Source organism: Aythya ferina (assembly GCF_964211825.1).
Source record: "Aythya ferina genome assembly, chromosome: 14".
In the NCBI taxonomy this organism is placed as follows: domain Eukaryota; kingdom Metazoa; phylum Chordata; class Aves; order Anseriformes; family Anatidae; genus Aythya; species Aythya ferina.
The window spans coordinates 3,571,098-3,827,019 of record NC_140312.1 but is presented as its reverse complement, the minus strand read 5'-3'; the positions used below and the strand labels follow the sequence as shown (position 1 = coordinate 3,827,019).

Below are 255,922 nucleotides of genomic sequence, written 5' to 3'. Positions count from 1 at the left end.
TTGAATAGCTAACAAGCTTGTTAATTTTTAGCTAATATTTACGATAATGCAGACTAATATGCAATTCCCATACTAATGATTAATTATACTGCTGCAAGGATTTAATTAAAGCTTACACAGCAGGAGAGACTGGGGGCCTGGTGCTGAGCTGAATTTCCCTGCTGCAGCCACTGGTTCTGAGAGTGGGCAATTAGTCCCCACGTACTGAGGAGGCAGGAGACTGATGGTCAAGATCTTCCAGAGGATGAAGGTCATTCAAAGAGGTGGCACATGGACTTCATAGCAAATTGCATCTGAAAACAAATGAACCGATCCCCAAAAGAAACCCAGACCTGTAGCCCTGTGTCTAAGAGCATTCTGTTCTCTCACAGACTCACAGAATGGGCAGGGTTGGAAGGGACCCCAGGAGATCATCCAGTCCAACCCCTCATATTGCTATGTCACCCTCCCAGTTAAAAAGAGCCTCCTCATATTGAGCCTGAACCTCCTGTGCTTCAGTTTGTGCCCATTGCCTCTCATCCTGTCACTGCCCTCCTCCGAACTCACTCCAGTACCTCCATGTCCCTCTGGTACTGGGGAGCCCAGGATTTTCTGATTGTTTTTTTTTTTTTTATTAACACATAAGAAAAGACTTGTGGGGTTCGTGTTCTGCAGCTCTTCCTAAGGGGAAAATGAGGAGGAGGGAAAAGTACAACCTGAGGTATGAGAGGAAATGAGAGGAAGGAATGTTACAGTGGGTGTCAGGAGGTGCCAGTTAAAATAACAGCCACAACCTGCAATAACCCCACAATCCCTTATACCCCCGGGTAGCCTGGTGGTCTGAGAGGAGAGGAACCATTTACCATAATTTCAGGAGCTTTTTTCTGCCTTTAATGTGAAAAGACTCACAGTGGCGCAGCTGATGCACGATTCGTGCCCTGGCTGCTGCTTGCACTTGGGGCCAGCAGGCTGCGCTCACGAACAAGCAATCTGCAGCTCTGCCTCTGAGGCTCCAACGTAAAGCCAGATCGACAGAAGCAGAAAAATCCTCTTTCTGTACGTTGTTTTTTTTTTTTTCAACTCGTTATAGCAACCTGCCTACATGCTTTAACAACACACAAAGCCACATGAATGTAGCTCTTATTAAACTGTGTCATTAAATGAAGGAAATGTGGAAACGCCGCTTTCTTGTTAGATAACATTTCTTCATCTGATTTCAGTACGCGCTCAGAGAGTTTTTTTTTCTTTGTACAGTCTTAATTTTTCTGGTAAATATCTAACCTGCTCCCAGGAGACTACATCTTTCAGTGTCTCACACTTATTCACACCTGCCCAAAGATAAAAAATCTCTGTAAGCAAAATTCACCCTTTGGCTGGATTTTGTGTTACAAACCTACTGTGTCCAAATCACCACCTGCTGCTTCCCCAAAGTGGAGATTCAGCTACTTACACTTATTTTAAAACAGTATGATTAGATTCTTCTCCAACCCATACCTACACAAGTCAAAATTAAATTGTCTGGAACTTGAAAACAAAGTCATGTTTCTGCTATCATCTCATATAATAAGTAGGGTTTTCTTGATCCATCCTTCAAATTTTAATGGTATTAACAAAATGGGGAACATATGTACATCTAAGGTACATAATAAAGACATATTAGACAAGTAGATTTAAATTAAACATTAGGAAGAAATTATTTATTTTAAGGGTGGTGAGGCCCAGAGGAGCTGTGGGCACCCCATCCCTGGCAGTGCCCAAGGGCTTTGGGATGGGGCTTTGAGCATCTTGGGCTGGTGGAAGGGATCCCTGACCAGGGATTGGAATTAGATGACCCTCAAGGTCCTTTGCAACTCAAACTATGCTATGATAATATGATTCTAAGTACAAAAATACTTGTGAGCAACACAAGTGACAGCAGTGGGCCAGCCCCTGATCCCCTATAATAGTCTTCCTTGGATGCTTTCCAAATTCTAATAGGAAATCCCTCCAGCACGTATCCTTCCTGGGGCTAGAATTTAGCCTTTAGCCACTACTCTTTCTAGGCACTTAGTCTGTACTTGGTTAGATACACTACTTTGGCAACAAACTAAACTTCCAGAAATACAGAAGTTTATTTCTTGCTTTTCTTCTTGCAATGATGAGTCAGAAATCTTTGCATTGTGACAGCTTAAACCAGTGAACTTTATGCTCCCAGATGCAATTAAAAGTCAGACAAAAGCTCAGGGGTGAAGTGTACCCCTCCTGCACCAAAAACAGTTTAACCTTGTTCATGACATTTAGGTCTCCAAGACGCACTGTCATTAAAAATGGACTCCTCTGAGATCTGGATGAAAGGCAGGAGTGACACAAAATTATTGGGATGACATCCACCAAACTTTCTTTGACTTGAATAAGAATTTTACTGCAGAAAATTTGAGTTGTGTTAGGTAAGGAATTAAAATAAATAAATAAATAAATAATAGTTAAAAATAAATAAATTTAAAATCCCACCATAACTGTACCAGTGAATATCAAAGAAACCAAAACAAGCCTATCAGCAGCTCTGAGTGTCCATCCCACTACTTCACATGCTCCCGCAGCCTTGCTGTTCTCCAGCAGCAGTAGTGCAGGGACCTGGAGCCACCCTGGCACCACAGGTGCACCCGTGTATTGGGCACATACACAGGATAAACCACAGCTTTCATCTTCTTTGGGCAGAGGACTGTGGTTCAGAAATATATTGTTATCATCTAAGTCAGCCCTTGAAGTCAACCTGTTCCAGCAACTCGCTTTGAAAATACCACCCACGTTCTATAAAAAATCAGATTTGAGATGCAGCCCACAGAGATTAATGAGGGTTTGAATTTATTCCTCAAGAGCTTCTGATAGTTTTATTTCTCTGCTGTGCCACTATAATCTTCCTATACATGAAAGTTGCTCGCATTCTTCCAGTTAGGGAAAGGGCTTGATTAAACAGCAAATAAAAATTGCATTCGGGAAAGCAAAATAAAACAAAATAAAATAAAATTATAAAGCGATTACTCAGCCTGTATTTCAGCACAAAGTTTGCTATGAAAATTGGTGTGTAGTGGACAAACAGAGTTCCAGGTGATATTTTTCCCAGCTGGAGCTTTGGAGGTTTGCAGTCGGGCCCTGTGCAGGGCACACATCACTCACGGCAGTCCCAGTAACACCCAGCACTGTGGGGGGTGCCTGCAGAAAGCTTTTGACTTGAGGTTTGAGGAGTGAAGTCGGGAAACATAAAGCACTGGAGGGAGCCAGCAAGACCCTTCCAGTAATCCTCAGCTGCACAGACCTTGTGACAATTCCTTGCCATTCAGGCAGTAAATGCTGTTGAAAGCCATCCTACTGAGTGTGCCATGAAAAGCAATCAAGCACACCTTTCTGCACTCACCAGCCCCTTCGCTGTGAGCGCTCACCAGGCTTGTTCGTTAGGGAGGAGTGGGCTGGAAAACATCTCTGTGAATTTATATTTTATTCTATTACTTTACTCACATATGCAGCCCTAGCAGAACACCTGTCTTTTGCCTTCCTCTGTTAGTGTCTCTTTTCAACTTTTTTTTTTTCCAAGTTTGCATTGGAAATCCTGGGGCAAGTGGGGGGAGGAAACCCAGTATTGCCTAAGCTGACTGAAAAAAAAAAAAAAAAAGGCTGTCCTCTCCACCTCCTCTCAAAAAGAAAGGAGAGAACATTTATTTTCACTAAGCACTATATATTTACTGCTATTTATTGTGATTCCAGTGCTTATTCTGCTGTAAGAGACTAATCACATTCTTCCTCTCTTACATGTTGCATGTTAGACACCCTGAAATAGCTCTCAGGACTGTCCCATGAGCCAGGACCAGAACGACAGCATGAATCACCACTGTCTGATACTTGTGATATTCCTGCCTCTGAGTGTGTATCTGTTTGAGTGGCATTATGCATAATTCAGCACAATTCTACAAGTTCCTTTGTTAACACGCTCAAAATACACATTACTCAGCTTGACGACGAGGTTTTCGCTTACAGCCATCTGGTTGTTTTATTTTAGAAAGAGATTTGGAAGAACAGTGCTTTATTCATAGTTTGCATGAGCAAACACGAGGGCTGCAGGGACGGAGCTCCTCACTGTGACTTGCCTTAACCTCCAGCCTCAGCTTTACCTTAGTACTTCCCACATTTTTTGAAGAAAAAAGATAAAACTTACCATTAACTTTGACACGTTCTTATCATCAGACTTTGAAAGGAAACACCATAAAAGTCACCACAAACCCACCCATGACAATTGACTTCTGCACACCACTAGCACAGGTCAACCTGCACCAGGCTGCAGCTGGATAGCACAATTACACTTAATGCAATTAATGTTCAGATGAGACTTGCCTGTCAGTAGCGGGAGGAGAAAGGGAATGGTGCTCAGTAACACCTAGGGGCAGCCTCTGAGACCTTGTACCCGCTGCTCAGTGTGCAAGGTGGCTGGAAAGCATCATTTGATTTCGAGAATGCTGCCACTGATGGGTGCACCTCTGATACATCAGTGAAAGCTGGCCCTGATTCAGCAGAGCTCAGAGAGCTGAGAAGGGCCATGCTGGTCTTGTGCAGCTGCCTTGCTGTGGTCAGGAAAGGTGCACAGACAAGGAACAAGCTCAGGAAACCACCAACGTAAGCCTGTGAGGCTGCAGACCTCCCTCAATGTATGAAGTGTGAGGCACTGTCAATTTAAGTGGGGCTCTTCTACACCTCAGATAGACCCCACAGTGCCTAAATGATAGCCTGGAGCATTCTCAGCCCAGTAAATCACACATAGAAGGAACATGAGCAGGTGGCTCTGTCACAGATTTGATACCTCATCCTATGGTTTCTTTCCTCCAAAGGAAAGATCACCATATTATCTGCAAGGTAAACATGTTTTTCTTTGGTGAAGAGGTCCCCATCAGCCTTTGGAAAGGCAGGAATATGCCCAGCAGCCATGGCTGAATGAGTTGAAATCATCACAAAAGGGCACTGAAAGAGTTTTATCATAAATGTGCTCCTAGTCATTGTAAATATGTGGCCAACTTAGCACCTACAAGGTGTTTCCTGGCCCATAAGGTACTGCAGGACTATTTGCAGTGGCCTTTACCCAGAAGAGGCTGTCGTGACTGGGGGGTGTTTCCCATCCCTTAACCACTGAAGGCTTTGGGGACTGGCTTTGCTTTCCTGTGAGAATCGGAGCCAATGTTACTGATTTAGAAATGTTTCCATCTGTAATTACTACACAATTGGATGAAGCAAGGGTGCTTTGATCACACGTTCATTATATCTCCCCTGCTTTGAGGATAACTTTGCAGAGTGACAGCATCTGTTTTAATCCCCAGGTGGTGCCAATAAATACAAGAACTGGTAGTTTAATACAAAGCTATCTGTGGTCTCATATTCCTTTCATAGCTAATTATAGAACAAATCTACAAAATATAGCAATGATCCTACAGCTGCAAACTACCCATTAAAGCAACACAAGATGTGTAAAAGATGCTTGTTAGCACCCTCCAAGCCAGTGAATCATCTAATGCCCTCCCATCTGCACAGAGGATTGCAGATTTCATTTATTTCTCCAGTACCTGTCAGAGCAGAAATAGAAGTTAGTTTTAATGGGGTATCAAAAATCTTTGCTGCCAGGACCAGGATGAAGCCTCCTAAATTGTCGGATTTCACAGCAGAAGCTGCATGACACTTCTGCAGGTCTTTCATAATCCTGCCATGTCAGAAAGTTATAGGGCTGCTTGCAGTTTGATCTGTAAAGCAATTGCTAGTTGGAAAAAATAAGCAAGGCCGTCACCCATTATTTTTCACAAAGAACATTACTGGAAAAAAATAACAAGATAGGGAATAGATTTGTATTGCTGAAACATGGATATTCCCTCAACATAAATTGCAAGTGTCAGCTAGACACACCAGTTTCTTTCCCGCTGTGGGTTTTTAATAAAAGAAACAAGCAAATAAGTAGGGTTGATACCATGAGTCTGCAAAGGCGTCTGTAATCTCAAGCGAGGCAATTTTACCTACAGTGCTCGCTGTGTGGTCCCCAGGGATGTGTTCTTAGCTGGCATTAATTGGCATGGAAAAATCAATGCAGCCATGTGTATAAGCTGCGGTTGCTGCCTAGGTCTTTCTTTTCCATTCCCTTCACTTCCTCAGAGGTGTTGTATGTGGACAAATTGCTTCCTGGGATGATATGTGCTAACTCCACAGTCCCTCCAGTAAACTCATTTTTCTTTAATCCCCTCTGGTGCGGAGGCTCATGAAGGCAGTTGTGATTCCTGGATCTCTGCCCTTGGCAAACCTGTGATTAATACCATTCCTTGGTCTTAAAGACTTGGGATTTTAAGAATGTGGTGGGCGAAAACTTGAATTTGCCAGGCCACAGGAGTCTGAAGTATTTTCAGTGCCACATGTTTCCCCTGTGGCATCAGATTATCCTCATTCCTACATTATTTTATCCAGATTTAGCATTTCAAAAAGGAGTGCTTTAGGGGTCCCTTGTAACTTCTTTTTGCAGTACACAGAGAAACACACTCATGATTTTCGCTGCTCTTTCCCTTGATGCTCCATCCCTTTTTGGCTGAGCGATCCTGCTGATACTTCTCTTATGTAAACCTGCAGAGTTTACTTTTCTTTTTTTATTTCTACTCGCTTCTTCTTGTTTCTTGTTGGCATTTGCTTTTCTCTGGTGGTGGAGTGAACATCCCAGAGTGGGCAGGCTGGAAGTCTTGCAGTCTCAGCTGCAGGGTAAAGAGGCAGAAAGACAATCCCCAGGGACAAATGGACATGCCACAGCAGACAAAAAATAAGTCTTCTAGGAGGCACTTTACATTGATCCCAGCAAACCTGCAGCATAAACCAGAATTGTGACCAACCTGCACGTGGTTAAGAAGGAGCTAATCTCCCCCTGTATTACCTCTCAGGGGCTTCTTCTCCAGACCAGTGTCTGAGGGATTTGCTGGACAGTGACCACAGTGCAATAAGCAATCTGAATAGGGCAGCAATAAAATCATCACACAGATTACAGCTATGGGAAGGTGAGCAGTAACGGTGGTGTAGCCAGGCTGATGCAACACAAGCAAGAGTTTCTGAGCATTTGGAGAAAGGACTTCCAACTCAAAACCTCATGTTTTCCCAGCTTTATCATATGGGCTTCTGAAAACCACCGCCTTTCCCCACAGATCTGTGGCCAGTTGTGGAAAACCTTGTGAGCAGCTTGCCTAAGAAAGCTGCTCCTGACTTTCTTACTGCAAGGTCTCCCTGCAAGCCAAGGACCATGCCGCAGATGGCCCAGGCTCTGTGCTCCCTGAGAGCAGGAGGACAGGCTCAAGGAACGAAGCATTTATGAGTTATCAGCAGGCTCGTTTGGAAACAAACCCTCATCCGCCTCTGGAACAGCACCCAGCTGTGGGAAGTGGAGCTGAACGGCTGCCCTGATCCTGCCCGGGGAGGATTTTGCCTCCACGGGAGATTTATTGCTGTCCCCATGCAGACACGAGGCAGGTGACAGCACTGCTCAGGCACTTCCCACTCTGCCCTCCAGACCCATGGAGCCGGGAGTAACACATCCAGCCTCGTCCCTCTGACACCGCCAAGGGAAGGACAAAGTGAATCTGACTTAATGGCACTTCCCCAAAAGAAAGTGCTCGTATCATTGAGGATTTAAATTATTCTGTCATATATTGCTTCTGGCATGAACTGTTGGCATGGAGACTGATGCAAAATGTAGTACAACATAAATAAAATATTAATGGCACAGGAGAAACTGGAAGTGATTTAAAGAGATACTGAGCTGCCAACTGAGCTACGGTTTGGAGTTTGTCATACGAACAACAGGGAAAATTATGATTAGAGCTATAAAGGGCAACAGGGAACACTCTAACTCTGCCAAAGCCTCCTGGCCTTCAGAAAGACTCAGAAAAGTCTGGCCTGGCACAGCAATGAAGTGAGGAACTTCCTAAAACTGCTTTTCCTTTTTTTTTTTTTTTTTTTTTCATGCAGAAATGAAAGGAGGGGTCCAGCAGGGACAGGCTGTGGGATATTGCTGAGAAGAGCACAGGCAACTTCACAGCACACATCGAGATGAGCAAAATGCTGTCACTCCTCCTGCCTCATGGTCTTGAGATACCTTGGCAGGAAAATCAATACCCAGAGAGGAGAGAAAGCAGCACGGACTTGGGCGAGGGTGCCAAGAGCTGGCAGCTGAGAAGCAGGGCCAGTTTTTATTAGCACAGACGTAAGCCTAGAGGTTCAGCATCAGTTCTTGTATGTTGAAACATGAACTTTTCATGGGCTCAGGTGATTGCAAAGCTGCTAACAAGGCATAATAACAGTAGGGTAGTTGACAGAGAGGCAAAAGTTACCAGAAAATTTCCTAAGCCAGCACAAGCAATGCATGTCTCACAGCCAGACCAGCCCCACTGCAATAGCAGGCCTCAGTGGGACTGCATCGTTGGATGGGGAGGCAAAATTTCATCTGAAAGCAGCATATTTTTTAATTTAGTAATGCCTAAAAGAATGGGACTTGAGTCCTCACTACTTACACCCCTTTTCTCTTTGTGAGTCTTTGTGATCCACACCCCTTGCTCCAGAAACTTTCTGGCTCCTTGATGTGTGTAAACAACATTAAAAATAAATACATTTTCTGAAGCTTGATAATTTTCCATTTACATAAATTATGAGAATTATTCCCAAGGAGTGTGAATTGGAAGAGAAATACTGAGTGGTTAGGGAATAACAGAAGTCTATCTGTTCTAAATATCCATGAGATAGCCGGAGATGAAAGATTCCCAAATACAGTGCAAAATATTAGTCACAATTTAAAAGCTTTATCTCCAAGCAAAAAATTTGTCCCAAATAAGAATTTTAAATGCAGAATTTCTTATAGAGAGCTTATAGCATTTCCTACTGAATGCTCTGAGCATCGCAGAGCAACACCATAAAGTGCTGCTGGGTGAAGATATTAACATGGGGGACAATGGAAACTGCAGCATAATCGCTGGTGATTTGCATACGTTCATTAACTTGCTATTCAAAATGAACCAGACACAACTGAGAGATCCACATTCTCCGGAGCCACAGGGCTCTGTTTGCAGATGCAAATAAATCAAGTCTGTGTTTGTGCACAGAGATGTTTACTTGTGCAAAAACTTGTCATAGTGCCCTTTGCACAAATTTGTATGACTGCATTTAAAATATGTTAAGCATAACCTCAAAAAGGGATTATGAAAACTTCTTATACAGGCAAATAAATTGCTGGGAATAATATATCAAGATAATATACAAGGAACAAAATAAGTTCACAAATTTTATTTTTTTTTATTCAGTGAATGAGGGTGAATGTTTGGACTAGTCCACAGCTGTATTAGTTTATTGCGCAGTATCTAGAAAGTTGCATGAGGTGCTTATTGACTCATGGGATGTGGGGAAACACGGGAGAATGGTGTGGAAGTGCTCATTAAAGTGTTTAGCACATGCACCCATTGTGCTTGTTTTCCTTCTATTGTCTCTCAGGCAAGCCAGGAGGCTGGGCTGTTCTCAGGGAGAGGATGTCCGAAGTCAACATCAAAACCATTTTCCTGGGAAGTGGATGCTGAGTTTATAAACAGAAGTGCTCTCAGCCAGGGCCAAGCATCCCCTTTGCCTGGTTAACGTCACCTCCTGCCGTACCTGCTGGAGCTGGGCTTCTGTAAAGAGCTTTTTTCTGCACTAGTGATGCTGAACACCCATTACTCTGTACCTTCTCCATATAACTCCTCTCTGAGGATGATGTATTCTGGACGGATACAGTCTTTATGCAGAAAAGACTACTCTGCAATTATCGCTTCACCACAGAAGAAAATAGACAAAGACAACCAAGATGTTTTATTCAGAGCATCCATCACTGCAACAGCAATCAAAAAATCATAAAAAAAAAAAAAACTGGCCAGTGAAAACAAATACCCGCTTGTATTTTTTTTTTCTAATGGTGCCATGGCCCCTAACCTGACTGTGCTTCTAAAAAAATGTCCTTGTTGCACAAGTGCCCAGCCTTTTTCCCCTTTTCTATCATGCCCCCATAGTCTGCCTTCTCCCTGTGCCCCTTCCCTGTTCACACCCTATAGAGCAGTTCCATGCATGGTAAGCTCCTAACCACCCACCTACGGTTGGGATCTCGAGACACTCAGATCACTCTTGTTGGTGTTATTATCATGCTATCATGTTGCATTATATTTCCATTACTATAGCTTCAGATGTTCCTTTATCTCCATTAAGTGCTAGCAAAATCATTTGTGAAGGCATTTGCAATTAGTCAAGTAATTATAAACACATTTATAGTAATTCATCAGCATTAGGTGGCTCAGGAAAAGCAAATTTCCAGGCAGGTGGGTCTCGACAGCTCTAGCATTTTCTCACTGCATAAGGTGAAGGTGATTAGAGATGGATACGGTGGCAGTGGGAGAAATGATCCCAGCTGTATTCCCAGCCTGGTCCCTTTTCCTCCAACCTCACTGGAAACTGAGGAGAGCCAACACAGAGGGCAGCCCCTGCAGTGCTGTCCTTGGGAGCTCGTAAAGCCCTGCGATGTATTTTCCTAGCCCAGCAGCTTTTTCTCATTTTATCAACTGTTTAGTAACATCAAGCGAAAGGAAGGCCTTTCACTAACCTTATCAGAAACTGTTCCCTAATCCGTCTGCTGAGCAAACCTGAGACTCACCAGCACCAGAAAACCCTCAGGAGTCAGTGGCTGTCTCCTTCCCAAACCACGTCGAGTGCTGCTCACTGCAGAACTGCAGCTGTAAACCAATTTTAAATGATGGCTAAGTCACCTTAAAAGCACCCGCATGCTTCATCAGGCTTTTCCACAGGAGAATTGCTTGGGGGAATTCAAGAAGTTATTTGCATCCCTTCCTGCCACCCCAGCTGCTGCTGTCACCTCTGCCAGCAGAGGTTGTCCCCACCACCAGCCTGGAGACGTAGACACCACCTGCACGTCCCAGCTGCCTCCAGGCCAGCCTAGCCCATGGGCTACCTGCCACTAATTGTACCAGCGAAGGCTGTTAAAACAAGCCCTCTGATTTTGTGCAGGAATGGTAGCTCTTATGTAGTTTTTGATGCTGTTGGCTATGACAGCGGCTGCCATCAGCCAAAAAGCTGTAACGAGCATCAAGTGGAGACAGCTTCTGCACCGCTTCAGCACGATCGCAGGAGAGCTCCTGGCTAGACCCTTGAGATGTTTCTCACTGAGCAGCCAAAAGCAGAAGGGCTCAGATGCATTCCTTGCCTCTCATTTGGTTTTGGCTGACCCAATAACACACAAAGGGAACTGATTTGTCTCTTGAATGCCAGATTTTGCAATGATGGCAATACGCAAATGTGTTTCATTGCTCTCCCACTCAGGAAAACAAAATAAAATACAAAAACACAAGAACAAAAGAAAATTATGTGTGCTTGCTGAATCTGGTAGCGAGCAAGCAATATCAGCTGTGAAGTGTCCAAGAGTGCCCAGTACAAATTCTCTGAGAGGGATCAACAGCTTCAGAGGTTCATAAATGTTAATCTGCTTAGCTGAGCTGCTACAAGCTTGGCTCGGCTTTTAAGACTTGTTTTAAGCTACCAAACAACCATACCTGGTGAGCTGTAGTCATCCCAGCACACCTTTTTGAGTCAGAAGAATTTAGTTTTTCTATTGCAGAAGATGATAGTTCTGCTTTGTAGGTGTAATGTTTGTATGCAAGGAGAAGTCAGAGCCTCAGATGAACCTCAATTTCATTTCACTTCCTGCACCATCTGAGCTACATGGGCTTGTTTTCTTTAATGAGAGCACACTGGCACTTTGTAGATACAACTTTTTTTTTTTTTTTTTTTTTTTTTTTTACAGCAGAACGAATTGTTCACACCTTTAATTAAACACGCTGGTATAGTCTGTGGCTCACTTCAGATGTTCGTCTTGCTGGTGATTGCTACCCTAGTCTTTTCACACACCATTTCCCTGGGTGATTGCAGCCTATTTTCCAAAGAAAATTTAAACGTCTCCTTGACACATGCAACAAAATTCCTTTAGGCAAATAGAAAAAAAAACTTCCAACACCGCTTTGTTACTACTCGCAGTTGAAAGCCAAGCTTTTTGTCCTTGCTGGTCTGCGTGTATTGTGGGCGAAAGCTCTGAACTTCTCAGCACTGCAGGTGCACTCCCCATGTCCAGTCTCCCTTCACAGGGTCAGTGTTTCCCTGCTAAAAGTGCAGGGCAGCAGCCCTGCGGTGCCCCCCAGGACCAGAGAGCATCCCCAGGGGAGAAGGGCAGCGTCCTGCCTTCCCCAGGCACGGGTCAGTCCCACCTGAGCTCCCTCAGTCCCTGAGTGCAACATTTTTGGCAGCGGAGGCGCAGACGACGGCTCCTCACGCACTGCTTTAGTCATCAAGCAGGGATTGTTTCCGTCTCCGTGTACCCACCAGGAATAGCTACAGGAACATGCTGGCAGCATCCTGTTGTTCCTGAGTGAGAACGGCCCCACAGGAGCTTTCCCGTGTTACCTCACACCTTTTTTATCCGGAGCATCTGTCTGTCCTTGCTGGCCTGGACAGACAGCCCTGGTTACGTCGGGCTGGCAGCAGGCACAGAGCTCAGCCACATGGCAATTTTGGCTCCCCACAGACAGCTCTGTGTTTTGGGGCACCCTGTTCTCCAGGTGCATGTGGGTGCAGAGGGTGCCCGCTCCCAGACATGCAAAAGCCCACAGACAAATGCAATTCAATGATGAGGAGCGTAAATGCACCACCACACATGCAGGAGCTGCTGTTGCTAATAGAAACATGCTCCATGTCTACAGAGGCAGTCTCCTCGGTAACTGATGCCACCACACGGCCTCATCCTGTGCAGTGCTGGCTGCTTAATGGGAGCAGAGAACCACATAGTGCTGGGCATCTTACCCTACACGGCCCCATTAAAAACAGGCAGTGTTCAGAGTTGTTTCAAAAGTGGATTTTGATTTCCCTGTGGTGCTAAACAGCTACAGGAGGGAGGAAAATATTCCCCCCATGAACATGACATTCAGTCAAATGCTCTAATATAAGAATAGTCAGTAGTCTGCAGCACTCAAGCAATGTCACATGTTTAATCTGGTGTTTGAATATACCATGGTCACTCTTTGCTACTCTTGGTCTTTAGCTTCCACATCAGAGAGAAGAAACTCCCAAGAAATTAAATAATATTAAGGGATTTACCTAAGCATTTATCAAACAGTACATGGGCCTCACAGCTTGGGCTCTCCCTGTGTCCATACTCACCTGGGACTCCTATGGGATCCTCGAGGGCTTTTCTACAGCAGTGGAAAATTATGGGAATGCATCATGCTCGACGTGGATGCATTCACAACACGGGGTTCCCAGGGGGTTCAGGAACCAAAATGAGAAAGAAAATGCAAGTGTACAACAAAGTTCATGTCATATTGGGTTTGAGAATAACAACAAAGGAAAAACTAAGTGATGTCCAGGGGTAAAGCCTGGTAAAGGGAGTGGAAACGAACTGGGACCCTGTAACAATTCTTTATGATACTCTTGGCAGCTGAGTTCAGTGCAGAGAAACACGTTCACCTTCAGACCTGCCATACAGGAGCAGAAGTTCATCTCTGGCTGCCCGCAAGTACAATACCTGCTATTTGTCCACCCATAATGGCCTGAGGGACACACATCTAATCGAGCTCTTACCAACTTTCAACTCTTATTTCACGTTGAAGCCCGTGAAATATTCACATGCACTGGGATATTGAAAAGCTCTCCTAGTTTTCCACTCACATCTGATCATCTGAAAAAAAAGATTTTATCTCTGCCTACAGACCCTGTGCTGCCTGAACATGGTCTAGTCTTGATAACGCTTGGAAGGGAATTGGACATTATCACACCCAAACTGATGATATCAGCACTTTAACTGGTCTGAGGGGAAGATTTCCCTCTGATTTCTATAGGTGGAGCATTAAGCACTAAGAAAATCTGTGATTTTACTGAGTTGCTTTCTTTTTCTCTCTAAAGAGAAGGTGTGACAAGCTGGTACATTTTCCTCCCTCCACCCTCAAATCTGCCTGACACCTCCTAGAAAAGAGCAGCCAATCTTTATTCTGCTGGGAACTAAACTGAGAGAAAAAACTTTGCATAAATGGGGGCTTGCACCTCCTAAGGTGATGGGAGAAGGCAAAAGGTCCCCATAGGAAAAACAGCCATCACAAAACTCCTCTGTTCTGCAGAGAAAGCTCCCGATGGGTGCAGGTCTGAGGTTCAGTACCCTGCCCTGATGTTCCCCAATGTTTTATGGACAGCTATTTTACCGTGGAAGAACTGGGGAGTTCCTCCCAGTTTCTGGAGGACAGATGTCAGCCAATATCTGCTGAAATCCTGATATCTGCTGCTGAACAAACACAGCAGGACAAGAGCAGCACACGTTGCCCTGGGCCCTGCGTGTGGTCACTACGTGCATGATGTTGGCCAGTTTGCTGGCCAGGCAGAAGTCTCCAAGCCTGGCCCTCAGCTGGCCACCTCCTGCATTGACTGGCAAGGCAGCAAGAAGGACATCTTACCATGGGGTCCCTTCTCATGGTCCCTTGGGGCTGAATGCTGCTGTGGGACATAGGCCAACAGTGGGGGGTCATGGGATGCTCCAGGGGTCATCTCCCCGTCTTGCCCCAAAAAGCAACAGCCCCACTAATGCCACTATCACCAGGTGCTTCTGCAGCCTGTCCTAAGAAATCCCTGTGTCTCCAGGTTCCTGAGAAACCCCCAAGTCTCCAGGTTCGTATCTCCGTAGGTAGCCCTAGCAGTCACTCAGCTGTCTTTTGCCACCCTCCCTCCCAATCAGTCATGCTTTGTCTGTCTTTGGTTTTGTTCTGCTCCTCTTTCTGTTCTCTCCCCACTGTCTGTTCTCTCTCTAATTCCTGACATTGATTTGTTTCTCTTCCAGCATTGAGACTAATCTGAGCTTTTCAACACTTTCTGTTCCTCCTCAGCCTTTATACTGCTCTCTCCCCCTCCCCGTTCCTTCTCATGTCAGCCTCAAGCACAGACCAGGCCATGGAAGGCAATCTGCTCAGAAATCCGTTCCAAATGGTGTTTTCCTTCTTGGAAAGAATCCTCCCCTCAAAATGATGAAAGTTTCTTTTAATTAGAAAGGCCACTGGCCCATCATTAAAATTACCTTCTGCTGACAGGATGCACTTGGCCGACTGCTGATTTGCTCAGTCAACAAGGCTGCTGGATTCGTTCATTAATTCCAGCAGAGAAAAAGAAAAAAAAAGAAAAAAAGGAAAAGAAAAAAAAAGGCACAACAGAATTGGTTCTGCACTTAAACAGCACCTGTAATTACAGCAGCACATCTGTAGGTAAGGCTAAGGCAGTGTGCTTCTGCAACCTGTGATTTTTCAGCTTCTAACCTGGCTTTTCAGGACCAGCTGAACCAAAACTTCTGCTCTTTGCTCCTCAGCAGGTCTCTCTCATCTGCAGCAGCACTCCAGAGAGGCAGGAATGCATGTCTAAGCCCCAAAGACTTTGCAGGACAATCAACTTGTTTCATTTTTGCATCTTCTCTTAATGCCAGTAATTCCTTGGTTTCCTTATGATGGTTTTCAGACTGTCCGGGAGGGAGGTTTTTTGGCTAAATTTGGGTGTCAGCTCTTACACTGATAACCCAGCTAACTCCCATAAATATCAACACACTGCATTTTCTCCTTGGCAGGACAAATACACTGATATAGTAATCCAACAGCTGGGGGGTACCTGGAGTGTCTCACCTCTGGCTCCTTCTGGCAGTGACTGGGCTTCCTGGAGAGGCACGGAGGAATGGTTAATGCAGGTTCCTGATGATCCTCAGGAAATATCCATCAATGCCTCTATCTCTGAGGGGATGGAAGGAAACAATATTCATTGATCCTGTCTGATTCAAGAGGAGATATTGCCAAAACCCCATGGGTTTTCGAGCTGGGCACAGCCCTGACCTTGGAGGTGCTGGGGCGAGCTCTGGTAGCGGGGCCAACCTGCCCCAGGCACTGGGTCCTGTCTTGCTTCGGGATGCACCCAGCCAATGAACCAGGCTGCTTTGGGATCCATCACTAAGGCTCTGTTGCATCACCCCAAGCAGCCATCCCGGCCAAAACACCCCCAAGCAACCCCCCTGGGAGCAGCTCTCCCAGACATTTGCAGCACACCAGCACGTCAAGCAGGAGACACCTCCTTCCTTAGGGCTGCGGCAAGCTCACAGCATGCCGCAGCAGACCTGCTCAAAAGAGGTTTACTAACCAGTCTAATGAATTGGTGAAGGCAGACTTAAACAGATACCTCTTTTTTTTTTTTTTCCTCCTTAAGTTTCTTTTAAATGACAAATGCACTATCTCCTGAATTAATATTTCTCCTTGTTTAAGAGATGAAGGCTGGATCTGAGACATCAGCCAGCCAGCCTTTTGTTGGCTGGGATCCCCAGGGGCTGAGACAGGCTCATTTCTAAATTCCCACTGCCACGCAATAGCAGGTATTATTTTGCTGGTTGTTCATTAAGTTACATCTGAGTAGCGTGGCTACGGAAGGAGAACACGGGCCTGTCGTGCAATAAGTATTGTAAAACCTACGCAGATTTGTCACTGCAGGCTTTTCTCACAATCAATACGATGGCACCAAGTGCCAATTATCTGTTACTAATTAATCCTTTAAAAGTAAATGCTGTGATGGCATGTTGATGTGAATGCAACAAGCTGTCCCACGGGGATGGCGCCACGTGTCACCTTGCAGGGGTACGGCTGTGATGGGTGTCCTTGGCTGTGGCAGGCCTGTGAGAGACCTGTCACAGCTGGAGCAGGCACCACACAATGAATTATCTTTCTTCTGGTAAACACACGGGCACACACACACAAAAAAACAGAAACACAGATATATTATATAAAATAAATGACAGCATTGGACCTGAGGATATGTTGCTGACTCCTTGGTATAATGAAAGCAGAAAGCAATTTATTTATTCCTGCAGGAGAAGGGTATTTAACAAAATTACAATTTAAACATTATTTATAGGGTAACCTTGTCTCCAAAACCTTTTACAGTGGAAATAAATTAGGGATCATCCATCATGAGCCAAAGCTGCCATTCCAGTCTCCTCCAGCGTGGTTTCATAGCAGGCTACGCAGTTCCCCAGGAGCCAAGCACCTGGAGCTGATCCGATGTCCGCTGCCCGCAGCCGTGCTGGGTTAATGCACCAGCCCAAGTCAGCACCTTGGTAGGAAACCTGGAGATGCCTGCTTCAGGTAATCAAAGTCCAATCCCCAGGGTTCATCTCCACCAAGGAGTCAGAGCACACTGCCAGGATGTGAATTCTCAGCGCCACAAGCATTGGCATTAAAGTCCTATGGTCCCCAGTAAGATTAATTTCTTCCAGTTCAGCCCAACCCAGCTGGCCTGAGCTCAGCGACACCCAGGCGGTTTCGGAGAGGAACAAAGGTGCTGCTGTGGCAATGAACACACAAAGCAGCAACTCAGCAGTGTCGGCTCTGCCTGCTCCTTCAGACATGCCAGATTGGTCTTTGGACATATTTCCATTTAAAGGCGGGCGAGTCATCCTCCCTCACTTCCTACCCACTATCTTATTTTAAGTAATGAATCACATGTTTTACTTTTTCTTCTTTTTCCTTTGTGAAGCTGAAAACACAGATCCAGCTTTTCTAGTCCTTTGACATTCCAGACTTCTGCAACGCCAGCAGCAAATAACCTCTGCCACTACTAAACATTATTCTACCATTGCTAAGTGTCATTTGTCATAGAGAACATCACTCTTCTGATTTCTTAAAATATTCCCCATGGTGATAGACTTTTGTTTTTCCCCAGTTAGCAAACTCATTTCCGATGTTCAGAAATAAGGGGAATGCTCCACTCTGAAATTTCAGGATGAACTCAACGTCACAGCCATGATTTCCCAAGCAATGGCTGAAGTAAGAAGACCACGTACTATATTGGGGTGTTTTGTCTCACAGAAAGATTATTTTATATACTGAATAGAATGTGAGACTTTGGACACTTTTTGTGTAAAAAATGTCAGGAAAAAGCAAAGTAGTAAGCAAACCCACCCCAGAGACAATTGATTGCATGTCACCAGTGCCTTACACGTGATGTCCTTCAGCTGACAACTGTGTCATTAACAGCTGGGCATGCTACATCTGCTCCAAGGTGCCCACACATGCCAGACTGACAGCTCGTCGGTTGTGTTCTTTATTGCTGTTGGGCCTGTGAGAGATAATAACAGGGAATCAATTAGCAGACAGATCATTTAAATCATATGCAGCTGCTGTGGACAAACACCCCCAAGTGTTTCTCAGCCTGTGGCACCAGCGTTTTGTCACCCCAAGGCAGGCAGCAGGTGTTTTAAGAGGAGTCAGAGGCAATGAAAAACAAGGACAATTTGGGCAAGAGTTTGCTCTATCACACAGAGCCATTGCATTTGGCCCATCCCGCAGAAAAGGGATTTGTTGAACCTGCAACCAGCTTCCAGGAGACATGTCAACCCCAAATGTGATGTTTTTAAAGCTTCCCTGTAGTTAAAAACCCTTCTGGTTTGGGGGGAAGAGGAGTTTCTGGCTCAACACTGTCAATCAAGTGCCTTTTACAGGCAGTGAATAATTTCCAACATAAAAATAACAAAAATAACAAACACACACACAAAAAAAAAGACTCATGAAGAAAAAACAGAAGGCAGGAAACCTAGCAAAATAATTACCTACTGAGCCAGCCTGGAAGCTGCAGATTGCTTCACAAGCTTGCTCAGACTTCATGCAAGTACCCAAGACTTTTATCTTGCAACAGGTAAAATAATCAATGCCTACCCACTTTTAAAATTTAGTGACAATAATGAATTGGTGAATATTTATAGGAAAAGCCATGGCACATTAGGTATTCCAAAGGACTCAGGTAAGTGCCACATTCTTTAATACAGTTTTAGGGGAAAGGCTTTAAGAAACTTTATCAGCATAAAACATATTTTGAAATTCATGGAAATTAATAATTGGCAGAGAAAAGTCAAATCCATCTAAGTGGAATGACTTAACCCTGCTGGACAGTATTTTTTACTAACTATAATGGTTTATCTGTAAGTTGAGAAAGGAAAATTCTCTTCTGTTGTTGAATGTAATGGAACAAAGCAGGAACCCTCTCCAGCTGGCGGGGACTTTATGGAAATAAAATAAGGAGGAAAGTTCTATAAAATAAGGCCCATTCTCCAAAATAAAACCAATTAACCCAGAGTAAATTGAGGAAACTGAGTCAGAGAGATTTCCTTATGACTGAGCTAGGCACTGGGTTTCGGTCTGGCCTGAGCCTCCAGCTCCTGAGTGAGTATTTTCTTTGGCCCCAGGCCCTATGGATTTGACAAGAATTTCCCCTCTGAATCCTTTTCTCTGAGCTATTTGTGCCATTCTCACACCCGTTTGGTGTTTGACTCCAACCTATAGCTCTGTATACTGATGGCAGAGCCCAGGGTTTGGATTCTCCTCCTGGAGGCTCTGGGTGGCCGCAGGGACGGGGCGCAGGGTAGCACAGCCCTGTGCTGCTATATGTTGTTGAATTTGTTCAATTAAATGTATGAATTAAACACTGGGAGAAGCGTGGCAAGGCTCTGTGTAGTTTAATTTATACCCTGACATTTGTTGAGCTTAAACCTGCCATTCTTGCAAAGAGTGGTCAGACCCCTTGTACAGCAACAGATGGATTTAGCAGAAACTTCCTCACACTCGGGTCTCGGGAGAATTTTGTGCTTTACAGAATTGCTTGGGATGCATCTTTCTGCAGCTACAAGCCAGCTTCTGGTAGCAATCATTCCTTCACAGAGAATTCACTTTCTTGTTATCAACTGCATCCCTGTTAGCAAATAGAAATGAGGCTCCCTGCCAGTCAAACCAAACAATTTCTGCTTAAGCCAGGTACATGTCTTCAAGCTGTCTCCTACCAAGGACTGCAAACAAATCTCTCTTATTTATTCTAAATTCAGTTTATCCTCTCTGTGGCTAATTTCTTGCCCATTTGCTGTTCTTTGCTGAAATACGAGATCAGGGGCATTGGCCGCTTACCCTGTTACAATAAATGAGTCCCTCCTGCTTCCCCACTAAGAGGAATCCATCTTTGCAGAGTCTTTCCCTTCTCTGGGGCTTATCACATGCTGAATTTTTGGGTTCTACACTGGAAGAAGACACTGCATCAAAATAAAAATGATCACCAAGACTTGTAGGGTTTCAAGTGAAAGCCATGTAGACCACATAACTATGTAGGGCTTGGTTCTTTTGGGTTAGAATGGGTGAAGATTTGTTGCTCACTAAAATCTAAGATCAAACGTAAACTCCTCCAGCCTGTCTTTACCACTAAAATGAATGTTTCCCCCTTGACAAACTGAAACCACTATATCCATCTCCCAAGGTTTTCTCTGTGATCTACTCAGCCTATGGTCATTTCTACTTTATATGTATAATTTGCCTGGTTACAGAACTGCCCTCAGAGACGCACTGTCCACCTGTCATTATCTTCCACAGGCTCCAACACTGAACCGACAATGCAATTTTTCATAGAAATACTCCTTCCTTCCCATCCTGAACTGCTTGGGGCAAAGAGCGGTGTGTTTTTTTCCTGTGCTGTGCCTGACACAGCAGGGGCCAGATTTGCAGTTAAGAAGCATATAATAGGATCTCCAGCATAATGTGGCATAATGAGTGATAACAAGCAGAGAGGTAAATGATGTCATTTGGTGCACGCTGTCCCTGTGGTTCCCTATTGTAAGCTCTTTATTGAACAGTCTTGTCCTCACGATTTCTTACAGATCTAAATGATTGTCTCTATCATTACACCTGTCTTGGTGCCTATTTAACACTTTTTCACAGCTCCTCTTTCTTCTCCCTTGTTCTCAGCCTGCTCCTGTTGGAGCATGCTTGGGTCCTATGCTCCTGTTTATCCCTTTTTATCATAATTTCCCTTGCTGCTTCACTGCCTGGCTTTGTAAGTTATGTGGTCAATCCATGCCTCTAAATGCCAACATGTGGTGTGGAAATGCAGAGGCAGACAGGCCCCCAGACCAGAAGTGACCCTTACAACATCCCTTCTTACTTCCTCCACTGCTAAATAAATTTTTTATATATTTTTTTTTCATATCACACCACTGCCAGCTCTTCCTTGGCTCTCATTAGCAGCTACTCAGGCTCCATTTGAAATACTCTTTCCAGCCCAAAATATGAAAAGAGAAGGCAGCTTTGATCTGCCCTGCACCTCACAACTGATGCCTCTGCCCCCAGACCCACCAGAGAAAGGGCTGAGGACCTTCACATCCCTTTTGCTTATCCCTTGTCTCGGGTTTTAGCTAGCATAGTTCTCAGCCCTCTTCTCATCTGTGCCACCTCCCTCTACTTCCGTCTTCAGTCCTCATCTTTCAAAACAAGCAGCAGAAGCTAATACAAAGCTGCTTGCTTATATTCCTATTAATCATCTTCCCCTCATCCCATCTGCCACCTCTCTCTTTCAGCCTGGCCCACCCAGTTCCCAAATTTACAGCATTCACAGCATAAGAGTTAATCAAATCCAATCTCTCAGCAAAATCTGTAGCATCTGCTGCTCTGTATTTGGTTTCCAGCAAGGGCTGCTCAGTCCCAGCCAGATCTCCGTTGTTTGTACCATGGTTCCCATTAGATAAAATAAAGAATGTAATTAATTAATTGGTACTCAATCTTGAGAGTTCCACATGGATCACTAGAAATAATCAAAATAGCTCTGCTCTAAGTGAAAATATCTTTTGACTGTTTTTTCCCATTCAATTTATTATTTGCATGGTAGCAGTAGGCAGAAGCCCCAGCTAACCCCAGGACCTCATCACTGCAGGCTTGATCTGAAGCAGATGAGAGCTGCAGTCCACACCAGACAAATAAATCGAGGCAAAGGAGCAGGAAAAGGTTCGCCATAGCTTATTCCACATGTGCACTTGGATAACGCTTGCATGAGTGTGGTTTTCTAACAGAAAAAAAAAGAAAAAGAAAAAAGAAAAAAAGGTCAGAATCAGTACTTTCACCTCTACCAGGCCTACCTATTTTAAAACAAAATTTCCCAACAGTTATTTGATGTCAAAGAAGAGATTTTTAACTTCATAACCACAATGTGTGATTCACCCCAGATACTGAGGGCAGGATGCTGCAGGCACAATAACAACCAGTGCTGGAAGCCAGAGCAGGGCTGGAGGGCAAAGTCCCAAGAGCCAGAGAGTTGCCTCCTATACAAAATCTCCCTGTGCTTCCTGTGTTTCTCCGCAACTTTTCCCCTTAGGGAACACCTTCTCCTGTATGGAATATGTTTGTAGGTTCCCCTCCTGGATTTCAGAGGAGACGTGTGAGCCCTTCTTGCACTAACATCATTGCTTTACTGACATCAACCCAGTAAAACAGTGGGCCTAGGGACACCAATGGTAAACCTGTTATCCACCAGCCCAGTACTGCTTCTACCTTCTTTTGGAGTGTGCTACCTCAGGCATTCACTTATTTGACATTCATTATTTTATTCTGGAGTCCAGCTGCTTTAGATATACCCCTCATTTCTTTTCTTTGCAGTGCAGATCATTTAGATGCATGCCTAGCTCTGAAACAAAGTGCCCATTTCTTCCTGCACAGATAAGCCTGGTGAGCTCTGCTGATGGTAATTCATGAGCCTACAATTCTCAGCAGCGGGGACATAAAGGGAGAGGGTTGGGGTATGTTTAATAAAAATACATCTTATAATGTTTACTGACCAAAGTGGCATTCGACAGATGCTCCATCTTCAGCTATGTTTAAATTATTCCCTAAGCAAACAATACAAACTGCACACTTTGTCTTACCCAATGCAAAGATAAACAGAACATGCAAAATATATGGTCCTGGTATAGGATCCCACACAACGATCACTGATTTCTCCTGTGCTTAAATATTTTCTGCACAATGTTTGCTCAGTAATTTATTTCTCCATTGGCCACTACAAATTAAATGTCAAAAACTGTTTATCTTACGAATTTTCAAGACTAATAGTGAGTCTCCCATTTCAGCTTAAATAATATTGCCGGTGAGATACATCTTGATGGATTGCCTAAATAAAGTCAGCTACGGAGATAAAGAAAAACCACGAGCTGCTTTTTTTCCCTCTTTTTGTTAGTTTACTAGAGAGAAATTGCAATAATGTGATAAGCACTATTCTCCTTAAAACTTCTGAGGTGGCTCGGTGCTCTACATAGGAATTAAAAGTCTACACCTGCAATGGATTAAACCAGAGCAGCTTTCCTGCTTTCAGGTCCCTGTGATGAGAAGCCCTCCACATCAGCCCAAGAGCCTGGAATAAGATTGCAGCTAACAGTCTGTGCATGCACTTAGTGGCAATGCTTCCCAGTAATTAAATTATTTGCTCACTAGTTGTAAATGGGCTGAGACTGACAAAGACCTTTCATACACATGTAACCACCATATGTTAATTTGCAAACAAGTTATACCAATTTATTTCTCATGAAGCTTAAAAGGCAATTTAGAAACATCCTGGCACCGCTGCCAAGAGCTTCCTATCATATTTCCTGCAAAAGTACAAGTTGGGCTGTTCTCTTCCTTTCTTGAATCTCAAACACAAAGCATTTAAAGTAGCTCTCCAAAGCCCAAGAGCTGTCACCTACCTGCTGCCAGCTGGTCCTGCTGATTGCCCTGGGCTTGCATCCCACCGCCTGGATGAAAACATGAAGTTAGTCAGGGAAGCTTTGATACTTAACTTTTGTGTCTCTCTAACAATGTCCCTTCTCACTAAAAAATATTTAAAGAAAAGCAGGACAAAAGAATAAAACATCAGGGAGCTAATGTGTCTGATTCATGGTTATGTTTCTCCAGATTCAGGTAATTCCTCTCAAAACTCTGCTTTAGAAATGCAGAAAAACTGAATACAGAAACCAGCAGTACCTCCAGGGAAATGGACTGAGGAACTGAGTTCTCAAGGACAGTGAAAAAAAAAATGCCAGCAGATGCATAACCCTTCTTAGGTCCTGCACTATGTTTAGTGCATCCTAAGCACTAGAGATGCTTGGGGAAGCAAGGAGGTGAGGCTGCCATGGTGACCTATGTGGCACAGAGATTGAGGGGATATTCTGGACTCACCTTCCAGGGGGTGGAGGGAAGGGCAGGCAGCATGCACCAAGGCTCATTCCTTGTTTGCAGGTCACCAGTGCCCAGAGATAAATAAATAATGCTTTGGTTGCTGCTTAGCTCTGCCTTTCCTGCTGGAGAAGTCAAAGTGCACTGCAGGTCCTGCAGGGCTTTCAGTGAGGGGCAAGGCAGTACACAGGAGGAGGTGAATGAGTGCGAGATGAGATGCCCTCAGGGGCAGGAGGGACCAAAACCGGAGCTAGTCGGATAACTGGGATGCTTCCCTGGCTCTTCATGTGTACAAACCCTTGTGGTGAGGGTGGACCCATGGCAGAGACTGCAACAGATGCACATTTATGATTAATGAGCTTTCTATCTGAGGACTTAAAAAAAATCTTTGAACAGCAAAAGGGGCAGGAAGGACGGCAGAGACACCTTCCTGAGAAAGAACAGTACAGTACAAAGCAACTTTGTTTTCAAGTCAAAAGAGACAGAGAATTATCCAGCTCGAGGGTCCCACTGTACCTGTGGGTATTTCCAAAGGAGCTGAAGAAATATGGCCTAATTTCTTTCTACAGCCAGGGGATTACTTGTTCTGACTTTGCAGCAGGGATGAAACAGCTGTGTACAGAAGTATTTTCTCTACATTTCCAAATGTTCTTGCTAACTCTCCGCTGCCATTCGAGGGCTGCATACTGAACCTTTCAGGTACATTGCTGCCCAACTGTCCACACTCTAAATGACCCATAGGTCAGAATGGTGTTACAGAGGGTAGTAAAGCTGGCAGAATCCAGTCTAGCATCTCATGAGCCTTATGATAAATGCTTTTAATAAGGGTTAGAGAGAGGCTCTGTACAACACTTCACATAGCTTACCTGAAGCAGGAGCTGGGAGGGGACAGGAGATGGGACATCCTGGAGGGTCTGTGTTTGAGGCAGCTCTGGGACAGTTCACATGGGCTCTTGCATCAGTAGAAATGCGGGGAAAAGAATTTGGTTATAAAAGCACCAAACCAAAGCAAGAAATCCACCATATGTTACCTGAGCTGACTCCTGTCTCTTATTTTAGCCTTTTAGTAAAAAAAAAAAAACAACACCTTAATTTCTAAAAAAGAAACGGAAGATGAGGAATTCAGCGATAATAAATGATAAATAGAAAACAAGTAACCTGCTTGGAGTTAAGTACAGTAACTACAATCCAAATAACTGCACTAAAAGGGAGGTAAGAAAAACATAGTAGATCCCACATGTTCTCCAGGAGCTACATGCATAAAATTGTTCCTTTGTTTACATAAACAGTTTTGCCAAAATTTTTGGCATTTTTCAAATACAAACTGTGGTCACCCAACACAGTTTCTTATTCCTGTGACTTGGTCATAACAAGAGGAACAGCTCTGACTCTGCCTTCTATTGATCCACAGCAGCTATGCGATTCCAGCTGCCAAACATTGCTTGGGAGTTAGAAGATTTTATTGTTGAGGAAACACAAACATATACATGTCTGGTTCATTAGGACTCACAAGCTGGAAAATGCTTTCAAAATGCCCTGAATAGAAATATAGATTAGGAGAAGAAATGTCATAAAATGCCTCTTTGAACAATGCTGTCAATGAACCCAGTAGAACAAATACTTCTATGATATGTTTGTTTGCAAAAGAGACTGTGAAAGTCATTATTCTGCAAAATTCTTCTGCAAGAAGGTATTACAAAGAGGTATGAACACAGGCCCCAGAATAGGAGCAACCCAGATTATCTGGAATATCAAAATGTGCAATTGTGCAGTGCCTGCAAAGGAAGTAAGGATAACTTGTTATTGCATAACTATAGCCTCATTATCATCATGACTCATTTATTATTTTTACAGCATAGCTTCTTCTAGTGTCAGACCCACAGTTATCTCCAAATAAGAGGCTTATATTCAAGTTCTTGTAAATCAAACTTGGAACAAAGAAAATTTTGCAAAATACATTTTGTTGACCTTTTGCTGGTGCCTCTGTGTAGTCTGTCCTAGCCAAATCCCTACGTGCCTTCTTGGACAAACAACCAAGCTCCTTCCCCCAAAATTACACACTCGTTTTGCAGATTCTTTGTTTTTAGTTATTCCATTAGAAAGCAGAAACAACAATGTAAGACTTAGCTGAACAGTGACCCCCAAAACATGAGAAACTTGCAACCTCTTCTCATATAGTCTATGAACTGAAAAAGGGTTCAGTTACTTGGCTAACAGAAATATTTACCCAGCTCTAGGGAGAACACTCAGCTGAGGACCCACTGATTGTTATCTAGTAAATCCTCTGGTGATAGCTTAATATGGAATTTGGACGCAAAAGCATAGCTGAATTTCAACAAAAACAAAACAGAACAGAAAAAAACATTGAAAACCACTTCTTTGTGGCCTAGAGATATTTTCCTTGTTTATGGTATAATATTCTCTCAGTGTATACAAGATTACTCATATTTTATGTGTTTGTAGACATAGGTCCCAACACATACACAGGTATTGTGTGCACTGCAGAGATGCAGAAGAAAAATCTCTGAGATTTTGGCATCCTGGGAGAAGTTTTACCCAGCTCCCAAATGTCACATGGCAGTTAAAATGGAACTATACTCATGTTTTTATTCAAATAACTACTCTAAAATTACAAAAGATAACTACTACCTTTCAGCATGAATAAACTTGAATACATACTAAAAATAATCTTGCATTAACTCCTGAAGTGACTGCCTTCTGGAAGGTGTAAATGGGTAGAGTTTGCTATTACATGCTTTACATAACCATATGTCAAAAAAATCAATAGAATGAAAATTGCATATCCAAAAAGGGGATAAGTGGATGTGCAGCATTTTGAGAGGCATTTAAACACACATACACACACACAATCTAACTCTCAAATCTTCCAGCTAAGCCCAAGCTTTATGACACAATTTTTATTTTTTATTTTTTTTCTCTGATCAGATGGCATCATAATTTTAGGGAAAGACAAAGAGGTCTTTTAGGGGTTAGGATATGTTCCTCTCCCCCTTAATTACAACAGTTTGCACCCAGGAGAGCAAGTAACCTTGGTGAAATCAGTGCATTTATTTGTGGAGTAAGGCAAGCAGGATCTGACCACTAGTGACAAATGAACTCCAGTGGCAGATTGTGGTTTGAACTATAACCCAGTTCCAAGATCCTTTTAAAATCTTTTGGACTTTTTTTTTTTTTTCTTCATATCACACCTGCTTTTTTTTTTTTTCCCAATCAACTGTATGATAAAGGAACTGAAGCTCCTGCAAGTTCAGAGAGTATTTATTTATTACACGACACTTATTTCTTTTATATTAAGTTCTCTCAACGCAAATTGTGGCAACAGGAAGAAGTTCAGAGCATTGAAGGAGAGATGTACTCCATACCTGATGCTTTGGTAGTTTCCTGGGTGTTCCCCGAGGAAGAGGAGAGCTGGCTTGCTTTTCTTTGTCAGAACTCAGAAGCAAACTTTCATTGTTGAATCACACATTATTTTCAAAAAGTACAGCTGCTGAGATTCAACAGGAGAATATTTGAAACTGTGAATAATAAAATATTTATTGAAAACAGTGCAGCAGAGTAGAGCCTTTTATTCCTGGAAGATACCGTGCAGACAGCTTCTTCCTACATGCAAGGATTAGTTCTGTAGATCCAAGTAAAGCAGTATTGCAAAAAGGCAAAGTGTAATACAAAATGAAATCATAAGTACTAAGAGTCTGAGAATTGTTGCAAAGGGTGACTTCAGATCATTTAAAACATAGAAGCCTACACCTTACTGTAACAGAATACTTAAGGATTTGGACGGAAGGAGGGGTATATAGTTTTAAAAATGCTCTAAAAATAACTTGACCTTAACCATGCCATTTCTGTACACCTCTTTAATTCCAAAGGCACATGTTATTTATTTATTTATTTATTTATTTATTTTTAATAATGGTATATATCATTACACAATATTTCTACTCCCCAGAGATATAGGCAGTGGTATCCAAACTTTCAAGGGCTTTCCCTGACAGAGGGAAACGGCTGTGATCCAACCTCCTGAGTGTCACAGGTGATGACATCCAGCCTTCTGTACGAGATAAGATGGATGTCAAGTTTGGTGCAAAATCACACCCTGAAAGGCACCCAGTTGTATCTAAACATAAACAAGACCTAAGGACCATTTTCTTAGTAGTTTGTTCCAGTTGCTAATTCCCCAGCTTTTAAGGATTTGCAATTTGGACAAGGCCATTAGCTCTTGCAGGTACTTCTTCTGGCAGGTGGAGAAGCCCTTCAGTATGCAGCACATCTCCCATGAAGGTGTACCTAGAATCATCTCCCAAGCTTCTTTTTGCTAACGAACCAGATCAAGCTCTGAAACATTTTTCTAGCTGACAAAACATTTATTTAGCTTCTGACTGTAATGATTCTTTGTGGCATTAAAACCTAATCATCTGCACCAAATAATAAGCCCGAACATTGTCTCAGCAGGTGATAATGGTATGTCTATGTGCTATGATCAGTACCTTTGGTTACGAGTCACAAACACAAAACCTGATGGACAAACTCAGTTTTTACATGTGGGAGCTGCAACGCTTAATAAGTACTATAATATCTCCAGTACAAAAATCCAAGGGATGCTGCCTTTGCAGTTTAACAAACTTGAATTTAACAAGCTGTTAAATTGTTAAACAATGTAAAGGGTTGTGCAGCATTGGAATAGGCTGCCCAGGGCAGTGGTTGAGTCACCATCATGGGAAGTCTTCAAGAAACATGTAGATGCAGAACGTAGTACCATGATTTAGTGGTGGATTTTAGTACTAGGTTAAATGCTGGACTAGATGATCTTAGAGATCTTTTCCAACCTGAATGATTCTATGATAAGTAGATTGTATGCATTAGTTGAAGAGCCAAAAAAACATGATCGTACAGTTAAGGACCTTTATCACTGGGAGCAGTCACTTGCCATTACTATCCAATTCTCTCTACTCGCATGTTTTAACAAAGCAGTATGAGTTTATCTCTTACAAAATATAGACTGGATAATTATCATATGTTCCATATGTTGTAGGTCATTCCCACAGCTGCTGATGCTTAATCTGTTGTCTCCTGTTTCTCCATGAAGAGGCATCCTACCAAGTTTTGATGCACATCATATGTTGTATAGAGGAAAAGGATTCCTTTACTATAGTAAAAATTACAAACATAAATAAATAAATAAAAATAAAAGAGAGAGAGAGAGAGGGGGAATTTTTTTTTTTTTGAAAAGCACAGCAAAACATTTTAATTGAGCTAATCCAAAAATAAGCACAGTCAAAAAAAAGTACCAAATTCTCTCCTGAGATGGCAAAATTCATCCAGCTCTGAATTCGTGGGGTGTATGTTGGAGCAGAGATAAGAAATGATACAAACAGAAACAGTATGAGAAGGGAGGGCATTTACTGGAGAAGTGATAAGCAGCACAGTGCCTGCCAGACTGCTTCGTGAGGAAACCATTGCAGGATCCTTCGGCACTGACTGTGACTTCACAATTTCAAACCCGAGGTGACGAATTCCTGGGGCTTCGACAGCCTCATGTTTGGGGGAAGGTAACGAGAGCATTTTGTCAGCAAAGTAGGTCACGGCTCAGTGGGAGAGGCACGTTGTCACATTCAATTGTGAAGATTCATAGTTTCCAAGAGGGTTTCTTTTTTTTTTTCTTTCCCTGACGTTATTTCATTTAGCAAAGTAGAATCCATATTTTAAGCAAAACAAGATGGTTGCAATTTATGGGTCAGCCCATTGTTCTTGCAATGGCTTTGTGAAAGAAGAAAGATTGCACTGTCTTGCTACAAAAGACGGTGATTTTGGTAAGTAAGCTCAATTGTCTGAACAATATTCTGCAAATGAGTGTAAAAAATTATATCAGAGAATAAAGTGTGAGTCATGCAGAATTACTCAATAAGAAGCAGTAAGTCAACTTTCATAGGATTTGGGTAATGTGGATATCTCTTGAAATTACGCCTAACTACAGCAACAGTCATGATGGAAACAAGACCCAGAAAGTGATAAAAATATCCAGTAGTTTCAAGAGTAATAAGTGGAAAACTTCAGGTGACAAAACAAAACAAAACTTGGCCAGTTCATATTTCAGACAGCTTGCATGATCTCAGCAAAGTGAGCACAGAAATTACCCAAAGAGGACTGAAGAACTGTGGAGCTTTGCCCCTATCCCATCGGGAACAAGAGACTAATGACAGGAGTGATTGAGGCTGGATTTTGACACTTGAAAGTACATAGAGTAGGTGTAGAAAAGATTTCAGTTATGCACACAGATGGAAGAAGTAGATCACTGGAGAACTGAAGTGTGACAGTATTACGACAGATAAAGTAATTTATTTTATAGAAAAATGATTATACAGTTGAGAGTCTTTTTTTTTTCTTTCCCAGCAGAGGGAAAAGGAGAGCATATCTGCTTTTCTTTCACATGATCCACAAGATGTGTCATGTGCTTCTGATGGTGTCAGAGAGAAAGAAAATGGTTTAGTGAGTGGGCGCACATTTGGATTTCTACCTGATTGACAACGTGCAAGTCAGGGAATTGGCCCAGCATCAATGAGTGTCTAATTAATTTTGGCAGTAAATGCCACCAACACTGATGGAAAATGGTCATGGAGCAGTTTCAGAATCGATACATGATCTTATATTTAAAGAGCCACCATTGAAATTAATAATAAATTTACTAATTTCCTGTCCCAGGCTTCCTCTTGTAGCATCTGGAGCTTCTTCTAGGCTTAGGAGTGATTTTTTTCCAGTGTTTCTCAAGGGTCCATTCGATTTAGTGATGAAAATATAAAACAAAATGCTGGGGGTTGCCCTCTGGGAGTTACCCAGATCTCAGTGTGAACGTCCTCCCAGATCTGGGAAAATATGCTGTTTGGCTCTGAATTTCACAATTTTGTATCACTTTCCAGCAGTCACACTATGCATAGATCAGAAAATATTCCACATTAGAGTACTAATGCTTCTCTCTTTTGCACCAAATGAAAGCACAAATAAAGCAGGATGGATTTCAGTTTTCTAAATCAGAATGATTTGTAACCTGGCACACCAAGGGCAAATACTCTCTTGTAGCCAATCCAGGAGTTTCACATAAATAAAACATCTGATCTGAAATTTTACTAGAAAAAGATGGAAGAAAAATCTTTATAGATAAGAATTACCTTGAGGTGGCTCAAAATTATTTCAGGAATTAATTGCCTTTGAATTGGCAATGATATTTAGCCACCAGGTAAGCAATTCCTTCTTTTATAAAGTAAGAGCTCAAAGGTATTTGTATTTTTAAAATGGAGGGGAGAATACTTGTTCAAAAAAATTTTTTTCCTGCTAATCTTCCATAATGTTATCTGTAAAACACATGCAGACAGCACAAAGCTATCAGAGCCCTTCACATTCTTTTGTATATTCTTCCTCCGCACACCTCTGTGAGATAGAGAAATTAGGAGCAGAACAAATCATCAAAAGAAATGTATGTGCCTAAATTCCCTTCATTTCAGTAGTCTACGTATTCGCGGAGGATCTAAGTCCAGAGACAGCAGATGGTCGTTTTTCTCAGATATTTAGGCACCTACACATGCAAATAGGTGCCCAGGGGTATTTTCAAGCAAGTCCAAACACTTCGCTCTCTAAATAACCATTAAGAATATCGGTGCAACATTTTCATCCTACAAGATTTTTCTTAAATATCAAAGGGAAAAAAGCCTCTGTGGAAATTTGTCAGAAATTGAAAGGATGTGTGCCTCCGGGCTAGAAATAGGGCGCCAGATAGATTTGTGATGTTGTAGCCAGATGGCAATATGAGACAGGGCAAAGCAATGGCAGTGGCTCTAGGAATAACCTGGCACTGAAAGAATTAAAAATCTAGGTAAAACTGCTTTTAAGACATTCTGGAAGTTCAGCTGAAATCTCCCCTATAAATGTTAAGCCATGAGTCCTGAACTACAAACAGAAAAGACCAAGGCAGCTCAGAGGGGAGAAGAGCAGACAAAATAACTTCTAAAGAAAAATATCAATGTTTACCTCCCCTCCCACGAGCTTGGAGTGTGTATACTCTTAACTCTGGCTGTGCTGGGTTGTACTAAGCTGCATTTGCTTTTTGTGAGCCTTCCTTTCACAAACTCAAGTTGCCACAGGGTGCTGCACAAAGGGACCATCTGCACCTTATGGCCACTACAAAGAGTTTGGTGTCACCCGCCTTGGCACGTAGTGAGCGTCCCAGCCTAGGGAGGAGGCCAGAGGTACAGCATCAAGGAGCTTCCCAACCGGTCACAGTATATATTAAAATAAATATGTCTCTTTCACTTGTGAACAACATGCTTAACATTCCTGCACTCTCACATAAGTACTGGAAAACAAGACCAAAGGCAACCCTCAGCTTCAGAGGTGTTTGCTGGGGACAAGGAGGAGTAGGGCATTACTTTCATTCTTCAGAAGGATGTGTGCTTTTAAAGCTGCTTCTGCAAGAGACAGTTTTAAACAGAGATTTTTTTTTAGCCTCCTGATAGTTCAGCAAATTAGTTTACAGCAGAATACAAAGGGAGATTAGCTTGGGGAACAATTGGAGGTTTAAAATGAAACAAAAAAGTTACAGAGAAAAGTCTCTTAACTATAATTCATATTTCTGTCTCAAAGGGAATTAACAGAATTTTATGACTTTGATCTTCTGAAAAATGGGTTTCCTAACTATATTAGTCATTTTTCTCAATTTTAGATATGGATTCGATGAGAGATAAAACCTCAGCAATTTAAAAGGGACAGTTCCGCCTATATATGTCACAATTTCCCTACTAAAAAACTCAAAAGTTCAGTTGAAGAGATTTTATGGCAGACAATCTGTTATAATTAATGAGTATTCATAATTAATGGCTAGCCTGATGTAGCCTTTGAGAATGATCACAACCTTTCTCTCTCCTTAAAAATTTAGCAATGGGTTAAATGATAGCAAGAGTTGGATAATTCCACCATTAATCAAAGTTAATAGCTTGCAGTTCGCACAGACTGCACTAACTGTACTAATTATTATAAAGCATGAATTTTAATAACAGTACTGTGCTGTATTTCTCACAAGCATAGGTTCAAAACTAATTAAATACAACTGGAATGTATTTGCCTCCATATAGGCAAGGCACATGACTGAGGAACATCATCTTACTGCCTCATCTCCAAAAGGAATAACTTGATAACACCACCTTCCTCTGCAAAGTTAAATGTCAGGTGAAGTTTTATTTTACCAACTGTGGTATAAAAGATGCAAATATTTCAAGGGTCTAAGATTTAAGGTATTTATGTTGGCTTTATATTTCACGCACTTTTCCTTTTATGACCGCTGTTATCAATGTGAAAAAGATAATATTGTTATCCTAAATAATTTTGGTTACTGAGCTTGTCAAATGCATTTCCGTGAAGTTATAGCAATGGAATAAAAACCAATTTGTTTGCTCCATGAAAGAGCAGATATTCCAGGAGCAACAAGATTTTAGATGATTAAAGTAATCTCTGTTACAGGCTGATGGATTTTCTTTTTAGTGTATTCTGTAAGCATATTTGTCCAGCCGTCTTTGCTGCATTTTGCATTTTACGTCTTTGGGGCATTTTCCAGCTCCCCTGGGTGCTGGTCAGTGGACACCAGGCTGCCCTGTGCTTGAGTGCTGCACAGAGGAGCCACTGCCCTACAACGAAGCACCTCTCCCTGCTGCTCTTTGAAAGCTGATCAGCACTGCCTCATGGAAAACAGCATTTAAAGCACCCCTGCCACTGTATTAGAAACTTGATGGCCAGGGCAACCTGGGCTCTGGACGCGGGTGAGGACATGCAGGTTTTGTTACCAGCACAGCCTGTATAGTGCCACTGGGGGTGGCTGACCAGTTCTGCTGCTTCTCTTCCTCGTTTTGAGCTACAGCCTCCCAAAGCAAGGGCTGTGCCCAGCTCGGTGCAGCCCTGTCCTGTTAGTTTCACAGCTGGGGACAGCTAGCTTTCCTTGACTAATAATAATTATAGTTTTAGGCAATGATTGCTGAGAGCCAACAACACCCACCCAGGGAGCCACCAGAGTAAAGGAAGAGGGTGAGGAGCCAGGCCCGACGTGGCTAAGCCCTGCGGACAGGAAAACAGAGACGAATTTGAGTGCTTTCTTTCCCCTCCAGCAGATCTTGCTCGCTGGGCTCTGCTCTTACAGACCTCCATTTCCACCTCTGCCTAGCAGCCGGGCTGTCCTCTTTCTCCTGGGTTATAAAAACCCATTAATAACCTAAACCAAACCTCACTTCCCGTAAAGGCCTGACCAGGAACCACCCACAGAAACAAGGAGATGTTTGTCCTAGATTTAACTCATATATCTGGAACATGAGGAAAGGGCCCGATTTCATCTGATTCAAAGCTGGGCCTGCTGCAGGCCAGGACATTTCGTAGCCACTTATAAAATTAACCTAAATATGGAACTCTGGTAATGTACATCCAGTCCTTCTCCAGGATTCACAAAAGGTGGCACAAACAGACATAGAAACCTGACCTACGGGGCTATGAGACTTTCTCCTGCTTTTTGGGCAAATACGTCCAGTGAACAACACAAACATTTCAGCTCTGCTGTAAGAATTGAAACTACAACTTCACCCTCAAATCCTCCATCAGTCCTTCTCTTGTACATGTGTAGGTCTTTTGGGGAAGGGAAGAAGGAAAGGGGTTGTTTTTCTTACTGATTTCATCAAAAAGAAAATAAAAAATGAAATAAATCCTTTTGTTCTGCCACCGTCCAGGTGACTTCAGTGAGGGAGACAAGAGTTCAGCTGACAGAAAACATGGGTATGGAGTGGACGAGGCAGCCCTGTCCCTGCCGCTGCCAGAGATGCTCTCAGTGTGCTGCAGAAGGCTTCTTCTTAACTCTGAGAAGATCTCAGAGCTACAAAGAACCAGCAATGTGATCTGTTGAGTCAGACCGTTATGAATGATAAATTAGAAATTATAAAACTGTTCTTCTTTATCAAGCAGCACACAAACAATTAAACATCAGCGCTCTTCCCTGGCCTGCTGAGGAACACTGTGTTCAGTTTTCTTTTCATTTTTCACAGTCAGGGATTGAAATGTGCCTTAAAGCAGTAGCCACACAGAGTTTGGTACTTGCCAAACTAAAGTTAATCTAAACCTCTGAGGTTTATGCCTGCTCTGAGAAGGCTGATGTGCTGCTTTTACATTCGATTTCATTCCTGCCTCCAAAGGGCACCCAAGAACCCATGAGTGAGCACCATTTGTGTGAACAATATTTCTCAGAGCTGACACTGTAAGCAGGCTTAGCTCACACCACAACCAACAATAAAGAGTCGACCTTGAGCAATCCATTTGCTTTACTACCTTACACAAGCAGAGAAGCACGCACACCACAAGCCCTAACGGTGCTCAGAGGGAGGATTTCCTACGTGGGGCAGGGGAGCTGTGCTAGCTGGTTTGTTACTCCCTTTTTCCTGCATCAGAGCACCTTGCCACCTTCCATGATCAGTGCTCAGGACCTCTGCAGGGTGAGGAAGTATTATCAAGCCCATTTTTCAACCTGGGATGTGGGCTGCAAAATAGACCACTTGTACAGAACCTGATCAGAGCTATAAGAGGCTTGGCAGTGTGTGAGCAGGGAGTCTAGGCCGCCCTTTGGCTGTAAAGGAAACTTTCATATTTCTCTCTGGGGATGACCCAGCTTTCATAGCTCACCCTCACTACTTGGGGTTGGCTCCTCTCAAAATTTAGTCATCGAGGACCTTAGAAAAACAAACCATAAATCAATAACTCAAGAAGAAAGAGAAACCCCATCTACCCAACCTGTCATTTACTGCCTGACAGAAACTGCCACAGCTTCCCATCACTGACAGATCATGCCCAGATGTCTGCAAAAAAGGAGGAACCGTTTCTGACACCAGACAAGCAAGAAGCAACGAATAAAAACAAGCTCCAATAATAAAACACCCTGTGATGATCTGTGAAGCTTCCCTAGCAATCCGTGTCTCATTCCAAAAACCTAATGCTCGCAAGAGTAAGGTAGGGAAAAATAGGGTGATGCCAGAGAAAGGGGGTTTCTAGCTGGGAGTTCAACACTTTCACAAAAGCTGGTGGGCACACGCAGTCCTGCCTGATCACAATTCCCTACATGAAGCCAATAATATGGTTAAATGCGAAGTTTTACAGCACACCAGTGGGACACGGAGGAGGAGGGCTACATGCAGGTGGGATGTGCTTTCTGCAGCAGCCTGGAGAGAGGCTTGTTCTATTCCATTTGAGAAGAGATATGTATAGGAAAGAGGTGGAAAGTGCTGTTCACCACAGCCTCCCCAAATACAGTGCTGATCCCTAAAGGATGTACTCAGGATGGGATGGGTGTTGCCTTTTACTCATCTCGCAGGTTGGTAAGGGATCTTTGGCACTGAAAGATGAATTCAGAACTAAAACCAATGAGAAGTAACGCGTTGTCCCTTCTTTTCTCAACTGCCTTTTGCACCCAGCTCAGCTCACAAAATGGTGTCTCATGACTAGTGATCAGTCCTATGAGGTAAAGGAGGTACAAAAGAACCTTTTTTTGGTTTTACTTCCAAAACACCCATGTGCTGCATGCACAAACTCTGATACTACATTTCCTGGAACATCACTGGACAGCCATCCACATACTCCTGGCTGCACCAAACAGCAGCAGTTGTGCTTCTGTATGCAGCCAGCTGGCTATTGCAGGGACAAAACCACTTCTTTTCAGGACAGAAAGAACCCTCATTGCTACCACACAAGGCCACAAACCCTTGGGATGGGATGGCAGGGAGGGTTCACCCAACAGCCTGAGTTATTTCTCCGTACCTGCTAGAGCAGTGGCAAAACTCACCTGGCTGGCAGGAGGTGCAGGGTGCTTATCCCCATCCTCTGATGGAGCGTGGCTTGCTCTATCACATGGCTCCTCACAACCCAGGGATGAATGAAGGATTTGGGCTGAGCCATGATAAGATGCACACAAGCTCCCATCTTCTCTGGACCCACAGACTTCTTTGGACACCTTCTAAATGTTTCTGTTCCAGCTGGTGAAATGGTGAAAACACATCACAAGAAACATAATATTAGAGCTCAATTTTAAATATGAGACACAAGTTCCTAAAACAAAAAAACAAACAAAAAAAAATATCCAGGCTTCTCAGCACTTGGACTAATTTCTTCAGGCATCCAGATCTGTATTTAAGCACTGAAAGCAACATCCCCTCATTAAGTGTCTGGTGATTAGCTTTAAGACCCTGCCTTTGAACATATAGTCCTCAGTATTTGATTCTCAGGCACTTGGAAATAAGTGTTTTACTTCAGAGGGATTAAAAAAGGAAACAACCTCTGTATATTATTTTTATTTCCTCTCCTCTTTAAGTTTTTAAGGCTGCTTCTAAGTGACACTGGAAAATTACAGCCCATGATTTGTGATTTCTGGTCTGCTAACAGAAACAATCCCCCCGACTGCCGCTTACTCCTCAGAGCAGAAGAATCGTAACGCAGATTGTAAATGGTTGCATTACCGAGAAAGATAATGCCTCTTTCCACTCTCATTTCCCTCGGTTGATATTTATCATGGTAGGGGTTGCGTAAGCATGGAGGAGACAGATCATGCATTATTTACCACTTTGGAAACGGGGAAAGGCTCCAGCCTTCCACCGCACAACCAAACCCCAAGCACCGGTCACCCTCTAAGATTTGCATCCTGTTTGTTTGCAGCTTGGCTGAGTGTTTGTTAAAGCAAACACGATGGCCCAGGCCACCCAGAGAGCTCCAGCAAACGGTGCTGAGGTTCACAGACGCTGGTTTCCCTTCTTTCAGCCCTAGGGATTTTATGCCAGGATTTGTATCAGGCTATGGCAAGACTGGGCCAAGCTTAGGCCGCAGCTGCCACCGCATCACCATGACCGTAAATAAATGGCCTGGGCTCGGCCAGAGGGACAACATCCAGGTGGGACACCCCAGGCTGAGCACCCAGAATGGGTGAGCAGCCCCTCAAGGGGCTGAGCAAGGGGCCGAGGGGCTGAGCAACCCCTCAAGGTTCCCCCCTTTACTTGGGCAGAACTGACTGCACCAGAAGGAGCTGCTGGGCATGGGCACCCAAATGAAGAATTCGGGTCTCTCATAACACACCAATGGTGCTCAGCCCTGTCTGCATGACAGCAACGGCCTCCTGGGCCCCAGAATTCATCCCAGTGATACCATCAGGGATGAGGACACTGGCCCAGCTTCCAAGCATGCCAGGAAGCCGCAGCACTCAGGGGTTTATTGCTGCTAAACTCCAGGCACCACCAGAGCCTCGATGTGTGTCCTTGCAGCATCACTTCCAGCGCACATTAAAACCTTACCAAAACAAGTCATTATCTGCTGGAAACCTTAAACAAAGAGAAATAGAAAACAAGCAGCAACAACAACAAAGGTACTAAGTAAGAAGTAAGATAATGAGGAAAAATTACAAGGAACTGAGGACTTTAAATGAGCTTCTGAATTAAGGAAAACAGAGGGAAAGGATCAACTCTTATTTTTTGCAATTAAAGTATTATTTATGGCAATTTAGTTTTTTTGAGATTAAGCCCGGATATGGTGCTGTTGAAAACACATTTGATTTACTCCCAGGGCTTCTCATCTGTTTCTCTATCAGCCTCAGACAGACAGCCAAAACACAGGAGGAGTTTTACACACTCCAGAACCTGCACGCACACAGAGCGCTTGTAAAACACGCAGAGGATTTATTCCAGCACCGGCTGCCAGGTGCTTGGACCGTGACCATTAGCAACAGTCCTCAGCCCAAAGCGATGGCACTGGTGCTGCACGATTGCATCCTCAGGGCACAAAACAAATCTTTCAAGAGCACGAGATAACGTTTTGTTGGAGCAGAAGGGAAAATATTTGGGCTCTGTGTTGTGTGTGCAACCTGCACGCAAACAGGAGGGAAAGGGGAGGTTCAGAGCCCTCCTGGCAGTGCCACCTGCCCCTGGGGACACCTCTGGTGGCTCCCAGGAGTGTCCCCTGATGTGCCACTTATGTGCATCCATTGCAGCATTTTCCCCCATTATTGCAGAATTGGTACCATTTGCAAACAAGCCTTTTTAATAAACTTTGTGCTAAAGTAGAACACGTAGACTCTCCTTGCTATTTATAGCGCGCAGCCCCCAGATGCCTTTCTGCTTTTCCTACGGACTAACAAACTCAACAAAATAAATAAGCAAAGAAAGGACGCAAAGTTTGGTTAAACTGGACAGAAGTTCAGGGAGGAAGAGGGGAGGGTGCTGGGAAGACATCCAGACCTCCAGCCATCCACGTCCCGCTGCTGCTCCAAACCTCCCTGACTGCAAGGAGACATGATAGGTAAAACAGTTGCAAACTACATTAGCTTTTTTATGACTCTGTTGACTTTTCCAGCCCCTGTGCTGGCTGCCTGCCTCTCTGTCCTGTTCTTTGAACCCATGCAGAGTAAATATGTGTAACCACGGTTGCTCTGCAGGCAGGAGAAATGTCCCCAGGAGGAGCCATGCCTCCTGCTCTGGTGTTAAACAGACAGGGAAAAGAGCCCGGGCTCTTTGGAGAGCAGCATATGGGAATCAACTCACTTCAGCTGAAAAGGGGAAAAAATAAAATAAAATAAAATAAAATAAAATAAAATAAAATAAAATAAAATAAAATAAAATAAAATAAAATAAAATAAAATAAAATAAAATAAAATAAAATAAAGCAGAAACTGTAGAGGAACATCTCCATTTGAATTCAATTCTTGACCCAAGGCTTGGAGGCAAACACATGGGTAGTGGCAGGTCCAGGAGCAGAAGGACGTGTGCGTGAGGCCCCAGGGACACGGGAGCCACCCCCTGCCTCAGAGACAGGCTGGAAGTCCACAGGGCTCCCCCAGGCACTCACAGCTTGTCAGAAAGTTAGGAAGATGCTGCACAAGGCCTTGAGGAGCTCTGCCTTCGAGCAGAGACTTTGTTTTCTTTGATTTAAGTCTGCTTGACCTGGGGATTTCTCCTCTTTTCATTCCCTCTCTCGTGGCGGAAACATTTATTATGCTAATTGAAATGTTTAACCTCCCTGGACCGTCAGCTGCAATGGCTCATCATAAGCAGCGTTAATGTTTGCTGGGACCGGTACCCTGGGGATGGAGAGCGTGTTTGACACTTTCTTCTGTCAAGTTCCCAAGCACTCCTCTCTTCCCTGCTCCTCGCCACCCCCCCTTTGCCCCCTTCCCAAGTGGCACTGAGCTAACCCAAAGTATTAACTGGGCTTATCTGATGCACGGGAGTGAGAGTGCGAGAGGGAGCTGGCGAGCAGCCAGCAGCTAATAGCAGCATAAAAGCAATTTGATGAAAAAAAAAAAAAAAAATTAACATGCTAATTGTCAGGCTGGAGAGCGTGCTGGGGCCCAAGTGGAGAAAAAAAAAAAAAAAAAAAAAAAAAAAAAGGAAGAAAAAAGGCATTTTCTTTCTATGCCAGAGAGAGCAATTTTAACAATAGAGGTCTGAAGAAGAAAGAGATTTTGAAGCAATTTTCTTTCTGTCCCATCCTCTGTTACCCTCCCCCAGCTCAGAACCTCTCAGCAGAGCCCCCGGGCTCTCACAAGGCTTTATCAGCGGATCTCTTCCCTTAGCATCATGTCAGTGCCAGACACGGCGGACTTCAGAGCCCGCCGGCACCCCCGTGCAATTCCTCCCTTCCCCCGGTAGCAAGTGACGCCGCAGCGGAGCCTCTGTCGGGAGGAAAAGTCCCGTTTGACACAATTCTGCACAGTCCCACTTCGCAGCGCTGTGAGGCAAGGGCAGAGAAGAGGTTTCCAAACTGCTCCCCCTCCAATTTCTGGGGAGGCTTTTTGCTCTTTCTTTTTTAAACAAAGGGACCTTGGTCTTGGATTTTTTTTTTAATTTATTTTTATTTTTTGTCTCACAAAGCAGCCAAAAGGAATGCCTGGAAGGCTAAAGCAGCAAGCCCAGCTTCTGAACGTTGGCTACCCGGTGTGCCGCTAACTGGGATTAAGGAAGTCCACCAATGCTTCCCAGCACCGGGATTTCAGCAGCGAGGAGGATCCCGGGGCAGAAATCGGCGACTGTGAACCTAGCGGGATGCCAAAGCGGCAGCTGCCTCTCTCTGCAGATCCCGTTTAACCCCGGATTTGCGTGCATCCCACTTCAGAAAAGCACCTGGAAGCCCGCCGTGCCTGCCCCTTGACCGAGAGCGAGCGGCGCCCACCGAAGCCCCGCTGCCCCCCGAGCGCTCCCATGCACACCCCACGGTCCCGGAGCCCCCACGCTGCAGGACTGAGGTACCCGCACCGGTTTTCCTTCCTAGCCGGGGATGAATGCTGTAACTAGGAGCCACGGAGATTTAAAAGAAACTCCCTAAGCCGTGCGAGTGAATTAATTTGCTTTTGCTCCTAGACAAAATGCGGCTCGCTCCCAGCCTTTTACAAGCAGCAGTGTTATTCCCTTCCTATGCCAAAGAGTGACCGTGTGTGCTCTCCTTCTTTACTTCTGCCGTGGAGGAAATTTAAGCAAGAACATGTATAGTGAATTGCTAAATTCAACCAGTGCCACCGAAGCTCACCTCATCATTCAGACCAACACGCCCTACCTAAGCAGCACCCAGAGACCCGTGAGCTCCTCGGCGCTGTACATGTCAACAGCCAGGGTGTTAAAAGAAGGGGAAATAAATAAGCCCGACCTGGTGACTTACATCATTCTGTTTTTCTTTCTGCTCTTGACTGTGACGCTCATTGTGCTCTTCATAAACTGCCAGCTGAAAAATTCTTTTTTTGCTACTCTTCCTTACGACAGATCCCTCCGAGAAGCAAGGAGCCCGTGGAGGACACAAGCTGTCTGACACGAGAGAGAAACAATGTCTTACCACAGTAGCAGGAACCAGAAACCCTGTGCAATAAGACTTTTTTTTTTTTTTTTTTTTTCCATATGTCAGTGAGTGGATTCAACCCTCTTTAAAATAATAGGCTTCATCGCAGGGAAAGATTGCTGAAAAAAATGCCGTATGCAAATCAGAATAGCTGTAAATAAAAAGCTCTACTATGAACTAAAGAGATGATGCTTTAGCAAATTTATATGGTTTCATGATAAAAAAAAAAAATATATATAAAAAAAAAATGCCCCTTGATTCCAGTTTAAGCTCTATATGTATGCAAATGTCATCATCACCCCATTCAGTGCCCATACAAGGATATTTGCATTAACAACAATCCCTGATTTGTGCATCTGGTGGAGCTTGTTACCCACGTTTATGAAGCCATAGCATTGAATGTAAAACACGGTGTATTTACCTAACGGCTCCACACCGAGCATGAGAGTTTACTTTCCAGACCTGTTTCTCTCAACTGCTTCTGAAAATGTTTGGTAATGTAACGGGAGTCATGCCTGGCAGCGGGAGAAAACTAAAAAGGTTTATTTAGGTTTTTGAGCATGATTCTGCTGAGGGTGTTTTTTTGATGTTTTACTGCATCTTCAAGGAGGTTTTAAGTTACTACCAGTTATGTGAACCACTAAATAAATATCTAGGTAACTTGTTTTCAACTTTCTTAAGCTACAAAGGAAATTATTCACCATGGCACGAAACCAGAAAAAAATCAGGATGGAGAGAAGGAAGGAGAGAAAATAAACATCATTAATCGTATGTAAACTAATGAAAGGAGAGAACAGAGTGCTCTGAGTTCAGTACAAAAAGCAGATAACTTCTGAAACCACAAAGCAGTTTTATAGGAGCAGTTGCTTTCGTGCATGGTATCTCCACTCCTTGCTCTGTCTAAAAGTCTACAACAATTAAAATCATGCTTTATCAGTAGGGCAACAGCATGATTGATTCAACATTCGTTACTGGTAACACACTGTTTTAGATTAATTAGCAATCTGGTTTTCTACTAAAAGCTCTACTTCTGCTTCACCCTGTTAGCAGATGTGATATTTTATAGATGACATTTTTTAATAAACTTGCACTTACAGTGCCATGCAGCACGAATCCCAGAACAGTATTCATGTTTCCCACAGTGGGCAAAGGGCTTTTCAAAAAATAAAATAAAACAAAACCGCAGTGTCTCAACATACGGCTGAATTGCAGATAGCCAGAAACTCTCTTAAAACAATTTTTTACTCCATTTTTTTCTAGTGAATCACCTATCAAAAGAAAGGAGTTCAGGCGGTGTTAGAAGCTGTGCCCCTCAATGCATTGTTAACATGCAGAATACAGCAGAAGTGCTGTGTGTACATATGTACATAATGTATGTAATCCAAACGAGATTGTACAGTGCAATTATACATACAGACAGGCTTCACTCACATACAAAATGCGGATACCTGGGAGTCTGTTTGTAAACTCTTTTACACAGAAAGAAATTGCACAGTTGGTATACTTCCATGTCATTGTCTTGGTTACCATGTTTTATGATGCTCAAAAAAGTTAGTCTACTCTACAGCAGGCTTAAATATTTTATTCCTTGACAGGTGGCTGATTTTAATCTCATCTGAACCAAACTTAACTGGTGTAATTCCAAATAATTACTCTAATGTTGAAAGACAGAATAAATTTGAGTGTGTTTATCTCAGCCCATTTTGAATAAATTGAGTTTTTATCAAATCAGGCATTTTCTTATTTATTTTTAAGTAATGACAGCTTGTTTTCAGCCACCAGCCATAATGAGCTTGGTCTAAGAATTTCTGCTGGCATAAGCCTCAGAACCTGATGAAGCACATGTTGCATTGCACCATAGAGTACTTTTCCTTTTACTAAAATGTTCTAGAATAATACCAGAATAATCCCATCCCCACCCACCTCCCAGCCTGATAGTTGGAGTAGCACCCCCAGAAGAAGCTGCTGTGCTCAGGGGGTTGATGTCCTGGGCAAGCTTTTAGGCGCACAGCCTGCGGTGCTTTCCTCAATACCCAGAGCCACTGCAGAAGAAAGCTCTGCTGATGCTATTTTAACCTATGCATGAAATACACGGTAAGAAAACATTAGATATTTTCTCTTTTACCAGGTCCCAAATTCAAGCTGACCATAAAATCCACTTCCCAACCACTGGCATGCCAGGAGAGGCACCAAGTGTTTGTTCACTTATTGTAACCAGTTTATAGAGTGCACGCTACCCGCAGGGTCCCTAAGGTACCCTTCAACCCGTCCCCTCGCCTTCTGCCTGTCCCATGCTTGCCCTGACCCAAACACAGCATTCACTGGGGCTTTACAGAGAGCCCCTCTTCCCCACGTGCCTTTCAAAGAAGCCTCTCCATGTCCCCGTGCTCAGCTCCTCTGCGAGGCAGACTGGAAGATGATGAGCTCCCACGGGAAGGACAAGTGACATGCCACAAGTTCAGGGCACACTGCTCTGGGAAGCAATGTGGGCCCAGGCCAAAGAGGCTCTTCCTTCTGTGTTTTGCTTCTGAGGGATCAGTGGCTCCCATAAGGCTTGGAGAGCATCCGTACCCTTCAATACCCAGCCGCACTCTCTGCTGCACCAGGACCTGTGCTGACGGAGGTTGTGCCGCTTCTTCCTCTGACCAGGGAACTATTTCCACCCAGCAGAAGTGACACCTTTTGCATCTGAAGCTGCACTGCCTATAGATTATTTTTCTTATTAGTTTTCAGTCTCCTGGTTTTAAGCCTTTAGCCCACGGATGGCTTTGAACCTGGTTGTCTGAGCTGGTGGCAGACACTCCCTGAGATGCGCTTCCCACCAGGCTGAGCAGACACCACCAGCACGGTACTCCCCTGCCTGAGCAACTGCTGCTGTGCCTTAAAATGCCAGCTGGGGCAAGCCAGCAGGATCCATCCTTCCTGCTTTTCCTAGGTGCAAAGGGGTTGGGGTGGGCATTCACCTCCTGCTCTTCCCTTCCCCCCAAGCACTAACAAGAGGTTGAGCATTTTCTACACCGTGCCCGATGGCCATCGGGGCTAACACCTGGAAAGGACTCATCAGCAGGACACACAAAGCTGTCATAAAAGCAAGGGCAACAGGCAAAGAATAAAATCTGTAAGCTAAACATTTAGTTTCTATTCAGGACACCTCAGGTTGGTGCTGAAGCAGCGCTGTCTGCATGGCCACGCCATCCACATGGTGTCAAACCACAGAGCCCCAGCAATTTGTAACAGCACTTGCTCTAACGAGCCTGCTTCTGGTAACATCTTAAGAAGAGCCCTTATCCCTGGACACCACTTGAGAACAGGAATCACCACAACAAGGGCTGCTCCACAGCTCAGCTCTCAGTAAGAGGAGGAAGGAGGGAGCCTGGCACCGGCACGAAGCCATCAGCAAACACCGAGAGCAGCGAGTAGTCAGTCACTTTGGAGTTACACCCTGCAGAGGGGTTTTCTGGCCTTCTGAGCTCACAAAGAGGAGTGTCAATGAATAACTGGGTAGGGCACAATCCCAACTGCCTGGGGACAAGTGGTCCCGCTGGCTCAGCCGTGTACATGGCAGCACAAGGCTTGACCCAATGCCATCAGATGGGTGCAGGAGAGTTTGTTTCCGCTCTGCTCTGACCACAGCCTGTGTTCTCCTAACCCTTCTGAAAAGCAGGAGCTTTTTCCACCTGGTATTTGTTCATTTAAAACTTCAGATAAGAAATCAGATGGAGAAGAGGAAAGGAAGGCCCATGGGGCTGTGCTCGCCATGCAGCAGTTTGCTCTCTTCCTAGCCTGAGCTCTCCAGGCCCCGAGCAAATACACAAACTATAAACTGAAGCAGAAAAGTTCTGTTTAAATCCATTAATCCATATAGAAAGTCTCCTGGGCAGCAAGTTACACTGCCGTGTTTTTGCAAGTTCTTTTGCTCCCCTTTCTCATTTTCACCCTCCTGGCAACATCGTATGCCCCCTGTGTGGCCGAGCCTTTGCCCAGGGAGCGAGCATGGTACCCCACCGAATAACCTCTGTGGACACAACCTGTTCACTCCTAATTTCCAGGACTGAGACACTAATCTATTACAGAAAACTAAAGATTTTTTTATCCAGACTTCTTTCAGAGCAAGACTGTTCAGAGACCTGGAATCTCTCCGGTCTCAGGACACAGGGCCCTGTTTGGCTCTCAGAGAAGTTTCTGTGCTGTCTTGCATTGTCCCTAAAATTTCTCCGCTCCAGCCAAAGTCTAACTCACCCACACTGCTCCGAGCTTTCTCGAGAGGCTGATGGGTTTGCTGAGAGTCAGCTCGAGATTGAGACTTCAGAAAATGCGATTTTACAGGAATTTCACTGGATTACACAGCACTTTTGCATTTAGTCCTGGAAATAACAGTGCTCTTTACAATAGCAGATGTATGACTTCAAAAAAAGGAGGAGAAAAGCTTGTTTGTACAGAAGAAAACACACCTGTCCTTAGAACAAAAGAGCTGTCAATTTTAAAAGTTTTTCTTTCTTAATGTTTTATGGAAAAAAGGAGGAGACAGCAGTTACCTGCTTTTTTTTTTTTTTTTTTTTTTTTTTTTTTTACACAGAACTGATCAAGCAGAGATCAGCTACTCTGCACCTACAGCTGCTCTGCCTTATCAGCTTATCAGCAGTTTCCCCATCACTTACATTGAAGGGAAACACTGGGGCTAGCAAACCAAATATGTTGGATATAGGAGAACTGAACATTGCACTTCTCATACGATTTTTTTTTTTTTAATAGATTTGTCTTCACTTCTTGTGATACAACGAATACTTCTAGTGTCCTAGAGCAGATGTTGGTGCAGAACTGCCTGCTGTAGAACTGCCCAGCCACCAGCTCTAGACCTGGTGTAACCATCTCACCCAGAAAACAGGACGCAGGACAGCTGTGATGCTGCTTTCTTGCCTTTAGAAGAGCAGCTGATTATCAACACAGCACAAATGTAAGGTACCAGGGAAAAAAAAGAAAAGTTTGGTGCCTGGCACACTCTGCTAGGCTCTGGATTTCCTGCCTCCAGTTTTTTTAAATGAACTTTTAGATTTTATTTATTTATTTGGTCATTTCAGTTTCAACGTTATGCTCTGGCTAGAGCTGCAATATTTTCCTTTTAAGCGGACCCCGGATACCCCACAGCAGCATTTACCAGCCAGCACCACCACAGCCTCAGACACACCTTGGGAAGCGGAGAACTTGAAGACTTAGAGGACTGCAAGCCAGACCTGCCCTCGTGCTCGCACCCAACTAGAGCCTAAAAAATGTTGTTTACAGAAGTATTCGTACAGCACACTTGACCAGGTGGCCCTATAAGGCAGTTAACAAGAACAATATATTCAAAAAGAATTTGACGCAAACTGCCTGGAAATTGTAAAATGCTGCAGCACCCATCACATGGGCATTTTATGCATTTGCACTTGGGCCAAGTTTTCTTTCATTAAGGCTTGCTCCCTATTTTTAAATGCAAAAGCACCACAAGAAGGCAATCAGCTGAGGCTTCTTTCTTACCAGTGATCTTCAGGTCTAGTCCTTAGACTGTGCTGGACTCCAGAGGTCTCTGAATGGTTTTAGAGGAAAATATTGATAAATACAAGAATATAGGACTGAGGAAAAACCAGCCTGTTTCAGCCTACCTGCAAAAAAACAGCTAGCACATCCTCAAGGCACGATGGGCTGTTTTCCCCAGCACATCAGAAAACCTGGGCAAGCAGTAAGGCTCCAAAAAAAAATCCTTCAGAGAATTAAGGTTTCCTAGGTAAGGTAAGTGACCATGGCTCCAATCCCCTTCATTCAGGTAGGGGAAAACACACATAAAAGAAGGAAGATGGCATTTTTATTTATGGCTAAAGGACGCTTGTTCTTTTTTATGACTTTCCAATTCCTTCAAGTCACACCTGATCTGAACAGCTGGGAGCAGCACTGAGACATTAGTGCTCGGAGTGTATTTTGGTGGATTTAGTGATGGCTTCACACTGTGAGGATTAATAATTTCCCAAATTTTAGTTTCCATTTTGAAATCTGGTGTTCCGGCAGGTGATCAGTTCTGGAGACAGATACAAGTCCGATGACATGAGTCTCTTACCTCCAACTCCATAACATGTGCGTGTAGGCTGCATTTTTCAGCCCAGGTTAAGCTGTGTGCCAGCACGCAGCTTCCTTCTGCATTGCTGTTACACTTGCCAGTGGCTGGACTGCAAGCACAAAGCTAGAGCCAACCATCTTCACTACACCTGTATAAAAATGCACAGGATGACATTTCTTTACTTTGAAGTTTCTACACAGATACCCAAAACTTAAGGGGAATGATTACTTCTGTTGAATGTCATTAACCCAAACTGCTAATGCTGGCTGTCTACCAAACACAAGTCAGCACAAACTAACTCTCTTGCCAATACTCATCAAGCAGTAAGATGATGCAGTATCTAAAAACGTGTATTTAACCAAGGGGCTGATAATTTACAGGTACTTTGGGATTGCTACAAATGCCTTAGTGCACACAGAAGATAGCTGGCTCTGCATCCCAAGTCACAAGATTAGCTGTTTAAGAATTTAGGATTGGAGCCAGTGCTATCAGTGAGCATGGTCCAATGATTTTTTTTATTATTATTTTTTAATGCTGGCAGTATTCAGAAAGCACACCAGGTATACACAGTGGAGCTTTCTAGTAATAGCAGGTGGAACAGATTCTGCTCCGACTCGTCTCACCCCTTGTCACATCATCAACTGTCACAGCACACAACCAAACACCTCCTTCCCCCTCCAGCCCTCAGCTCACTAGTGTTCAGTGCAAAATTCAGTGACCCAGGCATGGAATCAAAGAGGTGAGCTCCCTAGGCAAAATTCATTGATTTCCTGTTATTTAGCTTCGGTGTAAAACTTTCTGAATGCTGATCAAGCAGGAGGAAAGTAAATATTCTGTAAATATGTGTCAATTGAGCTCAAAATTGCATAGGGCAATCCTGAATTTGGAAGTCATCGGAATCAGCATTTCCACAATGCCAAGTGCTCACTTCAGGAAAGCCGCCTGGAACATCCCCCCCGTTCTGTGCACTGACTCCAGACCATCACCAGCATCCTGCTGGGTGGATCCCTGCACAGACAGGACCAATCCTAGAATATCTCATTTCCCAATTTTTCCTAAATTCCTTGGAACAGCTTTTCTGTGTAAGTAGAATTTCTTGGGAGGGAGTCAGGGAAGGCAGAGAGCACTGCACTAGACAAGGCAGGCAGATCTCTCCTGGCACAACACATAGGCCACCCGACATCTCAGTACTGTAAACGCCAGTTGCATGTTTGCTTTGCTCTGCACACAGTGAACAGAAGCGGCCTCTGACTCACTTAACACACACCGCAGGTTGGGGTGGGGTGGGTGAGGTGGCGTTTGCCCAAAGCTTTTTCTTTTCTAAAAAATAATTTAAAAAACACCCAAAGAAAACAATAATCGGTTTCTGAGATTACTTTGGCTAGCTCCTCACAAGGATGTAACCATCAACTGTTAAAATACTTCTAAATTTCCCAGAGTAATAGGATTAACTTAACCTCTTAAATTCTATTAAATAATGTTTTAAATCTATTAATAGCCTTTTTTTTTTTTCTTCTTCTTACTTTATAGAAAGCTATTAATACAGATCAACGTCAAATTTCTGGAAAACCAACAAGCCACTGCAATGTGTAATTCAAGAAGTTACTAACCTGCAAAAAAGCCTCTATCATCTGGGCAGTACTATCACCATAAATCTTTTGTCAACTTTTCATGGCCATTATTCTCTTGGAAGAACATCAAAGCAGTATGAGGAGGGAAAAAAAAAAATTCCCCTTTCTCCCTTGCATCTCCCAATCTCAGTGCGAGTCTTTTCTACCTGATTGGGTGCTTCTTAGTACGCTGCAATTGCACATTCACAGGAGAACCAAACCAAAATAAACCAAACTTTTATTGAGAATACTGAGGACTTTGTGTAGTGTATCTGGAAGGTGGTGGTCTGCTAGCAAAAAGAATCAGTACTGGTTTTGAGTATCCTTTCTGTAGATCTTACATGGAGTGGCCGATTCCTGTGGAATTGGGGTTCAGTATTTTTGCACTCTTTCTACTAAAAAGGGGACTTCTTTTGATTCACACACGCCCTCAATTACTATTTCATACTCTGTTTCTGTAGTATCTTGATAAACAAGAGAAATGTTTTCGTCTCGTCAGTCTTCAGAAGTTAGTCTAATACACAGTAACATGAAGTTTGATAAAATGCTCCTAAATTTTTGTTTTATTGGAACAGGACTTGAACTTCAGGAGATATTCAAACAGCTTTCTTTTCAATTACCATTGGTCATCAGTCTAAAGCAACTCAGACATGATGAGTGGCTGTTTAAAAAGGTTATGGCCAGCCACAGTGGTAGAAAAAAAGAAATTATCCACCCCCAAAACACGCTAATCAGAATGTTACTTACAGATACACATCATTGTACTACTGATGCAACTATTTTTTTATAAGTATCAGCAAGTGAATATAATTCCTGCAATCAGAATTTTTGGCTGGCTGATGTTTCTGAGAGAACTGCAGCAAAAAGCTATAGAAAAACATTTTTATAATTACAACATCACATTTGTATGAGGAGGAACACGTACATGGTAAGGCATCAGCAGTGAGTTACAAGAACTCAATATAAGGCAACCGTTGTAAATAAGTATTTCAACCCATACTGAGATACAGATAAAGGAAATCAGAAAAATCCGCAGATTTTTTTCGTTTGTTTATTGAAATATGAGCAGCAGTATGCAAAAAAATATCTTTAAAACATAACATAGCAAAAACTAGTAATTTTAAAATTAACAAAATAAAAAGATGTTTAGAGTTAAATGAAAAACTCATTGCTAGAACTGTGTTTCCTACAATGTAAACAAAAGCATAAAGGTTATGCTTGCAACAAACACAGAAGCAGGTTTATGGAGCAGCACAATAAAGCAAATTTATGTTGTAATCTGATGGTTTGGTCTATTGATTTCAATTCAGAATGGGTTTCCTTCCTAAACAGAAACTTCACAACTACAAGAAGTTAGTCACATTTTTGTCTTTTGAAGCAAAACATTTAGCAAATGTTTTGTTGGCTTCTCTAAAGACCATCACTAGCAACACTTTGGGCAACTCAAACAATACACTGGAAAAAAAAATATTTTAAACTAAGGAAAAAGCTTGACACATTTCAGTGTTTGTCTAGACTTCCACTACGAGAGTAGCCGTCCAAGAACTGACAACTTTCACACTGTAATACTGTGGGGAAAAAAAAAAAGTCATAGCTTCAGGCAAAAACCAGAAGAATTCCAATATTTTAAACAGTTCCACACTGCATCGTGATATGTAGGCTGTTTCATCACTGTTTTGACTAACGGGCTGTTTTGTTAGGCTTGTCTCTCATTGGTCAGCCATACTCGAAGTTTTATTTTGGTTTCCTTTGGTCCTATAGATTTTATAACCCAATGTCAACTTTTCGTGTATAACTACGTCATGCCTAACGCAATTAAACGAACGTAATACTTACACAAAGTGCTGGATTGACTGCCAGCAAGACTGATGTTCTTAGAGAAGGAATATCCAAGCTACTATCTTATCTTAGTGACTATAAAAGCAAACCTGGAAGATCTCAGCATATGCCTGGTTCAGGCTCTTTACTGGTATTGCCAAAGCTGTTAATTAATGCTGTGGTTGGTTGTAAAGTAGAAACATGCCCCAAAAGGAGAAAATACTTACACTTACAAAAGCCAAAACAGTTTTCACTGAAGAGTAACGTTCAGTCTAAGCTGGGCTATACTGGAAAGGCTCCATCTTCCACTACCACACTACTGGCTGATTCGATTTCTCCATCCCTCCATCTAGGATAAGTGACTTATACACAAGCACGCTGCAACAGAAGCAGCAACTCTGCTACCACGACACTTGAAACATTATTAGTGTCACACAGTTCTCATCCAACCCATCCATGCACTGACACCTGAATTTTGTATCAGCAGCACAGATAAACTAAGCAGGATTAGGACCACCATGAACCAGTAGTGCACATGATTTGCTAAGAAGCTGTCAAAAAAGTCCTACTTAAAAGGAACAGAGAAGCAGAATATAGGCAAATCTTACTTGGTCTGCTCTTGCAAGCCTGCCCCAGCAAAATCAGCAGCCACAAGGATATCCCCAGCACTGCATATATTACAGATCAAGAATATGTACACAAGCACAGAAATGCCAGAGTACTTTAGCACTTAATGACAGCATTAGAAGTGGGTTAACTAGAGAGTATTGCAGAAATTATGGTTTACTGCATGGGTAGCCAATCTAACCACAACACTAGCACTAAGCAGCAGCTCTGACTCACCAACTCCCACTTCAGCACCCATTCTTGAGTCATTTAGTTGGCCACATCCAAACAAGTGAACAGAGATGAAGCCAGGTGAAAAACATTATGGATAAAGCAAGATCTTGTACCTACAACTGAGATCTTTCCTTAATCCAACGTGCCATGACATTTATTATAAAAGCTAATCCAGAAAAAAAAATAAATCTGTAGTGTCAAATATACATATTCAGCAACTTGACAAAAGCCGGGTCTGGGGAGTGGAAAATGCAAGTATGATCCTGTGGCCAACTGACTTTGCATCTTATTCAATCAGCAGAACCATCTGTGGGTTGCAATCCCAAAGAATGAAAGAGAAGGCCCCAAAGATGAGTGGCAAACATTGATTTTTTTTTCCCCTTCTCCTGAAGATGCACTTGTTTGTTTTTAAACACACTGGAGAAACTGGTTTAAAAAAAAAAAAAAAAAAAAAAAAAAAAAAAAAAAAAAGCAAAACACCAAGTAATATAGAAATTCCTGTACAAGAGAACATTAGGGTTCTGCAGAAGTGTTACAGTTTATCTTTATTCCTTTAAGGCATTTCATAAGAAACATTTTAATGACACGTAAACAACTTTATTCCTTTAAGATGATCTGTTACTTAGGTACCATATGATGCATGATTTCCACATTTGAGCAGAAACTGTCATTCAACAGAAGACAAAAGAACTTGTGTAAGCAATTGATGTCTCAGGATTGCAGTAGTTAACTGCAATGCACCTTTTAGTGAGTATTTGCATTTTTGAAGTTTTTAGTCTCTCCCCCAAATACTGAACTCTCTCCTGAAGTGGAGTTAGGGAAAGAGTAAAAAAGAAAATGAGTTCTGCATGCAAAGGCACTTTGTACATAATTAACTTCTAATTCTCAGAATGTTTCTTTCAACCTCATTTTTTTTTTTTTAATTATTTAAAAGGGGAAAACTATGCATGTGTTACTTAACTGATTTCTTTTAGTGTTTAGTACAGTGTTTAAATTGAGTAATACAACAGTACAGGCAACAGGATTCCTTACATGACAGAGAAATTTCATCATCGTATTAATGCAGTCCTTGAATTCCATAAAGCTGCCAATTACAGTTTTGAGTCTTCTGACTGAACACCTGCCTTTAAGGTCAGGCTCAAGACCACTTTTCATGTAGGCTACAAAGAAGTGATTACTTTTGGTCATTACCAACAGGTCTGTATTAAATTACATGATCTGGAAGTAAAAGCTTCTGCATTCAGTTACTAATTTGCTAAGCCACTCACAGTCTTCAAAGAGACTCAAACTCATACTGAAAGTGAATTAAATAGTGTAATCACTAATACTGCATAATGTCTACCGAGAGATTAAAAAGCTTAACACAGATCAATTCCAGACAGGTAAAATAAACAGCTAGAACACCGAAAAGAAAACAAAAAACTTATTCCTTCGAAAAAGTAGTAAGCATTTACAAATTGTAGTGTTTATGTTAAAATAGAGAAAGGTACCTAAAAAGAAATAGGCCTTGGCAACCACATCCAAACGGCATGAGTGTAAATCAAAGCAAAACAAGAATTACTACTCCAGAAACGTGCAAGATGTTTATCTTGTATCAATTACTATTTAAAATGGTGGTTAAAAGCAATATTACAAAACTGAAGTGGGAAAAGGCTAAGAACTGCTACTCTGCATTAATATACAGTGTGTTTACGACAGCATTTTCCAATAGACAAGTGTTTTTACACCACTCCAATATTTGTAAAAAGTATATTTCATGTGTACACTTAAAAAAAATCATTGTTCAATCTGAGGCAAATTAGCCATAATAGTCTAATTTTGCTTATGACAGATGTCAACCTTAATTTGTTAAGCAACTAAACTAAAAATACAGCTTGCAAGCTGGAGCTGCACATGTTCAAACAGTTTTATAAACGTTTAAAAAAAATCCCAAACTATGATATGTATTTATTTTTCTGAAGTCAGTCTTCATAATTCTTGTCCCTACAGGACAAAAAGAAAAAAAATTTCCAGTTAAGACATATGCCTGTTTAAGTTCTACTCCAAGTAGGGGAAAAGTGTTCTGAATTTTTCAATAGACTTTTTTCCCTTAGGGCTCAACTGTCACTTAAGCATCACAAGAACAAATTGAAATGTAAAACTGATCAGCTATACACAATGGAATTGGTCACAACGGGATTTAAAAAAAAAAAAAAGTTAAACCATAAGATCCATTCTCCATACAGCTCACAGTATCCATACTGGAAGTTTCTCTAGAGTTGGAGCAAGTTCACTAAAAATAATGCTGAAGATAGAATTTCAGCACTATGAAACAGATGAGATGGGATTAAGAGGAGAACCCATTTGTGTAAGTACTTTATCCAGCCACTGGAGGGGCCCATGAAGATGAATTTCTATCCAGCATGGGGTGCTCGTGACATCTTGTCGATGATATTCAGCTCCCCAGCCCTATAAAAATGAACAAAATATTATAAATCAAGTTGAGAATATACTCACATTCTGAAATAACTGTACTAACAAGCACTAGAAAGTAATATATGATATATATCTGAAGGTAACTCACAATCTAGCAACAAATCTTATCATCTATAGATAAGAAAAAAAACTCAGGTTTGGAAGGAGTGGTAGGGAGGCTGTGCTCAGAAGCCATAATCAAGTCTCCTCTGCTAGATCTAGAGTCATTACGTGAGCTCCAGAGGGACTCCTAGCTATAACTGCATCTCTTTTCTGTTTCTCCCTCCTGCTCCCTGTCCTCCACACTCTCAAACTGAACACTGTTCATCACCACTGGCAAAACAAACAATTGTAAGATTTTGAGAAACGTGTCTCATCTTGTGCTTATGCAGTATTTAACTACCTGGAGTTCATTTGGGTTTGTAGGCAGCACTATGACATGTATCTAAAGAGCAGGACAAGGTATAACGTATATAATGGTATATCTGGTTAACCTGAATGAACCAGGAGCCCTACCATATTTACTAACTCAGGCCAAATAGCAAGTGCAATGGGTACAAAAAGATCCTTGAGGCAAGATCCACAGAATTCCATTGGTTTTAACATGTCAATTTATAAATGGAACAAAGATTTCCTGCTTCATTTCATTTTAACCTTGAATACTTCATATCAAGCTTTCTTTTTGGACACAATGTGACAAAAACTGGAGGGACAATCAATTTTGAGGAAACACTACTGTGAGAATAACAGGACAGTTTGATTTCTTGGATTTAAATTATTTAATTTCCATATTAAATACAGTTATATAATTGTTTGTTAAATTTTTAAACTATTTGAAGGAGTTGCACAATTTTATTCAATCATTTACGCTCCTCTCTACTCACATTCTTGTAATGCTCTTGTAGTTTATTTTGCTCAGATTCAGAGCACTAGCTCAAATCTCCTTTAGTAACTTTAGAGTAACTACAATGATTAAAACCTTGTCCAGAATATTTAGAGTAACTGAATACATAGCCAATGTTCAACAGGCAAACTGTGCTTTTCTTTTCAGGCACCAATACCCTAATTTCCTTCATTTCTCCCTCCTAAGTCAGCATTTTCAACGTATTTTAAAATTGAAAATAAGCAAATCAGGTTCAGAACTGCTTTGCTACATCGCTATGGTGCTATTGTAAATTACTGCTGAGTACCCAAATCCACAATAAGTTTAAATGCCCCCAAAATAATTTCTTTACCTTCACAAAACTCATTCGAATGGTGCACATTTTGGTGAGTTCATATACTGCTTCAAATCCGTGGTTGACAGACTGAGCTAAAAGCTGAGCAAATTCCTGATTGTTAAAAATTTTCAGACTGCATCCACTAGGAATCTTGCACACAGTTGTTGGATGAAAGCCGTGGTGGTAGTTGCAGTTCCTGCTCTGTACAAATATGCTGCTATCGCTTAAACACTCAGCATAGACTTCCCCACCAACATAGTAGAGATGAACACCTTGAAAAAAAGAGAAAAACGTTTCAATTTTTTTAAAAATAAAAAAATAGCGTACTTAACCCCCTTGACATCAGAGACAACTACGTAAGTTTTCTGTTTAACAAGCTTTTTGAAAAAGCTGTTTTGTCCCACCCGTCTTATGCCCACAGCGTAACACATTTCCATTTCAAAATACAACAGGCTTCATTATGCATCAACCACTAGATGTCCTTCTCTCGTCAACTACAGAACAGAACGAAAAAACTACCACCCATGTCAACAGCTATTACAAGCTAGTTTCCTAGAGAACTTATGCAGATTCTAAAACTGCAGTGTTAAAAAACTGTTGGCTTCCACCCATGAGAATTCCAAAGAAAATAAAAGAGTCTTCGGTGCAGGGGTAGTGATAGACATGAATGAGAAAGTACATCCCTAGTCTGCTCGGATTTTCAGCCTATTTTTTCAAGCAAAGGCAGATGTGAGTCCTATTATCTGTACAAATTAAATAACATCAGGTTTTACAGACTTTAAAAATCAAGGTAGACCCTAGACTTATTATAACTGCCTGGTTTCAGCGATGCACATAAATAATTCCCTCTCTTTATATTCTGAAGCTCCTACTACATACAACATCTGACTCAAAATTTAAATATAAAAGCCACTAATCCTTTCAGTGCCTGACCACGGATGCTCACTGCCACTTTTCCACCACATCTTCACCCTTTCCCCCACCCGCCACTGCCATACAGTTGTGTTTTAGTTCAGTTTGGTTAAGTCTTTCTTGAAAGGCTCTGAGAATCAACTGCTGACTATGCCATCGTTTACCAGGTGAGGCTGTAGCAAGCCAACAAATGCAAGCTGATCTTTCAGGCAGCAACAACTGTTGTGAACATTGCTAGATCCATTTAGGACTACGGCTGAATGAAGTTTACACAGAGGAACCCTTGGCTTGATCAACTATAAACAGCTGGCAGAAAATCTGGGTGAGCAAGAATACATCTTCACTACACAACCCTATTTATGGCACAGAGACCACCACCACTTGCTAGCAAAATTATTTTTGGTAAAGGCCTACTGAGAGATATAAAAAGAAGGGAGCTGTATAATATAACAGTCTCAGAAGAACACTGATATGTCAAAACAAAAATGCACAATTAGAAATCATTTGTGCTTGCAATACAGTATGTCTACACAAGAAGTTCAGCAGATAGAATTGGGTAGTTTTTGTGAGGCAAAAAACTCCAAGACCTTCCAAACAAAAGCCACACATTATCTTTTATCCCAAACCAATCTGAATTTTTCTCAGGAATGCTACTATAAAGCAGTTTTAGCTTAGTAACTAGTACTAGACACACAGCATTTTAAAGCTCCAGATTTACTTGTAGTTTCTACTACTCTATGTGATCTTGGATCCATTTTAAATATAACATTTCTCTGCCAGTACCATCAAAAGTGGTCAAAGCAAAAAAATCTGACAGTAATTTTCCCCTACTCCCATCTACCTCAGAAAAAATGAGTTGTCTTTCATTTATATTAATCCTTCTTAGACAACAGAATTGCAGAGATAAATTTCTAAAAAGTATTAATATACGTCTGGCAGTTTCCAAAACAACTGAAAAGTGTTGCCATGTTTATAGTAGTTTCTAATTAAAAGCCTCATAAGGGACAGGACAGGCCTTGAAGATGCACTATCAGCAACAGTGACTTGCATCTGGAAAGCTGAAGCCTGACCATATCAAACAATTTTAGGTGCTAAAAAGGCCTCTGGATCGGTGCAATAGAAATCAGGTTCTCTTCTCAGGACTTCACCAGTTAATTACAAAAAAGGGCATGCTCAGAAAGGGAGCACTACATTTTAAGATAATCCAAGCACATTCCATCAAGGATGAACACTGCGCATCTATACATGCTATCAGCCAAACATTACGGGAAAACTAGAAGATCTTGCAAAACCTGCTGTCTCCAGGAATCCCTCCCACACACATACACACCCATGGATTCACTCAGACAAATGAGCCCTTGCAGTTTTACATTAGCACTTCAAAGTCCTGCTGCCAACTTATGCAAGATATTTGAACATACTGTAGACAGTAGTGTAATACCCTGCATGAACAACAAAAATAAAAAGCGTATCTTTGATATACTGTAAAGTGGTATGAAGAATTCGATTTACGAAGCAGATATAAAACTTCAGAAGTCCTGCAGTGTGTTTCTTGGTGCTGAAATAAAAATTTCTACATACAGAATATCATTAACCATAACGAAAAACCCCTATGACACTATAGATTGGTAAGAATGAGTTAAATTTTTAAATTAGTAATAAAGAAAAATGTATGCCATTTCTAAACCAATTAGAAACAAACCATGCCTAAGTAACTTGTCTTCAGATACTGGAGAAGTAGATAATAAACCACAGAATATTTCAGCTTCTCTGTGCTGCAACAATGACTACTCACAAACAAGAACAGAAGAAGTAAAAAACAGGACTTTAGCTTCCTAATCATGCATAATATGACAAAGCTTTACCTTTCCCAATATGTCGTCTAGTGTTCTCAATTGTTGAGTTGCGATTAACATTCGAGAGCAAACCTAAGCAGAACCTGTTTTTATTATTGGAGGGATCTGTAAACCCATCTACTAAGACACTTGTAGAAGATGCATGAAAAGCCTCTCCAACACGATTATTTAATTCGTAATACACGATCGAACACCAATGTTTGGGTTCTTCATAGGCAACAGGCTGAACATCTGAAAATAAGCAAAATGGAAATAACAGTTTACATAACTGTCAAAATATCAAAACTAAAACTGCAAAGCAAGTCTTCCAGGATATCAATAATCAACAGCTTAGCCAACTTTTATGATGAGCAAGAACAGTCCTGATTAGTCTTAATTATTTTCACGCATTTCAGCTGTCTGTTGATTTTAATCACTTTCCTATTTTAAGTCTGATATCAAGAAGAAAAACACACAAAAAACACAAATGACTGATACCCGGTGAAACCTTCCACTTTTTTTTTTTTTTTTTTTTTAATTATTGCTATTTTGGCAATTTTCAGAGCCTTTGTGAATATAGAATTCTGACAGCAAGCAAAAGTAGCAGGAAAAACCCTAATTCTGAGAACGAAAAAGTTCAATTCATCGTAAACCATACTACTTATCTGAGGCATTAAAAGCAAGAGAGGCAAATGAGCAAGGCAAGTTTTGCTTCGTAGTTCTTACTGTTACAACTCCAGTTTTTCTTGGACTACTTCCACCTATGAACACAGATTTATTGCATCATTTGAAGCTATTCATTCAACTTGGTTGTGAGTACTAAGAAACCAAACAATGTTACTTTTACATACTATACAACTTACCTCTGGTAGATATATTTGGCATAATTTGAGGGATCATTGTATTGCTTGTGTCCATAGACTGCGAGTTATCCTGCCCCATCTGATCATCAGGGGGCATATATGCAGGAGGTGGAGTATCAGCTACAAACAAAAAAAAAAAAGACTGAATAAACCTCAACCATTTAAATTATTTATTTATTCACTTTACAGTTGTAAACACATTAAAATATTCTTTAATAGGAGATATTAAAACATTTGGACCAGTTTTCAAAGTAACATGAAGACAATACAGCCAGCTGTCTTTACAGCAAACTTCTTCAGCAGCTGCATTCTTAGTTTAGAAGAGACAAGGCTAGACATGAGAAAAACTAAGATATGCACCTTTTTCTTTGTTTTTTATAACTGCACTTCTGCAGCTGGACAAAACGACTACAGCTCCCACTTTTAGTACCACAAACACTAGCTTTTGTACCCACTGCTTCTCTCTGCTCAGAAAGAAACGAGGAAGAGGTAGAAATACTAATGTTATTTGCTATAGCCTGATGAAGGCCTACACCAGACAGTTATTTTTTCACTGCTTGTGTAGGCTGAGTTCATTGCACAAGCGTGCATTTCTGCATTGCTCCCTCCATTCAGCAGCAGTTAGTCTACTAACACAGTTACCCCTTATTTCAGAAATTCACTCTGGATATCATCCTTACTACTGATCTCGGTCACTCCCCACTCAAGAGGGATATCATGCTGACTGGACATTCTTTTTGCAGCAATGGGCAGTCAGAGAGAAACAAGATGAGGTCACTGAGCTCCTGGAAAGATGAATTCTGTAATTCTTTACCTCCGCAGCTTTCTAAATCACACCAATAATCAGACAGATTCAACATGGCTTCTTCCCTTTGCCCCTTTCAGTCAGGCTTTCCCCTCATTTTCACCCAAATCAGTTAAGCTTGTCCCATTGAGAATTTGTTCCATTTTTTTCCAGTTAAATACCACACTTAAGTGTTCTCATTCACAGAAAGACATTGAAAACACCTTTTTGATAAGCCTGTGGCATCAGCTTTCTTTTCAATGCTTGACATTCTTCTAAAGCGTGTCAGTTATTCTACATTGAAGCTGTGCAAAATAACTCACTACTACGGTATCTGTGACAAAGAGTATTTGTAAAGATAAAACAATTAATTCTAATCAGCAACGAATCCAAGATTAAAACTCCTTAACAAGCAAGCAACAAAGCAATTTATTGTAAGTACCACAAATGCCTGAGTTAAGTCACAACAGGTCTTAGCACTGCAATAAAACCTTTCCATTACTTTTATTAAGTTCACATTTATGCTTACGTGTACTTACCTGGTAGCTGAAACGGACTAGATGGTCCAGAGCTAGCTGGGGAGCTTGGGTAAGTGCTGCTGGCTGGAGAAGGTGGATAGGGACTGTTTGGCGAAATGGAAAATGGAGTGCTGTTGGGTTGCTGGAAAGAGTCTGGAAATGTCGCATTGTGTGGCATATGTGGTTCGTTGTGGCTTAGGTTCCTGAACTGAACTAGTAGGCTGTGCTGTGGATTGAATTCACTATGTCTAGGCACTAACACTGGAGGTAGAACTGAAAAAGCAAGCAAACAAAACACAGAGAAACTTCGATTAAAAACTGAATTAGAAGGAAAAGGACATAAACCATGTGCTCGCCATGAAAATTTCAATACCGGTACGTGTGGAGAGAAGAGGATTCATCTGTCATGACAACACCCCATCCTCTCTCCTTCATTTTTAAATTACACTTTATCACGGCCTAAAACTTTACCCTTGCAGAAGACAGAGCTGAAGTACACTTGTATTTCATGCAACAAGAAGCCATTTCTTTTATTATTATTAAAAAGAGTTCACATGCAGCGTGTAACGAAGTACTGATTTGGAAGTGCAAAACCCACTATATCTGTGCACAATCAAAGCAGTACAGACAGAAATCCAGACAACATTACTACAGTCGAACTATATAGCTACATTTAGACCTTTTCGCTGAAGACAATCTGTAATACAGTAGACAACTACTGCTAAATTGGAGTTTGAACTTTTAAATTCAAGAGTGCTGACTGAAGTCTGGAATTCAAGGGCTACAGTAGAGCCCTTGAGCACAACAATCAGTTGCAGCAGAGATGCAACCATTTCGTGGAACAACGGAAGGCATTTTCACCACACCTTCCAGAGCAACCTAATTCTTCTCTCCCACTCATAACCACAGTCCTCCCTCCTCACCTTCTCCCAAGGCAATGTGTCTTAACAGCAGACTTGCAACCTGCCACAAACGTGGTACCTACCTCGATCTAAGCGATCATTCCTAGTTCTGTTCAACTTTGCTGCTTACTGGTAGGAGTCAAGTGGGGAGCACCAAATCCCAGAATTTTTTTAATCCCCTCGGTTCATGTCACTCACTAATGAATAATAAAACCCTGAAAGAATGCTACCAATCTCCTTGCAAAGACTGAAGTTTGTAAACATATGTCTCAAAGAGAACAAGGTCTGTCAATTACTGCCTTCCTACTTGATGGTAAATAAGGACTTCACCACTAACATTTAAGGTAGCAGGCTGGGGGAAAAGCATGATTTGCCACCAAGAAAACCAGTACAGAATGGACAACACACCTCACCATAACCCTACAGGAAAATTATACTTTTGAACATTATTCTTCCAAACTCCCTCTTACACCAGATTTAATTCATTGTATAGTACTGAAGCGAAGAACAAGTGGCTCCTGGAGATTTTGTCCAGCTTTCAGATAGCCATGCTCAAACATACCTGGGCTCTCCACCCTCTTATAGTGGTATGGATTGATGCAGACTTCCTTCTGTTTAGATCCAAAAGGAAATTCACAAATATCCAATGGCTTCAGCTCATGATGGCTTTGGAGATCAGGCCAACGCCAAACACGACAGTAAATTACATGGGGAAGGCCTTTTCTGTGAGAAACTTGAAGTCGTCCATCTAAAGAACGGGGGATGGTAACACACTTGCTGGGCTGTCCTGGACTGCTCAAGGCTTTCTCCAGTTCTTCCATAGCACCCTTTTTCTTTTTCAGCTTTTTTACCAAGGCATCAACAGCTTTTTCTGCCCATTTTTCTTCTTCATCTCCTTGTTTCCAGCCCAACAGACGCTTTACAGCTGGGCTAGTAAAGGAGAACAAACTGGCCATTGACGTCATTTGACACAAGTCTTCAAAAGGTTTGTTGGGTTTTGTCTGTTGTTTTTTTTTGTTGTTGTTGTTGGGCTTTTTTTGGTTGTTTTTCCTCTTGTTTTCAAACAAATGTCAGTGTAACTGAAAGCAGTTACTGCCACTGATGAACTGTGCTCTTTCTTGGACGCTGACAAACGAACATAGATGCCAGTGATGAAGTCTTCACATCAGAAATAACGATCAATTCTTCCAATTTAGCACTATTAAGAAGATGAGTAAACAGGCAATTAGTAAAGAATAAGGCAAAACAAAAAAGCAGATATTAAAATAATTCCTATTTCAACCCCAGCCATTGCATCTGATTTTATTTCAGAACAAAACCCGAAAACTATCAGAATCTCTGCCTACAGCTGAATAAAGTAAAACGTGATCAAATCCCCAGCTGCTGCATTTCTGATTAGTGGGAAAAAGGACAGTTAGAGGACCAAAGAGGCAGCACGGTTTCTGTCAGCAATATTGTCCAACCATTCCTTAAATCCATGAGCTTCTTCCCAAAAACAAATTTGGGAAACATGCTTTAAAACTTGTGTTACATCCCTGTCACGGTGCTTCACAAGAAGACAAACTCGCTACCAAGAAACAAGGAAGAGGCACGGTGGAAGCAGCAGCTCCACACCCATTACTCCAGAGAAATAATCAGCTTCTCAAACGGATCTTCTTTTATCAAAAGGAGAAAATACTAAAGCATCTACTAGTTCTTGAGCTCTGATTAGGTGCTCCATGTTTTTTAAAGAGTATTAAGACATCCCCAAACCCATCCCTCATGAGCCATTCAGAAAGGTGGGCAATCTTTGCAGCTATGGCTATTTTTATGTTGCACTTCCTTCTATCTTCTAAGAAGAATATTTGAAGCACTGGATATTTTTAGCTGTTGGCAAGAAATAAAGAAATCTTTTCCGTTCCCCAGAAAAGAGGAGGGGGGAAGGCATGGCAGTAAGTCCTAGAAACGTGACCTTTACTACCAAGTGCCCCAGAAAGGGGAGAAGGAGCAGAACAATGCTGTGCAACTCACGCGGTGCTCATGAATGGCGGGGTTTTCTACCACTCACCAGCTCTCATGCAAATCCTTAAAACACCGCCTCCCCTCCCAAATTAAGGAGTAAGGATGACAAGAGGAAATGATGTGCCGTGGCAAAGAACTGATAAGAACTTGTAAAATCTCTGGTGAATACTAAATAAGCAAGTATAGACAATGAGCAGCTGGCAAAAAGCAAGAGCAGAGCTAAGAGAAAGGATGTCAATAACAAAAGATGTTTCCTTTCTTGCTACAGAGACTGCCAAACAACATTGTCTCTCAACTTTTGATAAACCATGGTGAATTAAAACACCTAACATACCTCGGGACACCAAACCTGCACCTAAGAGAAAAAGGGGACAAGAAGAAGATTTAAGAACCTCTATGTTGGTTCTCTTAGAGTCCTACATTTAATCAAGTGGATCTTTTCTCCTCCCATCTTTGATTAATTAAACGTTATCTGATAAGGCTTTCCTACACGTTTAGACAAATTTAAAAACACGTTTAAAGACACAGATGGGTACTTTCTTTTAGCAGAATTAAGGACCAAAAAATGCCTTTCAATAACCTAACCCTAGCAACTTATTGCATTTTTGTATTGCAACCACAAGACAAGTGCTGAAGCAAGCAGTAAGCATCACCAGCCAAAGGTACAGCAAACACCCCCTGGCAACACATTTGTACTGCCCCACGTGTAATTGTTCTAGGTTTTCTACTGGGGAGGTCAAAAAGTGAGGAAAGCAGGGAACAGACCCAAGGACACTTGGCTATCATTAAAAGTTTAAAATCTTATAAATGATTTTTGCAGGAAAAATAATCCACTTATTTCAGCCAGTAGCTTAACTCCACTGGTGGTGCTTTGATTCTTCAGCTTTTCTTCAATACTACGAAAAAAAAGGGGAAAAAAATGAACAAAAACAAAATGAAATTTAAAAGACAGATGTCTCTCACTGTCTCAGCAGTCCTTAGGCGAAGGTACTGCAAAAAGGAAAGAAAAAAAGCAGTAAGATATCACCAACTTTCTGAAGCAACATAAGGATGTGGCAGCATCTTCAGTAGAAATTTCATTCCCTAGAACAATTACACACGAGAACCTCTGCACCCTTCAAAGTAACAGGAAATACATAAAGGAAGAAACTTGGCCAAGAACACAGACTGAATTTATTCTTTTACTGAGATTAGAAGTTTAGTGTTCTAAAAAGTAAAAGCTGTTTATGGTGACAATTAACTTACTTCCAAGCCCTGGGTACATTCAATAGTTGGAAGATTTCAACAGCTGCTCACACCCCTAAAAAAGGAAATGAACCCACCTACAATCTTAAGACCAGCGAGAAGACAATTAAAAACTTCTATTTCTGTTTCTCAGCTATGCTTTCAAAGAATCTTAAGCATCATCAAGGCAGAGCATACACTAAAAATTCCTACAGTTAAGCTCAAAATAGATTTCAAGAAATGCTCGTCTCCTGCTAGTGGTCTATTCCATGACAGCTGCCCCATCCACACTATGCAATCAGATTTACTGATGTGATTCTATTCTATGGTTGTGTTTCGTTTTTTTTTTTGTAGTATTTCAAACACAACAGTAACATGGAACAACAAGGAGCAAAATTTTACTGATTGTCTATCATTTCAACGTCATTTACCCACAACTATTCTCTTAGAATAAACAAGCAACTACAAGCAAAGAAAGCTGGAACAGTTCTACTAAAGCAATCCGTTACAATAACTGGTATTTGTAGGGCAAGTCAAGAGAATTTTGATAAGTGACTGTCTCATAAACAATGATTTCAGAAAAAGTCTTTTTGAAGTAATATAATTAGCTCTCAAAACTTTACGTAAGTCTGAATCCCTGTCAACAAAAGCAAAACCTAGTAAAACAAGTATCCCTGAAGCATCCTAACAATTTGATCTAATTTGTTTCATCTTCAGCAGAAAACTGTTTCCACATACAAGCTTGTACTATGAAAAATGAGGCTGCTGAAGTCGAAAACATTAATATCATTTACAGTAAATCCGTTCTGTCCACCCATGAGGCTTTCTAGACTCTTTTGCTCAAGTGTGTTTTTACCTGTTCAAGAGCGGTGGGGGTAAAAAAAGAAACCCTACAACAGACTCCTATACCAATAGGCTTTCAGAAGTGGAAGAGACACTGACTGAATCTTGTTGTAGGCCTTCTGGAAGTTCATTCTGGAACAAAAAATACTGAAGGTTTACAGCTTTTTATTATGAAAACAAACTAGCATTAAGAAGCTTCATAAATTATTTGTAGAGTAAAAGCATTTCCTTCTTTGAAGCCATTTAAGGTCACAAAGCAGTAGGGTCAGGAATTCATGTACAGAAACAGAACATTTTCATGTGGAAACTACAGCTCTTCTAGGATTTTAAAATTTCCGAATGAGTTGAGAATACCTTTAGAACATTTACTTGCATTTGATGTAATTCCAACACCTAATTATTGAAAGGCTTCTAACTAATAGTGGCATCTGCTAGGAACTGCTTCACCAGATCAACTATATTTAAAACCAATTTCTTCCAAGGGCTCACACATGCACGTAACAAGGCAAGACTTCAGTACACCAGTGCATCACCCTCAGAGAAAAACATCTATAGTCTTTATAGACTAAAAGCGATGCATTGCACGAGGTGAAATGAGGGGGCTTTCAATGGGTGAACACAGAAAGAAGTAATTGCTGCGCCAAAATTAGATTTTGGGGCAGACATCTGAACTTTTAGAGTTCTTACTGATGACTACAGAAATGGAAGGAAACTAGTCCTGTGAACAAGTCCATTGTTTGAACCCCTTCTTAATACCTCATCAAGCCAGCTAAATACAAATAAATTTGGGTAACAAACAGCACAATGCACAAATTACTTTTCATTTGTGAAGAGGGGAAAAATAGACTGTTGCTCACCTACCATCATAAACATGAAGCAGCAGAACTACGCTTTGCTTCCTCTGCTGAGATTTTCCTAGTCTACTGCTACTGATTCCAAACTACAAATTTTCCACCTGTAAAATGTGAACTTTAAGTCCCGTTCACCAAATAGCCCATCACCCTATAGGAATAAAAAGCATAAAATAAGTAACTACACGATCCTCATCCTTTCCTACTGTCAGCACTGACCTTGCATTCCAAGTGTACAAATGCTGTTCTTTGCTGCTTCATTTACTAGTTTGCAAATGAAGCCTCCTGCAGCACTCGATCCAATCAGAAGTGCTCCTGATTAGAAGCTGCTTTGAGACTCAGTTTCACAATATAAACAAACCACCCCTTATAACTAGCTACACAATTGGTAGGTCGTTAGAACTGCCTCAGACTTGCCAGTTAAAACTGTTTAGCAGTCAGCTCTGGTGCCTAACCTTACTGCCCCTTCAAACTTAGAAATGCTTCAGTACTTTGCCTCCACGGACACGTTAAAACAGTTTGTGTGTTTGTACAGAAAGCTCCCAAGCCCACTTACATTATAATAAGTTTATTGTGCTCAGCTATCAACAGATTTTTAAAACTATCTAAAACTACAACTTCTATTCACTTGGATTCACATCAATTTCACTTTGTTTTAGTAAGATCCTTTTCTCCTTATAAATGTCTTGAACAGGAATTGTGCTGGATTGTGCTTGGTTTTGCAAAGCCTACATTTTCCATGTAGGAAATTTTCCAAAGCCTACATCTTACACTGTGTCCCAGCATATGGTCCCATGCAATGGCATTCATTAGTCTTTTCTTGAGGACAAATGCAGAAGACACATTAGAGTTCCATATTTTTTCCATGCACATCAAAGTTAAAATGAATCCTAAAGTCACACTTGGGCAACAAACTTCAAGAGCCTATGCACTCCCTGCCATCGCCACAGCTTTGGAACAGAAAAGATTTTTCTTCAATTCTCTTGTGCAGAAAAGCTATCACAAAAAATGAAAACTATCACCTATAATTTGGTTAATTCTTCTCCCCCCCTCCCCTCAGGGGTAAGGAAAAGATGAAAGGAGATTTTAGGAAGGATACTAACACGGAACTTGTGGTATTTCCATCAGAACTGGGCTTGCATATCTAAAGAGACATGTAATTGAGTGAAACATAACTGCTTTTATACTTGCACTAGAGTTCTTTGCTTCAAACATGCCTTGTAAGGCAGTATTTTCTAATTAATAATACATGTAAACAAGAACAGAAAAGAATTGTCTGGTATCTTCAAAAATTTATTAACTGTGACTGCTCTCCCAACAAAAACTGTATTAACAGCTTCAGACATGGCTTTCTCACACAATACTACTTCTTTTCATTTCCACATCTGTACATCATCTAACACAGCTTTAAAAAAACCTGAAGCATATAACTCTGTCAGCTGAGAAGTATTTAACTAGCACTGGTAAAAGAAACAACAAAAACTGTGAGGCCAAGCACAAGATGCAAGTAATGAATGGGACGTGGGAGAACTGGTACCATGAAAGGCGTATGTATAGCTCAGACCACAAAGGTGATGCCTGTTGCCTGTTTTTATTTAGTTTTCTAAAAATTTGCTGCAAGAAAATAATACAAGTGATAATGATCTGTATCTCCAATGAGGTACGGCCAGAAGGAGTTCACTAGAACTCCACTGCATTTCAAAATGGCAACTGATGCCAAGAAAACCTCAGGAAGAAGTGTGACCTGAGAACAGAAAGTTTTGAATGTGCTTTGCATCACGGTACAACTCATATTTAGGTGTGATACTGTGGAAGAGAGACAGAGGGGGAAAAAAAGCAAAACCTTCCCAGGCCTGAAAAATATATCTATTTCTTAAGGCATCCACTTAAAACAGAAAAATCCTGTGCTCACATGGCCCTGGTTTCCACAACTGCTCTGATTACTCAGCTTTGTAGAAGTCCCAAAACTTGCAAATTCCACCTTAGAACCCAAATCTCTCTTTTAAGTATTTTACCAGAACCGTGCATTTTCTCACACTCCTATTTCACCTAACTGGCATTTTCCAACAGAAGCATTACACTAAGAAATGCCATCATCAACTGTAGTCAGCACTTCTGAAAGTCAGCCCTAAAACTGCCTCATATTTTTGAGGTTATTCAGGATCTACTCTAACCACAGCTGATACCTACAAGTTGGCTGCCATTTCTTGATTAAAATCATGTACAAGGACATCACTAAATTTCACTAAATGTGAAAGCAAAAAAGCAAAAGCTTATGCATTCACTGATAGGTTGGTGGACATGGCCAAGCAAAAGGGTATTTAAAATGGACTCAATACCACCTGAAGAAAAAAAAAAAAAAAAGGAAAAAAGACAACATGCTTATACTTTCCACAAGCCCTAAAATACATTAAGAAATTAAAAAGCTCGACAAAGCCTTCCAAAAATTTCGCTGCTCACACACAAAGCCTTCATTAAAGAATAACACCCAAAATACTGCCACTAAAAACGTGAATTGGCAACATAAAAAATGTAACTTGAAAGCAGGGACCTCAGACTTTCATAAAGCTTTAAAAGAGGGGAAGAAAAATAAAGATGTATATGTGTGTGTATTCGCTTCCACTCCAACTGAATTGCATTAAGACTGTGACAAGTTTACAAAGGCTACAGGATTTGGAGGGAACACTGACAATAGTAATTCAGCAAGCCTTTTTTCCCCCTTGCACAGAATGAATGAATGGCGAAGTATTCTAAATTTGTCAGTTTGTGACACGCACTGACCCAGAATTCAGAGACACTACCTCATAGTTGGTGGATCAGTAGCAGCGTCCTGACAAAGATCCTCTGTCAAGGATGACAGTCCTGGCGGGCGCAACCTTGGTGGTAGGTCAGGAGGGATACGGACTTGGCAGGCGGCGTCCTGCACCTTGCCAACCCACCCTGGTCAAGCGGGCTGAAGCGCCAGCCAAACTTTTCGACGTGGTCACAGGAGCACAGCTGAGAAGGCTTCCAGAGAACAGCGCAGGAACTTGCACCGAGACTAATGATAACTGCAAAAGTCTTGAATTACTGCTCAACTTGCTTTTAATGAGCTGTTTATCAATGTTAGCCATGAAACATCTGAAGTGCTCTCAGCTAACACAAGCACCTTTTAATTCTGAGCATGAACTGCTCTCCTTACTTGAACGGACTAAACCTGTTGCTATATAAAATGACCTAGGGATCTTTCAAGGCATATTAACACATTAAAAATAATTTTAACAAAGCTATCATAGACATTAGAAGAAACCTGCATTTTAAACGGCACGAAGCATTTAACTGGCAGCAAAGGAAGGACTACGGTCTTGCAAAGAATTGCCCCAGCAGTATGTCTGCAGGTACATAATTTAGCTAAGGGCAACAGAGGTGTTCTCAGAGCTTTCTTTAGAGAACTATAAAGAGAATATAATAGAACATCTTCCTGAAATTAAAAGCACCCTCTGGAAGATTAAAGATCACAACATAATTTGCAAAGGCCGTTTGACCAAATACCGAAATACAACATTTACCAGAGCATTCACATTCTACCTTGAGAGCTGGAATTTCTTCCAACTCAGATACCATTCTGTCATCCTGGAAACTGCAAAGGAGATCACCTGCTCAAGCTGTGACATGAAGAATCTGACTTCGTAACAAGAACCAAGTACAGGGTCCACAGCTACCATTCCTTCAGGTTCCACCCCAGGTTAAAACTCTAAACCTCAAAGGAAAACCACGCACTACAGCTGTACGCTGCACACCCTTTTGCTGTGATCTTCTGTCATCAAGACAGAGAAATGCAAGGAAAGCCTCTCATCCTCTTCTTTTAGTTCTCATCACTACCCCCAACTGCCCTTCTTCCTGGGCTTCCACTAGGAAAGTTTTCTTTAGGAAGAAAATTCCCCCCTCAAGTGTATTTTCTCTGTATTTGAAAAGAAAAGAGAAGTTTAACAATGGCAGGTACCCCAGCAAGCACAAGGTTTGTTGTAGCTTTGTTTTCCAAAATAAATGCCATTAAACACTTACTGTCAATTTCAAGGCCAAATGAACAAAATTTTATATCAGCTGTTAGACTAAACCACTATCAAGCAGCAGGGATTAAGACATTAAATTCAGCAACACCCTACGCAGACACAGCACTCAGAAGTTACAACATACTAATTATGAAACATCTTCAATTAAGTTATTTGCTTCTTCTATTAACTTCCACTACCACCAGCTGCCAATTTCGTAAAGCATTACAGCTTTTGAAGAGCACGGGCACGTGACTGAGAAATGTATGTACCATTTTTTTCCCCTTCTCTTCACTGGGATTCTCTCAGAATATCAGGAATCAGAATATCGGGCAGATAATCCGTGCAGAACTCCCATAATCGGGACGTGCACTGCACAACACCTGCTTCAGTCGTCAGGATTTTAAAGCCACACATGACAGATAAATTACCTGAAATTAACGAAGGAATGAAAACCAGCAAGAGATTTCATCTAAAGCCATCACACACTGACAATCTAATTTCCCATGACGAGACAAAACTCACAGGCTAATGCAAACTTTGACAGTTATTCCTCAGAGGCTGCGTTAAAGCAGGGAGCCCATGTCACTCACTGAATAAACCCTGTAAACCCATAGATTCCACCACAAGCTTCAAGGCCTGTTACTGAACCTTTGGGAAATCAGTTCTTCCTCATTTTCCTAAGAAACACCTTCGCTTAGTTTGCTTCAAGTCACATCAAAAACTACACTTCTGGAAGAGAACGCGGATCACTTGATCCCCAGTCTTGTGCTTTAACCGCAAGACCATATTTCCTCTATTAACCTTACAACCCACAGAAAACAAAAATTGCCCCTCGGAATCAATTCCGCGGCCCATCTGTTGTCAGGCAGCTGTCAGTGCCGGGGGAAGGCTGCCGAGGCCGAGGAGGGTGAGGGAGCCCGAGCCAGAAGGCGCCGCTTCACCAGCGCTGGGGACACGGGCAGTTATCCCTCTCCTCCTTCACTTGCTCAGGCCTTTGACAATGTAAGAGCAGAGTTGCTCAGCTTCAAAAAAGGGGGGGAAAAGCGATCCTTTTATTAGCACCGAGGCAGCTCCGTGCACAGCACGAAGCGTGGGTCGGGGGGTGAGCGGGGTTACTGGGGCTGCTCCTTCACCCCCCTACACCCCCCAGCGGCCCTGTGGGGAGGGTCCCGTCCTCAACCAACGGGGCACAAACTTTCCGAGAGGGGCAAAACCTCTCAGAGAAGCGCACAAACTTCCCAAAAGGGGACAAAAACTTCCCAAAAGGAGGGCACAAACTTCGGGCCCGCGGCTCTCACCCCCCCCCCCCCCCCCCAAGCCCTCCCTCCGCCGCCTCACACCCCCCCCCCTTAACCCCCCGATGGCGCCTCCCCCGGCCCCCGGGCCGCCCTCACCCACCCGGCACGGAGCTCGGGCGGCCTCCCGGCCGCGGCGGGCGTCCCCCTGAGGGCAGGCGGCGGCGGTGGCGGTGGCTGGGCCTGGGCCTTGGGCCGCCCGAGCTCCCACCACGACGCGAGGGGACGGCGGCGGCGGCGGGGCCGGCGGGGCCAGCGCCGGGACCCGGATGTGCGCGGAGGGGCGGGGGGAGCCCCGCGGGGAGGGGGAGAAGGGGGCGGGAGCGCGCGGGCTGGCGGTGGCCGCGCGTGCGCGCTGCCAGGAGGAAGCGGCGGGAAGGGGCAGGGGCGGGAGCGCTGAGGGGAGAGCGGCGGAAAGGGCGCTCGGAGGGTGGCGTGGCTCGGGGTAGTCGCTTTAAAAACAGAAATAAAAACGAAACGGAGCCCAAAAGTTTAAAAAAGAAGAAAAATAAGAAAAGAGATGGCTGTGTGTCTCGACTCAAACGTAGCCTGCCACAAGATGGAGGCATAAAAAGCTCTGCTCGAGCTCCATGTTGGCCCGCGCTACCTCACCGCGCTGGGACGTGCCCATGGCTTCCACCAGGCACAGCCATGTAGTGCCCAGCCTGCTCGGTCCCAGCTGTGGGACAGCCACCGGCCCTGCCTGCCTCCTGCTGCCAGCCCGCCATTTGGCGGACGTTTTCTGGCACTAGGTTTTATGCCCAGTGCTGAGGTCCTTCAGGCAGCTAGATCGCAGATCACCAAAAAAACGACTGAAGTTTCAGGAAGATGTTAACAATATTACAATCACAGAATCATTAAGGTTGTAAAAGACCTTGAAGACCTTCAAGATCATCCGGTCCAGCCTTCACCCTATTACCAATGTCACCAACCTTTCTTCAAACGCCCTCAGGGACAGCGATATTAGGAAAAATCTGCAAGGGCCCATATGCATGAGAATCTTCATGCTGGGTGTAACACCTGTGCAGGACAAACACCTACTTTTCACACAACCATCCTCACTGCGTGACATGGAAATAAATGGAAATGACCACCACTTCCTCACGGCCACTTGTTGGAAGGCAGAGAAGCTCATTTCAGAGAGGTGCTTGACCAATGCCACCTCCAAGAAGCCACAACAATGCCTGACCTTCATCAAGCACGCTACAGCCTAATTGTTCTTGTCATTATTAACTATGTAAATCAGTGAATACGAAGGTAAATTAATGAAGAATCGTGTTCAGCACCATGACTTGAAGTTACTACATTTCCATGTTTGAAATTCCCCTCAACTGGCAACGGACATCAGCAACTCTAAAAGCCAACATTTCAGCCATATCTGAAGAACTCGCATACTTCCATTAAATTCAACAACAAAAATTAGTTGTTAATGTCTCTCATCCTAAGGAAGGACTGGGAAAGTCTTGTTTCCCTTGTGAGAGATGAGATACTTGAGAGGCCTCCATGAAGGCCTAACCAAGCCTGGTGCTGCTGGCCCAGCTCCTGAGCGGGTGGCACTGCTCACCGCTAAGCAGTGGCGAGGCCCAAACTGATGGCACAGAGAAACTTAGCTTTATATTCTTAAAGAAAATATCCACAATGAGGGGAAAATATTTCACACTTAGTTCTCAAAATGATTTTAAGAGGAAACTTTTTCCTACAGGAAGACTACTTCATAACCCAAAGGTGCCTGAGGCCTACCTGAGGCCTCTTCAGACACGCTGCTGAACTTAGCTGAATGGTTGCCTGATCCACTACAGAAAGTTCTAGAGAAAAGTTACTTCCTCTGTCAAAAACAGCATATGGGAAGGATATACTTGGCAAAACCATTCTTTGCATACAAATCTATATTTCTGTTTCATGACGTGTAACTACACCAGTTTTGAGCCATTGATAACCTGGCGTAGCCACGGCTTCTATTATGCCTACTGAATCTTGCTATTAAAATTATTCAAAAAAAAAAAAAAATAGAAACAGGCAAATGTAAAAATTTATATATACATATATACTATATTTTATATAATTAAACCACCTTCTTATTTGTGTAAATTAACTCAAAAACAAACAAACAACAAAAAAAACTGAGGTAAAGTTTGTAGAAATGGAGAAAATACCCATGAGACAAACTGCCCTTGCCGTGTGAAATGGAAGTGGCTACCACCTCCTCACAGCCACTTGTTGGAAGGCAGAGAAGCTCATTTCAGAGAGGTGCTTGGCCAATGCCACCTCCAAGAAGCCACAACAATGCCTGACCTTCATCAAGCATGCTGCAACCTAATTGTTCATTTCTTGTCATTATTAACTATGTAAATCGGTGAAAACAAGGATAAATTAAAGAAGAAACAAGTTCAGCACCATGACTTGAAGTTACAACATTTCCGTATTTGAAATTCCCCTCAACAGGCAACAGACATCAGCAACTCTAAAAGCCATTTCAGCCATATCTGAAGAACTCGCATACTTCCATTAAATTCAACAACAAAAATTAGTTGTTAATGTCTCTCATCCTAAGGAAGGACTGGGAAAGTCTTGTTTCCCTTGTGAGAGATGAGATACTTGAGAGGCCTCCATGAAGGCCTAACCAAGCCTGGTGCTGCTGGCCCAGCTCCTGAGCGGGTGGCACTGCTTACCACTAAGCACTGGCGAGGCCCAAACTGATGGCACAGAGAAACTTAGCTTTATATTCTTAATGAAAATATCCACAATGAGGGGAAAATATTTCACACTTAGTCCTCAAAGTGATTTTAAGAGGAAACTTTTTCTACAGGAAGACACTTCATAACCCAAAGGTGCCTGAGGCCTACCTGAGGCCTCTTCAGACACACTGCTGAACTTAGCTGAATGGTTGCCTGATCCACTACAGAAAGTTCTAGAGAAAAGTTACTTCCTCTGTCAAAAACAGCATATGGGAAGGATATACTTGGCAAAACCATTCTTTGCATACAAATCTATATTTCTGTTTCATGACGTGTAACTACACCAGTTCTGAGCCATTGAAAACCTGGTGTAGCCATGGCTTCTATTATGCCTACTGAATCTTGCTATTAAAATTCTTCCTTCCGAAAAAAAAAAAAAAAAACTATAAACAAGCAAATGTAAAGGAATTTTATATACATATATGTATATACACATTATATTTTATATAATTAAGCCAGAAAGAAAGAACATGAAACCCCTTCTTTGTGTAAATTAACTGCACAGAAAAAAAAAAAAAAAAGTGAGGTAAAGTTTATAGAAGTAGGGCAAATATCCAGTGAGACGAACTGGATTCAATTTGAAATAAATTTGAACTTTGAAGATTTTTTTTTTTTTCTGGCTGAAAACCACATGACTTTTGATATAAACAGAAGTTTTTAGCACCAGTGTACTCTGATCAGATCTATACAGAGGTCAATTAATAGACCCACAGGAAGGATATCCCTACTAAAGTTCATGACAAACAGTGAAGGTGCATGGCTTTGGTATAATTCAGTCAAAAACAGAGCTAACCGCCCTAACTGCCTTTAGGGACTTCTGTGTATCTCTGCACCAGCAATTGTTCTACTTTGGCCAGGCAGTCCAAAATATGGGACCAAAAAAAAAAAAAAAAAAAGGCTGTTGGTCTTTTTCCAAATCTTTTGTGTAACTTAATTAATAAACCAAGTAACAAACAACAAATTGGCAGCAGCGTTTGAGGTGTTGTTCATGTGCCAGCCATCATGTCTCTACAAAACAAAATGTTCTCTTAATAAGAAGTTACAAAACAGTTGTATGTTGTCAAGTGAAGCTACGAGACAGCTCTGATGTGCTTCCTCCTGCAGAGGTTTTATAGTTTTATGAGGAGCTCTGCAAGTGTGCATGCAAGCTTATGGGAAAACTCCAAGTTTTCCAACAAGTTGTGCAAAGTTCCCAGTTTAAAAATAAAGGCAAGTTAGGCATGTCTGCTCACAACACACCACTCCTCAGAAAGCAGTGATTCTTAAGCACAATATACAGACTATTTTGGAGTAGAGTAATAATAATCTACCAGCTGAAAAATAGTTTTCTTCTGTTTTGTCACTTTGTCACAGACTAATTCTTTGTCTGATGTTAAATGGCCAATGACCAACTGCAAAAGACAAGTTACCTGCTTCTAGTCAATGGGACAGAGTAAAGGATAAAGTAAATTACATTTGCTATCTCATGATTCAAGTCTGTTTGTGCTTAAAGTCACAATAAAATTAGCACCACGTACACTTCTGTCGACTACATACAAAGTTGTATATAGTCAACAGAAGTTGGTGTACTCTAATAGCATACAAAGCTCAAAAATGGGTTGCAGCAAGTAGACTTGAGGCATCCTGCACATAGTTTCTGGAAATCATGTGACTACATGAATTTGGGAAATTCATTCATTTCATTACTTGTGAATCCATCCGTCCTCTTTTAGCATTGGCAAATGTACATTTTTCAAAATACAGACATGTAACTCTGATAATCTAAGGAAAAACAACTAGCTAACTTTCTACTTAAACATTTCAATTATAATAGTGTGCTCAGATTCTGCAGAGACAATTGCACGCATTCATACATTTGCTCTGGCCTTGTAAAGTCAAGTAAAGTACAACTACCTGTTTCACATTCCTTTGCACGCAGTCTAATACCAGCGAAGACAGAAGATTGTCTTCTCATAAAACCTGAGCTGCTGTGCATGTTTATGTTGGACTAGCTATAACCTTACAGTCTGATCAAAGTACAAAACGATCAACAGAAAAATTACCGCTTTGTATCAGGCCTTGCATGGTTGAGAAGCAACTATGAAGTTCAACAAGTATCTTAAATTACGTTATTTTGATTTTCTCGCTAGATTTTGAATATGATCTCTACATTTCTTACTGAGATTTCTTGTTTGGTTAGAAATGAATGGTGTGAAAATTAGATTTTTTGAATTATAAGGAAATAGTTTAAAAAAAAAAAAAAAAAAAAAAAAGCTGTATTATTAAACTTTGGCCTTCCTGTGACTTCTAAAATTACTACATTGTTCAACTTAATTCCCTATCAACTTTCTAAATTGCTGGGGGAGGTTTTTGTTAAAAAATAATAATAAAAAAGATAAAAAAGGCAAAATAATAGGATAAAAGGATATATATATGTATATATATATAGAGAGAGAGAGAGAGAGTTACCACGTCTCTACCCACATTAAGTATTTTCAAGGCCACTTTAAAATTATGTCAAAAAAAAAATCCTGTAGTGTGAAAGATGACTTGGATATTTAAACAAAATCCAGCTTCAAAACAGAATCAGGGAAAACAGATAGGATAGCTCCTGAAAGTTAGACTCTCACAGCTGTCAGCTGAGAAGAAATGGGGGAAGGGGGAAATACTGTGAAAGGAATTTTTTTTTTTTGGACAGGGGAACATGCCATCCCTATTCGAAAATTTTCTGGGTGGGAAAGGCTAAGGAGGGGCTAACATACTATACATACCTTTACGTATATTTTTGAGGCAGAAAAAGAGGGTTATGTCTGAGCAGAGTTCAGCCAGTGGAAAGGGAGGCCATTTGGTCCTCTTAAATAGCCCCGCAATTTACAGCACGCTGAGAACAGGCACAGTGGATGGTAAGCGGCTGCCTCACAACAAGAAAGCAACACAAATGTTGTGTACATGATATCACACGTGCAAGAAAGTTAAATCCAAATGAAAAAAATTGCTTAGTGTCTGGAGGAAATGTATTAGAAGTGTTTATCTGCAAGGCCTTTGGTGGTGTGGACTACTGTGAACTTACCCTCGCTGGCTCCCAGCCATTGAGTTCCCTGTTATTGTTACAGCCACACTTCTGGAAATCTTACATTGCCCAACTCACACAGAGAAGGGGAGAGAAGGATTATTCTTGTTTCCTGAAGATACAGATATAGGACCTCAAGATGAAGTTGTAGGTCAGGGGAGGGAAAGACAAGCTAAAGGTATACTTCCAAGAAAACTTAAAGCTGCTGTTTTTTTGTTTTTTTTTTTTTACTAGACTGAAAGAATAAATGAGATAAACAGCTGAGTGCTGCTACATCTACAAAGATGTTGGAACTAAAGATGTTGTGTAAAGGTTTTATTAGTTTAAATCACCATTGTCTTTTCACACTCCAGAGAAGAAAAATGTAAATATATTAGGGGTGGTATATCTCGTTTAACAGATTTGAGAGTCAACTAAAGGTGCAAAACCAAACACACAATCCAACCAGTAAATGTCAAAAGAACAGACAAAAAAGACAAAGTCCTAAGAAGGGTGAGAGGACAATGCAGGAAGAGTAAACGCATAAGTAATGAATAGGAGAAGAGAACTCTGGGGCCTATTGCAAAGTCCATATCAGAGTGTGAACCCTCGACCACTGAAACTTGTGCATAGCATCTGGTCAGGGCAAAGTACTGCTAAATTGGATCTGCTTCGCAGAACGGGAGGTGGAACCTTCCTGGAGGAATGGGAAAAAAAAAAAATCCCAGCTGATTAACGTGAAGTAATACACTGCTTCACGGAGGAAACAATAAATAAAAGAATTTTAAATGGCATAGCTCCTTTGAATATTCCTCCACTGGTGCTAATTTTCTAGACTACCTCCCGGCTTGCATTCGATATTGCTACAGCACTGTATGGCTGTACAGTATTCTCACTGGCATTCTTCTAAATCGGTGATTTTCAACCATTTCCAGAACATGACCTCCCATTACAAGAACACTTTCTGGAGTCTGTCACCCACTGCTAAACTCAGAGGGAAGGTAGCTCCCACCTCCTGAAAGCTGGCTGTAGCAACCACATCCAAAACCTGCAGGCAGCAGGAAGATACGTCACAGGTTACTATGAGCTTTTTTCTTTTGTATAAACTATGCTCAAAATTACTCACGAACAAAGTTGTGTTGTTTTCTTCTTAAAGATTTACTCACTTCCCCAGCACCTGTTTAACATCCTGCACCGGTAGCCACCCTTGGAGCCTTCTGTGCACGTTCTTCCCATTTATTGCCAGCATGGACGCAGTTTTTCCCAGGGCTTTTCACTCCCAAGGCCAAATCCTTGGAAACATTCTCCCTTTGAACGTGATTGGCATTTGGGTGGGCCGCATTCTCTGTTTGGGACAGCGAGATCTAACACACAACCTCACATTCAATACAACCAACCATCTGTTGACACAGTCGTGAGCTGGAATTCCATTTCTTGTAGCAATAGTTGGGACCAACATCCACAATAACTCTGCACTGAAAAGTTGTATTTGTGGCTCCATGGCCAAAACCACAGGGAAGCTATTTTTAACACAGCAGAGCTCTAAATAGTGGAAGCGCTGAAAATTTAGCTCGCATTATGGGCCAAATTCTTCTCCTGGTTACACCCACTCTATGGAGAAGCTTGGATACAATAAACAGAAACACTCTCAAAGAGAGATTTAAAAAAAAAAAAAAAGAGTAAAATCAGTATTTTCAACTTTAATTGAAGAAAGGTACACATCCCACATCATTCCCTCTTCATAAAAGAAAGGAAAGGAAAAAGGAACAATTTGAAATACAAGTGATCTGCTACAATAATTGTACCTCTTGTATTAAAGATAATGCTTCCCGCCGCATGTGCCTGAACCTACCTATAGCTAAAATCTCTCCAGTCATTATGCAGGCACTTTTGGCTCAGACCAGCGCAGAGGACATTGAGCTTTATCTGCATCTTGAGAGAAAACACCGCCGATGACTCTAGTGCATGAGTAACAAATCAGGTTATAATAGCTAGACCTAAGCTTAATTACTCATAAGACAACTTTCTAACAGCACGTTATCACCCGAGGATTTCACAACACAGACCAATTAGTGACGGCAATACAGACTACCAAAGCTTTCCCATGGCGGAGCTGACAGGACTTGACCTTCTCCTGGGTGCATTAGGTGTACTTCCACCGAAGTCCTCAAGTTACACCACACCGGGCCTTTACAACTCGTATTTAAATTTTGTGGCACACTTTGGGAAACAACTTTTTTTTTCAACCCTCATGACCAAATAGTTGGCTTTAATAATTTCCTCTGCAGTATCAAGATCTGCATATACAAGCATAATAATACCTATCGTAAAATAAAAGTGTTATGGGGCGTAGTATGGTGCAGTTTGGGACAGCGTGTTGCAAGTTATTTGCTTCTGTTCACAATGAAGCTATTCCCACAGAAGTCAAAAAAAAAAAAAAAAAAAAAAAAAAAAAAAAAAGAGGAAGGGGAACTGGATCATTTTCCGAAACAGAAATTAAAGCTTGTGGGAGAAGCCAATAAGATGAGGAAATCTCTAGTTTCTCATAGTAATAGTCAAGTGTTATTTTTCATTCAGGCTTTTATCACTGCTGGGTTTTCTTCCACTCTTTCAGCACTGCCCTTTGACATATGTTTGGAAAGGAAATACAAGGAGGAAAATCAAAAGGCAAAGGATTTATTTTCAATCTTGCTTACATTTTTTTTGCAAATCTGAAATGTTGGCATTACTGTTATTATCCAAACACCTTCACATGGTAAAGGAAAAATTAGAAGGTCATAAACCTTTTGCTCCAACTGCTGAGATAGGCCCCATGTGAGGCACTACCACTAAAATAGTTTTACAATTCACCACAGCTTGGGAACGACAGAAGCCCAGAATCATCTAGGTTGGAAGAGACCTCCAAGATCACCTAGTCCAACCTCAGGCCTAACACTAACAAGTCCTCCACTGAACCATATCACTAAGCTCTGCATCTAAACGTCTTTTAAAGACGTCCAGGGGTGGTGACTCCACCAGCTTTGTTGCCCTTCTCTGGACAAACTATAACTTCAACTATACTTTGACTCCAGGACACTGTTCTTTTTGAGTGAAATGCTTGAGTGAGATGTGAACTTGCAGAGCCTGAAGTTTATCACCCCACACCCGCCTTCCCTGTGAGTTCATTGAAACTCCAGCCAAAATTTAGAGAGCCTTCATACTCTAAACTGATCTTATGTACTCGTGACAACGTACAAAATAGTACAGAGAAAAAAACAAACAACAAACACTGAGCCAAGAAGCATCTCCTAGGGAGAATGTATTAACATTTAAGAAAGCTAACTGCTGCAATGTAACATCATGAAGAACCGTGTTCTTTAGCTTTTAGTGTCTCCTTGGCTCTCTGTCTGCTGGCTTCTTATTGTCTGTTCCCAACTCTTGGCCAGGTAACCACTTCAGAGGATTGCAGCGGTACATAGGCCATGATGGGAGCGTTAGCAGTCCTGACATTTAGGATTCTCGAGGCGCTTTGAGATCATTTTTAGACTGTGAATGTAACTCCAGCTGCTACTAAGTGGGTTTTATTTTGTACCAGATTTTAGCCTGTGGAATGTTATGTTTGGATTGAGCTGGAGAAATGGGAAAAAATACGATAGTTTGCTTAACTAACTGAAATCAAACTCCTAAAACAAAGCTAAACTGTTTTGTCCTTTAATGTTCATGTTCCAGTCTGTGCATTGGCACAGAGTCCCTGCTCGTAGATCTGGAAGTCCCCATTTAGATTTGGGAGGGGGGTAGGTGAAAAAACTCGCTGCCTGCTCTGACTCCATTAGTGTAGCTAGCGAGAATTCCCGATCTCCGTACGCATTAAATAAATATTTAACATTTCAGGATTTAATCGGAATCCTGAAAGTTAAACAATAGCCTCTGCTATCGGTGTCGCTATCTCAGGGGTTGTTTTCGCAGCCGTATATTTAGATCTTGGCCACATCGCACAGTTGCATTACAAATAGTACAACCCTCCCTTAAAGAAGAAAAAAAAAAAAAAAAAAGGAAAACAAACAAAAAAAAATCAGCAAAATCTGCAAACTTTTAAAAAGTGACGCCATCTCAGTGAGTCTCCTTCCCTCTGCTCGAAAAAAACAAGCGAGAGGCAGGCTCGGGGAGGAGAGGAAAAAAAAAAAAAAAAAAAAAAAACAAGAAAAAAAAAGACAACAACGACTGAGCATAGCTTTACCTTCAGGACATTACTGCCGCTCCATTTTCTGCCCCTTCCCTTTCGCTCCAGCTCCCTTGCAAGCGACGGCCAGCCCTCTGCCGTGCGCTCATCCTGGCAGCAGCGAGGAGAGGGGCGGCGCTGGGCAGGGGCTGAGCTGGGGCTGGTGCTGAGCTGGTGCTGAGCTGAGCTGGGGCGTGGAGCTGAGCGGCCGCAGGCTGCGTGCATGCAGGGCAGGGAATTCACATTCCCGCTTTAGAAACTTTCTGCGATAGCGGCGTGGCAAGGCTATTTTTGCTTCCTGCCTTCATCCTGGAGTAATGCTCCTCGGTCTGCTGCAATGCAGCCATCTTTTGTGCCGTGTCTCTCACGCGATCCGTATCAAAAGCGCTTTGCCGGTGTAAATCGTGCCCGTGGCGAGGCTGGCTGATGCTTTTTGGTGAATAATTTATCCAGCGCAGTCTTCTCTGTGTGCAACAGGGGAGCGATAGCCATCGCAGTGTGCTGACCCTTTGCGTTAGGTCGCTCTGCACAGAAAGTATGATATACACACAGTCTGGATGCAATAAATGTAGATATGTGTGTGTAATACATATGAATAGATCTGTGTGCATTTAATGCATTCGATTGTATGCGTATGCACATGTGAATACACCCGCCCCTCAAAATGGGCCAGCTTAATTAGGATAATGGCCCTTTCCATGTAAAAAATACCATTACACCAGGTATGAATGATCCTCATACCAGGCCTTCTAAATTTGCATTTTACCACTCAGCATGTATACATAAAGATGGCAAAAACAGAATGAGAAATATTTTAAAATATAAGTCTGTGAAAGATTGGTCGCTCCGTGAACTTACAGACACAACAGAAGTCGTGTTGACAGCAGAGCACTTAGAGGTTTCAAAGTCCAGTTAACAGGAACAGTCTGACAGCTGCACATCCGAGAAGAATCACTGAAAGCAGAAGATAAAATTCCTGTGATTAGGTGCTTGCAGACTCGAAGCATGTATTATTTATTTAATGAGATTATTATGATTATGCCTAATCATTAGCCATTTTGCCTAATTGTTAGCCATTGATCTTCATGAAATAACTGGGGTTGCGTCTAAATTATCAGCTCAGTCCTCTCAAACTGTTTCTTAAAAAACTTTGTGTTTCCCTCCCATGGGTTTTGTTCCCTTGCAGAGCTCCAGTTATCTGCCAATATTGGAGCCAGGAGCCCGTAATGCATTCACGGAGAAGGATGAGCACGGCAAAAGAAAGTTAGACCTTGCAGATCACTGCTGGAGTTCTTTGAAGGATTTAGCCAGCAGATATTTCCTTGCATTCTACTTGGATTTCTAAAAGACCCTTGACAGTGTCTCCCACCTTTCTCAGGGAAGAAAATATGTCAGGGGAAAGGAGGCAATAATCCCCCAAGAAGGTATAACTACTGAAAGAAAAAGAAGCTAATACCTGGTTACTGTTGACAGCAGAGGGAGGTGGAGTTTCACAGCCACAAGTGCACATACTGGTCCAGCTCAACCTATTCCTGAGTGAGCTTGGGAAGGGAGTAAGGCAATCTGTGGATAACAAAGTTGTTGGGAAAAAAAAAAAAAAAAATTAAAAAAAAAATAAAAATAAAAACAAGACACCAAGCTCTGGCTCTGTAAGTTCCTAGGTTGCTAAGTTCCTAGGTCCCTAAGTGCTAGGAGAGTATTCTGTGACATTCCTGCCTGCCCTGTCCTTACAGTCTTCCTCTGGGCATCCTCTGTGGCTTGAAGTGAGGGGCCCAAAACTGAACACAGTACTCGAGGTGCAGCCTCACCAGAGCCAAGTACAGGGGGATGATCACCTCCCTGCTCCTGCTACACTATTCCTGGTACAGGCCAGGATGCCATTGGCCTTCTTGGCCACCTGGGCACACTGCTGGCTCATGTTCAGCTGAGCATCAATCAACACACCCAGGTCCCTTTCCTCTTCACAGTCTTCCAGCCACTCTGCCCCAAGCCTATTCCATGGGGTTATTGTGGCCAAAGTGCAGGACCTGGCACTGGGCCTTGTTAAACCTCATCCAATTCACCTCAGCCCAGCAGTACAGCCTACATGTATAATGTTATGTACAAAAAGAGTATTATGTTTTTTAAAATCAGAGGACAAATGAGGAACGTTTAATGGAAAAGTCATATCCAAATATTTTGTTGTGACAGTGGAGAGATGGGATTGCAGCTGAACTTTTCCATTCGTCCATTCTTCTTCCCTAAACTTGCAGTAAAAAAAAAAATAAAAATAAATAAATAAATAAATAATCCAGTGTTGGATTTGCACCAACTGGTGTTTGGTACAGAGGTTGTTGGGTGTAAAAACACAGCAGCTGCAGTTACACTGAAGTTCCCCTGAACACTGACCTTCTGGAGTTCCATAGAACAAGTAGGTGTTATAATTCTCTGTTACTAAGGACATGTTTCTGAGAAAGCCACACAATTCAACATGAATTAAGCTCTTTCCTGCCTTTCTGATACATACATAATCACGCCCAGATTTTAATGTGTTCCTCTTGCAAATCCACTCTGCCAATTTATTGTATAAGCAACACCTTGATCTTCATTCTGTGATACAAATTTCCTAGAAAAGCTCTGAAATTAGTGCCAGTTTTTATTAATGGCATAGTTGGAACAGCAGAGAGAAAGCTACAAACCTCAATTTTAGCAAAATAGTTATTAGTGCTTACATTTAAGTGTGAGAATAATCTCTTTTTTATTCAGCAAAGTATTTATTTCTATGCTTTACTTTACTGCACACTTAAATTCAATTACCTTCATTTTAATCATGGGCTTAAGTGCTTTGCTCTCTCAAGATAATAAGACCATTGGCATTTCATTTAGCTCGCCGAGCTTGTTTTTAAGTAAATCTCGTACTCTCAAGCGCAAACTGACAAATATGCAAATAAGAGTTACCTTTTTTGCCTAAACACAGAAAATGATAAACCCAGTAGTTTTACAGTCCATGAGGGGAAACACCTAGGCATGGAATAGATTTTCATTTCCCTGATACTATCATATTAATTGTCTGCTAGCGAAATACTGCCTTGCAAGCTGAGGTTGTACCATCTTTGATCTGCTTCTGTACATTAGCAAGGGCAGACTTAACCATTATTTTCCATTAAAATGAAGAATGTTGTTTGCTTGTTTGCTAGACAAAAGCAAATGTCTTTGAGACATTGTGGGCCATAGCTTCACTTGATATAAATTGGCACGTCTCTTTCATTCCAGTGGAATTACACTAATTTTACACCTCAGAGTACATCCCGGAGACTTTCCACGTCATGTATAAACTTGAATAGAGAGATTCTGTATCATGAGGTGAGATCATAATATTCAAGTGTTTCACAGACTTAAAACCATGAGGTCTGGGAATGCTTGACTGTAGCTAGTAAATACAATATGGTCTGGTAATTAAGTGGGACTGATTATTTATAAGAAGAATAAGCCAGTTTGTAGGCAGAGCCAAAAGCAGTTTTCTTTGCCATGGTACTCTTAATTAGCACCTTTTCCCCACCGAAGCAGTAAAATGCAAAATTATGGTTTTATTAAGTCTTACGTTGCTCAAAAAAGACCTTTCAAACTTCATTAACATATGATCTGTTCACCAGCAAAGTGACCGTTTTAAAAAGAAGTGAAAGAATAATTGCAAAATTTGAACATAAACCAACTTACACCACTGGCTAGAATATTCCTGAAACAAATTGAGAACTGGCATCAAATAATGCCAATTTTCCACCATTCAATTTGAAAGGAAATAAATTATATTATGTTGTATCAGTTACTTCAATTAAGCTGAAATAAAAGATTTTCAGGTTTTGCTAACACTTCTAGTGTTTATGGAATCAGACCGAAAGCAAATCCAGCAGAATTGAATTGTCTGCTTTCCACACAGTCACGACTACAAAAAGCGATATTAAAGGAAGCTTGGTATAAAAAAATATGTTGAATTTATGTAGCATACTTACATTTTTATCTTTCAAGCACTACTGCAATTATTTTCGTATACAAGAAAAAAATATTCTTAGCAGAAGAACAACAATGCTGAAAGGCTACTTGGAGAACTTTAAGAAGGAGGCCTGATACCGCCAAAACCAAAAGTGTAGACAAACGCTTTAAGTCTTTCACGACCAATTTGGAGATCTGAGAAGCTGCCTCAGCTCATGTTTACAAGAGCTGAAGGTGGCCGTGGATATCAGCGGGTGCTGTGGGTGCCACACGCAGCCAGGAGCAGGCCCAGTAGGGCAGGCCGGGCCATGGGTGCCATCTTGTACCACAGGCGCCATCTTGTACCATAGGCACCATCTTGTACCACAGGCCCACAGGCCAGGTCAGCCGGGGGCAGTGGGGAACCCGACCTTCCTCTCCTGCAACCCTCACTGCTGCAGGAAGTATGGAGCAGTGGTCGTGAAAGGAGAATAGCCACAGCTTTCAACAAGCATTCAGGGTTTTCCCTCAAATTACCAAATGTCTGTGCTGTTCCTGGTTGCTCAGGACTTACAGACAGTACAAACGTTGAATGGAATGGCTTTTCCAGGCCCTGCCCTTCACCTGACTGGCAAACACCTTTTTTTAAGTTGAAGAAATACTGGTTTGGGTTGGTGGAGGCCTGGCTTCTGGCTGACAGGTTCCTCAGCCTGTCTTTTTTCCTTTCCCCTTCCTTTTGCGGGCTTCACACTGAGAAGAGCATAAGGCCATGCATAGGCCTGAAACGTATTATTTTAGTCCTTTCTTCGAAAAGGAAAAAAAAAAATGTCTGGGGGCAGAATGATTTCAGGATGTTCGAATTCCTGACGTGGAAAACCCTGTGGTTAGGCAAAGATAATCCTGTTATTTCCACCAGTTTTACAACACTGTAAGCATCGCTTCCCACCAGGTGGTTATGAAGCTACATCAGGGCTAGGGGAGAACAAAGTGAAACCATCCCAGCCTCTGAGTACAGAAGGGCTTTTGGACCTTCATAAAAGTTCACTTCCTCGTTGTAAGCAACAATAATTCAGGATAGTTCTTCCTTGGGTCTTCGCATTTAAACATCAAATAGGATGCACAGCCTCAGAGGTGTTTTCTATCTGCACTGCAAATCAGAGAAAAAGGCAGTAAAAGTTAATAGCTTCTTTGGAACAAATTGTCATTTACAGCCAGCTCAGCACTGATGTGAACCTGAACAATCACCTAAAGTTCATCAAGTTCAGTGGATTCAGTGTTATTTGACTAACATTCTTATATATTAAAGGCCAAGTATACATATATATATATATATATTTTTTTTTATTTTTATTTTTTTTTTGGCTGAAGTCTTGTCTTGTTCGTTCTTTCTGAACAGGGCCTGATTAATGACAGCAGAATCCAGCTTCACGTTAATGCACCATTCAGTGCCCCACTTTCACACACTGGAATGCTACATCTGTGCCTGTTTCACGTTCTCAGTTAAACTGGAAGCAAAAAGAACAGATTGAAATGGTGCATTCCAAGTATCTCTCTCATAGCTTTGCTTGCAAGCTGAATGGACCTTTTTGTAACCAAAAGGACCAGAAGCAGCTTCCTTTCCCAACTGGAGGCCTTTTTAAAATCCGGCTTTTACATTTCTTTCTGGCAGCAGAGAGAAAAAAGCACAGCCTATACTGATGCTGTGTCTGCAGGTTGTCTTTCATAGCAAGGGGCACAATGTGTTTCCCTGGCCGATGCATGGTTGTGCGAGAATCATACATTTTTATCACTTTCAGTTATTGTTTCCTTCCCTCACCACAAATATTTCCCACAGTGCCACTGTTTTCTATTGGCCTCCTTACTCAGCCAAGCTAATAGTTAGGGGCACACTGGGCATTTTGTTATGCCTTTTTTTATGTTCTGGTAGGCATGAAAACACTCAGTAGGGATTCCATTATGTTTTAGCACTTGTGTTGAAGGGTGAAATAACTTCACAGCCTGTCAGAGTAGTGATGCATCATGAATAGTTCCTTCTTTATTCTACATATTTTTATTTAAACATTCTTAGCCGTGTTTTGTAACAAGCTGCTTTCACTGTACTTGACTGTCTGGAGGAGGAGGATCTGTTTTAATTTTCGAATGACCATGAAAGATTGGAAAGAAGTAACAAACAAGAACATCTCTGTATTAAGTTATCAAACTCAGTCCATGGATCTGAGGCTGGAGAGACAAATCTCAGAAAAAAAAAAAAAAAAAAAGTTTTTACCTTCATTCAGTGGTTTGCTGCCCTTGTTCTCAAACTTTGACAATTTTGTCTCTTCCATGATTTATTTGAAGACTGAATCTGTCAGAATTTACATAGGCAGAGCAAAAGGAGAACCAGGGTCAAAGCCCACAGAGTTTGGGTTCATTTGCCTCTTTTCCCAGATAGTTGCCTTCAGAGCCTTGTCAACAGCAACTGCTTTTCCAACACCACGGAATGTCAGGTTTGCTTTTTTGTCGTGTTGCTAGAACTCAACTCATTCCCACATTCAGCTGAATAACCTCACCAAGCCCCTGGTTAAGCACATCTCTGATGAGTTCATTTTCATGAAACACCCAAAACATCTTTTCCAGTATCAAATGTGTGAAGGTCGTTTAGCCGCAGCGAGGAGTGCTGCTTGGAAGGGACTGTGACCGAGGTCAAGGATGTAGCATCAGCATGGGAGAAGAGGAAAGGGCATTTCCCTACTCACATTGCTCCTCACAGTGCAGTTCAAGCTAGAAGTCACTGAGTATTCCCAACTGTTCCTCAGCTTTTAAAAACAAGAACGTCAGTGATAGAAGGATTTTCTGTACTCACAAGGTGAACGCAAGGCACAAAAACTCTGCAGTATCTTCTCAGTACAGCAGCGACCTTCTGACTCACCACAGCTCTCCTTTGGGTTTACTTTTGGGATCTCTGTGGGGCTCGCCAAAGCCACCAAGCCAGATGGTACATCAAACTGGGATGATGTATCAACAGTAGCCTTTGTTGTGTTCCCCCATGTGCTGACCCATGCTCATCGGTAAAATTTTTTGAATCGGCCATGACAATATACGCTCCGTATAGGACTACCTTTAAAAACAGCTTACACACTATATTCTAGAACATTAAGTTGAAAACATAGAAGCAATTTCTTTGCAGTACTTCTAAGGGCCCAGTCAGGGGCATCTGCTGTAGCTTTGCCCTAAACCCCACTGATGGTGAGCAGGACACATGCCGCCGGAGGCAGGCTGAGAATCAGGTCGTGACTCAGAGTGTTGTTAATCTTCCTTCCTTAGGGTTTCCTTCCTCCCTGTCTCCAGGAAGCGGGTCCTACACCAGCTTTCTGCCTGGAACAAAGGGCGGCCCCACCGCAGCATCTTGGGCTCACCTCCTGCAAAGGAAAGGAGTTCACTGCGCACGCAGTCCCATCAGTTCCTGCTGACATCCAAGGAAAGGCCAGAGCTGCCCGGCTGCCACTACTCACTTTGATGCTACCCCTGGTGTGAACAGAACAGCACGTCCAGGGGCTGCTCAGCAAAGCCAGACCTGGTCAGGTTCAAGCACTCTGTGCCTGACCCTTCATTTCACTCAGCACCCACAGCAGCAGGATGCTGAGCAGAACATGGCTGTGTTGTAAAAGACGGGACATGAAGTACAGAGACTGGAGCAGTGTGCTGGCTTGTGCCTTGCCAGAAGTCCCAGGCTGTGCCCACCCCATGATGCTCCTCCCGGGATCGGCAGACTCGCGTCCCTGTGCTGAAACCAAAGCCCTGCTTCCCAGCCCACGCACCATGTCAGCTGCACTCTGGCTTGTACAACAGATACCAAGGGACTTATGTGCACGGCAAAGTCAAGCTTCAAATCCCATCCCCTGTTCCTAAACTAAAATGCAGAGAAAAAAAAAAAATACTTTAATCAGTCTATTGCACTTCAAAAAATATGGGAGTGAACGGGACTAAGACAGCCCACAGTAAAGGGAAAGATGAGAACCCTCTCTCTAAACCTCTGTAGCCCTCTGTTGATTTACAAGTCTTAGAGACAAAGTTCATTAACAGCATTTCCCTTATGACTTGACCTGGGTTGGAAATATTTTTTCACCATTAGCTAAGAATATATCCTAAGAATGGTAACACAATTTTTTCCTATTGACCCAGCAGAAAAAAAAAAAAAATGGGATCAGTTAAAATAGATGGCTGTATGGATTCAGCTGTGGAACGAGCTGCATACACTAAAGCAATTGCACCAAAATTATAGCAAGATATTTTAAATAAGCAGTAAAATATTTTGGCTCTGTCCTTATGTTCAATTTTCATTGATTTACTCTAATGGGATGCATTGAAAGGAACCTTCTGCTTAAATCCATAGTGAGCTATAACAAGGTTTCTATGACATGATAGCAAATTTGAAAAAAAAAAAAAATGGAAAGCTCTGCATCATGAATGTAGACTGGCCTTTTAAGGATACCATGTAGTGCTTGGGTTTTGCAGAAGTGATTCAGTAAATTTAGGAGCCCAAAGCCAACAGCTTCTTGTACTTTCAGCAGTTATGTGGTCTTGGGAAGAAAAAAAAAAAAAAAACACTTCCCTTTATCAATTTTCTCAGAATTTTGAGATTTTTTCCCCTATTTTTAAAATATAAATCAGCAACTCTTTTATGGACCCATTTATTGCAGGAATAACTGTAAACTGCAGGGTAAAACTGCTGGCTCAAAGAACTCAAAGGACACAAAGCAGACTTCGTGCTCCCTCCTGCCTCACAGACGTTTTATCAGCTGGAAGAAAATTAATAACATCCCAGAAGTGATTTGCATTCACAAGCTCAATAAAAGAGAGGCAGCACAGAAAAAGTAATCACACGGGAATGCAGAGAACATTAAAACCAGCAGGAGAAGGCAGCGTATAGTCAAAACACAGGTGCTTCATCGTCATATTTTCACTTGCGTGGCCGTATCCTCAAATAACCTGCAGTGAAATCCCTGGAAGAGGTGGTGGAGGGAGGATTGTAGGGGATGCAGGAAATGATCTGAGGAGGGCACGGAGCTGGCTCTGCAGGCACCAAAGGATCGGAGGCAGCAGGAGGGGCTGCGCTGAGCTTCTCAGTGACCCAAAGCTATGAGGGCACAGGCTGGGCTCTCTGATGGGTTACCTGCCATTTTCTCAGAAGAGCAGGTAGGCCCCATGAGCTACACACTTGACAATTATGGTGGTTTGTGAATACAGGAGGAACAAAATACACCCTTCGGGTCTGGTTGGCCCAGAATTTTGCAGGCAGTGGCTGGAAAGCGGGTTGAAACGTGGGCGCTTGCTGGAGAAGGGGAGAACAGAGGGCAGGGCTGCGTGCCACCATGCGCAGTGGTTGCAGCCACCACGAAGAGCGGTATTCCTAATGCCAAACATGTGCCTAATGCACTAAATCAGAACAAAATAGACTCCAGAAGTCTAAGACCATCCGCATGCACATTGCTCTAGTTACGTGCTGCCTCCATCAAGGTGCCTGGATAGCCAGGGCTGTAGAAGAGCAGATGTCGCGTTCACTATTTGACCATCCCTGATCAGAAGAAGGAAGGAGAGAAACCATGTATGCTTACAATTAGAAGCCGGGGGCCTGATCCAGAGTCTATTGAAGTCAACAGAAAGGTTTCCATTGACGTCAGCGAGCGCTGGGATGGGCCCCCAGAGCTTCGCTGCATGCTAACAACATCTTGCCTGTTGTCAGCTGGGGCTCCGCAGGGTGAATTTCAGGAGTGGTTCGGATGCTCCTGCTCCCTCGCCCTGTGTTATGGGTTCAAGGGCAGCCTGCAAGCAGGGGGCCACAGGTTTTAGGCTGGTTCCAAACACAGACCAAGCAGCAGCACACTGTGCAGCAGCCTTGGGCTGTGCTAAATTAATGCCATCTGCTACTGGCCTTCCTCCCCTCGCCTCCTCCCACCTCCTCCCTCAGGGGGCTCCTGACAGTGGAGAATAGCTGGAGTACAGTCACAAGCCTCACGCCTCTTCCTGTCCCTAACACACCCTTTACACCCTTTGTTTCTCTCTAAGTGTCATGGGTGGAGTAGGATCCCAGTACGCTGGCTCCAAACCAGCTGGCAGCATCTGGCCGGCCTCGGCCCCATTCCTCCCAGGCTTGGAGGACCTGGAGCAGGCACAGCCTCAGCTCTGCAGTCTCTGGGGGTTAATGTTTTTTTCTTTCTTTCTTTCTTTTTTATTTATTTATTTTTTTAATTTTCCCCACCAGGAGAGGGGTTATTTTCAGTGACATCATTGCCCCCCTGGCTGAAAGCTTATGAGCTTTCCAAACGCAGAGGAGAATTGCAAATGCTGTGTGAAATCTCCTCTCGCCCTAGCTTGGAGCCTTTGCCAACAGCCCTTGCAGGGGAAAGCTCCCACTGCTAGTCTGAGAGTTCAAAAGGTAGCAGCCATTTCTCACCATGAGTGTTTGGGAAATGCAATTGAAAGTAAAGATCCTAATTACATTTGGCATTTCTAATAGTCAGTCTCCCGCTAAACAAATGACATCATTTGTGGCATTGGCAGCAAAAAGAGCCCACTGTAAAGAGACTGTAAACAAGAGTCCATCCAGACTCATTCTGCTCTAACAAAAGGAAGGGGAAGAGGGGTGAGTCTTGCTCAATGACCACAACACTCACATTTTTCTCAAGTATTAAACATGTTCTGATACCTCTGCAAAACAGTTTGGAAATGGGGAAAAACACGCTCAGAAACGGGGACTTTTGGCAATCAAGGAAATTGCCACACTCAGCTGTGCAGCCGCTCAGGCTGGGGGCACAGTGGCTTTTCTGGATCAGAGCCTTGTCAACATCAAGGATCTGTGAGGCTGGGAAGAACCTCCGCTTGGTTATCAAAAGCTATATTTGACATGTTGATGGGATGTCTTTTCCAAAACAGGACACACAATTCACAATCCTCTTTAAAAAAAAAAAAAAAGTGCATCAGTTTTCTTCTTCGTACAACACTGCGTGCTCTTTGCCCTTCACCTGAGGGTGTCACAGCTCACATCTCCACTGAAGTTGCATTTAAACCTATAGAGAGCTCCCTCTAGAGAGGACCAAAGAGGCTTTTCCCCAGCACGGAGAAACTCCCCACAGTTTCTGTGTAACAATGCATCAGCACAGCCTTTGGGGGGAAATACCAGCGAGACGCAGGAGTTGTGCACCAAAACGTGGTTAAGGGAAAAGGCAAAAATTCCCCCTCTTATTAAGAATAAGAAAAAAATAAAAATCAGAGGGCTGTATTTCAGTTTCAGTTCGTGTATTTTCCAGAAATACCCACAGCCTGCGTCCTGTGGCTGTGCTGGGGTCAGCGCAAGGCAGGAGGATCCTTTGGCGCTCTCCTTCCCTCCCGGCAATCCTGCTTGGCCCCGCTTAGTTTGTCATAGTTGAGGGCATCCCAGCATGAAGCGGTGTGAACACAGCCCATTAATTGTAACAGGATGTGGTTAGAGGCTTTTTGATATCCGCATGCCCGTAACTGTAACCCGTATTCAGCTGTTTTCAACCCTCAATGCAAATAGAAGCAACATTTGCATCCAGATTGCCTTTAGTGCATAGATGTGCAGATGTGATAAGTTAAAACTACAGCATAAGGGGAATACCTATCTTTTCCATGTCAAGTTTATTGTTTTTTTCTTTCCTTTTTTTTTTTTTTTCTTCACCAGGTGCTGGAGATAAGCACCCTCTGTCAGATTTCTTTTCAGGCAGTTGCACTCACGCTGCAGAAAAATAACGTGAGTTGAACCGCAATCTTAATCCTTTCCCGCTGCTCGATTTTTTAAATTGCTGTGCTTCGACCAGCTTCCTTCCCCTAAGGAAAGATCTCAACCCGCTCTCTTTTTCCTTTGCACAAGTCTGACATACGCTTTTCGTCTAGGCCTGTGGAAATATCCCCGAGCCTGCAAAGTGAGATGGGTTCATAATGTTCCCTTTTCTTATTAGTTGAGTTGCATGACACTCTCTGAACCTCATGCGAGCCCTTTCACGGTAGTTAGGCCTCATTCATGGGAGCACTCGCCTTGCTGAGTGTGAAAGAGGCCATTTATGCCTAATAATGATAATAACCAGCAGTTGGAGGCTGGGAAAAGAAAGGAAAATAAAACGCCACAGAAGTTTACAGGAAAGGCCGCTCAGCGCTGCCAGGAGGGTGAGGAGGTCAGACATCTGGTGCTCGGTCCTGCTCTGGATCACAGGCAGGAATGCATGGCCGCGGCGGTGGGGCTGGGCCGCCTGCCCCGGCCAGGAAGCTGGTGGCCAGCAGGGCCTGGGGCGTGCTGCCCTGGGACCTCTTTCCTTTGGGGTCCTGCAGGCAGATCCTCCTGCCCAACCGGGCTCCCAGGAATGAGAAAACCTGGCACAGAGGAGGAAAAACGCACCCTGAAAAAATCACGCAGTAAGCTCAAGTGAGGACTACAAAGGAAGTGTTTGTGAAGTCCCTCAGAAATTATATTTACCCTCAATTAAGCATTAAAAAAAAAAAATACCCACACTAACAAACGGCAATCACAGAATTACAGTAACCTACGTGCCCTAACTCAGCGGTCCCAAGCTTTCTGGGCACAGGCTGCCAATGTTCATATAAAAAGTGTGCGTTTCTGGGAAGCCGACTGCAAACCACTTTGCCCCTTGTAGGTCCTGCTTTAAGGAGCCACAGACATTACTGCTTTATTCTGCTCCAGCAAAGCCCAAATTTGCAAATATGAGGAAACCGCGAGTATGGCTTGTTCTGGATACACAGAGCTCACCCAGATGTTGGTATCTGGACCTCTGCACATGTGGTGCACACAGATCGGGGTGAAGCTGCTTTCTGTTTCAAGGTAGAATTTGCAAATGCAAATCGCCAAGCAGTGTCCTAGCATCTTCCTGCTGTGAAAGCAATGGGACAGACATCTCATATAGGTGCAAGACACTGAAATATATAGAGTAGCAGTTTCCTAAAACCTAGAATAATGCTTGAGTTTAACCTTCAAGAGCTCAGCAATCCACAAGAGAAAGAGTATCTTATTACCAAACCCTGCAAGATCTTGGAATGTTTTTCCTTTGATGCTACAATTTCAACACCTCCAGCATTTATTGTCTCTCAGCTATTGTATCCAGCTATCTCAAGCCTTCACTGTGTTGTTCAGTTTATGTTCATCTCCATCTATTTTTAACAAAAAAATAAACTCAAAAGCACATTGGAGAAGTATGGTATTTCTCCTGAGTATCATAAGACTGCTTGATCACGTCTTTTCCTGGCACTTAGTTCATTGGTTTATGAATTATTTTGCTACACTGAGTGCATAGTTGATAGTTTAATGGTTGAAAGCGATTGTTCTTGAAATAAGGAGGAAGTTGTCATGGTAATACATTGCCACGAAGATTAAGGCATGCTTAAATTAAGGCTTGCATTGAATTCTCAGTCGTTTTAGCTACTCTTTCCTTGCCATGTTTGGAGAACATCATATCTAGTGAAATCCTCCAAGACATCTTATTGGATTACCCATCCAGCAGTGACTAACCAATGCCTTGAGTCACCAATTTGCCATCCTTGGAGTCAGGCCAGTCATGTGCAGCGTACGCCCCGGCCCTCTTGAGCAGGCAGGACAGCCATTGGGCTCCAGCACTGCCTGTTTTGCAATACCAGGAATTCTTTCCACCCCCTTTGAACTAAATCTCAAGCAGATGAATACTCCGCTGGAGCATTTGGCTCAAAGACCAAGGAAGATTTTCAAGGGTGGAGAAGAGTTCAGATAACAAGGAGAACTGGGGTTCAAGGGTTTGATTTTATATATTTTTAAGAGCTTTAAAAACATCACTAGCAGTAGATGTGGTTTAGAAGGCTTTCAGAAACACTTGTTGAAAGCATCACCCTCGGAGTTGCCTCCTACACACCTTATGCAGCAATTTGTTGAGGAAAAAGTCACCACAGTGGTGATTTCTATCAAAAACTCTGACAAAGAAGATATTAGTCAAGTGTAGAGTATATTTGATATCCCAATAGCATTTCTGACTTGAAAGAGATCAGCTGACACCAGTTAAATGTCTGGTCATGTGTGACCTGTTGCTGGGGACTTTTCGTGCAGCGCATCCTCCCACTGGCTCACTGATGGGCTGGGGGAAGGATGAAGCATCATTTCCCCAAACCCAGCTCCCTGTAACCAGCCCACTCCAGTGTTCGTGGTAGTTCACAAAGATTTAGTCTGTGCCTCCCCATCTACGCACAGTGGTGAAGAACGTATTGTAAAGCCTTATCTTTGACAAAATTTGTATGGGAAAGGAGCAGTATTGCCATTCCCATGCAGGGTCTCAAATTCGTGCTGGTATTTGAAACGCGAGTAAAGAGAAACTTCCAGACAAACTCAAAAAGAAAAAAAAAAAAAAAAAAAAAAAAAAAAGGAAAGAAAAGAAAAAAAAGGATAAAAAAGAGAAGAAAAGAACTAGCTATTAGTATGTGAAAATACAATTTTCAGAATTGCCTAAATAAGACAGAAGCCCTATATTTATTTCTAAAGTTCTTATCACTTTGGAGGAAGCAAATCCAATAAGCATTTGCAAAGAAAACTGTTGTAAACTCCACTAATGCACAGCAATAACACATTGCGACTGCAGTCAACACCTTTCTCATCAGTCCAGCAAATAAATATTCACTGCCCTGTACGTGATCTGCAGCTTGCAGCAAAGATGACCCCAAGCACATGGGAAAAGGATCAAAACAAAAATCACGTGATTATTCTGAACAGAAACTACATTATCCATGGAAGACACAAACACACATGGCCTTCAGATTCTCGTAAAACAATACCAGGGCTGCATTGGGACTAAAATTGGGAAAAGCAGATGCTGCCCAAAGAAGAATATGCTGGAGATGTTTAACATGCACAGCACATATCAGGAAATCATAGTGCTTTCATGTGAGCTAAGAAGAGCTCATTTCAAGCTCATTTCCAGATAGCATCGATGAACCTAATGAAGGAGAGACTCAAGAGGCAGAATTCGGGGCAGGGGCTGTAGGATCACTGGGGCTGGCTGAGTGAGCCCTTTCATTCACTTCTCCTGAAGACAGGAACAAACTACAGAAGTGATTCCGGCCTTAAGGTCAAGAGCTACTGAAAAATCACAGGAATGGTTCTCCAGCATTTCCTCTTAAGGGACCCTGTTATCCACAGCAAGGACTAGAAAACTTCAGATGGTGCTTGTTCATGGAATGAGAAAGAGTGCTGCAAGGCAGGAGGGTCCCTGAGACACAGGGGAGAGCACTCCCCTGCCCCCTAAACTGCAATTTTGAATCCTTCAGAAATGTATTGAGTTTAACCCTTGCATTTTTTTTCAGAACTAAGACACACTTTCTGGCTCAGGCATGAAGTGGCAGAGAAATCATATTAGATAAAATGGACAAATATTTGGGGTGTTCACATGGGGTATTCCTGGAGCAGGGTGCAGAGCTTCAGGTGTGTGTGCAGTTGGGCATTCACCATTTTCTGTGCGCACAGTCTACAAAAAATGGGAGAAAAAGAAACCTCCATGTTCAACCACAACTACCTCCATAAGGTCTGTTAGCCAGATTTCAACTCCTCCATTCTAAGAAGACTACAAAGGCCACCACATTTCCTCAACTGTCATCACCAAGCACGAGAAGGTGATGCTTGGAGTCCCAGCTCAATACATGCACATTGCACCCGTGGTCCTCCAGACACGTCCACCAGGCTCTTCCAGAGACACCGCAGTGCCATGTCAACATCAGGTGAACAATGGCAAAACTCAAGCCAAAAGTGACAACAGAAACAGCTGGGTCCTACGGAAGGGAGGTGACTGTGCCGATGATGTTGCTGTTGGCCACAGGCCCTGCTGCAGGGCAGCTGCAGTGCAAAGGCCGCAGCTGCCTCGCTTTTAGGATGCACACTGTGCCTGTCAAGGTGAAGGAAAAGCAGCTTGTGCCCTGTGTCTATTCTCACCCTTCCTTCCTCTTAAAGAAGGAAAAAAAAATAAAAAAATAGAAATCAACAACAAAAACAGCCCCCCCACATAAAACAGAAAAGCAGATGATTAAAATGTTGGGGCTGACACTTTGTCTAAAAGTTTTTTGGTTTTGAACCATCTGGTATTTTAAAGTAATATGTCAGGGGGAGTTAATTATCCTATAGGCATCAGATGAGGCCAAAACCCCAGTGTGAAAACACGCTGACAAGCACCGTTCACACAGTTAACAGCGCTGGCGTGACGTGTGAGCTGCCCGCCAGAGAAACACGTGAAGCAGCCACTTGAAAAACAAAATTCCCCACTTTCTTGTGCATGTGGAATGAGCATGATTTATCTGGGAAGGAATTTGCCCTCAGTGTTGATCTCCTTAAAAGAGACTGCAACTAAAATAGCTACAAGGCTGTTCAAAAATTAACCAGTTGTCGTGTGCAGGGACTTTCACGGATTTTCCCTGCATGCTGAGCCAGGCTCTTCCCGGCACTACTGTCAGTGCCTCAGGAGCCTTCATCCCACAGCAGATGGTGGCAGTCTGTCCGAGTGGGGTAAAGAAATCACCACTTTGGGGTGATTTCTAAGGCAGGAGGCCCCAAGGGAGGGCAGGATCCCAGCTGGGAGCAGGCCACAAGGGCCCGGGCCTTGGGCAAGGCCTGTGGTGGTTTGGAGGCCAGGCCAGGGCCAGCTGACACAAATCACTCCCCCAGCCAAACGGGGAGGATCGCAAAGCTCAGGAAGCGGGATTAGAATCACAATTTGTTGGCACGGACGGTGTTGGCTTCGTAGCATCTGCGAAACCTAAAGGGAATTGCTGGGGGGTGAGGGGAGGCACCCAACCAAAAGCCTCCCAAACAAAACAGCCTCTTTTGTAGCGTACAAACTCTCCCACACAGCCAGGCCCTGAGCTTTGGGCCAAGCTTGGCTTCCATTTCCAAAGCAAAGCAGCAGCAAGGCAGGGGTCAGGGCTGGGCTGCCCGGTGACCATGGGCAGGGACAGACAGACCACATCCCCCCTTCCCCCAGGGCCCACAGCATGGTGAGATGGATTTCACGTCCTTTTACTCACAAAAATCTTCATTTCAGTCTTTTACATAGAAAAAAAAAGTAAGAGTTCATTGAAGGGTTTTAATGAACCTTTAAAGACATCACTGCGAGGAGTGCTGAATTAACCTGCCAAAACAGCATTATTGAGCTCCTGGAAATTCACGACAAGGAAATGCATGTTTAATATACCTCATTTAAGCCATATTATTCAGGGGAATCAGCAGGTGTATTGCTCTGGAGCACACGAGATGCTAATGGAGACAGCGTGCAGTCATTCACCCTGTGCCTTTCTGGAACTGAAGAAAAACAACAAAAAATAAATACTTTCCTCTCTCCCAGAGGCAAAGGAGCTTTCAGTCTTTTCAGTCTTTTTTTTTTTTTTTTTTCCCTCCTCCACATACGGGACAGGTCTGTGTGTGAAGCAAGGAGTAGCAGACTTGGTCAAGTCTCCTGCTGTGCCAGAGACAGCCCAGAGCCCATCTGCTCCTGGCATTTCAGACCCAAACCACAACCCTGGAAGCCCCAACTTCCCTGTTCCCTCACCTAGGAAGCACTGGGATGCCATGGAGCCCTTAAAACTTCTGCATGTGCCCCAAATGACTGAAGATTCACTGACGCCCAGAGCCCGATGCTGCAGCACGCTGCCTGAGTGGAAGGGGAACAACTCTGGTCTTTACTTCCAAAACTGCTCCATCTGATGGCGATCTGATGTAAGACACAGCCAGAATTTTAGAAGCAAGAGCCCAGGAAGCTGGCCCTTTGCTACCAGCATCCACCTCAGGTCTCACAGCTCCTTTCGTACCATTACAGCTGGGAGCAAATGCTTGCACCCAACACGTCTGTCTTCTTCAACAACAGCAGTGATTCACCTAAATAAATCCCTCTATATCTAGTTCCTGAAATCTTTATGCCAACACTGCTTCTCTATAGCAAAACCTTTCTAACAGCGTGGACAGCACATTCTCTCTGAAGACATATCTTGCGCAGAAATAGCAAAGAAATTGCCCATCTCTCCGAGTGAGAAAGGAGTAGGAATAGCTACAAGTTGCCTGTCAATACATCTTCGCTGGGACACAGAAAATTGCTCCATTGTTTGGGAGGCTGTGGAAAACCTGCCAGGCTACAAAAATACTGAGATGCTCTTATCAGAGTGGTGTGAGTGCATAGAAGAGGAATTGCAAGAAATTGCCCAAATGGAACCAGATCTGGAAATGCCTTCAAATAACAGTGTAATCGTCAGACTTTGGAAGAGACGCATCTTCCACAGGAATGTTTCTGGGCACATGAGGGCCAGAGGGGTGACAGGGCAGTAAGAAGTAGATCTTGACCAGCTTCACGGCTATGGGAGCCAGCACTGGGGAGCTCTCACCAGCTGGCCTCTGTTCACTGTCCGGCTGGCAGCAAAGATTGGGATTTCAAACAGAGCCTCTCACGTGCATTGTAATGTAAGATGATGAGAAGTTGGAAGAGATAAGAAGGGGGTTATTCTGCTATTTCCCATAATGTGAACGAAGAGATGAGGCCACCTGTACAGCAGCTGGAAGCAATAACACCATGTCCCCCATTTCAGACTTTCTTATTCAATGCTGAAGAGGACAATCCTTCCTGATGCCCTGCGTCCACACTGCTCAGTATTCATGCCCCTTTTTCCCCCACTTCTCTTCATTTCCACAGAGGTGTTGGCAGAGCAGTGCCACCAGCAGGGAGGGGACAGCAGGAGCTGATGGGCACGAGCTCCCCAGCCCTCCATACTGCAGGTTTCTGGAAACAACGCCGGATTGCTCCCACTTACTAAAACAGTCGCAGTTTTTACAGCACCATTTAAACGACTTCCTCAGGAAATTTCACAGGCACACTGGCAGGCATTGATTTCAAGCAGAAAATAACCCAGCAGGAAACTCAAAGAGGAAAGATGTGCTGTAATTATATCTCTTCGGGGCTTGCAAGACAGAGGAAGACAAGACATAAACGAGCACATGCACCGAAGCTATAATGTGAAGCAATGCTGTAATTAATACAATCAAAGCTTTCAGAGTGCTTTTCTCATAATCAGAGTTTCGATGCCTAAGCACACAGTTATCCCTTTGCTTACACACGAGCTCAGCAGCGTCGTTGTTAATTGGCACGGACCGTCTCATCTCTCCGCAATCCGGTTAAACAGACACAAGCAATTAAATACCTGTGACGATTCCTGGCTCACAAAAAGGGCCTGGGATGCAGCTTAGGCTTTCATTCCATTTCTAGAAATAATCGCTTTAACAGAAGAAAACAGCACAATGAACGTAGGTAATGGCTCTGAGGTCTGAAACTGCTTCACACCGTCACAAGAACAGACATTCCTTTTATGCAGCTTCTCTCAAATCACCTTTTCTCAGTCAGTTGAGGATCTGCACACACACTCCCTCTCTTTAGCTAATTGAAAATTAACCTGTGGTGTCTTTTTGCTTCGAAGCACATAATTTACAAAGCATGGATGAGTTGTACGGTGATAATTACTTTCAGCTTATTGAAGTGAAACTCTCAATGGAGAAATAGAGGTTGGAGGAGGGACTGAATTCACAACTACTTTTTTTCATCCAGTTTCAATTAAATATATTTCAGGACACGTGCCAGAGACCCCAGATATCTTAGCATAGGTCCCACGGTGAGCCTGCAATGCAGCCCAGCTTTCCCATGGCCCAGGCAGCATCCTACCTGTTGGACTCCACTTTCTCTCTACAGCACTCCTGAGATGCTGATGTCCTCTGGCTGCAAAGGAGACAACAGCTTGCAAGTCTCCTGATATTAGCTTTCTCTCTGTCCCTCCATTGAAAGGAAAGCCTCACTACCACAAAGAGCCATCCCAGCCCTCCAGCACCCCAAAGCCACCCCAGAGCAGTGATGTGGACAGCCTGTCAGGAGTCGAACAGCACGGCTGCTTGTTTAGTGAGCTGCTAACCCTTGCAGCCAAGGTCAGGCACGATGAGGCTGCAACCACAGGCCATGTCAAATATGCTGCAAGCCGGCACCAGCAGTCGCTGAACAATAACTGTTTTCACTTTTAGCCACCCAGGCTGCCCTTCAACTTGCGCTACACAAGACAATAGCCTGACCCCGACTCAGCCAGGCCCTCCCTGAAGAATCAAAACTAATGCTTTCACCCAAAGGAAGACTACTTTTTTCCTCCCCCCTAGGAGGGGTTTTGAATATATTATTGAAAAATAAAAGAAAAAAAATCTCTACCTAGTTCTTGCATCCAAAAATTTGTCAGGCAAGCCTCAGATTTATTTTTCTAAACCTGATTTTGCAGGAGCATTATGTAAGCAGAAGTTTTCCATCTCCCACTACTATAATGTAATGCCTATTTTGACTTTGCCACATATACCCAGGTACAAATGCAACATTTGTTTAGGGAAGGGGAAAACACTTATTTTACGTTTCTCCTCTGAGCAGATTTACCCATTTTTATTTGCAAGAAAGGAAGAAAACACTTTGTTGGTGCAAACCCCAAGCCTGGGCACAGCTCTGCAGCCAGGTTCCTGTAAGCCCGGTGTGCGGGTGGGGTGGCTCCCGGAGAGCCTCCTTTCCCCCGGTGCCGCCCGGTGACTTCTTGCACTTTCCCCACCTCGGCGCGAAACGCGAAGCGAAGCTTTCATCGCACGGCTCGGGTTTGCGTTGTTACCAGCAGGGCTATTTATATTCCCTGGAACAATAGCTGACCTTGGCCCAGCTCGAGCCCTTGGATACCCCGGGCTCGCATTGTCCCGCGGCATTCCCACCCAGCCGCCCGCGGCCGCCTTCCCTCCCCAAAGCTGCCAAACCCTTGGGTGCAGGGTGGGGACGTGGCAGGCACCATAAACAAGGCGAGGGGAGGCTCCACGCTTCCACACTCAAGGCTCGAAGCCCAAAGGCAAGGAGAGAGGTGCTGCATTCCCCATCCTCCTGCAAGCGCGGAGAAAAGGTCACCACTTCCCCTGTGACCTCTGCCACGAAATAGTTTGCTTCGCTAGCAGCAATTACTTCTCGGAAACACAAAGCGAACCGCTCTCCCTAGCGGCTGGCTTCCTTTCCTTCTGGAAAGAAAGGAAGGGGCCCGGCGGAGCCCCCCGGTGTTGCACCCGGGTGTGCTGCGGGTCCGCCAGCCGGGTCCCCCCGCCTGCAGCCTGGCGGCGAGGGCGATGCTCGGGGCTGTGGCTGCGGAGGGGCCGCCAGAGGGACCTCGCGGCCAGGGCTGGGACGACCGAAACCAGCAACGCCCCAGCACCCCCGCGATGCCCCGGGACCCCCGGCACAAGGGGCAGGGCCGGGGGGGGGGGGGGCGAAGCGGGGTCCCCTCCGTCGCCAACCCAACGTGGAGGCGCAGCGGAGCGGATGCGCTCCTGCGCCTCCACCCCCGGGCATCGCGCTCCTCTTCTGCCCTCTGCACAGCACGCTTTGAATTCACAGCTTACAGCCAGGCAGGAGGCACCTCCCGTCCCCCACAGTAACATTTTGGAGTAGGAATAGTTCCTTCTGAATTTGAGGATCTCCCCCGAGAATGAAATCAAATCAATACACGCGTATAAAAGCGTTTGACAAAGTGGGGTCCCTGTCTCTGGGTTGAACCATTTTGTTCTGGAAACTCCCCAACACACACCTGGGAGGACAGGTAGGTACCTGCCCGTGCCATCAGCCCCTCTCTGGGCAGATCCGGGGCTGCACAGCCCAACTGGACTTTATCAGAGCAGCTATTTGAGGCTGAATAATTTCCTCCTCGCTCTTCTAACAGCATCTTCAGCTGGCATAGGGCCCGGGGGCAGGAGGAACCTGCCAAGGAAGTAGTTCTGAGTTGCAGCAGCTCTGCTGGGAGATTTTAATTTCTCTCTAGCATGACTCTGAGCATAAATAAGGTCCAACAACAATTAGATTAGAGGTTAGATTGCCTCCCAAAGCCCCAAGAGAGCAGCAAGAACAACAGGGAGAGGATACAGAGCTGCCTGGTAGGCAGCTCGTGCCAGCACACACCTGCAGCAGACCCCAGCCAACACCACAAACAAAACCCATCGGGTCACGTAACAGCAGGACACAGCCCAGCAGTGCCCAGAGCAGCCACTGCTTCTTTGGGTCCATGGAAAGGGCAGAGGCAGCTCTGTCCGTGCTGCATAACCATTTTTTTGCCTACCTCTGGGAAAGTCTCAGATTCATGCTGTTAGCCCAGGGCAGGAGCACTGGTCTCCAGCACGCCCTAAGGCACCTCAGCTGGAACCAACTGGTTAGCCAGCACTCAGGTCTTGTGCAGAGCATTAATTTAGAATTTAATAGCAAAAACGTGGGCATAAGGGTTTTATTATTACTTTTATTTTTTTGTTTGTTTGTTTTATGACTTTTTCAGATCAAAGATGCTAAAACCTTGGGAATGAAACCACCATGAGGAGCAAGAACTTTCCCTATGAGTATGCAATGGAAGCAGAGAGGCTCCATTCTTGGGGTGGTTTTGGTGTTGTTGTTTGAACCACAACACCATGGTGATAGCCGTGAGAAAACCTCCTACAGTTTGGACACAGATCCTACTGACTTCAGCAATTTCAAGGATACCTAGTGCATTTTTGAGGCTTGGAATGAGTGTGGCTGTGTTGAAAGTTTGTTCCTTTGTTGAAGCAGGTTCATCCCGTGTGCCCGCTGGACTGCAGCCACCCCCTGCTCCCACGGCCATGCCCCACGGCCTCTCCTGCTACGCCTCCTGAGAGGTGGGGTGGACGCTTTCTGTACATCACTCCCAATTTACCCCTGCATTTCCAGCCTCTTCTTTCCATTCACATTTTAACTTTTCATTTTTACCCCCTTCTGCTGAGTCTGAACTTTGTTTTCAGAGATGCCTCCCACCAGTCCTTTCCTCTGCCCCTGTGCTGCTGCAGACCAGTGCTGCTCCCGCCACCGAAGCCCTTCCCAAAAGTTGCATTTTCCTTTTTGTCCATGCACTGCATAAGCATGGACCATCTTGTTCTGAAAGATCAGATAGAAAATCCGACCCAATTCAGTTTTTAAGTCACATCTCCATATATTTTTATATAAATGGAGATATGACAATATATTATTGTGACATATATTTCTCTCCATTTATTTTCATTGGAAAGATGTTCCTGCAAGCAAAACACCAAACATCTAAGGCCACCACAAATACTTCATCCCAACATTATAATCCTGATAACACACTGAGCTACTCCATTTTTGCCTCACATACCATCTCATACATTTCTACACACATTATGATGCCTGTTGCTCTGGTAAGCCTTGGTTTAGGTAGTGTTCTTGTATGCCTGGGAAAACTATTCCCCCTTTTTTAAAATAGATTCCATCAGTTGCTTTTTTGAACACAGCTGATCACATCACACTTCAAACATGCTCTGAAAGCGCCATGAATCAGCTATTGATATTTATTTTTATATGAGCAATTTCATTGTGGAGTAGTTTTCAATCGTGCTGTGCTGCCTTCAGCTTGGTCTAACCCCCGGCTCCCACCAAGGAGGCAGCCATCCACGTGCACCTCTCCACCCGGTTATTATTAAACATTGTGCTGACAACTGAAATCTTTAGTAATTATATGATAAAATTCCAACCTCAAAATCCTCCTGCAGCTTCCACAAACATCTCCCACTTCTTTTCAAGAGGCAGCGAGGCCCAGAGCGAGCGGGGAAACAATGCCTGCGAGCTAAATCACCAGCGCTCTGAATTATGTGCAGATTAATTCTCGTATTGATGTTAAGGGGGTTTCCTTTCTTGATATGATCATTTCCTTTAACTGCTGAACTTGGAAGGGAGCCGTCCCCTTTGCCATTGTGCAGGGCTGAGCCACACTGGCCTCCCCAGCCGTGTGCCTTTGTGCATGCAGGGGCTGACAGTGCCCCCAGGGCCTCTCCTGCCCTCTGGGAACCCGCACGCCAATGCCACAGCCCCGTGCCAATTCCCTGCCCTTCTTCCATAGGACACTAAAGCCTTTTGCTGTTAGGTTTTTAGTTTTCCTTCTCTCAGGCAAAGGGCAGCTCCATGGCCTTGACTATGACCCCATCCTTTCCCGAGCTGCCCTTGTCACTTGTTCCAGACTCTTGCTCCTTCTCCTTGGTGTCATCCACAGGCTCTGGGTCCCTCTCCAACAGCAGAGCTTTTGCAGCAGCCTCCACAGAGCACCTCACCGACATCTGTTTTACCCCTGTTTTCTCAGGGCCTGAGATGAGGGCTCAGTACAGCATTTCATCATTAGCAGGAGCTACAATGCTCTAAAAATTACACAGCTGCCTCATCACACTGCTGCTGATTAATGCACCGCAGCCGTGGTGGAAATATTTTTTGTTTTAAAAAAAAAAAAAAAAAAAAAAAAGAGCTACAGAGGGAAAAATACTCCCTATGGCCAAGTTGAACTCTCACTGAAATTCCCGTAACTCTCTCCTCTGGCTCCAGGGGGAACTGGACCAGATGCTCTCCAGGAAACAACCTATGAATAGATGAGATTTCTGTACAAGCCATCTATATACACACAGTCAATTCTAGCTCCTTTCTCCTCTGAATCTTGTCTCATGAACAGCACTAATGTGAGGAACGCTGTCCTCCTGTTACCTCTGTCCTTTAATGCCATAAACCCAGATTCCTGCATGTGGTGGCAACCACAGACTGCCAAGTACAAAGCTTCACCTCCTGACTTTGTTGCAGCATGGATTTGCATTTTCCTCCGTGTTGGTGTTTGCTGACGAGCATCAGTTCTGCAGCACTCGGTGACAGCCTTTACCTGCCACCTGGGCGAGCAACAAGGAGAGCAGTGGCTACACCAGCACCTTTGCAGAGCCATGCATCAGGAAGCCATTAACCATCATTAGCCAGTACTTTCTGTAGCTGGAGATCTTCAGAGTGTTTGAAGAGAAGCAAGCAGCCTTATCGGCTAAAAGGGTTTAAGCAAATTAAGGCCAAAAGAGCTCTTCAAGAACAACCAGGAAAGCAAGCAGACATGGGAAGTCTTCCAGATCTACCCTCATCTGCCTGACCAAAATACCCCACAAGTCCATTTCAGGGAATTTAGGAGCATCCGATGTGTTTTAAGAGGAGATTGCTGAAGACACTGGCAGAGAGAAGAAATGCAGTAATGATAGAGAAGCTTTAAGAAGCAATGAAACCTCCCTCACACCACATGTCTGAGACAGAGGAACAAACAAAAGCTGTAATTACTAGAAGGAAACATTCCCAGAGCCAACAGTTATCTAATTAAAATAAAGACGGATATATACAGGATGGACCTGAGGACAAGCAGCCAAGTCCATGTCCCCAGACTGCCCCCCTATAAACAACACTTTTTGCCAGAAACCAGGCTTTCTGGTGTCTCGCAGCCAGAACCTAAACCACACCATACCAAGGCTTTTAGCAGCCACGTCCCTCCCCTCCCCAGGGCCTTGGTAGGGCCAATGACCCCAAAGACTCACAGATCCTATGCAAGACAGGATACTACCATGATGGTGACCAGTGACACCTGGAGCCAGCATAAGAGAATCACATTCTGAAGAGGAAAAACATTAAAAAAAAAAAAAACAAACTTCACTTGCTTAATGTACATTTTTCCTTTTGGAGACAGGAAAGTTGGGTTCAGATGGCCACCTCCCATTAGGACCTGTCCAAGCTTCATTGACTGCATCACACTCCATTACTTGGTGTGGCTGGCCAAGAATAATCTTAGGAGGTGTTTAATTCTCACGTTGTCCACAGCCAGAAGCTTAGCATTAAGGTCAGAGATGGTCATGAAGTGCCGGCTTCACACAACAGAAATGGGACACAATGGCTTGCTGCTACCTTCCACGATCATCTTCCCAACGCATACCAGTGTCCTTGCTCTACATCTCATTTCTTGGTATTAGAAATTAAATTGTCCTCACCATGAAAGATGAGAGCACAGATTTTATGGTCTCTGTAGTCTGTTTTCCCTCCTAACTAAAACAAACTAAAACAAAAACTGATGTAATGTTACCTCTAGAACTCTGAGCTACAGCTGCTTCCTTCCCCTAATGTAATTTTCAACTTTTCAAAATTCCATTTAATTAACTTCATTTATTGCAACAAAATTAAAATCTAGATAACTAGGGAAATTTCCTTTCACTTAGAATTTTTCTGCTTTTTTAATTGCTTGGCCCAAAAGCAAGCAGATCTTTTCTTATCAGCCTTCCATGCTTATTGTTAATTTTCTTCTATAAACTGAACTCCAGACGTCTTCCCAGTAAAAGCATGCCAGAATTTACAGTGGCACCAGGCTAAAGCAATAACTCCTGCAGAAACTAAGCAGATTTCATTACTGTCAGCATGTTTTTCGCATCAGAGGAAAAGGTTGGACAATTCAAATGTCACATAAAAGGTGGGATCATTTTACTAGGAGGGAAAGCTGGAGGATCTTGGTCCCCATGGTATTTCAACAGCTGTAATTCCTCCTGCAAGGCAGGAGAGGAAACTGCAGAAATCTGGAGACAAAATACTGAAACAGGAGCTCTCTTAATTTCAGCAGAATTTGGACCAGCACAGGTATGTAGAAATAAGCTTGTTTTGAGTTTCATTCAGCTCCTACAGAAGGCATTGGCTCCTATTTCAGCTGGAGCAGACTATTGCTGCGTAAGAAAGGTCTGGAAGGTAGCTTGCCAAACCAATGAAGAAGCTAATAGACCTTCGAAAGAGAAATCCATCCTGTAGGCCAGCGTCTAAATTCCTTGTTAATTCTCTAGTTGCCTTGTGCAGCCCCCAGGAATTCAACCAAGAGCTCTGGGGTATCAGATATTTCTTTTTAAATCCTATCAACACGACATTTATTTATTTAGATTAATTTTTAAGCAGGTCTCTGAGTAAGATCAGAGACAAATGCTTTCTTCAAGACCTTAGGACCAAGCTTAGGTATTTTTGACTACGACTAGGCAAAGAAAAAAATAGTATGGCCTCAAACAGCACATGGTAGAGCAATAGTCAAGAATCCTAACAATTGTACAAACCCTTTGGGTTTGACCATGAGTAACTGCTCCTCATCTCAACACAGAAGCACTTTTTTATTTTAATTCAAAATTAACTAGAAAAACATCAAGTTCATATGCAAACCATTAGCCACATCTTTGCAATTACACCACATTTGAAAGCTTTTGTCTGACGTCACTCTGATGACCGCACTGCTTTACCATCCATGTGTTCAGCATCCAGATACGTCAGTCTCCAGCCCCTAAGGGCCAGCAAGAGATAGATGGGCTTTTGCAATAGGAGAGCCTAGGACTCTTTCCAGGAGGCTGTGGAGAGCTGCCCCAGCATGAAGATCCACAGAGAGCAAAGGCAACAGGAGTGGAAAGAAAGATGCTGCTGATGGACCCATACAAGATGCTGTGCTCTGTTCAGGACCCTCTGGAAAGTTAACAGGAAAGGAAATCTCCAGCCATTTCCCACCCTTAAAGCCAGCCCTGGGGCCACCATCTCTGCAAGGCCAGGTGAGACAAGCTGAGCTCATCACAGCCCAGCCTGGGGCCAGGTTGATCTCTTCCTTCTTGAAGGTGACCTGTTTGGATGCCACCAACACCACCACAAAAAGAGCAAGACAGCCTAGGAAGGAGAGGTCTTGGGTCAAAGCCCAGTGAGGATCAGCCCTGATTTTATAGGGCAAAGGAGAGGCATTTCTTCTACTTCCTATGAAGCATTGGTTATTGAGGAAACAAATCACAACGCAGTAGCAGATTTTAAACTGCTTTGCAGATGGTGAGTAGGCTGCAAATGAAAACCTAGGACACACAATGTTACAGACAAAATGAAAGCTTGAAACAGCAATAAATTTAAGGAAATGATTTCTGAAATCTCTAGACTGTCTGCATACAGTCTGGCCATATTAAAGTGACTGTGCTCTTTCCACAGCTAAAATACTTGACATGCCCGAAGAAGCCTTATGCAAACAGGCAAATAAACATGCTTACGTTTGATCTAGCAAGCTGGCATTTCTTGTGGCACTGCGCGTTGGCACAACAAGTTTTCAAAATGGAACAGAAAAGCGGAACAGGCAGTGGGAGAGACCCTCCCAGGAAAACCACACAAAAACGTGCAAAATACCCTGACAAGCAAGGCTCTGTGACAGCTACCTTCCCTGCTCTGCTTCTATGGGAGAAGCCTCGATGCCCGGAAAGAACAGACAGATACAATCTCACTCTCAGATTGCCTCTCTGGAATAAGCCAGAAATCATTACAATCAATTGGGCTGTGCACTCCCTGCCTCCTCATTCCCTAGCTTTACATCTGCTCAAAGCTCTTCTATACCAAGAAGCAAGAGGAAATTCTAGTTTATTTGGTGTTAAAATTTGCAGTTTTGTATGAAGCAACTTCGTGATCTAAGTGCTTGAGATAGGCATTCCTTTCCTATTAACTGCGTACAATTTGCAGGAGATAGTTCCTTTGGAGAAAGCAGCAGCATGTCAGAAGCAAATCCAAAAGGCTATGGTTTGGACATCAATGCGAGAATGGAATAGCTTTCAGTATTAAAAAGACATTTTCCATTAATATTTGGATGTCAAGTGAGTAATTTCAGCATGTGAAAGCTACTACTGGGGAGGGATGCCCATGTGTTAATGAACAAAGGTCATCCATCCCGCGTAGCCTCTCTAGAACAGACCAGCTGCTGGAGGTGGGACAAGTGGCACTCTATTCAAAATAATCATGGCTTCAACCCAGGCCCTGCTAATGAGTCATTTTTATCTGGGAACATTTCTCCAGTGCAGCTGCTTTCAGATCCCAGTGTTGACAGGCACGGTTGAAATTGGTTGAAATCTTCAGAGACACAAGGAATTTGGGCACAGCTTCCAACACCCTTCAAGAACAGGGAGTTCTCCAAGCATCAGGCTCCATGTACAGAGCCTTTTTGCTCAAGTGCCATGAGTGCATCCACAGATATTTCCCATGTTGAAGCTTAAGGAAAAAGTGAGTGTGAGCAGTCAGTGCCGTGGATGCTCAGCAAAGCTGAGGACTTGGCCTTCTTTCTGTAGTCAGAGGCTCAAACACCAGTAGCTCAGCTGCACTCCAACCTCCCCACACTACTACATGGCTGGACAAGCCAGCCTGAAGTAGGTTCAAAGATACTCCACGTGGCTCCCAATGTTTGAATATTTGGGCTGAAAGTTGCTGGTGGCTGCTGAGAGCAGCCAAATGGCGTGGGGACGTCCCAGGATCCCAGAGCAGCCACCCTGTGGCAGCAAGTCTGTCTGCAGGATCTCTGGGAAGGGGATTGCCACCAACTCCATTAGTACAGCCAATTGTCTGTACCTGACACACCAGGGAGACTGAGGATCTGCTCCCAAGCAGCAAGAGATCCCTGGGGATCCCAATGACCCATTTTACAAAAGCTTTGCAGCAACAGAACAGTTAGCAGCTGCCCTGTGGCTGACAAAAGTCTGCTGTACTTGGTTTGACTTAAGTTATTTTATTTATTTGTTTTTAACCTTTGCTCCCATGATTAATAAACGCAGGAGTAAGAGGAAAAAACCCAAGTGCCTCCTACATTCATCCAAACCTTCCATTTGCTTCGACATTCCTCCTTTCCCTTTTCCCTGTGGCCTCGCAGGGACAATAACTTTTCCATGCCATGAGCTGGAAACAATTAACACAGACAACAGAAAAACATCCTTTACAGATTAGTTCACATAAGTAATTGCATTAGAGTTCTCAGCAAAACCGTGTTGAAGCCAAAAAGCTCCTGGCTTTAGAGAGTGCAGGTGGTTCCAATTATAGGCACCTTCTTGCAAATGAAATCACAGGCTTGCTTCAAGTGACAGCAGCTCTGTACCTACAGTAATTGTGTGACACTTGTGATATATTTGACTGCCAGAAACATGGCTGTCTAATCTCCAGAAACAGATTACCAGAACCAGAAAAATGTGGATGGAGTCTAGAGTAGACAGAATTATACTACTACCCTACAGTGGTGGTTTATTTTCTACATAAAACTCATAAAATGCAAGGCATCTGTATGTGCAAAATGGAGAGTGATGGAGAAAAAACCCTCATTAAAATCCAGCAGATGAGGCACAGAACAAATTCCAGTGGCTTTGCCAGTATTAAGCAAGCAGTGCTCACAGCCATGGGAGACTAAAACTTTACAGACTTCTGCATCCCATAAGCACACGTTGCAAAAAGACAGGTAATCATTCACAAATGGACCCTGTGCCACGGTTTGAAAGGCCACGCTGACTTGAACATACACTTATTATCTGAATGGATCTGCTGTAGATGTAACACTGTTGCTAAAATACCATATTATGTATTTATTTAGGTACTTATATTAGGTGTGTTAAAGTACATGTAAATTGATGTAGGCAGTTTACTCGAATGGAGAGGCATAGCTGACGTTAGCCAAGGCATTTGTGGCTGAGCTTCAACATCATGCCAAGCACAAGGCTAAGGCCTGCAGCAGAGCTCGATGAGGTTGGGATGGGGAGGGAGGAAGGAAGCCAGAAGCTGCCACTAGGCAAGCAGGGCCACTGCTGTCACTGGAGGGGCTGTGGGCAGGTGTGCTGTTGGCTAGCTCACACTCGCATATCCTCGAGTTCCTGTCCTGGTCAAAAATAACAAGGGAAACAGAAGGTACGGATTTCTCTCCATGAAGGAGTGGGCTAAGAGCTGATAACTCAAGTACATGGAGCATATTCATATCTATGAATAGATACCTGGTGGGCGGATCTCTTTTGTAACAGCAGAACTAATAAATACATATTATGTATTATATATTTATATTTTTTGTTTTGTTATGGCACATACAGGTCACCAAAAGGCATTAACCAAAAGGCTGTGTCAGCCCAGCAAGGTACGTACACCACAATTCATATAATTGATGACAAGCCCAGAATTACCAGGATGTGGGTGTTCAGGCTGCTAACTTGGGCTGATGGCCACAATAATCTCATTGTGCTTTTGTTTCCAAGCCTCCTGTCCTGATGTGAGTAGGAGCAACTGCAGCAGAGCCTTATTCTTTCTGATGGACCCAATTCTGAGAGTCTAATTGATTAATCAAGGCTCCTATAAGGTAAAATCTATTTCAAGATGCTATCCCACTTGCAGCAGGACAGACTGACTCAGCTAAAGCCCCTAGCACAAAGTAGAAAAAGCTATCCTTTGCAGAGCAGTCCCCAAACCAGGAGCTGGTAATTCCTCTTCTCCATGCCTCTCTAACCAGAGCTGCCATCCCTCATGAACAGCAGACACTGATAATCCCCAATGTTCTGTTCTTAGAGCTTCCCAAACCCATGCAGAGAGCTGGGACACCTCCTGCATCTCTCGCTGGAAGGACAAAATGTATCACTAATCTGCACCTGAGGTGTGGGTGAGCTCCTCGAGCCTAAATCCAGCCTGAAATACCAGCAGCTGTTGCTCAGACTCCAGTGGGAGTTGTGCTGTGATGGTCTCCATCCCTCATACCATGGGTGGGCTGTTAGGCACAATGAGAACGCTTGTCTCGTTTTACTTTTCACAAAGTTATGGTTTCATCAAATCCACATTTCCCAGCAAAGAAAGGTTTCACTGGAAAAATTCTTAAAGCAGATCTAATTCTCTCCTAAACGTCATAAAAATTCCAGGACAGCTCCTCCAGTGCTGTAAGTCCAGCGCCCAAGGCATGGTGGAGCAATGCCACCTCAGCAGGGACCTGGCACACGGGGCTGTGGCCAGCTGCTTTCTTCCTACTCGTATGGCCATTTCAGTTTGCCTTTACCTTAAACAACCCAAGCTGCAGTGGACAGCTGTAATATTAGATCCGTAGCTCATTCCTTTTTTTGTGTCTTGCTCTCCAAGCTGTCATGGTGATCCCTTACACTGAACCAGCTTGTGTTTGGCAGCAGGCAGTGTGGGGCAACGTATTAATGAGTCAGTATTTGTCATGGTCTGGAGCAAGTCAGCTTTGGTTTTGGGGACATGGTTACCTACTTCCATGTGTTTTTTTCCTCCCCCCAAAAAAAACATTGAAGGGGCTCTCAGCCTTGCTGTATCCCTGTCATTCCCTAGTAATCATGGCAAGATTGAGAGAAAGTATGACAATATTATTCTGATATTTCCATTAAAATAAATAGAAAGATGGGGAATGAGCAGGCACTGCCCGTTCAAGCTGATGGGCAGAGACTTAAAAGTGGTCTGCAGCCCCAAACCAGGCAGCATCACATTCTGGGAAAAGTAAAGCTGCTAGAGCTTAATGTAGGCAGCCAGATTTTTCCTCATAAATTATGCAGAAAAGGGATTTCATTGATGGACTTTCAAAACTAGTAAAAGGGACCTCCTCCGTGCCACAGCCCTGCTGCCTGACCTCAGCTGAATTGCTTTATGTGTGTGTGTTGCTGAATCCCTGTGGTCTGGGAAGGAGCTGCCCCCGATGACATCTGCACACAAACACGGGTGACAGGACAGTGTGCTACGAAGGACAAGGCTGTTCCAGCAGCACTGATGCACGAAAGCAGGGAAACAGACATTCGGTCACCTCATCTACACATGCCTGCAAGATCCACGTCAAGGTTTTGACCTACCACTGGGTAAAACCATCACTAAGGCTTCTGGAGAGCCACAGCTCTGGAGGAGAGGTATGCGGGGAGCAGCAGCCGGCTGAGCACCCCAGCCTAACACCAGCAGGTCTCTATTGAAGGGAGAAAAGAGCAACAAAGACTCACTCAGCAGCAGTGAAATGCCTTAACCACTTTCACAGGCCTCACCTGGTGACACTTAGGGCCCAAACGCTAAGTAGGAGACGGACACAAAATATTTTTCTCTGGTATGCTGAGAACATTTCTGTAGATACTGTCCAACCATCCCCACCTTTGGGCCTGGCTCCTAAAGTATCTTTCCAGCTGCTGAAAATTTGTTGTTTTCTATATAGTATCTGCAGTGACAGCATAAAAGTAAAGAAAAAGCAACCACACAGGCCTGTCTTCCCTCGTGCACCCAGCATTGCCCACCTGGGTGCTCTGCTTTCCTCCCAGGACTGAACCAGATAGCTTTTCTACTCCAGTGCACTCTATGAATAAATTTGCTGCTGAGCTCCATATTTTATACTGTAATAAAGCCTTCCTGAGATCCCACTGCTGTTCGTTGCTGGAATTTACAGGAATCCTTAAAAGTTCATTTCCTTTTACAATCTTTTGGCCTCTTAACAGGCACGCTGCTCACTGAAAACCACCCAGACAATGAAGTGCAACTCAGCCTGTGCGCTCCTCCAGCCAAGCTCACTGCCCACCATTGACTCATTCAAAAGAAAATTAAATCATAGAAGTGGATGAGGATTTGCTACCAAGAGAGTTTAAAAGTAATGAAGTCTCAGCATCAGAACAAAATTTTAGAGAACTCTTCTCTTTCCATTATTTCACCATAATAAGAGTTCACTGCTGAAGCTCTTAGAAATAGCTAAATATGAAGGCTGTAGCGGGGATGGAGGAAGTTATTTCAATAAATACTCCAGTTTATAGCTCTGTAGTTCTCTTCATTTTGAAGATGCTTGATTTAAAGGGTATGATTTCAAAATATACAGAAAGGACACTGGAATCATTTCATCTCTACATCAACACCTTTGACTATGAAGTGACATAAATCAGTTTTTAAAAGCTTAATAATGCCTTTTGCCTGAAGATGGAATTTAGTGACTTCATAAATGGCAGCTGTTTAAAACAATTCCACAAAAATTTGGTGTTAGATTTTTTTATCCATTTCATAGAGCTCCAAAATATCGTCTCAATACCAAATAATGAATGAGCAGAAACAAGAAAGTCCTAGAAAATAAAAAGTTTGAGGGGAAAAAAAGCCCCAAACATGAAGAGCCAGATATACACCCCAAAGGGTTCATTTCCCTCAGGTGCCTGCTGCTTACACAGGCTTCATCCCTGACTCATTGCTTTCCATTCAAGATCCACATTGTTTTCCCTCAAAAGTACGTTAAGGGCTTGAAAATGCCAGTCCCACAATGGATAGCTAACATGAGAGCAGGTTTAACACACATACCATTACTGAAAGCTTTCCAAAAGCCACTTTCTGGCCCCAAAGAGCCCTAACTTAAAGATTCTAACATTATTCAGCCTGTCACATCATATAGCACAACTGCTTACATCAAGGCATAACAGCTTTTTTTCCATATATATATATTTTAATTAAGATAGCCACCTTCCATATCACCGTGCAGACATATTGTGTACAGAAAATGGGCTGCCTGGAAGGGACCAACACTTCAAGAATCATGAACTGTTTTGGGGATATGGTGCAGTGGAAGCCTGTTGCTATTTAGACTTTTTTTTATTATTAGAAAAAAAAAAAGAGATCTTAGCTACAGTTTACTTTTCCCACTTAGAAACGTGGAAAAGTTTGTTCAGCTTAAAATTTCCTGTTTGGCATTAGCAGCTGCTGGCTATGGTATTTATAAATATTTCAGCAGACATTTCTAGGGGAGTCTGGTTACAATTAGGTGGGGAGTGACGCAGCTCTGCAGCCCCCAGCTTGTGGGCAGCCCCCGTGCCGCAGGAGGCGAGGGTCGCTGCTGGGCGAGCATCAGCAGCCAGGGCTGAAGCTTTAGGGGGCCTGTTTTCAACCAGGAGAGTGAAGTCACTCGCTTGTGGTGTCCAGATATAGTAGGTTGGGAGGAACATTTGGGCAACAGGCCTGGGACCACCTACTCCAAGTGTTACTCATCGCATTTCCCTGGCTCCCCCGTGCCCTGCAGCATCCCCAAGTTGTGCAGGGCAGAAACACGCATCCCCACGCTCAGCATCCCTCCCTGCCCATCAGCCCTGCACATCCCAGCACTTTGTGCTTTCCCTGGGTATGCCCAGCCTCAGTTTCCTCCGATTCTCATTAAAAGGACCTAAGCGTCATATTAAAACAAAGCATCAAAGAACAAAAGGCGGTAGGAAGAGTCCAAATTAAGGCAACCCTTTGATTTCCTGGGCACGTCCTCCCACAGCTTTCTGAAGTCTTCACCCCTGCTGAACCAAAGGCCTGCTATTTCTCCCCTGGCAGCTACCACCTCACTTCAGGGCTACCAATGGCCAGTTTCTTTCTAGCTTTTTTTAAAGGCTCCAGTATGATCTGGACTGCTCTATTCAGTAAAAAAAGCCCCCAGACATCTCAGCATCACCTTGCTTTCTGCAAGGCTTTACACAGTGGGCACACAGCATCCTGGCCAGGCACTGCTTTGACGCCTTGCCCGAGGTGAGCGGGTCTGAGACAAGGCTATAGCAGCTTCTTGCTGGGGGTGAGCGAGAATGTCCTGCAATATCACCCCAGGGTCACCCCTACACAGGTGGGGTGGAGATCCTCATCTAGCCCTGTCTCTTCTGTGAGACTCTCTGCAGACACTTTTTTTCCCCCCTAAAGAAAGGGTTCATTCCTGTATATGGCAATGCAGCAGCCTGCCAGACCCTGCATGCAAGCCCCTGGTGCAATGCTGCCAGTCCTGGGGGTCCTGGGTGCTCTGGCACAGCCCCTCGCTGCAGAGACCCCAAGTTAACCCAGCTCAGTCTCTTTTGTAACTCAACTCAGGCCTCAGTAGCTTCACAGGGATGTCAGAAAAGCTTGGGGCACACACCGTTTCATCACCGTTTCCCCACATTTCAGGGTAACAGCAAAAACAGAAGGTAAAAACAGCCCAGAACGAGAAAACAAATAACTCTGCAGTCAAAATATCTTACGAGAAAAGGAGCTAAGTTCCCCATTTGCTGGTTTTACATAAAAAGAGAAAAATATGCTGAGCAAATGAAAGGCATAGCAGCGCCTCACCCCCAGCCTGTTTCCGGCCGTACCCGGTCGCACCGTGAGCTGGGTGAGGAGCAGCGTTTCCTGACCCACAAGTGCTCGCAGCTGGTGTTGTCCCAGAGCACTTTCTGCTGATGCTCCTCGGTTCCCTCTGCCTTGCGTGACTGCTCTGTGGCTTTGCTTTGTTTATCCCACTTCTTCCTGCTCTTTAGTTACGAGCTAAGGAAAGGAACCAGCCACTTGTGCTCGTTTCGTTACTCGCTGGTGCCTGTTCACATCCGTGTGGGTGATTAATGGGGTGTGTCACTGTCATCCACGGGAACCAAAATTGCAAAATCGGGTCCCTCTGAGTGTGGGGATGGATGCACCACTGTCAGGGACCCATCTGTAAGTGATTTATCCAAGCAGTCTGGGGTCTGCAGGATGAGAAGGCTGAGGATCCCTGTCCAGTTGTAGGACCAAAGTTGGTGGGATGTCTTGGACAGCCTCAGGGTGCCCAGATGCCCCAAGCTGGACAGCACACCACTGTGTGAGCCCGACTAATGCCCACAATTTGGACACTAGTGCCCAAAGCAATGAATGTTACTGACAGCACTGCTAGGAGCATACACATAGTGTTGGGTATTTAAAGTAGGAAGCCTACTGCTTACAGCAGCTGGATGCATCCTCAGACTCGTGTTATAAAATGAGCCTGAATTATAAGGTCAGGACTGCTGTGACCATCACTTCACCCCTCTGCAGAGCCATCTTCAGGCTCCTTGTGGAGGCCAGCAGCTCTAGGAGTGATGTATGGATGTGAATACTGCTGCAATCCTTGCAGGGTGTACAGTTTTCCACCTAACGGTCACTGAAATTGGTCACTTATCCCCTTTAAGCCAAAGGCAGAATGTGAGAAGAGCTACACAGAATCACCAATGCAAGTCCTGAAATCAGAGTTCATCCCCATGCCTCCACAAAACCACAAATTCAACAAGCACCCTCAGAGGGCCTCCAGGTTCTGCACAATTATTTTCCAAGCCAGCAATCTTGATTCTCCTCCAAAAGCAATGGTCAAAATATAACCAGCTTCGCATTTGTCACAAATAGCAGAGCTTGATGCACAAGTGGTATATGGAAAAAACAGAAGTCGGGCAAAGTCCCACTGGAAAGAACCGACTGAACTGAGAGAGAGGAGACGGGCTGCAAGCTCGAAGCCTAGGAGGAAGCCAACCTGTGAAAAACCACAGGCACATCAAGGGTAAGCACCCCAGGAAAGAGACGTGCCTGGGCTCACTTGTGAACTCTGTAAGAACTCTTCCAGTGTCTTGAACAGCCATGTTCCTTCCCAGGAGGAAGGAATGGATCCTTTGGGGGGCTGGGCTGCCTTTGCAGGGGAAGCCCCTGTGCCATGCAGGCTCACTGGATACCTGCTACCAATCCGTGTTCACACCGGGTGACCTTTCTGGGGAACAGTGCTGAACTTCTGCAAAGCACTTACTCAAAAACATTACAAAACACCGAGGCATCATTAGCGGTTGGAAGGAAATTACCCTCAGATATTTTTCTTCAAGGGATTTCACAGATTTCTGCAATGTCTCTTAACCGTGTCACCGAAAAACACTCCAAAGGAAAACCACACGTGTTGCCTGAGCTGCAGCTGGCTGCCTGGGATCCCGATGGCTCCTTCGAGCCCACCCTTCTCCAGCCTTTTCCTTTGCTCTCCCTCTGAGGCAGCAGCCAGCAGGTGTGATGGCTCTCAGCAAGCCCCGTGTAGCAGGGAGCACTTCCATACAGCAGCAGAGCAGGGAGCACATCCCTAACAGCGTGTGGGTGGCTTCCCCCTGCCCTCAGGGGTCATCCTGCAGCACATCTGGCTGCGGCTCCTCAGCAGTGCTCAAGCTGCTGCCCCGCTCTGCCTGGCCTTGGACACAAAGCACACACTTGAAAGCTGTACTTTTCCTTACTGGACTTCAGCATACATTTAATTATTTTGTTGAACTGGAGCCACTGAAAGTGCACAAGTTATTATTATTAAAAAAAAAGTAAACAAGGGAGTCTGCACATTCCCAGAAATGTTCAATAAGAAAACACTCATTTTTTCCCCCCTTTTAGACTTAAATCTCCTTGAGAAGGCTCATACTTGCTCTCATTTTTTATTTTTATTTTTTTTTCTGAGATTCCCCAGCCCTGAAAAGAGCTCCTGTGGAGGACAGCTCTGCTTTGAATGGCCACATGCACCCATCTGCTCTGTGTTTTGGGAGGAAATACTCTAATTGAGAGAAAGCAACATTGCTGATGCAGTACATCCACGTGCCAAATACCCCAAGGGTTTTTGCCAAGAAAAAGACAATCCCAAACACTGCTTGCTGCTTCTCTGCAACACAGGTAACGATGCCCAGGGTGCTGCTAGGAGCATCCCTGCCCTGGCACATGCAGAAATAGCCCCCAGGGCTGGGACATACCTCCACCTCCCCCTGCAGCACCCAGGCAGGCTGAGGGGGGCTCCGTAGGCTTCATCCAGCACTTCCCCAGAGCGGCTGTGTTCCTCCACACCCCCAGCAACTTCCTTCTGCCTTTCACTTCCACCTCCCATAGCATCGCAAAAAAAAGAGAAAAACCCTCTTTAGAGGATGGCAGATGAGTGGGACATTCCCATCGCCTCAGCACTCCTCGTTTCCTCATCTCCCAGCTGCTCGCCTCTCGCTTCCTCCATCTGTGCACCCCTGGGAGGGGAGCAAAAACATCTCCCCCCTGCCTCCAAGGGCAGAGGGACCCCTGGGGGAAAAGGCTCCCAAAATGAAGCAAGAGATGCTGCTGATCAACTAAAGCAGCTCAACTTCTGTCTTCGATCTGGGTTCACCCCTCCAGAGGGCATCGGGGTGAGAAACCAAGGTGGAGCAGGGAGTTAGGTTGTGTCCAGAGTTTCCACCAACACAAAGCATCAGCTGGAGACACCAAAGCACAAAGGGCTTCTAAGAACAGAGCTCATGGGAAGGTTCCCCAGGACAGCTTCCCAGGATGTGGGATCCCAAGGAAATTATAGGGGAGACAGAGCAGGGACATGGGCCCGGATGGAGCAGGAGTAGTGTGGGAGAGAGAACTGCCAGAGGGGACGCGTCGTGGTAGAGGGTGAAAAAGGAACAAAAAAGGTTGAAAGGATAATCCTAACAGGGAGGATTGTCTCTGGAGTCCAAGGGCCTGTAGAATGACTTCTAACACCCACCAGCTGCTGTAGAAACCTAAAGCCAACAGCGAGATTTTCAGAGCTTTGAACATGGTAGGAATCTGCACCTCTACCTACTGCAAATACTTTTGAGATTCATAGGCCTGGTGTTCTCCCTGAAGCAATCCAAGCAAAGCTAGACCACGTACCAAACACAAAGACCATCACTGCATCATCGCTAGCCCCAAGGCAAGCCCACGAACCAGGCAGCAGGACACCAGAGTTCTGCCAGCAAAGGGGACATCTCATGGTCACATCTAAGCAAGACTTGTCCAGTCCCACCTTCTCTAGGAACTTCATTTTTGCAAAGAAACACTTAACCAGCCAGGTCAGACACAAGGAAGGTAGTAGCAAGAGGCACTCACCTAGGTGAGGAGCAGATCTGGTTTCCAGCTTCCCAGATAGCAAATAATTTCATAGTGCTTATTCTTGAAGCATCAAGGGAAAATAAAATAAGACCCCCCCAAAAAACAAACAAACAAACAAACAAACAACAAAAAACAGACTGCCCCCTGCAACTAAATATATTACTGAGCAAGCTGCAAAAACCTTTCTTTTTCTCTCTTGGACTTTTGTATGAGTCAATAATTGATTGTCCTAATTACAAAGGGCTGAGCCTCCCCCAGGAGCCTGCCCCCCCCCCCCGGTGCAGCCTTTTTCCTGAGGCTGCTGAGAACAGGTGGCCCAAGTTATTCCCCATCACGTCTCAGGGCTTACCTAACACAGGGCTGAGCCACAGCAGAAAAATAAAGAGATGAGATGGGAGGTTGGGGAAGGAAAATAAAAGAAGAGGCTGGTTATTTTTCACACATTTGAATTATGCTGATGGCTCGCATATGGCATTTCAATTTGGGCTTTTAATGGAAGAAAAGGATGCTTCTCAGCCAGGGTGGCCAAAACAAAGTGGAATTTTTTTTTTTTCTAAACTCTGTGCTTGATACCTTTGTTTTTTTGTTTGTTTATTATTATTATTATTTTTTTTTTTTTTCAACCCAAAAAATTCTGTAAGCCCGGGATGAGAAAAGAGGGACATTCACTGTTAGGTCTATAAATACTGATGTGCCCCACAACAACCCCTCCCCAGGTGGTCAAACTGCACCATCAAACAACTACACATAAATGAACAAACAAAACCAAGCATTACCAGCACTTCTCATATTTATATTTTTGATTTTATTTTTATTTTTTTTTTATTAAAAAAAAACAACCATTATTACAAATGAACCATTTACTGGAAGGCTTCTGCCAGGGAGAACTCTCATTTCAATCTTCTTTTGTGAATAAAAGGCAGCACAGTTAAAACCCATAGACAATAAACAACCCAATAAAAAAAAAAAAAAAAAAAGAAAAAGAGTTTCAAACCATAGCTTATAATTATGCAGTTTCCTCAATGTCAATAGAGAAGCTTTTATTAAAAGCCTTCAATTCAGAATTGTGTGGAAGACTTTTAGAACACAGGGGAAGAAGGAAAACAATGTTTGTTTCGTATGTATATATGTATTGCTTGGATACCGTTAGTGGATTCAACACATTTACTTCCTCCAAAGCAACCACCAGACATACGGTCGGTCCTGAGTGACGCATTTGCCCAGAAAGCTGAGCACACACCAGTCATTCTGGCCAAAATTTCCCATTTCTGGCCTTGGTTTGGAGGACGGCTTTCAATGAGCTCACACCTGGCTTCCCACGTTGGGAGCCTGGATTCCCAGAGATGGGAGCCTGGAAGAGGGGCTTTAATTCATCCTCTTCTGGTGTCCCCGAGTGAGGTGGCCCCAAGGTGAGCTCTGAGCATCTTCCCATGCTTCTGAAGCAGCGCTGAATTAAGCCCCTGCCCTTGTACATCGTAGGTATCAAGCACCAAACTGGGTATGTGAAAAACTGCAAATTAACAACTACTTTGTAAAAACAAAACGAACAAAACCAAACAAAAACCTATCCTCGGTGGGGGAACTTTAAGGTCAAAAACAAATAAAAACGGTCTTAAAATATATACATATATATATGGCTTTTAGTTTTTCCTATCCATTTCACTGGAAACAACAATAAATTTAAGGGTGATATTTGGTTTTTTCCCTGTAGCGTTCAGCAGGGCGGGTCGGATGGAGGCAGTGGCTGCAGCTCAGAACCCGCCCGAGTTCTCCTTCATCTTTGCTAGTAGCCTGGAGTAGACGGGAGCTGCGAAGGAGAAGAACAAGGTGGGTTGGACAGACACACAGACGCCATCCCCTCCCACCTAAGCTGCATCTTGATTGCAGCAAGACCACAGAATAAACTTTTCTTTAAGGGACAGGACATAGGATAGAGATGAGAAACAAGCTCAGGAAGTTGCCTTACCTAGTCGAGGATTCCTTTGAGAAACCTGCATGGAAAGAAAATATAAAGTTTGAATAAATACAATAAATCTCCAACAGCTATAAGATGACTTTACATGGCAATATTTCATCCTTAGTCTCCAAAAACTGTCCTGGAAGGTGCTGGGCTAGAGTCAAGGAGCAGCACCAAGCTGCCTCCTCTGTGGCATCTGTCTGACCTGCGGTTATACATGATGGCTTTCATAGAAGAAAGCCTTCTGTTTCTGAAATTTGGGCAGTCATATTCGGTACCTGCTTGTTCTTATCCTGACACTGTCAGAAGTGTCGAGTGGGATGGATGAATGACCCTTCGGTGCCATAGGCATTATTGGGATTGACACATACAGTAACGTGCCAAGGCTGCATCTCTGGTGTGCTGCAAATTGTAGGCTTCATGTTGCAAAAAATGTTATTTCTTATATCATTTAATGACAAAAGAAGAGAGGATTGATCAGTCCATGAAACACAGCTGCTTATTCTCTTTGTAGGTCAAAACCTGAATGTGAGGTTATCTTCAAATCACTATTAGCAAAATGTAATTTCTGTAGTTCTACAGTGACAGTTTTTTTGCTTTGTTTTTGGTTTTTACCTTAGATAATGCAGATGCCTGTTTGAAGATTTCTAATGCGGGATCTGCAGGCTCGTCACCTCTTTCTTGCGGCCTTGAAGCTAAGGGTGGGACACAGACAGCACTGACATTACTAGGTGCGCAGATATACAGATGGCATTCAAAGCACACAGGATGCTTCCTTCCAGCATTTCAGAGCATGTGCTGAAAACCCCATAACAGATTAATCCTCCTCAATAAACTGAAGGAATTGCCACAAGTCACCTCCCCCTCCCCAAGCAAGGATGGAGACGATGCAAGTTGGGACCAAGACGAGGCCACAGCTCCAAACCTGAGCCAGCTGCAGCCCCCAGCCCCTCCTGCCCCCTCTGCTCAGTTCCTTGCTGCTGCCCACATTAAACGAGAGGGGTTTGTGCACCCTGGTGGTGCAGCTCTGAGCATCCCAACCACGACCTACCCTGAGGCTGCAAGACGGAGTTGACGGCGTGAATCACACCGTTTGTGGCCATGATATCACTCTCTGCAACAGGCTCCTTGTTGACATGTATTATGTTGTTTTTCTGTTTGGGAGAAGAAAAAAAAAGAAAAGGAGAAAATGAGAAACTTTTGTCATCAGTGCTTTCCAATTTCATCTAAAAAAAGAAAACCCGCACACCCTCACTTTGCATTCATTCATTGCTGGCTGGCTATAGACATTTTCATCTTTTCATCTCTGTTGCCAGTTGAGAAGGCCATAACACCAAATGATAGCTGGAGCAGTCACCAGCAGGTTTGGGAGCACAGACTCCCTACATGGGCTGGGTGGGAGTGCTGAGCCGCCGTGGCAGAGCCCTTCCATCAGCATCCCAGTGCTGCTGCCTGCACAGAGAGGGATTACTACAGAATTTGTGGCAGGAGTGACAGGGGCTGGACATGGCAGGAGCCTGGCACACAAGCTGGCCAGCTCGATGCACTTTGGAGCACCAGCCTTTCCATTTTTGTCCTGCTTTTTCTTCCTTGTGCAACGAACGGGCCATGAGTTATTTATTCTGTGAAATATATCTTTTTTTCCTCAGTAGGGGATCCTGCATTCTCTTAATGTAGTGCAGAATTTCTGAGATAAAATTGTGCATCTAAATAAATCCTGCTGTGCTAGGGGAGCCCATGCAGAGATCATTTTCATTACGCTAAAAAAGACGTGTTAGCTGAACAAGCTATACATCTAATTTATTTATATTTTTTTTTCCCCTATGACTCAGAGTTAAATTTATAACAGCTCCTGGAAATCATTTACAATTGGTCTTCTGGGGAGAAAGCTGAAGAAAACCACATTTCAAGGCTGCCAACTTGCTGAATTGAATACATGGCAAGAGTCTCTCCACTACAGCCCCAAAAACACTGCTGATGGGGCCGTACACACATTCAGAAGAGGTTCCCATAGCACCCACATGAGCACAGACATTCTCTGCTCCCTGACACAGACATCTAAACACATAACAGAGGCAGTGACTCACGGCGCTGACTTCCAGTTTGTCTCCCTGCATGGACTTCAGCCTCACGAGCGCACTGACCGCGCCGCTCACCAGGATCTCATCGGCCATGTGGAACCGGAGGATGTTGCCAAGCTCCTTGGCATTACCTGGGGGGGAGAAAAAAAACATGTATGTTCGTGAAACTGCGTCAGTGCTTGTTTCCCATATTGCATGTGCTGGAATGACATTACGTGGAAATACTGTAATTTCCTAAAGGGCAAGGAATTGATGTAAATTTAAAAAGACCGATCAGAAGCACCTCAGATGGAGCTGGATAGGACATGGGGGCTGTTCATGCCTGTGCAGATCAGGATCCAAGCGAGTCCAGGAAGGATGTTGTCCCAGTGTCCCACCTTGGCACACATCAACCCTGCCCTATATGTGAAATCCCTATCTCTTGGTTATTTTGCAGTCTATTCTTTTCCTTACTGTGCATTGTATGAGCTTTATTCTGTTGTTTGTTGTTGCTTTCACTTCCAAGGAAGTTTGAAGACAAAAAAAAAAAAAAAAAAAAAAAAAAACACCAAAGAAACAGAAAACCTTATGTGAAATAGAGCACCCTGTGCTTGCAAACATCACTATTTTCATCAACACCAATGACACTTTGCATGGCATGATTCCTGGCTAGGAAGGGGAAGAGTGCAGGAGAGATGTCACGGATGGTTTACAGACTGCCAGCATGATCCCTGCCTCAGAGTCTCTCTCTACTCTTCTAGCTGTGCTTTGAACAAGATCTCAGGAAAACAAGAGGCTTCCCCTTCACCACCTGTTTTCCAGAAGAGGTGGTGATGTGCACAGCACGGCCAGCAGCCCCGCTCCATGTTCTCCTTTAGGGGCTGTGACTAAAACCCAGAGCAAAACCCAGAGACGGGCGATAGGGAACAGCTAGAGCAAAAACTGGCCTTCAGATAAGAAACCAGAGAAGCTACAAGCAAGGTGGACTTCTTGTTTTGCTGCCCCTATCTGAACACACTGTGAGCTTTTTTTCCATTACCATTTTTCTATTGTGGCCACAGCTCACACTGCGTATCCTCACCAGCATGATTCACTTCTTCATCAGAAGCATAAGCTAAATATTTGCGTGAAAAAACAAGAACATCTGAAGTGCCCACATCTGGGATGCTTCATTCCTGCAGCCGTTTATAATAGCTACAGAACAGCCCTGAAATATTTACACATTAATCACTAGGCTGGGTGTGCAGGCTGATATTACCAATTCCTCGTTCATGCACTTAAAAGGATAACCAGCCACCATGGGCAGATGCTCCACAAATTATGACGCCAATGTTTGGTTGGGCCTTAATGACGAGAAGACATTACACTCAAATACCTGGCATTGTTTCCAACCACAGCCATTTTCCAACATGAAGAAAACAAAAAAAAATCCTGCAGCTTATCCTGAAGAGGGTTATTAAACATTCCCATGCTTTTTTTTCCATGACTGGCCTGCATGTCTGTGCTTTTCAGGATATCAGCCTCTGTTTATGCTAGACCGGAATATTTGTTGTCTTCTCAGGATCAGGTAAGACTTCCTGCTTCGTCCATGTACAAATAGATGGAACAACAGCTCCATCCTTTTAGTAATGAAATTCCACACAGTGTGGCTTGAGTCTGAATGTGGGCCATGTTTTCTATTTGCAAAACTTACTTTAGATACCCTGATCCTGTGTGACTGATGTCCACTTTCACTTCTCTCATCCCTGACTGGAATTTCATAGCACACACTCCAAATATTTCATAGCACACACAAGTACAAGGGAAGTATAAACCCATGCCCACAGTTTTTGCGAGAGTTCAGTGCCACTGCTTTCTGTGCATCCTCGGTTTTCTGCTGGCTAGGGCTTATCCTAATGAGTCGTGTAGGATGCCCATGCTCACAGGAGACAGACTCAAAGAATATGGCAGACAAACTGAGCCATTGCTCCAGTATCACACAAATAACACACAGCAGCTGTTCACCCGAATGCTCTAAAAATGCTCACCCATTAGCTTGTTCAATTCCCCTTGTGGCATGGCTCGGAAAGCTTCATTTGTCGGAGCAAACACTGTGTAGGTACCTGGCCTGTTCAGGTTCTCCGTTAGGCCTGCAGACTGGATAGCAGCCACCAAGGTACTGAAAGACAACCAAAGGTACAACATTGGTGGCTGCACCACAAACTACATCTGTTGGTCTTTGAGCAATAACCTCTTGTGTTCAAGAGAGTTGTGAAATTACAATTGCAAAATCCTGCAAAATCGATTAACCCAAATGTCGATCGGGTAGGAAACGATCCCATGAGGTCCAACCAGAACATGTGAGAAATGGCAGAGCCAGCTGGGGATGCTGAATCCTTGGGGACAAAGAGGCTAGTGAGGAGACACAGAGGCTTGGCCGCAGCAGTACTGACAGCAGAGCTGGCTTCAGAGCTGGCTTCTAAATGTGCTCACAAGAGGACCACACACTCTTGGCTCACACTTCAATGAAAGATTACTTAAGTCTCACTCCCTATAATTTAAGAATGAGACCGTGGTTTTGGGTAATCTTTCCATGTAAAAAATAAAACTTATATGTAGTCATGACTACGATCCATAATAAATAGAATAACAAATAGAAAGCAGAACAGCAGCTCCTCTGCTCCTAGCTGGCACCTAGGAAGAGCAGAAAGGTCACCTGAAGCGATGGTCTGCCTTGAGAACATCCATCACGGAGCCAGTTGGTGGGGTCAGCATTTTGTCCACACTGAACAGGGTCCCAAACCTTCCTCTCTTGTCATGGGCAGCAATGCAGGCGTTTTCAATACATAGGTTCTGCAAACACAATCGCAGAAAAGCAACCTGATTAGTATGTGCTTTGAAAAAGGGATATTTATGCATTTCATAATGCTCAGTTACACTTTTTTTTTTTTATGTTAACTGTACCATGACAAGATGCTCAGCCTGCAGAATATTTATTACTTATGGTAAGGGATAAGAAAAAAAAAATTTAGCCCCCGGGTCCTGCTCACAATGAACCGGTCATGTAGAGGCAGTGGTTAAACTAATTGGTTTTGAGAAATTCAACTGGTTTTAAGAGGCCAAGGCCAGACCCCCACCCAGACAGGCTCCCCACACGCTGGAGATCCCACCCCGAGCACTGCCAGCTGCAGGCACCTACGTTGCGGTACACAAAAACTCTCAGCTCCTTGTCACCCAGCGTCTGCAGTTTCTGCCCATGGTAAAGGTATTTAGAGGAGAGCTGATCTTTGACAATGTGGTTCAGAAGCAAGTTCTTCATGTTGCTGTCAACAGAGACGGGTTTATCTGCAGCAAAAAAAAAAAAGCATGGAAACAAGCAGTGATTCATTTAAAATGACCAGAGACACTAAAAACATCCAAACAGAGATCATTACCCACACCAGATTTTAATTTTGAAGCTACATGCCCCTGTCTGTAGCTGAGGCATTTAAGGGAGAGTTTGCATGTTTGCACACTGAAACTCAGCCAAAGAGACACTGTTTGAAGCAGGTCTGTGGCCCACACTGACAGAAGAGAGGGATTTACTCCCCAATTTACCTTTGAATACATCATTCACTGGGGCAAGGAGGGTCACTCGCTCGTTGCCTGTTAGATGAGAACTGAGCCCAGCTTGTCTGAAAAGGTTCATGGACTCAGACACTTCAGATTCTTGGGCCAACTCAAACAGGGTCTTAGCTGGAAAAAATAAATACATAAATAAAGTAATGCATAATAACCTAATGCATAATAAAAAGGCAATCCATCCATTTCTACAAAATTCCTATGCCCTCTAAATCCATTATTTTTTTTGTCAAAAAGAATAATAGGCAAAAGAAAAGCATGACAAAGAGATGCAAAAAGCCTCCAATACCTGAGTCAGGGATCAGCAGTTCATTAACAAAATGTACAACGCCGTTAGTAGCCAGGATGTCCTTGTTGGCAATGATGGGCTTCCCGTTGAGGGTCAGCTCTTCCCCACTGCAGCCCACATCCAAGGTGGTCCCTTCCAGAGTCTCCATCGTGAGGCCAGCGATGATGGCCTCAGCACACATGGCTGACTTCAGGATGTGGTGGTTCAGCAGGTCTGCAAGAGAAGCGAGTGCCTTAGTGAGCTGGAAAAGTCAGACATAGAATTAATGCAGATTTAGGGGCTCTCTTCAAAGGGGAGGGCCCCCTTTGCATAGGGCTCTGCTCTAAGGGGTGTGTGGTCATTTCAGATTGTGCTGGCTTTAATTCAGCAGCCTGTGAAATGAAGTGTTCCAAAAGAATAATTTTTATGCACTTGTCAACTTTAGTTTTGTGTGGTCGTTTGATTCATTTGTCAGGGGAAGCTATGCTGATAAGTTCTCTTCTGTCTCTAGGTGGATAGAAATCAGCATCACATACAGGAATGCTAAATAAAAGGGACTGCTCTGGCTCCCTGCTCCAAATCTGGTACCACCCAGTGCCACGTCTACACACCTTCATCCCAAGAGCTCTGGGCTGTCTGGTTTTAAAAGATGGAAGCTGCCAAGTGTGTTTACTGCAGCTGTTGTCAGATCGTGTCAAGGAGCAGCTCAGCTCAGATTCAAAAAAGAATTCAGAAGAAGTGCAGAGCTCTCTTCATTCTTTCACTGGCCTTGGCAAACAGGCGCTTACCCCTCAGGGCTTCGGGGTCCCCTAGGATCCTGTTCAGGGTCTCTCGTGGGATCTTCTCAAAGGCTTCGTTGGTTGGAGCCAGGAGCGTGTACTGCCCTTCGCTTTCCAGCAAGCTGTTGAGGTCAGAAGCAGCCACAGCAGCCTGCAGAGAAATGAGGGTAAAACACGTCCAGCCAGAATGCAAAGGTCAGCAGCTTTGTCCAGGCAGTCACTGAGAGACGGATTTATTACAGCTTTTAGAATTTCAGAGCACTTACAAGAATCCTGAATAGCTTCTTTCAGCACTTTGGTCCCTTTATAAAGTTGGCCTGGCCCTGTGGTTCTCTTGTGCTCCAGAAATCTGAGTACAAGAGCCTTTTTTGGCCAGCCTCAGAGCCAGCGTGAATACCCTGATATGCCTGGAAAGGGTCATGGTAGTTCCAGTGAATAATTCAGACCAGACCCTACTGCAGAACCCCTCTGCTTTCTACTTTTTTCCTTAACTTGGCAAGTACCAAAGCAAATAAGTTGATATTCATCAAATCTGAAAAGTTAACATCTCCTAAGGCCAAGTTTCTGATACAATAGCGAGGAGCCAGACTCCGTCTACATCTTTTTACTGACAACAGTAGCAGGGTGACAGTTATTCTTACAAAACCCTGCTTCCTGCTTGCACTGATACCAAAAATACCTCGTCCTAAAGTAAAATAACTTATATTGGTACAAGGGTTTTATCAGCAGCTTTAGTCACAGCACTTAGGCACTGACAAGCTTCAATGGGAATGGGATGAGGGAATACCTTTAGGGATCCCTGGAGCACACATGGGTTAGACTCACCCGAAGAGTTTCCAGGCTTTCCTCAGTCTCGACGATGTGCTGAATGCTGTTTGTGGTGGTGGAGATGACTTTGTCAATGACATGGACCACCCCATTGGTGGCGTGGTGGTCGGCTTTCAAAAGCCTGGCGCAGTTCACAGTCACAATCTGCAAAGGGAGAGATGCAGGGGACATTAAGTGCACTGAAACAAGAAGGTGTAGCAGCCACTGCTGCTTTTCTATTTCAAACGCAGTGAGCGCTATAATACTGAAGCAGCAGGAGCCAAAATGTGGTTTCCTAAAAAAAAAAAAAAAAAAAAAAAAACAAAAAATTCACATAAAGAATGAGAATGCCCTATCAAAAACCATTTGAGTGGTATCATGTTTAAAGAGCTTTGAAAGTAATCAGTGGTTTTGTCTACCCTAAGAAAATATGCAACATCAAGCACTTCTCCAATCACTATGTTATACAGCAACATGGGCAACTTCTCTGCAACAGCATCTATGGAACTAACCACTTATAAATATTCTTTTCAAGCTCCTTCTGAACATCTATCGTGAATCAAGAGTTTTCAGCCTAGGCATTAAATAGTCCTGGATGTCCATGGATAGTGCAGGAGGTGAAAGGCAGCAGAAAAGGAAGCCCCTGGTGGGTAGGTTTGATGCAAGCATCTTACCCCGTTGGGATAGTGGTGAATCTGGATAGGCAGGTTCTGGTACATGGAGTTAAGCGTTGTCCCGTGCTTCAGGTCATCCGTGAGGACCCTTTTGTTCACCATGTGGTAGCGGAGGGCGTTGAGCAGCTCGATGTTAACATTGCTGACCAAGGAGTCCAGCGTTTCCTGAAAATCAGCAAAATTCATTTTTTGTGCTGAGCCTGTTGGTGGGGAGAGTCCGGAGGTTTGGCTGCATCGAAGGTCCCCATATATTAGTTGAGGTACTCAACCTCATGCCAGCAGGGCAGCTCTAATTTCCATAAAGTTGCATCTTTGGCCTTTCAGCAGCAGCAAGCAGCTCTGGAGGCCCTGGCCTTGGGAGACAGATGGGCAAGGGCAGCAAGCCCCGGTGTGGGGTCACTGCATTCAGAGGATGCTCCATTTGGTGCATCGGAGGACAGCAGTGGCAATTTCAGGAGTGGGAATTTCACAAGACACAGTGTGAGAAAAATCAAACCCAAAGTTAAGGAGATGGAGATGTAGCAGAGCAGGGGAACTCACTGGTGCAGGGAGGCTGCAGGTTTGCAGAGGCTCCAGTTGGGACTGGTGCTTGTACCAGTTAGTAAGAACAACCGGAGTGGTAAAGTGGGGGCAGCCAGAAAAATAATGAAAGGGATGGAAAGTCCCTTGCTGTGGTCTTAGTGCAATATCTGACATTAAGAAATAGGGAAAACTGAATGAGGCGATTTCTGCGTCTACCCACTGGGGAGCATCCAAACCTCTCTCCAGTGCTGGGCTCATTCAGAAATCGGGCTCTGAGGTTGATGGACCAGGACAGTGATTCCCATCTCAGAAACTCACAGCCCTCCCTGCATCAGGACCGTGTCTGTTCTGCCAGCTGGGGCTGGAGTCAGACCCCTGCAGAGCCCACTCAGAAAGCCAGAGGAAGAGGGGAACGAAGAGGAGTTATATCTTACAGCAGACAAGGAAGCCCAGGCCTCATTACTTGGGGCAAAAATCGTAAAACTCCCAGGTCCTTCGATTTCTGGCCGTAGGTTGGACCGGTCGGAGTAGAGCTGCGTGGTGGCCGAGCCAACAACTCCCAGGGTTTCGTAGATGTTTGAAAGCGGCAGTGCTGCAAGAAGAGAAGGTTATGATCCCGACACACCATTCATCCTGCTCTTCACTGCCGACAGAGCCGACCTCAGTCACAGCTGTGTAATCCAAAATCTACTCTTTGGGCTTTGCTGGAGTCACACTGCATGTATATAAACATAAATAGGTGGAAAGCAGACTCGGTGTACCTGGCCCGATACATGCTGCTGCTTGCTGCAGCCCCGTGGTTGAGTTCCAGCACCCAGCTCAGGGGAAGGAAGCGCTGGGACAGCAGGAGCAGAGCCACCAAGCCCCCTCCCAGCCTGCCAGCAGCTGAGCTGTATTTGCTATTAAGTGAAAGTTTTGCTCAACTCACCCTTGCCAAAATAGAAATGAGCAGAGACTGGCAAAACTGTCTGCTGCTTTATCGCTACCTTGCATTGCGTTTCCAACACAGCTCTATTACTTGTTGGACTGAGAAATTCCCCGTGCTTGATTGCCTTTAATTATATCCGAGGTTTTTACGTTGTCTGGGATTTTTTGCATGCTTTGGAGCTGAGCTGGTGCTCAGCTGGTGCTCTGCTGAGTCTGTTTTTGACTCGTTCAAAGCAATCTTGCGCACCAATTGCAAAGATCAAATCCACTTTGAGCAATTTTCTAATATTTCCCTTCAGTGGGCCGAGGAGTAATTTTAAGAAGTGTAAAAAATGTCAAATGTCTTTACCAGCTGGGCAGCCTTTCTCTCCAGGAACTTTTTCATATCCAGGACAGCACTCGTAGCTGATTACTCTGGAACAAGAGATGGACATGGCAGATTAACTGATAGCTCCTCGCTGCTTTTTCTCTGTTAGCTACTGTCCTGTCTGCGCTCATCCCTGGTGGTGAGGTTTCCGAAGCAGCGTCTTCCTTAGAAACACACACTTGAACAAAAGGCAAACCACAATTTTTATCGCCTCCAGCGCTGCGTGTTGCCAACCTCCCCACAGAACAAAAACAGACAATTGTTTTTCAAAACCACACTTGCCCAGCAACTTTGTCAGTCCCTGCATAAACAGGGGCTGGAGACTGATGGCACGGTCCCAGCAGATGACCTGAGCAAGGCAGCAAGCGCAGCACAAGCTCGAATCAAGACCTACACAGCACAGAGAGAGGCAAGGCAGAGACCAAAATATCCAGTATATCTGATTTATTTGCTTATTTTCAGGGGGAGTCCAAGTCATTGAGTTCAGCCTCTTCCACAGGAGGATTTGGGGTTCTCCCAGTATACAACCGATTGCAGTTTGGGCAGCGCACTGCAGCTCTGGTAAGGCTGCCCTACAAACCCGCTGAGCATCCCCCCATTTCACCCCATTCTTTGCCACCAGAAGATATTCACTTATTAAGAGCCAAGTTGGCATGACAGGCCTGGAGGCAAAGGGACACCTCTGGTCTTGGATGCCCTGGCCCCAGGACTTGGAATAATCCCTGCAAGGACAACTTCGCTGGGATGCCTGTGCCTAGGTGGGCACCCCAGGGGGTGATGCTGCACCCCTGGCTTTGCTACCAGGGGGCAGGGGTTGGAGCCCCTCCTGGGGACATGGGGAGCCCCAAGGATGACAGATGCTAAAGAAGCACGAGCTGCCTGACTGCTGCAGCTCAATGGGAAATGGAAGTCATCTGATTCTCAAAGCTGCCCTTTAAAGGGAACCTGTTTTCATACAAACGGGGAAAAAAAATATTAAAAATCAACCCAGAAGTTGCCTGTTTATTTTTCACAGGGGTTTCTTTCACTTATTGCTTGGTGTGAAAGGACGAGGCAATCTGGTAGACGGGCTAGGGCAGCGAGGCACTAGGTGTTCCTCCCAAAGACAAACCTTTCCTCTGTGCTCCTGCCTGGATTCGAGACAAGCCCGGTGCTGTAGTGCTGAGCCCCGGCATACTCACTCAGAGAGAAAGGAAAAGCCTCAAACTTCAGATATTTGTCATCATTTTAACACTGTTAACAAACAGTGGAAATGCCTGGGGTTTAAGAGGGAATTCTTCAGGGTAATTAAGAGCCAGTAAGTGAAACAAATACCTGCTTTTCTGTGACAGAAGCAAATAAATTCTGTGTCACGGTTTCCTAAGAGAATTACAAAGCAAACCCAGACTGATTGTCTAGACATTATATATTCCATGTGGGAAAGAGCTTGCCTAAAGCAATCCCTTCCTTTGACTACTGGAGATCTTAACACCCTGCTGCTCCACTTTCCCCAGCCCCCGGCTCGTGTTCATTACAAACACACACTTTCTCCCCCCACCACTTCCCTCCCCGACCTCTGATTTTTCTTTTTTTCACCCTAGAAACTAAATCCAGTCTAGACAGTTCCCTCGGTTCAGACCTGTAATCAAAGACGACGAGCTGATTAAAAAGAAATCGTTGCAGAGTTCAGCATAAATAATTCCTGAGTGCTGACGTGGGCTTTAAAAGGCGTATTTATGGATCGATTGGAGATTAATGAGCTGCGAGGAGGGGCAGGATGGGGTGCACACGAACTCGGGGATGCTGCTGCTCCAGCAGCTGGGTGAGGGCAGCGGGATGGGATGCAGGGACCACACCGCCAGATTTTTTATTATTTTGGGGGATGGGGGAATGTCTCCCGCACCACCCCACCAGGGAAGCCAGTGGTAAGAAGCACCAAGGCCAGTTATGGGGTTGGCACAGGCCCCAGTCTCTGGAGCTGACCTGCCAGCACCATCTGGCTCCGTGCACCACGTATGCCATTCCCACCCTCACCTCCCTGTTCCTTCTTCCCATCTTGTCCTGTATGATCTCAACTGTGATTTTTTAAAATTTATTTTGACAAATAAATAACTAAATAAGAGCTTTCTGAGTACTAGAAACCTTCTGCAAAGGGCCAGGTGAACACAGAGGTGCTCAGCCAAGTGTTTGCGCCTACAAGGAGCCAGTCCCAGGGATCGTGAAAACATCTTCAGCTTCAGCCACTTGCTCACCCGGGGCTGTGCCTTGGTGAAAGCACAAGAACACCCGAAGACATCCAGCCCTCAGGGAGCAGCATGGCCATGGCTGAAGGCTGCTCCACTTAATTTCCAGGATTTGGTACCCTACACCTCTATATGAGAGCACGGATACTCCTTTAACACATGCTCCTCCGTGAGCCCCAGCAGAGAGGGGCTTTGCCATGCCAGGGGTGGCTAACCTGGCCCTGCTGTCCATGGGCTTTGGCTGCACCAGGAGAGGGACCAGAGGGCAAAGGATGCCCTGCAGCACAGCCCTGTATGGAGACATCGCCCCACCTGCACTCCCCTACACCACCAGGTAGGCAGCACTGGAGGAGCTGCGTGGTCAGGATCAGAGCATCAGCTGGGGGGCTGCTTTTAATGGCAGAGGACAAACAGTGTTGGGATAAAGCCCTAAATGCTCCCCAACCATGCAGCAGATTCAGCACAAAAGCCAAGCCAAGTGTTTAGAGACACTGCATTGCTAAACGTCCCCGTGTCCTGGTGCAGAAGCAAGCTCCCTGCCTTTTATTAGCCATTGTCTCACCACCGCCGCATTCTTAGGGCCTGAAATTAAAATTTAAGTGCATTTTTGAAGGTAATAAAAACAAGCTAAGGCATGTATTAGTGAATAAAGATCCATTTGTAATAATTTCCTGTAATAAGTCCCATATGTTTCGTTTTTACAAAAAAGAGTGCCAGGGCTCATATTTTTTCCTGAATAGAGAAAAGTAAATCAGACCAAAAAAAAAAAAGTTAAGAGGAAAAGAAAAAGAAAGTACTAAGGGGCAACTTACTGCTACTAGTTATGGCTAGAAGAAAAAGATAATAAGAGAAAAAGAAGGAAGTTGTTGCCTTGTTCATTACACAAAAAGAGCGCATGTGGGAGGCATTCAGCTGCAACCCCCACTTCTAGGAGAATGAGTCCAGTTCATAAGGGAGACAGAAAAATATAAAAAGCGCAGACGTAACTATGAGAATATACCCTAAATAAACTATTTCTTTGGCCTTGGAATAGCCAACAGTGGAAAATTACCTAATTACCAAAACAATCTTGTTTCAGTGCTCATTAAAATCAAAGCAGTGTCGGACTTCTTGCCAACTGCCTTATCTCACTTCATCAGACAGTAATGCAATGATAAAATGTACATAAATCCTCGATCTAATTTCTCTCTAAGTGCGTGAGCCAATGCTTTAGCAAAGAGAAGAAAAACAGAGGAAAAAGAAAAGCAGATAAAGAGGTGGGAGTCCCCTTCTGATGCATGAGTTGAATTTTCCATCGTGCACATCCAGCTCCAGCGGCGCTCTCCATCCCGATGGACCCAAAGATGCCCATCAAGAAGCCAGCGTGCAGAGCCTCAGCTCCAGGTCTCATGCTTACAGCCCTAGCTGATTTCTTTCTGGATTTCTTTCTGGACACCGCTCCTCTGACAGTGAGCCTGCAGCAGGCACCGGAGGGTCGTGCACATGGGGACAAGGCCAAGCACATCTGAGCCTCTCGTGTTGCTGCGTGTCTCTGGGCTCAGGATGTGACCATCCCAGGAGCATCCTATGACTTACTGCTGTTGGCTTGCAGTAACATTTCTGCCCTTCTCTCTCAAGGCTGTTTCCCTTCTCTCAGCCAGCTCTGCGGGAGCTTGCTTTGCTTCTCTACAATACCTGCTCCCTCGCTGACCTCCCTCCCTGCTACCTGTTTGAAACGCAGCTCAGAGCAAGAAAATAAATCAAAACTCAAAACAGTCAAAGCTATCTTCCTAGAGGCAGGTATTTGCATCTGCAACTGTATTGCCACTTCCAACTTGTGGCACCACTGACCCTTTAAGCAAATAAAGAAGATAACGGGTCAAAAGTGAAGTAGTTGAGATGTGTCAAGCATCTCCCAACCCAAGACTGCTCCTCTCAGAGATGGAAAAAGCCTTTAGGAAGAGGAGAGAAAAGACTGTGCTTATCCACAGGTGCACCAGCTCTGGTGGGAGATGGGCACAGGGTCCCCTGCAGGGCTGCAGGAGTGCATCCAGCCACCAAAGGGAGGACCCAAGGACACAACTTCGGGAGAGGGTTTCTGCCCCCAGGCATGCTGCCAAACGTGCCAAACCCTGACTGTTTCTGGGATTTAAAGACACGTGGTGCTCTCAGAGGTTCTCCCAGCCTCACGCAGAGAGAAAGTTTGGGGGTTCATGCTGAGCACCATGGACTGTACCCATAAATTCTCCTGAGAGCCCAGACACCAAGGATGGAGCAGCACCAGGCCCCGACACTGCTATAGGAGTCTGATTGCTGCAGCATAACGCCTAACATCCCCACCGGCTCCTGATTGCTTCCAGACGCCGGGAGCACCACGTCCAGTGGGAGCCATCACCAGCAAACGCCTGTAATCAGAGCTGTCCCGGGGTCCTCCGGAAAATCTGAGTCAAGGCACGTGTCCTTTGTTCTGCACAAGCACTGCGAAAGGGCAAAGTAAGGCACAGGCTCCAAAGCGACTAGGAAAAGAGGAAAAGACAGTAAAACCCATTGTTGAGATGATGCGAAGTGAAGAACGGTGAGCTAATCCCACGTGCAAGGGGAACATTATCTCATAGGTTAACACTCAGGTTAATGGTGTGTATGCTTCATTCTCAGCAGCGTGTCACTGGAGAAGACATTTGGGGAAAAGCAGAGCAAGAGAGGTTGGAAGAGACCACCCCAAATCCCCAGTGAAATTCGGAGGGATGCCAGCCCTTCCGGCTCCTTCTGCAGATAAGTGGCTGAATTGTCTGCCAAATACAGCTGCGCAGTTGCTTGAGGTTTAGTTTCTGATTTGCTTCAGTGCTGAAGCAATCCTGGGGTGGAGCAGCAAAGCCACCCCGGGTCCACAGCAGTCTCATTTTGTTGGGAGGCCTACCTCCAAACACGTTCTCCTATCTGAAGGGGCAACAATGATACCATGGCATAATCTGATCCATTTTATGTTAAAAAAGCCACTATTCAACCAAGATGAGAGTCTGAACTCTAAGCACCCATGTCAAGTCTTACTGGATTTAATGGTTTTATAGAATTAGGGTTTGGAGGAAGGTGCTTATTTCTTTTTACAACATTGCTTCTCTCTCTTTTTTGCAAAGAAAATTAGACTTAAGGGAAACCTGCCCGACACATGGTACATCCTGCAGTGCATCCTCCTGAATTACAGAACTGTCTTATTTGAGATGGATTGACGGGTAGAACAATGAAAGGCCACGCACGGGGACAATTTGACCTCCTTCCTCACAACACCAACACAAAACCAACAATTCTAAATCTGATAGCCAGCAATCGCAGCTAAACCAACAAAGGCAACCAAAATAAAAGCAGCCCAGCTCACCACAGCTCAAGATCTGCTGTTTACTTCACAAACATGGCTTATTTAATCCACAGTAAAGAACAGCATGTTCCTATAGATCCAGTTACAATTTACATTGGACCACACCAGAGGCACACCGGCTGATTTCTGCTGTTTGTCCCAGATCAGTGGTTTCTTGCCGTCTGTGATTTCAGCCTAGAAGAAATCTCCTGGACTTTCCTTTCAGTTTTTGCTTTCTGAGGAGGGATGGTGTGTGGCTGGGGGGTCACCACCTCCTGCGACCCCTGCGGAGTCCCCAAAGCCATCTGAGAGCCGCGGGGCCAGGGACAGCAGCAGTGGCTAACGCCGTGTGCGTGCTCAGGCCGGAGCCAGCAAACGTCCCTGAGAGCCTTGGTTGGCCTACACCAAGAAGATAGCTTCCCCGTGCTGCTCTACAGCCTGGCAGGGAGTCAGGCACGCGATTATCTGCTGACTGCATCACTCAGAGGAATGTCCCGAGGCTGCCCGCATGGCTACGCTACGCGACAGCTACTTGAATATTTTTGTTTGCGATGTTAGATGTGGAATTGGCCTGCGAGTGTAATTAACTTTCCTGGTGGAGTCATCAGAGTGCTGGCTAAAACTGACACTTCGTTCCCCTTATTTCTGTTTCCTCTTCCAAAGAAAACATGTGTAGATGAATTTTGTGTTTTCTCCAATAACCATCAGCTCCGGGCTGCCTTTTTTTCTTTTGTTTCTTTTATTTTTTTTTTTCCAGCTAGGCAATATTGGGCCTAGCAGTAAGAGAGGCACAGCTAAGTACCAGAAACCATCTGGACCACACTTCTTCACAGCATCAAGAGCTATAAAACATATATAGATATGCAATTAGAATAAATCACCAGGGTTTGAATTTACACGGTATTTTCCATTCTTAACATTGAAGTGTTTCAGAATTGTGTTTGTCAATTGGGAAAAAAACAAGGCACAATTTTTTCTTTGCTAGTGAAAGGCTAAAACAGCCCTTAGCACACACAATATAAGTTCACTCAGTGTCTGTTGCACCATTTGCTTCCCCCACCCAGCAGCTGCCTCCGCTTGGGTTTTGGGGTGACCCCGGAGGGCTCCCAAGTACTCACGTTGACTTCCCGCAGATCTTCCTCTGGTACCACTGCTTGCAGTTCGTGAAGTATTTCCTGTTCGTGCCGATCAGCTTCTGCACCGCGCAGACGTTGGGTCTGCAGGGAGAGACAGAGCAGAGGAGGGTCTGAGAGCCCAGAAAACCCCACCGTGGGTGTGAGACGAAGGGAACTTGGAGAGCTGACTTTCCAGGTCTCAAAGTGAAGGAAAGTGGTGAAAGAGTCCTCTCTACCTCTCTCCGCTCTGCAAGGTTATATCTTCCTTCACTGAATGCAAGGCTTGGCTTCTCTCCATGCTACACCCCTCCCAAAATATAAAGGAATTGAGTTAAAGATAGTAGTTCAGTTGTGATTTCTATGGTGAACACCAACTTCTAATTTAGAGACCTAAGTGTAACCCAATAAATTTCTGCAATAATTCAAATACTTCCCCTAAACCCATTATTTTATTGTTTAGGACCTAAAAAAAGGACATATTTATCAGCACCAAAACCAAGATGGGCACTTTTGCTGTCCAACAGACTGAGCCTATGCTGGACACAGACGTGAGCTACTGGAGGGGAAGACAAGCAAGTGGTACTGTCCCACTGGAAGCTGGCAGCAGCCTTCCAGCTGTCAAAGAAGTGGTGTCATGGGGAGCAAAGCTGTGGTCACACCATTCCCAGCTCACCATCTCCAGTTGCCACTTGCCATGGCTCATGTGCCAGCAGTTCTGGCCACGAGTGTGGACAAGGCAGGGGCCTTGAGATGTGATTTTATAGACGTGGGCTTCAGCCAGAAGTACAGCAAATGCCCCAAAATACTGCAGATTCTCAGCCCAACTGCCCCTGGATTCCCAGTACCAAAACCATGCCCTGATCGCAGCAGCAGCACAGAAAGTATGAGCAGCGTTGGCTCCCAGAATAATAAGGGGAAAATAAATTATTGAGTAAAATACATAAATCATCACTTTGGAAGCACTCTGCTCAGCACCTTCCAAGGCACACATCCTGGATGGGACACGGAGATGCTGCTGTGGAGGTCTCACTGATCTCCTTCGGGAAGCAGACAGACATTTGCCCCTGTTTGGCTGGGACACTGCCACTCACCTGCCCCAGCCACAAAAGCAGGCTCTGCAGAGGCTCTGCAGCCCACTGCCAAGCCCTCCTGCAGGCGTATTTGCTTCACACCAGCACCCAACACAAGTCAACCTGCCCATCCTTAGTGTAAATTCAGCAAGAGCTTGGCTTGCCTTCAACAAGCTTTTGCTGATGTGACTGCAACAGGGCCCTGCAGAGGCAGGATTTGACCCTGCCAGACCCTGGCACCACCACAAGGGACCAAGTGTGGACCCATGGGACCTCGGGGAATTAGGTTCACTGCATCTCTTGTTGCTGCCCTACCCAGTAAGAGTAGGTTGCTGCTGCATGAAAGCATTTAACTCCCTTTCTATACATAAGGTGAGGGACAAGGAGAAAGAATCTACTGAAAAAAAAAAAGGTAGAAATCACAAAGCCAAACTTTCAGCTGGTGCAAGCTGGCACCAGCTCAGTAACTTCCACGCCAAACCCCGGCTGAGAGACACGTCTGTGCTCAGTGACTCAGCCCACCTCGGCTCCTCCAGCCCCGGCGCGCCGAAATGTGGTTCCAATTACACTGAAATTCCAAATCTTGCCTCGATTTCAGCGTCTGGCTGACGGCAGTGGACAATCCCTCTAATATTCGTCTTGACAAGCCTGGCTACTGAAGGACTTGTTTGATCACTTCCCCCCTATCCCTGGGAGCAGCCTGCCAAGAAACCTCCTGGGCAGCCCCAAACCTCCTGCTTTGCCCCCTCCTCCCTGCCTGGGACCCGGCGCCGCCGGGCTGCTCGCTGACTTTTTGGGAAAAACTTCCCAGTTTTAACCCTGTGCTTAGCAATCCCCCCGAGGGCTGTGTTATCAATGATTCCCACAGGCAGGCTGTAGTAGCAGCTCCCCGCCGTGCCTGTTCTGGTGCGTTGCCCAGTCTGGCTTAAAATGAATTTGTCAACACTCTCCCCGCTCCTCGTTGGAGTTCATCACCTCTGCCATGCCGTTCCCAGCTGACTCGTGGATAAAACCGCCCATTGTTTGCCTGCATCTGAAGCCTTCCCCTTGGCAGGCAGCAGCTGGGAGCTGCCGGGGCAGGGGCAGCCCTTGGGAAGGGGCATTAAAGAGCAGGACCCCCCCTATGACCTCCCCGGTCCCACAGCATCTCCCTGCCGTGACTGCACCCACGCACCCAGATTTCCATCTTCAGATGTTCACGCTCCTCCCCACATGCTTCTCATCTCGCCCCCCAGCACCTGAGCTGATTCACTTAAAAATAATTAAGCTGTACGAGTTTTGCTGCAGAGCCAAGCCCTGCCACCCAACTTGTTCCCAGCTCAATGGGAGCATTGATGGTGCCGGGGGATGCTCAGAGCAGAAAGGGTGGCATTCCTGCTCGCACATCCCTCCAGAGCTCCTTCCTGCAAGCGAAACAACACGCCTCACATCCCAGAGCTTTTGGGCTGCTTTTCTGTTGCTGTGTCCTTTTGACACATCATTAATCAGCGTTCAGAATTTAGTTTAAAAACTCGCTCGGGATAAATTGCTCTCTCCATCGGAAAGCGACCAGCGAGCCAAGTGCTGCTGTCAGCTCTGCCGGGTTTATCTCAGCAGAACTTCTCCTCATCTGTAACGCTGCCACAGCAATGCCTGCAACCCTTTCGGTACTGAGATTTTACCAATAGGCGTCCGCTCCGAATTTGCCTGTAAGGTCCTCCGTCCGGTGAGATACCCAAACAGTGCTCCCCTTCTTGGAAAACGCTGACCTGGAGCCTTGCCAGGTGACATATCAAATTGCGATATTTCAGCCTGGTTTTTTACAATGCGATTCGTGACCCTGCCCTCAGCAGCCCATTTAAATGGAAGCTACAGCTCAATCAATGTCACCACCGGGAGGGACAAGAGCCAGCTGAAGCGTCTGTCATCGTTTCACTCTGCCTATTCCCGATATGTTACAAAAGCAGTGGGGGCAGCCATCAACAGCTGGGTAGCTCTCCTCCCATCAGTAAAAAGAGTCAAACAACACAGCCCATAACACATAGACATATAGAGATGTCTACCTGCATTTTTGGGGTGTTTCTTATCTCTGAAGGCTCTGATTAAATAAGGGATTACTTTATTCAGGAAAACTTTCAGGACTTAAAGAGCAAGTTGGTGCTTACTCCACAGACACCCCTCAGCCACTGAACCAAGTTTCTTTCTTTTTCTGCGAACTCTTGAAAAGGGGAACTCCTTCCACGAAACGCTTAAGTGAAAATCTGAGGATTTTTTTTAACCCCTTCACGGGGATAAACTGATGAAGAGCCGTCTAAAACGACGACCGGAGCATGAAGCATCCTGAAGGAAAGGAAGAAAGGAGAAAGAAGGAAAAGCCCCCGGGGGTGGGAAGCCCCCGGGCAGCGAAGGAACCCGAGCCGCGACCCCCGAAACAAAAAAAAAAAAAAAAAAAAAAGTTTTGGGGGTGTTTTATTATTTTTTTCCCTTCCCCTCTCCCCTTCTCGCCCCGGGGGCGCGCAGCGGCCGCTTACCCGTGCTGGCGGCCGCGGAGGCGGCTGTGCTGCAGGACCTGCTGGTACGGGGACTTGGCGGCCAGCCCCAAACCCAGCCCCAACCCCAACCCCAACGCCAGCAGCAGCGGCAGGCGTGCCATGGCCGGGATGGGACGGGACGGACCGGGTGGGACGGGTCGGGATGGCTCGGGACGGGCCGGCGGCGCCCGCGCCTCCCGTTAAATGCGGCGGCGGCGCGGGGCGGGGAGCGGAGCGGCCCCGCGGGGGGAGAGGAGCCGCCGGGCGGCCCGGCCTTGCGGGAGGGGAGGGGAGGGGAGAAGGGGAAGGGAGGAGGGGAGAGGGAGAGGGAGACGCCCCCGGGGAGGGCATCCGTCCACCGACCCATCCACCGACCGACTCACCCATCCATCCACCCATCAACCCATCCCTTCATCCCTCCATCCATCCCCTGTCCATCCTCCAATCCATCCATCCATCCATCCATCCATCCATCCAACCATCCATCCATCCATCCACCCACCCACCCATCCATCCCCCCGTCCATCTATCCCCCAATCCATCCATCCCCCGGAGCAGAATGCAGCCAGGGGCATCCCTCATCCTCGCTTCCAGCACTGCATTTCACCCACAATCTCTCTTGCTTCTTCTCCTGGGCATTTTTCTCTCTCACCTCCCCTGACTCAGGTCCCTGATGTGCTCCAGGGGTCCCATCTGATCCCAGCCTGCAGGGAGCTTTCCTGCCTGCCCCACAAGCATCTTTGAGTTCCACCCCGTGCTGCCTTGCCTGGCACCTTCTCAAACGCCTGCAGGCATTGCAGCCCCATCCCCTGGGTCCTTCCAGCGCTGTCAGGGGTCACACTCAGTGAGGGGTTTCTGGTTTACTTTAAACCACAGTGGGAACAGCAAGGCTGCCATCAACAGGCTCCCCTTGTGCAGGTTGCTTGTGTCCCGTACAGCTCTGGGTTAAACCCTGGGGTGAATTCAGCAGCGAGCCACAGGGGAACCCCTTGCTTTGAAGGGCCACAGACACTCGGAGGTGCCAGCCCACCGTAGCCAGTGTGATGGCACCCTGGAAGCCAGCCCTGCCCTGGAGACAGCCTCAGCATCCCAGGCATCCTAACAGCTCGATTGGAAAACCTCCGGTCCTGTCAAGGGCACCTCGCTCCCAGCTTTACCCAGCCTGATGCACCGCAGCATCCCAAACGCGTTTCTAAAGAATCCACTCTGGCTGGACCGGCACCAAACTTTAAGGGCTCTTTTCTCCCAAAATGTTCCTGGAAGGCAGAAGGAGTCCTTTGTGGCCACTTGCTCTTAGGGACTGACTTGTGCAGAGCCTTGTGAGGATTTGCAGGCTGCAGGAAGGGCAGCTGCTCGGCAAGGAACGGGAATTGAAATGGATCCAGGGAGCAGCCGCTGAGCCAAACAGAAGAAGTCTTTAGCAATAATAAACACTTTCTATTTACAAAGATATTTTTCCCCCTGCAGTAAATAAATCCGATTAGTGTAAACAGCATTAACGCTTCTTGGATAAAATACACAAACCCTTCCCCAGTGTCGGGTTTCCTCTCCCTGGGAAGTGCCTGGCTGCTGCCTCCCTTATGGAGATGAATCACAAAGCCTTACCTGCAGAGGCTCATGACTCCAGCCCCAAAGACAAGAAACAGAGATTTCAGGTCTTCCTGAGAAAAAGGGAGGATTTTGAACTTTTTATGTCTTTCCTTAACACCAACCTTCCTCATCTACAGCCCCACATCACCAGGATGTTATAACCCTCCAAAACAAGACCTGATATTCCTCACCTGAGACCTGATATTCCACCCACCCAGAAGGCAAACTCCCTGTTTTCATCCACCTCTGCTGGTTTTCTTTCTCCCCACCTCTCCCTTCTGTCCCGCTGCCTCCTCGTTCCTCTCCAGTGCATCCCCATTCATTATCCCCCTCCAGCAGGACTCTCTGTTCTGACCAAGCCTTCAATTAGCTTCTGTGAATCTTTCTGAGAGTGCTTCAGCTGTTTCAAAGAAATATTTAAATAAATTAGGCTATCAGACTGTGACAAACCTATTTGTGAATGGCCATCACTTTCTCTTGCACTTGTTTTAACCTCTGCCTTCAGATGGATGTTTAGTTTGAAATGAAATCCATTGGCAGTGGGCTCCGTGCACACTCATACAAATACCCAAAAATCAATCACGTAGAAAATCGCACTTACACAAATAGACACTTCTGTACACAGTTCAGAGTAAGCAAGAAGCAGAAGTAACAGCTGCTCCACCAAAAGGGAGGAATCGCGAGACATAACCCAAAGCTCAACTAAAAAAAAAAAATCTACAGCAATAATAAACATCTATTATTTAAAGATTTTTCTGTGTAAACAAAGCTGAAAGCTGAAATTACTGAATCATTAAGACCATAAATATTTTTACTTTGTTCTGTAGCTGCATGGGGAGGCCAGAAGGAGAGCTTTTAAACAACCACCACCTCCCCACCTCCCCAGAAACAGCTTTAGGAGAACTGATCAGCAGCATGAAATTAAAAGTATATATATATATGCATATGTATATATATTTGCCTGCCATTGTAAGTTACTATCTTCATAACAGCATAAGCAGTGATTGCCATGAAAAAAGTTCTAGCTACATTTAGTAAAAGCCACATCTCTGGAGGAGACTGAATCTCCATTTAATTTGTCTGCAGCTAATGAGTGTTAAAGTGTCTCCAGCTCACGTGTTAAATACATGGCAGATGCTCCTTCACACCACACTCTTGCTTTCACACATCTGCCTTGTACAAAGATCCCAATTAAGACCTCCTAATCCTCGTTGTTTCCCTTTGTAGGCAGCTCCAACTGATGGGTCTGGAGCCTGCGGAAAAAGGAAGAGGATTAATCCTGCTTTCTCCCGTAGCTCCTACATGCATCGCATGTGCTGCAGGGAATTTATGGGATTTATCTCCTGGCTCTTCTCATGGCTCTGTCTCAGAGGCACTGGGTGTGGGGACAGAGCTCTGCATGGTGATATCCTGCTCAGCAATGCGGAGGGCGTTGGGCAGAACCAGCTGGCTCTGAAGCCTCAGCAAAGCCTGCAGCCTGTCTGGCCCTTTAAGTATGTGACACATGGTGGAAATTCAGACCAAAATAAGAATTGAGGTTGTGTTTGGAGAGGGAGGTAGAGTACAGAAAAAAAAAAAATATAAAAAAAAATCTAGAATGGAATAATAGCAAAAAAGCAAAAGAAGACATGCTTTGGCTATCAAATTTAGTGCTTTTTTAAAGCCCAAGAGACAGAAACCTTCCTGCTTGCTGCTGTGGTGGCAATAGAAAACTTATCTCCATCAAAAGGCATGGAACTCTGCCACGTCCTCGGTCTACAGCATCCATACAGGGCTTCCATCAGCCCGTTTGGGTTCCCAGCAGTTCACAGACCCGGCATCTTCCTGGGAAGAGCCACGATGCTCCATCACAAGCCCAGTTCCAACACATCCTCCCAAAAGCTGCTTGAAGGAACTCAGGTGGTGTTACTGTTTGTTTGGCCTCTCCTTTCCTGTTAAGAGCAAAGTTATTGCTGAATGCCCTGCTAGGCCTGGCCAAATTAATCTCCCAGGAGATGAAACGACCTCCCCACAAGCATGTAAGAGGGTAGCTGCCATGTGTTCGCTCGCGAGCCCTGAGAGGCACCCCGTCGTCCTGGCCTTGGGGAGCGCCAGCCAAAAAGGCAATTACACACAATATTCTGCTTCCTTTTAATTTATCACTGTGTTGGAAGAAGTACGTTTTATCTTCTCTGGTATAAACAAAACAATCCCCTTACCTCATCGTACAAGCTTGTAATTGTCTTCCCACATTAGATACTTTGAGATAAATCTTTTTAAGAAGGTCTTTGCACTGCTCTCTGTTTCTCCCGCACACACCAACAGGCATAAACAGAAAATAAACCCACTGAAACTCCTGAGCAGTGCTACGGGGCCAAGCTGATATCCCCGCATCTGTTTTCTATTTCCCCCTGCCCCGTATTGCAGATATACGATACGGTACGATTCTGGAGCAGGAAGGCACAAGAAGTAGCAATTCAACCTTCTAGGAATGATTCAGTGACACTTAGTCATATTGTCTGTATATGAAAAAGAAAAAAGAGATAGAAAACAGCTCCCACAAGACGTTTCTAGCTCTCACATGTTCTTATTTTATTCCTTATCCTGCAATTTATCTTCTTGTTTTCAGCAAGCCAGCAATGAAGTAGAAAAACCCTAAGAAATCCTAGCCTGACGTATCTTTCTAGGGAGTATTCATTTCCACACATAGCTGCATAAGCCATGGAAAAGTCTGTGCCATCACTGGAGAGCAAACCACTTGAAGAGCAGAGTCTACAGACCTTAAAATGGATAAAAGCGAGTCTCTTCTGGCCTGCTTCAACTGATTTAAAGGTCTGATAGACGCCCAATGTCAGTGTGGTAATCTGCTGAGGTTGGCTGGGGGCCACTCTGTACTGCAGGAAGAGAGCAAACGTTTGAGCATCCTGAGCCAAATTACAGCAGACTGTTATTTTGGGATGCTAAGCTTTGAAATCTGAATTCATTTAGTTTATGATGATATACTGGAACTTCCTTTAAAAATAAATAAATAAATAAATAAAAGATACTAGTTAATTTCAGTTCAATACAAGAGGCAGATGAAATCTTTCCCTGCCAAGAAGATACAGAACCTATCTTGTGTCAATAAACCATCTTGTAACTGGAGATGCGTAGCCAGAAGGCTGCTTCTGTTATCCTATAGACATTGGGTGATGTTCAGCGAACACCCCCCCAGAGCTCAGCTCAGTAATTTGTTCAGCAAGATTTAAGGAGCTCTTTTCTTTTCTTTTCTTTTCTTTTCTTTTCTTTTCTTTTCTTTTCTTTTCTTTTCTTTTCTTTTCTTTTCTTTTCTTTTCTTTTCTTTTCTTTTCTTTTCTTTTCTTTTCTTTTCTTTTCTTTTCTTTTCTTTTTTTCTGGTTATTCCATTCTTCATACAACAGCCACGTCAAGCACCAAGTGGAAGCAGGTACTTAACAAAGCACGGGATGGAAAACCAAATGAAGACCACTTTTAGGAAAACCGGGTCCTAATAAATTTTCCCTTTTTAATGAAGAGAGCGCAAAATTCAATGACATTAAAGGGACACCTCACAACACACCAGGTCATGCCTTGTGTCAGACCAGTGCCAAGGTCCACCAGATCCACAGCAGCTCCCCTCAGTACCCTATAACCCTTCTCCTGGCTCTGCAGATAGGTCCAAACTACCACAGGGCAGCACGCTCACTGGCGTGGTGTCGGGAGGAGCTATAGGGCCGGCAGGGAGCCAGCTGAGCAACCCCCCCCTCTTGGCACCACAAAACCCCACTGGGCAGGGTGGGAAATCGCCTCCCTGGGCTTTCAGAAACAACTGGGACAGCCGCCTGCTGGGAGGGGGGACTGGTGCCAAGGAGATGGGCAAGATGACCTGAGCTGTCAGTGTGCATTAGGGCCGCTTACAGACTCCCAGGCCAGTCTCTGTAAAGTTCAGCCTTGTGGCTGACTCTCCCCACAAAGGATGCTTTTCCATCTGCCAGGTGCCAGCAAATTTCTCTGCCTCCGTCAGACATGCACGGTGCTCAAGGGCAGCCAGGCAGCTCCCCAGGTCCCCCAGCAGCAGGGGACAGCTTCCCAGCTCCAGGTTCCCGTTGGATTCATGACCCAAACCAGCTCCTCAGCAATCAGATCTCTTCTGGGCAGCGGGCAGGATGCTGCAGGGAACTGAGCAGCCCCAGCAGCAGCAGGCGACTTTCTCAGGCTGCGAAGCTCTGTGTGTCTTCTTCATGCCTGGATTTTACCTTTTCCTCCTGCTTCAGGAGGAAACAGAACTTCACCCAAGCCCATGATTCTGGAGCATTGCTATCTGCACACATACATGGACAAAACCATGTACGCACACACAGTTATAAGTTAGGTATTGTGGGCTCGTCATCACCGCAAGGAATCGGGGATGACATACGGCTTTATTTAGTCGCAGTGGTTTTGTAGCTACAGCCGAGCAGATAACAAGACCAGGCTAGTAATCGTTTCTGAGGGAATGATTTAGTAACGCAGCCTACAGAGCTTGTAAAGGCTCCTTGATAAAGGGCCAGGGAGAGCTGGAACAGTTTGGATCCATTTCCTCCCCACTGCTGAGAACGAGTGTTGCAATGTGTTAGGAGGCTTGAATGGAAAATAATTGCCTTCATTATGCAAGCACAACGTACAGACATATGTTCCTGGATAAATGACTTCTGCGACCAGCCAGGCCCACGTAGCTTATTTTCCGTGCAATACAAAGAGCAGTGTTTTCTACGGGTTGCAGCCCAGCGCCGGGAGCAGGCGAGCACTGTTTACCCAGCGGGGCACGCACACATTTCTCAGGTTCACGTGCACTCGGGTCTGCTGCTTTTTACAGGAGATACAGGTGTGGGAATAGCTCTGGTAGGGGATGTCTGAACACGCACCCAGACTTTGGCATATCTAAAGCCGAGAGAGAGTGGAGACGCACATTTTTATAGGAGAGACAGCACGTTGTAAAGCGAGATAACTTGGGCCCGATCCAGTTGCTCTTGTTCAGGCAAACTGACCTCTTGATTTCAGTGGTGCTTCTCACTCAGGCAAGGTAAACAGAAACCGAGCTTTTGGCATTTACGGGAAGAGTCGGAAAAGTTATTTCTTTAGTACAATACAATAGGACTTTGTATTAGAATTAGCCCCAAGTGCCTGAAAACCTGGAATTCAAATGAAGCAAAACCTCACTACAAATAAAGAGCTGCTTAAAACCAAAGTTGTTTTCACCACTGCTTCGACAACGCAGGGTTGCCAGCTACGAAGAACATGAATAAGTGATGCTCTAACCTGGTAGGATTCCAGCAGGATTAGTCTGGCAGTTGCAGCACAATCAAGACATACTAATTTCTTCATTATTAGTTTTTAATTCTTCTACGTCTGCTATTCACAATGGTTTGGCACCATCCACACTCAGCACTCTCCGACTCCAGAGCTGGCAGGCGGACACGTTTGCTTTCTTCTTTTATTACCCCGGAGGGATGGGCTAATTTACGCGAGGAGAAGTCCTGAGCCTGCGGAGCTCCTCAGGAGCCCTGGAGCTGCAGGAAGCAACGCTCCCTTGCTCCAGCTGCTGCAGGAGAGACGTTTTGTCCATGAGCAGGAACAAATATTTATCAGACAGGCTTTCCAGTCATATGGTCCTAATCCTTGCAGCAATGCGAAACTCCCAGGATGAGGTCATGGTTGTTTAATCCCAAACTGTACTTTTTTTTTTTTCTTCTAGAGGCCAGATCAGGTAGGTAGGAGGTGGCAGAGCGCTGAGAGCAAACCACAGGGACATGGCTATGTGCAGATGTGCACCCACCAGCATGCACGAAGTCCTGCTCCAGGGCACAGCAAGGCTGCCAGGCTGCAATGTAAAATTTCCACCACTGGGTTCCTGTTGCTCTGAGTTTTCAGGACTCATCAAAATTCAAATTGTCAAGCTCCCAGAAAGCTCTTCTAAATTAAAATAATAATAATCTCAAAAGTGAAAAAAAATAATAAAACATTTTTCATCCTGTCTGATTACTGCTGGGAATACTTTTTGTAGGTGTTTGTGTCTTTGGCCTGCTCATTAGCCTTCCACTGGACTTCAGTGATTTACACTTTAAAATAAGAACCAGGGAATTCCCCGGCCCCTTTCCTCCAGGGACTTCTTGGATCAGGAATTGCCCAAATTAGGAACTGTGTCTGAGCCCTACTGAGGTCTGAGCTAACAGGCTGGTTCCTGAGTCCCAGACAGACCCTTATTATTTTAACCCAGATGCTACTAAAAAAAACACTACCTCAAAAACACGAGGCATCCCACAAAAAGTTTTAGGACAGCAAGTTAAACACACGGAGCAGCTCTACTCCTTCAGTCCCGATGTTACATACAGAGAGGTATGGCATGCATGGGGTAACACTCCAAATCTTTTGTGATATTAAGTGAAAAAACGTGAGATATGTGGCTTATCTGAGCTCAGTGTACAGCAGCACAGTGCCTGAGAAGCAGGCCACCTCGAGCAGGGCCAAACCAAGGGCCTGAGCACAGCACAGCTCAGCGGTGCGTGTTCTGTTCTCTGCTAGAAGGCTGCCCCGGCACCGGGCAGGATGAAATCTGGGGCTCTGCCAGAACAACCTGGCAGCCAGGTCATCGACGAGGTCAGAAAGTCGGGTCACATCCCTTATTTTGAACCATTTTGGCTCTGCAGGTTTATGTAATACTGAGAAAATCTGAGATCCCCCAGTGTGGCGCAGCCTGCTGCTTCCCAAGAAGGGCACTCAGCCTCTCACTCCCTCAGCACACCAGCTTTGGCTTTGAGAATGTTTTCCCTTTCTCTGCACATTTTTTTCCATGTTTCACTTTTCTGTCACACCAGAATGAAACCAGCACTTCAAACCTCCAGGTTCCCGTGGCTCTCAGCGGCTGAGGACACCCCTGCGTGTCTCAGGTCAGCGCCCTCCTACACGGGCCATGTCGCTGAGCAGATGCTTGAGGCTGACAGGCCAAAGGCAGGGTCCCAAACCGCACAAAATCTGGATGAGAATTTGCACCTGGTGGTGGTCTGGGTGTTAGTCGAGGCTCTGCTCACCACCTCCCCAGGATGAGCAGCGCTGAGCCCCAGGGTGCTTCTGCCATGAGGAAAAGGGGCCCAAGGGGAGCCCCAGAGCCCCAAAACCTTGCAGAATGGGGACCCTGAGGGGCTGAGCACAATCAGTACATTGTGGTCACCTCCAACAAAAAACAGGAGAAAGGAAAAATCAGGAGAAAGCAGTCAGTGCTGCAGACCTGGCTTGTTTACTGTCTTTCCTGAGTGGCTCCTTTAGTTATTTCACATGTGTCGAGAATCAGCCCCCAGATTTTCAGTTTCCTTTTCTCTTTCTACCTCATTCCCTTTGAATCCATCAGCCAGGGCCATTAGCGGTGTCCCAGGAACCAGACCTTCCTGCTAAATCCCTTCCAGATGTCCAGAGCCACAAACACGTCAATCACTGACAAAAGCCTAATGACGAGTTGCTCCCTGTTCGTTAGCGATGGCTACTGTTTCCTGGCAGAAAAGCTTGGGTTTGCCCCCAGCAGGCTCTGAAAGCAGCTTTTGCAGGATGGGGTTCTCCTTCCTTCCCCGGAGAGACCGCCCATGAGAGCTGCTCCCAGCACTGCCACCAGGCAGGCGACACCAGGCCATGGTCTTGGAGGCATTTTGGGGTCTGCAGAGAAGAAACAGGCACCAGAACTGGATGCAGCCAGGTTCTCCACCAGCCTGGTGGCATCAGGCAATGTTTTTTCCAAGTTGGCACTGCTAGCCCCACGGGCTGGTTATAACCCCCAGGAGGCAGCAGGGTCAGGAAGGCTTTGAAAAAGCCAAGCAGGTTTTTGCAAAAGCCCAAGAGGACTTTTGGGGAGCAGTTCAGGATAGCAGAGGGCAATCACCCAGCTCCTTGCTCCTCCTCAGCAAGGCGAGCCATGTGGACAAGGCCAGGAGCTGCACGTCAAGGAGCTCTCCAGGCTGGGATGCAATGGGATTTTGGATCCAAGCCTGGACGCTGGATCCTTTCCTTTCCGCTTTTGCACAGGCATTTTGTGATTTTCTCAACCTGTTGCAACACTCACAACATTAAATTTCACACCCATCTGTCTTCAAGAGCATTTTGAGCAGCCCATGACTGCTGTATTGGATTTGACCTGTACCCCCACCTCCTCCCAAGCTCAGGAGGTACTTTTTGGGGCTCAATCTCAGAAAAAAACAATACTATTTATTACAGTGATTCCTGATATTTGTCTTTTCCACTCCTTTCCATTTAAGTTAACAGATATAATTAAAGAAGTGCAACAGACCAGGAAAGGCTGTTTCTTTCACAGAAAGCACCAGTATCGCTGCTGGGATGGGTAGGCAGCATGGACTGATGCAACATCCTTTGCCTTACTCCCAACCACCCCACCACAAGGAAATGATATTCAGCAGCTCATCCCACCTTGGCACAGAAGCTGCAGTGAGATGCCAAGCCAAAATTTGTGCTGAAGTCTCCGAGAACTGCTCTTTTAATGTAGCTGCTTATTAACATGACCCCAGTTGGGGAGATTTCTTCCTTTATCCTTTGAATTACAAAAACCATTTCAAAACTTGATCCCCACAAAGTTTGGGCATCACACCAGCTTTAAGAAGCTGAAAATAGCGATGGGTTCTTTAGAATGAGGAGGAAAAAAAAAAAAAAAAAACAGTTGGAGTCTGTCATTTGGATTTATGAAAATAAAGTCTGCTCTTTTGACATAATCTTCGTGATTTAAGCTTGTGGTTTCTGCACACAGTTTCCATTAACATTAATGTAAGTCATCTGGGCAAATCTCTCCCAGGTTGACAGGACAGGCATTTTAGGTTCAACCCATGGAGCTTGGTCTCTTGCTCCTGGGTTCAGGGCTCACCTGTGCAGGATCCAGCCTGGGCTGCAGCCTCCCATCCACACTCAATGGGAGCTTCTGTGATGGGGCATGAGGTGCTTGGGAAGCACCAGGGAAGGTTTGCAAATGGCTCAGGGACCTGCTAGGTAAAGCACAAAGCTTGCCTCTTGTGCTGTAGGTGCTGGGTTGATGTGTTCTGCCTGGGGTGAGGCTGTCTCCAGAGCCAGAATCGCTCCTGCCCAATGTACTGCAAATGGGGGAAGTGGGAAATTGAGCAACTCGGCTAAATCCCAGTGCAGGAGGCTTGGTTGCAAAAATAGGAATGGGTGCTGCAAGAACCAAGATATCTCAATTACCGTCTCCTTGTAAGTCAAACAATGTGTTACAGAGGATGGCTCACATCACATCCATGGGAAAAGCAGCTGGAGGCTGCATCCTGCCCACATTCAGGTCATCCACATGGCCACCAGGGCCAGCCCAGGCAACATTGCTTGAGGACCAGTTCTCCCAGTTCCCCCAGACAAAACCACCAAAAGCTTTGTGTCACAGCAAGGCCACAAGTGCTGACACAGCTCACTGCCTCTCACACTGGTCCCAGCATGGATTTTTTTTCCCTTTTTCTCCAGTAAAACCACATCCTTGAGTCCAAGAGAGGACCACAGGCTCTCTCAAAACTGAGAACTAGCTCTGCTTCCCGACATACATTACACACAACGCATGCTGGGCATACAGAAATAGGGTGCCTCGTATTTCCCTGGAAGTTTGGAGAATCCCATCCCCAGTTCACTCCTCCACCAAGCCCCCAGCCCTGCCCCATGCTCCCCATTCCCTTCCCCAACCCCCATGTAGGGCATCTCTTATGGAAACACTTCCTTAAAAACAAAACTATGTAAAAGGAACCATCCAAGGCCCCTCAAACCCACAGCTGGAGGCTCCAGCTGCTGGCTCAGCTGTTGTGCCAGCACAGCATCTCTTCTCCTTTCCCTCCAGCCCTGTGCATCCCCAAGTCCGCACCCACCCCTGCACACTTCTCCCTGTACTCTTCCCAGTGATGGAGAGAAATATGGAGCTGGACAGAGACCCAGTTTTATCCTGAAGTGTAGAAAATTATGGCGGAAAACACGAAAATGACCTCTTTCCCCCCACAAGGGACAAAACCGTGCAATTCTTCTCCAGTAAGCAATCCCACTGGTCAAGAAAATGCAGCCCCCTCCAGGAGGAGGCTCCAGTTTCAGGAGCAAGATAGGATGGAGGGACAGAAAACCAGGGGGAAAACGAGACAGCTGAAACCAGGGAGCAGAGCTCTCTGCAAATGTTTTGGCACTTATAACAGTGGTTATTCATTTTTCAGTAACTTTATACCACTCTTAACCAAAACAGTGCAAAAATGGCATTACAAGTACTCAAGCACGTACATGAAGTATACTTTTTAAGAATGATTAATCAAATGAGGGACTTTTTAAATACTATTTTTATTTTTTTATTATCTTTTTTTTTTTTTTTTTTTTTTTTTTAAATATTGGAAGGCTTTAAGTTACTTAAAGGAGGAAAAGGGTAGGGGATGAGAGCAGCAATATTGGTTTTACCAGAAGAATAAGTCCAATACTATTAAAGCACAAGAACAGTGGGAGGAGACAGTGGGCAAAATATCACAGCTGCTTGATCCCTTTGGGAAATGTAATTGTGTTGCATATCTGTATTTCATCTCCCATTCCAGATCTCGCTGAGATCAGCAGTGTAACTTCAAGCATAAACCTCAGGCTGCCTTTGCTCAGCAGCAGCCTTTACCTGGGGATATGCCCCCGTGCAACACCTGGAATTAACACATCATGTCCATCTGTTGCCTGCAAGCTCAGGCCAACCCATGCTCTGCCATGAGCAGGTTCACTGCAAAGCAATTGGGCATCTTCCCAGAGGAATTTTCATTTATTTGGAAGAGAACATTGAGCAGGATTTGACTTTCCCTTTCGGTCTGCCCACTGGGAAAAGTCTGATGCTAACATTAGTCCCTGATGGTATTGCCTCATGTTCTGCTTAGACTGTAAAAGCAGAAATGAAGAAAAAAAAAAAAAAAGGCAATATGAAGGAGAAAAAGTTATGTGTGGGGGGAGCAGAGTCAACAGTGTAAAAAGCAATGGGGGGACAGCGTAATGAAGGTGAAACCTAGCCCATAAGACACTCATCAAGAAAATTTCCTGCTAAGTCTTAGTTCAGACTTCTCTTTATCCAGACAAACATTTTCCTTCCTTTCAAGGGCTATCACATTTTTCAGAATAAACAACAAATGAAGAGCCTAATGTGAGGAATTTAAGCTACTGTTGTGAGCACTGTAAACTCTCAGAGACATTCGGTGGTATTATGCTAAGGTAAGTGATTCCACATAGTCCAAATGTAATCTGTACTCTTAGTTTTGGGGTAACTGTAGAAACAAAGAAATATTGTGCATAAAAATCTCTGCATGGCCTTTTCATATTAGAAAAATGATGTGCAGTTGGTTTTGAAGACTGTTAGAGTTCGTTGTTGTTTTATTATTACTCACGTATGCCATGGAAGAATTTGGACAATAAATGGCTTGTTAAATGTAAGAAATAAATTTGTTGGCATTGTAGTAATAAGCAGGATTTCTATCCCATTTAGATCAGTGCTAATGTATTATTCTTTCATGTGTATATATATATATACACATACACATATATGTTTGCAACATGTTACCATAAATCATATGCAAACGCAGAACAGATGTTTCATAGTAGCTGGGATTATCGTGTCTGCGTTGTGCTTCCATGGAAAACGACCCGCAGCGGGCTCGGCAGAACATGCCTCGTGCATGGAGTAATGGGGCTGCTCAAAAAGGATATTTGTACGTGGGGCTAACCTAGGGCTTTTTAAGTCTGAGAGGTGACTTGTCTTATTAGTCTGCTCTCAGATGAGTCAGACTGCATACAGACGGTGTCATTAGAAGAATATTTTCCAGTAAGCTCTCGTTTGTAATTGTCTGCACATCCAGAGCCCCGGCTTTCCCAGCCGGCGCAATGAACCTCCAGAGCAGGGACACGGCGGGGAGCTGGCCCTACAGATCCCCAGGGTGTCCCAGCCAAGGGATTTGTCTGCTTCCCCAAAAGGCAGCCTGAGGGAAGATCGAGGTAATTCTTCTTCTGGATAAACTGCTCGCATTGCACTTGGTTGGCTGCCTGTATTTGTAAGGATGTTGCAGCGCCTGCTGCAGAACCGCACCGCTTTGTGATCGGTGGTTTTCTACAAATAAGGGACATGGGAACAGGCTGCCTGGAGAATCTGTGGCTGCCCCAAACCTGGAGGTGTTCAAGACCAGGTGGGACGAGGCCCTGGACAACCTGATCTAGTGGGTGGCATCCCTGCCACGGCAGCGGGTTGGAACTGGGTGATCTTTAAGGTCTCTTCCAACCTGAGCCATTCTGAAACAGAGGTTGCAGAGATGAAGGTCAGCACAGGGTGTACAGAAATATATGGCCCTTGGTAAGAAACTGAGGGTTAATGTAGCAACACCCTCAGCCTGTCACCCTTACTGAACAAAATACAGAGACAAACACCTTTAAGCAGCACGCAGAGTACCTGGGGGACAACAGCTCCCTGTTTAACACAGCCTGAAGCCTCTTGCTGATGAGTTCTTCTCCAGAACAAGCACTAAAAAATCTCTAGGAGGAAGGGGAGAGCTGGCAGACAGTTGCCCATGGGGACATGGGGATGGTGGCTGAGCTTGCCAGGGAGCTGGCACAGACCTGCCTCCAGAGCAGGTAAATCTGGGCTGCAAAGAGCACATTTTTTCCAGAAGTACAGCTGGGAGGTGGCAGAGGGACAGGGACCAAGCTGAGGGATCCCTCACCTCAGCAGCCCCCAGGGTTTGGGCTCTGCGAGGTTCTCCTATCTCAGCAAGGTAACATTGGACCACGAGCGAAATGTGGGAGACATTGCAACATCCCCGCAAATATTTTCCACATCTCAGAGCGGACTGTCAGCGATGACTGAAAAATTACCAATTTCACATGCATATGTGTTTTTGTTTTGTTTTAAAGCAAAAATAACACCACTTTCTATATCACGCTTGCCAAGGGGCAGCTCTAATTCATTCCTTTGGCCATCTCTGTTGAATTTTCCTCTCTTCAATTTGCTAAACAAACAGATTTCCATGGATACTGCTGCTCGCTACTGATACGCCTCAGGCATACCGCACATTTTTGCTGGGGAGCCATGAACGGGGACACCGCAATGAGGGGGTCCCACAACTGCAACCAACTTTGGCAGGGACTAACCCCTGCCTGGGGCAATGGCAGAGATGGCACTTGGTCCTTGCTTCTCCAGGAGGTGTCACACAGCCATCTGACATGGCTTTAAGCATTTGGCACTGCCGTGGCACTGTGCCGTGGGAGCCCCTGGCTCCCTGCCCCTTGCACATCCCCCAGCACGGGGTGGCGTGGCCAGATCCCAACCTCCAGATCTTCCTCTGGTTTTGGCACACAAAACCCACACCCAAACACACACACACACTGCGCCTGCGGTGGGCTCATAGGGTGGAATGGCTATGTTAAATTCAGATTTTTAATAAAATATATAATTTTAATAATTAATTTCCACTAAGATATATAATATTTTCCCCCTTTTGATGTCTAATAAGCTAATTTCAATCAAGATGTCATATAATTTCCTGCTTTTGAAGTCTAATGAGTAAATTGCATGGAAACCTCCATAAAGCACAGAACTCATTAATAAATGTATAGTCCCTTTGTCCAGGACTTCCAACTTTAAATCAAATGCACAACAACCAGATGTTTTTCACATTACTGCATTTCAAGATTTTACTGGAAGTGATCTCATCATACATACTTAATGTAGGTGTCCAACTGTGCATGTTATTCGTATCACGATTGAGACCTTGCAGCTTTAGGACACTGTGTGGCAAACACAAGTATTGTTTAAAGTGGATAAAATTTAAGTTAAGCTTGCCACTGGGATATGAAGGAGACCAAATTGGACGCTATACGCTGATTTTGATGAGTGTCAGAAGTGAGGAAATTATATCACTCAAACATTTGAACTTATTGTTAGGAAACACTGAGCCACTGTTTCTGGGAAAGATATTGAATTTAGCCAATCTAGTAAATCAAAGAGTTCTCTGTTTTTCTTTGAAGTAGGCAATTAACTGCAAATGTAAAAAAATTGAGACCAGAGCAGCGAGAGCTGAAACGAGAAGTATGTTTTTCAAAGAAAATGAAAACGATGGCTTGCTTGCAGGGAGGGGTGGAATAATATTTCAGTAGGAAAACATTGCTTCACCACTTTTAAAGAAAATATATACAGTTAAGTTAGGATTCGAACTTTTTGTTAGGAAGCATGGCGAGACAGCGGAGCAAGGCTTCCTTCCCCAGAGGGATGGAGAGCGCAGGATGCAGCCCATGCTGCACGCCGTGCCTTTTTGATCATTAGGGAAATACCCACTATGGACTCTGGCCTACAAGTACTAATTAGTCCCCCACTAATTACCAGCAAGGAGCATGCTGAAGGTTACTGTGCCTGTTTTCTGTCAGAGCTGAGCAGTGGGTAGCCCTTTGCCAGGGGCAGGCTCACGCCTCCAGTTCACTACAGGAGAGCCCATCTTCCTACCTGCAATTCCCCTCCTCTCCCTCCGTGTCTGAACAAGGTTTTGAGTTTGATCAAGAATGTAAGAAACCGTGCTCTTTTGGATTCTTTCCCCAAAGGAAATGCCATGGGAGCTCAAATCATGCAGAGGCATTTACGTACCATGGGCTACTCTCCGAACCAAGGGGCCATGAGAGGCAAGGAAGAAGGAAGACAAGTGTTTGCTTTGGGAAATGGGTTGGATAACCTCATCTTTCCCTCCACACCAACTCATCCCATCCTCCTGTGGAGCTCATGTTCCTCTGTGCTGCTCTGCCACAGCTTTTTGGGGTGTCCTCAGTGGCCAGGAGGCCTCAAACCCTTTCTACAGAGAAACACCCATCAGAAGCGCCAGTGCTGCCCCTTCCCATGGGGCCAGCCTTGACTCACACCACACGTAACCGTGAAGCAAGAATTTGGTTTCCTGTCTCAGAAATGTTGGATGCCCACCCTATTTCCCAGCCTGTTCACTGTGCAGGAGAGAAGAGGAAGCAGGAGTGACTCATTTTCTCTTTCTACCACAAGAGGAGCATCAAGGAGCTGCAGAATTTGTGCCTCATATGTGCAGCCAGGTTGTGTGAGCAGGTTCCGTGGAAGTTGGCTATGTCTTGGTGTAAAAATCAAGGATCACATTGGCACATATGAACACAAGATGCCACTTTTAAGTGAGTGGGGTTTTTTTTTAATCTTTTTAGAGAAATAGGCTTTCCCAACACATTAGCAAGCCCTTTAACGCTATCTATAGCTCAACACACATGGACAATCACAACCACAAGCAGAAGAGCAAATGGTCCCAGCTCATACTCAGACCTGAGCTGAGGTTCTTGGCATGTCCCAAAGACATCAGTAGGTCTGAACGTGGGAGCTGAATTGCTCCGTGCAGATCCTGTAGGACTTAGATCACTTTTTGGCCCTCGTTAGGTGAATACACAACGGCAGCCGAGGCAGCAAGGGGTGCTGTGCCCCAGCACAGACAGCACACAGCATCACTGAGGGCTTGGCTCTCCCCCTGTGCAAGAGGGATAAATTTGGCACAAGGCTCTCAACCCACTCACCAACACCCTTTCAATAATCTTGGTAAGCAGCATGCAGCAAGGAGAGTTTGCAAATATTTTTCACGGGGAGCACAATTTAATTTAGGCCTGTAGCTCATTATGAAGAGAATATAGACTTAAATTAGGAGACTGCATCCAATTATGCTGCGCTAAGTTACAATGTTCCAGGCCTTAAAAAGACCATGAAATCCCATTCTCATCTGAGATGTTCTGTTTGCATGCGAGATATTAGCAAAGAGGAGATTTTGCAAGCCGTCAGATGATTTTTTGCAGCTCTCATTATTCCCATGCTAATTGCTGTCAATCATAACTGGCACCAGAAAATGAATAAATCCCCACTCTGCTGCAAAGGGGTCGGGAACCTGCTGGAGCTCTGGCATTTGCATCGCACGGCTCGCCAGCTGGTAAACTCAGCCCAAAAGCTCACAGCTACGGGAATAACAAGGCCTTGATCCATCAGCCTTTATCATCAACCCTGGGTCTGCAATCCAGGGAAAATATCCTCTGCCACTTTTCACAAAGGCAGCAATGTGCCAGGCAAGCATGCCACGAGGCTGCCCAACACACACCAGTGATGCTCCTGCCCAAGCAAGGACAAAACACCTGCCTTTTAGGTTTTTTTCTTCCCTCGACCAGTATTTGGGTTCAGAGAAAAAAAAAAAAAAAGGAAAAAAATAGGGTCAAAAGTGACTTTGCTGGCCAAAGCAACTGCTTGATCACTGGCAATGCCCCAGCAGTGTTTGGCTGACCCTGGCAGCAGAGGAATTATTCACGGGTGGTTGGTATGAGGATCATAACCAAGCAGCTTCTGAACCCAGTCCCACAAAGGAGGGCTTTGCACCTGTGGGACCAAGTTCGTCCTGCCTGACCCCATGAGCAACAAGGGCACAGCCTCAGGTCCTGCCTGAGCTACAGACACTGCACAGTGCACCCCAAAAAGCAATGACAGATTTAAGAACCCCAACACAATTTGATACATAAGGGATTGCTAAAAGCATATCAAAATACAGAAGGACACCAACCTCCTGTCCTCTCCTTGCCCTGTTGCCTATTTATAGATGTTACACATGGTTGTAAATCAAAGAGTTCTCAGGAGGAACCGTAACACTGTTATGCTTTTCTCTAAAAGTAACTAGATTATTTTTGATATGGACATTAAATAATTTTAGTTTTCAGACAGCAAAAGGCCCATTCAATCCCTCCACCCTCCTTTTCATTTATTTAAATAAAGGGAGGTGAGGGCTGAAGTCATCCCTTCCCTGAATACCAGCTGTTCAGACACGAAAAGCTACTGCACCCTCTGCTGGAGAGTACTGAGAAGAGACATTCAGGCAAGCTTCAGGCAGGCTTCATGCATGACAGGCCTTGTATGAGAGATTTTATTGCCTAAAAATAGTCTTTCCAAGGGTACAGCACAGGTGAAGTCACAACTTGCTTTACAGCATTTCTCATCCCAGCCAGAGACAATCAGTGGTGCAAATTGTGCCCTGGCCACCAGGAGCAATAAATCCAGCATCAGCCACGTCTAGGAATGAACGGACAGCTAGCTCTGTTTCCAGCAATAACTACAAATAATTAGCTTTTAGTCTATCTTTGAAAGGGGCTCAGGAGACAGTGAGGGAGCAAAATCCAGGAGCAAAGCGCTCCTAAAGGTGGGACGTGCAGGGCTCCTGCTCTGTGCACAGCTGGCTCAGCAGCACCCCAGAGAGGCGAAGGAGCACCCAGCACCCAGCCCAAAGAGCCCAGAGCTTTCTCCCTCCCCCCACAAAAGTCTGTGGGATCTGATGTTTTCTGCAGCCACAGCACCCCCCATTTCACGTTACCACCACAATATCTGTGTCCAAGCAGGACCTTGCAAACAAGCAGGGATTCCTTATCAGAGCTGTGGGAGCACACAGACTACCTGCAGACACTTGATTGTTTCCTAAAAGAAAAAGAAAAAAAAAAATCCCTAGCCTTCATTGCATCAAGGCAAGAGAGCCTGGGGAAGCTTTAATTAACCCTCACCAGCCAGCGGAAGGAAACTGCACAGCACGACAGACTTTTCTTTTCCGAGAGAAGCCATACAGGAAACCTATCAGCAGCCCAAGCGATAAGATACAGGGCAGGGAACGAGCTGTGGAGTTAATGGGACAAGAGGGAGCTGTTTGCAAGCCGTCTCTTAGTGGCACAGTAGTTATCATACCATAACACATAGCTATCGTACCATAACGCATTGCTATCATACCTGAGGCACTCACTCAGCAGAGGGGGCTGACAGGGCTGGAATATCCAAGGTATCACAAATCACCTCAAATGCACCCAGCAGGACCCCAGACGTGCTCAGGATACCTTCAGCCCAGAGGCTGGCAGCCCAGAAGAAAGTCACTGCCAGATATTCATCGGTGGTGCTTAAATTGAATGCGATGTTCTTTCTAGTTTAAGTGAGAATTAATTTGGGTGGCCTCAGCAGTCAGCTCTGCCCACAACATTTGTGTCCCCTTGCTCCGAGGAGCCCAGGCTCATTTTCTGTCTTGTCAAGGCAAGCACATCCCTCCTCTGTCCTTACCTGTGCTCCAGGCCCAGTGCTCCTCTGTGCAAACCCTGCACCAGGTGGCTGGGGCAGCAGCAAGGAGGGAGGCTCCCCCAGCACACATTTCAGCAAAAGATTAATTTTCCCTGATTGGGACCACAGCATTCAGGAGGGATCACTTGGTCTAGAGTCAGCACTTTATGCACCACCACTAAAAATATCCTTGAACAAGCCATGGAAATACAATAGCTTAAACACTTCGCAGCACTTTAGGCTAGACAGTGGTTTACAATTATCTGGTTTCCATTCAGAGACCTGCCAAGGGGCCGTCCCCAAGCAGGAGAGGTTATTTCTGCCAGGACAGGGCTCTGCCAGCCCCAGGGTAGCACAGACAAAAGTTACTGCCCCAACCATCAGCCAGACTCACCTCAGCTCCTGCACCAGGCCATCCACAGCCTCCCAAAATCCAGCAATCGCTCCTCTTATAATGAGAAAGAAAAGCTGCTGGGTACGAGAGTGTAACAGTCATAACAGCTGTATCCCTTATTTTTTCTTATAGTTGTCATCCCCCTGGGCAGAGGAGATGCCAGGTGCCCCAACAAGGCTTGGGGCTTTGAAGTGGCAGGGGAGGCAGGGGACTCCGGCTGTGCTGCACAGCCCTTCCTCAGCACGTAGGTAGGGCATGCAAAGAGGCAAGAGAAAAAAATGAATATGGGGGATGTGTTATTCCCAGCCCCAGAGGGCAGCTGGGCATCCCCGTGAACATCAGCACTGGGACCAGGTTTTCCTTCCCTGGAGATGGAGAGCTGGAAAATACCAGAGAGCTGGGACAGTGTTTCGTGGGGTTGGAATGAGCAAAACAAGGAAGAATGCAAAAAAAATAAATTATATGTATATTATATATATACACACACACATTTCTATCTCTACACGCAGGCACAGAAAGATGCAGGGAGATGAAGCAGGGCTGCATTCTCCCGTTTTCCATCAGAGGGCAGAGGCAGCCCCAGCAGCAGCCCACAGCCCCATGCATTGCTTTCCCTCGTCCTTCCCCATTTCCCCTCCCAGCCCTTCCAAGGAGATCTCTTGCTCAACTGTTTAGAGAGGAAAAATAATAATAATAATCCCAGGATGCTCCCAGAGCCATCAATAGGACAAGAGCAGAGAAGATGGAGAAGGGGCAGAGGGCAAGCATCGCCCTAGGGCTAAGAGGAGCCTGGGGATGATGCCCCGAAGTCTGTCTGGGACCATGCAATAGCTGTCACAGAACTGAGGCTTTTAAAGCTATCAGGGGCTAAACAAAGGCCCAGCACAAATCCTCCCAGCGTGCAGGCTGCAGAACAGCTGGAGGCAGCTTGCTGGCAGCACGCAAAGCTCCAGAGAGGAGCAAGCTTTCGTGGTGGCACCCAACCTTCAGTTGCTGGCGTTAACCAACAAAAAACCACCATGCATTTCCACAGATTGAAGCAAGGCTTCTTGAGGAACCACAGCACCCTTCTCTTCCACAAGCTGAATGTTTCTAAACTATTTCCCACAAAACTCTGCAATAAAGTCTCTCTAAATTACGCTCATTAGTTAAATTGGGTTTCATTACCATCCTTTCCCTCAGTGCCCATTACGCCAGCTGCGTGGTGCATTTCAGGAATCCGTTACACGTTGGAAACAAAAATGTTTCCTCTAAGAAAAAAAAAGAGGCTTTTTGGTGGCAAGATAATTCCTATTTCTTTAAAGGTCCCAGGGCTCTATCAGAGACAGGGGGCAGATGAAATGTCTGCTTCAGGACACCAGAGTGCTCTCTGGCATGCCCTGTTATTCCAATGTCTTTGTTTGCTAAACAGGATTAACAGAAGCAGTAAATTACCATGGACAGCTTTCTGGCTAATTCAGGCCCTCTTTCCTGTCCTCAGGAGCCCCCAGAAAACTCAGGAGACATCCAGCCAGGGGAAGAGCAGTGCTGGCAGGGGGCAGCACCCCTCGAGCAGCTCACTCACAGCATCCTCCTCCAACAAAAATAAAAGGGAAAAAGCCACTGATAACAAACATCTGCAGTCCCATACCTTGGAGCTTACTTCCTTCAATTTCACGTTAGAAATTCAACTACAGTATAGCCAAAAATGGATGCTTAGGTAAAGCTGACATCTAGGTAACCAAGGTGCCCTCTCTTCTTTACTGCAATCTGCCCCTACCCAGGGATTTGGTTGTACTTTGATCTGAAAGCCTTTCAAATTTATTTAGGTGCTTCAAGATGTAATAACTGATAACCAGAAGAAAAGGGAAGGCTCCTGTCTGTTACTTTGATATGCTGAGTAACTCCTGTAAAGCAGAACCCAGTGTGCTTGTGTTAAACCCTCCAAATTGCAGGTTTTAGGGTAGAGGAACTAAGAGCATTTTAGTATAAGCTAGTTGGGCTGAGAACTCCTATTCTTCAGAGCATCACCAACAAATTCAGTCATGCCTTGGTGCTTGGTAAAGCAGAAATAAAATTATTACAGCTATTTGCATCCCTTCCACAAGGGAGAAACCCTCATCTCGCTAAATGAGGGGCTGAGTCAAACACTTCCTCCTTAATGAAAAGTTTATTAGATCCCAGCAGGGCCACAGCTTTGGAAATTGCTTTTAGTGCATTTGATGAGTTTTGGGGACTAGGATTTAATGTTGCTGCCTTTTAAATTTGATCTTACTTGAATTACACATAATTTGATTGTGCTCAGTTGCGTGTGAGCAGATCACCACTTTGCTACTGATCCTCTCCCCTGCAGGAGAGGCCACCAACCACTACCCAGCCACCCACTTTACTTGCTTATCAGCAGCTCCCAGCCTTCCAGGAGATGAGGAAAAACCTCACTCACCTGCCACAGGCACTCCTGCATCCTTCCTCCTGCCCCAAGAAGCTCCCTCAAAGCCCCCACAAGCCCAACCACTGCTTGCTTTAACTCTTCCACACACCTGCAAGCAATGCAAAATTAACCGCCAACTGCTGCCACCTTTCTGGCTGATTTTATGCAAAATAATAACACCAATAATAATAATAATAACAATGAACTTTGGCTACAGCTAGCAACAAGCAAAACGTGAAGAAATTGGCAGCTGTTGTGCAGTGCTTTGATCTTCGCAGCGTTGCTCAGACACAAGGCTGCAGTTCCCACCAAAGGCAGTGCTGCGAATGCACACAAGTCAAGCGAGGCATCAGCTGCTCTTGCACCGCTCACGCCGAACCTGAGTTAGTCATTCTGTACCTCTCTGATCTTTATCTGAGGGAATAATGCACAATGTCAGCAAATAATTCAGTCTTTGCCGTGTTTAATTCACTCCATTAGCTCTGCTGAAACTTTCTAACTCAGTTAGCAAAGCCCAAAGAAAGGCAAAGCATCTCACAGAGGGGCACAGGGAGCCTGCCTTGCAGACCACCACAGTCTCCCTGGCTGCCATGTGCTGCAGGCACCACGGCAGCAGTTTATTAAAAGACCCTGGGGGAACAAATTCCCACCTGGGAATCCAGATTTCCAAAAAGCTCTTTATGCAAACTGCATGAAACCAAAGCAGATGCATATTTTGTAAGGTTTACATGCTCAGTGTACTGGTGGCACCTGTACCCGAGGGTAGGTGTAGGAGTCATCTGCTGTGGCTGCTGCCAGGGAAATGCCAGTGATGGAGCAGGTCAATGGCCAGGAGGGCTCGGGGTTGTGTTTGGAGAAGCTGGTGGGTTCCCCTGCCACGTCTCACCACGGTACGCTTCCTCTGCTGCACTAAACTGAGCATGCAACATGAAACCAAGTGGGCTGAAAAGGGGGTTGGCCCTCAGGATATTTATTAGCAAGAGAATATGCAGGAAAAGCTCATTTTTAGCTTCTGGGGAAATGCACAGCGTTACTTCAGTCATTCTTTTCTCCTCTTTGATCTTAATTGTTAAGCTGCTAATAAAATTAGCAATTAACAATCTGAATTTAAGGTAATGCAAGTTTATTTGACATGGTTTAGGTATGATCATATCTCAGCAATCAGGCTGAGAGCCAGCCCTGACCCACAGCCATGTGGGCACCTGGGCACGGGGTTATTTCTACACAGAGAAACCAAACAGCATGCACCGGGCAGCCAGAGAGAGAAGCAGATAACAACTTCCAGCTCCTGGCTATAAACCAGGCATCCCGCTCCCTCCTTTCCCAGAAACAGCTCTGGAGATGGCCTTGTTCACGCTCCACTGCTCCCTTGTCCTTCCATTTCCCGTAAATTTGCTCAGCCCCAATGTCACAGGGTCCTGCACTTTGTCCGTTCGGGAACAGTGAAGATTGTAAACATCTCCCACGCCGTTAGCGCTACAGGTTTGTCATCACGGACAAAGCGATATCTGGGATGCATTAACGAAGGAATGGGGATGGGGAGTCCCATCTCATGGGCTGCCTAACCCAAGTTTGGGCACACAGAGTTTTTCCTTCATGAGGCATGGAGCTGTACCCACCTGCCTGTATTTCTTTCCAAGCCATGGTGGGACAGCAAAGGCATATATATATATTTTATATATATATTTTTTTTACATTTGAGTTCTTTTCCCCCTTTCCACCCATGGCATCTTGCTAAACATCAGAATTGGGCAACAGGCAGGAATGGAGAGAACTGCTTGCAAACTGTCCTTAATGTTTGGTTTTAAAATTCTTCTTTTTTGCTGTAAACAAAAGCAAACAAGAACACGCAGCTGGTGTTGCTAAACGGGCTGGAGCCTGCACACGCCGAGCAGCCAGGCTAGGGGTGCAGCCCATGGGCTGTTGGCAGCTCTTGCTCCTGGCCTGAATCTGCAGGCAAAAGCACTGCTGTCATGTAAATTTTCTGATTGGCTGGAAAAGTTGGGATACAGCCTCTGTTGGGATGTATAAATAGACAGTAAAGTGGTTTGGACCTTTTGCTTTGAAAGCAGAGCTCTTGAGGTGCATCAAGATGCACGGAGTCACCGCACTCGTCCTTCTGATTACTATCTCCAGTGGTAAGTAAGCTCAATTTTTGTAAACATTGCTCATTACAACCTGTCTTTTTTTTCCTTTCTCTGATTTTTGTCTTCTTCTCTCTCTCTCTCTTTGTTTGTTTGTTTTTTGTTTTGTTTTGTTTTTTCTTTATGTAGTATAGGAGCTGATTTATTCTGTGCCATTTTTTGCTTTTGAAAATCACTCCTCTCCCACTGCATAGAAACCTACATTGAAAAACCCGTTTTAGTTATGGTGGAGAATTGCAGCGAAATTTTGTAGGAGTGCTAACACTGCTTGAATAGCACAGAGTCAGCTGAGGTGCACCAATCACTAACAGCACGCATTTTTTCTTAAAAGCCTTTTACTTAAAGATCAGCCTGCTGAGCACAGAGTGTTCCCAGACGTGTTTGTGCATTAAATGTCATCACCTTTGCTTCCATAAAGAATACATGATTCGTTACAATAAATGAAGAATAGCTAGAACAAAGGGCTGCTTAGCTTGAGGAAGGCATTAGAGGTTTCCTGCACCTTTTAGCACCAGTCCTTCGTTGTATAATTTCCCCATTTGTGTATGCTCCCCGATGCCAGCAGGGCTGGTGCCTGCAAGGTGTTGATGCACACAAACAAACCACAGCCCGCTACTTTTTGCTATGCCAGCCCTGTTCTCCAGCCCCAAAGAGCATCACTTGGGCACCCTGGGGGCTTTGGTGAGGGAGACTGGGGCCTTTCGAGGCTTCCAGAAGGTAAAGAAGGGTGCCTCTGTTCTCCCTTTTCCCCTACAAAGCTCTTCCTCTCTCAGGTGTGGCTGGGGCTGTGTTATCAGCAGGGGTTTGGCTGTGGGTGACGACAGTGAAAGCTGGATCCATCACTTGGGTGGTTGGACTTGATATTGAAGGTTTTTTCCAGCTTAGATGATTCTGCAACTCTATAATTGTTTGTTCTGCGTCTTTGCTTTGCAGTCACTGCTGCAAGTACCCTCAGGTGTCATTGCACAAAGCATAAAACAAAATGAAAGATGTCTCACAGCATCCCTAAAATTAACTTCCATTAAAAGATGACAAATTATCTGGTTCCATGAACCTGATCCATGCTTACAACAAAGTCCAAAGGGATTTTACTCTTAATGTCAACAGACTTTCAACCAGGCCTTTAGATTTTTCTCTTGTGTGGCACTTAGCAATAGCAGCTGTTAAACAACATGGGTGGGGAAACCTCCTTGCCAGCTGCTGCCTTTCACCTTCTCTTCTTTTCTAGTTGCTGCAGGCCAATGGGGGAACATCTGCGCAGGTCAACCCTCCAACAAAATCCGAGGCTGTGACCAACACGGCTGTGGCCACTACAATGCCCCCAGGTCTGGGCTGCAAGGACAGGACAGCACTTGAAGCCTTCTTAACAAAAATAAGCACAAAATAGTGGGGGGGAGCGGGATGGGGTGGAGGAGCTGTGAGATTGGAGCTTTGGGGTTGTTTCCCTGGAGCTCAGGGCAGAGCAGGGTGATGGGGGGCAGCAGGAAAACCAACCCACTGCTTGCTCATGGGGTCTGCTCTTCTGCAGGGGAAGGAGGACGCACAAAGGGGTGGACGTAGTGTGCACGGACGGCTCGGTGGTGTACGCGCCCTTCGCGGGGAAGATCGACAAACAGGCCAAGCCCTACGGGAACGGCAACGCCATCGACAATGGCATCCAGCTGTCAGGAGCAGGTAGCCAAGCTGAAGGATGTGCGCTTGCAACCCCTGATTGCAAAATGCTCCCGGCTGTTTATTTCATTTTAAGCTGAGTCCAAATTTGTGACCCCTGCCTGAGCTGCGGAGTGTTTGCCTGTTGATGAATCCAAACAAAAAATGCATCTTTGAAAGCCAGGCTCTGTTTATGCAGGAAAATTGATTGATGCCAGGTTGTGGCATTTCCCATCTGTGAAAAAGGTTAAAGGATGGAGCCCTTTGCACATTGGGGATGATTAAAGGAAAAGCCTTGTATTGCTGATGCAGTTCTACCCAACTTAATCCCCTCCCCAGTCTCCTCCATATTTAATTCTCTTTTCTTATTCTCTCTCTCTGATGCTCTAGGAACATCACAGCATTTTCTGCAATGTTTCCTGCTGCTGTAACTCAAATCATTTTATTGTCATTTGTATTTTGCTACTGAGTGTTATGACTTTGCCAGGCTTTTATACACCGCACAGGAACAACAGTTTCTCCCTTTCTCTCCTCCCTCTTACCAGGATTCTGCATTAAGATGTTTTACATCAAACCCGTCAAGTACAGCGGCACCATCAAGAAGGGGGAGAAAATCGGCGTCCTGCTGCCCATGCAGAGCGTCTACCGAGGGATCATATCCCACGTCCACATCCAGAACTGCGACTTAACAAACCCCACTTCCAACCTGTAAGGGGAGGCTGCACATCCACGCAAAGCCTTCAGCTCCTCCCTTGGCTGCTCATTAAATTGCTTGGGCATCGGTGGCTGCTCTAGCAAAGTGGAAGCCACTGATCTTTCTCCATGGCTCCATGAGTATCCATAACCAAAATGCTGGTTGTTATCCTAGCATAGACATATAATACGTGCTTTAAAGCTCTTTCTGTATCCTGCACATCGCGATCGCAGCGTGAGGCGGGGAGGCACAGAGCCTCGGGGACCTCGCAGCGCTGTGCCACCAAACACCAGCGGTCCCTCATGAAGCCAGAAACCTCCCTGTGCTTACCTATGGAAAGTCATATCATTAAAGGGCTGTTCCACTACGAATTGCTTTGAATCTCTTTGGTGCCGCCACAGATTTGGGTTGGGTTCTGCAGATGGGGAAAGAAAATGGATAAAGCTGAAACTCAAATCTTTCCTGGGGCCCATCGCAAAAAATGTAAAATAAGGTTAATGAAGTAACTCTCTCCATTTCCCCAGAATCCTGCTTTCGGATTACCCTGCCAAGCTCAGGTTTCTTTTTGTCCAGGTGAGGCATTTCTTTCCATTAGCAAATCAGCTGAAGTCTTTCCCAAGAGAACAGAGTCCTGTTAACAGCACAGGGCTTTCCTGGGCAGTGCTAGCAGCCTGCTTCTGGCACTCAACAGGAGCTGCGGGCACACGGGTTTATTAATGCCACTGCAATCTTAGGTAAGCAGGAAAGCTGCTACAGTGGGAGCTGTGTATGTCCCAGCAGCAGGTTTGTATTTACAAGAAAGTACAGGAAGACATGTGCTACAGCTGTGAAAAATTCTGAACCTGCTGTGACCCACTCCCCTTCCTCAGGAGCCACTTTAGCCTTGCTATGAATAAAACATCAGCACATCCAGATAAATGTAAAGCTCAAACCTGCAGAGACACTGAGCCACAACGCCCAGTTCATTCTTCTGTGAATAAATAAATAAATAAATAAATAAATAAGAGTAGAAGCATTCCAGAAAAAGTCCTCAGTGTTCTCCAGTTAGTTTAGACCAAAATTTCCTTTTTTTTTTTTTCCCAGGATTTTTTTTTTTTCCCAGAGAAAGGAAATGTTCCCAGTTAGGTTTCACCTGGTGAACATCCCAGTTTTTAACCCAGTTAACCCAGCTTCTCCCATTTGCAAAGGGAAGGCCCCCAGCAAGCACCGACTCGCCGTGCTTTACTTTCTTTCATGCTTTTCTTTCTCAAAGAATCAAGGGACTTTTGGAGAATTCAGCCAGATCAATGTCTCAGATCTCCTACAGCATGATATGGATTTTAAATGCCAGGGCCAAAAATGCCTTGTGGCCAATCAACGAGCACAGCCTGCTGATTTTCCAGCAATACTACAATTAAAGCTGTTTAGACAAAGCTTATTTAATCATTGTGACTAAATCTCTCTTATCTCAGCCTGCTCAAGTGATCAGAAGCCTGATTACACAGTGAGAGCAATTTGTTTCCCATTCTGCCAGCTTGATTTTCACCGTGAAAGCCCACGCTGCTAATTGCACAAGTAAATTCTTCTATGTCTAAATTTTAAATTATACTTTGATTGTAAATGATTAGAACAAAGTATATTATTTATTTCCCAGAGAAACTGTGTTTAAGGCTCCTTAATGACATATTGTACAAAGCTCAGCCAGAGCAGCAAATGCCCGGCACCGATTCGTTCCCAGGCTGGCCAACTGTTTTGTAAAACAGATCTAGAAAGAGAAGCCCACAGCTGCAATACCAGCACCTAACCAAGAAATAGGACCTGCAGCTCTGCTTACAGCCCCGCGGGTGGCTTCTCCCCACCTTGGTGCCCGATCCCTGCCGCGGGGAAGGAAGTGGTGCAAGTGCAGCTCCCAGGGCTGTGCAACTCCCTGATTGTTCCATATCCTTCTGTTAGGGTGTGCTAAGTGCCCAGACGGTTGCTTTCACAACTGCACCTACCGACTGTTATACTGACATCTCTGTTGCCCAACACGGGAATCCCATCAGCTTTGGCTCAGCTGCCTCAGGCCCAAGGTGATGGGTCTGCACTTTGCAGCTCACCCAGCAAGGACAGGGAACGCAGTGAGAAACCTAAACTGCAGCAACACACGCATGACAACTCTTTTTTTTTAGAAGAATACTCTACCAGAAGTCTGATAGATATGTTATTGTAGCAATTGGCATTTTGACATGTTTTAGAGAGAGAGAACAAGATGCAATACTGTTAAGATCACTCACAAAGAAAATTTAATAAACATACACAGCTACCAGCAATTTGGAGTAAATTCTGTAACACAAATGAAATGGAAAAAAATAAAATAAAATGCAAAGAACAGGTAGCTGAGAGTGGTTTTATGAAATACCAAAGCAGGACTCAGAGAAAATCTTCAGTGCCTCTGCTCTGATAGCAGCTGCAACTCTGTCCTCCTGCCTAGCAGCTGGAGCTGGGCTGGCTGGCTTTACACCTGGCCTTCCCTTTGCAAGACTTCATAGAGCACATGAACAGGTGCTGTAATTTATTCCTTGGGAAAATTAAGAGCGTGTGAGTTCTCAAAACTTTATAAAAATCCTTAGCTTTTCAAAGCAGGTCTGCTGCAGGTGAACTTTGCCTTATGGTGTATCTAAAATATGGCGAGTGCAAACTGACAGCTGGGAGACACACCAGGAATAAAATCTAACACACCACCTTGCTTGCTCATTCATCCTTCTGTCTTCTGAATAGAGCCCAGGGGCCTTCGGGCAGCCTCTGGCACTGCACCGCCTTCTTAGAGAGGTTCTGGGCTCTTTGGGCCTCAAAGAGGTGACCAGGGACTGAAACAGGTGACTGGCAGCAGCTGTGGAAGTTAAGTGGCATGCACAAGTATTTTACACAGACAGTCACAGCAACTTTAAAGCTTTCTGGAAGTTCAGAGTAATTTAACCGAAATATGAAATCTTAGATCCAAAAACTAGATGACAACTCAAAGTGTGCTGAAGTCGAAGAGGAAGTGAGGGACCTGGGTCATGGAAAAACATGAGCTGGCTCCTAAGTCTCAGGTCATTTCTTCCTGGCAGGACACAGCTCTCCATCTGTGCAGTTTAACTAGCTTGAGAAATGAAGGCGAATAAGCCTGGAAAGCTGGAAACAACATATTTATATAAATACTTGTTTGGTGGCTCTGAGTGTGAAAAACAGCAGTTCTTTCTGGCAGGATGGGGGAGAAAACAGCAGGGATAAAATCACTAAAGCCACTAGTAATAACTCCAGGGAGGCCTAAAATATTGTTTGGGGGTTAAATATTGGCTGTAAAAGAGCTTGGAACCACAAGGCAGGAATTTGTCTCCAGCTGCTTGTTGCAGGGAGTTTCTGAGAAAACACAATTTGCACTCTTTGCAAACCAGCAGTGCAGCAGAGACATCTGCTTCTCCTCCGAACAAAATGTGCAGGGCTTCCAGAGGTTACTGTAGCTTGGAGCGCTGGACAGCTTATGCGAAAGCTCTGTACTTATTTAAATTTCATATTAAATAAGATCTGTTCGTAAAGAAAATCTAATGCTTTTCTGTAAATGGTGCAGAAAAACTGGCTGGAAGGAACAATGAGGAGATGTTAACCAGCTTGCTTAACAGTACGCTAGCTGAAGTCAAGCAAATGCTAAACAAACCATTATAAAACCTAGATTTTTTTTTTTAACTCCACATCAGTTATGCAATGTAACTTTGGCTTGTAACTGTTTGCTTCAGAATTTGAGGATGTTTTAACAAGTACTTCATTGTCAAAAAGCAGGGTTTCAGTTAAAGGACTTCATGGGTTTATGTCCAGACAAGGAAATCATTTCAGATGAACAGGAAAAACGGGCTGCCATGCAAAAGTAACTGTATTTCTCAGCCTAAGTGAATATTTGGGCTATGCCAAACATTACACCCTCATGTGTTCAATGTTGGAAAGCTGTAAGGGGCATATACCCCTGGGGAGGAGGTACTGGAGCAAGCAGTGATGGACACACAGGTTATGTACACAGAAGACAAGACAATGCAGAGACTTTTGCCCATCTTTTCCCAGCAGCTGAATCCTCTGAATCAGATTTTTGGTTCCCACCATTTTTGGCCTAAGTGTGCCCTTACTTGAGGTAGGGGAAGAAAAGGTGTTAAGAAATGGCTCAACCAGAGCTTCCTGAAATGCGGGACTGTTCATTTCCACCTGTTACTGTGTGCTAAGAGGCCAGTTATTTTATCCGCCTTTCCCAACCGGCTCTAACTGTTATATTTTGTGGACATCCTCAGTGCCTAATATGGCAACACCGCCTGCCCCGGGCTGTAATACTTTGCTCAGGGCTGATTGCCCAAGACAACTGATGTATGCCTTCGAAAACACATAAATACTAAAGGCAGCCACCACACCACGTCTTTGATTTGATCAAAGAACACCGGGGAAGCGGCCACACGATGCCAGCTCTCAGCCTGATCGCCCTGGTCAGCGTGCTGTCCGCTGGTGAGTTGAGATCTGCTGCAGCTTAGCTCAAGATTTTTAGGCAGGCACTCATTAATTTTTGAAATTCTCTCCAACATGAATAATGCTAAACTTTTTAAATCTATTTTTATGGAGAGTTATGGTAGTGTGTACTAGTATAATTAGAAAAACTAGGAAAGGGTTTGCATTTAGAGCTAGAGCTGTACTGAAGTGTTTTGGCTTAATGAAAAAAGTGAGTAGTTGGAATTACTTCAGAAACTAATATTTGAAATGTGTATCTAAATCTTTGCTTTATTTTAGTTTCTGTATCTTATAATAATTAAGACACAAGGCTTCCAGCAAAGGGATCAAAACTTTATATATATATAAAACAGGTTAACAGGTTGTACAATGTTCTCATAGATAGAGTTTGTGAAATTACAAAAGCTCCTGTACCATTCCCCACAGCCCTGTCTACCCGTCATTAAGAAAGGAACCTCTCTTCTGGGGCAGAAGTCACTCACATCTCCCACTTTAAACACTGTATGTGGCGGCTTATTTCCTTCTCTTGCACTGTGCTAACAGCTAACAATACAGTTCTTTTTTTTTCTCTCTCTCTTTTTTTTTTTTTTTTTTCTATTTGCCTCTTTTGCACATGAAGTTTTCGCCAAGCAGCTGGATGTCCACCCTCCCCAATATCCCCAACAACAGCACAGGCACTGGGCGCAGCTGTGCAGCGGGAATCCTTCCAACAGGATCCGAGGCTGTGACAAATACGGCTGTGGCAATTTCGGCGCTAGCAGGTAACCCAAGTGGGCACCGGGATCCTGAAGCCATGAAGCTTGTTATTGCCTACCTAAATCAAGAGCTCACAAAGAAAATAGGGTCAAGTTTAAACATCTTTCAAAAATCAAAGGCTTGCTACTGTTTTGCCTTCTTTCACCAAGACCTAAGCAGTACATAAAATCACTGATAGCATCTTTCTTTTTACCATGTATTAATATTTCTGCTTTTTTTTTACCATTTATTAATATTTCTTTTACACTTTTAAATGAGAGAAAATGGTTTTCTGTGTGATCACTTACTCATCCTTGGGACATTACTTGGCAATCTCACTGAAGTAATTACTGTTATTTTAACTAACAGACTCAGGGATGAAGAAGTAAGACTACTACATGTACTAGTAGTAACAGTAGTAACAGTAATGGAAAATATTTCAAGGGCTAGTGTAATTTATTCTTGTTCCTTATAGACCAGATACTTAGCTAACATTCATCAACAGATCTTATAAGAAACCATGCAGGTTAGATTGCACAAACAAAACTCTGCAGGCTTCCTTTTCTCTAAGTGGGCACCTCATAACAGAAAAGGCTATGTTGTCCTAAAAAATGCCTGGGCCCTACAAAAACTGTCCATCTTCATCATGCAACTTATGATTTTCTAAATGAGAAAATGCCAGACATGCAATTCTATTTACACCAACACAGAGGTATTTTGGAGTAGAAGAGAGGTACTTTGCAGTAACAGCTTGAAATGTCCCATGAGTTTGTTAAAATTTAAAACAGTCTTAAAATTTGAAATCTTGCCCCTCTTTACAGCAGGACAGATTAATACAAATATTTTGCAATTAGAAAAAAAAAAAAAAATTGAAGCCACTAACACTTTCCAATTTCACTGCAGACGTAACCATTTAAATTTTTAGACATGCTTCACGTATTGTGCTATCCGACCTACCTATACAGAGCCTGACAGATTGCATAATCCTGTATTTCTGTTTTCAGACAGGGCGGTAAAGGAGAAAGGCATGCGGGTGTGGATGTCATCTGTTCTGATGGCGCGACGGTGTACGCCCCGTTCAGCGGCCAGCTCTCCGGACCCATCAGATTCTTCCACAACGGAAACGCCATTGACGATGGAGTGCAGATCCGTGGGTCAGGCAAGTAACAACAGCAAGCTCATCGTGAGGCAGGCACAGGCAATACTCTTATTTGCTTAAGATATACCCGTGCCTTTTCAAGCAGAGTGCTGATTTAGTCTTGCACCTCTCCAGTTCCCATTCTGAAGCACAACCACTCTGCTGCTCAGAAATACCAAGAGCACCAGCAGGATACAGGCCTTTCCCAATGCTTTTTTTGGAGAGGAAGGAAGAAAGGAGTTGAAAAATAGCTAGCAGAAAAACAATACCAAAATACTAATACTAATAACAACAACAACAATAGTAAACAGTACAAATAACGTATCAGAAGCCCTCAGTTTTGCTGAGGGGATGTTTTCCTGTTGCTATTTTCCAATTCCTTTTCCCTTTTTCCACAGCAATCTAAATAATTCTAATTTCAGGATCATTGCTACCTTGACTATGCTTCTGCCTCATCCTTGCAGTCTCCAGTAGCAGACCAGCACGGAAGATTTCTTGCACACCACAAGAACAGAGGCAGCCAATGCTTCCTGACGTCTTCCTCCCTCATCTTTTCCAGGTTACTGTGTAAAACTCGTCTGTATTCATCCCATCAGATACCACGGCCAAATCCAGAGAGGGCAGCAACTTGGAAGAATGCTGCCAATGCAAAGAGTGTTTCCTGGTATCGTGTCTCACATTCACGTTGAGAACTGCGACCGCTCTGACCCTACTCCTCTCCTTAAACCTGGTAAAAGCAACCAACCATACCGAATAAGTTGAATAATGGATGGAAGGATGTTTAGTTGCAAATAACAATGATACCAAACAGCATGAGTCCTCTCTGCCTTACAGTCTTCCTAAGGGCAGCATCCAAAAGACATATAAACAGGACTGTAGATTACGTTACAGGAAGGAGAACTATTTTTAGGAGAAAATATTATTTATTAACTGTTAAGTTTTATCTCTCTCTCCTCATTGCCCCCAGGACACAGCAGCATCAGGTCCCAGCAACAAACTGAGTCAGACACATTTTTAACCTTCAAGCTACCAGCAAGGTTTTCAATATGACCTGTTATCTAGTTCAGATTTCAGGTTGATTTGTTTCAAGTACAAATTTAAAGATTTTGGTGTTCATGTAGAATAGGCGTTAAGGACTCCAAACCCATTAGCCTGTGGAAAAAAAAAAAAAAAAAAAAAAAGAGATGAGTCTTTTCCTACCCCTCAGTTTATACACTAGTTTACAACTGTGATAATCCTTTTTCTTATATTTTTTTCCCCTTCCCTTTAAAGTATTTTCTTTATAGCAGCCAGTCCTGATTAAGAAACATTAAGATGTAGCCTGAGGTGCACGCTGTACCTACATTTCCAAAAGGGTGACAAAGTTTGTGGAGGAAACATCAACTGCATGTACAGAATGTAACTGCAGTATGTTCCTACCTCATACGAAAATGTAGTAGTTGCAAATATTAAATACTTAAAAAATGAACCTAAAAGTTAACTCTGCTTTCCTGTTTCCGTATCCAGATGTTCCAGTTTTTCCATCAATACCACTAGAAGACATTCACTGGGAAGCTGTATGTGCTGGGAATCCTACAAACGAGATAAGGGGCTGTGATAAGTACGGCTGTGGATACTATGGAGCTCCAAGGTACCTTTAAACACGTGGGTTGTTGCTGCTGCTCTGTTGAAATAGAGCTGAACTCTGCTCAAGCTCTTTAAGAAATACAGCTCTGAGGGCTTAGGTTGGTCATGAGGAAGTGTTTTCAGTAGGGGGTAATGGAGCACCGAAACAGACTGCCCTGGTGCTTCAGAAAACCTCTGTGCTTGGAGGTTTCTGTGGCTGAGGCAAAACCGTGCCTGAGCTGGTGCTGGGAACGGCCTTGACTTGAGTTGAAGGTTAGACTAAGTGTCCTCTCCAGCTCCTTCACACCAGTACTTCTGTGACTGGACTGCTCTGTTTCAAAGCTAGTGAGAAATACATTTCCCTCCTCCCCATTTCCAAAGCTACAACTTTAACAGACCGTAGATAACAGACCATACATAATCTACCCGATTTTAACAGATCCTTTTGCCACAGTCGACAACACCAATGCTATCTTAGTGCTCATAACCTGCTTTCAGATCTCGCTCAGTGACCTCTCCCTACAAAATGGTAGGCCTGGCAGAGACTTCTCTAATTGTGTGGTTGTTTTCAGACGTGGTGGTAAGGGAGAAAAGCACAAGGGTGTGGATGTCATCTGTGCTGATGGAGCAACGGTGTACGCTCCCTTTTCTGGAGAGCTCTCCGGACCCGTCAAAATCTTTCATAACGGAAATGCCATTGATGATGGAGTCCAAATTAGGGGAGCAGGTAAAGAGCTATTTTTCATTTATTTTTCATTTTGTCTTGAGTTCATGTAAGATATGATCCCTGACAGGTAGTCAACTATTTAAGCAAACTGTATGTCTTCATCCATCTTCCATCCATTTGCATTCAGAAATTTCTGCTCCTTTGTTCAAATGCAATCTAAGACACCCAGTCTCAAGTACAGTGAGGCAAGATGTCAGTTCAATAACCCATTATTTAGTTTTCTCTCTACAAGTACTGAGGTTGGGGTCCAAATTGCAGGAGAAAAAATAATAATTAAAAATAGGGAGCCTGAGTTCTACAGAATGTCTTTCAAGCTCTTCTCTCTACTAAAGGAAAATTTCCCAACTTCTCCCTGCCCCTTCACCTTCCCATCTCTAACAAGCCAGCAGCTCTGACCACTATCTACATTTTAAGACCATAATATAGTATCTTTGCTCTTTTTGTATTTCCACTATTGCTGTCTTAGTGAAAAGGATAAGTTTTTTTGAAACAAAACAAATTCATGTCATCCGATTTTTTTTCTTCCTCTCATTTTCACCAGCGTTCTGCGTAAAACTACTCTGCATCCATCCCATCAGATACCATGGCAGAATTACCAAGGGACAGGTCCTTGGCAGGATGTTGCCAATGCAGAGAGTTTTTCCTGGGATCACATCTCATATTCACGTGGAGAACTGCGATCACTCCGATCCTACCAGCAGTCTCCAAAGGGGGAAGGGGAGAAGAAAGTGAAATGGATAAGTAGGAAGTTCTGAATAAACGCATCTCAGCATTCAGAAGGTGTTTTTGTTCTCATGTGGACAGACTATGTCAGAAAAGTACGGAAAAAGGCACTTTCCATACAGAATAAAAGTTACACAGCGTGCACAAGGGCTTACATTGCTGATTCAACACTTTGGGCCTCACCTAATACTGCAAGGCCCTAACATTACCATCTGTGCCAGCTATTAGCTTGGTACTGTTACAGTATGAGTAGTTGTTGGGAATATTTTATTTTAGGCTAATTTACCACCTTTATGACACCTTGACAAACAACGTTACTGAAAGCAAGATTATTTCAGCTTTTAAAGGCACCTGAACTGAGGGAAGCTTGCTGAAACACTCCCAACAGGCCTAAAAGATGCTGTTTGGGGTTGTCATGCCACAACTGATTCCTCTATTTGATGGCAAAGGCACACCACAAAAGGAAAGAAAGCAAGTTTTTCTCGGAATTTGCATTTGTGAGACAGCCAGGCAGGTAGCAGTCAGTAATGATGAGCTGTCTCCAGGAGTCAGCCAAGTCCACAAACCTGGAGACCAGCTCACCCCCTCATGTGGCAGAAAAGGTGCATTGCTGCAGGCTTTGCTGAAAGCTGGGCTTTCTGGAACGACCCTACAAATCTCCTTCGCCCTTCAGGTGCAGATTCTGTACTTCTCTTTAGGGTTTTTAGCTGTTCTAGCATCAAACTGTATGCTTCCATTATGCACTGGAAAAAATAGGGGTGTAAAAAGCAGAATTAATGCTGTTTCACGCAGGCTGGTAGTTTGATACTCCCATACCACCAACATAGGGACACTAAAAACAAATCCGTAACACAAACTGAAATTCAACATTAACATCAGAAGTTAGCTTCCCAGTTAGTTAGCTTCCTATGGTAGCAGTGAAGAATCAGTATTTCAAATGGAGACTAATGAATCGTTGTTGATATTTAATTATAAATTCAAATCAGTTGGTCTTACTTGTTCAGATCATTCACAGAATAAGCATACAAAAAAAAAAAAAATCACATAAAAACTCCCAGCATTATTAAATGCAGGCCCACTTTTCAAGAAGCTTGGAGCTGGGGTAAGCTAAGATCTATAGCTTCACAGAAAAGCTGCTCCAGTAACAGAGGAGCAGAGAAAGGAACAAGATTCAAATAAGCATTTTAAAGTTCCCCCCCTAGATTTCATTTCTGTACGTTGCCACTGGTGACCAATAATTCTGCTAGGTTGACTACAAAGGACTCTAGAACTTGTCAATGCTCTACAAGATTTATCCAGGTTCCATTTCACAGTTTGAGGCATGAACATGAAAGGATGATAACTAATTTTCTATAACTGACAGGAGTTCTGCTGCCTCTCTAGGACTGTCAAGTTCCTGCAGGACAGAACCCTACCTAAAGGGAGGACGAACAGTGACACAGACAGACAGGAGTCTAATATCAGCGCATGTATTAGATCAGTTTATTATGTTTACAGTTACAGCAAATCACGCATCTTAAACCAGGTACCATTTGGAAATACCTGCCTTTTGTTCGATCCCTGTGATTACAAAGCAGGTGCTTGAGTAATAGGTGTTAGTAACCAGAGCCAGATGCTTCCTTCTTCAATCGTGCAAGAAGTAGTAATGCATTATTGGTTCAGACATGCATTATGTATCACCTGAATTCCTTTAGCTTGTAACTGTGAACAAATCAAAAACATTCTGATCCATACAATGGAGGCCTTTACCCTTTTTTTTACAGTAAAAAAAAAAAAAAAAAAAAGGTATAGCTGTGGGAGACATTGACTCTTTCTCTGGTGTGACAAAAAACAGTAAATTAAATTACATTAAATGTAGACTTTCATTACAAACAGGAATGGGAACTACAGTGTGAAAACAAGTAAGGAAAAAAATATATACAATGCATTTCAGTTTACAAACTGTGCAAAATGTCATCACAAAAATACATGTACATACTCTAGTTCACATCAGCTCATCATTCTTTTCCATGGTGGAAAAAAAGTAAAGAAAGGCTTCTTCCTCAAAAGAAAATAACAAGTATTAAACAGCCTTATAATCACTCCTGAACCAAAAATTTCTGTATTACCTCCAGCAATACACATTCTAGAAATCAGGGCTGACAGCACAGCAGGAAAGTTAAGACTACTACAGGCCATTTTGGCCTCTAACTTGCAAAGAAGTTTTTGAAATGCTCTAAACCCTTAATTCCAGAAAGTGATTAAAAACAGCTATATTCCACTCAATCCTTTCTTCTCACTAGCCACATTTATGGGATCCTTCTTATCTCTGACTAATCAGAGTCCAGAACAGCCTTCAGACATCAACCTTTGTAATCAAAGATAGGAAACCCAGAAGATACTCAAACGCAGAAGCCACTCCGTATACTCTGGTTGTTTCCAAAGCACTTTGCTGCTCTTCCAAGCAATCTACAACTGAACTTTTAAATTCACTAACTTTAACACAATGTTTTTTCCATCCACTTAAAGCATAAGATAGAAAAATAAAGCACTGTACAATGCTGCCTCTACAGTTTAAGTCACTCTACCAGTTTAGCTAAAGTGCAATTTAAAATCTTTCAGACTTTTTTTGGTAGCATAAGCTTATTTACCACAACATTTTAATACACCAGCAGGACTTTATGCTAGACTTGAGTAACCTGGACTAGTGTAAGATTTTCATGTACAAGCTTTTTTATGTATAACAAGAATATTTTGAAAAATAGCTGCATAAAACATCATGGCAAATAAAAACAGTCTTCCTGAACTCCAAGTTGTATGCAGCTTCCCATAAAGTTTGAGTTGCTCAAGGAGAAACATTTGCTCCTGACTGCTAAAGAAAGACTAACAAAACACATGGAAAAAAAATTTAATGCGAATAGAACATAAGAACTGGAGCTCAGAGAAACCTAAGTTCACTGAAGGATGAAGCACCTGTAAACAACAGGCATACCTTCAGGAGTGTTAAGTACACTTAATCCAGTTTCTATTTCAAAGTACCATTAATATTCTTGAATATTTTGCTGTAACACTACTAGACATTCACAAGGTAAAAAACTCAAATCTGAAAATAAGTTTTCCTACTTCCTTTTTAAATTCTTTATTTGCATAGAAAGTAACGCTGTGTTTCTACTTGTTTATCCACCGATGAAGAGAGTTCACCATGTTGGCATCATATCAGGAAACCACATTCTTCCGAGGTGTTTGGAGACTTCCAAATGAAGTCGATCTAAGCTGTAATCATTATCTGGAATCAGTACCTCCTCCATTATAGAGAGCTGGTTAAGCCTGCCTCCACAAACCTTTACAAACTCAATAAAACCTCTGCAAGTTACTTCACATTCACCAAGTCCCATGGCTGTTAAGTTCTTACAGCGCTCAGCAATCTGAATAAGTTCATCATCCAAAGGCTGAAGTCCATTAGCACATACAACCAGCTCAATTAACCTTGGGCAATTCATGCCAATTCGACCTAACATTGCTTTGCTTACTGCACGACCAAAGTAAAGGTGGGTTACAGGAGTTTCCTCTCTGAAGAAAGCATCAAATTCTTCTTCATATAAGAAGAAATACATCACAATGTTGACTTTGGGGGAGTGTTTAACAAAAGCATCCCAGCTTTGTTTCTTAATGGTGTGAAATTCAACTTGTCCAGGATTTTCACTCACGATGTCTATGCGAAGGTGTTCAAGGTCAACATGTTTTTCAGTTGAAAGAGCCAGCAATAGTTCATCACTTAATATGTAGTAGTTCAAAGCCAGCTCCTTAAGTCCATGACAGTGGTCAGCAACACAAAGAACTCCTGAGAAACAAACAAAAAGAATTATATTCAGTATTTGTTTTACAGAAAAGTTATTTGCTGCAAAGTTCGAGCAACTACTAACTCTATTGGCTTGAGTATTCATGACCATATCAAAAAAAAAGCAAAGCCTAATTGAAGTTCTAGATATCCACATCCTTTTGTGGGATTTTGGCCACAAATACTTAACAGTAACAGAAGTAAACCTAATTAGTCACATTTATCTTGGCTATGCTTTTTTTTGGTTCCTCTTTGCCTTTCCTTGTCCAGAATTTCCTTAGCAAGAGTAAATTCAGATCAGGTAAGATCCAGGTGAACTTGCCACTGTTCCCTTTCCTTCCCCAATGCTCATTCTTTCAGCATTTATCTGAATATTCTATTTAAATGACCATCAGCAGCTAAATTTAATAGTTAAAACAAATCTTTCCATAGACTATGACATAAATAACACACTGCTCTTTATCTGTTGGAACAGAGTACACAGATTAAATCACCTTTTGTGGACTCTGGATAAGAATACAGGACAGAGACTAGACCAGCACACCCTTCCCCTAGCTCCAGGGGGATTTCATGTAAGAAATAAGTGAGAAGGGACTCAAAGGTCCTCTGAGCAAATACAGCAAATACAGCAAGCCTGTATTTTCTAGTGCCTTTAGGTGGAGTGAGCCACTCGTCAACCAATACTTAACTGAGCAAGTCCATACTACCAGATCTGAACACAGGAGGGCACTACAGAAACTCAGACTCTTGCTCTTACACTACCAGTTGTTAAAATTCATATGCCCCTTAAGGTGTTTTTCTTCTTTTTCTTTTTTTTTTTTTTTTTAAACTTTGAAGTATAACAATTTTGTTCATTAAATTAAACTCAAAGCATTTTGCAAAAGAGCTTTATGGACAACTGCTTTCACGTTCTTCATCCCACCAACTAGTAACTGATCCATGGGTCTGGGATTTTACACGTGCATTTCCACAAAATACCAGTTAAGTTTACAAAGCTGCATGTATAAACTGTCTATATATAGTAGATGAGTAATTGCTTCAGAAAGTAGGTCATAACTATTGTCTTATACTGCTATATTTTTCATATATCTATATATTCACTACTCACCAGCAGGTGATAAATGAGGACAGCTGCTCATTTTTAGCAGTTTTAGAGTATCGCTATTGTTCGCAACAAGAACCTTCAAGGACGGATCATCAAGTGGTGTGTCATCTATCTTGATTGATGATAACGACTTGGAGTTTACAAAAACTACAGTAAGTGCTGAAGCAAAGTGAGCCTGTTTGGATAAATTGGAGGAGGGAAAAAAAGTCTTACGAAAGATAAGCAGAACCTCATCTAAACCTCAGGTTTTGCTTATGCAGAAAGTACAATTATCACTTCCCAAGCAACCCCTTTCTTGTGTAAAGCACAAATGCTTAGTGTTTTTGTTTTTTTTTTTTAAATGCTGCTATGTCACAAAAATTAAGTTTACATTCAGTAGTCAACCCATACACTCAATCTTTCCATTGTAGTATAACAGTGGAAAGTGAACACAGTGACTAGCACTAGATACATTGCAGCATGTGTTCATTATCATCTAAAAATGTGAAAACTCAGGCCTTTTAATTAAAAGTACAGACATGGGAAATTGTTCATCAGCACTCCTAGTTTTAACAAATGGAATCAACAATCTATTACTTTCCCAATACTAATTGATTTCACAAAGTAAAGACAATTTCACAAAAAAAAAGTGAATAACAAGTTTCACAAGTCTGTAAAAGCAGTATTAAATATCTTCCTATGAGCAACAGCACAAGAAAAATCCAGAAAGGTTAACGGAAAGGTTAAAGTAATCAGGAGTGCACTACTTTTTCTTGAAAAACATTTAAGTCACTCTTTTCAAAAGCAGTTTATAGAACACTACCTTTGAGACATTCATGAAGCTTGGTTTTGCTGTAGAAATCAAACCCAATGTCTTGATAGAACAGTTAACCAACTGAGAAAGGATGTCACAGGCTGCTTCTGCTGACTCAGTGCTACTATCAACCTACAAAAGCAAATTAAAAAGCATTAAGTCATTCTTTATTATATTTTAGAAAACAGTGATAATGATACCCAAGACTTCACAGTCCACTACCACTTCAAGCTGTATTGTACCAGGTTTCATTCACCACCAAAAAAAATAACGTTAATTAGAAATTTCAAGACAAGAGAGTTCAGGAAGGTTTCTGTTAGAAAATGTTCTCAAGTATGGTTATTTTCAGTATGGACAGACAGCTCAGATCTAGACCTTCTCTTCAAATAACTTCATGCCTTCCTAAGTAACTTAGTGCTGGTATGACAGACAGTGGTATGTATGTACTTTAAATGCCAATTCCAGAATTTTAGAACAGAAAAAAAAAAAAAAAAAAAAAAAGACTTGAGAAGGCCTAGATATACTCCAACACAGTAATCCATTTTCCCTGCAGGGAAGACAGCTTCACATTTTGAATAAATAACTTATTCCCAATTCATCTGTAAGATCATGTGTAAAACTGATGGCTAACTTTGGACGAAACACTATTTCATCTCTCCTTCTTCTTCTCTGATAGCTGAAATGAGACAGCTTTTCATTGATACTTGAAGATATATCTGAAGAGCCTGTAAAAGTACACAAGCTGCACGAATAGACATGATATTGCCAATGTATTACCATCAATTATATTAAATGTAAAAGTTACAGGTACTTAACTGATTAACCATGTGCTGCTACACAACCAAATCAGTATCTCCAAATGTAAAATTCATAAATCTGCTGACAAAGAGAAGCTTCAGATTTTAATCTTAGCTTTAATATCAGTCCTTTCTTTTTCTTTTCCTTCACAGCTTAGAACTATGACCTCTGCTAAGGAGAAGTGACTGTAAAACATTAACAAAGCACCTGCAATTGAACCTATCTTCTCAGATAAACTATTAGTGAACCACACTAAGTATTCAAACAAAAGCAGCCTGAATTTATGCAGTCCTGAGACTACAAACTCAGCCTTCATCAAAATCAAGTTTACTGTTACTTCGTTCTTCCTTAAGTGTACGCGTGCCTGCCTGTACAACATATCTCCCCTATTCACTTGAGTTCTAAAATGTCAAGATACACTACACTCACTGTATAATTTTGCAAAATAGGGCTGTGCATGTAAGATTTAAATTCACTTCCTCGAATTCTTCCACGTGTAAGAAGCGTTTATCCACACAATCTACTGATGACTCAGATTGCCACCAACATTGATTCACAAGAACTCCGCAGGATATTCTTAGAACATATCATTCAATCTTCAGTGCTATACCACATAATGCTAACTCTCTCTTTACTTTTTGGGGAATAAAGCGTAGAATCAGAAACAGTGTGCATGTGTGATAAGTTTTTGCATAGCTGCATTTTTAAATATAAAGCTTTCCAGGTACAAGACTTCAGCCAACCAACAGAAAAGCTGCATACATTAGGCACAGCAACACAATGAAATGAGGCTCCACTCATCTGAGACTTTACCTTGAAGCTGACGTACTGCAGATGATCACCATGCTTCTTAATAATCTGCTGAATCAGATCAGGATGAGTAGACTTTAAGTAAGAAGTAGCTGGCTGGGTAAGTTCAAATTCAAATCTCCTCCAGAGATCTGGGATGTGAAAAACTTCATTCCACCTTCGGCAAACAGAAGATGCCCTGGCTCGATCTACTAAAGGTAGAAACTGGAAAATGCACAGAATAACATGGTGTGGAAGGCTTCCCCAGTCCACCGAGGCAAGGGGGTCAGATTCACCAAAGCAAGTTTTCTGTTTTTTGTTTTTCTGTGATGGTTGAGGAATTTGATTTTCAACCACAACTTTCTGCCTAGCTCTCTTCATCATGAAAGTTTCAGGCACTAGAAAAATCCAACGTACTCAAGCTGCACAAATTTCTTGAATGTTCTCGCATACAGTAGGTCTCTAGAAAATAATAAAAAAGTGTCAGCAAGTGGAAACAGTAAGAGATAATGGATTATTAACATGCTATATTTAAATTTTGCCATGAAAAACATTATGTATGTATGTATTTATCTACTGCTTAGATGTTAGCAAGGACCTTGCTTTACAATACCATTTATTTTGTACAACTTGGTTTGAATCCGGAGAAAACAGTTTGGTTTTGTTTTTTTTTTTTCCAAAGTACAGTTTCATCTGTTAATACTTCATGGTGCATCAAGCACTTTGTAGGAAAAACGTGTTTTTAACAGCAAGAGAGCAAATTCTGTACATTTAAGTTTAAAACTCGAACTACAAGAATTCTATCACATACGGAAACCAATTCATAACAACTCCCTTTAAGCAACCATGAACTTTGAACACGTATCCAGAAGAATCCAATTCAGAAGCCCTGCCCGCCCCCTCCATAAACTTTTTTTGAAGGGTGAAAAAAAAAAAAAAAACACACACACAGGCCAAGCACAGGAAAAGGTGTTTGTACAGCTAACAGTGAACACAAGCTTTAGGGGCCACTTAGGAAAACAGGGCAAAGTGAGGTTCACAGGTTGTTTTTCAGCATGAAACACAGTGACCCCTGAACACAGCAAACTCCACGACTCTACTGTACAGAACAACCTCTGCTGCATGAGTCAGAGCTCAGAGAAGAGCAGAAAAGCTCTGCATTCTTCAAGAATCACCAGAACACATTGCATTTTTTTAATTGAACTGTTTTTCCATGACAACCCTCATGGCACACTTTTTCTGGGTTTTAATTTCCTTTAATATTATTTCCCCCCTCTGTAAACATTAAATTAGATAAAGAAATATTAAGAAATAAAAGATCTGACATCTAGAATGAAAGCTTTCCATAGCATCTCATTATGGTGGGGGGAAGAACACCTGCCAGTACACAGACTACCCTATCAAGAGTTTATCTGACAGTTATCTTTCCCTGATGCATCCTGATTTGTAGGCTACTGTCATTTCTGACATGAGTGTAACAATCCACTTTTATGAAAGAAAAGCCTGTACATCGTCTAAGCGGGAAAGAATCTAGAAAATTAAGTGCTGTTCGTATCATCAAGTTCACTTCTGTTTATCCTCTTAAATTGTCTCAACCACCAAAGAATTTATTCCAGCAGTCTTCAGGTATCTTCACCTTAGTCTCTTTAAGCTTCCATTTATAATAGAGACAACTCATAGATGCTGAGGGATAACCTAGTAACACCCTTTAAATTATATTTAATAACTGAATCTGTTCTTTCCTGAATAAGACACATGCCTTACACACAAGTGGGAAAAGGCCGCAACTCAGAGAGAATGAAGAGTGTTATGTCTGTATTTCAATATATTCCACTGCAAAACAAAGCGGTATTTCTAAATAGTACATTAGTGTTACTTAGGTAGTGAAGATGTTTATTCATGCTGAGCTTGCATTTTGCTCCTAGATAATTTTATCAAATTAACACCTACGTGACCACGTTTTATGACTTTCAATGCTTAAAGTCACACAATGAACGGGCGTTCCAAAACATTATGTGTGGATGTAGTAATCAACAATTACATAACTCTCTCTTCTAGTTAATGGTAGCCATGCTAAATTTAGTTTGAGTCAAATACCTGCTAATTTTTTAATCCTCCTCCCTCCTAAGGAGGAGTTAAAATTTTAGCTGTTACCTAAAACTGAAGTCCTGACCCAAAAAAATCTAACTAAACAAATGCTGTTGTCTAAGATGCTTCTCTACACTTTTGCTACTGTCATGCCATCTCTGAAAAAAAAAAAAAAAAAAAAAAAAAAAAAACACACAAAGTTTTCACTTTCTTATTTGAAACTCGTTTGGAGCTTTACAGGTACTGTTCTGGCTCCCACAAAGGTTTTGGCATCTGAGAAGCACCAGAAAGGACACCCTTCCCTAACCCACAGGCCAGGCTATAGATGGGATTACGTGAAATGCAGCACATCCACTCCAGAAGAACAAAGGGATGTGACAAGGCGTATATAATACACACAATCTCCCTGATAAAAAGAAGCCATAATTTTTTCTTGGTGCTACATCCCTTTAAAACAGATAACCCTAGAAATTCTATTTTTAGTATTCTATTCTGCAGTGCTTTTAAAACAGGCAAAATTACACTGTATTACTCACTGTGGGATACGAAGTCAGAAAGAAGGTCCAGAAGTTATATCTCACAAAGTTTTGCCAAACAAAGACCTACCATTTACTGTGAAGGTGTGAATGCTTATTTCATTTTGAATACTTAAACTAAGAAGAGCATGTAGGATTATGTTTGTATCTATTTTAGAACTTAATTAAGTAAATTATACTTCCCTGTGATATAAACAGGGTAGCATTCAATGAGAGGCTTACATGCACACACACCTCCAAAGAATGTGGAAGTTCCCGTCAAGTTACCAGCACCTTTCTGGTATCTGAACATCCATCCCACTGTTGAGTCATCCTGTACGTGTGCTTGGATTCCTTAACCAGAAGGCAGTGATGGGTCCCAAAAGATGAACTGACCTGCAAAGCCATTGACAAAACAATAGATAAAAACAAAATCTGGGAGAGCCAGAGGAAGAACTAAGTGCAGCTTTGGAAATAAGACCGAGATGAGCTGTGCACTCAGTGCTTTAAGTCAGAGAGGGAAATAAAACAGTAAGTGTGAAAAGGAAATTGGTTCTGCCCAATGTTGTCATCTGAAAGCTATCATTTAGCTAATGGAAAGGTGCAAGTGCTGGCACATGTCTAGTTTTGGCATTATTAGCCAACAATATTAGCCACAGCGCTCTTATGCAATGCAGATGCAGCTTTGAATTCTTGTAAGTTATTTAAGAAGTTATGTACCCACATAAGAAGTTTTCCAGCTCACTGTATACCCATACATTATTAAAAACATAATAGTTAAAAATATGATTTTTCGGTGGCCTATTATACATACAGTTGACAGGTACTACACGTTCTGCAGTAAAGTGAGCTGAACATCCTTTGCTAACTCTGCATGGCACGTTAAGAAATCTAAAATTCATTTACAATACTGCTGCCAGTGTCTAACACACAAAAGGTAGGTTTATAATGACATATATCACCAGAGTACATAAATAACACAACTAAGAGTAAAAAAAACAAGATGCAATTTCAAGATTTAACACAGAAGTACAGTAAGTATATGCTCATAACCCACATGGAGTTCTTTCAAGACCTTTCTTACCTGAAGAATGCTTCCAAGTTACAATAGGCAATAAATGAGTGAACTGAGGCAGCTGCGGCCATGGGGTACTCAGAAGCATCTGTCTGCTTTCCCCTCCTGTCTGGGGAAAACACCAAAAAAAATCTTTATTAGTTAAAAAAGACTAGTAAGAATAATATTTTTTCCTATACGAAATAATAGGAAAATACATGGACAATGATTTATACATTCTCGTCCTTACATGAACATGCTTGAAGGCATCATAACACAAAGTAGTTTACCCCGCATTGCAAATTCCGTGTTACTGATAGAATTGTGAGGTCAGGTAAAGCATAAAATAGCTGGGAAACAAGTGTTGTAACTGCATTCACCTTGTACTGCTCAGCAGCACAATGTGAACAGTACATTATTCAATATTTGCATTGTTGTTACTGTTAATAGTTTGATAAACAACACTGCCTGTAACTACTAACATACTATAAAAGTAATGGAAAACAGAATAAGAAAAAAACACACAGATTTTTCTGCCTTTTTCTGTTCCTTGGCAAGGCTGTGCAAGGCTGTCTATCAGCCCGCAGATCTACGTGGCAGGTGACCTAACACAGACACTCTCTCCTCTGGCACATGGCACAGCTTCCTACCACCACTCATGCCAGCAGCCTGAAGTCACCACCCTAAACACAGTCCCACGTGCAAGGAGCAGGACAGGAGCTGCAGTCCCTCAGTAACCAACCACCCAGCCTGCAGCCTCCTCCCTGTTCAAAAGCTCCCAGAAAGCAAGTGCCAGCCTGTCCAACCTGGCAGGCCTATCACCAACTACCACACCTGGGGTGCGTTGGTTAAAAGCCCCCTACTTCTGTTCATGCTGTTCGTCAATTCCCGATGGAATTGACACTTTTACTTCACAGGTAAAAGCAGAAAAAATGTAGATAATGCATTAAAAACATCATGAAAAGTCTTGTTAACAAACAAGCAAGAAGCAGATGCACAGTCTAATGATGTTTCTTCCTTCAAATGTCCAAGGTTGCAAGTACCATTCAAAGGAGCATAAACCATGTTGGCTAATCGAAGCAGGAATAATAACAATAAAAAAATATTTAATCAAAGATGTGTGTGCAAGCTTTTAGGTAAATAACAGCGATGTGTTAGCCTAAGGCAGAGCTGCCCAAATTATTATCAAATGTAAACAGCAGCAGCACAGTTGCTGAACTTTGATAGATTCTGATAAACTGATGAGGTCTGTTCATATTCAAATTTGTGTCAAGCTCAGTATCAAATACTGGTACACTACCATATACAGCTCTTTTCCTCTACAAACTCTTTAACTGTAATATACTGTGATCAAGTACGTTGCACAGCTGCATGTTAATCCTACTAAAACAAATCCATATCCACGCATTCAACAGAGATCCAGAAAAGTTCAAGTTAAATCACTGTTTCTTCAGCTTGTCCTGGTAACAGAACCACAAACTTCTGCTAAAATTAAGACTTTCAAATCTCTCCCATGATACAGGGGTCTCAGCAGGGGATTCCCAAGAAGCGGTCAGCAGCGGCTCTGTTAGCAAACAGCTGTTTGCTATTTCCCATGCTAAAACAGCAGTCAAAAAAAAAAAAAAAAAGCCCAACATATCAAAGATTCAGGCCACAAAGAATTAGCAGCTTTCATGTATTTCTGGATTCTACCTGCAGTTCTCAACACCAGGGGGCTCAACAGAATTAAGAAAATAGAATACTATAAGAAGTTTTTAATAGAGATTAAAAAAAATTGGAAGTTTATGGATCTGTCCTTAACAGTTAAAATACATGTCAAACTAATAAAAATGTGTTCAGGAAGCCCCATTTCAGTGCTGGTAACAAGGCCACCCTCTCAGGAGGGTACAGAAGTTGGCGTCTGTCTGGGCAAGGAGAGGCAGACACCGCACCCAAGGCGGGCAGCACTGGGAGGCTGCTGGCACAGCCTCACACCCACCTGCTGAGCATCAGCATTTCAAAACAGAGATCAAAAACGTGTTTTAAGCCTAACTTTCAGAAAGTGTAGTCATTCAGTGCAGTGAAGTCAAAGACTAAGCTTTTTTCTTCATTTCAGGCATAGCAATCTTTTTATGGGTGAGTGTGGGAAGCAGCTGTGCTTCTGAGCAAGATTTATTTTTTAATCGATCCTAATCTTTCTCAAACTGAGCCTCTCTCCCAGGGAATTTATCACTTTTGAATATGCTTATGGCAAAACCTCAGAAACCTACAAGTAGCACCGTCCAGCTGAACATCTTTATTTACTGTTTGCATTACCTTTAACTTCAGAAATACAATCATATTACCATTTTTTGTGTTATTTAGGTGACAAAAATTAGCTACTGAAGTTTCATTAATGCAGTTTTTAAAATAAAACCACCCACATTCGAGCAGCTTTTCCCCAGCGATGGTATAATGAGCAGACCCCAAGCCTACCCCCTCCTTTACAGGATGACACATCTGAAGCTCCCAGCTCTTTAAAGCACACATTATCAATAAATATTCTTCCCCCAGTTTTGCTGGAGGTGTTTCGTGCCAGCTTTAACACCCTTTTTAGCCTCTTTAGCTGGGACCAAGCCCCTCCGGGCGCCCAGCCCCAAGACCCCCATGACACCCCCCAGCCCAGCCCCAGCTCCCAGTGCAGGGCTCCCCGTCGGGCAGGCGCCCACCCAGCACACATCTCCCCCTTTATTTCCCTCCTTATACCCCCTATGCGATATGCAGGGAACCCTTCCCGGAGCTGCCCCCGCAGCCCCTCACCGCCAGCCCTCACGGCTCGGGAGCCATCAGAGCCCCCCAGAGGCGGCGTGCGGCTGCCCGGCCGCGGCCGCCCCCCTCTCCCCGCAGCTCACCGCCGCCTCCCTCGCACGGGCAGGGCCGGGCCGAGCCCAGGCGCAGCGAAGCAGAGCCCCGAAGCCTCCCGGCCGGCCGAGCGCCCCGGGCACGCCGCCGCCCGAGCAGGGGAGGGACGAGGCGGGGAGGGGACGGGGGCGGCCCTGCCTCTGTCCCGGTCCCGTCCCCTCAGCCCCAGGCGCATGCGCGGGGGGCAGGCACATGGCGGCGGCCGCCATTTCGTGCCCAGGCGGGCCACGTCCCGCGGCTGAAATGGGGTGGTGTGGTGTTTGGGGTGTTTACTCCTCGATTTTCACGTTGTTTCCCGACTTGAAGTACACGTATCGACGTCTCTCTGTTCAGACAGAACAGTTCTGGCCCTCGGTAACCCTACAGGCCTTTCAGGCAGCTGTTTGATGCAGGCACAGTGTTGCCTTGCTCCGTTGACAGCAAGTCTTGGGGAAGTGGTGCCGTGGTGCCACAGTGAGGCACAGTGAGGGACTTGTCCGTGGGCACGGAGGCCCAAAAATAGCCCAGGAGTGACAGACACCCATTGTATGGCCTTCCACTTCTGCCACCCCCAGAAAAGCTTTGGCTCATCCATCCAAAGTTAAATAACTACGCCTTAACAGGAGGTTGAGCGCAGACACATTTCATGGACTGCTTTTCAGATACCTAGCAGACAAAAAGGGTCTGTCTATGGACAGTGTGGATTTTCGCTGCTTGCTATGCAAATCCCCACATCCTGCCTCTTCAAGCCACCCTGACAGGGCCCAAAGATTTGGTGGGTCGTGTCTGAACAGGAGATGCCAAAAACAGACCTTTTGTTCAAGATCTATATCATAATAAACAGATTTTCTGTACAAACATATAGCTTTGGACTAATCGGTGTTTCTTTGTGATCATAATTATATCAACCATGCAAAATTTATCACCAACCACTACAAAACTCTGCAAGAACAGATTTCCTCGCTCTTGCATAGAGCAATAATTAACCAATAGCAAACCTTTCTAGCATTTTATAAAGAGAGAATGCTAAACATTAGGCTGTGGATGTGGTCTACCTTGACTTCAGCAAGGCTTTTGACACTGTCTCCCACAGCATTCTCCTCAAGAAACTGGCTGCTCATGGCTTGGACTGGCGCACGCTTTGTTGGGTTAGAAACTGGCTGGATAGCCGGGCCCAAAGAGTCGTGGTAAATGGAGTCAAGTCCAGTTGGAGGCCAGTCACTAGTGGCGTTCCCCAGCGCTCGGTGCTGGGGCCGGTCCTCTTTAATATCTTCATCGATGATCTGGACGAGGGCATTGAGTGCACCCTCAGTAAGTTTGCAGATGACACCAAGCTATGCGCGTGTGTCGATCTGCTCGAGGGTAGGAAAGCTCTGCAGGAGGATCTGGATAGGCTGCACCGATGGGCTGAGGTCAACTGCATGAAGTTCAACAAGGCCAAGTGCCGGGTCCTGCACCTGGGGCGCAATAACCCCAAGCAGAGCTACGGGCTGGGGGAGGAATGGTTGGAGAGCTGCCAGGCAGAGAAGGACCTGGGAGTGATGGTGGATAGCCGGCTGAATATGAGCCAGCAGTGTGCTCAGGTGGCCAAGAAGGCCAACGGCAACCTGGCTTGTATCAGAAACAGTGTGACCAGCAGGGCTAGGGAGGTGATCATCCCCCTGTACTCGGCTCTGGTGAGGCCGCACCTCGAGTACTGTGTTCAGTTTTGGGCCCCTCACTACAAGAAGGACATCGAGGTGCTTGAGCGGGTGCAGAGAAGGGCGACGAAGCTGGTGAGGGGCCTGGAGAACAAGTCCTATGAGGAGCGGCTGAGGGAGCTGGGCTTGTTCAGCCTGGAGAAAAAGAGGCTCGGGGCGACCTTATTGCTCTCTACAGATGCCTTAAAGGAGGCTGTAGCGAGGTGAGGGTTGGTCTGTTCTCCCACGTGCCTGGTGACAGGACGAGGGGGAATGGGCTTAAGTTGCGCCAGGGGAGTTTTAGGTTAGATGTTAGGAAGAACTTCTTTACCGAAAGGGTTGTTAGACATTGGAACAGGCTGCCCAGGGAAGTGGTGGAGTCACCATCCCTGGAAGTCTTTAAAAGACATTTAGATGTAGAGCTTAGGGATATGGTTTAGTGGGGACTGTTAGCGTTAGGTCAGAGGTTGGACTCGATGATCTTGAGGTCTCTTCCAACCTAGAAAATTCTGTGCAATTCTGTAACATGCATGAAACATTTCAGTGGTAGATTTTTATCTGCTTATGTAACAGCAGAGCTGTCAAAATGCAACTATTTGTGATACCAAAACATGATCTCTTCAAGCCAATCTGAAAACTTGGAAGAAGAACATGTTAAAGGGCTAGTGAAACAAAATGAAAATTCATCATTCAGTGACTGTGATGTCTTCAAAGTACCAAATAAATTCATTGAGTAGAATGCCAAAACCCACTGCACATTTAAAAATCAGATGAATATAGAAAAACTACCAGAAACCCCCCACGTACACGGTTCTTGACTGTTATATTCAGACCCTAGGGGAATTCAGATTGAGTTCTGGATAATTTTAAGTCTCTTCTTCTCAGTGTATTTTTATAAACTGATTTTTCATTGAAACCTGCTACCAAAAAGCATATAGTTCCCAAGTTATTACCCGTAGACACTAAAAGAGGATAGATTGTAAACAGAGATTAATGGGGATTTGTAGCTAGTATCTAAATCCAACAGTCATGGGTTTCTTGGTGCATTGCCAATAGTCTTCGGGCTGCTGTACAGGAACAGGTTCAAATGCGCTTAAGATTAATATCAAACTAATCTTTGAGACTTTCTTTGTAGACTAGTTTCCTCTTGTGATCTGAGATATGACTTCAAAAAAGTATAGCGTAGTTTAGAAACCTGTGCACTTTATTGTTATACATGATTGCAGTAAAAGTCTTGCAGTTACATATGGAAAAAAATCTGGTCTGGACAAACATGGGCAAACACCAGCAGTTTCAACATCCTACTTACCTTCCAGATACCAAATAGGGGCCTAGTGCAGAGCTGCTGCTTGGATCTCCAGACCCTTCATCTCATACATAAAATGCAAAGAACCAGAGGCAAACTGCATCTTTGGATGCCCTCCTTCTCTGAATGCATGACTATGGGTTGCCCACATCATCCAACCACCCAAATTCAAGCTTAGCCTTTCTTCTGTGGTTGTGTCTCCTAGAAGAAAGTTTACAGAAAGTTATTCTGCTGTCATCTCAACTTTATAATACTTACAGGAATACTTTTTATAGTATTCACACATTTCATAATATACTCTCTGTACTTTGATCAGCAGTGATATTCCAGCTGGTGAGCAGTCACCAGTGGTTTTCCCCAGGGGTCAGTGTTGGGGCCCATCCTCTTTATTATCTTTATTGATGATTTGCATGAGGGAATATAGCTAGTAACTTTTTAAAAAATATATTTGGACTTCAACATAATGGAATTTCATAGTGGAACTTCCTTCTTTTAATACCAGTACTGCTTCATTTCCATTTATGACCATGATTCAGACAAATCCGCATGACCAAAGAATACTCATGCTTGCACACTTACTGCCTTGAATTCTTGAAAGACCACATTCAAGGGAGAAGGCCAGTGGTGCCAGGCTCTTGAAGTTCTGCCAAACCAGCACCATTGCTATCATGACAGATACTCAGAGTCAGTCAAGCTTTCCACCTAAAGTAATTGCCTTTTTATCAGTGTGCTAAGCCAAATACTTTGTTGTAGCTCCTGCTTTGAAAAGCTTAACTTTAAGAGCCATGTATTCAAAACAGTCACTTTAACATCATTCTTAATTTAAAAGCCAAATACTCAAACTTTATACAATCAAACAATGCAAGTCGGATGATTTAAAACCTAACTGAGCAAGTAGCAACTGACAATCATACTCAAGAAGTAGGTTAGTATGTCATGTTTGCTGGAGGCTTGTGAGCAACTACAAGACACCAGCTGTTCGCAGACAGGCATCAAAAGACAACCTGCTCCAGGAACAGAAATCACCCAAATTCTTCTATAAGAGTATCCACACTGAGTCTGAAATAAAAGCAAAAATGATCACTTATTTACAAATGCTTTCCTTTGTAAGAAAGGAGTAAAACATGGTTTTATATTGACAAATCTTTATGGGAATACTAAGCTTTTAGAAATACATTAATGGTCTCTTGTCTTTCAAGAAATAAGTACAAATCACTATCAGAAGCAATTCCAACTGTGTTGTAATTCTATCATTTTATGTTTTGAATACATTGGCAATTATATACTGTCTTTGTGCATGTACTACCCAAACATAAATCTTTCAATGCTGATAATAGCTGCAACTAAAACTGTCCATTGAACTGCAAACCAGGCACCAGAAAAATATCAACAGATACTCCCACTACTTCCTCTGCAGAGAGCCATCCCAAAGGCATATATTATTAGTTTTTAACTTGTCTGCAAATAAATTAAGTAGAGCAGAGATACTCAATTCTCTTGGTATACCACTGGTCCAAAGGTGGTTTAATCTCTTTTTTTAAAAAAAAAAAAAAATCTAGCAAAGACCAGATTTTCCATTGTTAACTTTTGAACACGTTTTCAGTCACACCATTGCAAGGGCTTGCTGGGAAGACATCACAGGCCATTGGGCAGGGACCTTACCTGCAGCCCAGGAAAATTGCAGCCAGGTTCAACCATGAACCCACACCATCAGACACCTGGTGATAAGACAGACCCAATATATCTGATAGCAGGAATGAGACTGATGCAATACCAAGACACAAAGCCAGGCCGTACATCAGGACCCAAGACGAGCCAGAAGCATGGCAGTACCATAGCTTCAGACCAGTATTACTCCTCCAACAAGGCTGAAAAAGCTCCCTCAGCAAGGAGCTGAGCTTAAATGGGCTCTGGGATAAGGGTGTGGTGAGCCCCAGGTGAGGCTGCTCAGAACCATTTATACCTATTACTAATATATCAGGGCCCTGGCACTTACAATAGGTGAATGCCTCCCTAGTCCATAAAACACAGATTATTTGATTCTCAGTTTGAATATTGTCCAAGAAGCTTTAAAAATGTATTGCCAGCTAATTGAATTTCTTCTTGCTGGTGTTCATATAGAGCTATAATTTTTAAAAGAATAATGAGATTTTGTCATTATGAGATTCAGATCTCTTGTGTCATTAGCTCTTGGGTAAATACCACAGTGTGGCTGACTTGAGTAATGAAGTCCACAGAAATGGCTTTACCCACTTATGTTCTGATAAATACATTTGAGGTGAATCCACAATAAATTGTTCTTAAGATGTGTCATCTGTAATTGCTACAGATCTGACCAGCCGCTCTATCAATCAGGTGCCCTCCACACTGGGGGAAAGACAAAACCTTGGAGAGCTAAGGCTGTGCAAAGTAGGCAGCTGAAGATTTGATTTGATCAGAACAAAAAAAAAAAAAAAAAAAAAAAAAAAAAAAAAAAAAAAAGGAGAAAAGAAAAGCAGAACTGGCTTACTCTCTGCAATTTAAGTTCTTTATTTGCTCCAAAAAGTTCTGGTTTTTAAACACATCTCGTCTTCCTGTTCTTTTTTTTTTTTTTTTTTTTTTTTTTCTTTTTTTAACTTTCAAGAGTTGCTGTAGCATCGCTTGGTCACAAGAGGGAACTAGCGTATAAGTCTGAATAGTTCATTTTTCGTATTAATTCTGAGGATTCTGCAGCCTAATAAAGAGAATATGTTCGGATATGCAAGTGTGTGAGACACGTAAGTGTGCATTTATTAATCTGTATTTAAATTCACACACCTTTCAGTTACCAAAGAAGGGAAATCAGTCATATAAATAAGAAGCAATAACCCTAACTCGTAGAACAGGAAATAGCCTTAAAAAGGCACAGAAATAACTTTTTTACGCTCCTGAGTTCATGTGTTCATGGCTTGTCTCTGTAACTCTCCAAGCTACCATTAACGGGTGGTGTTGGGACACACACCGAGCAGCTCGTGCTCCTTGCCAGCAGTGTCTGACCAGCAGGGACTCCTCTAACCAAGTTCTGAGCAGCCCTTAGTTTTAACTTTCTGTTTTGAGCACAGGATCATCTTTCACCTTTGGTGGGAGTACTTTGCTAGCCAAAGTTTGACTCTACTCAGAATCCACCCTAGAATTCATTTTTTTATCACAAATGATTTTTTTACCATAAAACAGGAACTACCATTGTCCTCCAAACTTGCTGTCACACCTCATGCCCAGTCTTCCCACACTGATGTTCCTACTGGTCAAGCAAGCGGCCAGCAGTCCTGTTCATGTATTTGCAGGCTCCTTCAAGAACACACAAAATAAACGAATTGACCACAGTATGGCAACTTTTCTTGGAAATTTGGCTTCTGTTCCTGACCCTGCTGCTAGCAAAGACAGCCTGTTGCAAGATAAGCTGGATTCGGATCTGGATGTGTTGACATCTAGGTTGTAGCTTTCGGGATAGTTGGTTTCCTAGGAATTCACAGCAACCTTTCTGTGAAGGTGAACTACCTTGTCTGACCCCTAGGGTATGCCAGGTCCTTCACACAGATTCCTAAAGCTCTGGTGTCTCCAGCACATGTTCTGGTGGCCCATCCCACGGCCGTGCACCAGTGTGAACCCACTGTGCTACGCCAGCAGGGGCATGTACTGCAGGAATTAATGGTTGTATCATGCAGTCCTGCTTGGTTTGGCCTTTGGATTTATCTTGTCTCTTTTGCACATTTTCCTTTTTGTCCTCTGACCTTGTGACTTCCTTAGCTCCCTTAAGGTTTTCTTTCTCTACAAGTGCTGCCCTTCACACATCACATCATGAAGAACATCCCCGCTGTACCTGTGGCTGGTGGCACTGCTACAGATGCGGTGGATACTGGGCCACACATCTGTGATGTATTGCCATGAATTTGGGGCCCATGAGAAAAGAGGAGGCATCCTCCGCCATAGGGCTGGTTCCTAGAACTGTCACAGATTGCGTTTGGGATTGTTGATTCTGTTAAACTGAGTGTTGGACTATCCAATAAAGCCGCTGTAGACAGGAGAAGGCAGCTTTCCTAATCTGAGTTTGCTTAATGAACCACAAATCACACAGATATCTGTCAGCTCTGATATATGGTAGGGCTGCTAGTCTTGAAACTTGTAAGAGAAGGCTACACGTAACTAATTATTATCTATAATCTGCACATCTGACTTATCAAACAATCTAATTATTAATGTAATTGCACCACACCTGCATATCGTTCTTCGGTTTGCTCAACTTAGTGGGATAAGAAAGTTTGCACAATCTAATTTTGAAGATCTTAAAAGTCTGGGATTAATCCAAGAAAACTACAAATAAGGAGGCTAGACCTCAGGCCAGGTGTACAGTCATGAGCGTGTCACACTGGTAGGTCGTAGCACATGGTGCAGCAGCCTGGGAGTAAGCACAAACACCATGAGAAAGGCACCGAGATGAAGACCCTCCCAAGGTGCTATCTTCTCAGTATTACAGTATTTTTGTGTGCCGTTGCTGGTTCTGGACTTAATTTGAGACTTGGTGTACTTGTAGATGGCCTTTACTAGTGTCTGTGTGGTTTTTTTTTTTTCATAAATTTAGCCAAATTACAGGACTAGATGGTCCTTCCTGGGGAGTTGTTCTCTGAGTCGGGTTTTGCCATGCTAAGCCACACGGATTAATCTGCAATAACTGTTATTCCCAGCATTCTCAATAAAGCTTGATCAGGAGTTTTGGTAGGGTTGACTGCAGATGTGTAGCTACCAAAATCTGAAATAATACCAACACATGGCAAAAACTGCACTTCATTTCATAACGCGGCTAGAAGAGTGCCAACTGTAGAAACACGTGGCAGCGTTTTGTTGTTTTCAAGAAACTTCGAGGAAGAATTTAACGTGAACAAAAAACCTGTAGTCTTCATCGTTAATTCTCCTAAAGTTTTCTCAGAACTACTCTTTCAAAATTAGGAGTTTCCCCTTAGTTTTCTATTGCTGAAAATGAGAAGTATTTCCATAACATATTCCAGTGAAAACATGAATACAAAGACACTCCTTGGAAATATTTCTACTTTGAAGACACAACCATTTCTATCACACATTTAATAAGAAATATATTCAATTTTATGAACTCATTACAGATCCAATTCTTATATTTTTCATGTCAGACGAGACTTCTAAAGACTCACAGTTATGCCAGGTTTTCTTTCATTATTGATAAATCTTAAGAGGATAAAACGTGTTGCCACAAGTGCCTACCAGGGTGCTGATTGAAAAGGTACCTTCAATGAAGTCTCTTAAAATTGCCCTTTGTGAACGGAAAATCTGACAAAATGCAATTTCATGGTGTGCCTCGATGTACTTAGCTGAGGGCACCCGGTGCTGGTACAGTCATGTTCTCCTTGCCCGTCGCTCAGCTGTAGAAGTGTCAGATGGAGAACAAAGGTTTATTTTTTTTGGTTGGACATCTTTCTATCCTGCACAGTCATGTGATTGCTGGAGGTATTTGTATTCAAGAGAATGATCTCTGCTAGGACATGTCATTGTGATAAAACATTTCTAGTATCAAAAATGTTGGACCAGACTTCCGTATACTTCTGTTGAAAACTTTCTGTTGCATTTCTCATGTATACATTCAGATGGAGGTTTTCTTCTTTCACTATTTCATAGTTCCTTGTATCAAATTAGTATAAATTGGGTGCAAGATAAAATTCTCTGTTCATTTCTGTAACTGGTGTTGCCTTGCTCTCTGCAGTGCTGGGGCAAGCAGCACAGCATTCCTGCAATGCATACGCACCTCGTGCCCCTGCTTCACCCACACCGCCCCATTTCACTGGTAGTTTCCTCTCTTGCATGGGGATTTTTCAGTTTGCTACTTGGGAATCTCTGGCTGCAAGCAGTTCCCCATAACCAGATGGTTCCAATCTCCAAGTTTTCTCCAGCTCCTGGCCTCCTCCCAGAGGCAATTAGCAGTGAACACAATGTTCAGGAGTCATCAGGATCTTCTGGTCTTCTGGGCTGTCCCCAGGCTTGATCCACGGTTCAGCTGGTGGCAAGAACAGCTACAAAAAATACCAAGCATCAGCTCCCATTTAAGCCAAGAAGTCTGCCAGATCTTGACTTTCTTTTAACATATTTGTGCCCTGTGTAAAAGGGGATATTATATTGAAATATGAAGTCTGTGTGTTATTTATATATCTTTTCTTAATTGCACATAGATCAGTAAGTGGATCATTGGAATGGTGAAAGCTGCATAAAATGACCCTTCATCTGCACATTTTGTTTTCCATCTCCAGTCAATATCAAAGACTATGCAAGGAGCAGGGAAGCCATGCTTTAAAACACCTAAATTTCCCTTCCCCCTTCCCCCAAACTGTTCTACAGTGTTTGCTGCTTCAGTCAGCCTCTGATGAAGGAAATAATTTGGTTCTAAATACCCATTTTCTTAAATCGTCATGAGATTTACTAAAGCAACAGGTCTTAGGGATGTTGGCCTCTAAGTATCTGATAATGATCAAATGCATTTTGCACTTTTCCTTCCTTGCAAACACCACAGTCTTTATTTCTAATTGCACTATGGTTCAACATGCGTGGTAAAATACTTTGTAGTAAACAGGAATCTTTTAATTTTTCGTGTTTTCCTTTCTACTGCATTTTACATAATAATGTAATGTCAAATGGGAGTGCAGCAAGATGAGAGTGAGAAACTTTTTCTGCCACCATGGAACATTCTTATATCTCAATGGCTGATTTATATCCTGCCTGAAGTCAATGTCAGACAGAAAATCTTTCTCTCCCACAGGCTGCTTGCAAAGTTAGTAGTAGGCTGATCATTATCTACATGTCTTAGGTCATGATTTCCCTCTTAAATTGTTCTTTTACAATTCCAATTTTGTGGGAAGTCAGGGGAAACCCCTCACTCCTGGACTTTTCATTGACCTATTACCTCTGGAAAATATTTATTTAGTCTGAATGTTATCAAATCAAAAACTAATAATGTGAACGCAATAAACAAATCTAAGTCATCTGTTTTCTTGTGAAGCCTCTTTATGATGCTACTTCTGACATGACTAAAAAGAAACCTCACACATATTTTACACAGAATATCTTTTTATCTTTTTTTTTTAATATATATTGTTTCTTACTTACTGTCACTTTTTCTAGATTATAGCCTGTTTTAAGCAAGAGATTGTTTCATGTATTACTATACTACGAGATTTAAGATAACAGAAATAATTCACATACATTGGTCCTTTGTCAGCATCTTTGATTTTTAAGGCCACTATTTGAATTAGGAAAAAATAAAAAAAAAGGCCATTGGGGCAATCCAGGTGTTGTGCTAGTGAAGCATTTTGTCTTCTCTTTCCAGGCCCTTCACTCCTTTGGGTGCTGAGCCATGCAGATGATGAGCAGTAGTCCATTCTGTGTCCCAACAGGATGAAGACATCATTTGTCTAGCATCTCAGAGCAGTAGTATGATAAATCAGGAATATCTACAGAAGTTCATCTAAGACGAGAAAAGATTATTTTTCAAACTGGCTTGTGATGTGCAACTTACACCACAGAGTGTGTGGCCAGGAAGATGCCGTGCTTCATAGATCACGGTTGTGGTTGCCTCCATGAGAGATGCACATTAAAGCCCTGGAAATTTTCAGTTCTAACTTTTGGAGATATTTTTATTTGGTTGTATCAAAAGTGGAAAACCAGATGGGAAGGGAGCTGCGGGCAGGTGTAGGCTTATCTGGGGTGGAATGGAGAGGAGATGGTAGTTATCTGACTTCAGCCTTCTCAGTAGCACCACCTGATATTGTATGTGCTGTCATTTGTGTCCTTGCTTAAACCCTGGTGTGTGTTGAGATCAGCAAGCAAATGCTATCGGTCTTCAGATGATTGTAAAATGCGGTGTTGGGGAGAAAAGAGTTCTCTGTCCCACCAGACTCTTATTTCCATGCTTTTCTGTAAAACTAGAAGAGTGAGGCTTGTCCACATGCCTCTGGAGGGTGTTGTGAGGATTAGTCAGATAAGATCAGCTTTCTTACACAAATATGTAAAAGTGTTCTAAATGCTGTGTGATTTATGGCAGGAAAGCACTTGAATGGCAGCCCAGTGCCTCTCCTTCCCATAGTACAGTGTATGCCAGGCTTGTTCCTACAGGGGTACAAAAAAAAAAAAAAAAAAAAAGGAATGTACCAGATGCACCAGGTCAGTCATTGTCCCTCCAAAAAATACCTTCTAAACCAGTGATCTCCTGTGTGTCATTGGAGACCGCTTCTTGCTTATTAGATCTTTGACTTTGACTCTGCATTGGGCTTGGGCTTGTCCAGCAGTGGGTCATGGAGTTCTGTAGAGAGTTTCGTTTCTGAAGACAACCCTACAAGTTTTGAAATACCCATGCTATGAAGTGGATGCCTGGAAAGACAGAAATTACGTCCGTGAGACTGCAGATCTCGTGAGTGATTTCTGGCTGACCACTGTCAGTATCAAAGCCTTTCAAAGAAAGGGTTGTACACTGGCTGGTGTCACAGGATTGGGGGAATTCCTTCTTGCTGGGGACTAAAGTAGCTTTTCAAGTGCTTTCAGGGGACACATGGCACACAGTTTAGCAATACTTAATACTAACAGGCAAAAAGTCATATAGTTGTGGCACTGTGCAGTATGGAATTGGCCTGTGCATTCCCAACACAACTCTGGTAAGGCAGACATGCCAGAAGATATACTATGTACGGAGATGGGGGGTTCTTTCCAATTAGCTGAAAGCAGACACAGCTGGCCCTGCATCCCCAGATATCCAGGGTTTCTGTCCCAGAGACCATAAAGCAAAGTGTTCAGAGCCTCCTTGTCCTGAGGTGAGCCGTAGAAGGAAGGCAAGTGCTGGACTGTACAGGTTTGAAAACAAGTGTGCACCTTGCCATGGACACCTGGACAGATCTGAATAGTTGGACGAAGGGCTAATTACTTGTACAGACAAGTCATCTCGTATGCCAAACATCTGGCCTGCCTCAGCTCTTCTGCCCGCCCTGCCCTGTGCCACTTCCTCTCCATCAGAGAGCGTAGTATGACATGGCCTGCTTCTGATAATTGAGACAACAGAAAAAGCTATTCTTTACAGTAATTAAATATCTCAATGGATTTGTTTTCTTTTGTTTTCATCTGGCAGTTTCACAAGCCTAACGGGAGCCAGAAAAGAAAGAGAGCGAGAAGAGGCCTGCAGGCATCCACCAGCTCCCACGTCTGCTCAGGGCCTGTCATGGGCACAGAGCAGGCCTGCAGGGAGCTGGGCCAGGCCGACGGGCTCTGCTGTTCCCATAGGGCTGCCCTGGGGCTTGCAAAGCCTCACAGAGCATTTGAATCCCTCCGAGAAGATCTGAATATGCCTGTGGGGAGGCAGAGGGCTAAATAGATGGAAGGATAAGGCCTGGCACAGTTCCTGGAACCCAGATTGTGGCGGGCTGGGGGAGATCACTGGTACAAGTGAACAGTTAGCACCAGCTCAAGCAGCCCTTTCCTATAGTTGCAGCAGTCTTTGAGGAACTACTGGAGCAGTTGCTGTCAGCCAGGAGTTCTGCAGCAGTAATTATTTGCTGGTGATCCCCACGTCTCTTTGTGGTCTTTTCCCTGCTACCTCTGTGGGTACAGACTCTGTACTCTGTGGGTACAGAGTCTCCAAAGCCTGGATCAGCATGGAGGCCTCAAAGGAAAGAGAGAGACCACGCAAAGCAGCAGTTCTGCCTTTGAACAAAATTATATTTGCACTGCAGAGGGGTTTCTAGGCTTTTCTCAACCCAGTATGAAGATGCAGCACTGGATAGCTTGATGGGCAGAAGTACTGCCTGACAAGTGTCTGGGAGTTCTGAGTATGACCCAGGCTTACGGCTGGATTTCAAATCCTCCTCCCAGAAAGTCCAGGCTCACCGATGCACGGGCTGCATGCACGCCTGAAGGCAGTGGAAGCACTTAGTTTGGGTTGCAATTTTGCACCGAATGCTTTAAGCACATGATGAGTGTTTCTCTCGGGCAGATTGCAAACCGAGACATCAGATGAGTTGATATTTTGCAGATGCATACTCTGATATTTAGTAAGTTTACAAGGTTTTAAAAATTATGTGCAATAGTTTTATTATTGTGTTGCAGAAGTGATTTGACTGAAAACTGACTACATATGACTGTTGCCAGCTTGTGAAGGAATGTGATGGGTAGAAGAAAATGTATTAAATGACTTCTGTCTGTAACATGATTTCACAATTACTTGTTCTATTTCTTAAATCTAATGAAGTTGCTTTTGCAAGTCAACGTGTGAAACAAAGAATTTTCTTTTTCCTTGCAATTGCTGAAAACACAGGTTAGAGCAGTTATCTGCAGCCCCAGGGCCTGGGAAATCTTTTTCTTGTCTATACAAATGAATCATATTTTTCAGATTTTGTGTTTGCTACAGATTATGACTAGACACACTGTTTGTGAACTACACACAAAAATTTATAAAAATCAAAAGCATCAGAAACTGAAGGAGCTTGGACTTAGAAAATGTTAAGAAGAGTGAATGCCATTATTTGCTCAAGCAACTATTCTAAGACACTATACCAAGCACTAGGTTCACGACCTATTGAATGCATAAGCATTCTGGTGATTAGTCAGTTGAGTCTTCATTAGAAAAGTGCGTGATTTTTTACAGACTAGAATTCAAAAAAGAATATTTAGGGGAAAGCTGGCTGCTCTGAACTTGGAGTAGAAAACGTAGATATGAGAAAGATTAAATAATTGTTTTATTTCCCAGTTTCATCTGTGTAGGGGTTACCACAGTAACAATCTTTTTGCATTTTAGTATTTATTACCTTTCTATATATACCAGATGGCAGAAAACATCAGGAAACACATTTGGTCTGCGTATTACATAAGTTTAATCTCTTCATATAGATGCTTCAAATGCATTTTCTATAATCTAGTTCTCATTTGCTCATTTTTAAATTGGACATAACTTTGGGGCTGTACTTGCTTTCACAGAAGAGTTGCACAGGATTATCTCCAGAAGTCCCTTCCAAAGGTTCAGTCATTACTGAACTATTCTGTTTTAACCCCAAGCCCATAATAATGGAAACCGTAAAAATAATAATGTAGTAGATAACCTTTTCCATGCTGCTTTTGTTCCTAGAAACATGTTCATCCTATCAAAACTGCACTTTACACTGAAAAGAGAAAGGGAATTATATGCTTATGTCTATTCCTTGAATTTTGAAAAATCAGTATTTCAGTTGAGGTGGTGAAGAAATAAAAAATCAGTATTTCAGTCAAGGTGGTGAAGAAATGACATCTTTGAAAGTCTTTTATTATCTTCTCCAGACCTGGTACAATGCTTTGTCTTTTTTGTTCCTCTCTGAGGCATAAAGGAGGTGAAATCTGACCTTCTTGCACCTGGTTGGGATTTCCCCTTGTGTGAAGAGATCTAAGAAACTATTAGTAGGCTGGAATAGGCATTTCTCTTTATCTGCTTTATTTCCAGCAAAGTTCTCTTTCTGCCTTTTTTGTTTCTGTTGAGCTGAATGGCAGAGAAACATATCAGAGCTCATGGAACTAAAGGATGTTCTCCTTCATGCCAGCATTAAATATGTCCTGAGAAAGAAAGTGAGCTACACATTCCCAACGTATGAGCTCATTAAGTACTTGTAATTAACCATGGAAAATGATCTTACTATGTATGACAAGATGTCAAGATGTTCATGAGCACTCCACTACTAAAAAAAAAAAAAAAAAATAGTGGCCATGGCCAGGAAAATCTGCAAGCTTGCAAGAAAGAAGCTAAGCAGCTTACTCATGGTGCACAGATAATATCAAAAAGTAAAACTGATGCAGAAAGAAAACGCAGAATTTCTGTTACAACTGGAAGCCCTCACATATTTCTGATGCTATACAGTAGTCAGGGTGAAATAAAAAGAGGTCAAGAAAATGTTACCATATGCAAATAGAAGCCTTGGAGTTCTCCACCAATAATGGACTTGAGACAGGGAGGGGAATGGGCAGCAAGTTCTTCAGAAGCACAAGTGCATTTTGCAGTAGGATCTCATCAGTGAAATTGTTGGACTGGATCCTTGCAGAAGTGTTGTAATACCCACTGGTACAAACACAGAGTGTTCAAACCTCTCACCAAGTGTAAACATATCAAATGAAGACTCTTGAATACTGTTGTTGCTCATGTAAATTACTGTTTTATTGGTTTTAACACTCATTATTTCTACCTTTTTATATTGAAGATGGACAATAAATACAATAAATAACTTTTCCCTTCCCCCTACTTATTGCAGAGTTTCATTTCTTAATCTTCTTAAAAAAAAAAAAAAAAAAAATTAAACTCTTTTTTTCTTGATTGCTCGATAGGTTTTCAGGATTTCATTCAAAAATGTCCTCACATTTCCTTTGGTGTTGTACTGGCATTTTTGCCCACGTGCCAGGCTCTGTGACGGAAGGAAGAATAAAGATTAAATTATGAAAGATTTTACAAAAAAACAGAAGTCTTAGATGAAACAGTTAAGATATACAATCTTCGGAGCAGATGAAGGATTTCAAAAACAATTCTGAAAGAACTGTTCTTTGACCCAGCGAAGAGGACAGCTCCAGCAGTGTATGAACCTGGGAGCCAGCAGGACACTGAGCCCGCTCACTGGTGCAGCACCGTTCTATCAATATCCACCCTTGCGAATTTAAAGCGAGCTTGAAGGAGTTCGAAACTGCAGCCTCAGCACCTTCCCTGTCTGATTGAATTACACAACGCTTTTGCTCAGTATGTAAATAAGGGGTGCTTCACTGCCTCAGAAGGGGCATCTGGGGATCCAGGATTCTTTCTGAGCATCATCACAAGTTTAAAGATGCTGCAGGTCACAGCAGTACTTCGTGCCCAAGCATCCTGCAGCTTAGGTAGAAGTAATGCTCCAGGGAAGGACATCTCTGCCTGCCTGTCCCCAGCCACACTGCTCAGTGCTTCTGCACCATTATTAGTTAGTGCAGAAACACCTTCTGAGAAATGGAAACAGAAAAGCAATTTGAAGCAAGCTCCTCTCCCAGAGTTCTGTGGTTAATAGTCCAGATGCTAACAGGATTTGGAGGAGGGAAAGGGCATAGTGCTGTAGGACCCATCTCCTTGTTTTCCTTGCCAATTTTAATAGCTTTCTATCACGTCGTGTATGTTCTCACTCCCATATCTACCTCCTGCATAAAGCAAGTATTGGTTTATGTATTTTATAAAACACGTTTGAATTTAATCAAACAGTTGCAAAAATAAAAAATAATTATAAATATCCTTTGTTTTGTAGAATATAGACAAAGATGTACAGAAAAATAGGAATGTCTTACTTCACAAAGGTTTCTATCCAGCTGAGTCTGAAAGGATCGATTAAGCATTCTAAGTACACCATTTGAAGCCAGGTTTTTTTCCAGCATGTATCCAGTTCCATCCACAAAGCATGCCAGTTCATGGCCAGGCTGTTAAATGACAAAGGAATTAGAAAAAGTTATAGGAAGTTACTAGAATGCATTTTGTGCTTATCTACAGAAAGAAATGTGCATTCCATTATGTGGCAGCACATTGCAGTGAAAGGTGACATATTCTGCATTATTGAAAGTGATACAAGAACTTTGGGTGGTTTGTAAATGTCTGCAGTAAGAAACATCTTCCACGTCTCATAAAACCTCAGACTGCTACAGTAAACTCTTTGAAGCAGAGTTCCAGCTAATGCTGGCTTTCACCGTATTTCAGGAGACTTGCAGGAGTGAAATGGTGTTTGGAGACACCTAGAGCTGACACCTGTGGCCTGGCGTCTCTGGTCCAAGTCTGCAAAGAGCTTGGCCACCTAATTACAAAACAAGGTCCTGGGGAGATTTTCAAAGCAGGCACCTATGTCTTTTGGTTATAAGCCTGCAGAGAACTTTTGCGTGACGCTTGGTTCTGGTTGCAGCAACACTGAAAGGACTTGTGCTAGCCTCCCCACCGCTGTGTGGCAAGCACTGTTTTCAGTTGCAACTAACATACTGAAAATCTTCCTCGTTAACGAAAGTAAACGTTATATAAGAGCAAAGTGAACGACTTCATAGACCGAGTAGTAATATGAGTTAACACTGAACTTTTTAACTCCAACAGTAGCTTAGAAATAGACTTACCTCAGGGATGGGAAGACACGAACAGGGCTGAAAATGAAAAGATTGAGCGTTAAAATTCTGCATTCAGAACACAAGTTAATTTTTGTTTAGTTTCATGATATTCTCAAATCCAATGGACTTACACTGGCAGCCGTCTCACTGCATGGGCAACTTAGAGGACTTTCGTTCTGAAAGAATAGCAAGTGAGAAGTCAGTATTTAGTATCACATACTATATAAGCATGCAATTTTACAGAATTAAGGAGCTAAACAACCACTTACAAGCAGATGATTTGTATAGCGGATAATTTCATTGACTTGGCATTTCTGTGCTTGCACAGAGAGCAGCACACAAGAGAGGAGAATGTATGACAGCATGCTGGCATTCATGTGCAACTCAGTCTGATGGGTGACAGAAGAATAGGAGGACACTCCTTTTAATTGAGTCTTCACAAAATTCCCATTCTCATATGGAAAAACCCAATTATAAAACTGATACCAGGTGCCCACTATTTTTTCCCACTAGCTTGGACAGCATTTTAGAAAACTCAAACGTGGAATTGAGTCACCTACTGTTAGTGACTCTTCTTCAGTACTGTGGAAATTCACAAATGCTCCTCAGAAGTGATTAATTTGAACATGATATCACACCCCAACAGGAAACAATGGTTAAAAATCTACGAAAGCATTTTTTTTTCAGATGTGGGTTTTGCCTCTTATGTTTATGTAAATTACAGTTCCATGAAAGCGAAGAGACAATAATGTTCAGCATTGCCGAAGTTCCTGAGAAGATGGATGGGCAGCCTGCAAGCTGGCTCTCCCCTGGATTCGAAGCAGGACTGTTTCTAAAGGAAGCTGCTAATGCCGCAGGAGTCTGATGACCAGACAAACACACCACCGGGGTTGTGCACGAGTGCCAGCAGAAGCTGTCGTGCTGAATTACAGCTGCTGCATCCAATAGTCCTTGACTGGGGTCCCACTGCACCGATGTGCCGATAAGGATCGGGCCCTTGGAGTACAGAGCCTTGCTCGCTGACTCCTTCCCTTTCCCTTTTAAGCAGAAGGGAGTGAATACAAAAACATCCCTGGGCGACAGACGATAGTAACTTGGAAAGCCTCTCAGATGGAGTCTTCCAAATCAGGTTGAATGCCTCCAACAGCCTTCTGTCAGAAAGAAGTCTTCTTTGTCCAAGAACGTGCAGCAGTCCCTTGGATTTCTCCTAGACCTCTGGGTCTGCCTGTGAAACCTCCCTCCTCTTACACCTCCAGGATCTTCTCCAAAAGCCTCAGCCTTGCGCTGGCCGGTCAGGCTGAAAGATGAGCACCGTTCTGCTTGGAAAACATCCTAGAAAGATCAAAAAGCAAAGCAAAGCAAAACAAAACAAGCCATCGGGTTCCAGTTTGCTGGCTTTTTTTTTTTCCAGTTTGCCCACCAGCGAGTGATTTTGCTGGCGGAGCGTGGCTCCGCTCAGCATGCCAGCTGCCAGCGCCGCCTCTGCCCTGCCCCACTGCCAGCCCGGGCTGGGGCGGCTGCTCCCTGCCTTCGCTTTGAAGTTCGTCCTTAGGTGATGGAGGGTGGGAAGGGTTCATCCCATTAGGCAGCTTTGGTTTTCAAACAGGCCCTGCGGAATGCCTACCGAATGGCAGGGGCCCTCCCTTGGTGATTTACGGCTGGCAGAGGCCTATGTTATGAGCTGAAGTGCATAACAGGGACAGAGGGCTTGGGAGGGGGGTCTTTCAAGGCAATGGGGCACTTGAGAAGGGCTGAAATCATTAATCGTGACCTAGAGCACATCAGTCACTGAAAAGCAGCAAAAAGCCTTTCCTGATGGGTAGGCCTCACTTGAGGCCTTGGCTCAAGTGAAGCAATGGCCATGCGGCCCTCTGATTCTTCTGCCTGTAAAACCCCAGAGCAAAAGCTAGGACAATTGGTTCAAAGCATAAATCCCTGCACACAATAATCACTGCATAACATTTCTGGGACACTTGATTTCTCAGAGGGCTGGTAACGCTATTTCATGTGGGTTTAAAGGACAGAATTCGCAAGCATCTTTGATTCGTCCCAAGTTCTTCAAGGGATATGGGAATAGCAGGGTGGGAAGGTCTCTGTGAAAGCCAGGCATTTCTACTGCTTCTTTTTTGTAGGGAAAATACGTCCATTATCAAGCATTTTCCAGAGCTGTCATGCTCTGTCTTTGCAATGATTTTATAAAAAATTATATACTTATCAGGGTCCCCTGCTGGGGCTTTTTACCTAGAGAACGATATCACAATACAGCTGCCATGCTCTGTGATGACAAATAAGTGGTGACATACATGATATGCAAGACATATAATTAGTGTCTTTCCTTCCATGAGATGTAATTATGTTCACTAGACAGCCAATAGGTCAGACAGGTTCTTCCCAGGCAATACAGCCCAGAAGTATAAAACATGTTTGTGGCTCATTCAAAACCAGAACTTCCAGGGGAGGAAGGGAAATGGCTGGGATCCATCTCCTTAATCTAGGAGGAGATTAAGGAGAAAATCTAGGCATTTCTTCATCCACACTTCACTAAAGCTAATGAATTCTCTATTTTTGAAACTTCCACATGGTGGGGAAGGTACCAGCTATGTTCTCTTTGGCTTTGCTGCCAGGTCAAACCTCGTCTATAAAAAAGTCACACTTCAGTCATGCTGAGCAGTGTGGCCAAGTGGAATAACTGATAACAGGTAATTTTGAACAGAGAGGAAAACTCAAATTCACTCTATCTGTTTGTATTATGTAAAATGCACTCTGGAGCTGCTAACTGAGCTTAGTGATCTCTCCTTGCGGTCTACCTCTGCCAGCAGTGCCAGCATTATCTCTCCATCTCTGCATTTCGGTTTGAGCACTTAGTGAGAGCCGACCAGCTGCTCTAGGGCAAATAGGTCACCAGTGCAGGTGTGAATCTGCAGTGAATCAGAAATCACCAGGAGTCACACTGGCACAGAAAGGACTTTCCATGTACTGACCACAACAGTAGAGGGCTGGGAACATGAGTGGGTGGCACCAGCTTCCCTTTGGACAGTTCAGTCTCTGTTCCAGTGTTTACGAGCTGATCCAAAGCCCCTGGCGTTGTGGTTTAACCCTGCAGGCAGCTCAGCACCACACAGACCCTTGCTCACTCTCCCCAGGTGAAACGGGACAGAATCGTTAGGGTAGAAGTGCAAGAGCTCATGGGTTGAAATAAAGGCAATTTACTAGGTTTTATGGAAAACAAAAGCTGTGCAAGCAAAGCAAACCAAGGAATTCACTCGCTGCTTCCCATCGGCAGGCAGGTGTTCAGCCACATGCAGGAGAGTAGGACTCATCACACACAATGGTTTCTTGGGAAGACAAACGCCTTCACTCCAAACAGCAACCCCTTTCTCCTTTACCCCAGCTGTTATTGCTGAGTGTGATGCCACATGGCATGGGACACCCCTTTGGTCCGTTTGGTGGTGTCCCCTCCCAGCTCCTGGTGCACTCCCAGCCTGCTTGCTGCAGGGCAGCAGGAGAAGCAGAAAAGGCCTTGGCTCTATGCATGCGCGGCTCAAAACATCAGTGTGTTATCAGCATTTTTATAAAAAATCCAAAACATAGCATCATATGAGCCTTGCATTAAATACAATCATTATATTAGTTTTTGTCCTCATGTCTGGCTATCTGATCTCCCTCCATTCCTCTCCCCTAATCTTTCTTTAAGCAAAACAGGCCAAAATGTAGAGAGGAAAAAAAGGGATTTTTTTCACCATAATTCAAAAAAAAAAAAAAAAAAAAAAAAGTAATTAATTCAGTAGCCAAAATGCTAACCTTAAATTGCAGTAGGTAGGAAGGTGACTGCAGAGCCCACTTCCCTCCGAGGTCACAAAACCACAAATTCTATGTCTCAAAAGACCTGTGTTCAAAATGGGAGCCACCAATGTTATGTATGGTCTTTCCAAAACTTTTTTTTTTTTCTCATTGAAGCTTTCTGGCTGAAAAAAATTGGAAACAAAATGAAGAACTGAAAGCCAGGAGCTTTAATCTAGGTCACTGAGGTTGAAGGTAGCGGGTGCATTAACCCGTAAAAATATCTCCTACATCGCCACTGGGAAACCAGAGAGGGGAACTCACTGTGGTCAGGCTGGGGAAGGGAACATGCATCAACAGATCAGATATCCATATTTCGTGTAAGTTCCCTGCACACTAAGGGGTGCAGTGACCAAGCAGAGCAATGAGAGAAGGGGCAGAGAGCTGCCTAACCCGTGTGCTGCCAGCGCCAAGGCAGCACATTGGCTTGGCGAGCCTGGTCCAAGGTCACAACAAGTGACAGAATTATAAGATTTCAGGCCAGAAGAAGCATTTAAAAAATGTGAACACACCAAATTCTCTGCTATATTTCTGTGCTCCCTTATAGACTGCTCCCCTCGGCACCTTTGGAAATCCTCTTACGATGTCCTGTAAACTCCTTGTTTATGTGCAAATACCTTGGGAAATATTCTCTTGTAATTCTCTGCACATGTTTTAATGGTGGGATGGCTGATTCAAAATACCACACAAATCTCCAATTTCACATCAGTATTTTAGCCTGGTCAGCATAAACCTCCAGCTCTTGAGTTCTCATAAAAGAATTTGCAGCCCACTCTAGTGTTTCCAAGAAGCTCTGTGCAGGTATTTTTTGGTGGTTGTTAGTGTTTTTTTTTTGTTGTTGTTGTTTGTTTTTTTTTTTTTGGTTGGTTAGTTTGGTTTGTAAATGTGGAAAAGATTCTCTGTAAGTGACAAGCGCCGCGATAAAATAACAGCTTATTTTACATTTGCAGTGCGCACTGATCAAGATGAAAGAGCTTGAAAAAACACCCATTAAAAAATGCTATGGATAGTTTCAGTTTCCAGACATAAGGTGACTTGGAGTATTTGACTTGGAGATTGTTTTATTTTTTTTTACTTTTTTATTTTCTTTTTGATAAAGATGACATATACTGCTTTAGAAAAAAAAAAAAAAAGAAAAAAGAAAAAAAAAAAGAGAGAGAGAAAGGAAATAGAACTCTTTCTAATCCCCCTGTGCAAGTATAAACCATAGCGTAGTAACACCAAGATTGTCTATGGCAGAAAGATGTAAATGCCAGATAAACTCAGGGAGGACTTCAATTGTCAGCTTGAGGAAGGCAGTGGCACCTCCTGAGAGCACACGCTCTGCTGTGACCCAGCAGATGGACCATGGGATGTCCTCAAGACCCTCGTTAGCTTCTGTGGGTAATGGAGCCCCTATTATGCTCAGGAGCTGTGAGAGCAGGAAGCAAACACACCAGGGCACACCCGAGAGGGATCTTCAGAGCTGTAAGTCATCCCTGTTTCGTGCAATAATAGAGACACCAAAGCTTTCCAGGGTTTTCTAGCAAGTAGAGCCAAGCTTTCCATGCTGCAATAACGTTTACCAAGAACTGAGGCATCTCAAAGCAGAAAGCCCTGACAGCAGCATGTCAGCTGTGCTGGGCGTTGCACGTATTGCAACTGCACCTCACAACCCACAGCCTCCAGAAGTAAGCAGAAGAAAGCAGGAATTGTCAACAAAGGTCACCAATTCCCTTGTATTTTAAAGTTGTCCAGATGCCATTACCCTTCTTTCAGCATCCCCTTTTGAGGGCATGACTGCTTTCATGCCAGGACAGAGAAACATTGCAGAGCTCTCATATCATGAGTCCACTCACCCTTCCTTGCTTGGCCCGCTGGTGGGTTTTGCTTGGAGCATAGCATGCAGAGGAAGGTCAGACATGCAGGACACATGGACAGCACAGGGCTTTCACTCCGTTAGAGCCCTCCACCAGCTCTACCCACATTGCAGCTTGCTTCCCACACTGGAAGCACGGAAAAAACACCTGCAGAGTGTGCTTAATGAAAAGGCGGCAATCACGACTTGATAAAGTAATAAGCATGGATGTTGTTTCACACCTACCTGCATGAGTAAGAATAGGCTGGCCCTCTTCCATAAGAGTTGGCAGGATTTTATGTACTACGTGCGAAGTAGGATATATTCATGCTAAAATGTTTTGAAATGTGGGAGAATAGAAGATGAGGCAGCCCAGTTACCCACTGCTTTCACCATAACTCAGGAGGAGCTTCATACTCTTTTGAGAGACTTGGTGATTTACGATCCTCTAGCCTTAGCATTTCAGCTATATTCAGAAAGGATTTCTTGATTTATTTTACACTGGTTTTACATCTTTTTTGTAATGAGACTTCATATAGGACCTCTGAGACTTCCTTAAAAAGATATTCTCATTCTGTAGTGTATGTATGGCTCTGAGTAGGTTGGTTGTTCTCCTAACACCTGACTCTGGAGATAGGCAAAGCTGGGGGGGAGAATAAGCTGTTACCTTTCTTCTGTTGCGTTGGGTGATGTATGAACTGGGAAAATCAGCTAAACAGCCCGCACCTCATTAAGTAATATTGGGTGTTGTAAGAGCTGGAACACCACCAGCAACAAGAAAAATGGGCAGTTAGAGACTCATTAAAGGCATGACAGGTCTGAGTATGCTTTTGTATTCCAGGGAGGAAAAGCATAGATGTAGGTATCCCTGTTCCTTCTGGTCTTCCTTCTCATTTTTTTTTTTTTACCAAGATCAGGATTTACTGCATTTATAATAGAAATGTGTAGGTCTGGGAGGGTTTGAAAACACGCTGTCGTGCAGATGGACTCCTCCATGCAGCCTGCACCGGGCTGGGGAAGGTGCCACCAATGCTGGCAGAGCAGCAGGTCCATATGCTGGGTTGTGCTGACATGGGCGATTTTTTGCTTGTGTCATTCAGGAACAGACCCACCAATGTACGCAATTTGAACTTTATAAATTCAGACTGTATGTATGGCTGCTTGTCTGCCAGGACAGGCATTGTTTTACAATGTAATCAGCAGGTCCCTGAAAGGATTCCTTAGAAATCCTGACATCTGTCGGTGGATGATACCAATATTATCTCTAGAATAATAATGAGATATCACAAAGAAGAGCAATCACAAGACCTGTCAAGTGTTCGTGCACTTAAACTGCAATTGCCATCGCTCTCCTTTGTGATGTGGGGCTGAACCCTCTGGTGTCACCCTAGCTGCCACTGGACGCCCTTCCTCGGTGCCACTGGGTGCTCAATGCCTCAAAAGCAAGACTAAATTATTTATGGACTCCGTGCACAGAGGTGTGCAAGGCCCCACCATGCTCCACTGCAGTGCTGGGTACAACCGCTCGTCCCCACCTTGCTGCATCAGACCCAGCATCGGGGTGACCTCTGTGCAGAGATGGGGTCTGCCATCACCCCAAAATCCTCCCGACCCATCCCGCTGCTGCTTTGCTTCACTGTGGCTTTGGGTGAACGCGAAAGGGATGATACGCTTCTTAAATCCTCTGTCCAGCAGGCATCGGGTGGACAGGAACCCCACGAATCAGCCCTAGCAAGCCCTAGCTCAGGACTAAGTTGGGCACGACAGACAGACGGACAGACAGACAGGCAGCCCGTGTCTGCCGGTCGTGCCCCACGCAGCAGACGAGGATGCCATCGTGTGGCCGACTCGTGTGGCTCATTTCCCACATGCTTTCCCGACGTTTGCGTGGAAAGCTTTCTGTCTCAACACCAAGCTCTCCCTGAGAGCTCCTGAGAATTTTGCTTGGGTAAATCCTGGGCATCCATCTCAATATTTGTTTCTCGGGATATCAGGAAAAATCATCACGCGACTCCAACACGGGGATCACACACCAAGGGCATCAAACGCACCACGAGGACATTATTTCAGATTCACAGCCCGTTGTAAACTTCATATTTTTAATTCATTCACGGTCCGTTTTACTCACTGCAGGCAGATAACCAACAGTTTATTTGCATTGAAAAGCCAGTTTCCCCAAGTACTATCCCTGGGGACACAAGACATTATGCATCTAGAGAACATATTTTATGTATACGTATTAAAACAGGTAACATGGAAAGGATGACTCCATAAAGGTAGCCAGCAACAAATACTTGAGTGAAAGCTCATTAATTTTATCCATATTGTTTGTCAAAAACTGTTCCTTGTGTTCTTGCCAAGCTCAAAGGCTATGAGCCTCCTTGCCTACAGGTCCTGAAATGAAGCAACACCAGCTGTTTCTCCCACTTTTTAGGGCCAGTTTTGGGGGAAGCCACCCTTCTGATTTTAATTCAAGCCCCAGCAAAGGGGAGCCCACACTGTTTCAGGAGGTCTGGGAGCCCATTTCTGAGCGCTGCTCCAGGCCCAAGTTTTTAGGCGATTTCTGATGAGCTCTCCAAGTCTTGCAGCCAATTCTTCCATTCATCAAGGAATAAGGATGTACAAGTTTCTCCTTCTTTCTTCTCCTTTTATGGAGGAAAGCTCGATGGCTGCTCCAGGCTGTCTTCAGAAACATCTGCTAAAATATTGCTGAGCTTTATCCCCAGGGGTCTCTTTCTCCAGAAGAAGAAGGAGGGAACCAAACATTTCCCTGAGGACAATGTGGACCCAGACCATTCCTCCTCACCGCACGTCCCTTGATGTGCCAGCCTGTTACCCCTCAGCCTCTCCTGCCTGTGCCACCAGAGTCCTCTTGTCACTGCAGTGCTGGTTCTTGTTGTGTTTTTTTTTTTGGCATCAGAAGCTCCGTGCTTAGAAAATAAAGCATGGAGATTTTTAACAGAATAAACAGAAATAATCACGATGTAAAAAGTCTTGAGATTAATTGAAAAACTGAGGTAGACCAAAGAGAGACCTGGATGCCCCAGTCATCTCTGTAAGATTTCAGCAGAGCTGGAGGTCTGAAGGCAGCTGGTGTATTTTAGAGGATACAGTTTGGGACAGACTCTGCACGCCTTAGGGACTTCTTTTGATGGCATCTCTTCAAGGCTGCAAAGCAATGTCTGCAGGATTTGGCAGTTGGCAGGCTGGACTGTCATAGCAGAGAAATCAGATGGGCTAGCAGACACCGGCATGCACCACTAGCAGGTCCCTGGAGGGCTACACAGGGCAAGTCAGCTACATCAATAGGCAGCCTAAAACACAAAAGAATTGTGTTTTATGTGTGGCTTGTTTTATTATCTTCTGAAGTAAAAGAGTGGCTTAGAATCTGAATTTATATCATCCTTATGTTTCCCAGATTAATTTAGACCTTGGATAACAAACTGAAGTTGTTGAAGACCTCCACATCTGTTCATGATAATGTATTAAACTGTGGCAAAGTGGGGAATTCTATAATGAAAAACAAAAGCATTCATTCATATAGATGGAATCATCCAGTTCTTCAGTCCTGAAAGTGAGTTAGGATTTGGTAGGAATCCAGATGTTCCTACACAAAAAGCACCCACGCACCCACAGTGCTTTCCCCTTCTCTTTCCAGAGCAGGAGATCCTTGTTCACAAAGATGAGCATTATACATGGTATTGTACAAAAAACACTCACTCAGATGATGTTGTGTGGGCTGGCTTTGGGTGTATCTCACTTGTGTGGGTAAGGGGAAAGTTGTTCCATTGGTTCAATGAGCAAAATGCCATTAGTGAAAAAGTGCAATACCACAGTGAAAATTAGTAAGGTGCTCTTAGACAACAGAGTGAAAGCTTTGAAAAGAAAATGGTCTTTGGGCTTGATTGGGCTGGTGCAGGTTTGGAGCCTTCCAGAGACTAAGTCCGTGGCAGAAGAGAAAGCAGATGCCATAGCTGTGGGCTTCTGCAGTGCCGGGAGTCTTCGATGAGACCAGTGAGCCCTCACCATCACCGTACTGCTCAGGAAAGTAGGAGACTGATCAGGTCGTCTTGGCAATGCTTTTGAAACAAGAAAGAAGGGGGGTTATAAAGTACCACACAAAAGAGCAGACTGCCATGAAAGATTTTGAGTATTTAGCTGTTAAAATTTTCCATAATCAGATATTTTTAATGATGTTCCTTTATTCAACCCTAAATTTATGAGGAAAAGAGTAAAACTGTGAGTTGATAGTCAACACACTTTGTCAGGGTTTAATTTCAGGTCTCCATGGTAGATCAAGGGAGGAAAGGATACTGTGAAGGGACTTTAGTCAGAATATTTCAAAATTTATGTTAGAAAATACTCTCCTTTCAGATTTTCTTTTCTGAATTGAATCAATCAAGACAGTCACAATCAAAATGGATTGCAATGAAATTCCAGGAAATCTGGAATGCAATGAAAATCCATCGGTATATCTCTTGTGCTCCAAATCCCAGACCCATATTTGAAAAGCGTTTGCCTGTCCAGATGTTGGTACCCATGTAAGTTACCTGATTTTCAGCGGACCTCTACAATTGCAACTCCATTTGATTCAAAGGTTAATTTTCTAATTTTAAGAAAGCTAGAGGGTCTTTATGCGCTGACCTGGAAGTTAAGGATTGGTCTCAGTTTGGTCTCTTTTCATTGCTTTGAGAGAAAGTTCATAGCCAAGAAACATGGCTGAACTCATTGGGAATCCTCGCACTGCATTGACCGTGATGCCCCTAAAAAAGACCTGTTGGGGATGGAGAAAGGTTAGAGCACAGGAATATACTGGCTGTTTCAAGAAGAAGAAAACGTTGAACTAAGTCATGGTGGGGTTCTGGAGAACCCAGCCTTGGTTTGCTCAGGAGATAGGCTCCCACTGATAGTCTTTGCTGAAGTGTGCGCTGAAGAAGGGAAACGTAATGGCTAAAGTGGCTGGTTTGGCATCAGTCTGCTCTGTGTTCCCTACAGACTTTTTTTCTGTATCTGCCAGCAAGAACCAGAAGCAGTAGAGGGCCTCATGCCACTGGTGGACATCATCAAAAGAAATCTAAACCTTCTTCTAATGCTGTCCTATATGGCTAGTTTTTCCTTCCCTTTGCATACATGAGCATTTGGGCATCATGAAAATGCCAGGGTACAACAACAAAGCTCTTGCTTTCACACAGCTAATGTTTCAACTTCTGGGCTAGCTCTATGGCGGCAAATGACAGCTGGGAACGAGAGAGGGAACATTTTTTATGTGTTTCATTTCTGAGTATAGCAACCATTTCTCAATCAGTAGAAATCTGGACTTAATCTGTGCCTTGCTGAGAGCTAGCTCTCACATACTGGCTTTGGAGAAGATATTCAATATCAGCTGATATTTTCACATTTGGGTTCCTAAGGTCAAGCTTCAGTGCCCACCCACTTAAGTGCTTTCTGGATTGTGGAGAAGGGGCCCTGGTTGCTCCCCATGCCAGGCCTAGGCCCGTCTCCCTGCTCGGCACCCTCACCTACAAGCGCTGCTGCCAGGCCGAGCACAAAGCATTGGGGGGCCAGGAGAGACAAATTACAGAATGATGACTGCAGGGAGTAGCTCTGCTGGCCTGCAAAATCACCCCATTAACCACCGTGGCTAACCACGGTGGTCACTAATCTAACCACCAGAATTTCGGAGTAGAAAAGAGAAGTAACAGCAATAAGGCAGGGCCCATCCAGGCCTTAGAGAGGCAAAACTCCCACAGCTACTGTAAGACTGAATTGGAGACCTTGGCAACAAGACTGGAAGCCCATGGATTTAAATGTCTAACCAGTGTTTTTCCCCTGGAATCCTGAACTCAGCTAAACAAGACTTCTCTTGTATCCAATAAATCCATTTCTGCATGGTGTTGACTCGTACGAGACAGAATCAAAACACATTCACATTGTTTAGGATGGCATTTGCAATGTGAAACTGTGCTATTGGGATATTTGGGATATTACTCAATTTACCTAGGGTATTTTATTCTGTCTGAAAAGACACAGTTTTCTGGGAGAAAATTCAAGTTTTTCTTGTATTCATAAGGTAACACAATAGATCCAAGTTAAATAATAATGAAGATTTATAAAGAAAAGTCCAGAGGCTTTTTTTTTTTTTTTTTCTCACCAGTGTGAGCACACCTGACTATGGAGAAAGAAGAAGGATACATACAAATACATATATATATATTATTAATTTTTTTTTTTAATTTTTTTTTTCATATGCCTCTGAAAATGCTGTTCCTTTGTCCCAGCATGAAAACATCCAGACCTGGGCTTGCCTTCTATCAGTTCTGCGTCTCTAAACATACAAAACAATTTATCTTATGACAGAAAGGTCTGGTCTTATCGCTCAGCTATTACTCAACTCTACCGCAGGCTCTGTCCAGGCACCAGGAATGACAACAAACAAACCGCAAGCAGCTCAGACCCCAGGCAACAAAACTGAGTGCCTGAATTAATATTCAGGCAGGCCAAGGAGGGTACTGGGTGAGGGCAACTGAGCACTCTCCTTAGAATTTCTCTGGGTGCCTCTGGGTGCTTCATACCACTGTGATTTTCTTCACTTAACAGCCAAAACCCAACCAGACTGCAAGCTCCTATGACAGCTGGCATAATATAGTGGCATGTTGTCAAATATTTAAATCCCACTGACTTGTGATTTTGCAGGTTATTTTTCTTGCTACTTCAACTTGTTACTTTTCCCTCAGAATGTGAAAATTAACACTTTTGAGCTAGGAGCCCACATGATGTTTTGATGACAACTGAAATACAGATTTAATTCAATATCAGAAGACATCACTTCCCATAAGCATACATTGGTGGTGCAATAAACCTGCAAACCCTGGTTTTCTGCCATTCTCATTTAACTGAGACAAGGTTTGCAGACAGAAAAAAACAACTTTTATTACACTAATAAATAAAGTCAGAAAAAGGAGGGTGGTTTTTGGCACACAGTCCTTCTTCACAATGAAAACTGATGCAATTCTGATTTAAAAGAGCAATTTCCATCACTAATTTATGATATGTCAAATTATATCCACAGTTAAGCACACTGATACAAAATGTTATTTTAACTTAATAACACAAGCAGACTATGACCCTCAGTCACTCATATTTTCATTTCTGCAAGGCACATTATTACTCTCACAATTATGAACTATAAAGAATCTGTACTATAATTACCGACTGTAATTATTACAATTTATAGCTAACTGGCTTTAGTTGTCTCTCAGCCCTGCAGATGGGTTTGTAACAGCCGCTGTATTTCCCAATTAAAAAATCAGATGCCTGACAGGCAGATTTTACTTCAAATACCACTTACTTTTAGGCCCTCGTTCTGGTAGCTCTGCAAGATACAGTCAAGGATCCCCTTGTACTTGTTTAAGTAAACTCCATCTGCCTGAAGTCGACTTTTCACAACATCCATTGGAGTAGCAGTCCCCCAGGAAATTACTCCTAAAAAAAAATACAGAAGAGAATCCTGTCCTTATCCCAACACACACCTGGGCTTTGGCCATGACAAGGTATTTGAACAACTTCTCTGTGTTTTCTTGGCTGCAGGCCAGCGAACTGGGAACATCGTGTCTCGCCCACCGCATCATACTCACTGGATATTCATCTCAGGGCATTCACCCTGCTCAGGCACAGAAACAATATTTCTGGGGGCAAAGTTCCCTGTTTCAGGAAGAAGCACTGGGATTTTGGGGGTTATGCCAGTAAACAAATGCAGGCAGCCCAGGAGGTGCTCAGCCAGGTAAAAATACTGCTTCTGCAGTGCTTCTGGTGGATGTGGACATGCTCTGGTGGACATGGACATGCCCAAACTGCCAGGAGCTGCCACATTTCAGACCTGGAGTCCTCCAACAGTATTACTGAAAAACAAATTTCAAGCTGAGAATGCAAATAAGAGGCTGTTCTCGTGTGGCCAAATTTAGGCTCCCCACAGCTGAGATACATTGTCATTCCTATACAGAAACTCCATTTACACTGATTATCCTGCAGCTGGATGGAACATTTTGCCTCTGAAAAGGTCAGTGTTGCTTCCAACACAACCAAGAGCTCCTCCGTATCAGTCCTGTGAACGTGTAGCAAATACCATCTTCAGCTGTTCCCACTTTCCTAGACACATTGTGTTGGTTCCATACAGAGAGATTTACTGCGTTATGAAATTTCCCTGCACGTGGCTGCAATACATGGCACAGCTGGGCTGACAAGAGCATGTCTGGACCTTACATGAGTGTTGGGGCATACTAGAGAAGCTGTTCAGATAAACCACAGCTCCGTTTATTTGCGGGAAAAACAGAGAGAGTGCTGTTTAATCATTACCTGACCTAAAAATTGTTCTGTATTTAGGGATCTGCAAATTTTAAATGGCCAATAAATGGGTAAGGAGCAAACGGGTGGACTTGCACATGAAAGCATGGGGGTGCACATGCCAGCCTTCCTGGCAGGTGTACACAGGAAAAATAAAAGGTGGGGGAGGGAGGGGAAAGAGAAAGAAAATCAGTAAGTCAACTCTGGTGATCTGTGGTTTCTGCAGCGTGCAGGGAGGGTGCACACCCTCCTTGGTGGGCAGCCAACAGGTTGAAGTCCTCTTCTGGAAGCATTTTGGCTGCCGTGCGACATCCGGGGAGAAGGCAGCACCGCCTGGTTTCCTTCTTGCTGCCACCGAGCCTGGTGAAGAGCTGACAACGCAGCTTCCATACAGTCTGTCAAGTCATAAAACGCAGCCTTGGGGCCAGAGGGCCTGGCCCTGGGTGAAATGCTTCCTCAGCCCCACATCCCCTGCCAGTGACCAGGAGAATGAGGCAGTCCCTGAGCCAACCCCGCACATCTGCCCTGGGACTCTTCCAACCCTCGTTTTGCCAGTATTGTGGGAAAAAAAGTGCTTACCTGCTATACCCCCTGCAAGCCACACGGAAGAGGGATTCGGAGAAATGCATCCGTCGGGGGTAATCCATCCACAGAAAAATGTGTAAGGGATGAAATACAGGCAGTACCCAGGAACATCCCTCAGAAGCATTGCTCCCACACCTCGGTATATTCCTGCTATCCCTTCTTTCTGTAGGACTGTCCTAAAGCAGTGAATCGGGCCTCGGTACATGGGAAATCCAGGAACTGTGGGCTTTAGTTTATTGTTGGCTAAAAATAAAAAAATAAAAAATAAAAAGGAATTAAAAAAAAAGATACAAATGTTATGATAGCTAGTTAGCTACAGTTCCTTGCAAAAACCCAGCGTTAGGAGCAGCCACAGAGGTGACATGGGTAAAATGGGAGAAATGCAGATGAATGGCTGCTGAAATACTGACAGGAGATGTCTGCCAGCCTGGGAACCCAGCCTGGGAACCAGAAGCATCCTTGAAAAGTGCAGCTGGCATCCTCGAAGTGCAGCTGGGTGCCGGAGAACCAGAGACAGCCTGAGATACCCTCAATAAGCACAAAGCCAAGAAACTGCAACAGCAAACTTATCACCCGCAAAGGCAAAAAATAGTCTGAAAAGATGGAAAACACCCTGAGAAGCAGCAGGTACTGGTTCCCACCATCATGATCCTCACACAGCCGTGTGCCAGGTAGCTCTGTACGCCAGGACCAGCAGAGCAAGCAAGAAGGACCTTTTGCTTTCCTACCTGTGATGTATGGCTGTGTTTGCATCTGCAGCCTTATCTTCACCAGGTCAACAGGAGTGCCGATCCCGACGGAGACGAACCCCGCCACCATGCTGGCCAGCGCCACGTCGGCCAGCACCGGCGCATGGGAGGCATCTCCGTGCCGGAGCTGGCTGAGGAGCCGCTGCGTGTTGCTGAAGACGCCAAACACCACCGAGCTGTAGACAGCAATGCTGGCCAACGGGAAGGACATGCCTTTGAAGAAGCCGGCCACCTACACGGGAAAGGAGCAGGAGTTACAGGAGCAGCTTGGCACAGCTGCTCTTATCTGTCTGGCTCGCAAAACCACGGCAAATTCCTCCTCCCTGTTCTGCTTGCTCTGTGCATCTGCCTTCCTACTCTGTCCCCAAGGAATGATGAATTGGCTTTCGTGTGATGCAAGACACTGATCACTTGGATCTTCCTCTTGTCTCTGTTTTCTGGGTTTGGTTGCTCCCATCCCTCAGGCAGGGACGGCAGGACCGGGAACATTGCCTGCAGGGAGAGGGGAGTGGGGCTGAGTGACGCAGCCACCCGCTGCTCTATCAGCCAGAGCTGCAAATCCAAGCAGCAGATGTCTCTTGGAAGCAACCGCCTGCACATGCTGAGCACGTGGAAATTGATTCATCCTGCTAAGGAGAAGATCGTGCGGGATGTGGGAGTCTTCTGAAAGCACAGGAAATCCTGCAAAAGTCTCTCCTATGGCCAGCTTCTTTCCTGGCATCACCAAAGACAGCAAAATACCTCCGGTAAAGGGTTTTGCTGGCAGATACAGGCAAAACAGTGGGTGTAACAGCCTGATCCATGTGGAAACATGGGCAGTGTCATTTATCATGTCTTCTCCCTACAGGGGTTACCAAGAGAACTGGCAAGAGTTAGCAAGAGGAGGCTGCGAAGATTCACAGTCTTTCTTCTTCCTTTAGGCATTGAATGGAATTGCACCAACTTTGGTGTCAACACTGATTTTATATAATTGCTCCGTGCATTTATTTATTTATCTTTTTGTGTTTTCTACCAGCGTATTTTAAGTATGATAAAGTACTTACAGACTCATTTCTGTACACAGTAAGAACACAGTTGAGTGTATTTCCATATCCTTGTCCAGCTTGCAAACGAGTCTGCAAAACACATTCGTGAAATGTGATTAAAACCCCGCACTTCCAGACGGGTGAAAGCTCATGCTATGTAAACAATGCGTACTTTGCTTTGAGAGTGAATCCTCGCTTAGCTGTAAAGAAAACACAGCAATAAAGTAAGATATATATGCATCCACTCCCCTTGAACTTTGCCAGAAGCAGGGCTAAGCAGGACCTCAGGGCTCTGAAGCTGTTCTGCAACATCTGGATTCGATGACTGTCAAATCGCTCTCGAGAGCAGACCAGCTACTCTGTCCCAGCCCAGCAATCGCAGCGGATCGCTGGTGTGCAATACCATCACTTGCAAATTCATGATTTATGTACAAATTGGAGGGTGATGTGGTCTGCTCCGCTTGGAGGCTTTCAGCGGAGGCTGGGATGCGTTGCTGGAGGATGGGGAAAGAGCTCCCCTGGGAGGCTTCCAGGACCCTTCTGCTTCAAGGTGGATTGTAAAGACATACAAATACTAAACAGGGCCAAAAATAATTCAGCTCAGAAATTCTCCATGCTTCCCTCAAAGATACAGTTTTACATCATTTCTAACAAAGGCATTTTGTTTCTGGAAGGCAATAGCTACGCGCCTTCCAAAAAGTGCCTACAACAGCTGTAAGAAACGGCCGGTAAATCATGGCAAGGTCTGCATTTTTCAACATATTTCCCCTCTCACATATATACTTATACACACACATACACTTAGATCATCTTTCACTCGAGCTGTTCACAAGTTTGCAATAAAATAATCCTTACAAATAGGTGATGCGTTTTGGGGCTTAGAGGTGGGCGAGGAAGTGGAAGTCCCGTTCTGTACACAGGATCTCTTTTTTTTAAAAAGTGATTTTTTTCTGTAGGGAGACACTTGCATGCACTCTGTCGGGGATGTTTATAAGGAAGCTGGACAGTATTTCTAGCTGTATCCACCAGCATTGCTGCTGGCAGGACACTGGTGTGGTGAAAAGAAGGCTGCAGGGATGGTGCCAGTCTGTGCTGCTCCCCTTGGTGGCACAGCCCTTGCTTGCAGCAGGTGAGGCAGGAACCCAATTTAGGTATTTAAAGCCCAAAAGAGTGAGTGCCCTCTGGAGTTCATGCCTGGGGAGAACAGGTTGAATGACCCAACCGTTCGGTCCTGCGCCCCGCCAAGGGCGGAGTACCACCCTGGCCAGCGGTGCCTTTTGCCATCAAGCATCTCCAGCCCAGGGCATGGTTCCTCATCTCCCGGGTTGGGAATGCCGCTTTCCTCGCCTTGAGCTCCTTCCCCCAGTGCCATTTGGGGCTGCTTTGGCCTCCTTCCATGAAGATGGGCTGCTCTGAACCCCTGTGCACTGCAACCACGGAGAAGCAGAAAGTGAAAGATTTACTAAGCGCTTCCAAAAAGCTCAGACACGGCGCTGCAGCCCCAGCTCCTGCAGAGCACATTGTGCAAGGTGCCCAGCACCATCCTGCTCTGGGTGCACAGCCCCCTGCTCCCTGGAACCAGCACCAATGTTAACAGGACCCGGCTGGGTGGCTGCGGCACACAGCTCTGCATTCCCTCCTGGCTTAATTTGCACGCATAGCCCACAGGTTCCCATTTGGCCTCCATGGGCTTGTTATTTTTTCTTTTACACAGTAACCAGGTATTGAGAGGTTCAAGTTAATACATTTTTTGAATAACTGAGAGCAACCGAGCACTCTCACAAGCTGCTCGGTGCAGACCTACCTCTTAGATAAGCTAAAATCCTTCAGCCCTGTCCCCTCCAGCTGGGGAGCCCCCGGCCCCAGGGGCTCTGAGTGCCCCCAGGCTTCATCTCATGGGTCTGCTGCTTTGTAAAACCTCCCTTTTCCATTTCCTATCCCCTAAATTTGGACAGACAACAAGTCTGCCTGCTTGATATTCCCCAGCAACGTCCAGCCCCCAGCGCAGCAGGTTCAGGCTGACACTTGCCTTTATAAGCGTGAAGGATGGGCTCTCCTGGCACCCAGAAGCTCGGCACAGCCCGGCAGGATCCTCCAGCAGCTACTGCCAAACTCCTTAAACCCAGCAGTGGCATTCCTGAGCTCCATCCTCAGACAGGGATGCCAGCACGCGTCCTCGGCAAGCCGGGACAGAGCTTGCACTGCCTGAGCCCTGCCCAAGCCTTGCTGCTCCTGCTGGGGGGCTGTACCCTTCCCATGCTGTGATGCTCCCAGCACTGATAGCACCATCTTAGACACAGATGGCAGGGCTGGAGAGCTGGCTTTGTGTGAGGGGAGGGCTGTGGTGGCTGGGGAAGGATGTGGTGTGGGCCCTGCTGGCCCCTGTCACCTCCCCATGGCCCTCCATGGGTCCTTCAGGTGCAATAGGACCTTTTGGTCTTTGGGTCTGCCACACCTGACGGCCCTACCTGGTGCCAGCAATGTGGCTTGTGCTAGGTCAGGGCATGTGGGCAGAGCAGCTGAAGCCAGGAAAAGTGGCCCGAGATGTCAGACTGTGCCAAAGGAGAAGGGAAGAGCGGGGTCTTCCTCCGTAGCTCTGCACCAGTGGGGATGGTCAGCCCGATGGGGCGCTCTGTGTTAACGTCTGCAGGGGCCTGTCTGAGCCAGGGTGGTGAACCTGGTAGCCAAGACCTCGTTATTTCTCTCAGTCCTTCCTTCTGAGGAGTATTTTTCTTGCAGGAATAGTAAATATTGCCTGTCATAGCCCTGGGATAGCAATTTCAACATTCTGCCCTTACAGGACTGCCGACACTAGGAAAACATGCAAAAATGCGCCTGGAGCAAAACAAATACAGTTCTCCCACTGCCCTTTGAATACCTTTTTGTGGCAAAGTTCAATAAAACACTGGCAGAACTGTTCAGCAAGCCCAGCACTACCTAAGGCCACTTTTAATTTCAGTATTAATCCTCTTCAGAGGAGCTCACACGTATCCGCCAGGTGTTTTGGTTTCCCATTCAAAATGAACACTGGAGAGGGAGAAAGACTAAAGTCTGTGAAAACATTTCTAAATTCCCCCTTGGGATGAAATGAAGGTTTTCTGCAGTCATCAGGCCGTCCCCCTGCCCATGGGTTTTTGGGTGGTGCTGTGAGGGCGCAGATCAAGGGGTTTTACCTTGATGGTGTCCAGCGGGTGGCCCACAACCACGCTCGCGGCTCCTGGGGAGGAAAACAAAGTATTACACAAAATGCTGAAGAAGCTTTTTGGACAGGACAGGACGCAACGGGTTTGCAGGGGAAGAGGAGGGATTTCCAGGAAAAGAGCCAGCCTGTGCCAAGCCAGGGCGACACCACACGGTGCCCCTTCTCTGGCAACAGGCAGGAGCCGGGCAGACACACCTGAGCTTCTCCCCTGCATGTCCTCCTAAACTCCAACTGCCTTACACTTAGAGGTGTCTGAGCGGTAGGAGGAGGTGTTAGATTTTAACATCCTGCCCATAAATGACCCCTGTCTCCCTTGCACTCATGTAAACTCATGCAACTTTTAGTCGTGACATGGCGAGATTCAGATTAGACGTGAGGAAATGCCTTCTACTTTTGAGACTATGTGAAATTTTGCACTCATAGTAGGTTCAGGCTGCAAAGAGCATCGTGTCCTTGGACAACACCTTACGACTTTACTCAAAATGCCTTATTAAAGTGTTCCTGCTTGTCCTGGATGTTCAGCACTACACATGAATATTTGCCACTGCCACCCGGGCCTGAGGCTGCGTGCTGGTGGCTGGTCACCCCGTGTCCTGCCCCGCTCCTGGGGGTGCGTCGGGGATGTCCTGGGGGATAGTATGGGGTCAGCGTGACAGGCAGATTGCCTGAGTGCCTCACAGCCTCCACGGGCTGCATCGATCTGACGGTCAGTTGCTCGCGTAAGCTTTTGGCGGAGGCTCTGGATTTTGTCAGTCCAGCTAACCTATTAACCTCGTCTGGCCAGTCAGGATCCGGGAGCACCCCACACCTCCTTCCTCAGCCTGGCATCAGCATGAGCCTGGGCAGAGCTCCGGCCTGTGGCTGTGGGCACCGCGCTCGCCCCGTGCGCTGCGTGTCCCACGGCTGTGCCCCTTCTCACCTGGTCCACCCAGAGGGACCTTCCCCTGCTGTAAGACACCACACCACTGCTGTCCCTGTGCACCTTTCCCTTGCCTTTGCTTTCTCTGAGCTATTTTTCCGACGGTTTCCAGCAGCATTCCCAGCAGACCAGCCCGAGCCCCTCCCCTCCCAGCGGCACCCTTTGCTTTAGCAGGGCTAGGGGCGCACACGGGGGCTGCGGGGGTCCTGGCGCTCCTCTCCCAGCCCCACTACGGAGCAGGGAACCCAGAAAAGGGTGCTTGGGGTGGGTAGCGTGGCACTGACACCCGTGGGTGTCCCACCTGCGTGTGTGCAGAACCCACCCGTGTGCCAGCGAGATGCTTATGCCTTTGCTTTGACCCAAACGATCTCACCCCCAGAAACTGCTTAACCTGCACTATTTCTACGTGCAACCCCCCCCCAAAAAAAAAACACGCGCGCCCCCCCAAATCCTCCCCTCGCCCCCGACCCACGCGGCACCTACCGCCCACCCAGCCGGCGGCGAAGTCCTGCAGCTGGATGCTGCCGCTGCCCCTGCCCGTACCCGTGCCCGTGCCCGTGCCCGTGCCCATGCCGGGGGGCAAGGGGGGGTCGCGGAGCGGCGCAGCGCGGAGCCCGGCGGCGCTGCCGGCAGCAGCCGGGGCTTAAAAGCGCAGCGCGGCCGCGCCCGCCCTGCCCAGAGCCCGGCCCGGCGGGGAGCGGCCGCGCAGGGGCCGGGGGGGCCGGGGTTGGGGCTGGGAAGGGGGCTGGGGCTTGGAAGGGGGGGTCCCCGAGCTGGAGATGTCCCCGGGCACCCCGAGCATCCATCCCGGGGGGCGGCTGCCGCGGCCAGGTACGGCTCCTGCGCACGCCGGGGCTGGGAGAGGAGGGGAGGTGGGAAAGCAGAGCCGCTCCTTCCCTGCTCGGGTGATTGGGAAAAGGATTTATTTAGTGGAGGGAAAAGGCAGGGACTGCAAGGAGCTGTTTATAAATTCTCCAAGTGGAGGAGTCTGGAGATAAAGTTTCTCGCACTGCTTTGCACAAGCGGCAAACGTCTCCGCTGAAATCCCACCGCCTCGCCCTGCTGGAGGTGCCAACAGTGAAGGATCTCTCCCCATCCCCTTCCTTCTCCAGAGCACCCACAGCCCGCTTACACCCCCGTTGCCTGCTTGTCCCCCAGCCCTGTCGTTCCGTGGCTCAGGAGCCCAGCCCTGTTTGGTTTCGCTCTCGTGCCAGATGTTCACCCTCAGCCCGCTCGCCGAGCGGTGAGACAGAACCGCAGCAGGAACACAGCAGGTGCCCAGCGCGTTGCTCTCCAACCCTTCTCTGGTAACTCCTCACGTACCCGTCTGATCCACACTGAAGGCTGGACTCACTTCCCTGTGTGGATAATACCTGACTTTAAGCCCTGCCTGGCTCTTTTGCCCCCTGTGTTAGCAAAATCTGATGTCTTATGTCTGAATTGGATTGAAATATGTCTGGATTCGGTCTGCATCCAGCTACATAGCATGTCCTTTTGCTCCTTAACTGGATCACTTCAAGCTCTCTCCCTTGCCCTGACTTCAGGGCCACGACTTTGCTCTGCAGAAGATGTGTTGGCCCTTCCACACCGTACATCTGCCCATCTGTATTGGTTTATTGCAGCCCAAAGTGAGCCCTGTGCTGCAGAGATCAGATTGCTGCAGGCAGCAGCTCCTCAGATCAGCTTGGGATGCCTTCGGAAAGGGTTGGCATCGGGCTTGGTACATCGCCTTCCTGGAATACCACATTGGTTTTGTTGAAACGTATTTTGTCTGCGTATTCTGGCAAGTGCAGAACATGTTGGTAGCTCGTTAACAACTCCTGAACACCAAAATACTAGACTAAAATATAATTATTTAAAGTTTGGCTTAAACGGTTAGTATTTGAATTTCCATTAAAAAAAAAAAAAAAAGACATTTTCCACAAAAAGAGACATGTTTTTTCAGACTGACCTTAAAACAATGTCTCCTTATCTGCGTGCACATATACACAAGAAACCTTATCGCTGAGCTGGATGAAGGGAGCTTTTATCTGCAAAGTGCTTATGGAAATTTGATATTAGGTGTGCGGTTATCAGCTCGGATCATCTCCACCCGAAACCCAAGGTTTTTCAATGTATATAACCCAGCACCTTCTCCATGCAGAGGCTGGGGGGGCTGTGGTCCTTTGTCAGTACTGGAGACAGGGCGCATGCACCTTGTAAACTTGCCAGTTGTTTGTTTTCCCAAATATATTTGTATCCCTCCTTTTAGAAAAAATCCATATAGGCAGTAATACAGAAAGAGGATATTCTCCTCATTTTCCATGCATATTTTCTTGCAAAGCCAAAGGAAAAGCTGGCTGACTGAGGTAATTATTCAGATAGCAGCATTAATCATTAATCACAAGAATTCTCTCTAACTCCAAGCAACGCGTTTCCATGCCAAATTCGGAACATCTGCTAGCTCAGGGAAATAGTCTTTGTGCAATGCTGGATGGAGGGCTGGAAGCAAGCGTTGTGGAGACTTGTTGGTGAGCGCTCCCAGCCTGGAAGAGCAGGGCAGAGGAGCCAGGGTGGATGCAGAAAGGAGCTGAGCTGCTCTTGATGTCGCTCCTTTGTCAGTAGGACAGCTCCCAGCTTCGGGCAGGGGCACCAGCAGGAGCATTTTTGCACTGAAAAATATTTGACAGCCTTCTGCCAAGTTCTGCCGGTGGGCTGAGCAGCTCCTATCACCAACCAGACAGCATCAGGTGTGCTGCTGTGTGCTCAGACCAATGTGTACAGCTCCAGCTCCCAGGTCTGCTCGTACTGACAGCAGCGGCGGTGTCCTATGGAGAGCTGGAAAGGGCCACAAACCTTCCACTGCTCCCAGTCCCAGCCTGGGTTTGCAGCCGCTCACAGGAAGCCCTGGCTGGGGGGATGAGCGTGGTTTTGATTAGGGACGAGGAATCTGCTGCCTCCTGCCAAGAGGGGGAACGGGGAGGTTGTGTCCTCCTGAACGTTGCTGTTTCTTCTTCCTCAGCACAAAACCATTGCTTTGCACGGCACGGCACTCCTCTGTCCAGCAGGTGCCAGTGCTAGAGGCAAGGAGCTTCCCACCCCTTCCCGGGAGCCCTGCGGTTCCTGCGGGCGAGGGACTTGGTAACTCGTGGCCGATTCACACATGACCACACCGGGAAATAAAAGAACAACTCAGCAGAGAGGGGATGTGAGGGATGAACAGGGGTTACACATTTCTCATCCAACTGCAAAGGGTCTGTGGGCTGTGATGCGTTTTACTGCAAATGCTGCTGATCCAAGGAAAAAAACGCCTTTAAATATTAACCTTTTAATAACTTTGTGGCTTCAACTGCTGGGCAAGATACAAGCAAAACAACAATAAACCTTGCTGCTGTGGCCAGAGTCACAGAGCACTGGGGTCTAATGCCTGGGGTCTCTGTGAGGGGCTGTGCCCCATGAGCAGAGGCCAGCAGGTTACAAAGCAACGTGCACAGCCCCCCAAAAATTGTGCACGCTGTGATAAGAGGGCAGCTCCACCGGCTGCATCTCTCGGGCAAATCCAGGCAGCAGGAAGACAAGTCAGGGGCCACATAGCAGAAATAGCTGTCCCCTCCAGGAGCTACCCACCAAGCTCATAAGAGATAAGGCTTTTTCCACAGGAATGTGTAGAAGGTGGATTAAGGACCATGAAGACCAGGAGCAGGCATGGAGTCCCCACTATCAATGGCTGCAAAGCTCTTCTGTGCCCTTCCCTGCCCTCAGCCTGGTTACATCTTGCTGGAGAAATCCTTTCCCAGGAAGAATTAGGCAGTGAGGGGAATCTCCTGCTCTTTTCATCCCCGTTTTGCTTATTCTACTACATAGGGAACATCTCTGCAAGACGTCTGGAGTAGCTGGTGTCCCATGAGGACAAGATACATCTTCAGACCCACAGGCAAGGCTCAGCTGGGACTGCAGATTCCCAAAATACCTCTTTGCCATCTCCCTCGCTACTCAGCAGCCCTTTTTGGCAGGCATCGCAATGCCCCTTTTGCCTGTCTGACTGCCACATAGTGCCCAGAGCTGGGCAAGTTCAACCGAGCTTCCCAAAGGTTTTGAGCAGCACAAGAATCTACCTAACCCCATGGCTGGATGGACACTTTGCTGTTGTAAAGGCGGTGTTAATTATTAAAGGAGACAGCACATAGGGATGAAGCCTTCCAATATCATTCTCACCTCTCATCACCCCAAATTGCCAATGCAAACGCTGAAGCGGACCTGAGAGGAGCTGCTGGGGATGGGGAGATCTCAGGGGTACATCCAACACGTCCCCCAGGCCCTCGAGCACCAGCCAGCACTCGGGGCAGTGTCCATCAGCCGTCCCCAGGCTCCTGCCAGCAGCAGGGCCACGAGGAACCCATGTCCCAATGTCTTCCTCTACCACAGCCCCTGGTGAGCAGGAGACGTGGCCACATCTGGAGCCTGGAGAGCTGCAGCCATGCTCCTGCACATGAACCATCCCCAGGAGCCAGAGGGGTTTTGGCTGGGATGAGGCAGCTCGGTGCAGAGACGCTTGAAGCAGGGAGCAGAGCAATATTGCAACAGGCGGCTGCAGCACAGACGGAGAGGCATTTCTCCCTGCCGTGCAGGGACAAGACAGCCAGCTGTGACTCACGCTCCCTGCTCCCATCCCCCAGGTCCATTTGCCACACTGCAGCTATTGATAAGACCTTGAAAGAGCAGGAAGTTTCCCTGGCAGAGGCGCCTGGGCGGGCATCGTGTGGTTGTACTGCTAATGAGCCTAAGTGGAGCACTTTGCTCAAGGCATTTACAAGTTTCCAAGCTTTGACTGCAGCACCGACAGCCGCCTGCTTGGCCGCTACCACGGTATGCAAAGGGACGGTGCCACCAGCACCACCGCTGTGCCGGCTTTATTAGGGGAGAGAAGACAGCGAGCTGCCAACGAGGAGATCGAGGGACGGGTTGATGTTCAACCAGTGCACATTTAGCAACGTGGGACGTGCAGCATGCAATAGCAAGGTGACAGCCATGGGGACAACGCTTCCCCAGCTCTATCAAGGAAATGCAGGCTCCCGTGCCCTGCTCTCCTCCGTGTTAGACCCTCCACGCTCACACACAGAGAGAACTGGGGCATGTAGAAAGAGCAGTGGAGCAGGGAGGAGGTTTACTCCGAGGGTAGAGGCAGGTGTGTCTCTGGAAGCTACAAGCGAGCTGCAAGGCTGGGGAGCTTCATGCTCCATCAGCCAAGCATCTGCAGCAGCCACCCTGAAGTCCTGGAAATAGCTGCAGGAGGGATTTTGTGTTTGCTGCCCTGAGGCTGGCGGGCAAAGCCTTGCCCAGGCTCTCCCAGCCCTCCTTCTAAACCCCAAATATGTTAAATGGTGTTACCATCAGGTGTTACCCCCCCTGGCAGTGACCTCCTGATGGACAAACGTCCTTGAAAACGCCCCTGGCAGTTAACCAGGTCCTGTGGGGTTTTCGTTCCTTGGACGGTGGTTAATGCTTTCAGCAGAAAACCAAGTCATTTTGTTCAAAGAGCTGAATGAGAAAAGCTGAGCCTCAGCCAGCTTCTAGTGGAAAACAACAGTGAAAACATGGAAAAAAAGCTTTGAAAGAATCGTGGAGCCCTAATAGAGGTTTGTCAGCTGCGATGGCTGTCCTGCCCTCTCTGATGCTGGAGGGAAATGGAGAGGACAGGAGCCAAGGTGGAGGGGGAGGAGGTGTCTTCTTTGGGCAGGTTTTGTCCCTACAAACTTTACATTTCCCTTCTGCAGCTGTCAGTGCCTGAGCCTTTGCAGTCAAAGTGGGACCATTTGGAGACAAAGCACTACGGTACCTGCCTGAGGATGAGTTGTGACTGGTGACCCGATGGGAACCTAAGCCCAGATGCACACATCAGCACCCCAGGGATATACATTTAGGTAAAATAATCCCCACGCCTGGCTTTCAGGTCTCGTGTCGTGCCAGACATCAGCCAAGGACTCAGCAGGTGAGAGGAGCTCCCCTTGAGCTCCAGCTTCATGAGATCACCCCCCTGCTGCTTACCCAGATGTGGGGTTTGGCACGTGCACTAACAGCACGTGAGCACATAGCTTCTCACGCAGACCCCATTGGCAAATGGAAATGAGAAGAAAACATTCTTTCCTGCTTATGGAAGCTGGATATCTAACCCTTTGGAAAAAACGAATGGCAATTTGGAGCTTGGCTTTTGTAAATTGCCCTGAAATTCTCACTAATTGCAAGCAATTATTTAGTCCTCAAATTTTGTGCTGTGGGTTTGTGTGTGTGTGTGTGTGTGTGTGCATGTGTGATTGTCTTCAGCTAAATATAGTTTCCTCCATGTTTACCCCTCCGAGCATCCTTCCACCCTTCTGCTTCTATTATTCTCTTGGAGGAAAGGGATTTTGTTATTCTGCCAGGCCCAGCTGGGCCGGGGTAGCAGCTCATCATCAGGGAACGAGGAGCAGGCTAATTTTAAAAGGTGAACACTGCTATTTGCACGGAAACATCTCTGCAATCAATAACACCAGGAGGAAGAATGGCAAACAGAGCTAAACCGAGATCTTTGAAGTTGCAAATCCTAATCAGAACACTTGAAATCTGCAGGAAAATTTACTCAAGAGATGCAAACACCACTTCTTTGCGGGCAACAATTTGACTAAACAAGCACAGTGAGACAGTTTCTCATTTATGTTAATGGAGAAGCGTCTTTTGTTCGTGTTCAGTCCCACTGATTCCCTGCACACAATGTCCTATTTAAGCTCCATTAATTCACTGCAGAGACTGTAGGAAGAATTCGTGTTCATCTGTGTTTGAAGGACTCACAAGTTCACCACTAGTGAAAGAAAAAAAAAACTGAAGATAGCAGCAGCGAAGGACTCAAACTAAAAAAAAATAAAAATAAAAGAGAAAGAGAAAACTGGAAAATTAGAAGTAGAGCCTTGTGTCTGCTGAAGACATCCTGGTGGTTGTGCCTGAGCCAGGAATTCACCCTTCAACTTCTTTATGGCAAGTATCAGAGCTTATACATCAGGAGCCTCAGCAAGTCCCTCAGGATGCTGGTCGGTGCTGGTGAGGCATGGAGTGAGGGATCTGCCCCCGTGCTCAGCGAGAAGCTGTAGGGCTACATGAGAGCTACTGCTTTGTCCGGAGGCTTGTCCCACTAGAACTGCATGATTTGAAGCTCACTGTGCCTTTGGGACATTTACCCAAAGTTCAAGGAAATTCTGGTTTTTCAGAATGTGTTATTTTTGCAAAAGGCTCATTCCTCTTAGCCCTTATTTCACAGTGCCCCTCGGTGGGACTGCTACCAGAACGAAGTTATGCACAAAAACTTCAGGTTGAGAATGGAGCAGTGATAGGATTTGCTCTCTGGTTTTCCCGGTGGATATTTATTGCTGTTGCAGTGATGGCTAATTGCCTGATTGTAATCAGTACCTGATCGGCACCTTTCCTCCAAAACCTGGGGAAAGAAACGGAACAGTTTGCTGCGATCCATTTCTACAAGTGACAAGGGCCCCGCGGAAGCCAGACCCACAGGAGGGATTTCCACCTGCTCCAGCAGCTGGTGATTTGGTAATATTTGGGCAGACAGTGCCACCAAAAGGAAACATAATAAACTACCCAGCCCAAAAAAAAAAAAAAAAAAAAAAAAAAAAAAAAAAAAAAGCCTTTTTTTCAGTGCTTTCTGAGCAGTTACCATGACAACAATCCATCCACAGGCCCTTTGTTCCCCCATCGGCTCCTCAGACCAGCTTTGGTGCATCCATCTCTATCAAATATGCGGGCCCAAGGTACTAGGGATGAAAAATTAATGGTTTTGGTCATTCAGCTAAAAACTTCCTTCTTAGCCTAGCAGCTAAAGATTTTTCAGCCCTATGCAACAGTCTCTTAAAATTGCTTGGATACTAAATCGCAACACATGGAGAAACTTTATTCTTTGAGGGTTTTTAAAGAACCGATTTCCCTATCTCCTGCAAGGCAACACTTTACTCCTCGTGCTTCTGATTAACTGCCATGCTTCCTCATTTTTCCTCAGAGCAGGCATTGCAAGGGGAAATTAAAAATAGGGGAGTTTGCCTGAATGCTTAAAGCACCTGCTGGCTCCTGGATGCAGCTGAGGGGCTGAGCACGGCTCTGTCCCACGGGACCCCCGGAGCATCGGTGCCGGCCCTTCCCCAGGCGGTGCAGATGATGCTCTGTGTGCCAGAGGGGCCGCACAACAAGCCGAGAGCACAGCGGCACGTTTCTCTTAATATATGAGTCTATTCTCATTTCTATGGGATGCTGGTTACAGCGGTTCGGTGGTGCTGGGTTTATCCGGGCGGCTCGGTGACTGCAGGGGGAGCTCCTCAGCTGCGCACCGGGGGTGGTCCCAAATGGAGACAGGACTCAGGGTTTTTCACCCATCGGGGCTTCAGCATCACCTTTCAGGAGGCACTAACAAGTATTTCCCTCCTTCGGTGTCATTCAAACCTTCATTTTCTGTTTGCAAAGGCACCTTCTTGCTCAAACTAATGATAAAAGCAGGCTGTCCTTTCCTCTGATTTTCCCTAATTCAGGAAAAATTGCCACCAGGTTGAAGGTGCCACTATGAGGCTTGCAGGGAGCATACAGGGATGGGGACAGGGACACGAGTGGCAGGCAGTGGCCATGGAGGTGAGACTTATCCAACCAACAATGTCCTGGAGGTGCTTTCACAGGACTCAGCCACTGAGATCATTTTTTTATCAGTAGCTTTTGAATCCATTTCATTTCAAAAATAAATGCATATGCCTTGCTCATCAACAGCTATGTGATGGTTTAAAAAGCTGTTTTCTTCCCTTAAAAATCCTGCCACGGTTTTCCTCCTGGTTGCTCTCAGGTTACCTCTAATCCTGCTGTCCAGCAGAGGCTGCAGCAGCTCTTCCATGCCTCTGCTCTGATGCAGACCACCTTCAGGACCATGATTTGCAGCATTTGGTTTGTCACACAAGCAGTTATTTTCCGTTCAGTGAGTACATGCAGGTGCCAACTAGCAGATGCAGCCGACAGACTGGTTTGGAAGGGCCAAGGGTGGCAAATGCCCTTTCCAGTCTGGACTGTGACATTTGTCTATATGGAATACAGTTATCTTCCCTGGTTGTTTTTTACTTGTTTGTTTGTTTGTTGTTTGTCTGTTTGGTTTGGTTGCTTATTGGTTTGGTCTGGTTTATTTGCTTGATATAAGTTTCAGCATCTTTTCTCTGGCTTTCTGCCTATCCCTGTCAGAAAGAGTAATGCCAGAGGAATAAGTCCAAAGCTGATCCAATTTTTGTTGCTGCTGCTGCATGAGGATTGGGGCAGGAGAAGACATGGGTGAGTGAGGACCCTCCCAAAGGCAGGCTGGGGCTGTGCAGGGTGGGAAGGAGGGGAAGCTCCCATTTCCAGCCTTGGCACTGCTTGGACGGGGCATGAGGTACCCTGTGTTCCAATAGCAAAGGCAGTGAGATTGCAAAAAGGCAGAGATGAAAGACAAAAGTGAGAAAAATGCTCCTGGTGAGAGACTTGAAGGAAACACCAGATGACCATTTGTTGAACTACCCCACAGAATCTTCCCACTCCATCTGCTGTTGCTGCTCAGTGGAAAAAGGATGAAAATCATGCAAATCATACCAAAAACTGGATGTACAGAAATACTCGGCATGAAGGCAAACAGAAACACTCAGCTCCTTTTATCATCCACTAGCTGCTTGCTACTGCGCAGCGCTTCCTCCAGCCTGTGCGACCCAAACTGCACCTGGAGGTGCTTTGGCTGGACGCACTTTCTTCATCCCCATCACTCAGCATCCTGGCTCTGTCTGCAGAGCTGCCCTGGCTGTGTGGGCACTGGGGAATCTGAAGGGAATGAGCTGCAATTAGTGCCAGCAGCACCGGTGGTACCATTAGCACCCTGGCAGTGCCTCTCCTGCTCGGACCTGCTGCCAGGCTTCCCGCTGCCTCCTCTCCTCTTTGTTGTAGGAGTTTTCATGTTTTATTAAACCTTAGAGTTCCTTGATTATCCATGAACAGTATCATCCTATTTTCTGTCCCTTTTTTTTCCCATGGGACAACAGCAGTGATTTTTGAGGGGGAAAAAATAAAAATAAAAATAAAAATAAAAATAAAAATAAAAATAAAAATAAAAATAAAAATAAAGAAAAAAAACACTCATTAGCTATTTCCTTGCTAGTGATTCAAGAGGGCCGTGGTTTCCCTTCAGCTCCTCCAGAGTTTTCAGTAGTTCCTTCTCCTGTCCATTTTCCGTGATAACTGAGTATGAGAAACATCTGCACCCCATTAGGAGCAGCTTTGGGTACATAAAACTGAATACAAAGGGTAAAAAAATGTTTGATGGCCGAGTCACGCTCTCATCCAGGAAGCAATCTGGCAATCAGCACAGGGTCCCTGGAGTATCCAAGCTGAAAAACAGGCTCGACCCTCATTTCTAGCACATCAGTGAAGCTACTTATTCTGTTAAAACACTAAATCTGCTATGAATCATACCTAGAGCGTGAGGAAACTGATGTCTTCTGTGTCACTTAACAGCATAGTCCTCCTTTTTGGTGCAAACTATCCAGTGAAGTGCTGTCACCATGTTACCACCCAGAGAGAGGAGCTTTTACCCACTTTCTGGCTGCTGCAGCAATCGCCTTCATGTATTGTTTTTCTCAGAAGGTGGCACTCAGTGCTAGAAACCCGACACATCAGTGAGCTTCAGGTAGATCTGATTTTTGGTAAACCAGGGTCTGTTTGGCTACCGTCCCGTCAGGCAGCGGTGATGTGTGGTTAATCTAGACACCTCTGTGGGATATGTCCCTGCTGGACTCAGGTCCTGAGCCAACTGCTCCCAGGGGCTGGCTGTACACCCCAAGTGCCTGCCTGGTCGCACAAACACACCCTTTGCGAAATTTTCTTGTGAAATTCAGAGGCCGAGCAGGCCAGCCAGGGTGTCCAGGTTGCTTGATTTATGGCACAGCCATCAGTGCCACCAAGAAGACCAAATACAGCCCCGAAATGAGCTCCTGGTGCTGCTGAGGGAAGCAGGAGCCATGCCTGGGCCCTGCGGGGCTCAGCCTGCGTCAGCGGGCCTCAGGCCCCAGCCTGTTCCTTGTGGCGGTCAGCACACGGCTGGACACCATTACCACACTGTCACAGCTGTGCGGACATTTCTGTCAGACCCTGAGGACAACTCAGAAACAGTCACCACACTTCTATTTTTATTTTTTTACATACAACTTGTGCGTGTTTTCTGTGCGCCCACATGATCTAGAAGCTATTTTGCACAGTCTGACTCCCAAGCTGAAGTCTCTGCAGGCTGAGAACTGCTTCAAACACAAAGGCTGACCGTATTTCGTATCCTCATCTGATGATTTTCTTAGTCTTTATGTGGATATAATCACAAGATTCATGTTCTTACTTTCAAATGAGAGCACAATCAAAGAAATAATATCCACCTAGTCAGGGTTCAGACATGCCCGGGGACAGTAATAAAATATTAAAAAAATGGAAAATGGTTTTCATGCTGGCTATTGCTGCAGCTGACAGAGCATTGCTGAGAGCCGGGAGGAGATTTCTACAAATTGAATAGCCAAGACTTAGATGGATAACTAGAAATAAATTAAGACAATCATAGACTGGAGCCAAATGGCTTGCTACAGTGTAGACAGAGGATCATGGCTTGGGAAGCATGGTGATTAATTTGTTTTCATAGAGTAATTACCAATTAATCATTTGGCTAATGATGTTGTATTATGAATTAGTTATAAACAGACTTCATCCCAATTATAAGGACTCAACTAGATCATTTAATTAAATGTTTATTCTTCCAAAAGTGCTTCACAAGACATTTTTAGCAGCTGAACACATACATCTAACCGGAAAAAGGCACACGTTTAAAATCACCGGCTGCTAAAGATGCCTTAAATTACACCCTGTTGTAATTAGGAGGCTCAGTGGTGTATCTGTAGCTGAGCTTGACCTCTGTAATAATGCTAGTTGGTTAAGCATTCATGCATTCATTCTTTTACATCAGATCCTTTTCCCTGAAAATGTTGGTATTCAGTGTTGTTGTTTTTTTACTTCATCAGATAAGTGGGACTAAAATAAACATTCTTCTCTAGTCTGACACGTGGCAGCATTAACAACGAGTTGAAAATAAAATTGCACATAATAAGTTGTTTAGAAGAATGTCCTCGAAGTTGCTGCATAAAATACCAGCTGTACATAGCAGTATAATACTTAGCAATTCAAACTCCCCCCTGGGGGTACATCTGCCAGATATAAATATTAATGAAAGGGAATTGTGACAGAAAGATTAAGATTCATTAATCATTATTATTATCCAGCATCAGGTGCTAACAGGGCAGCTGCTTGGAGGGAGGCGCTGTCACCTTGACCTCGCACACACATTTGTGAGGATGCCGTAAGAAAGTGAGGTCTTCAAAGGAAGCAGCAAACACACTGCTGCTCGATGGGGAGGACTTCGGGAGCAAACCCAAAGGTCTGTGGCTGTGTGTGGAGTCCCCAGGAGGATGCAGTGAGACAGGTGAGGACGTGGAGCACAGCCTCTGGTGTAACAGACAGCATAGCATCCTCATTCTTTGCATTGCCGGGTCGATTCCTCCGGTTGATTTCCCCTCTCCTTGGGATCTACATGCAGCCCATATGCTGACAGTATTGCAGCTATGGGGAAAATATGGTCAGAGAAACCAGGAAAAGCTGCAGCTCACATGCTCCGGTGGGATACAGGAGATTTCATGAACTTTCCCATCTGACATGTTGTTCAAACACTTTGCAGCTGTCAGAGCCCTGTTGTTCAGGTTTATATTGTGCTGGCTCTATTTATTTATTTATTTATTGGTTGTTGTTTTGGTTTGGTTTTGATGTCTCAGCCATTGCAGAGCTTCAGAGTGGGAAGGAGAGGGAGCTGCAGCCTTCACACTGATCCTTGCCTCCCAGCCATTTTGGTGTCTATTTTCACAGCCAGATGAGCTGAACTCCTCACATTCCCACACACTCCCTTTGTCCTGCACATACTGCCAGCTGCCTTCAAACCTTATTCCAGCAAGAATTCCCATTTTATCTGCTTGAATTTGGCTTTATTGCTTAGTATTACCCAACAAGGAACGTGCTTGCTCCTTGGTCCAGTTGCAACAGACACAATTTTGCACCAACCCCAGACTTCGCATTCTTTTTTTCTAAGTTAATAGCATGAGAAGGTGCCACAGTTTTCCCCCAGACTACAGGCAACCACCATGCAGGTTGTTGTGCTCCATGAAATAGCAGTTGCACAAGAACGCCTTGCACTGGGTGTACATGCCCAAAAAAGCAGCACTAGAAACACAGCCATTCCCTGCACCGCTCAACAAGGCTGTTTCAAATATTACCTTGGAGGAGACCCAAAGATCAGGTGATCCTGTTGTAAGGCTGTCCTGGGAAATACACGTCTCCATTGAAATCTACCAGTAGCAGAAACTAGCCCAAGGACACTGCCTTCGATAAAACACCGCTAACTAAAATACATAGCTCGTGCTTTTTTTCCATCTGTGAGACTCTAATGGCTGCTGCAGAAGCCAAAATAAAGACTGCATAACTTGTATCAGGTGCTAGCATTTCTGCCTTATCCACACCTGCAAACCTCATTAGCTTGCATTCCTGGGAAAGGCGAAAGTGCCCCGAGCAGCCTGGGAGCCTGGAGATAGTTAAAGAGAACTGGTAGCACTAGGGTAGGGACAGGTAGATTTATGGGGGATTGCGTAGGTCAGGGGGCTTATTTCTTCTCTCCTCATCTGTTCCCACCTGTATCATTATCCAGGAAAGGATTACAGGCAGGACCAGCCTGTGCCTTCATCCCAGCACAGCTTTTCTCTTCATTTTCTAGGGAACAGTTGCTCTGGGCAGAAACCACACTTGGATTCCTCGCACGTTCCTTCTGGTGAAAATTAAGAGAGATGAAATCCGCCTAGATGGATGGATATCTGTCTATCTAGACAGATATAGATACATGCTTCTATGTCAGGACAGACTAACCAAATCTGCTTCAGGGGCCAGGTGTGACTGGGAGCACAGCTGCTCCGTCTCCTGATGCACCAGCTCCTGTTCATATCACTGGAGTTTGCATTTCTTCCTTCCCCATCCATCCGTATGTCTATTTATTCCTGGGGATTATTAGCCCTCAGCACAGCCCTTGGGCAGTACCTTAAACCTATTCCTGTTCAGCAAAACATAGTTTCTAATGTTCAATGTGGTTTCTAAATTGCATTGGCAAAACAAAGAAGGACAGGATGAGTCTGTCTCAGCCATGCTGTTCCCCCAGCTAGCGGGCTTGCCAGCGATGTATGGGAGGTATATATTCCTCTACCACCTCAAGGTATCCTCTCATCACTCACGGTAAATGCCGTTCTGAATGGGAGCCAACTTGTTTCATGTTAATGAATCACTTCCACTCCCCCCTCACTTTGCTGGGAAGGGGCCTGTTTAAGCCTCTTTGTTTAATGCTGGGTTCTGCTTCTCTCTGATAAGTGCTACTTGCCAAAAGCTTCGTTTCTAACAGAGTTCAAAGTGAAGTTATTAAGTCATATACGTCGACGCAATCAGGGTTTTGGAGAGGAAAGAGAGCTTAGTTAATCACAGTCCTTGGGGCAGGATGCACCACTGATATAGTTAAATGTTGGTGAGCTAATTTTCTCCCTAAAATAGCATCTACTGGGGTTCAAGTTATAGAAGTGAACATTTCAGCCTGCCACTTTGCATCAGATGGGGGAATTGGGGGCCCAAGACCAATGTAGCTAAGGCTGAGGGAGTTTTCTTATAGATTTTAGGACACTGTGTCAAGATCTAAGGCCTGAAGTACTTTAAAATAAAAAGCCCCTTTTTGTTGATTTCAGAGACAGATTCCACACCCTGAAATGTCTGTGTGAACCATTTTACTGACTTTGAAGTAGACTTTTCCCTAGGGGTATGCAGATTAACAAACATTAACAAATTTTTTGTGACCATGTCCTTTTTTCCCCTTTCCAAATGAAATCTAACATCAGCTCTTGAGAAAGAAGAACCTGCGTTAGAGCAAATCCCCAAAGACAGTTATGGTCATCACCACTTTTGTTATTAAAGGGCATATTTTGCTGTGGTTTGTTTGGTTTGTTTTATGAATTAACTTTGTGAATTCATGAGATTAAAAGCTTAAATGGGATCAATGAAGACTACACAGCATGCATCAAAGTAATTGCGGATTGTTTTTTCAGACTCCAGAAGACCAGTAACATTGAAGCACTAAGGGTTTAGAGCAATAATTATGAATTTTTCAAATAGAGAGATGAAAGGAAATACATTATCAGTACACTCAGCTGAACTCAACGGTTTGTTATTGCCAGCTGACAGGGACCTCTCTTGGGGCAAAGGTACATGATGTCCTCTCGAAGGTAGCAATCTGATCCACCGAGCAGTTTGAGAAAAATCATTTGCTGTCTGTGTACAGGATGTTAACTATGTGGAAAAGTAATAAAGCAGCGTAAGCCTTAGAGAGAATCACAGAAACTTCCAGCGCTGACTCCCATCCTTTCCTTTTTGCTTCAGAGCAAAACTGGATGGAAAATATATTAAAATCGTGAGGTTTGTTCAGCTCCGATTTCCAGATGGCAACATACGATATATTTGCTGGCATTTGCTTAAAACTAGGCTTTTCTGATCCAGAAGGGTAAAGCATGTAATATTCTCATCTCCCAAATCCTTGATTTCAGATGTTTGTTGTTCCCATAAATTATCAAGTACAGCCAATAGAGAGAAGTTTTTATGTAATGGAAGGAAGACAGATTTGTGGATTTGATATTACATAGTGTGAAGTATTTTAATATGTTGAATTTATAGAAAGGCTAAATTTAATATTCTCATAACAAATCACACCCAATTTTCAGGCAGTATTCCCTCCCTCCTCTACTCAATCCCTTGAATTGAAATGATCCCACAGTATTTTGTATGGCCTCCTTTCAAAGTTCCCAACACGTACGCCTTTGTGCTTAAAACTAGAAGCTATTTCATACAGCCTGACTCAGTTCAACCAGAGCCTGATTCTTCTTGTTTTTTGGTGGGAAGGCGATGACTGAAGAGGATGAGTGGCAGGACAATGTTGCGGTATACACCAGGTCGGGATGCAGGTGGGAAAAGCACGCTGGCTGCTCCACTTGCATTCCACTTCCAAGCCAGGCAGCTGCGTGTGGACGTTGGGGTGAATTGTCACTGGTCTGGCTGACCCCAGGTTTCCTGTAACAGCACCAAGCTCATGTCCACTGTGGGACATATGGGCTGCTGCCTAGCGGTGGTGCTTCGGGGTTTATACTGAGCGGTGCAGAGCAGGAAGACCAGGGTCAAAGCTCCTGTCCTCTGGTGGTTCCCAGCACCCAGGCAAAATCCCTTCCCTACCTGTCAAAAACACCCAAGTGCAGTGGGCAGAAATCATAACCCAAATTATAAGGTGGCTTACAAGGCTGTAGCCTTTCCCGTCTCAGTGCCACATGCACCCATGGGGAAAACTGGTCTAACTATGGAGATGTGAAATAGCCAAAAACAATGTGTTTCACCTCTTGGATCACTGAGAGAAAATAGGTAACATCAGTACATTTAGCTGCAGGTTGCAGACCTCTAAAGAGAGTTTACTGCTAAAGAGAAGTTTATTGCTACAAGCATGAAATCATTACAGAAGCACTCAAAGATGCACTGAATTTCATGGTTGGAGTAAATGTGTCTATTTTGAAGAGAAAGTGTCCACACACATAGCAGGAATAGGAAAAAGACATGTTTCATCAACTTGTGTGGTGTCTCAAAGAGGTGACATAGTTGGCAGTACGGTCAGTATGTTGCAACATTTCACAATTGCTAAGAAAACACTGAGTTGGGCTTTTTTGGACAGATCCTCATCTGGTGTAAATCAGTGAAGCTTCACCAAAGTCAAATTGCTCCTGGATGCCGTTGTCCAGTCTTCCAGAGTCAAAACTGATATTTTATAGAAGCCCGTGGTTGCACATATTAAAGTAATCAAGAGCATTTTCATTACAGACTGTGCAAGTGAAATGAAGACAGACATAATGGAAATGTGTTCAAAAAGTTTTATTGACAAAGATTTTAAATAAAAATGCTTTTTTTCTCCTGTGTATGACTGTTGTCTAACAGATGCCATTAATACAATGGAAGGATTGTAGTGGAGGAGAGAGGAAATGTATTTCCCAATCCCTACTGGAAATTATGTCTCCGCTTAATTCCTCCAAGCAGCTTAGATTTAAATAATTCTTATTTTTTCCCATTGGCCATTTCCCATGGCTGCACATCCCTTCTGCACTGGCACTGTCATTTCACTTGTTTCACAGCTGTCAGGGGTTCCCATGAACAGGTCACCACAGGCCCTGGCAAAAGGATAGTTCATACTGGGCAATCTGACGGCACAGGTAAAAAATAAAAGGGACATTTTCCATTTGCAAATCATTTAATGTCTTTGTAGATGGGTTTACTTTCTTTCCTCTTTGTAAACACAGGCATTTGCTCTTGTTCACCTCTGTGGTCACCTCTGTCACTTGGTCTTGAGTGCAGTTGCACAAAATGTGTATTTGAACCCCATCCAGCAGGAGCCGGGTGCTGCAGGAGGATCAGGAATCTGTGCCCAGCACGGGGAAAGGAGTGCTACCAGGAGGGGTCAGCCTGGCTGAGACATACCCAGCTCTCTACCCTGCTCTTGGGACAGAAGATGTTCTCAAGTGAGCTTCCAACCTTTGGGATCAGCCACAATAAAACAGTTCTGATCTGCACCCTCCTCCTCTGCCGTGTTTTGCAGAGCAAATAGATCTGGATTCCCCCAAGCAAGGCATTTCCCTCTCTGTTGCTTTCTGCTGTCATTCACAGCCCAACTTCTCACTTGCTGTCGTTTTCAAAAGGAGGATCATTTCTATTCTGTACTCATGCAGATGTTCATGTGGTTGTAGTTTTCAAGAACTTCTCATTTGTGCCCGCATTGAATCAGTCTCTGCCTTTTGCTGACAAACTCGCTGCTTTGTTCTCAGCACACCAGGCAGCTGGCACCAAAATTCCAAATTCTGGTTTCTCCCTCTTGTCCTCCCTCCTCATTCTCCAAAATTTCTATCCTGGTGAGAAACCTGTCACACAGAGCCGGGCCGATGCAGAGCTCTCCTTCTGTCCTGTAGTAAGGGAAATACCCGCCAGAAGAAAAGGGCTGGTGCAGGCCCAGCAGCCAGCTGGGGAAGGAGGTGGCTGGCAGGCACTTTTCAGAGGTGCTGTCCCTTAGGAGCTCATGGGATGTTGGCTCCGCAATGCTCATGGAGGAAAGTGCCCTCTTGTCTGTCTCCAGACTTGGTGGGGTGGTCTGAAAGAAACACATATAGGACCAGGAGCTAAGGTTGTGAATACGTGGAAGAACAGGGACAACACGTTGGAAAGATCATTAGAGTTGCACGTCCTCCAAGCAGGGGGTGAACATCTATTCAATGGGAATGTTAATCAATAAAAATCCACAAGATTTTTCTGAGTGAGAAGGGGGTAGGCTGGCTGCCCCAAAGGCTAAGACCTCCCAGAACACCTTGTAAAGTCCTACATTGATTTTCTTCTAGCTGCAAGGAGGTGGCAGAGGGCACTGCACTGCCTTCGGGGATACAGCAGTGGAACAGAACTCATTCAGAGCCAACAGAGTTCCCAGAGAGCTGGTGTGGGGTCCATGGGGTTGTTTCAGGGGGTTACTTGGACAGCAGCCTTTCCAGGGCTGGGTCATGTCTCTCCCCTGTCAGATATCTATTCTTGTTTTATGTTTTCAGAGCACAATTCATTATTTTGTTCTGAAGGGCCTAGCTTTGGGAGTCTGTATGGCGTGAGGTGTGATGACCTCTTTTTCTCCTTCCCCACTCCTTTCAGAAACATTAAACTTTACATTTCACCTCAGTAGCAGTTATTTAACACAATTTAATCACTTAGACATTTAAAGAGTCTCTGGGGAGGGACAAGCACCCCTCAGAGGCAGCTCAGTGGATGAAGGAGCAGAGGGGCCTTGCCCAGGCGCTGACACCGGTGCCATGGGAAAGGCCAGCTAGGCCCAGGGCAAACAGGAGGCACCAAGGCTGGCCGAGGATGGAGCATTCCCTCACTGCCCAGTCTCTGGGAAGGATTTTTCTCTCAATTCACCTTTTCAACATCTCCACCATCCTCTGCGCATCCATCTTCTCTTTCATCTTTCCAGTCATTATCAGGCTTCTCGCCCTCTGCGTTCAGGCCACATGTGAGGGGCTGGACAATATGCTTCTCACATGATCTGTAATATGGAAAATATCCCATGGAGATGGCTGAATAATCCTCATTCTCCTCCTGCTCATGATCAACCTTGCCATCGTCAAAGCTTATTTCTGTTTCTGTGTTGATCTGCAAGGCAAGGAAGGAAGATGGGCCCATAAAGACCTGAGATGTTCTGTAGTAGGGCAAAAGATCAAAACAAAGATAAAAACAAAAGATTCAAGACAAAGCACCATGTAATCTGGGGGTGGCTGCTCGCTGCAAAGTGACAGTTTGGTATTCAAATCTTCAGGACTGTCCTCAGCTGGCAAGACGTTGTCAGGGACAGTTGGGCCAGGCAGTGAGGGAGTGTTTTCATCCCCTGTCTCCAAGTCTCCTGGAATTCCCTGAAAGATATTTGGTTTTGATCAAACATGCTAAAATTAAGCTACTGATGGGCAAGAGTCACTGGTAAAATTCATTAACAATGTTTATCTGTTCTATCCACCCAGGACATGGCACATCAGCCACTGCAAAATCATAATGAGGCTTACTATAAGACTGGCAAAACTAGCCCTGAGGATTATAAGGATTTGATTGATTATCTGAAATTTCTGCTAGTTTCTGTACCTGATCTCACCTCTCTGCCACAAACTGCTTAAGATAAACAGAGGGCTGGTCAGAAATTTCCCATCAAAGACACTTTGTGATGGAAAATTGCGTCTTCAGCTAAAACATTTGAACACCTGCAAACATTAGTATTTTCTTAGAAGCTTAAGTGTCAAAAAGTAGTTGGAATGTAAAAAATATATCAGCTTTCTTTTTGAGTCTTAAAACAGTTTCTAAAGTAGAGTTTTCAATTAAATACCAAGTTATCTATTACACTCTCAAGCAGTCTTCAGCACTTGACATGGGCTGTTTTGTGTTTTCCCTGTGCTGATGAAGGGTAGCAATAAGCAGGCTCCAGAAATTAAAACCCAATGTCCAACCTCTGTCATCTAATTTTTTACAGACTACTGTTTGGCATGGTCCAAAACCATGGCCTGCAGAGACAGCATTTGTACCTGATTTGAGGTTAAACTTACATCCGACTTCATGAGTTTCCTTGACAGATTCCAAACCGAAGAAATGGGGCTCCCACGGGCTATTTAATCTGATTTATGGTCTCCTAAAGATCTTGGTAGATCAGCAGTGCTTGTGAGCATTCTGGAAATGGAAGAACATTAAAATCTGGGTAGACCTTAAAAACAAACAAACAAAACAAAACAAAACAAAACAAAACAAAACAAAACAAAACAAAAAAAAAAAAAAAAAAAAAAAACAGCCCTTTTCTCCCTCAGATATTTTCTTTTTGATTTTTCTATATAACCCAAACTGGCACATGCAATTCAATGCTTTGAGAGACTTTGAGCTTGACATTTAAATTCAGCTTCAGTTCTATCAATTGAGAAGTCTGTTTATCGTGTCATTACTATTATAAGAACCTATTTAATTGAAAAAAAAAAATATCATCGTACTGTTATAAACATATACAAACATTTTGCTTCCAGAAAAATTGTCTGCACTTAGCTGTTTGTTACTCTGGTTTTATAAGTTCCCCATCTGCATTGACTTTCTTCAGATTTGCTTCTTATTAAAAGATCAGCCTCTAAGTTTTTTAGTATTTTAAACATCTCTTACAAAGGTCTCATTCAAATGGACCTTAATCTGCACATTTGGGTAATCTAACTGCAACCCAAGGGTTCCCAAGGGAGAGATAAAGAGTATTTTTATGGTTACCAGTTATCCAAGAAGCACTGGAGAAGGGAAAGCCTGTGGGGAGAGCATCATCCCACTCTGCTTGGTTCCTGTGGTGATGGAGTTCCAGAGCAGCATCACAAAGGGGGAACAACTTCCCCCCACTCCCTGCTGGCAGAACTGACCTCCTTCTCCATGCCAGTACGGTTTTGTGGGTATCCTGGGTTTACTGACATGCTCGCAGGTGGGCTGGCTTCCTTCTAAAGAAGCTTTTATCCCTTTCAGAGAGAAAAAAAAACTACTGAGATAACCCCTAATAAATGATCTCTTCTTGGATTTGGGGTTATATTACTTCCATCATACACAGAAATCCCTCCTTTTGGAAACAAATCAGTTCTTCTCCTAGTTTTGTTTTGTTCTGTTTGTTTGTTTGCCCACAGCTGTTGGTTTGGTGTTATTACATACAACTAGAAAGAAGAGACAGGGGGCCCAGGATACCCACTTTTACCCAGTCAGCACACCATTATAAGACATCATTTAGTCTGGAAAACTCTTTTAACATTTCTGCTACTTGCTGTTCATATTCTTACATAGGCAATCCTAGTTCCCAGTTTCATAGCTAAGATGATAGCTTGAAGGAGAAAAATGAGGAAAAAGTCCACTTGAAACCACCCAGCTAACAATGTGTTGCAATCTGCTGGTAATGATGACAGTCTAGACACTTCTTTACTTGGCCCACAGATGAAATCTCTTGGTGAAACTCATCAGTTCTTAGTTGGCTAGGGGCAGATGAGGTTGATGAGGGGTTTCCTCCTCCTTGCATTTCTGATCTTTCTCCACACACTCACTCAAAATGAAAAGGACATCTTTTTCCAGGTTCCAGGAATGGTGAGTCAGGGCGAGTTCCTCAGCAAAGACCACAGAAATCATAGGTCTGATCTGGGAGGAAATTTTTATTATGAAAATGCACGTATGGACTTTATCCAGGGACAGCTCCCATTTTCCAAGAGATTTCAAAAGAAGGATTTATTTTGTTTTCAATTCCCTCTGGATACATAAATTTTCCTCTCCATCCCTTCAGTGACTGAAGGCATCAGGCTCTGGTGTGATGGAAAGGCAGCACAAAAAGACTGCCCAGCACCACGAGCACAGAGGAGACCACAATGGGACAAACCCTGTAACAGCGCAGGAATTGCAAACGGGCACAGCATTAAGGCAATGTTGAGTACATGCAGAAGCTCTTTTTGTTTTGATGTTAATTTGATGCTTAAAGCAGTCCAGAAATACCTCTTTTATTATTGCTTATACTTTACAGTCCTCACATCGCCAAAAGCCCACTGAACATGAAAATCCCACAGGAAGAGCCCAGAGGCAACGCATGAAATCACCCCAGGCCACATGTGGCTGGTCCTCCACCTTCTTCACCAGTGCTACAGAGCCCGTTTGAGGGACTCCCAGCCAGCAACCACCAGCCAGAGGGACTCATTTGGAAGGATAAATTACAACAGAAATAGTAACAGATTCATACATTTTTTCATTTTCATACTAATCACTGCAAGACAGTGATAAGTAAAATTTGACTTTGCTGTGACTGAATAGTGCAGCTTTCTTTGTTTTATAAACGTAGAAGGAAGCAGGGGAATGCTTCACTTGTGCCTTTCAAGGCACTTTCAAAAGCCATATATTTCCATACTTTAAATATATATATATATGCTGTAAATATATAGAAACAGACATCTACTTCCTGATAATTCACATTGAAATAGTTCTAATCTATTTTTTTCTCCATTAAGTTTTAAGATTTTTTTGCTAAATGACAGCTGCCTTTTCTCTACTGTATCAGCGTGTATGTATTTCAGTGTTTAACTGGCAAGTGAAATAGAGTGGAGCACTTTCTCTGACAATACATTAAAAATTCTCATAAATACCTGAGCAACTGAGAAATTCAGAATGAGACTCATTCCCGTATAGTGTTTGATCTATTTACCAAAATTCCAGAGCTCTAAAGCCCAGAGACGATTTTGAATGGGCTATATTATTATTCATCCCATTTATTATCCTTGTTGCTGCCTGCAGGAAAATGTGGTTTATTATAATGTGATTTCTCAACTGCATCAGGATGATATACCAGCAGCTAATGAAGTGTTCAGGCACCCAAAATCCCAGCTTCATTGAAATTCATTACCACAAAAATTCTGCCAGAACTAATTGCTGTCGGGGCTGCTTATGCATATGTCTTAGTTCCATTTCGCAAAATGACAGACCTAATGCTGGTACAAGCCAACACAAAAAATCATCAAAGGGGAGAGGAGCGGTCCCTTGGCTCCTGTGCCCGCAGCTGCCCCATTTGCGGCCCATACCCGTGCGTGGTGTGGCTGGAGCATGGCAGGTTTTCCCAGTGAGCTGGCACTACTGCTGCGCCGAGAATAAGCCTGAGGACTTATTTATTTTTAATTGAAATACAGCACCTATGTGTAGAGAAAAATAAGAGAGAATAATGAGCATGGGAGGGTCTTAAGGAAAAAGTGTCTGCTGCCTCCAGCGCACCCCAAATCACCAGGCTGTGGGTACAGCATGGGTTGGGACACAGAAGGACTCAAGGGCCTGGGATGTGAAGGCAGAAGGCAGGGGTAAGCACTGTCCCCTGGCTGCAGGGTGTCCTGGCCCCCTGCTCTCCTTCCCTCACCCTCCCATACAAGGCACAAATCCTTCCTATGCCCCCAAACTGATGCCCACGCCCTGAAAAACAGCCCCTCTGTCTGCGCTGGGAATGCTCCTTTGCAAACTTGCCAGGAAGGAAGGGAGAGGAATCTGCGAGCACGGCTGAAGTCTGTGAACCCCGGGGCTGCTGGAGGAGTTGCTGCACAACTCAATTTACACGATGTTGGAGCATTCCAGTTTCAAAAGTCAGCCTAGGCGGATCGCTCCAGATTCGCCTTGCCAAAATCCTTGGGACGGGGCCAAGGGAATGACCTTGACTGCTGCAGGTGGGTTATCGACCCCCTGAGAGGTGCCTGAGGTGTCGGGGAGTTCACTAATTACAGCTCATTACGGCTTTTAGGGGAAGGATGCTCTCAGCACGGCGAGGCACGGTACTTGTAGCAGGACACCTTTTCAGATGCCTCCTGATGTGAGCAAGGTGAACGGGGTCATTTTGCCTTGCATTTTTGCTTTCTGGAGTCACATTTTGTTCCTGAGATCAGTGGGAGCAAAGCTGCCCTTTTGTGGAGCCTTTCAGCGTTTTCCGTAATGATTTCCCTCCAACTTCAGACCTCTGCGACTTGGCCAGTTTGTTTCAACAAAGACAACTTTTATTATCTTACTGAAAAGCCTGGATGTGCTGCTATGTTGTGCTTGCTACATACACATTTTTAAGCATTAGTCATGCCATAACATCTGCTTTTTATTGGTAATTACACTATCCACATTTTAATAAGAGGTAATTCTTAAATTTCTCATAAAATATATATGACTCCAGGGAAAGAAGGTGAAAGGTTTCGCAAGCCTCTCACAGCCACAAGACCAAAATGAGTGGAAATAAATCCTTCCTGAGCAGAACTTGCACAGCCACTCATGACAGCACGTCCAGGGATGCTTGTGACTCGCCGTCCCCATTCCTCCTAATTGTTCATGCTCTGCAGA

At 44.4% G+C, this 255,922-nt stretch overlaps 7 protein-coding genes and 4 long non-coding RNA genes across 13 annotated transcripts; 4 read left to right on the top strand and 7 right to left on the bottom strand.

The window, feature by feature from the left end:
* Positions 1-21,711: 21,711 nt before the first annotated feature.
* LOC311444434 lies at positions 21,712-43,823 on the bottom strand. The gene is made up of 5 exons (XR_014697890.1): positions 41,817-43,823; positions 27,488-27,640; positions 24,971-25,056; positions 23,636-23,683; positions 21,712-21,963 (listed from the first exon to the last, which is right to left on the bottom strand). It is a non-coding gene; the product is annotated as an uncharacterized lncRNA (long non-coding RNA).
* Positions 43,824-46,654: 2,831 nt separating this feature from the next.
* LOC311444435 lies at positions 46,655-53,374 on the top strand. Its single transcript, XR_014697891.1, has 2 exons — positions 46,655-47,756; positions 49,609-53,374. It is a non-coding gene; the product is annotated as an uncharacterized lncRNA (long non-coding RNA).
* Positions 53,199-121,386, bottom strand: SMAD5 (SMAD family member 5). Of its 2 annotated transcripts, XM_084535580.1 has the most exons (10): positions 121,277-121,386; positions 83,500-83,606; positions 82,902-82,976; positions 82,062-82,567; positions 62,397-63,032; positions 60,954-61,205; positions 59,631-59,750; positions 58,798-59,019; positions 56,036-56,292; positions 53,199-54,794 (listed from the first exon to the last, which is right to left on the bottom strand). In XM_084535580.1, the coding sequence occupies exons 5-10, from the start codon at positions 62,797-62,799 to the stop codon at positions 54,651-54,653; spliced, it is 1,398 nt and encodes a 465-aa protein (XP_084391706.1). In that variant the 5' UTR covers positions 62,800-63,032; positions 82,062-82,567; positions 82,902-82,976; positions 83,500-83,606; positions 121,277-121,386; the 3' UTR covers positions 53,199-54,650. The 2 variants fall into 2 exon arrangements, with proteins under 2 accessions (XP_084391706.1, XP_084391705.1); XM_084535579.1 differs by lacking the exons at positions 82,062-82,567; positions 82,902-82,976; positions 83,500-83,606; positions 121,277-121,386 and adding an exon at positions 72,186-72,343.
* Positions 121,387-122,061: 675 nt separating this feature from the next.
* Positions 122,062-143,674, bottom strand: TGFBI (transforming growth factor beta induced). Its single transcript, XM_084536183.1, has 17 exons — positions 143,489-143,674; positions 139,912-140,010; positions 133,223-133,287; positions 132,381-132,538; positions 131,425-131,589; positions 130,769-130,915; positions 129,953-130,094; positions 129,186-129,398; positions 128,873-129,010; positions 128,475-128,620; positions 127,992-128,128; positions 127,324-127,454; positions 125,324-125,448; positions 124,288-124,390; positions 123,852-123,931; positions 123,246-123,270; positions 122,062-123,086 (listed from the first exon to the last, which is right to left on the bottom strand). Exons 1-17 carry the CDS (start codon positions 143,608-143,610, stop codon positions 123,031-123,033), a joined length of 2,052 nt encoding a protein of 683 aa, XP_084392309.1. The 5' UTR covers positions 143,611-143,674; the 3' UTR covers positions 122,062-123,030.
* Positions 143,675-149,686: 6,012 nt separating this feature from the next.
* LOC311444274 lies at positions 149,687-166,046 on the bottom strand. Its single transcript, XR_014697794.1, has 2 exons — positions 165,995-166,046; positions 149,687-150,914 (listed from the first exon to the last, which is right to left on the bottom strand). It is a non-coding gene; the product is annotated as an uncharacterized lncRNA (long non-coding RNA).
* Positions 166,047-167,864: 1,818 nt separating this feature from the next.
* LECT2 (leukocyte cell derived chemotaxin 2) lies at positions 167,865-170,841 on the top strand. Its single transcript, XM_084535219.1, has 4 exons — positions 167,865-168,120; positions 169,355-169,451; positions 169,655-169,800; positions 170,322-170,841. The coding sequence occupies exons 1-4, from the start codon at positions 168,075-168,077 to the stop codon at positions 170,486-170,488; spliced, it is 456 nt and encodes a 151-aa protein (XP_084391345.1). The 5' UTR covers positions 167,865-168,074; the 3' UTR covers positions 170,489-170,841.
* A 3,988-nt stretch (positions 170,842-174,829) lies between these two features.
* Positions 174,830-179,936, top strand: LOC311444482 (myeloid protein 1-like). Its single transcript, XM_084535688.1, has 7 exons — positions 174,830-174,955; positions 175,575-175,716; positions 176,695-176,849; positions 177,388-177,558; positions 178,335-178,458; positions 179,006-179,160; positions 179,702-179,936. Exons 1-7 carry the CDS (start codon positions 174,910-174,912, stop codon positions 179,890-179,892), a joined length of 984 nt encoding a protein of 327 aa, XP_084391814.1. The 5' UTR covers positions 174,830-174,909; the 3' UTR covers positions 179,893-179,936.
* A 1,407-nt stretch (positions 179,937-181,343) lies between these two features.
* LOC311444514 (F-box/LRR-repeat protein 21-like) lies at positions 181,344-193,838 on the bottom strand. 2 transcript variants are annotated; one of them, XM_084535727.1, is made up of 7 exons: positions 193,713-193,838; positions 190,873-190,972; positions 190,044-190,184; positions 187,210-187,647; positions 185,608-185,730; positions 184,809-184,980; positions 181,344-183,703 (listed from the first exon to the last, which is right to left on the bottom strand). In XM_084535727.1, exons 4-7 carry the CDS (start codon positions 187,567-187,569, stop codon positions 183,060-183,062), a joined length of 1,299 nt encoding a protein of 432 aa, XP_084391853.1. In that variant the 5' UTR covers positions 187,570-187,647; positions 190,044-190,184; positions 190,873-190,972; positions 193,713-193,838; the 3' UTR covers positions 181,344-183,059. The 2 variants fall into 2 exon arrangements, with proteins under 2 accessions (XP_084391853.1, XP_084391852.1); XM_084535726.1 differs by having other exon boundaries at positions 190,873-190,968; positions 193,713-193,785.
* A 15,072-nt stretch (positions 193,839-208,910) lies between these two features.
* LOC311444801 (uncharacterized protein) lies at positions 208,911-211,218 on the bottom strand. Its single transcript, XM_084536187.1, has 5 exons — positions 211,080-211,218; positions 210,942-210,986; positions 210,820-210,846; positions 210,016-210,144; positions 208,911-209,120 (listed from the first exon to the last, which is right to left on the bottom strand). Exons 1-5 carry the CDS (start codon positions 211,185-211,187, stop codon positions 209,013-209,015), a joined length of 417 nt encoding a protein of 138 aa, XP_084392313.1. The 5' UTR covers positions 211,188-211,218; the 3' UTR covers positions 208,911-209,012.
* A 7,397-nt stretch (positions 211,219-218,615) lies between these two features.
* SLC25A48 (solute carrier family 25 member 48) lies at positions 218,616-231,955 on the bottom strand. Its single transcript, XM_084535285.1, has 8 exons — positions 231,791-231,955; positions 230,360-230,403; positions 227,205-227,276; positions 226,141-226,393; positions 225,407-225,655; positions 223,836-223,969; positions 221,132-221,261; positions 218,616-220,566 (listed from the first exon to the last, which is right to left on the bottom strand). The coding sequence occupies exons 1-7, from the start codon at positions 231,876-231,878 to the stop codon at positions 221,139-221,141; spliced, it is 963 nt and encodes a 320-aa protein (XP_084391411.1). The 5' UTR covers positions 231,879-231,955; the 3' UTR covers positions 218,616-220,566; positions 221,132-221,138.
* Positions 231,956-236,121: 4,166 nt separating this feature from the next.
* LOC311444273 lies at positions 236,122-241,306 on the top strand. Its single transcript, XR_014697793.1, has 3 exons — positions 236,122-236,305; positions 237,061-237,207; positions 240,855-241,306. It is a non-coding gene; the product is annotated as an uncharacterized lncRNA (long non-coding RNA).
* Positions 241,307-255,922: the final 14,616 nt, after the last annotated feature.

Coding starts and splice junctions, on each gene's coding strand:
- SMAD5 (XM_084535580.1), bottom strand. CDS start 62,799: ATGACGTCAATGGCCAGTTTGTTCTCCTTTACTAGCCCAGCTGTAAAG. Junction 61,206..62,396: donor TAAGAGGGTGGAGAGCCCAG/GTATGTTTGAGC, acceptor TTGCTTTTTCAG/TTCTACCTCCAGTGTTAGTG. Junction 59,751..60,953: donor TAGTCCGTTTCAGCTACCAG/GTAAGTACACGT, acceptor TTTTGTTTGTAG/CTGATACTCCACCTCCTGCA.
- TGFBI (XM_084536183.1), bottom strand. CDS start 143,610: ATGGCACGCCTGCCGCTGCTGCTGGCGTTGGGGTTGGGGTTGGGGCTG. Junction 133,288..139,911: donor AAGATCTGCGGGAAGTCAAC/GTGAGTACTTGG, acceptor CTCTTGTTCCAG/AGTAATCAGCTACGAGTGCT. Junction 123,271..123,851: donor AGGCATCTGCATTATCTAAG/GTAAAAACCAAA, acceptor CTTTCCATGCAG/GTTTCTCAAAGGAATCCTCG.
- LECT2 (XM_084535219.1), top strand. CDS start 168,075: ATGCACGGAGTCACCGCACTCGTCCTTCTGATTACTATCTCCAGTG. Junction 168,121..169,354: donor TCTGATTACTATCTCCAGTG/GTAAGTAAGCTC, acceptor CTTCTTTTCTAG/TTGCTGCAGGCCAATGGGGG. Junction 169,452..169,654: donor GGCCACTACAATGCCCCCAG/GTCTGGGCTGCA, acceptor GCTCTTCTGCAG/GGGAAGGAGGACGCACAAAG.
- LOC311444482 (XM_084535688.1), top strand. CDS start 174,910: ATGCCAGCTCTCAGCCTGATCGCCCTGGTCAGCGTGCTGTCCGCTG. Junction 175,717..176,694: donor GGCAATTTCGGCGCTAGCAG/GTAACCCAAGTG, acceptor TTCTGTTTTCAG/ACAGGGCGGTAAAGGAGAAA. Junction 177,559..178,334: donor TACTCCTCTCCTTAAACCTG/GTAAAAGCAACC, acceptor TTCCGTATCCAG/ATGTTCCAGTTTTTCCATCA.
- LOC311444514 (XM_084535727.1), bottom strand. CDS start 187,569: ATGATGAAGAGAGCTAGGCAGAAAGTTGTGGTTGAAAATCAAATTCCT. Junction 184,981..185,607: donor GCTTCATGAATGTCTCAAAG/GTAGTGTTCTAT, acceptor TTATCCAAACAG/GCTCACTTTGCTTCAGCACT. Junction 183,704..184,808: donor TCCTCATTTATCACCTGCTG/GTGAGTAGTGAA, acceptor TTTGTTTCTCAG/GAGTTCTTTGTGTTGCTGAC.
- LOC311444801 (XM_084536187.1), bottom strand. CDS start 211,187: ATGAATGCCAGCATGCTGTCATACATTCTCCTCTCTTGTGTGCTGCTC. Junction 210,987..211,079: donor GCTATACAAATCATCTGCTT/GTAAGTGGTTGT, acceptor CTATTCTTTCAG/AACGAAAGTCCTCTAAGTTG. Junction 210,847..210,941: donor GCAGTGAGACGGCTGCCAGT/GTAAGTCCATTG, acceptor TTTCATTTTCAG/CCCTGTTCGTGTCTTCCCAT.
- SLC25A48 (XM_084535285.1), bottom strand. CDS start 231,878: ATGGGCACGGGCACGGGCACGGGCACGGGTACGGGCAGGGGCAGCGGC. Junction 230,404..231,790: donor CGCCGCCGGCTGGGTGGGCG/GTAGGTGCCGCG, acceptor TTTCCTCCCCAG/GAGCCGCGAGCGTGGTTGTG. Junction 225,656..226,140: donor AACACAGCCATACATCACAG/GTAGGAAAGCAA, acceptor TTTTATTTTTAG/CCAACAATAAACTAAAGCCC.